Source organism: Poecile atricapillus, chromosome W, assembly GCF_030490865.1.
Source record: "Poecile atricapillus isolate bPoeAtr1 chromosome W, bPoeAtr1.hap1, whole genome shotgun sequence".
NCBI lineage: Eukaryota > Metazoa > Chordata > Aves > Passeriformes > Paridae > Poecile > Poecile atricapillus.
This window is the reverse complement of record NC_081288.1, coordinates 30,238,607-30,482,399: the sequence shown is the minus strand read 5'-3', so window position 1 is coordinate 30,482,399 and position 243,793 is coordinate 30,238,607. Positions and strand designations below refer to the sequence as shown.

At 38.2% G+C, this 243,793-nt stretch overlaps 7 protein-coding genes across 11 annotated transcripts; 5 read left to right on the top strand and 2 right to left on the bottom strand.

Moving 5' to 3' along the window:
* Positions 1-359: 359 nt before the first annotated feature.
* On the bottom strand, positions 360-47,462 carry LOC131591808 (bridge-like lipid transfer protein family member 3B). The gene is made up of 21 exons (XM_058862876.1): positions 47,266-47,462; positions 34,174-34,336; positions 33,027-33,065; positions 30,454-30,545; positions 28,769-28,958; positions 25,812-25,952; positions 25,121-25,291; positions 23,693-23,873; positions 22,263-22,346; positions 19,992-20,174; positions 19,773-19,891; positions 17,879-18,020; positions 16,954-17,147; positions 13,530-15,028; positions 12,864-13,039; positions 11,425-11,561; positions 10,569-10,719; positions 6,464-6,720; positions 4,195-4,303; positions 3,119-3,288; positions 360-2,401 (listed from the first exon to the last, which is right to left on the bottom strand). The coding sequence occupies exons 1-21, from the start codon at positions 47,307-47,309 to the stop codon at positions 2,276-2,278; spliced, it is 4,368 nt and encodes a 1,455-aa protein (XP_058718859.1). The 5' UTR covers positions 47,310-47,462; the 3' UTR covers positions 360-2,275.
* A 5,255-nt stretch (positions 47,463-52,717) lies between these two features.
* On the top strand, positions 52,718-61,087 carry LOC131592225 (actin-related protein 6). Its single transcript, XM_058863610.1, has 11 exons — positions 52,718-52,964; positions 53,808-53,925; positions 55,631-55,699; positions 56,471-56,594; positions 57,369-57,504; positions 57,595-57,651; positions 57,937-58,035; positions 58,207-58,285; positions 58,985-59,156; positions 59,762-59,900; positions 60,673-61,087. Exons 1-11 carry the CDS (start codon positions 52,897-52,899, stop codon positions 60,800-60,802), a joined length of 1,191 nt encoding a protein of 396 aa, XP_058719593.1. The 5' UTR covers positions 52,718-52,896; the 3' UTR covers positions 60,803-61,087.
* A 1,880-nt stretch (positions 61,088-62,967) lies between these two features.
* On the bottom strand, positions 62,968-75,241 carry LOC131591717 (DEP domain-containing protein 7-like). Its single transcript, XM_058862696.1, has 9 exons — positions 75,082-75,241; positions 73,734-74,157; positions 73,059-73,210; positions 72,344-72,530; positions 70,547-70,773; positions 69,570-69,712; positions 69,249-69,374; positions 67,954-68,032; positions 62,968-65,575 (listed from the first exon to the last, which is right to left on the bottom strand). The coding sequence occupies exons 1-9, from the start codon at positions 75,164-75,166 to the stop codon at positions 65,358-65,360; spliced, it is 1,641 nt and encodes a 546-aa protein (XP_058718679.1). The 5' UTR covers positions 75,167-75,241; the 3' UTR covers positions 62,968-65,357.
* A 27-nt stretch (positions 75,242-75,268) lies between these two features.
* On the top strand, positions 75,269-114,015 carry LOC131591716 (SCY1-like protein 2). 3 transcript variants are annotated; one of them, XM_058862694.1, is made up of 19 exons: positions 75,269-75,435; positions 79,977-80,180; positions 84,244-84,401; positions 88,323-88,467; positions 89,113-89,262; positions 89,885-90,106; positions 90,933-91,049; positions 92,395-92,520; positions 93,932-94,108; positions 97,466-97,588; positions 98,850-98,963; positions 99,416-99,548; positions 101,316-101,434; positions 102,041-102,141; positions 102,686-102,752; positions 102,869-102,955; positions 104,045-104,164; positions 104,753-105,305; positions 113,843-114,015. In XM_058862694.1, the coding sequence occupies exons 2-19, from the start codon at positions 80,004-80,006 to the stop codon at positions 113,911-113,913; spliced, it is 2,760 nt and encodes a 919-aa protein (XP_058718677.1). In that variant the 5' UTR covers positions 75,269-75,435; positions 79,977-80,003; the 3' UTR covers positions 113,914-114,015. The 3 variants fall into 3 exon arrangements, with proteins under 3 accessions (XP_058718677.1, XP_058718678.1, XP_058718676.1); XM_058862693.1 differs by lacking the exon at positions 113,843-114,015 and having other exon boundaries at positions 75,272-75,435; positions 104,753-110,684; XM_058862695.1 differs by lacking the exons at positions 102,869-102,955; positions 113,843-114,015 and having other exon boundaries at positions 75,271-75,435; positions 104,753-110,684.
* Positions 114,016-121,921: 7,906 nt separating this feature from the next.
* On the top strand, positions 121,922-147,573 carry LOC131591830 (vesicular glutamate transporter 3-like). 2 transcript variants are annotated; one of them, XM_058862911.1, is made up of 12 exons: positions 121,922-122,091; positions 128,880-129,132; positions 131,648-131,766; positions 135,065-135,179; positions 135,652-135,739; positions 137,594-137,680; positions 138,595-138,734; positions 140,276-140,425; positions 142,971-143,103; positions 144,359-144,469; positions 145,795-145,922; positions 146,551-147,573. In XM_058862911.1, exons 1-12 carry the CDS (start codon positions 121,949-121,951, stop codon positions 146,887-146,889), a joined length of 1,806 nt encoding a protein of 601 aa, XP_058718894.1. In that variant the 5' UTR covers positions 121,922-121,948; the 3' UTR covers positions 146,890-147,573. The 2 variants fall into 2 exon arrangements, with proteins under 2 accessions (XP_058718894.1, XP_058718895.1); XM_058862912.1 differs by lacking the exon at positions 140,276-140,425.
* A 16,871-nt stretch (positions 147,574-164,444) lies between these two features.
* On the top strand, positions 164,445-200,289 carry LOC131592304 (bile acid receptor-like). 2 transcript variants are annotated; one of them, XM_058863719.1, is made up of 10 exons: positions 164,445-164,585; positions 169,775-169,914; positions 177,829-178,191; positions 183,280-183,432; positions 187,120-187,253; positions 187,772-187,870; positions 188,412-188,511; positions 189,489-189,635; positions 198,292-198,405; positions 199,451-200,289. In XM_058863719.1, exons 2-10 carry the CDS (start codon positions 169,830-169,832, stop codon positions 199,687-199,689), a joined length of 1,434 nt encoding a protein of 477 aa, XP_058719702.1. In that variant the 5' UTR covers positions 164,445-164,585; positions 169,775-169,829; the 3' UTR covers positions 199,690-200,289. The 2 variants fall into 2 exon arrangements, with proteins under 2 accessions (XP_058719702.1, XP_058719703.1); XM_058863720.1 differs by having other exon boundaries at positions 183,280-183,420; positions 199,451-200,287.
* Positions 200,290-205,989: 5,700 nt separating this feature from the next.
* LOC131592463 (GAS2-like protein 3) lies at positions 205,990-217,773 on the top strand. The gene is made up of 8 exons (XM_058863990.1): positions 205,990-206,028; positions 206,984-207,152; positions 207,539-207,657; positions 208,371-208,512; positions 211,072-211,135; positions 211,803-211,941; positions 212,784-212,891; positions 213,604-217,773. The coding sequence occupies exons 1-8, from the start codon at positions 206,011-206,013 to the stop codon at positions 214,978-214,980; spliced, it is 2,136 nt and encodes a 711-aa protein (XP_058719973.1). The 5' UTR covers positions 205,990-206,010; the 3' UTR covers positions 214,981-217,773.
* The last annotated feature ends 26,020 nt before the right edge of the window (positions 217,774-243,793 follow it).

The window sequence follows — 243,793 nt, the reverse complement described above, 5'->3', positions numbered from 1 at the left end:
GAGCTTAGTTTAACTTTGTATTTTCAAACATTAATTTATTAACTCTCCCTCTGCAGATTTTTTCAATAGCAAAACACATTTGACACAGTACTATCAATCTCAGTATTGTCAAGCTCACAACCAAGCACACCCATCTCCTCTGAACTGTCCACTGGTGATTTTCATTACTGTTCAACAGCCATGAAGGAGAAATGTATTCAGTTATAATGAAGTGCTAGGAACTGATACCCTGAATTTCAACAACTGTACTGAGAAGGGTGGGTTTGGGCTGTTATTCTGGATTTGATTTGCACTTGTTTGGTTTTTTCAAAAAAAAAAAAAAAGCAAGTTGTAGTTTATGTAGTAAAAAAACCCAGGCATTTGATATTGCTATTTATTTCTTTTTAAAAATTAGATAATTCTCAATGTAATATTCTAGCAACATGCTACTAAGCACTCTATACATTCCTTCTTCAGAATAATTCCAACTAGATCTTGGCAAGGATAAACCAAATAAGAATTACTTTAATAGTACCATCCAGAGTTAAACCAAAGGAGAACTCCTCCCCTGAATCTGACATTGTATTTATGTGTAATTGCACCACTCATATTTAATACTGTGTTGTTTTATATAACTATTTAAATACAAGTATTTTGCTTCTCTAATAGAAATATTGTATGTCTATTTTTTCATCTAATTCAGAATAATAAAATAAAAATTTCCATGGGCATTAAGAAGAGTTTCAACTAGGATTTCATATGGCAGGCTTTAAAATATTGCCTGAACCAGTTCTTCCACAGAGTTCTTGATTAAAATCTGTACAGTTTCAATAACTATTTCCAGCAGTGCAAATTATATGCCCTTCAAAAAGTTTTGATGAAAACCATTTTAATTAAAACTGGTTTGACAACCTGAATATGCAAAGTCAAACCACAGGATACTAAATACTTTTTGAGATTTGTTTGCTTATCTACAAACAGAACTTCCCTCCAATATCCTATGGAGCAGAAACAATTGTGGTAGCAATTAAAAGATTTTCATTTGTCAGATTCAAGGTCACTAGTTAAATTATTCTATCAGTTTTAATTCCAGCAAAGACAATCTCTTACAGGCATGTATGGTTTTGTACATTGTTTCCTAAGTTGTTTAGAAGCACACTCTTATAGTCTCTATTTTACAGTGTTGTGCTTTTTTACTTTTTCATCTGTACCAGTTTTTAGCTGAAAATTATTGTTCCATTTGTACAAATTACCCATTATTTAAACTGTATAATTACATTTCATGTAATCTCACAATTTCACTGGGTAATTAAGTGACTCTCTACAGCTTTTTTTATCAAAAAAAAGCGCAATATACAATCAATGAATCCCAGTAGGATTTTTCCCCCTCACAAGCACTGACATTATTTAAATAAACTGAACCAAATCCTTGGGCATGTCTGATAAGTTGTGCAGGAATCAGACATGCATGCAAAATGGCTCAAAGCTCACCTGTCACGAAGGGCCAGATCCTACATCAGGGCTACATCCTCTTCACACAGAAAGGAAAAATAAAGTGTGAATGTGTAAATTACATCAGCTGTACAGATACAGTGGACCTTCATGCAGAAGGAAAGCCCAATAGTATGCCCTCTTATTTAAATTCTCCAGCATTTACTGTTTTATTTTAGGAGTGCATATGGAAAGGATATATGGAACTCTATAGCACCAGAGGAATATACTTAAAATCCTCTCGGGGCAAATTACACTGAATGTAGGGCCAGTTTAGGGCTGGTATTTTAATTTTCAGTAGCTATACTATTCTAGAGGATCTAGCCTGTATCATCATAGTGCAAATGTAACCTCTTGTATAGATATCTTCTGGCAACAATCAAACAACATAACCTTAGAAAGAGAGGTACACCTTGTTAGTGAGGCATGGTGCATGGACTCTTATGTACCCAGGCACCTTCTTTCATTGCTGAACCATCCACTTTTCAGAAAACATCTTAAATACAACGTTTCTTTTGATAATATTAAAAGTAGATGATATGATTTTTTTTCTCAGTAAATTAATAAAGTACAGTATAAACTGGTTATTCCAAAATCATTTCAGTTTAAAATGGGCTGAGAAAAATTACAATGTTTAATGATAATTTCAGAATAGTACCTGGTTCACAAACAATTTCTTTGTAATGAAAAAACTGTCTGTAAGCAAAAAAATAACCACATTTTCAAGTGATTTGCAAACAGTATTTTAGGTACCACCACCACTTGCAGTTCTGATGAGGATGCTTTGCACCAATAGAACACTGTCCTACTGATGATCAACATTCATCTTCTTCATGCGATGAAGCAGAGCATCCTTTTCCATTTGGACCTCAGCAAGAGCCATTTTGGCTTTGGCTAGCTCCTGTTTGAGACATTCATTTTCTTCAATAAGCTGAAATGATCGGGTTAGAAAAGAAATCTATTAGTATACCTCCATACTGATGAGTTTTTCCATTACAGTAACTTTTAAAATACCTAATGCTCCCATTCATTGCTGGGTGGAGGATTGCTGAGGCTGAGTCAACTGCAACTGATTCTCAGTAAGTGTAGAACATGGAGAGAATTGATACCATTAAATTGATACCATTTTTGATACCAAAAGGTGGGATAGCCAGTGCTTCAGCTATGCCATTTCCATGCTGGAGTAGAATGGAAATGACCCAAGATTCTAAGTTCTAGGAACAGATTCTTACCAGAAAGACAGTGAGAAAAACAGCCAAATTATTGTGTGGCTTCTGTCATCATCCATTCAAAATCTATGTATGACTGATAGATTAGTAAGGGTCTGACCAAACAGCCAAGTCCCTTGTCTTTGGCAGCTGTGTGGTACAGGAATGAGGGAGATAGGGAGAATAAAACTCCCTTATAAAACTCCCTCTGACATAATGGAAAAGAGTCACTGTGCAGTGCATTATTACATTATTTAGAAAGCAGTATTAAATTGCTGAACCACACTATAATATCAACAATCCATATTTTCCACCTCAAACAGACTTCTAAACAGAAGAGTATCACAGGCTCATCCCCAGATAGCCTTAAAATTATGATTAATAATGATTGTAATATAATTTTGAGGGAGCAAGGTGAAGACAAAATGAGTTCTTAATACCTCATTTTTAAGGAAGTCAGATGAATCCCTGCTTGATTTAGAAGGTCTGGGTGTTTCCCAAGCAGTTTGCGTGGCTTGGTCCTGTGTTTTACGTTCAACAGATCCCACTGCTTGCTGCAATGTACTGCTTGAATTCTTCATCTTTGACACATCATTTACTTTTTGATTGTCTGCATTACAGAAATAGTGTGCAGGGATTTTGTAAAAAAAAAAAATTTAAGCTTTATTCTTATCAATACAAAATTAAACCCACCTAAAACAAATATAATATTAAGTACATTGATATTTGTGTCTCAAAATCAAATTTAAGAATAAAATTTAATTTAAAACATAACCTTTTAGAAGATGAAAGAAACAATATGTAACTTCCAGCCTGAAGAAAATAAACACATTTTCATACCAACCTGTATTATCACCACCGAATATGCACTCTGAATAATCAGAAATTTGAGAACTATTAATATTGCTATTAACATACTGTCTCCCGGTCTCTCTGAAGACTGCATTTACATTTAAAGACATAGTGTGATAAACCTGCAGAATCACGTTTTTAAATTAGAAAATAACTTTAATTACTTGGCATTAAAGAAACTTTCTAGCATTTGTAACTGAACTGCACTATAACATCTGTTAAAATATACTGTTGTACATCAAGGAAAAAGTCAGGGTCATGGTTTTACAGTAGTTTCTACTACTAGCTGCAACACAAAACAACAAAAATGGTAACCACCTTGGTAATCTGTAAAGAAAGACAATTTTTTAATTTGCTTTGCAGCAATAAAGGAACCCTAAACTTATCATGATGAAGTGATATGCACTGATGAAGCATATCCTGATGACATTATAAGCATATTTTTATTTCTCCCAGGTTGAGTCAGCTGTGAGTTCTCACAGCCAATACACTATTCAAAAAGATAATCTTCCTTTTTGTGACTACACTTAGAATTATGGCATATGGCAACACAGCTTACACAAATTATCATCAGTTATCTTTTCATAATTAGTCCCATGTATGCAAAAAGGAAAAAACAACAGGATTAGAGAACTGAGATATGAAGGTGCAGGAACATACAAACCTCTAATGAGAAAAGTGCCATCATCATTTCTTTCTATCCAGAGTATGTCAATATGCAGTTTTATGGGTACAAGCTCAGATGCCTTAAGATTTTCACGTGGACTATCATCCTAAAAAATACACATAATAAAAAAAGAGTTAACAGGGAAATCAAAATAGATAATTGGGATGTTTATTTAAAAATAAGTGGATTTAATGAAAGTTGAAAGGGAATGTTTCAGAGCAGAATCTTCTAATGGGATCTCCACTAAACTTTGGCTTCATTTTTTTCCCCCAAGGATTGTATTAAAGGCTGAAAATTATCTCTGGAGTAAGTCTGCTGAACTCAATATATAGTCCGATTAAAATACTTCAAAGTGTTTTTACAGACATCTCAATAAGATTATATCCCAACTCAAGACATTTGTTAGCTCAGGAGCTCTCTGAATCACAGATAAGAAGCCTGTGCTATATAGTATCTGATTTTCCCTTGAACTACTTAAAGATTGAATGGGTACAGCTATCATTCTTGAGCAGATTTTGTTTTTTCAGAATTTAGTTTGGGATGACACCAGCTGCAATTTCATTATACTACTATATTTAACAGAAGAGAAGCTTCACAAATTACTTCTTTGGGGTCTCCCCAGTAAGTCTTTATAGTTCATTATCCCTGTCAAACAGAATAACACAGACGGTATAATCAGAAACTATATCTATCAGAAGTAAAAGTGTACCAAGAAAGCCGTTGAGATATAGCTTCCAAAGTTTCTTGAAACAGCATTGAGACTGCAGCAGAAAATGCAAGCAATAAAATAATCTTTCTTAAATTCCTCCCTTGCCATGAAACACACTGCATCAAGTCTCATGCAGAAAAAATAAAAGAACATACTGCATTGAATAGGAGATGCAGCACACATTTGAACCGTATCTTCTTACTCCTTAATACCCAACAACTCTATACAAATGAACCATCTCTATGTCACATTTGCAGTTTGTCAACCATCATGAGTAACTTCACCATGACTTGTGTGCACTGCTGAGTGAGCACTTCAGTGCTTTTACTGCCAAGTAGAATCTTGTTGCCAGCTTATTATTGTACATTCCCCATCTCAAGCAGCTGCTTTCTCAAGAACATTTTGCGTAAGTCTGCCTTCTTGCCAATAAACTAGCACAATCCTGGTTTTAAATGCAAATGACTATATGTAAAGACTTCGTTATTTGCATTTGGGAATTCATGTTTGTGATCCACTGAAATCAGAGGAACAGATCCACAGTTCTTACAGAAAATGCTTGTGCTATGCTAATCCTGTAGAGGAGGAACAGCTCTAAAAGAATGCCCCAAGATCTTCAGGGGATGGAAGGGCTGTATCACTGAGGGAAGGAATACTGATGTATTCTTTAGTAGAACACAAGAAAACTGCCTTTCCAGTCAATAATGATCTTGGCAGAATAAAGACCTTAGCCCCAGATTGAGAACTGGAGCTGCTTTTCCAATCCTCACCCTGTTCAAAGTTTCTATGAGTGATTATTACTGTCCAAAGCAATGTAATAATTATCTTTATGTTTGTTTCTTTGTTTTTCTACACCCCTCAAAAAACCCCTTTATATTCAGGGGTTGTACAGCACAGAACTCACCATCTTCTTTAAATGTCTGAAAGTTCCCTAGGAGACTTAAGCAGAAGTGTCTTCTTAATGTTTTATTGTTAATATTTTAAGATATGGTGCTGAAAAATGCTTGCATTGTTTAGTATCTGTTTCTAGGTAGAACATGAAATTTGGGTTGTAAGAAACAGTGTTCAAATGGTTTGTACTGGAATTCCATAACCTCTTTCCTTATTTTGTACAGAACTTTCATTGCAAGAACTATCCTCCAACTAGGAGAGATAAATAACCTTTAAAATCCATGGTGTGTAATTAGAAAACCATATCCTTTGCTAAGCAAAAGACCCCAGAACCAGAAAAAAGCAAATTGTGCCTCTAGAAGCTTGATCTACCTTACATATGAAATTCCCAGACACTGTCACTCTACAAGAAAGATTTGGGTGAGGAGGAAATAGTATAAAATATTAATTCATACAAATAGCTTGGTCATGCAGATAATTCCCCTCCAGGCATACCACAGAGCTAACCAAATCTATGGATTTTAAAATTGTTTTAGTGTTATCTAAAGACCTTTCAGAGCATGATAGCAGTTTCTTTGAAGTTAACTGTATCCAGATTAGTAGTTTATCATCAAAGAAACAAGAACACAATTTTTTTTAGAGCAGCCAAGTATCTCATTGTTAACATACTTTTAAATTAATCCTTGCATTAGAAACTTTTATCTTCATGGGCATCACTTCTGCGACAGTTTCATCTTCTAGAAAATGCTGAATGTTTGTGAGAGAAGATGTTAGAAATTCAGCACTGAAGTTCTCCACATGACACTGAAGAAACCCATTTTTTACAGCTAGCAGGGAATGTACAACAGCACTAGGCCCGCTTTCCCATCTCAGACTAATCTCAGGTGATGAATTAACAGGTCCAGCCACAGATTTACAGTCAGAACCTGTTGCAAAAAGAAAACAAATTTGCATTAAAATTTTGCATTTACAAAAAAAATCAATTATGATGTAATTTCTGCCTCTATTGTCCAACTGATTTTCCAAAAAGTACCATAGAGTTATTATTCATAAAAGGCAGTGTTGCAAATACAGAACTTCAGAGCAAATTTCTAAGTCTATCACGTCAATACAAAAAATAAAGAGTACATATAAGGGCTACGACCTCACTGTGACAAGAGAAAGGACAATGCAGAACTATCACCATCCACAAAAATAAAAACAATTTTTTTTTTGTTGAAACAAGTGTTTTTGTTGAAACAAGTGTTTCCTTGGTGTCTTGACAATGGGAAAACAATTATTTTGCATGCTTTTCCACTAAGTCCTTAAATTTCAATTCAGGAAAACATTAAAGTCACTTCACTCTCTTGAGAGCAGGTGTTTTCTTGGAAAGGCTGAACTTCCTGACTTAGGAACCATAAACAGCAATGCAGTAAGATAGAGAATATGATCACATATGCATTACTTGAGTGGCAATAGATTTGTATGTTAAAAAACTCTATGACTTTCTTGCTAATTTCAGTATCTTTATACAGTAAAAACAATTGCAACGTTCAACTTAAAAAGTTCTAAAAACCAAAATAAACTAAACTAGAATAAAAATTTAAGGTAACCAGATGAGGTGCGTGAGCAGTATTCATTTCTTGTAAAAAATAGTTATCCTGTGGGATTCTCAAGTCATCTCATTACTATGATGGCTGACCTACAGAAATTATCTCTATGACAAGAATCACAGTCACAGAAACTATAGAACAAACAAGCATTGAAACTTGAAAGATATCTCAAGAAAGAAACTCAAGAAAAACCAAACAAATTACGTCAATTCATCATGCAACAGACACTGCCTAGAGCTACAGCAGCCTGACAACGTAATTGATTTGCTTTCCTATTTGTACATTAATTGTGTTCCTCTTCCTGTATAGTGTGCCAGTTCATGGATGACCGGGCACAGCAGCAGTCAGGACTCACACAGTTATCTACTGGCACTAGAATTGGGGTGGATGGACCCACTGTCAATCAGGCAAAGACCAATGGCAAGATGAACGTGAGGATCTTCAGCCTCTGCTGTGAACCAGAATCTCTCCCTTTGTTACCTCTGTAAACAGAGGTTTCCACAACACCAACGGCTCTTCCACAACTCCATCCTTAAATCTTTCCAATGTTTAAGAAGTGCTAAATCTCATATTCCCCTCCCCCACAAAACCCACACCAAAAACAAAGCAACCAACCAAAACCATAATACAAGTATCAACTATCTTTTTAGGCTCAGTCCAGAGGGAAGTGAATAAACTACCGGCAGCCCAGGAGAAGAAGAGGTACCCTCCAGATAGAAGAACAATGACCACTCAGTTCAATGAATCTCTGCAACTGGTTCAGGAAACTTAATTTCCCTCAAGGGCACATATACTTCCCACACATACAGATAAAGAAATAAGCAGTAGGTGCCCTAAGCATTTCTGCACCTGAAGAGAGTGCCTGCATCATTGCAGGAAGAATCCAAAATACACAAAAAGAGCAGAGGAAAAGACCACACATTCAGCCTCATCTTTGGGACAATTTTAATTATCTTGCAGATACCTGAAAGGGGCAGTGCCAAGGGAAGATGGAATAAAAAGTGTGCTAAAAATTTTGGAAGCTGCTGTGAACTGCTGTTGCCTTCTCACAAGCATGTTCAGCATGGTAAAATCTCAGTAAAAGCACAGCCCTCCCACAATATCTCTGCCATACTCCATCCTGCCTTCTTTTGCATTTGCTGCCAGGCAAGATCATTGCAATATTGCAGTCCTGCATCCAGCCCTGCATGGAACTGCACAGCTGCCATGCAGCCTTCAACTTAGTCCAGCTTTTAGCCACATTCTTCCCTTTTTACGTCTACTGCATTAACAGTATAGTAGATTTTAAGTAGCTATTTTCATCCAGAGCATCTTGTAGACTGTAATTATAACTTGAGTATTCACTGCATTGCATGGTTCCTCAGGTTGTTGGCTTTAACTGTTAATGCAGCACTTAAGGAAGTTTTATTAAAGGTCTTGAAGAATGAGATTGCTTTTATTGGGATATTATCGTACGCATTTGCTCAAATGTTCTTTTAGTTGTATTTTTTTACCATTAACTCTTTTAAACAGTCTCTTTTGATCTGTTTCTCAAGCTTTTTCCAAACTTTTCCTCTTTTTGTTCTAACTGAAATGATTATGAGACATGGGGAGTAGCAGCAGCTACAGAAGATTCCTGACAATACAGAAATCATAGTGGAGAGATGTACCTTATAGAATAGGAGTGACCAGCAATTCATAAAACCAAAAAAAAAGTATTGTTGGGTCACCCATACAGGTACCCACCAGAAAGAGAAAAGGAAGAGATATGAAGTGGAAGTATCTGGAGATTCCAATCATGTCATACCTTTTCTATCCACAAAATAATTAGACAGTGCACAAGCCTCCTATTATCAGCTGAGAAGCATTATTATTATCAGAGGTTCAAGCTGTAGATACACACAAGAGCAGGAAGGTGGCATGTTCATACTATTTACTCCCACTGGCTTTTACAGAGGATATGGCAGATAACCAGGAATCAATCTGCCTGCTGCATGATCTGAAGGTCAGCCATGAGTCCTCCCTGCTGGACCTTCTCCTAGCCTTCAGATGCTTGAATACAACACCATGCAACAGCTGCTCAGGCAGCAGCTGCTGGCAATGGCTCAGCTCACCAGTAAATGGATTCTTTAGCCAGGGCATCAGAGGCTGTACCACCTCTGAAGCTGAAGCACCTCCTGAACAAAAACCATGCTGATAGAAGGTTGGAATAAAAAAAATGGCAGCCAACAGCTGCTATAGCTATTTCCTGGGAAGGGAGCTGAACCAGAAGCAGGTGCGTCCAGGATCTCCCCCAAAAACCCTACAGTGTAACAGAGCTTACATCCAGCAATCCATGTAGAAGGCTGGAAGAGAGGAGCAAAGTGTCTGACGAGACACTGGTTGATCTAGCTGTGCAAATATCTGACTTGAAACTACACTCTGTATTAAGATTAGAATAAACAAAAAACCAACCAACCACCAAAACCCCCCAAAAACAAACAAAAAACCCAAACCAAACCAAAACCAGTTATCTGTCTTTAAAGCTCTTATTTCCTGACAGCGAAAAATTCTTTAATTTTTCTTAAACCTCATATTATAAACCTGATTAAACTGTGTGTGTCATTTAATCTAGAGAAACTGATCTTGAAAAAAAGAAACATTCCTTCAAAGTAAGGTACATTAAGTAAAATACTATTAGAGTCATAAGGGAGTTCCATCTTCACAAAACAGTAACACAGTGGAAGGTGTTGTGGTTCCACCTCACCAGCAGCCAGGCCCCACACAGCATCTCACTCCACCACCAGTGGGATTGGGGAGAGAACTGGGGAAAGAATTGGAAGGGTAAAGCCAGAAAACTTGTGGCTTAAAATAAAGACAGTTTAATAGGGAAAAAAATCCAAAACCACAGCCCCATACCAGTCACTATGAAGACAATTAGTTCTACCTCAGCCAAAACCAGCACATAATGTAGCTTACTTCATTTTCAAAAAAGCAAACTAATGACCAGAATTCAATGCAATGCACCTTTCTACCCACACAATCATACACAATTCTATTTACTTATTCTTCCTTTTTAGTGTATGGCAATGAAGAAAGAAAACAGAGATCTAAACCAGCATAAATGGGATGCTAGTCTAACATAAAACTTTGTTTGCATTTTTATTTACTTAGAACAAATGCTTCCAGCTCCAATTTCACCATACTGAATTGTTAGTTCTTACCAACAGTTCTGTTGCACTGATATTGTCGGACACCAATGTTTCCTAGTTGGTTTGGTATCACTTGGTTGACCTGTAAGCATATTTCTGTGTCTTCTCCTCTGATGTCAATTTCACCATTAACACCAAATACTTGAAAAACCACAACAGACATCTGTCGACAAAACCCAGATAAAACAATATAAGACTATAGAATGAATTTACAATGACTGTTTGTAAGGGATGTCTAAACCTTTTCCATCACAAAAGGAAAAAATCCCTCTGTATCCAATCCCTCTGTATCTGTGCTCACAGAAGCACAAAGCTTTCTCATTTTCTTCTTCTTTTCCTTTTGTATACATTGGCTTTATAATGGATTGCTCAACAGCCTGTCCAAAGACAGACACTTGTATTTATACCTCACTAACACCAACTCAGAACTGGCTAGAAAAGCCATGGATGTGACACAGTTTCCTTACTCTGACAGAGAAGCACATTACCTATGTGATACCTGAAATGTCAGGTATCTGACATTACCTACAACTGCATTCAACTTTAGGTGTTTCATAAGCACAACCAAGCACTTGCAGTGTTGAATCAGACCAGGTTAAAAAGCTATGATAGGCTACTAGACTTCAGCTATCTGCATAGTGGTCAGCCCATTTCTCTAATTACTGGGTTGCAGTATTTTTAAAAAAGAAGTAGAAGCCAGTTTTAAGGCAGCTTTGGTATCAGAAGATATGTGTTCATCATCATTACTACTATTTTGGGCTCATTTTTCTAATGACTTGAAAAATCACCTCTAAAAGAAGCCATTTCAGTTCTGTTTTAAGGTTTAATTTATGGAATCACATATTCTAATGAAATACAATAATATTACCATTTCTTCACTAGTCTCATGGGCATTTTCTGAAGCAGCACTCATGGCATCTGGAGATGACCCATCACAATTTTCAATCACTGTGCCTCCTTCATGGACATTTTCTGATGGACTTTGATAGTTTGTGGCTGTAATACCTTCCATATTTATATCAGAAAAAAGGAAAAGTTAGCACAGCATAACCTGAATCACTCCTACATTAAGAATAAAGTCAGTGTCTGTTAGTGTATGCACACATTAACTCATTTTTAACATGAGCTGAATGGCTTATTAAGGAAATATCTATGATTGAACTGCCTTACAAAGAGGAAAGTTCTAGATGCTAATCAAAAGTAAAGCAGCATATTGTGACAGAACCAAACCCGCACTCTACATGCATTGTTAAAAAATAACTGTGAAGGCATTTTTTAATCTTCCAAATCAAATAATATAAATGTGACCCAGCTGGAAAAAAAAATCCAAGTTGTGTATCTAAAATACTGCACAGTGCCTTTAGAGCAGATGCTTGTATGTTTAGAGAAGTAAGCTACATATCTTTTCATTAAAGCAATCATGATAGTGTTTCCTTGACAAATGGAAAGCATACTTAACCTACAGTTAAATATTGCTGAACAAACTAAAAAGACATATAAAGGTTATTTAAAATGGAAAATTTATTTTATGGCATACTCCCACATAAACACATGTAGGAATACTCCTACAATTCAAATACGTAACAGGCTTGCAAGTGTAGCAGTCTTCTCATTATTGCTCTAGACTGAAGAGAAATCCTACAGAAAAAAAATAGTCAGTCTTCATGCAAATTAGAATTATCAGAAAAGAGGTAGCAATAAGGTCTTCTTACTCTATTTCCTTACATGAGAAAATTATTTCATCAGTATATGCACAGATGAGCAAAAATTGGACAAATACCTGCTATCAGACAGTCAATAGCTGGGAACTACTCCTCAAGGGGTGAGCTGCAAGGAGACTACCAAATCTATCTGCCTGGTAATTAGCACAGTGAGCATTAGTGAAAACTCATTTCTTTTTCATCCACTTCTAAAATGAAAGCTTCTTTACCACTTCAAGTGTAACACTGATTCAGGCTACAACCTGTAAGTACTTGCAGCCAAAGCAGTTGCATTTAAGCACAGCAAGAAACAAGTTCTCCTTAATTCAGATTTGCAACACAGCACTTCAATGCTCTTACTTTCCTTAAGAGAGGAAAATTAAGCAGTGTTAAAATTAAATAGTGCTGCTTAAGGAGCACACATTATCCCTTTCCCCTGAAAAGACATATGGTGAATACACTTCATATTACTGGTGAAGGCAACAGAAATAGTCTTGTATTTGTAAAGTATCCAGGATTTGCTGGACTAGAATCCTTTTGAGCAGGACTTTAATAACAAACAACATTTTCATGTATTGCTTAAAAATATTTAATTAAACCAACTTACCTTTCTCCAGAAAGCTTTGACTATCACTTCCATCACTCTCTATCAAATGATCCTCTAACATCATACTATCAATAGAGATGGTGTCCAGAGAGACTTGTGAAGGACTTCTCTTCATATTTTTGTAAGAAACAGAGAACGCAGGGAGGTTGGATGAGCAGCGTTCCTTAGGCTTGCCACTTTTAAAACAAAAAGATATGAAGACATTATTATTTAAAATTAAAGGAAATACATAGAAGTTACTTTAAAATTTTTTCTCTAAACCAGGCAAGATATAAAAGAAAAAATCTGATTATTCAAGTATCCTTTGCTAAGTAAAAGAAGTAAATCTAGAAACAATATACATTCATGTAGGTATTTGTGTCAATACTTCTCTCAATACACATTTCCTAACATTTAAACTGAAAACAAATAGTTTAAATCAATTGGCTAACGCTTCATTTTAACTTTCACTGAATGCTGGATACTGCATAACTTCTTACATGCTTTAAAAATTTTCATCTACTAGAGCACAGAATCACAGAACAGCCTGAGTTGGAAGGATCATTGAGTCCAACTCCTAAGATGTTCCCTCCTTGACTGCTAAAAGTACTAAAAGTCTGTGGCAAACAAGATTGATAAATATTTTCAATGACTAGGAAAACTGATTCAGTATTAAATCTTCTATACCTTGAAGAAGGCTGGGATGCAAACATTTTAACTGAAGTCACTTTCTCTTTGTTGATTTCAAGCTCTTCAGATTCTAAGGCAGTTTCTGTTTCCAAGTCAGTGACTTGGTTAGGACAGCCTTCAGTTGTGCCTTCCTGTTCGTTTAACTTATTTGAAAATATGTTTCTGTCATCCTCTTTATCAATGAAAAATTCAGTAGAATCTTCTCTCTTATTTAGAATGGACACTGAATCCCTAGGATTCAAACTACTTTTCTCACTTAGAGGTCCACAGACCTCTTCTGAATCACTTCTACTAAAAAGTCCACTGCTTGCTCCTTCACTTGTATCTCCCAAACCTTTATCTGATGCATCATCAGAAAATGACATTGCTTTCTGAAAATCCGTATTACTGTCTGATTTAAACAAAAGAGGATCTATCAAAATTCCTTTACTAACTTCGGCATTCAGAGGCTTGCAGTCATTTACATAACCAAAATTAGTAATACCAGCTTCCACTATCTTACTACCAACTAATTTACTCTCTGAAGTAAGAGTTTCCCCATTTCCCACAGGGGAGAGTTCTGATGGCACGGGACCTCCTTCCTCCTCAAGAGGAGATTTACAAGGGTTTCCCTGAGTCACCGGATGGAGCAGTAAGGCTACTTCTGCACTTTTCAGTAGAATCCCAATGCAGACATCTGTTTGCTTTGCAGGTCTTCCTGTCACTGCCTCTACATCATTCCTTAAGTTTTCCAGTAGCAATACAAGAGATTCATGGAGAAACAGCAAAAAAAGGTACTGGTAGTGATTGATCTGCACGCTTACATGTTTTTGAACATGGACAAGAACATTTACGTCTGCATCGGAGGAAGAGCTTTCAGAAAGCGCTCCTGAAGTCTCAGACATTTGAATGCCATTGGTTGAGGGCTCAATCTCACTGCTGTAATACTCCTTTAGAAGTTTCTTACGTTGCAATCTATTAGAGAGATCACTAGATTCACTTTTTGGAATGTTGAAGGCTGACTGATTATGGGTTACCAGCTCTTTTTGTGACTTTGCAAATCTTATTGGCTGGCAAATCCAAAGTGAAAGTGGGAAGGAGTCCACAAAGTTTATTGGCCGGCCTTTCCCGCTTTTTGTTCCTTCATAATCTACCCAAAACTGGGAAAAATGCATGGCCCAAACATCAGTAGCTGCAGATGTCTTTAATGCATATTTATTCAATTCTGGGATGATATAACCTTTATAAACATCGTGCATTCTGGTATCTTGTTCATGAGCGTGTCTCTGGAAGATTGGATGTAAAAGATTAAAATTTTTGGGGGACTTAGGAAAAGTGGTAAAAGTTCTACTGAAAAATTCAGAATCCTTGAAGTTCTGAAACAAAGCTTCAAGATCAGAGTGTCTGCAGTTTGGTGAGCATCTGGTATTCGTAGCAATCATCTCTGAACTTTGAATGGAAAGTGCACGAGGTTGATCTTTATGAATTTCAGGCTTGTTTTCAAATGGGATTATGATCTGCAAGGGAGAAATAGATTTTGTCTAGTTAAAAATACGTAGATTAAGAAGGTATACAATTAAACAAAATTATAGCCGTAACAGTTTATACAAAGGAATATAATTACAGTTTTATGGGAAATCAAGTACGGTGACACAGAACAGTGTCGGGCTCACAGATAATGATTTATGTTTTCTCTCATTTTTAAGAAGGATGCTGTGGCATCAATATTTGTACAAAACATATTTCTTATCTGAAGGTCTTAAATTTAGTTCAACTGTATTAGGCTGAAGTGGCTAATTTCTTCAACTCAAGCAGCTTAGTAGAAAGTTTCTTCAAGTGTTTCCAAAATGTACAGCTTTGAAAAACAAAGAATTATAATTTGGAGTTCAGTCTGGCATATCAGATAGGCTTTTTCACTGTACCGAGTACTACAATATTTTATTTCTATGTTAAGATACAAGCAAACAGTTAAATGTGCTAATGCAACTAATATTTTTAATATCACAGAATATAGATCAGGTATTCTTGACAATTATTTGATAATCATAATACATTTGTTTCAGGAAAATAATAATATACTTCAACTCCTAAAGAACAACAAAATAGTTCAACACACTGTATTTAACCTGCATAATTTTAGTGCATATTTTAAAGTAAACATATTTTATGCCAAATCCTGAATCTTAAATTGTTAACATAAACCTTGGCCACTCTTGTTTTGCAAATATCAGTGAAACTGCCTTCTATCACAATATCTCCATTATGAATCTAGAAAGCAGGAGTAAAAAAAGCATTCATAAAGATACTTAAAAGGGTAATGGTAAAAGGTAATGAAAACTTCCTCATTTCACTTAAAAGGTAATGAAGCTTCCTCATTTAAATACAAGGATTCAGAAAAAAATAACCAATAAAATAATTTACTATATGCTATGTAAACATCAATTCATCATTTTCTAGAATAAAAATAATGCTCTTAATACAGGGGTGACATAATTAATATGACTCAAGGTTTGAGAATCAAGAATACTTTTATCCTCTTGTAGTTTAGTAGGCATTTCACATATAATAATTCAGTATCAGATCAATCTATATTTGCAGATTTCCAGTTGTTTGCTGTTAATAACTGTTTTTATTCAGTACAAACCATGTCCTTGTAAAGTTCCATTAAGAACGTAGCAAGAGCTTAGAAAGATAACCCTTGGTTCATATGCTGACTTTTTAGAACTCTTGAAACCTGCTGTGGGCACCACTGAAAAGACTTTTTTTGTTCAACCCCGGAACCATGGAAATCAATGAAATGCCCATTGCAAACAGGGGATGAGTGAGAAATTTATCTTCTCAATAATCCTTTTTTTACAAAGAAGGAGAAGTCAAGGGAAGCACATATTCGATGTTCAGCTGCGTTAACAAGCAACACTCCTCTGGAATAAGAGTACAGAGAACTCATGTACCTGAACTACACCAACAGCCAGCATGAAACAGAAAATGGTGAGAATGGGTTTTGGAGAAGGAAATAAACCTTCAGGAGGTTTATTCAGGATTCAGGATTCACCAACAAGTCAAAAGAGTTTTGATATAATACAACCAGAAGAACAAGGGAGGGCCCTTGCATTGATATAGAGTACAAATATTAATTTTTCACTAGTTATTTTTACTTTAGTGCTCAATTTCTTTTTAGTTCTGCTATGTCAAGTTCACTGACCATAGGGAAATAATTTGTTAGTACTCCCACTCAGATCTTCAATAAAAAACCTAAACACCCAAATATCAAAACCAAAATATCAGAACTCAGATGAAGGAGTACAAGAAACAAGATGCCTGTCTTCAAACAATCATATTCTTTTAGAGAAGTATTTCTTCATTCATTTAGGTATTTGTAAGAGAATAAGAGAAGAAATGGTCTTCCAAGGAAGCACAAAACCCTCACTCAATGACAGCATACCTTTAACATTAGTCCATCCACTCTCACATCAACATGTTCATCTGACTTTGAATTGTCATTTAACTTGTACATGGCCATGAACTGAATAAGACTCTGTTTCAAATCCAACACAAACTGGTTTAGCCAAAGAATACTTCTCTGATCCAGGGTGAACTGTAAAGCATTCAGCTGGCCATACAAATTTGGACATGGAACTAAAAGAGAAAAGAAAACAAAACCATGAGAATAAGTAAAAAGTTTATGGGTTGGTTTTTTTTTGGTTTTTAAATGATTGCAAACTTATATTTTCACCACTACTTTTCATCAGAGAAAGAACCTGGTCCTCTAGTCTCAAGGAAAAATTAATTGTTAAGGGATACTTGAAGCGATGCCTATTTCCCTCATTCCAAGCAAGTGACTGATTTGGAGTAACTAAGAATAGAATTAAGTCTGAAGAAATGGGGAGAATATTCTCATTACAGAGGAAGGGCAAGACCACAGAAATTTGCTGTCCTCAAGTTCCATCCCCAAGAAATCCACTAGCATTTCTGTATATAAAAAAAGGCCAGCCACAGAACACAGTCCTACAAATAACTCCAGCAGCTCTTCATTATATTTTAGGCATTACTGCAACAGTTTGAGTTCTTTTATGTAGTCAGACAGTGAAACTGCAGAAACAATATGTGGATGCTGGAGAATGAATAATTCATGTGCCAGTAAAAATGCTGCAAGTGTTTTCAGACTGAAAAACCATGTTTATAAAAAACAGTATTAACAGGAGTTTGCCAGGAGCAAGCACTGTGGAAATGGAGCAGTCTTGTGCTCTATCCATTTTAGAAAGCCATTACCTATTTCTGAGCTTGAAGCTTCACAAAGGTGAAAGTAACACACAAAATTTATGATTCAGTACAAAAAAAAAAAAAGGGAAAAAAAAAGGAAGCCTTACTAGGAAAGTCCTTTCCATCTGGGTAGTAATATTCAGTGAATTCAATATGAATAGCTGGCATTTCTGGTGGAAGATAAAGTGACTTTTTATTGCAAGAGATCAGAGCTTTAGGGGAAGAACGACACTGGTCTGCTGTTGAAACCTGTAAAAGATGAAAGATTACTTCATTAACACATTACATTCTTATGAATGATTAAGCATTTGCAATTGCACAGTACTGTCCCTAGTGAGGTTCCACTGTTCTCGGGTGTAGGCCCCCAAACATCACAACACAAAGTACAACACACAGTGCTGACAAAAAACTTAACTGCCTTGTAGCAGAAATGACTCACATAGAACAGTTTTGCATGAAAACTGTTTTAAAGGTACCAGATCCCCTTACTTCATAAGAGGCAAGAGGCAGCAAGTCACTTTCAAAGGTGTTCAGCAGAAGCCTAGAATGATCTGATTTTTTACTGCAAATACTACAGCTCCTGTTGAAACATTTACACTTGGATAGAGTGCATTTCCCTACAGTCTGGTCTAGATAAGGGATGGATAAGCTAGATAAGTTTATTACACGTTAGGTAGTTCCTGTATTGTTGTAAGAACAAATTCCGGTACACGGGCCAACTCTCAAACTGTCCATGAAGCAAGGTGTTCAGCATGCACCTGGCAGAGATGTGTATGCTTGGATATGCCTGAAAGTCTGCTTCACAGGAGAATCAAGACACTATGGAACAGTAATCTCCATTTCCTTTCCCTTACAATTAAATTATGAAACAAATAAGATATCAATATTTGATATATATTAGGCCTTAAATTTCATTGAATGTGTCTTAGTTTAAAAAGTATGTTGGCAAAACAAAGCTTTTCCATTCAACAGCTAGGAGGTCAAACTGCTAGTTTGAAATTACTCAATGTATTAATATTGAATATATGATGTCTACCAAAATGAGTTTCACTGGAAATAATGAATACATGACCTTTATAAGCCTGCTTCACTCTATGTAGCTGTTTTCAAGAGGTAAATATATCTGCATTAACACACACAAAAATTCAAGTAAAACGATCTATTTAGAAAAATAGCTTTTAGGAAATTGCATAGAAATAATGGCAACTTAAAAACTGAAACTGTGTTTGTGTAGAGAGGAGAAGACAAGAGCAGAAGGCAAAGGGAAACATGAACAGTACAAAACAATAGTATAAAACCACTTCAAATCCAGATGAAGGCTCCCAGCAACAATCAGCAATCTCCCACAGAACCAGAAGTGATATGGCAGAATAGTGTTGGAAATTAGAAAAAGAGCAAGCAAAAATCACAGAGATAAAGGACACACACTAAACATTTTTGTTAGGACCTGAAACTTAAGAGTATATCCTCCCACATCACTAGCATTCTGCCTAATGGAGATACGCTTCTCTAGTTCACTTGCCTCAGAATAGTCAATTTGGACCCCAACAAGCACCTAAATCTACTCATTCTAACAAAGGGGAGGGAGATGGAAATGGTCAAAGTGTCTGCTCAAAGTATCACTGGAGACAGAGTGGCTGGAATAGATTTTAAAAACTTAATAAAACTTCTTAACAGTTTTTAATGTACTTTGAAAAATATAAGAAAATCATGATATACAAAACCACATATTAAAATATTGGGCACATAAGATCATACAATGAAAAGACTGAATTTTAATTCCAAATTCATAATTTGGAGAATAATAGAACTTAGATCCAACACAATTGTGATAGGATCACTATTTTATCAAAGCAGAAGCAGGTCAGTAAAGGTCTAATCCAATAATAAATTCAAAGACTCATTAATTTCAATGGGCTTCATATTGTCCGTTAAAAACCACAGTTACGTAACAGTCAAGGGTGGAGTAACACCAGTTTTACTAACTTAAAAGAAATGTACCTGATATATATTGAAATCTGCAAGTCTAACCACAATGGGACTAGACATCAGTTTGCCCTTTGGTTGCTGGGAAGATACAGAGGAAGCCCTAGATGTTCCTTTTGGTATCTGTTCCTTGCCTGTAAGAAATAATAGTGATGTAATTATTGAAAAGAACACTTTTTTTTCATGGTTTTAATATATCTTGGAAGTAGAGAATTAGTGATGTAAACAAAATACCTGTTTGTAGGTTCTGAGGAGATACAGCAGGTGGTGATTTGGGAGGAGAATCTATGACCTGATCCTTCACAGCCTGCTTAAGCAATTCAACATTGCTTTTGAATTCATTTAATAATTCTTTGGCCCATCCACTTCTGGTTTTAGTGGCATCACTATAATGCATCCAGTGATCACAGCCATCGCCTGAAAATAAGATAAATGGGGAAAATATTAGCTCATTTGAAATTTTTTTTTTAACAGGATTAAAAGTTTCCACTATTTCACAAGTATTCTTTGAACTATAAGCTCATTGCATGCTGTAATTATAGAACAACAGCAGTCATACCAGACGTTAAAACAGAAGTTATATATTCCATAAACCAAGTCTCAGCACTTCACGAAATCACTCAGAATATAGCATTGCCAGCTGCCTTATAACACCACTAACACTCAAAACATCATTGGATATTTTCAGTTCAGAGAAATCTTATGACACATTAATGTCATATGTGAGAACATGCAAAAAAATGTTCAATTGAAAAAAAAAAGTGAGAGCAAGTAACAGAACGATGTTCTCATGCTCACTTTTTCCAAGCTTATCTTTCCTGCCAGAACTGTGTCCTAAGACGTTCCTGGTCCCTTTCCAGAAATGTATTCTTTTTGTCTTGGTTCTCTAGCACCTTTATGGCACACAAACAACAAGGTAAGTTCAAGAAGTGCTGCAGCACACACAGCCTTAAAAATCAATCCCACTGGAAATTCTTTTGTTCCTTTTTTCAATTCCAACATGTTTCTATTGGTCAAGCACTCAAACCTCTGAAAGAAGTTCAAATAGTCCCTGTAAAGGCATTCTACTAACCTGTTCAATAATAAGGATGCAATAACTTCTTTCAGTTGGTACATCATTCTTTAAATACTACCATGTGAAAATTTACTTTATCTGGGACTTATACTGGGGATGAGCAAATACATTTGCTATTAAAATAGGAAAATTACTTTGGAAAAAAATGGTATTTCACATCTAAATACAAATATTGGAGCATGAAATGGATGTTTAGGGTGGCATCTATAACAAGAGAAGACATTTTCCCCCACCCCTCTTCTGCACAGTTATCTTTGTCAGTTATTATCATTTTTATAGCTAAGGAAGAAGATAAAGGAACAGGGAAGAAACCAGAAAGGGAACAGTAGGACAAAGATGCATTAGACTGAAGTCCATGACACTGGGATTCTCCAAAACAGAGCTAGCACGGGGCTACTCCAAGCACATGCACACAGACTCCAAAGGACCTACAGAACTTGGTTAGCAACACCATAGGGAAAGCTCTAACTCCCCTTCTGGGAAGTCAGTTTGTGCAGCTGCCTCTCTGAAGTGCTTGAACGCTAATACATGCAGCATTATGTGGGAGCAGGGCAACCACACCGCTGTCTGCAGTTGCAGATCTCATCAGGATCACAGACACGTGGCGAGACAGCACACACAACTGAAATGCTGCGAGGCATGAACAGGGGCTTTTGGGGAGCACGAGAGGGCATGCAGGGCAAGAGTGGTGGGAACAGATGGAGCTCAGCCTTGGGATGGATCATCAGCCAACTGAGAGTTTACAGGTCGGGAGTAAAGGACAGACCAACATGGATGATGATGTGGATTTCTGCTCCAGACCATCTAATAAGGAAGATGATCAGACCCTCGTTCTTGTCACATGCTTTGTAATGTATCCTCTTTAAAATGTTTTAGATTTCTACTAGAAATCATTTATGAGAAATGTTTTATTTGTAAGAAACATGTCTTTGGAAATTGCTAACTTTTTTAAATAACATTTCTTAACAAAAGGCTACATAATTGAACCTTGACACACTGAGATTCTTGTTCAGCAAAATAACATAAAAAGCAAAACACTGATTGGAAACAGATATAAAATTATAGATTTCTATATATTAAAAAATCTAACAGATTGATTCTTGCAAATATCCAATTACTGAATTTTAAATATGCAATACTGCATTCCTCTGTCACCACAAAATTCTCTTCATGTCAGAAATGTGTAAACACTATTTTGTTGACCAAAGAAAACAGTGAAAAGCATTTGGCCTAAACCAGCTAATTTGCAGAAATAAAATTGGTTCCCAGGTTGTTGCTTTTGTTGTTTGTTTTTTGTATATAGAAGGAAGTAAAAAGGGGTGTTTCAAATGGTTTGAGCACAATTATCCAAGATGTATACATGTAGCATTTTAGCATTCAAGGAAGATAGTTACAGTCACAGGTAATTCATGAAATGCTCACTTTCATACCTGCTTTGTGAAATGGATAGTAGTCCACTGTTAAATAGCTGAAGGAAAGCTGCATGGCCCCTCCTGTAACACGTCTGTTTGGGTCTGTAAAACAAGACAATACTTGGCTCTGTGGACATTGCATTTAGCATGTCAGTTCTCATATTGCTGTAATCCTTTAAACACCTAACAGCTACTACTTTCTTCCCTTTACTGTCTCTCCTTACAACCTCACTATCTCCCCTCAAAATTTTCATTCAGATAGTCTTCATTGGTTTCTAAAGATCAGCTTGCAGAATTCCATACTCAGTCATTACTTACAAAGTGCATACTGTTTTCAATGATATTAAAAAGACAACACTTTGAAAACATATTACTGCAGTTTTTCTGAAACAAAACTTCTTACACTGAATATATGATTATGATCAGTCTTTGAAGTCAACATTTACTTTCAAGAATACTATATAATATAATTTTGACAAATATTGCAGTAAAGAGGTCTTCTGAGAATCATCTCTTCTGACTTTTTCCACTGTTAAATTTAAACTTCATGGCTAAAAATAAAGGACCAATAAAAAAATCTCACTAGGAGTGATAAATTCCAACTGTCATAGATACACTGCATGTAAAGAAATATGTCTCTAGCCAGTGAACCTTATGCTCTGCTGCTCTGAAAGTGTCTTCCCTAATCAAGGAAATGCATTTGATAAGCCCTATGTTTTTCATGCTCTTCTTCAGCAGACCTTGTATGTTTCCATAAATTTTTCAGGGACTAGCCAGTTTCTTGGATACACACTAATATTTTACTCTCCTATGATCACTTTTAAAAGGCATGAAAAAAGTGCCCTTATTTGTCTTCTTTTTTTTTTTTTCTGGTTCTAAATATAACTACATGTAATAAGCTTTTGTTAAAAAGAAGCAATACAAGATTTACACACAATATTGTAAGGTCACAGGACACTTGTTCCATTCTTTCCCTGTGCCGCAGACCATACCAAATTTTCTAAATTAGTAAAACAAAGAGGACTGCTCTTTTATTGGTCTGTATTTATAAGAGTATTACAGAAGCAGATTGTATAGTGACCCCTTCAAGCCACAAGAATGTTGCCACTGCATTCTTCACAACCAGTTAACTTAGAAAAAAATGCAGCAGTAACAATCAGACTGAAAGAATCAGTTCCTAGAAAAAGAAAAGGCACAGAAGGTGCTAACACTCTTAGGTTTTGCACTTATTCTAAAATAATTACACTTAATAATGAAATGTTATCCTAACAGAGCCACCTAAATAGTTTTACATGAGTCCACAGATACTGGAGACAATTCTAACTATTCCTCTGAACTAAAGTCTCTTGACTTTATTGTATTATTTTTGTCTCACTGTATTCCTCAGTATGTCTCCCCAAAGATGATTATGATTCATAGACATGCTACTTTAAAAAAAAAAAAATTACCTTTCTCTTTAGAATGGATGTCATCACATATATGTAGGTCCAAGTGGGAAATTACTAAGTGATAAGAAGTTTCCTTAACATCAAAATCATTAAACAATTTTACTATTGCATCATTTTGATCAGGTGCTGCTGTTGTCTGGTGCGCTTTCACCTGCTGGGAGCTGGGTGCAGGGGCAGAGATCTGAAAAAACATTTAGTCAACCACATCAATTTATAATGCTTATTGTTTCTTTCAATAGGTATCCATCTATTTACATAAAACAGGCGTTTGAAACAAGGAAAAAATCTGCATGATATGCATTCCCCATTGGATCACTACTGAGATTTAAGTGTACTGTTTTAGAATAAAGCTAAGCTGAGCTAATGGATGTGTGCACAGTACTGCAGTGCCAGTTAGTTCCCCATTCCTCACACTTCCTTACACTCCTGCCACTTGCAGCACTGGCATTTTTCTAACTTTCGCTGCAAGCTGTTCAGGGAACTAAACCAACAGTGGGCTCCTTTCTGCTAATTTAGCTCCTCAAGCTACATCACAATAGGGTCAAACATGAGTTTGGCAATGTCAGAGAACAGGTGAGATGCAAGTACAGGGCACTGAAGAATCAGAACCTCCCTACTCAAGAGCAGGTAGCCATTAGATTGCTGTGGCTAAACCTTCACACCACAGCATAAAGCATCAGGGCCAGCACAAGAACTGAACTCCCTGTTACAGTACACTGGCTTTTATTCTAAGAGACTCTCTACAACTGACTGTACCCAGTAATCAATCATGTTTTATTTTACAGCACTTATCTTCTATCAGTGTACTTGTCCTGCATCTTCACAGACAAGAAGAGGTGCCTCCCCTCAACACTCACAAAGCCCAGCTGGTCTATCCTGCTCTATGTGCTGAAGTACACCAAGATTTACATGCAGCATCAATAGCATATATTCCAGCAGAAATAATATTTAAAGCAGAATTGGTTTTCACTATGTATTCCAGTGAAAGCTGCATGAAGGTAAGCTCTTAAAACCTAATTTTTCAGTACCATGAGAAAATGGACAAACACTTTAAATTATTATAGTAAGCATATCTACCTACACATTAAGGCTACCTTATTGTGTCAATTATTTCAATTCATAACCATAAAATATTTGGAGAACGAATTTACTAAACAGTCAATAAAGAGTTAAGTAAATACAGAAGTCTAAACACTCTGTACATGGATAAAGATATAAAACTTCTTTTATTTTCTACAGTTAACATCAAAACACAAAATCTTGCAAAATCAAGACAATTTAAACTACGATTCATTCCCAATGCAATTTAAGATATATAGCTGAATGAAAATGCGTAATCGAACATTCTCTAAAATAACACAACTAACCACACTGTGTTGTATTGTAAAATGCCTGATAATGATATGGTGAGACAATCAATTCTCATACCTGGGCTGTTTCAGAAGCCAAGCTTTTCCTCTGTTCTGCTGATTTCTCTATGGCTTCACTAAGAGATTTGGCATACTGCACCATGGCTTTCAATTGGGAATCAGTCAAAACCCACAGCAAATCATCCAGAATCAGAACCAATTTGGATGCCACAACATTACAGTCCTTTAACTATAAAATAAAAATTTAAAGAAGTTGAACTAAGTACTTATATTTCTTATATTAAATACAGGGGGTAAAGAAAAGCTGCATGCAAAAAGCAGTAACAAACTTTTTTATTTTAAATTTTATTCCTCTCATTAACTAAGAAGTACCTAAGACAAAGTATATTTATGCCTCACTCTATGTATTTGGCATGCACCAGATATTAAATTGCTGCATTTCTCTAAATGTAAGTTGTATATTACCTGAATCTAGAGAGATTAAACAACAAGCACCATCATAAACAAAGCTCTGGAGATCAAACCATTTTATTAATAGGACCTGCATAAAGTCTTCATTTTCAAACCTGCCTGCAGTTTTTCTTGTAAAGTCTACAGTCTTAACAGGTACATGTTATAATTAATTTAGTTCAGGGAATTCTACATTCAGTATGGCCTAAATTTAAAATCTTTACTACATGCATGCATGCATTAAGAGCATGAGTTACAAAATAAAAAATAAAATAAGACTTCAAATGTTTCAAGTTTACCCTTCTTTTAAGCGTGACCCTAATTTTTGATTGGTTAGTAATCAGTCGGACTGGTGCACTCATGATTTCATGTTTAGAACTCTGGATTGCATCAGCTTCTATTCTGATCATCTGCCAGTTGATCTCTTTAAAAGTCAAAACCTTTAAAGACAGAAAAAAAGAAAAACACCATGATGCAATATGACAGTTACTTGCATCTAGCCCTGTGCACGTATATGTATACATCTGTACATATGTACACACAAACCCACATAAGCCATACAAAGAGAACAAATACAACTCACTTGTTATTCCACCTAAATGTGTCAGGAAGCCCTCACCCTGCTTGTCACAGAAACATTAAGCTACTTACAAGAAGGCTGAGGTAACAAGCAGCATTTAAAATATTCAGAAGAAAATAAAGGTCACAACTATTGCATAGAAGGCTGCTTGGGAGAGGGAAAAAATTATTTATGTACTTCAGTTTCAAAATGATAAATAAGAAAAGAGTAGGGAGGGAAGCAAAGCTACATGATAGAAGTTTTTTGGAGTATTTTATTTCAATCAAAAGAGAAAGTTAAACCAAACATGGAAAAATGAGTGACTGTCCAGCAGGAACATGATGGAGCACATCAAATGAACCAGACATCAGGAAAAAACAGGACAGGGAAAATCAGTAATGCTAGTTTACCCAAAACACCATCTTACACTATTTGGATGATGGGATCAAGTTCCTTCAGTAGGTTCACAGACAACACTAAGCTAGGAGAGTGTTGATCTGCTGGAGGGTAGGAAGCACTGGAGAGGGATCTGGACAGTTTGGATTGATGGGCCAAGGATAATTTTATGATGTTCAACAAGGCCAGGTGCCAGGTCCTGCACTTGGGTCATAACAACTGCAGGCAGCACTGCAGGCTAGGGGAGAATGACTGTTCAGTTCTGGGCCCCTCACCACAGCACAGACATGGAGGTGGCTGGAGTGCATCCAGAGAAGGTGAAGGGTCTGGAGCACTAGTCTTATGAGGAGCATCCGAGGGAAATAGGCGTGTTTAGCCTGGAGAAAAGGAGGCTCAGAAGTGACCTTATTGCTCTGTACAACTGCCTGAGGGGAGATTGCAGAAAGATGAGGGTTGGTCTCTTCTCCCAGGCAGGAGACAAGAGTAGCAACAGGACAAGAGGAAATGGCCTCAGGTTGTACCAAGGGAAGCTAAGGCAGGGACATAAGGAAGAATTTATTCACTAGAAAGGTGGTTAAGCATTGGAATGGGCTGCCTAGGGAAGTGGTAGAGTCACCATCCCTGGAGAGTTTCAAGAAGTGACTGGACATGGCACTTAGTGCTATGGTTTAGTGGGCATGGTGACGTTTGGTCAAAAGCCGGACTCAATGATCTTGTACGTCTTTTCCAACCTTAATGATCCTATGATTATTCTCTGAAGAGAAAAGGATCAGCCATGAGTAAAGAGCAAGATGGAAGAACTTGTTCAGTATGTATCTTATTCTTCAGGTGTCATTCACCTCTTGTCAGTTTGAAAACCTTACAGCATATGTCCTGAGAACATATGCAGAGACTTAAGTAAAACATACCCAGTGCGTCTGGAAAGGAGATGCACTTTGTCAAGTGAGCAAGATGGAAACTGCAGTGCAAAGCATCCTGAAACACTATTTGCAGAAAAGCAGAGTACCTATGCTCCTCATACAGGACATGCAGTGTGATCAAAAGCTTCTAAAAGTATTCTAAGGAAACTCCTTACTATAATAAGAAGGTAGCTACAGTGCAAAGCTAAACGAACATGCGCTAAATATATGGTTCAGCACATGCTATCTTCAGAGTACCGGTTTTGGTTTTTCATCTTTTCATGCAACTTACTGCTAACTAGTCATTCACTGTAATTTCTAGATATTTGTTTCTGGTATTAATTGCACTAAAAGAAACATACTCCCAAGGAAAGTTCTATTGTGCACTGTGTTGTGTACAACTGTTCAGAATCAAATTCTTCCTAAAAACCACAAAATCAAAAAACCTGCCAATACAAATCTCCATCTAGTCAAACTAACTCTTTCCATTCAGACTTCACTAACATGAGAACATAAGAATACATATAGGCTGAAGGAAAGGAAAATTCAGAAAAATAGTTTTCAGCTTCTTACTTTTGAGGTATTTTTAACTGATATTTTCTTGGCGTTTCTTTCCCTAAATAAAAATCAACTACCAGACTCCTTAACTCTGGAGTAAGCTGGCCCCGATGTATGAGGCTAAAATAAGTCTCCCTGAATGCAATATTTAGAATCAACCCTGCACTCAGTATACCTTTAACTTTGGTTAGCTGGGAGAAGGCAAATGAACGGTGTACATCAAACCAGCACTTCCATGTGCTATTCTCAGGGACAGTAGAAATATATACACTTTACTGCCATTACTTTTTTATATATACACATGATCTAGGTATTCCAAGAAAATAATTGCTCAAGAATTAACTAAATTTCATTTAAAACTGCTTTAGAAAAAGAAAATCCTTTTCAGAAAAAACCCTCACAAGCAAATAAATAGCCAGTTAAAACTTCTAAAATATAATTCTTGTTGTTATTATTATTACTACTACTACTAATGACAACAACAATTACAAAACCAGCACAACTTCTTATCCTTCCATATTTAATATACCATTCTTTGTTCTTTCAGTACTCTTCAAGTCTACCTCAGTTTGCATTTTAGAATAGTCACCGACTTGGAGAACATAGGAGGGAAACCATATACCTGCTTGCCCTGGTCTTTGTTCTTGCCTAAGCATCCACATTAGCCATTGACTCACATCCACCATTTTTACATATTTGTGTTCCTAGAACAACTGAAATTACTGAGCACAGAACGTCTCCATTCCCAGTAATTGCATGTTCTCTACCCTATAAAAGGTTGTAATTCAACTCCCTCCTTTACCACAAAAACAAGGGAAAAAAGTTACTAAAAGGAATTACTTACCTCTCCACGTTGAGCTTCTTGTATTCTGGTAAATCTAAGGTCAGCATGCTCCCAGTTTGCATTTACGCTATATATTCTCAGTTGGGAAAGTTCAAATGAAGCATTAAAGGCTTTTGCACCAATCCTTATTATAATGGAGTTCACAGAAACTGAAATACCTTCTACCACTTTTTCAGCAAAGCCATATTCACTAAAAAGTGAAATACCAACATATTAAATATAAACCAAGTGAAAGGGCACAAAATTAAACAAATGAAATAAAATATGAAACAGATATTAAAATAAATGAAGCTACTAGAATATTCTACAGTTAACAACTTTTGTTCAATATACTTGATGCAGTTTACAGTAATTTTCACCCTGTGATCCTCATCTCTATATATGTTAAAGAACATATATTTGACCAAGATCAATCTACACAAAGTACAACAGCTAATGCAATGCTTCCATGTCAAATTATGTGGATGTATGTATTACATGTCATTATACATACATAAAAAAAGCAGCCTACATCATTATGCAGAAAGCTTACTCTTCTTTATGCGTACATAAGGAGCAATTCATGTCAATTCATGATGATTCCAGTCTGGTTAGTATTTATGTCTATAAGCCAAATTATTTTGTCCATTTCAGATATTCAAAATAGTATAAAGTATTTGCTTTATTTCATTCTATTAAGAAAGGCATCCTAAATGGTGGTTACACTTCTAAAGCAAATCAACATGCATTCCAGTATTGAAAAATATTAAGCTGTTGCAAATAATCTTAAAATAAAAATCTTATATGTTCTGAATGTTGTAGATTAGTGTATGGAGAATTGAATATTAAATATAATTTGAACATTAAAAAATTTCTGCCTTTTTGTTTTCTTGGGGTTTTTTTCTGCTTGTTTAAAAAAAAAAACAACTAAAACTTGTGTGGTTTGTCATTCTTTTCCAACCTTCATTCTACACAAAATCTCTATGGTAGTGGTTTTCAAGCTAAGTACACCTTAGGAGACACAGAGCCCATGGACTACTTCTACACATTGCACAGCAGTAGCAACTAGTAAAAAATCTATCACCAAATTTATTTCTCTGTATATAGCTCCCTGTGAACACAGAAAAAATGTTTTGAGTTCATGTAAAGGAAATGATTGGGGTGCAGAGAGAAAAAAAATCACTGATGTAACATTGTATTGTCCCACCAAATTTTGGGCTACACAATATGCATGAAATCTCTTGGTAAGAATCAGCTGATTAAGGAATTATTAAGGAAACAATTAAGGAAATGAAACACTGCACTAACGAACAATCCTTAAAACTCTTTTGATAAAACAAATAAAAAAGGAAAATTTTTAAAACCCACATGAATATCACATCTATTTTCCAAAAAGGATGAAGGCAAGACATAATCCATTTTTTAAAAACTTAATATCAATTAAACTCAGTAAATATCTGACATAGCAGTTTTACCCCTTTGAAATGTACTTTGCAAGCACCATACCTAGTTCACATGTTCTCTCCAGGCTTGTGTCTGGATAGCTCCATTTTCACTACACTACTTCACACAAAAGCAGTAAAATAAAATTTTGGAGATGGGAATGGCAAGCTTCAACCTTATATACTTCTGAAAATTTGCACTTGATCTGTTTTATGTGGTTCCAAACCGTTTTTGACCAATTAGATGTAAGTACCATCACTGACCTCTGCCCGGATGCAGTTGCTATCGGAGAGGGTCCATTAGGGGCACGTGGCTCTTCACATGTACTCATTTCCATCACAACTTTATCCAAGGACTTGAGAAACAAAACAAAACAAAACAAATTTGAGACCTTAGAGGTAACAAAGTAAATAGACAACATATGAAGAACAAAAATCCAAACAAAAAAAGATCACTTGAGAACTGTTCCTGAAATATATATAAAACATTTCCTACCATGTCAATTTTTCCATAAACTTTTGTAACTCACTAGAATTATCTTTTTAAAACATTTTCTTTTTTTTTTTTTTAATTTTGTGACTTCTAACACATCCCCAGTCAAATACTATATCATGAAATTCTTAATCCCTTAACATTATTTAGCCAACATACACACTTTCAAAAATGGCATTTCAAAATGGACGTGCTTTAGTGTGTAGTTATCTGAATTTTCTTTCTATATGGCTGTTCTTTCAAGGAAATATTTAATACAAACTGATTCAAAGCACAGCAGTTAAGATTTTTTCCATCTAATTCTAACTTTCTACCAGCCCTTCTGAATTCCCCCATTTATGCCCTTAGGTCAGACAAACACCAAAAACCCCTTTGTCCTCAGTTTTAGATTTTTCATGATTCACCTGCCTTAGCTACTAGATTATTATCATATTGTGTTAATCATGTCCGTTGTCATAATCTGCTTGCTCCACATTTTTATGTGCTACTCTTATCCATGAGAAGAACCTGACTACAACCAAAAAATTCATGAACTGTCTAGTCTAGATTTATTTATACTTCACTGTATTTTGATATAACAGTAACATGGCAATAAATTTGGACATTTTAATTTTTTTTTAGCTGTCTCAATGATTATCTTGCCTTGAAAACAACAGAGAAAAAAAAACCAAAAAAAATCTAATCTCTAATTTTGAGGATAGTGGGGGAAAGCCGAGATTTCTCCTAGTTATCCTAACAATTTTGGATGTTTGACAACTCTTTTAAGAATTCCCTTTACTACATGACTAGTGCATGGAACAGTAGAATTCAAGGAGATTGCACAATATAAAAAAGAGGTAACAAAGAATGTTTGGATGTAGAGCTATGTCTTTTCTCACTAGCAACTCCTGTACTTGGATAAAGTGAAAACTGCTGCAGATCATCCTTGGGGACCAAAATCACTCCTCAAAACTATCTTGTTTGTCATATAAAACCAGCAGTGGATGAACAAAGATAACAGTATGTGTCACTATGTTAACAGACTGATTCTCACAAAGGGCAACTCAGCTAAATGAAAGGCCCTTTGGCTAGACAAGTGGGTTCTAGTTACCCAGTAAGCTGTGCTAACAGAGGATGCTATTCCAACTTAATTCAACTCTCAGTAGCAAAAATTTCCGCCCCTCCTCCCCTGTCCCTGCCAAAATACCAGAAGTTCAGTGATGTAATGAAGGGCTGAGGTTTGGCACTTGGGCCACTGAATTCATTTTCCTTTAGAAATCAAAAAGGCTGTTGTACAATTTACCATTGGATAGTGAACTTTTGTTACCTATTTAATACACTTGTTCAAGGAAACCTTTATGTAAAAAAAGTTGCCTTGGAAGTTATCTTAGCCTCGAAGGGTGCTAATGTAAATTCAATGGGGGCAAAGCAAACAGCGCCTTGCTACTGCAGGTCAAAGTGTGTCATGTTTAAGAATAGCACAGCTTAAACCGATTTCCTAATTTGGCAGTTGCATCTCACAGCCAAGAGGTTGAATCATCCCACCTTGGCATTACCAGACTTCAAGTTCTGGTGTCAGGAAGAAGCAGTACAGACATCAGTACATTCCAACTGGGTCACTAGCAAATGCATCAATTATTTAAAACAACATGTTTTTCCCAAGTCTGATTCAGAACGAAGGAATTACAAGCACATTCACTGCAAGACTGGGAAACACAACACCTAAAGGATTATTCACTCTTAATCAAATGCAATTGATGAAGTTTACTCATCACCAAATAAATTACTTCTGGTGCTACAACAGTTGTTAGTATATTTAAAAATAAAGAACAAAGGAAAGAAAATGCAAGAATTAACATGACTTCTAATTGTTGCTGAGTCCTATTTACACATTTTGCCTCCTATTTATATCCAGGCTGAATCCTAAGTGGTTACAAAAACCCTATAAATGTTATGTGTGTCAAACCTACTACAGCTGAGATCACTGTGTAAAGTACTGACGTAGAAGTGAAAAGTCCCAGAAAAGACAGCTCCAAAGGAAAGACAGGAACTCGTAAGACTGGTTAATTGGACAAATAACCACCCTTCAGGTAAACACAAATTAACATGTAATGACTGAACACTTAACAGAAATGAGCCAACGGTCAAACATTACAGTGATTACACCAAAGCCACAGATTAAGGAAACAAACCTACCAAGGAAAACATTAAGGCTTTTTGCCTTGATCTGCTGCTACCCAGAAGACACTTAGTAAAGGCCTGTTAATGTTTCAGTTATTCTAGAATCACATCAAGAGAACTATATAAATATTTTATATAGATTCTGCTACACACAATACATTTCAAAGTTTATTTCAGAACTTACCAAAGAGATGGGATGTGTTTTCAATTTTGTCCATGGTATCTGCAAGAGAAAACACTATTCTAAAGCAAATTAAATATTAAAAATACCGTAAAATAAATCACACTGAATGTGTTTTAGGCATACAAATTCTATTTCCAGCTTCTGAACTCAGGAAAATATTACTTTCAAAATATTTAGTTCATCTGAACATACTGTATGGTAACTTTATGCCTACACTAGATGTTAAAGACTTTGAACTTCAAAATCTACATGCCACTGAGCAGAAAAACAGAGGAACAAAGTAGAATCTGTCTCTTTAACAGTGAGTTGTCAAGAATCAGAAAAAGCATCATTGCTTACACATTCTTTCCTTTAAAAGGAAAGAAAATCTACATTTCCTTTGTTGACCTACAACCGATTGGATGCCTGCAACAAAACATCAAGTTCACTGAATTCAGAAAAATCAGGATAACATCCCATCAGTGGGGGGAAAAAAACAAAGAAAGAACACCAAAAAAACCCATAAACCCCACCAAAATATTAAAGAGGTGCTAATGTTTGACCACATTGTAACTTCAAGCAACAAAAAGCCATCCTTCATTTCTTAATCCCACATTCTTAAATGCGGTACAGATGATATACATTGTTTCAACTATTAGCAGCCACAATGGCCAAAACCACAGTATCTACTGGATTTACTGTTTCCCACATTTCCCACAGAGATCAGAATCCCTCAGAAAGGTATTTTTGGAAATGGAAACAGAACAAGAGGGAAAGTAATAAACAAAGAGAAGTGAAGAGACAGCACACAAAAAAGAGAATAATAAATAATTATGATAGACTAATTACCATGGACAAATACAAACTTTTACTTCTACCGCATTTTCAAGACATGCAAGAATGAATTCTACTCAGAAATTAAATAAATAAATAAATAAAAATAATCCCTCTTATTTTCATTATTTCCAGATGTATTTTATGTCATCACATAAGAAAGAAAAATAAGGAAGAAATTATTCCTGATAAATTTTTTTTGTTCTTTAAAATTTTGTCAAGTACTTGACAAAATCACAGTTTTCTACAAATACAAATTTGCTTGAAAGTTTACAGAGACAGGATGAAAAGAAAGATTTGGTTAATTACCATTCCAGCACAATAAAACACTCACCCTAATGGATGCTTTATTACAAAACACCTTGTTTATAGCCAACCATGTTGGAAGATCAAGCATGTTCTGGAGTACCTCTTGATCCAGCTCTAAATTGGTCAGCTGACCTTCCCCCTTTAATGTGCTCAGGTTGATCTTGTCAGGTGACAGATTTTTGGTGAACCTAAAAACAAACACACCTTAAGTAAATATATATAAGGCAATCAAAGCTATGCTGCATATCAGTGACAATTTAACTTAGAGCAATGGTCTCGGGGTGAAGAAATCTTAGATAAATTTTACCCTAGAAAGAAATGGTATAATGGAATTGACTTGCCCTCGAACTTTTTTCATCTCTTTAGCTCAATTTATAAATACATAAACAAAAATATATTGTGAGATATCTTCTAATTTTTGTATCACCCAAAATAACAAATGATCCTTGACTCAAACTATTAAACTATTTATTTTAAACTATATGAAGCAGAATTGAATCCTTTTCATTCCTTAATTTTTTGAAAGGAGAAAAAGCCCCAAACCTCTAAAATTAGTCATAAGCAGTACGTTTCTATATATTTAGTTAAAATCTTGCAATAAAAAAGTTTTATTTACAATGTCAATTAGATTTTGTCATAGAATTTAATGACAAATTAGAAATACACATGCACACACAGCAGCATGAGGTACATAAAATACTGGATGAAAACTTGAAAGCTGAATGTGATATCCATGTGGTAAAAAGTGTAACTATTTAAAAGTGTACATATAAATTGCTTTATGTTTCAAATGCACTAGGACTTGCTGATATGGTGAAACAATCTGTGTGACCATGTCAAATGGTTTACTTCCTTGTTGACAAAACAAGAGAAGCCATGGGTTCTCTACCTCCAAACCAACAGCTGGAGCATTGTATCTACCATAAGCTAAGAACAGGCTATACTTTACCACACTTTCAATCTGCCATGAGAAATTGTTTCTGCTCATCAGTTGAGTCTAGTTTTACAAGATTAGGTAGCAGAAAATACTGCTGTTGGCATTACGCTTTGTGACTTTTCCCCCCGAAATCTCCTGGTGCTGCTATTCTCCAGGCAGAGAGCAAAGGGGTTTGTCTGTCTTCAGTGATGCAACATCACCCTGAAGCAATGCCCCAGGAGGTGCAATTCCAGCATTTCCTTTCCACTGAAGAGACCAACTTCTAACTGAACTACAAGGTCCTCATTAAGTTGATACTGGGGGAGATGGTGGAAGAAGATGAAGAAGGTTGGCAAGCTTTTCCTCTTAACAGTTTCCAAGTACAGCTTGAAAAAGAACAGGCATTTTTTGAGTCCAACTGCCCTACTCCATTCCTAGGATGGTTAGCTTTGAAAATGCATTTACAAAATGCAAACATATTTGCAAATAATTCTAGTCATATTTCTTATGACAGAAGTGCTGCAATTGTTACTGTATTGCTTACAGTCATAAATTATCCACAAGCAATGAAATTTAATCTGTGAATAATACAGTTTCATAATTTCAGTACTAAAAATATATTGAGATAAGGCTATTGATAAATGTATTTTCCTTGGCAACTAATGTACTTCTAAATGCTCTGTTTAGAAACATTATGACGGGAATAATGACTCAAATTATTTTGTTTTCTGGTTACCCTTTTTTCTTGCTTTCAACAAGAAAGAATGATGAGAAGAGCTAAATAACCTTCCTCATTAAAAAAACCTACCAGTAACTGCAAAATATAAAACTTCCCATCTCAGAAACCATTGCAAAATCTCATCTGACTCAGGTTGTACAAAATTCCTAGCAGGAAAAAAACAGCCATCAAGTGTTTTCAGTCACCTGGTAGTACCTCTCACTCTTGACTTTCTAGGTAAGGGTCAATTACAAACTGGTGTCATTTTAAAGTCACATTTACACAGCAAAAGCAAAACCGTTCTGCCATTACACGCACACAGGTACATGCAAGTCTCCTGACACTCATGCTTTGTGAAAGAAGTCCCCCATAGAGTCCCTGTTGCTCAGCAACACCAGAAATGCCTCTCAGCTTGGAGACAGATCTAAGCATTATCCTGGTGACAGCTGCAGACATATCACAGAGAAACACACAGGACCTACAGAGAGGTTTTCAAACTTCAGAGCAAGAAAGACACCAAAATACCATTAAAGAGGAGAATGGCAACAGCAAAACCATTTTTGAGTTACTTTCAGTATCCTTCAAGCAAACAGAATATAAGCCACTCTCTCAATAGGGAGCAGAAGAACAGGGAAAAAAATCAAGAAGGACCATCACTTTTTCTATATACTTTTTTTTTTAATTCTCCCAAGAGTGTTGCTTTGAATTTATTTCCCCTCCTGCAGTCAGTGAAAGAAAAAATGCTCTAAGTGCTGCTTCATTCAGAGGAGACAGATATAAGAGGATCTCTCTCTACCTGTTAAGACTGTACCCTTCATGTCAAAAGTCATGGAAGGAAAAAACACATGAGCTGTGAGAAGATATTCTTAGCAAAACCATTTACACAGACTGAGTTTCAATTTCACAAACTATACTTCCTTTCTCAAAACATATCTGAGGTTTGAATTCCTAGGTGATAGTATAGATTTCAATACAGTTTTAATAATTTTTTAAGTAGAATAATGCTGTAAAATATTTACAGTTTAAATGCAAGAACCGAGAAATATGAATTTATCAATATCACAAGCTGCCTGACACAGGCATAGGCATTTCAATACCTCTACACACATATGCACTAAATATTCCTATGAAGTTCCAGATAGACAGTTCAACTTTAATTTACAAAGTGCAGACTAAGAGTTTAATGAAAAGCATAAAAGACTGTACAGTTAACAGTGCAGTTTCAAGAATCAAAGAGGAGTAAGTTACAATCAACGTATTTTGTCAGGACCACAGCAGTTCTTTCAGTTCTCTCCCTCTAAATTAACTCAAAGCCTACATAAAAAATGCATCTATCTCCTTGCCTAAAATATTTATTTTCTAAAGGTTTGTTTGCACCACAGGCTTAGAGCTCTGAATGGAGCACTCCACCATGCTGGCAGAGAAGATGGCCAATAAGTTGAAAACAAAAACTATACCCCCTCCAAAAAAAACATGTAGAGAAAATCAGAAAACACTTTCCTGAAGTCACAAGCTTATGGTTTGTATATGGAAGGCCACAAACCACGTGGAGCTTAGAGCAGTGCTCCTCAAAGGTTTGGAGCGAATACCAGGTGCCTTGTCAAGTTTGACAATGGAAACTCCAACCTCTGGATTTAGTAGAGAAATAAGAGAAGTCTGGATCACATTTGGACAGATTCTCAGCTGTTTTGCACATCTCTTGAATATACAACCACTTTCCTCAGCTCTACCATGTGCCTTCCCCACTTTTTAAATAAAATTTCCTCAGTAATATAACTCTAAATATATGCTCTAATCATGAAAAATTATGAAATCACAGTATGTGCTGCAAGTTTTGCTTATCTCCTTGTTATGAACTCAACCTGCTTAAACAACATGCTCTGAAAAAGGGAAGCATGACCTACTAAGCACTGGCAACTAGATCAATAATAGAACAGCAGAAACAGAACACGGAACACGAAGATAACTGGTGGTTTTTTTACTGTTTCACCTGGCTGAACCATGTTATTTGATCACTAAGGAATATTACACCATTTCTGAAACAAGAATGGTCTTTTTCAATTGAGTTTCTCAGGAAGATGTTTCCTTCCCATGACTCTAAGTAATAGAGTGAAGGAGGTCTATTACCATTCAGCTCACTATACCACTTAAAGGTCTAAGACTTCAAGCAGAAGAGGAGGAATAGAACTAACTCCTGGTCAAATTTGCCACAGAAACAAAGTATTGGGATCAACAGTGTATACTGTTACAACTGAGTTCCTCTCATCCAGCCTAACACCACAAACCATAGCTGATTTTAAGAAACTGGCTTGATAAGTACACCCCTCACTATCTGTGACACCCAACTGGCACCTTCTTATACCCTCCAACATCCATTTGTACATAAGTAAGGTATCACCCCTTTACCTATCGGTATTGTGGCCACTCCACATGAATTCCTACATGCTTTAGCTAATCTTACCTTGAACGTTTGCAGAATTGTTAGGTGTGTATTTCGTGTCTGAGTGCAAGATGGAAAACCCTCCACAGCCTGTTGGATATCCAGCATGGCGAGGATCTGCATCACCTGCTGCAAAGCACTTTGTGAAGGTGCTCATCACCCAGCCCTCTGGAGCAGGACAGAGCATTTCCTTGTTTACACACCCAGCCTGGACCTACTGCTCTCAGGCTGTCCATGAGTTATAGCACACTGGACATGTCCAAAATACCACCCTCAACCCTATAGCTTCAGGGGGGACTTTTCAGGCTACTATATAGGACCTCAAGCACCTAACACTTATCATGCTTTTTGACCTATCATAGTCTAAAGATCATCCTTTCCAGAGAAATCACTAATTAGGACCTTGGCTCAACAAGCAACCCATATTTGTGTAACACATCTGGTGCAGTGTCACACCACCCCCTTACCCATTCCATTGCAGCAACCCTGAATAATACATCTGCTTTGCTGATACTTTCCAAATAATTGCTTCCATTTCATCACAACACAGAAAGACTTCCTAAAGACTTCTTAGTACACACCTACTTGCTTCAAAACTCATTCCACACCTTCTCAAATATGGACATCCCCACCAAGTCTCTTGACAGCACATAATGCTTTCCTTAGTTAATTCTGTAATAACACATATAGGAAATTATTTTCTTTCCATTTAGAAAAGCTGTATAGCTTGCTTTTTGGGTACAGGCAGAACTGAGACAGCTGCTGTCATCAATGGTTATTATCTAATTATGTGTCATGAAGCAGATCTGCGCAGACACAGCCAAGCACTGTGCATAAATGAGGAGCTTGCACTGCACGAATGATAATCATATTGCAAGTAAAACACTGCTCAAGCAATTTACCTTACATTTATGATAAACCCTCACACAGATCAAAATTAAGCTTTTCTGTTCCACGAGTCTTTTCGCATCAAGCAGAGAAATGGCCAGTATGATCAAACCTAAAGAACTTTATTTAAACGTGACAACCCTATACAAGTCAGGCCTTAATGATACGATAACATAAGATCCATAATATGTGGCAATGTATATACAACTTCCCCACTGCAGGCAGCAAAAAAACACACCTTAATTTGCTTATATTTGATAACTATTAAATTCCACTTAAAATACAGCATTCTGTACCTAATGCAAAAAAAAAAAAAAAGCCATTTGATGAAACAGAAATTTAAAATAATGAAATAATGATACAGTGCAAAAGCATAACTATACCTGCTTTTTGGAAACTGCATCATTTATTTATGTAACATCAGCATGTACCTTTTTTAATGTTCACTTATCAGCTCTCACAATAAAATATTTTCATAAGATATTAGCTATAAGAACTCAATTAAAAAATAATAAAATCACTTTCTTGTGACTTGATCTTCTCACTGTAAACTAGTTAAAGAGCTGCTCGATTCTTCAAATATATCAATACAGAGGTAACACAGTAAGTTATAGAAAAGAATTTACTAGATGTAAATAAAAAACAGTAAATGTCATATAGCCTAAAGATATTGGGAATATTCAGATTACATTTAGAAAATACACATAAAGGTATTTTTATAATGGGATTGCTGATTTAGTTCACAAACCCATTTTTCAAATTTAATTTAGGACTTAAAAAAACCCCAAAGAAGCTAAAACACACAGCTGCACAGCAAACAACTATTTTTGCAGAATTTTAAATTACAAAAAGAAACAGGAGTGGAAACCCAAATAACATCTTATAGACCTCACTTCACTCCCAAATTTATATAAATACATACCACCTCTTACATTTATGCTACAAAGGTGGGAGAGGGGAATTTACCTGAGGGCAAGGTATTCAGACATAAGGCCCCTATTCCTGGTGAAAGCAAGTGGTCAGTTGCCACGGCTTCTGAGAAGCTTCTGGTACTCATTTTGGTAGTAAGGACAATCACAGCAACCCAATCTCCACCAGAGCCAGCTGGGATCGCTGCAGGGAATGGGACACAGGGGATATACAAGGGATCAAGTGCAAAGGGAAAAAGGAGTGATACAATAATGTAAGAGAGTTTTTGCTGAAGATAACTGCAGTTACAACAGTTTGTTACACATCATGACACTACAGAATTCAAAAGGAAACAGACCTGTGTAAAACACTAGATTCCCATGAGAATATCCCTTGCTATCTGATACTACAGATATGCTGTAGCCCTGTTTAAATTAACAGCTTATGAAGAAAATTTGAATCATGCAGAAAACATCTATATAATGTAGCCAAGTAATTTCAGAGATACCCAGTACGTACATTTGGAAGATAAGGAAGACAGCCCAAAGATGCAGCATAAGAGGGTTTTATTCTATTTTTAAATGGGAGACAACTTTTCAGTTTTGTTTTGCCTACCCTGAGATTTCTCACATTACTTGTTCCTATTTACAATGTCTCAACCTCAGCTATTTAAAATTCACACTAAAGAAACCTGACTCTAGAGATGTAGGAGAATGGGACTTCTGGATTTGTTTTTGTGTTTGGGTTGGTGCTACAAAGACTTGCAAGCGTTTGACAGTCTGATTTTGCAGGCTATGAAATTTTAGTAAAATAAGCTCCTCAAAAACAAAGTTCTCTGCTGTTTTCACTTCAAAGAGATGCCTCAGCTTAAATATAATTAATTCCTACACTTTTACCCTTTCAGGTGCAACAAAACCCAAACATTTGGACAGTGGCTTTGGTAGGCAGTTTGTTGGGATATCAGAACAGCATTTAAGAGATTTATACAGTTATAAATTACAGATTTACAGATACCTAGTTATAAATTATTCTTCTCAAGTCTCCAGACCCCCAGCAATGGAAGAAACTACAACATGAAAACTGTTCAGAAGTAGGCAACCACATAACTTTCAGGTTCCTAGTGGCTGGATCCAAGTGTGGTCTCCTTGGCAGTCAGAAGGAGCAAGTGTCTCTGAGGAGAAAAAAACAAACCCTGGTGTTCTCAAGCTAAATGATAAAAGATGCACAGCAGGGCCGCCACAAAATCTGTGCTGAGGACATTATTCTTCCAGCAGGGCTAATTCATCCACCCAGGAGGCTGGAAGAACTAAAAAGCATAGCCTAGCTGGAACTCTTTCCTCTCCTGTGTTTCCTTACAAAAAAAAAAAAAAAAGACAATAAAGAGATCTGAACCGTGGTTAGCACCAGCTCCACAAAGGTACAGGAGTACCTGGGTTATTGTGCAAGTGGCCAAAGCCAAGATACTCTTGATATATTGAATAATTACTTGTTAGCAATTATTCTCATGATTCACAAAAAACTGTGAAATAAATTACTTCACATAAGCTTTTATAATTCCATTAATGTCTCATCAGAAATTATCTGATCTCCTTTGTCCAATCTTCTTGTAGAAAAAAAGAAAAAATAAAATGAGACACTTTAAAAAGCACCACTCATCCTTGGAGTTATTTAGTATAGACTTTTATTCTGCTTCAATACTAAAAAAAATCCTCAAAATACTAAGGCTTTGGCAGGAGAAATAACAAATTTCAAAAAAATGAAATGTGGGCTAGTTTTGATTCTTACATACTCCATAATCACTTGACCTTAAGAGACAGTTTTATTCCTCACAGCCTTTATTTAAATATGCTTTCTTTTTCCCAGAGAATGCTTAATACTAGTGCGTCAGATACTTGAACAGAACAATCTTCCAGGATCATTTTCATTGTGAAACTTACTAGTATTCTGAGAACTCTTTGAAGAAAATGATCACATACAACTAAAATGCTGCTGATTAATTCCTCTTGATTGTGCAAATGTACTAGTTTTTATTATGCATGAACAAGAGTTGTATGACTTCAACAAAGCTTCAACAGAACTTTAATTGTATAAATGTCTGTAGAATTAGCATTTAGATTTCTAATACATTTGCAAAAATAACGTAAAACAAACTGAAAATGAAAAGTCAAATTCTGTGAGTTTATTAACCCAAACTATACTGAAAACTTAAGAGAGCTTTCTGAGGTGTAACACAAGACTTAATATCAAATCTTAATAAAGGTAATGATTAAGAATTTTACCAGAAAATGCATTATTGCTCATTTATCTCCAAAATACATGTATAATTTCATAAAGCACCAGAGCAATTTCAGTTTGAATTCTGGAAGATGTTCTGTTACAGAATCTTAAAATGCAATATGATACATGAAGCTACTAACAAAAACAGAAGAAAGTGGAAGCTTTTTATTTCTGTTGAAAAAAAAGCATTTATTGATTTGTTCATGCTCATAGAACATTACCAACACATTCACACAGAAGAAATTGCTGGCATGAAGTCTCCACTTAAATACTAAAAGTATTGATTTTCAAACATAAGGGAATTTAAGAAATAAAGGTTTACAGTGAAACTTTAAATTGCTCTTTCTCCTCCTTCTTGTCTGTTCTCTCAAGCAGTTCTGCTTTACTACCTGTAGTTTTTCAGGCCTATTCTTTCCCTAGGTGAAGCATTTAAGACGGACATAATGCTAACACTTCCTGCATTCAATCTGAATACAAACTCATTCAGAACAACAGAGATTGTTACGTCTATATTGTGTTTTGCAATTTTCTCACAGACTACACAAGCCAATAGTCAGTCACCTAGAATACACTGCAAAATTAGTACAAGCAAAGAGAGAAGCAGAAAAGTACACATTTTGTGTTCTTTGGCTGGCTAAAGGAATTGGCTAACTTTCTCAAAATTAAAGTGACAGAGAAGTGGAATACACAAAACTGAAAATAAGCAAAAACCTACATATTTTGCTACTAGCAGAATTTTCAAAGTTCATCCAAACAATTTTGGTCATTTACTTACAGGAAGAAAATGGCGTGTTCTAGCCCAATAAAGGTGTTACACTGCTTTACTCTGAAAGGAGTCACCTCAAATCTCTTGAGAGGACAACATTCCTCACCAATCAGACATGTCTGACTGGCATAAAAGCAGGTCAATATGCAGGGCAAATACTTGGTAGGATGTGTATCAGTGAAATTGTACCAGATGATGTAGGATACCATTGTTTACATCAGGACCAGCTGATTCCCGATATCCACACAATTAGGATGTTGCTCTTTGCACAACTATTCTTCGTATGAGTTTTAGAATGACTTCCCAACTATGAGATGAAAATAATTGTCACAAAACTGACTGCAGTTTTCTTCTATTGAAATCTTAGTATGTTCACGTCTATTGATTCAGATAAGCAAAAGCAAAGGTCTAAGTTCATGCAGAACATTAACTGATGACACAACTGAAAACAATCTCTGCCATACCAGACACTTTAAAACCTCTTACTGTTTTCTCTGTGGAAAATATTGAGTAAGATGCAAACTGTAACTTTTTAAGTTGAACTATGTGCTATCATTGATAAACTTAAGAGTTAATACCAATTGAGATGAAAACTGTCATATTCAGTGTGGCTACTTATCTGACAGGCAAAGTTTATAAGCTTGCCTTCATGCTTCTTTTACATGGATCTTGATAAACAGAACTATTTTTCACAGAAAGGCAGGGATCATGCACATATACAGAAGATTCAGTCTGCTCATTAACTAGAAAGGGAATTTCAATGAGACTAAATGCCAAAACTAAAAAACACCTGAAAACACCCTTATACAAGTCTGAGTCAGTAATATCCAATGTCTGTATAGTACCTCCCATCCAAAAAATCCCAGATTGAAACCCGGGCCATGGAGATGATCCCCTCACAGCCAGAGACAGTACTACAATAATACCACAGTGGACTTGCACAGGGCAATCTAGATTCCTGTTGGAAATCTTTAAGACCATTGTTTCATACACTTGTCCACCAAGTCTGAGAAAAAAGAAGGAATGCCAAAGGATATCTGCAATCATCATAGCAGAACACCGAACAGAAAATCTTGCAGTAAAAAGATGCTGTTCAACAAGAAATCTCTCACCCACTGAAAATTCGTAACAGCACAAACGAAGATTCAACACAAGTTTCAACCTTTACAGTATGAGTAAGTGATCCCAGCACTACAGAGAAGACTTTTCCTAGGAATGGTGTATCTTTCCTACCTTTGTAAAGGATGATGCTGTTATCCAGACACTTGTTTCCTTTTAGGGCACGTATGAAATAAAGACCCTCAGTCAACTGCATTCAGTAAAACCACACCTAACACAACATCGATGTGTTGATGACAAAATTCAAGCCTCCAAATGGCAAACTCATCCCTTCAGTTTGGTTTATACATTTAGTTTCATATCCTAGCAAAGTACAACAAAAACACACATAGTTTGTTCCTACCACTTTCCCTCCTTTTCATTTTCTACCACAGCCTTGGGGAAGAACAATGCATGTTGAAGATAGAGGACATTTTTTTAAATTTCAAAAGACTGAAAAAGAAAAAAACTCATCACCACATCCTGACATGAGATACAGACTTGTTACAAGCCAAATAAAATAAGCTTTATTACCTTCACTGCTCTTAAACTGTAACACAACAATAAGAAAAAAACTCTTTACAAAGGTAAAAAGTAACTTAGATATCAGAACCGTTTCAAAATGCAGTTTGGGTCATCTTCTTGTTCTCAGACCTTAAAGACTGATACCTATGTAAAATTTTCACTAACAAATGTAGAATGATGAAGCTCCTTCTACACCAGTGTCCATTCATCTAATTAATCTATTAAAAGCACTGTGAACTGCTAAATGGAAACTGCATTGCTGAATGACATAATGCTTTCAAATTTGCAAACACAGAACCTAGATAGGAAAAAGAGTAAACACATGATTAAGAGATATTGCAGTAATCTTCATGGCAAACTGCCAAATCAATGATGACTGGGGGAGCTGGACAAGATGATTGCTAAAGATCCCTTCCAACCTCAACTGTTCTGTGGTTTGTGGCAAAAAAAATCAAAGTACTTCTGTGTAACTTAAGGTACAAATTCATATCTTTGTTCAAACATGAAGGGAAATAAAATATTCAAAAATTAAAATAAATTGAGATAAGAGGGTAATTCTTTCCACTATTGCTTTATTATATATGCACCTCTTCCAATAAATTTTAATCCTGCCACTAATACCTGCTAAATTGAAGATGACAAGCAGGCAGCAGTTTCAAGATACTATGAAAACTGCAGAACAGCAACTACTATAGTAAGAGTGAAAGTGTCCTTTGGCACTCTCTCTGTTACAGGAAATTCCTTATGCATTCAGCTCCTTAGTCATATTCTCACAACACTTATTAAAGAAAATCCCAAATTAATACTTTTATAATCTTTGCTGAAAAATCAAGGTCCTGAAATTTAAGCTCATGACACTTGAATTCTGTTTTCCTGAGTAAGCAACTTCTGAAACCACTGAAACACCTGTTCTGCAGGAAGTAAAGATATTATCTGGACATATAATGAAGAACACCCATAACAAGAGGCTTAATAATACTGTCTACATTTTAGGTAGCAAACACACTCTTTGAATAGTATGGATTATGAACACCAGATTCAATTTGCAAGCCTCAGATCACTCGATATATTCCATAAGTTTTCCAGAAGTGATAAAATTTGTCATAATCATTTGACAGAGCCTTGTTGAGTAAGAATTATCACAACCTACAAGAATCACAAATTTACCAACATGACAAAGTGCTTAGTTCTAATCTATTCAGCTGTTCATTTGAAAAACTAGACAAAAACTGACTCATCTTACTCCCAGACACATTTTAGAGTTAACCTGTAGCACAGAGACTAGAGCTCACTTCTCTATCCATACAGCTCACTATATACCACTACAGGAAACACGCTGCTACATCCAGCTATTCCAAGCACACTGCTGATTAGGAAACTGACTCAAGGCTGATGACATCTTCTCGTTGCATTTCCATTTATACGGTGCTCCGTCATTTTCATGTAAAGAAAAGATTTCTTTGTCAGCATTCCCTGCTACATAACTCATGAGCAGGGCGGAGAAGAAAAATTATTCTACTACTGCTCTATACATCATATTTAGCAGATAGATATCAAAGGACTTGGAATGAGAATTATGTTTTCTGTACGCATCAACAACAGATTAATCAAATGACAATCTGTCACTTCATTTTGTTTGATTTTCTCAATAAACACTTTACAGAAATACCACACAAAAGTGGAATAGAACATTTTGGGGAAAAGAAAAAAAAAACTAGAAAATCTAAGTATTTCAGGTTATCTCTTTTAAGAAATAAAAGTAAGCTCTGAAGAATTAGCTATGCTGTAGTATTATGACAGATCAAGTACCTAACAGGTTTTTGCCTCTGTAGAAAATGGGAGAAACCTGATGCGGCTTTTTAAAACTGTATGAATCAGATTGTGTTCTTTCTGTGATTTCTCCATCTTTCAAGCACACGACATTGACAGATAAGAAATTTACAGTAGGTTTGTTTGTTTTGTTTTAGGCCGCGAGGCACCTAAGACATTATTTCGGTCACCCAGAAAACCACGAACTTATTTTCATCTCTCTGCGTGCACCTTTTTGTTGCTCGGCTTCACCTGTGTCTCAGGAGCTGGGAAACTGCGAGCTGAGCCGCAAGGACACAGGCCGAGCCGCCCCAGCCCCGGCCAGCCAGCGCACCGGGGCGGCTGCTGTTCGCCCCCGCCGCCCGGGGATCACAAGGGTCGGGGTCTCCCCCTCTCCTCTGCCCCCCGCACACCTCGGGCAGCGGGGGCGGGCACCGTCGGCCCGGCGGGGAGGCGGCCGGAGCGCGGCGGTGACTCACTCGGTGACTCCCTCCTGCGCCAGGCAGACCGAGCCCCCTCCCCGCCCGCGCCGCCGGGCACCGGGCGAAGGAGCCGGGGGCTAGGGGCCAGCCTAAGCGTTGTGCCCACCGGCCACCTCCTCCGCCTCCAAATCACTACGAGGAGGCGGCTTCAGTTCCCCCTTCTGCGGACAGAATGGAGCCGGTCCCCCCGCCCAGCGCCCAGACCGGGGGTCGCTCTCGGCGACAGGGACCCGCAGCCGCCCCCGCTCCGCGCCGCCTCAGCCTGGCCGGTGCACCGCGCCCCACTGACCTGGAGAGATGCTTCAGGATCTGCTTCTTGATAATCCCCGCCATGGTGTCTGCCTGCCCGCGCCCCTCACGACGACCAGCCGGGACCAGGAACGCGCCTCATCCCTGCGCCCGCCCCTGCCCGAGGTGGGGAGAGCGCCGGGAGCGGAGCCGCTATACTCGCGCTTACTCGACGCCCGGCGCCATCTTGGCCGCAGCATCGCCTGGTGACGGGGGCGAGACGGGGCGGGACGGGCCCGGCGCCCCCGCCCCGTGCCGAGAGCGGCGGGCCCGGGCGGGCCGAGCGGGGCAGGGACTGGGGACAGGGACAGGGGATAGGGGCACGGGCATGGGCACAGGCACACATAGGGCCATGGTGAGCGCAGAGCCCCTGCCCGTCTGCTCAGCATCTCCGTCCCCATTCAGCGTCCAAAGCCTCAGCCCCACCGCTCGCCTTTTCCCTGCTCTCTTCCGCCAGCTGTTTCTTTCATCCCTTTTCAGCCTTCCCAGCTCCAAAACTCTGGGAGCGTGGCTCTGCATCCCCGCCTGTGGCTCCATCCCCTCGCCCGCCTGTGGAGCGTGTCCCAACACCATGATTCACCCTAACCCTGACCGGTCAAGCCAAAAGACAGGATAGCTGCGGCTGCTACAGCACCACACAGAAGGAACAAGGCTAGATGAAGATCTCACTGGCAGAAACTGACAATGCTATGGCAAGAAAGTCACATGTACACACACATAAATACATCCCATACTCTAATTGCTCAAACACAGAGACTTGTAACATCAGGTGGTTCCACAGATGCTACCATTTTGCTCGGTATCTGTGGCAAGTATACAGCCTATGACTTATTTTACTTTTGAGAGGACAGCCTCTCATGCTGTAGCAAAATCTCCAGGTCAGTTAAGAAATTAATGTCTTATATCAGTTTTGTTCATCCAGTAACTCTTTTCCTCCAGCACTCCCTCATTCATGAAAAACATCTTGAAGAATTTCAGTGATGGGTAACCAAGTACCCTAAAAATATTAACTGGAAAAAGAAAAAAAAAATTAACAGAAAACTACAAAGTTTTTCAGATGTGACCTCCATATGCAGGATGGGCCTCTGTAATAGTCTTTAGCTGCAGAGGAAAGACATCAGATACTATTTTCTCTGCTTCTCATATACATAACATTAATAATTTACAAGCAATCAACCAAAACCCTAAGGACCTTTAAGTCAGAAATATGAAGCAGTAATAGAAAAAATAGGTCAGGAGATTAGCATTTTCAATTGATTTTTCCAGATATTTAAAAATCAGTCAGTTGTGTAATACTGACCTCGTTATATTCTTAAGGAGATTTATAAACTAGGAATGAGCTGTATGAAGCTAACACTTTTATGCCTGTTTTACGTTCAGTTTTCTCAACTAGGGAAAAGTCTACCAGTATCATGGAGAAACAATACCTATCATCATGACTGATCAGTTTCTCATCAAGAGAGAAAATACAAAGGGCAATGAAAGCAGGACCCATGCCATGTGTTCTCTTTCACGTGTCTTGCAAGCATAGCTCTGGAAGAACAGGGGAAGCCCTGAGGCTCCTCACTGATGTCAGAACTTAAAACCAGAAACATTTCTGTCCAGCAGGATTGATCTGAATTGTGACCTCATGTTGTATACCCATGTCCTGGAGTATACTGCGTGGAGGAACGGAGGAAAATGCACAGAACAACACACACCACACCCTCATCACCCAGAAGAGAATTAGAAGGGCACACATTTTCCATGTTGATTTCAGACCTTCCCAGTCACCATGGACGTGCATGGTGACCCCCAGACTATGTCTGGCCCTTGCTAATCCCACCAGTCCTGATCCTGCTCGTGACTTGAGGATTGTCTTATGTGCTTGATGTTCCACCTGCTTCCTTGTCATTTTTGCTTGATAACCTGGGCTCTGGGCTCTCTCCCACACCTGTCTGCCTTGCTCGGTGGCTGAGGGTGGTGGGACAGGCCCTGGCTAGCAAGGCCCTACCCTGCTGGCCACAGCATCCCTCCTAGCTCCTGGATTCTCTCCCTCTCGAAGCAGCTGGCACTCGTGTCACTAAGAAAGAACCCCACTTGTGAGCATATCCACAATGCTGAAATTATCTCAAAGGAAAAATATGTCTTATATTTGCCATAGGTAATTTTAGGGCCTGTTTGTGAACACAACATTTGTGAATTCAAGAGAACACCCAAGAAACCATGGATGTAGCTTTCTATCAGGCAGTCTTCTCAACCACCAGCTTGCCCTTCACCATCACCCAAATACAGGTATGTGGAGTACAGTTCATTAATGCAAAGTCCAGGATAACAACCCCCTGTGTCAAAGCGTGCAGTAACTTCTTCCTTGAGGATATCTTTCTTTGGATGCTCTAAACAACCTGGAAATTCTGTACTTGGTGCTATTCAGTCATTCTGAGGCTGTTCATTCCCACAGACTGGAGCCAAAAAGCACCTGTGCTTTGTAGAGGGTGTGCAGATTGCGTTTGAATCTCTCACAGTTTCATGTGTTCATGGGGATTTCTTAACTGTAAAAACTGGAATGGAGTTTTGAGAGGAAAAAACCAGCCAACTGGAGCTCAAGCAACTTCAAAAACATGAAGGTCACAGAATTAAAAAAAAAAAATTGTTTTTCCCATTAAATAAAATAGCAGGAGATGTAGTAAGAGAACAAACTAAATTTGAGCTAAGTTTCAGTGAGTGCTTTGTATCATACTTGCAGAATGAGAAATCTGGCATGCCTTCTTATAGATAATGCAAAAGATTATGGTCTGTCTTCAAATGCAGATGTGCAAGGCTTAAGTAGTCTGACAGACCATTATTCAAAGAGCATCAGAAAATATCAATTCTCACTATTGTACAGGGCAATTGCTACCACATGGACTTTCAAAAGTCCTATTTATGTGTCCTTGCTGTGTGGCTGACTTTCTATGTTACATACTCTAACAACAACAGAAAGTATTATCGGAAGTGCCACTGGAATATATGGGTGAATGTGTAAACAATCTCAGTAAATATGTATGAATTGCCCTCAAGTAGGAGTGACAGTAAATACACCAACTTTAGTTCAAAGAGATTTGAAATATTTATGTATATCAACCACTTCACATAAATCTAAGTGGACTCTTAAAAGCCTGGCACTTGTCCTACATCCTAAAAAAAAAAAAAAGAAAAAAGCAAAAAGCTAAATCAAGCACAAGTCATTGGATGATAACAGATGAAGCTTCACAGAGCTGTAGCTAGTATTTAGAAGGGAAAAAGTAATTTACTACTTCTGGGTTTCACTTTTATTTTCACAAGGCAAAGGTTAGCAATAGATATTAGGACTTTCTGAATCTAAAAAATTATTCTAAGAACTTTATATTAGTAAAATGATGAAGTAAAAGATATGCAATTTTAAGAGCAGTATTTTATGTTTCTCTTTAACACTGAAAACCTAAATAATTTGTTACAATTCTATGTTTTGTGTATTTTGGATTTTAATTACAAACCCAAAATTTCTATGAGTATACCTGCCAGCAGGCAAAGAAGAACAACCTACAGTGTTCTTTGAAAAGCACCCAGGAGCTCCTGAACTTGAAAAACAGGCTTTTGATCATTCCTGTGACCTCTTCTCAAGAATCAAATAATGTATCTGCTAGAGTCAGGATTAAGGAAGCTGTCCTTAAGATACACTTCCTTTAGAAGCACATAAAGAGGATTTGTCTAAAAGCAGATTGCCATGTGTTCCAATGAACATCCTAGCTCACAGAGAGATATTTTATATTTGTTAGGACAAAGAGTCATCATACAGAGTAACAGTTATTTTTAAGTTAAAGAATGTCAATTACACACAAATACAAAACTGTAATGCTCTTTCTGTTTTACTGGAATACAACAAAGGAACTAGTGATGGTAAGTAAAACGTATAAATAGAGCAAAATTCATCATCAACACAAGTGCAAGGTGCTGCACCTGAGATGACATACCCACAGAGCCCAGGGCATGCTCAGACCTATATGGTAGAGAAATAGCTTTGTGTAAAAGGGCCTGGGGGTTTGGATGGACATCAGGCTGAACTGGACTTAGTAGTGCACCACTGCAGCAAGGAGTGCAAAGCAGATCCTGGGTTGCATCTACAGGGTTGCTAGCAGGGACAGAAACTTGCTCATCACACCCTGCTTGGTGCATTTCAGGCCACACCTGGAGTATTGTGTCCAGTTCTGCTCCCAGCAATTACAAAGCAATTTGTGGACAGCTAGAGAGCATCCAAATTAAGGCCATAAAGATGATCAAAAGCTCAAGAACACACCCTGAAGAAAGACTGAAGGACTTTTTCTGCCTGGAAAAGCTTAGGGAGATCTTATCACAGTATTGTGGTACTTAAAGAGGGGCTACAATGATGGAGGCTCTCTCTTCACAAGAAGATAAAGGGCAACAAGGATTAAGTTGTATGAGGAGAGCTTTCATCTTGATATAGGGAACTTTTGCAGTGAGAACAACCTATCACTGCAAAAACCTCTCCTCAGGGAACTCCCATTGCAGGTTTTCAAGATGGCGTTGGACAGGTGTTAGATTATCTCATCATGGTTCCCTTTACTACGAAAGGTTGGACCAAATGATCTTTCAGCACTCTTCCAGGTGCTGCTCTATGGTTCTGTGATTCTATAATCACAGTGTGTTATATACACAGTGTGCTACATTTCACAGACTTCAGTAAAACAAAAGCTGGTCAGGAACAGAGGATTCCAATAGCACTATTTTCCACAATGTTAATAATGAAAGTGTTAATTATGCATGCTTTGATAAACTTTCTGCATGAAGGCAGGTTGTAGCCAGCTGGAGATTGGTCTCTTCTCCCAGACAACCAGGCACAGAATGACAGGACAGTCTTAAACCTCATCAGCGGAGGTTTAGGTTGCATGTCAGGAAGAACTTGCTGTTGTTGTTGTTTGACAAAAAGGGTGATTAGACATTGGAATGGACTGCCAGGGAGGTGGTGGAGTCACATCCCTGACTGAAGGTGTTTAAGGAAAGGCCGGGCATGGCACTTAGAGCCATGGTCTAGTTTACATCGTGTTCAGTCATGGGTTGAACTCCATGATCTGAAGTATTTCCCAACCTAATTGATTCTGTGATTCTGTAAGAGTAAAATAATGATGATGGAATTTAGAGTTGTCTCCCTTTCCATTGTGTCACATTCTTCCACGGCCCAGGCCCGTGTTGCCGCGGGCTTGTCAATGCGATTTCACTCATCACCTTTCTCCCGAGGCGCGGTATCCCCAGAGCCTGTAACTTTAAACCACAGCCACACCGGGCTGTCGCCCAAACATCCGCAGGTGCCGCCCCCGCGGGGCTGACGGAAGCCGGGGAAGCGCCTGCCGGCCCGGTCGCTGTCCGCGGTGAGGCGCGTCCCCTCCCCGCCCACCCGTGTGACGAGCGCTGCCGGGTCACGCCCGGCCAATGGTTCCCGCAGCTGCGCGAGCGTCACCGGCAGGGCGCGCGCGCCGCGGCAGAGGCGGAGCGCAGCCGGCACTCCCGCGTCCCGCCGGGCCACGCGCGCTGCTCCTCCGTTCTATGGTCAGCGTAGAGATCCACGGCGGTGGCGGATCAATACTGGGACGGCGGCGGCCGTGGCGCCGTGGGGAACATGGCGACGCTGGTGCTGGATAACGGCGCCTACAACGCCAAGATCGGCTACAGCCACGCGAACGTCAGGTGAGGACGCGGGAAGGGCGGACATCGGGCGTCCCCTCACGGCGGCTGCTCCTCCGCCACCGCCGCACCCCGCCGACCCCGCGCGGCTCCGCCGTTTACCGATGCGCGGGCCCGCAGCGCGCCTGCGCACACCGCGGGGAGGCGCGGCCTGGCCCAGCCCCTGCGGCGGCTGCGGGCCCCGCCCCTGCGGCGCGTGCCGCGCAGCGCGCCGTGCGCCTCCGTGTCACACCGTGTCATACCGTGCCCCTCTGTGTCCCTTCGTGTCACACATGTCCCGCAGTGTCACACCGTATCACACGTGTCCCGCCGTGTCACAGCGTGTCACACCGTGGCCCTCCGTGTCACACCGTGCTCCTCCGTGTCACACCGTGCCCCTCTGTGTCACACGTGTCCTGCCATATCACACCGTGTCACACCGTGCCCCTTCGTGTCACACGTGTCCTGCCGTGTCACACCGTGTCACACCGTGCCCCTTCGTGTCACACCGTGTCCCGCCGTGTCACACCTTGCCCCTCTGTGCCCCTCCGTGTCACACGTGTCCTGCCGTGTCACACCATGCCCAGCGGCCAGGGTTGGGGGAGAACCCCTGTGGGAGGGTGTGGAGGTTGCAGCTCAGAGCACTGTCCGGTGGAGGGTGGGGGGTGCTATTTGGTTTTCCAAAAGGTGTCTCTTCTGTGCTGCAGTTGTCAGAAATTAAAGATTTCCCTCATAACTGGCTCCAGTTAATGGACTAAAGCCAAAATACAGTAGCAAAAATAGGAGTGAAAGTACACTGTTTATGAAAGCGGCGTAAAGAAAGTGTCTCATGCCATATTTAATAGGAAATTTCCCAATCTTTTCCAGCGTTATTCCCAACTGTCAGTTCAGGTCAAAGACTGCACGCTTAAAAACCTTTACGGCAAATCAACTGGACGAAATTAAGGATCCTTCTGGTCTTTTTTATATTCTTCCCTTTCAGAAAGTAAGTAAGATATCTTCAGTTTAATGTTAAATACAAATTTAAATTGTTCTAAGGAATAGTTTTCATACTGTGTATCTCAGCTGCAGGGTTATATGTAGTATCATACAAGAATCAGTCAGCAGTGTGAAGTTTAACAGTCATAGAATTGTTTAGTTTGAAAAACACCTTTAAGATCATCAAGTCCAACAGTTAACCCTGCGCTGTCCAGCCTATCACTTATCCATGTCCCTAAGTGCCCCATCTGCACATCTTTTAATACCTCCAGGGATGGTGACTCAAGCCAGTTCCTTGGGCAGCCTGTGCCAGTGGTTGCCAGCCCTGTTGGTGAGAAAATGTTTCCAGTCTAAAATTCTCTGGTGAAACTTAAGGCCATTCCCTCAGGTCCTGTCACTTGTTACCTGGGAGAAGAGGCCAACCACCACCTCACTACAACCGTCTTTCAGGTCACTGCAGAGAGCAATAAGGTCCCCCTTGAGACTCCCATTTCTCCAGGCTAGACAGCCTCCCTCAGCTGGTCCTCATAAGATTTATTCTTTGAACCCTTCATCAGCTTTATTGCCCTTCTCTGGGCTTGCTTTAGTCCCTCAATGTATTTCTTGTTAGGAGAGAGACAAAAGTAAAAGTAGGATTTGAGGGATGGCTTCACCATTGCTGAGTGTGGGAGGGCAATCCCTGCCCTGGTCCTGCTGGCCATTGCTGATACAGGCCAGGATACTCTGGGCCTTCTTGGCTACCTGGGGACACCCTGGCTCATGCTCAGTGGCTGCCAACCAGCACCCCCAGGTCCTGTACCCTTTTTCACTGGGCAGTATCCCAGCCACTCTGTCCCAAGCCCGTAGTGCTGCATTGGGTTGTTGTGACGCAAGTGCAGGACCTGGCACTTGGCCTTGCTGAACATAAGATGGTCCTCAGTCCACCAATCCAGCCTGTCCAGAAATCTTTACAGAGCTTTTTTACCCTCCAGCAGATCAACAGTCCTACCCAACTTTGTGCTTTCTGTGAACTTACTGAGGGTACACCCTATGCCCTTGTTCAGATTGTTGATAACAGGGACCCTGATACTGAGCCCTGGGGAACACTTCTGGTGATGGGATACCAGCTGGATGTAGTACCACTCTCTGGCCTGGACATCCAGCCAATCTTTTACCCAGCAAAGAGTTCATCCATCCAAGGCATGAGCAGCCAGCTTCTCCAGGAGAATGCTGTGGCAAATGGTGTCAGACTTTACTGACTTGGGTAAATTCCTGGTAGACAACATTCACATCCATTCCCTCCTCCACTCAGTGGGTCACCTTGTCATAGAAGGAGAACAAGTTAGTCAAGCTTTATTAAACTCGTGCTGACTGGACCTGATCATGTGTATGTCCCGTACATGCCGGCTGGTGGCACACCAGGTAATCTGCTCCATAACTTTCCCTGGCACTGAGGAATACTGACAAGCTTCTGCCAAAAAGAATAATGTATACAGAAATACAGTACACAATGTACGTTGTTTTTGTAGTGCAGTAATTAACGTATCAATGGGGAATATTTGTAACATACCTTAATCCTGTGTAACATTTACTCCTTAGCCTAAAAATGTAAATTTAGACATTTTAACTGTCAATTTTTTTGTATAACCAGTCTTAATTGTTTGACTTTTTTTTTCTTAAAGTACGATTTTGTTTTTTCTAAATAGTGTAAATTTGTTTCTAAATTCCTGCAGGGTTACTTGGTGAACTGGGATGTTCAGAGACAGGTTTGGGATTATCTCTTTGGAAAAGAAATGTATCAAGTAAGAGCCTTTTCTTAATTACGTATTTTTTGTAAATTAAATACCGACTAGTGGAATTAACAAATATTGAGAAGAATAGGTGTTCTCTTAGTGTTCTCTTTGAAAATGCCTTCAATTAGAAATCACAGGGATTTAAGTTTTTGCAAATGCTTTTGAGTTCTGGTGTAGAACTTTGCAAAATATTAAAATTTTTTAGTCTTTTAGGTATTCACTGATATTGAGTGCAGCCCACATAAGAAAATCATATCAATATAACTAAGAGTTCAAGTTAATAAAAAATGCTGACAGACGGGTACACTGTAGTTAAGAGATCAAGAAATAGTTAATGTAAAAGGGAGGGATGAGCTGGGTCAGTAGGCCAAAATACATATACATATTTAGTGATCATCTTTGGCTAGCCATTTTCTACCCATGAATAATTTAAATGTATAAAATATAAATATCTGTTAACTTTATTTTTCATTTCACACATCCCTCTGTGATTTCTCTTTAAAATGTTGGAATACAGTTTGTAAGGATGGGAACAGAATCAGGATATGTATGAAAGTGTCCCTTCTATTATGTTTTTACCCATTAATTAGATAAATTTGTATCACTGCTCATGAAGTCTTTAACAAACCTAAAGCATTCTAAGTCCAGCTTCTACAAACAGATATGGCAAGTGGTAATCATGTCTTCAGATTTACATGATCTTTCACTGCTGCTAAAGATGGTAAGGGATTATTTATTTCTATGTTTTATGCAATGGCAATATTAATGTGTTTTTCATAGGTGGATTTTGTAGATACCAATATTATTATTACCGAACCTTATTTTAACTTCAGTTCAATACAAGAATCTATGAATGAAATTCTATTTGAAGAGTATCAGTTTCAAGCAGTTCTTAGAGTAAATGGTGAGTATGTCTCCTCCTAGTTTGCATTTATGTATTTTGAAGCTTAACTCTTTAAATAAATGAATAAGCAAGCACACATGCACACACATATGTATATACATAGTAAAAAAATTATTTCGGTTGCTTCCTGGCTCTTGAGTAAAAGTGGATTAAACATGTTTAAAATTATTTCTTCTACAAATTCCAGCTGTACTCTTGTACTACTTTCTAAAGAGTGTCTTTATGGTATATAATTACAGGAAATTTGAGGAGAGTAAGTATGACAGAAATAACAGATGGAATTTGAAGCAGGATAGCATTTAAAGAATCCTACCAAAAATTTGCATGAAGCCTTTGATAGCTTTCCTTTTTAAGGCAGAGAGGATTGGTTTTTTTGTTTGATTTTATTATGTGTTAGCAAATAAAATACAGCATTACAATTATGAAATGTATTGTGTCTCACAGGGAATGTGTAAACAAAAATACCACCCTTCTGAAAGATAACTGGACATAGAACATTCCTTCAGATAAGTTTGATAAGTTTGTAGCTTGATCAGTGTGATTAGACTTTAGAGGAAATGGAACATGGACTGGAATTCCTGAAAAATATTAAATAGGGCCATATATAACAATTTTATCCACTGCCAAAATTAATTAATGCATTGGCTGTATTAATATGTATTGAGGTCTTGAAAGTCTGTCAAAGGCATTTAAAATATAAAGCAAGTACACCTTCATATCACTGTAAATTCTAAATGTTCATATAAAAATGGAATTAAATTTTTTGTATTTCAGCTGGAGCCCTTAGTGCACACAGGTATTTCCGGGATAATCCATCTGAGCTGTGCTGTATCATTGTGGATAGCGGATACTCTTTTACCCACATTGTACCTTACTGCAGAAGTAAAAAGAAGAAAGAGGCAATCATCAGGTATGCTGCAGTATATATTTTCTAGAAGAACTGTTTGCTCTGCCTGAAGTTAATAATGACAGAATTCCACATGTGACTCTTCTTCTGTAGGATTAATGTTGGAGGGAAACTCTTAACAAACCATCTAAAGGAGATAATCTCTTACAGGTAAAGCATGCTAATTTTCACTCTGAAATTTGGTATCAAATGAGCTAGATGTTTATGGGGTATTCTTACTAGTTCCTCAGGTTAATGTATTTACTGAACTGTGAAACAGGTCAATACTAAGCTCCAGGAGGCCAGGAATGTTTTTTTAGATGGAATACAAGTTTAGATATTGAGCTTCCTGTGGCTGAAAAGCAATGGTTGCTCAGTTCCAGTGGAACACTGGAGAGGAAATGGAACACTTAATTATTCTCAAACCTCTGTGATTTTGGTTTCTGTTGCTTACAGGCAGCTACATGTTATGGATGAAACACATGTAATTAATCAAGTGAAAGAAGATGTGTGTTATGTTTCTCAAGACTTTTACAAAGACATGGACATTGCCAAGTATGTATGCAATGGTACTAAATGTAATAGTTGGTACTTCTGAATAATCTATTTGTAGAAACAAACTTTATCAGAAAATTTTCCAGTTAAGTTAAAGAGGTCTTGTCAGTATAAAATAGTTGGAATTTAAAACTTGTTCTTTATTCTGTTGAATTTTACATTATTTTTCAGATTGAAAGGAGAGGAAAATACTGTAATGGTAGATTATGTTTTGCCAGACTTCAGCACAATCAAAAAGGGATTTTGTAAGGTAATGATAGTTCTGAAGTTTTTTTTGACTCTTCCCCTGCACAAGTCTGGTGAAGAGGTTAAAAATACTCCCTTTTTTCTAATGCTGTATTGTAACATCTTTCCATGCTATGCATTAATTAGTAAAGTTTTTTCCTCAGTAAGTTGGGATGAAAAAAATACTGTTTTTCCAGCGTAGCATTTTATGTTCTATTATTTAACAGTTGTAGCTTTCTCTATTTGTGCTCTGTCATATAACTTATCCATATCATTACAACATTTTTTTAACATTGTTAGGAAATGTTTTCTCTGCTTTGAAGTTTTTTTTTTGTAAGTTTCTCTGAATTACATTTAAACACCCAAATAGGTTGAAATTTCAAAGTCATATTACAGAAGAGCCTGAAATACCAGTGAAGACAATTTAACAGTTTTATCTCGTTTACTGAGCCAGCCATAGTGTTGAAAGCAGACCTATATTTTAAAGCCACTCTCATGCATACCAGTTTTATTTTGCTTTGGACAAAACTGTAGTTGGTAAGAGCAAAGTCACTTCAGATTTAATACCAGAGAATGCATTATTCTTAAAAAATTTGCTGATAGATAATATGACAATGGCAGCATACATTGCCTACCTCTGCAGGACATGAAATAAAGTAGCTGAATATTCTAGGATGTGATTTCTTTTCTTAAGCAGTGGGTACTATTCATGTCTTCAATATAGCCAAGGGAAGAGATGGTGTTAAGTGGAAAATACAAGACTGGTGAACAAATACTTCGTCTAACAAATGAAAGATTTGCAGTTCCAGAAATACTTTTCCATCCTTCGGATATTGGTATTCAAGAGATGGGAATTCCGGAAGCCATTGTTTATTCTATTCAGAATTTACCTGAAGGTATAGCCTTAAAATAATTTGAAAGGGGGGTGGGAAAAGGAAGTATGTTGTAATGGCTTGGTTTCATTTGGTGTGAAACTGACCAAAAGTCAGTAATTTAAGTATCAAAAAAAGAAGGTAAAACCTTTCTGACTGCTCTTTGTCAGAAGCAATACTAAGTAATAGTAACACTAAGTAATGATAATACTAAGGCTTCCATTTCATAGATTATGTACAGGTAATTATTGTTATTATTACAAAAAAGACTTTCTTAGGTTTTATGATGCCATATAAGTATGGCAGCATTTACGCTATTAATGTACTCATAAAAAGCCTGTGCCACTTAAAACCCCTTTTGAAAGGGGAATTTTGTTGGCAAATGTGTAATTTATAAATATAAGAAAGCAGTAGTTATCAAAGCCAAATTCTGAAAGCAGGGAGACCACAGGGTGCTTGATCACCTTCTCATATTTCTGTTTAACTGATATGCTGATTAGATGATCATAAATTTTTTATATGCATATTTCTTCTGTTCAAATGCATAACAAAAATGGAAAAATCACCACCTTTAATCTTTAGATATATGTTCTGTCTCTTAACTACATATTTACTTAATTATTTTACAGAAATGCAGCCTCATTTCTTCAAGAACATAGTTCTGACTGGGGGAAACACCCTTTTTCCGGGCTTCAGAGATCGGGTTTATTCTGAAGTTCGATGTCTTACTCCAACTGACTACGATGTTTCCGTTGTTCTTCCTGAAAAGTAAGTCCTAAACTACTAAATAGAAGGGGCTTTATCTTTCTAGCAGAACAATCAATAAAGTAGGGTTTCTTTTGCTGATTAAGAAAGGAGATTGAGTAAAGGCATTAACTTAAATATTAAGTGAAATTGTGCAAGAAGGATGTTTTAAATCAGTGTATTTTCAGACAAGCCAAATAAACCAGAGATCACCTGCTTGCTCTGCTAATAAAGTTAGTGTTTTTAGGGTCAGCTTTTTTGCTGTAAACAGATAAATAAGACTGTATTGTCATTAGGTGGGTATGTAAGTATGTAAGATTACAACTTAGTCTTTTACTTAGAATTTTCAGCATCTGAATGCTGCCATGTAATTATTTATGTACCACTTCAACTTCGGGGATTAGGAAGGGGAAACATCTTTGCAGGAATGGAGACAAAACAAGTATATTTTGAATATACAAAAAAAAAAATCTACATTTTAAAAAGTATTGCTAAAGAGTATTTTTAAATACTGTTAAAGAATTATTGTCTTTGCAAAGTAAATACAAAGACATAGGCATGTCATTCCCTCTTCACATATGCCTTCAAAGAGGCCCTGATTTAAAAACCAAGTCAGCTAGCCCTGCTAAAGTTTCAAACTTTGTCTCATAACTTCTGTGGAGCTGGATGGTTTGATTTAGCAATCAAAAATGTAGTTTAAATAGGTGCAGCTAAATAAAAGTCTTGGAAATCATCACTGCATATTTCTATTTTAAATTACTATTGAGGAATAATAATAATTTTGTTAATTTTCCAGCCCTATTACTTATTCTTGGGAAGGTGGGAAGCTCATTTCTGAAAATGATGATTTTGAAGACATGATAGTAACTAGAGAAGACTATGAAGAACATGGACACAATATCTGTGAAGAGAAATTTGATATATAGGTAGCATAGTTGGATATGTTGTTATTCCATTGATTTACTTAGAATGGAATTCCTTGAACTACAACCTCTTTTCCATCAGCTAGGATTGTGTTTTAGCTTTCCTGTATTGAATTGGGTTGAGAGAAAATAATTTTAAGAGTTTAGAAATAGAGTTTTACAAGTGTAATACTGTGAAATAATATGTTCATTGCGATTTCATTATGTTTGTATCTTTTCTGATAGCTTCATTGTATTTTTATTGCAGAACACCTCAGTGCATGAGGCAATAAAAATATAAAATGCTTATACTGGTGTGATGCTAATACATAGTAAGAAGAAATGGGTTTCTTTTTTTTTTTCCAAAGTGAGTATTATTCTAACTCACATATTCCACTAAATGGGCATTAAACACATCTCAAAAGGAGCCTTTGATGTTGCCTCTCCTGAAAAGAAATAAATGAGTTTTATTTTTACTTATTTTAGTGAGTAGCTGTGAGAGAAATTGACTTGAAATGTGACCACTGCTATTATGCACTGTATGCTTAGGCTTTGACAAAAGAGTAATTTGAACAATTCCTTTTTTTAAAGGGTTTTTAATTTAGTAGGTTATGGGTTTTTTTTTGTTTTTTGTTTCAAACAATGCCTGAGCAAATAAGCTTCCTGCCACTCCCTTCATCTTTCTGAAAAGAAGGTGCCACAAAGGTGAACAAAGCTTGCAGCTGTGTCCTGGCTGATGACCCATCTGTGTCCTCTCCATGCATCCTGGATAAACACAACTACCCCAGTACTTGTTATTTCTGGCATCAGAAGCTGTGTTACTTTGCCATCAGTCTGTGCAGCATGGCGTGCAGGAGGGGGAAAAGCCTGGGCTAAGAGCCAGCTAGAAGGCTGGGAGGGCCAGGCTAGATGGGGTGCCCCACCTGGCTTGCTTACTTGCCAAGACAGACAGGCACTCAGACAGGGTGGATAATGGGCATTGGAGTATCCTGTTGTGTCTCATATTCCCTCTCTCATCTGCCCTAATATAAAACCAGAGAGCATTGTAACCTTACCTGCCTACCTTGCATAAGGGCAACATCAGAGAGCAGCCAGTGCTTCAGAGAGTGGAGATAATTTTTCTTCTTGAATATGATCTTTTTTACTTTGGACTGCCAGCTCGTGATTGCTTTCCTCAAGTCTAACCTGCTGAAAAGAAATGAAAGGGGGCACTTTCCCCCTGCTGTTAGCAGCTACATGAGCCACACAGGAGGCAGCTAAGGTATGAAGGCACGAGACAAGCACCTAGAAATTGTTGGACAGATTGTATGACTTGTGTAGGACATATATCTGGTACAGTCACTTTGACAGCCACATGGAGAAGCCCTTGTGTCCAAGCTCTAGTTTTTTAACTAACTGCTTCATGAAAGTATCAGCATACTTTAGCTGGGACTTAAAGAAACATACACATTCTCATGAAAGTGCTAATGAAGTTTTTCCTTGGTAGGAGCAAAGATGAATGCTCTATGAATAGAAGCAAGCCTCCTTTGAAGGTGGCATCACTTGTGTTTTGGTAAGACTACTGAAAAGTACCTTGACTAAACTCTTCACTCTGAATATTCTCTACTTCAAACAAATACATACTGGCAATTAATTTGACAGCTCTTTGCTAGAAATAATAAACAGAAATGAATGACATGTCCCAAGATTCTGATACATGATTCTTTGTCAAATACCATTAAAAATATGTGAAAGATACAAACTTTCTAAAGTCCAGTAACATTTTTATAGTTTTGGAATTTAACTGAAAACCATTAGCCTATAGTTCACCAAACCTGTTCAGTGGGCCCTTAGATGTAAAATAACAGGCTTAAAGATTAAAGGTGAATAGATCCTCTTGTCAGGGTATGTGAATAAAACAGGGCTCTAAAGAGCTCTTCCTTTCCTGTGCAGAACTAGATCAATCTTAGATTCCTGTCCCATGAACTGAAAGGAACCACAGGGCAGCTATAAACTGCTGCCTGGAACACTTCCTTACTCTTTAATAATTGGTTCTACACCCTCAAGCTGCCTCTTCCTTATGAACACACTTTAAATAAAGACTCACCACTTTTTATACAATTCTTTATTATATATAAATTAGCACAAGAAAATTGTAAATCAAATCACAAAGTGCAAATTTGTTTTTTAACAACAGTTTTTTCCAAAGCAATTCCCAGCCCACCCAGCCTACAAATCACCACATTATCATCCCTCCCTGTTACTAGGTTTAGTAAATACACAGTAAAGGGACTGCAGACAGAGAGAGAGATTAGGAAAAAAAACAAACAACTAAAATATTTTTCTTCTACTACTCAACACCAGAAGCACTTAGGAAATACTTCCCTGTTTACTAGTCTCAATAACCTGCTTCTGTATATGCTCCCTCTTCTGGGAGAATGACCAAAACCCCCCATAGGGCTAGAAAAAGAATATATGGCCCTGTACAATAGGATTTATGGCATTCACCTCTGAAAGGGGAAACTTGGATGTTTTCCCTCCTCTAGAAATTATTTATTTCACACTGGTGAGTCATAGTTAAATAGCAAGTGCATAAACAGGGATTCATGGACAGAGATTTCAACTAAATTCCCTGATTTTTAATAGGGACAAGTAATTTAAATAAGGCTATTTCAAATATGCAAGTTAACGAAGTATACAGGTAAGAAGTTGTGCTGTTTATATCTTACAGTATAACTATGTCAATTTAAAAACAAATCAGCACTTGTTTTAAGAAAGCTTTGGTATCCTGCTGACTTGACTATGTTTGAAGCCTACAGGAGGATGGAGATACCTAAAGTAGCACATTCACAGAAAAAAAAAAAACCCTAAAAAAAATTCATGCTTATAGTGGAGCTAGTCCAGAAAATGGTAAGGAAGTAGAGGATCTGTCACACAGGGAAGAGGCTGAGAGTGCTTTGATGAGAATGCTCACGGGAGGGAGTGAAGAAGACTGAGCCAGACAATTCAGCAGTGCCAGTGAAAGGACAGGAGGCAGTGCAAGAAATTCTGCCTAAGCATAAGGCAGTTTATCTTGGTTGTTTTGGGGTTTTTTTCTTTTTTGTGTGAAGGTAGGGTTTGTTTGCCTGTTTTTAAATACTGTGGTCTAGACTTTCACCAGTCTCAGACTCATCCAATAGACTGTGGCATATATGTATTTGAAGCTACTCTAAACTCAACTGAGAAAGTCCTTGAGCAGTCTGCACTAATCAACTCCAACCTGAGTGGTGAGACAAGACCAGAGGTCCCTTCCAATATCAAGTCTTTGAGGCTTTGTCCAATACATGACTAAAGGTCTGTTGCAAGGATGAAGTAATGTAAGCCCTATCACATATTATAAAAAGAGGCTGACACAATTGGGATTGTTCAGCCTAGGAAAGAGAAGGCTTTGGGGTGACCTAACTGTTGCCTTCCTGTACCTTAAAGGAGCCTACATAGAGATCTGGAGAGGCACTTTTCACAAGGGCATACTGTAGTGACAAGACAAGGGGGAACAGCTTCAAACTGAAAGAGAACAGGTTTAGATTCAATATTAGGAAAAAATTATTCCCTGTGAAGATGGTGAGGCAATGGAACATGTTGCTCAGAGGAGTTGTGGATGCCTCCCATCCCTGGAAGTGTTCAAGGCCAGGTTGGATGGGGCTGTGAGCAACCTGGTCTAGTAAAATGTGTCCCTGCCCATTGCAGGGGGTGTGGTAATAGATGATCTTTAAGATTCATTCCAACCCAAACCATTCTATGATGCCATGATTTAATGATTTAAATCAACACTTCCTTGTTGATTTACAGTTAACCATCAATATGTCAAGACAGGCCAATATACTTTCTAGCTTTGCCCTATGAATTCATAAACATTACCAAAGTATTTATGATAAATAACAACATTATCAAAATAGCCTCATATTAAAATAAATTACTTAAGTATACTAAGATCTAAATCAAGGTAATTGTATCTCAGGTTTCTTCAAAACATAACTTTTTACTTCAATTAGCAGCAGCTCAGTCTGCCAGAGTAGGGAGGCAGTAACAACAGGTAATTACTGACTGCAAGCACACACAGCTCCCCTGCCTAATAAAGCATTCCTGCTGCAGATTCAAAACCCACTGACCTACTTCCAACATTTTTTACACACTTTGTACACTTTTACAATACCCACAGGAGTCATAACCCACAGTTTAAGATGCGATGAAGTTATTATTAATTAAAGACAGAAAAGAGTAAAAACCCCTACTGACTTATTAACCCAAGCACAGCTCAAAACTTGGATGTGGCTCAGATAGAAAGCCATGGGGCTGTGGGACAGATGGAAGAAAGTGCCAAACCTTGAACTCAAGGCAGCCCAAGCAGTGTGCTGTTATTACTTACTTACAAATAATTAAGTATATTTTGCTTAAAAGATTAATTAGAGTTAATGCTTTTTAGTAGCATAGTAATTTTGATAGTTGTAGCTTCCTGAAGCTGAAGATGTAAAGATGTAAGAGAAGAACATTTTTTTATGAGCAATTTTCATGTGCCTCCTCCACTCTTTTAAAAAAAGATTAAAAAAAGCTGTATTGAAGTCTAACCATTTGGAGTACAAAATGCACATGTAGTTTTACAGCCACTACAGTAGACAAAAGAATGATATTTTCGGAATTCTTTGATTAATTTCTTCTTTTGCTTCAAAGGAACAGTAGGGTCATTGTCCATCTCTTGAATCAGTGCTAGAAGATACTGATTGGTTTGTTGCTTTTGATCTTCATATTCTTTAGTTGTAATGCGTTGACAGAAGGTGAAGCCTTTGTAAGAAATCAGAGGTTCAAATTAAGTTTCATGCATCATATAAAAGCCTCGTTAAAAAATATGATAAGAAATACAGATACACTGATATTCCAGTTCAGATGTGATTACATCTACAAGCAATGTGAAACATACAACTCTCCATAATGGACGGAAATCTAAATATTAATTGCAAAAATAAAGCTGAAAAGCAGTGTTACAAGTACAGTATGATAGAAGATTCTGTATTGTAAACAGGCCTGCAAGACAATGCAAATACAGTTCTCACAGAGAAACCACAATAAAGAGCACTATACAATAAGAATGACACCTTGCATTTCTCAGGATCTAAAGATTCCCTGTGAGTAAATCAGATCTGTAGCAAGGCTTAGTACCTAATGCAAGTGAATAAATACTTTTGGAGAAATAGTTGCCTCTAAACCACACTACAAAAATCAGACATAGAAATTAAGAGCTTCTACGTGACAGCTGAGCATGGTTTGGGCACCAGAAGTAGAGGTGATACAAGACAGACCCTTAACTCAGCACAACCTAGCTATAAAAAGGTTGTGAATCTCTGCAGTAAATACTGCCCTGCATGGACTCAAGCCTCCTCACTGGGCAGGTGAGTTCTGGCCTGAAGAAAGACTGGCATTCAGCTACTCCACAGACACTTTTTCTTCCTATACTTATTAGAGAGCAATTTAGTTGAAGAAGTGTCAGTTGTCTAGAGGGGAAAAAATTCTTACTAATCTGCCTTTATAAACACCATCATCTTTAGGCTTCATATAGATAATAGTGTTAACCCGAGCTGGCAGAGTTTTCACATGGACCTGTCCTTCCCTTCTTCTACAGTATGTTTGACAAACATCAATACTTTTTATGGTTTAGTAAAATCACATGAAGAAAAAAGACAGCTCTTTCAAAAGGGAAAGCTTAACAACTGGCAGAGATTAACTCTTAGAACTTCAGCATGAATCTTTAGTCCTGTGGTTTCAAGTGTCTTACTAGATTAAAGCCAACCCCGGAGTTCTCTCACTGGTTTTAGTCTTTTTGATTTCCAGCAGACCTAAGGATTACCTTCCTGCAATTGACTGACCCCTTTTCTTATCTGGGTCTCCCAGCCTTCCCTCCTGCTCCCACCCAGATTTAAGAAGTTCACCAGCTAAGAATGCTCAATAGCTCCTAGGAAAGATTTTGGAAAGAAAAGGGAAAATGACACCAGAATATAAGGCACACAGGAAAACAGGAATATGCCATGCCAGAAAGCTTACAATCAGATCAAACTACTTCGACAAGTAGATGGAACCTGTATGCATTTACAGATTGGAACCCCAAAACTTAGTAGGAAAAATGTAGTACAGGGTTTGTACTTCAGTTATCTGTTCAGTGTGTCAATGGAGATCACACAGGCTCTGAGAATATTACACACAGGCAGCTTTTTCCACTGTTGCTCATCTCTATTCTTTGGATTCACAATACGTGATTCTCAGAACACTGAACTGGAAGGAATTTGGGCTCATTCCAGAACCCAACACAGACAGTAAAAGATTCTGTACCAAACTACTTTTCCGGCAGCTGCTGTATTAAATATAATATTACACAGCAAAATAATTTAGTGTAATTTGGTTCCTGAGTGATTTCGCTTTGGTGTTTAAGCACACAATGAACTGGCAATACAGGAGTCTAAGAAGACAGAGTCAGAGAGAAATTAAATTATTTAAGCCAACCCTTTTAATCAGTGTTGCAGGATATTTTTGGCAGAAAGGCCAGATGGAACGTTAGCTCAAAAGAAATAAGCTGAAAAGCGTTAACTCCACATACAGAAGGGTAGTGTAGCCTAAAAGGAAGGCATTTGACACTTGGATGCTTAAGTCCTAAGATCTTAATAAACTTTATGCTTACCCAAAAAAAGGAGAGAGTTCTTCAAAACACTTAACAGTCAAAACACTAAACAATCAAAGTCTATGCTCAAGTCATCTATCAGAACCTTGAACTACTGAGTTCTGTGAGAATTTGTAGGTGGCAAAAATAGAAGAATACTGTTCCTAAATACAAAGTCCCATCATATTCACAAGCAAAATTAGAAGCAAATCACTTCAGGAAGCACATTTTGCACTACTATTTCCAGAAGTAATTATTTGGTAAAAAAAAACCATTAAAAAATTGTAATGTGTCCAAACCAGATTATTAATACAATCCTTGTTTTCCAATATTCAGACTGATTTTGCAGATAACATATAATTTATATAATTTAGTATTTAGTGCATTAGCCACTAATCCCCCTAATGCTTCACTTCTAACAAAGGAAAACAACAGTCTATGCACAATTACAGTCAACTGATGATAAACCAGTTTGTATACGATAACTTATATAAAAATTTATCCTATAATCTACCTGAATTGATATCTGGATCTTGCCCTTCTATCAAACTCTGAAGTCTCCTACTCGTTAGTTCCAGAAGAGTTAAAGGAGCCTGAAAACACAACCCAACAAAGAAAACATTACAAAAGCAATAGTCCTGTATTTTGAAAATCTAAAGCTTTCAGACCAATTTAAAAACACATAGTTAAATGCAGAAGAATCTATGCCCACATTTATTTAGGTACACATTCAAACTCTCTCACAGAATTGCACTAAAACGCATAGTTTTACTAAGATATATATGTTTATTTCTTGTATATCTGGCTAAAGAAATAGGAAACAAAAAGTTCTAGATGTTGTTTTCTATGGCAAAAACTGCAGTGTAAAGCTAATTTCAGCTTTTGCACAGGCTCTCAGTTGCAGCTGTCAGAGTGAACATCTGTCCACTCGCTGTCACTGCTACACAGTTCTGGCCCTAACTCCACTGGGGAATCAAAGCCCCAACCCTCATGTCAGAACCCTTAATACAAATTTTAAGAGGGGGGTTGGCTGTGTACTAACAAATACAAAACCCTCACTAACCAATTAATCCTGTCAAACTAAACTGGAACTAATTAAAAAATCTCTCAAGTCTTGACCTGAAACCAGAAGTGGATATGGATGTGTTGTATAAAAATAAAAACCAGTATTTTACTGAAACCAAATTTCTGTGAACCTTATTTTTATAGGGTATGGTAAAGTTTCATCTTTTCACGTGTGACAATATAATGGAATATAAATTAAGGAGATTATAAAAAGCCTGCATGTTTACACAGCTCATCAAGTTTAATAGAAAGGCTACTAGCATTTAGTGGTTCTATTTGTTTTCTTCAATTTAGAAGTTTATATTCCAAAACACTGAAGAATCTTTCAGAGTTGTCAACGCTATACACATACGCTGGGGTACAAGAGCATGCCATTTTTCTCCCACTCAGAGTATGCCAGTGAACTTCTAAAGGAGAAAGACACTAAGATACCTAAATTTTTAGCAGACATTAATTACCAACAAGGTACCAAAATGACCCTATAAAAATTATTAATATTTAAAATATTTCCCTAATATAAATCATGCAAATAAAGAGAAGATGTAATTTATAAAGGTTTGCAAAGCTTTCAAAAATCTGTCCTCCATAGTCTGGAATAGTTTCCCACCCTGTTTGGCGGTACTATTAAACTGTAACAAATGGAACATTAAACATAGTTCCTCAAACTTGTCATACTCAAAAAAAGGCAATTCATGGCATTTAACATTTAAAATTATGAAGTCAATGATGAAAGGAGAATGATACCTTAAAGAGCTCGGAGTGATTGTCCATCAGAAACTGAGTCAGCAGTTCTGCCTGTGGTTTTGACAGTGTCCTGTTTTGTAAGATGAACTTTGTACAAGTCTTGATGATCACAAATCTGTTCTCAAACTAGAAAAAGTAGTACCCAGATTTGGCATTAGACTGACTTGCAGTGTGCTAGCAAAGACTAAGTATAATGGGATGTTATCAGTAGGAAACTGACCACACAGTAAGGCAGTAAAGAGAATACTTCCAACTGAACAAAAATGTTAGCTTTACTATGAGAAAATGCTATTTTTCACATTAAGCAGAACAGATTCTTACTTGTTTTTGCAATCTGTAGCCCTCAGATTCTGACGCAATGGCTAGGAATGTGAGGAGTCTGTGAAGTTCTTCACTAATATTCGGTGCTAATAATTTAAGATAAAGTTGTAATGCCTCTAGAGCTTGATCTGTTTTTCCTTTTTCTGCCATGGAGTAAAACAGCATATACAATGTTACTATTCATTTTCAGAGTCACGAATACTTACTTAAATCCCAATAATAACCCAAACTTTTCGGGGGGTTTCCTTCCAAACAAAATTTCATGTTGTTCCAGTTTTTAAAGGATTCATTTTTCAACCCACAAATTTTAATTCTTCCTCCCTCCCAGGGGCAGAGTGGCAGCAGGCAGTGAGTGAGCAGCTTTGAAGTATTTAGTTGGCAGCTGGGGTTAAGGCACAACCCAATAGGACTGAAGCAGCAGCAACAAAACCTATTTAGGTAGGATTAATCTTAAACTTGTATTTAAATGAAACCATTCTGGTTTACTCATATGGATGTGATGGGGGAGTTCTTAATAGTCCCTTTTATAATTTTAAAAAACTTCTCTTACTAAAAAGGACCCTATGTCCATAACTTTAAAAACCTTATTCTGGTTAACATGAAAAACTTTATAGCAATTATTTTAGTTTTATGTTATTACTTAGTAGTAGCAATAAGGCAAATTCTGACTTGGGGTAAGTAACTTTCACAATGAAAATAGTTACACGTCGAAAGAGTTACCCACAGAGGTTGGTGAATCTCTATCCTTCCAGATTTTCAAAATTCAGTTGGACCAGGCCCTAAGCAAATTGCTCTAACATTGAAATTTGTTCTTGTCTTGAGTAGAGGTTCTTAATAGTGATCTTGAGCATTTCCTTCCAACCTAAAAAGTGCATCTGCAATGGCATTGCAAATGGTGTCATGAATCAGTCAACTGATGCTTAGTGACATCCTCTACACAGCTTTCATCCGTATTTTTTGTTCCAGGTTGCTCTTACCTATAAGTTCTATAATTCCTGAATGAATATCAAAATCCTGAGTGGCAAGAAGAGAGTCCTTTTTTTGACTGTAATATTTAATTATAACATCAAAAATAATCTTCTTGTATGTATTCAGACTGCTGGGGTCGTTAGTGCTTTGAGATAACTGCTGACTAACCATCACTAGGAATTCGTCAGGAAAATACTCCAAGCATTCAATTGCAGCAAAGAGCCAACTGTCAAGCCTGTAAAAGAAAAAGGCAGTTTTAATGCTTGCTTTAAAATGCTCTACCTACTTTTATTTTCACAGATTCATAGAATATTCTGAGTCAGAAGGAACACACACGGATCATTGCATCCAACTCAAGTAAATGGGACTGAATCTTGGTGTGATTAGAACCATGCTTTAAGCAACGGAGCTATCTCAGGGTCCATTTAATCCTTTAAACAAAATAGATAGAAATAATCATGCAGGTATAGTCCCATATATGAACCACAATGCCAAAGTGGTTTATTAAGCAGTTTGTCTAACTTATTTCGCTACAGCTGTTCAAGAACCTTCTCAGAATGAGCAGCTTCCATGTTTTTCCTGTGCTAAAGGCAATACACATGAGATACACCGAGATCAAAACAAGCTGCAATCATGCCAGACTGTCACTGACCCCAGGAATTCAGTTAGTACTTAAAAACCAAACAGCACCCCACCATTACTCCAACACACACATTGAGAACCCACCAGGGCTAACCAGGGTGAAAAAAACTGATCTTTACAGAAGAGAAAAAAATAACTTTGAAAAAAAAGGAAAATAGAAGTAGGTTAAATCACAGAACACTGCAGAAGCAGTTTATTATATAACCTACTATAAAGACATGAGTTTTCACAAGCATTTGTTGTCTCTGTCTAAACTAAGGAAAGAAAATATAACTTAATTACGCACCTAAAATTCAGGTGCATAATTTATTTTTGAAAGAAGCCAGAAATCAGAGGCAAAAGTCTCAACCATTTTGTACAGAAGGAATATAAAATCATAGAAATGTGCGGGGCAGAGGGACATTACTTTTATCTGATTCTGGATGTAAAATAATTTGATCTGAACCAAACACAAGTTGCAAATGTTATTTAAGATTGACAGAATCTCATTTTTATCATGGAGAACAGAAAGAAAGAATATGAAGTTGCAGATAAAAACTATTAATTTGACAAAAATAGTCATGCCTAAGACATTCACATGAGCCTTGACATACTCATTAGAAGTATATTATTAGAAGTAAGATCGAGATGAGCCAAAGTACACTAACCAGGAGCACTACAATAGGAAGAGATTTAAGGAAAAGAGCACTTGTCAACATGCAGCCACTTTTATATTCTCATTATATAAGCATTCTTCAGTGCTACAGCTTAGTTTCTCCTTTTCTCTTGCTAACAATAGATGCCTTATTGATTTTGTATCTTCACACCATGGCCACCAGGAGCTATGACAAACAAACAAAAAGCCTCAGAATAAAATTTTTCTAGTTCTAATATCTGTTACAGAGACCTAAGAGTAAAGAATCTGGCCTAGAAACTAGGAGTGTTTACAACACTAAAGGTTAAAGTTTTAATATTTTCTTAAAATGCCCAAATGTCCAACTCTAAACATACGCTTTGTGTGAAATCACTTACCACTTCTGAAAAGAACTTAATCACACTAATGCCACCCCTGTCTACAAGTACACAAGCATAATGATGTCTATTTGTTCTCTTAACATTAATATTTGATCAAGAGTAAAATAAAGCCTTTACTAACAAATCCATTCCATAGATATGTAACTTACTCAGGCAAGTTTAAGCTACACATAATCTCTCTGTCCAGGAAAGTATTTGAGATAATCATGTCGTCTTCTTTGCCAAAACTGTCTGATTTTGTCTTCACTGAAGATGCCAAGATATCTTCTAGAAGGGGAACATCAATTAACTGAAGCAGTCGTAGCAGAGTTTGCTGTTTCCAGACATCTTCTATTACTGATACCATAAACAAACAAACAAACAGCCCTCAGAAACAAGATCTTATGTAAACAACTAACCTTTGGGTTTTTCTCAGTCAAGAATTTTTTGAAGTGTTCAATGAAAATACAGTAATAGCATAGTGTGAATAGCTGTGTTGGGTAAGAAGGGATCAAAATAGGAATGCTAAAAAAAAAGGGGCCTCTCCCATCATATTAGGATTCAGAATAAACTAATTAGTAGAAGAAAAAAAGTCAACTGAAAAGCAAAGGAATCACATAATAAAGATATTCTTAATCTTAAGACCTACTTCCTTCTTTAGTAGTATTTTCATAAACAGCACCACTATGCAAAAACATAACCCTGTTGTGTTTCCTTCTGTTTAGTTACTACAAGCATTTACCCCTTTAACACTTTAGATATTTTGCCACTACTGACAGGTTAAATTTATGTCTCCGTGGAGCACTGTTTAACAGAAATGGGGCACTCACTCTAAGATACAGTAAAGAACAATCAAGTTTTAAAAAGAAACAATTTAATCCTCACCTCCTTTTGAGAGCAGGCGAGTTGGTTCATTAACCATGATCTTTGGAGGTAAAGAGGCATGAACATATATTGATTGAAGAAGCTCCTCAACCCTCTTTTTATCAGCTGCTTCCAATGCCAAGGGGTTTGAAAGTGTTGTGTCACACTTTGTTCTGCTTAGGCAGGGAAAAAAAAAGTTAGATGTATAGCAGATACTATTAGAACACATTTGTCTTTCTGGTACTTACTAAATTGATCTTAAATCAGAACTTTAGGGCTTCATTATCTCTGGAATCTATCCTGCTGCTATCATCCACATCTCCTCTGTGGAAAGGGCAAGGACATTAATTCCATATACTGCTTGCTAGTTCCACTTCACTTACCAGCTTTCAGTAACTAGCTCACTCATGCTAATTCTCAGATTTCGGCACAATTGATAGCAAAACTGAGTAATTCCTAGGCTTATGCTACTGTGGCAGACTCTACTCCAAACAACAAAGGGCAGATCAAAACACTTTACCCAAAAATACCTGGTAGCATCTACAGCTTAGACATGACATTTCTCAAAACTGGCATAGACTTTTCAGAAGTCTCCAACACCTGGTTTAGACAGACATAATTTCATTTAAAGGTAACTCTCCTTAACTTACTTAAAAAAAAAAAAGAGAAAAATTAGAATAGATCAAAGTAACTCACTTGGAATATCTTTTCATTTTCTGTTTGCAGATTTGCTCAGGAGACAAGCTTTCATTGTCCTTACTCTTTCTTGGAAGAGGATCAAGACTGCTATTTACAAATCTATAGAGGCTAGTGTCTGTGTCTTCAAACTCTGTTTCTTTCCCATTCTTGAATAAGTAAAGCTTAGCTCCAACTGGCTCAAACACTTTGTGATCCATCAATGCTTGGCATACACGGACCCCCTTCATCCGAGAAATATCACTGCAGCTTAGGTACATGCTTTGCATAAGATGGCTCAGTACCACATCAACAGCATTGGAGCCGGTGAAACAGTTTCTGTATGTTTTCAGGTGCTGTCTACGTCTTTTGATTTCCACTTGATTGTGAAGGGCATGTATAATACTATTCCACAGCTGAGTTGCTTGAAAAGGACCATCGCAGTCTGCAAAATATTTATATGTAAGTTTTACAAATTTATAAACCTATATGTTAATATTTTTAAAAAAATTACATTGTGATTAAAAAAAAAAGTCTTTAAAAAAAAACCAACAAACAAAACAGCTGAATTTTACAAAGATAATATTTCTTGACTCAGTCCTTCTTGTAAGCTGACTCACATCCACTATGGTAAAGTCAAGAAAAGAGAACAAAAATCCATTAAAAACATGCAAGGAAGGTTTTTTTTGTCATTGTTATGACCAGACATATTGTATGTATGTGCTGTGTACATAGATCATTAGAGAATCACAAAACAGCCAAGCCTTGCAGGGACCTCTGGGGTCTGTCTGGTTCAACCTCCCTGTTCAAGCAAGGCCACCCAGAACGGTATGCAGACAGGTTTTGAATATCTCCAGAAACCATGATGGTCACACGATATCACACCCTCTCTGGGTACCACTGAAGAGCGTCTGGCTCATCCGCTTTGAACTCTCTGTTTAGACACTTGAAGGGACACCTCCGAGCCTTCTCTTCTCCCGGCTGAGCAGCCCCAGCGCTCTCAGCCTCACTGGGGGGGCTGCTCCGGAGCCCGCAGTTTATCCTCATACATCGCTCCCAGCCAAATCAAGTGTTTGCAGTGCATTAGTCGCGCCTGGCTCCCGGTCGAACAGCCAGCCCAGCCCTACCAGCGGCGGCCCCCGTAAGCTCAGCTCCAGGGGAGCTGCCAGAGGAAGCTCCTCTCACCCCCGTTCAGTGTCGAACCTCGCTAGCCCCGTCCTGCCCTTCGCTCGCCCATCCGCGGCACCGACAGTGCTAACACAAAGGGCAGGCACCTGCCCCTCGCAGCCCGCTCTGCACCCCGGCTCCTCCGACACTGCGGGGGAAAAGCCGCTGCGGCGGAGAGACGGGGATGACGCTCTTCACCCACCTCGGCGCCGCCCGCTCCCCCGCCGCGGCCGCAACTCGCTCTGGCTGCGGATCCTCCTGAAGCGCGGAGTCAAATACCCCGCCATGGCCGCGGCCGGGCCGCTGGCGGAAGCCGGCGGAGCGCATCACTTCCCGCCCGCCGCCCCCGGCCGCGCCCAGCGCCGCCCCTGCGGGTCGGAAGTGAGCCGAGCTCCGGCCGCCCCCGCCCCGCCGCCGAGGCTGCCGCCGTCGCTATGGAGTAGCCGCGACAGGACGGGGCCCGAACGAGAGACGGAGCCGGCGTGACAGGCGGCCCGCCGAGCCCTCAGGGCGACGGGCAGCCGGGCGCTGCGCCGGCAGCTTCCCTCGGGCTCAGGTGAGAGGCCGCGGCCCGGGTCGAGAGCGGCTGCCCGTGGCCTGGTGGCGCTGCGCGGGGCGGGCAGGGCCGGCCGGCTCCGCGGGGCCGCCGGTCTCGGATCCCGGCTGCCCGGCACTGAGGGCTGGAGGGGAAGGGGGGGGCTCGATCGCGGCGCGGGCAGGGCCGGGCGGGGAGCGCTGGGCTGCCGAGCCGGGGGATCGCGGGTCACCTGCCGCCCGTGGCCGCCGCCCGGCCGGCGCGCTGCTCCCGGCTGCCCCGCGGAGCAGGGAGCGCAGGCACCGGCCCTGCGGAGCGGCGCGGAGCGGGTCCGCTCTCGCTGTGAACAACAGTATAAATACTTGGTCTGGGAGGACTGGCCCGCAAGAGGCTGACCCGGGTTTGTGCAGCGCACGGGCTGGGTTTCACCTGTCACCAGGCGGCAGCCAGAACCCTGTTCGTGGATGTCTTTCCGTGAGGTTTTGGTAGGGACTCAGCTGAATCTCAGGTCCGAAATGGTGTATGAAAGTTAAGAAGGTGTCGTGCGGCGAGAGCAGCCTTCCACAGTGCTTCATTGCATTCGACCCTCTCGGTGTTTTAGTAACAAATGCAAAAGAGTGGTTGTGCCTGAAAAATGCTGGGTTTTGTCCTTTTGTTTGCTTTGACTCAGTTGTTCCAGCATTTATTTCTGTGGATTGATCCTCTCCTGGGGCAAGTGGATAGGATGTAGCTGGGTGGCGTGAAGTAGCTGTGCACCAGCCTGCTGGTCCTGGTTCCCAAAGGGAACTATACCCAGCTCGGTATAGTTAGGAACAGTAGTACTTAGTGTGTGTTGTACTGCTGTACAGTGTGCACCCACAGCCATACATCAGATGAAGCTATGAATTAGTTTGAGGATAAATTTGATGGGTTTGCATTATGCAGGCTTTTTTTTATACGCGTGAGAATTGAAAAATGGTGGACAGTCTTTGTTTTTGATTTCAGCAGCCCATATTTCAACATTTTGAATGTTTTGCCTCCTTTCTGAGCTCAGTGTTGGCTGTTGTTTACTCTCTTGCTAAGTGATTGTTCTTATGCTGCCATATGATTGCTGATGTCCATCAGCATAAAAACCATTACTGATTGTGAGTGACATTAATGAAAAAACCATCTTGAACATTCAGAACATTCAGAATTTTTTAGGATTAGTTCCAGGTTTAATGGACTCAGAATTAGTAGCATTAATAGTACTCATGATATTCAAACAGGAAGAATTCTTAAACTTTTAAACTTAAACTCTTCTTTATTGTATGTCCTGTGTTGCTTGTTACACTTCAGATTTTGCATTTGTCTCATTTATTACCTTTTAATTTGAAATGCAAATTTCATTGTGAGTGACTGACTTTATTGCCACTTGGTTATTAATTTTTTTTAGAAATACTAGACCAGTCTTAACTGAACAAACAAGTTTTCCTGCAGTTGAGAACTAGACTTGCGTATTTCAGATGTGGTTAACTTGTCAAGAATTGTGGTATTATAGATACTATCCAAACCAGATATTTTTGGTGGGGCATAGGTTTTCTAGCTACATTGTTCCTGTTGACATATAAATTTTTATCTGTAGTTGGTGATAGCAACTGTTTTTATAAAGCAAAATTTACTATTTTAGCTTCCATTCAAATGTTGATAAGAGGATTTCTACGCCTTTACAGTTAGGTGGATGTAAACTTTAAACCCCATCTGCTTATTGAGAAATAAGTTTCTTGGTACTGTTTGCTCAGAAGCTAAATTAAACAATAGTTTGCCTACTGCCAAGCTGGAGGGGAGCAGGTTGGACAGGGTCTACAAAGAATTTTAAATTCTAGCACTTCAGATACTGGAATGCCGTTGACATTCTCACCTAGTGGCTTTTCCAGGCTACTCACTGCAGTTAGTCTGTCACCCACAGCAGAGGGCACTTCTGATTTAATGAACACTACACCATTTTCCCACCATCTGTGTAGAGAAGCTTCCTTTCAGATTTACACAAAAGAATTTCAACATGTGTGCACATGCATTTTTTTCATAATATTTCTGCAGTTAATTTTGCAAAGTGTTTTATTGATTTTGCAAGCCCTAACACAAGATGGTGTTGCATTGGTACTAGAGAAGATTTGATGGCTCGGAGTGAACAAAACAAAGGAAAAAACACAGGATCTAAACCCAAGTAAATTAGATTTGGGATTTTCTTAAACTCATTAGGACTGATTTTATAGCCTTTTAGCCTATCGAATTTGCCCACAGAGTAGCTGCTGAATAAAATTGCTGAGAGCTGGAAATGCCTATAGCTCCTTTTTAGAATTATCCATGATCCTTGTTTGTACCTATTTATCAGGTTAATGAAAGTTCCTTTATACAGGGATATTAGCCAGTGTCTTCATAGCAGTTTGGTCTGGGCTGTAGAGTTAGGATGTGCATGTGTTTTCCCATGTCATGAATCATAACGTAAAATTAATTTATTGTAATAATAAAATTTCAAATACCGAAATAAAATTACTTAATAAAGGAATTCTGTGTTTCCATAATTTATTTCAAGGTATGTTCTCAACAAACCACTAACTAGGTACCAAACAAGTTTGTAGTTATTCTTAAGATTGTCTTGTTGATTTCAGACACAGTTTCTTTGATTTCAGACACAGTTTCTTAGATCTAAAACTCACAGTCCCCATAGTTGAGACAAACTCCACCCTTAACATGCTTATAGTCACATCTGATTCTGCTCCTGGGTTGGCCTGTTGAAGTCTTAACTACTATATGTGATTTAGGTTTGAGTATTTGTGAGATTGAGATCTGTGCAGCTGGATTCCTGTCTTTTTAAAAATACATTTTCTTAAAATTCCTGGTAGGGTTTGTCATTTAGTAGGATGAAGTTGTGTCACTTCAGCTGACATGGAAATTGGAGAAATAGCTATGGAGCCATGGCATTAGTGTGTTCCTGCGTTTCCCTAAAGTAGAATACTGAAGGTGGGGAGTAACTGCACCAAGAGTCAAGATAGAGCAAATGGCTGTTCCACAATGCAGCACTGTGATGTGGTTTGCTTGTGGTTTGGCTGATACTCTTACACACAACTGCAATGGAGTGAATTGTTCCATAACACAGGGAACTTCCTAACTATCATTTAATATGTTTATTACCTCTTTTACGTTTATAGACCTCTATTACAGGTCTGTCTTTGCAGTTGAAACCTAATCAGAATATTTGTCCTGATTTGTAGTGGAATCAAATCTATAGTACCAGGGAGAGAAGGAGTGCATGTCCATATAACTTCAGTGTGGTTGATTTTGATTAAAGTTTGGCTGAAGTATACAGATGTCTTTACATCTTATTTGAAAGAGAGACTGAAGAAATATCCTTAAGTGTTGCTTTTGAATATACTGCATAATATTGATTCCAGGAAATAATTTCTTCTTGCGTTCTCTCTTTTTCTTTGTTCACACAGATAAGGAAGATGAATGTCTGTATCTTTTTTTTTTCTTTCCGTTTTTTTGCTGCCTTTGTTCTTTCTTGTGTGTACATTATCAGTGAAACAATGGTGTAAATGGGACACAGGGTTCAGAATTTGTCTCTTGCAGAACAGGCAAGTCAGATTTATAATGAAAGTATAGAAAACGATGAAAGTACATGTTGCACTGTGTTAGGAACCGTGAAAGTAACAACACAGACTGTCTAGCTTGGTTGCACAAGAGAGCAAGTTTTATTCTTCCAGATCTTTTATAGACAGTTCTGAGAAGGTCCGAAAAGGTAAACCTCTCATTGGTCATGAAACTAACACATCACCATCATTGGACAATTAGGAATACCACCCCTTGACCATTTCTTGCAAGAAAATAACAAGGTGACAAACAACACCCGCAAAGATTGTTTTCTTTCTCGAAGGATTGTTTGGATTCCTCCTTATGATTTCTCAGACCAGAGTGAGAAAGTTGTGTGACTTATTTTCACACAGGCTCAAGCTAATGCCTGAAGTCTAAAAATCTCTTATTTGGCCATTGTCAGTTCCCACAAGTACACACTACAGGGGAAGATGAAGTAAATTGGAAACTGCCACAGTCTTTTAGCTCTAAAATTTGAAAGGTGATGTGAAAAAAAACTTCCTTGTACAGTTTTGGTAAAGCATAAAGAAATGGTTTCTTCTTTCCTACCTGTGCACTTAATACTTAAGTTCGTTAATAGTTGGATCATGGTAATGTCAGTAATCTGATGGGCAAAATACCGAATTTTGAGCTTGTATTTTGAAAAGCACTGTAGGAAAGAATGTGTTTGTTTTTTACTTGCTCTCTGTATAATATACATCCATTATTTTGCTGGCCCAAGATCTTAAACAATCCTTAGCTTCAGACAAATGAGTAGTTCTGTGAGCACTGGAATTAAAGGAGTCTTTTTTCCTTCAGGTTTGTTTCTCTTTTTGATGGATACTAATACACAAAGTGTGAACCTTTCTTGTAGGGGGCAGTTTATAAATCCCTTGCATTATTCAATTACTTTTTTCAAGAAATGGTTGAATTGAGAGGACTGTGAAGCCTTTATTTTCTTGTCTTTGTAGGATAAGCCATTGGTGCAAATTGAAACCATGGAGTCCATGCTGAATAAGCTGAAGAGCACTGTCACAAAGGTGACAGCTGATGTCACCAGTGCAGTCATGGGAAATCCCGTTACCAGGGAATTCGATGTCGGGCGACATATTGCCAGTGGAGGTAATGGTCTTGCGTGGAAGATATTTAATGGAACTAAAAAATCAACAAAGCAGGTGAGTTATCAAGTAAAAAAAAGTGATCTGACAAGAAGGAAGAAGTTTGCATTAACATGGATTAGTTCCCCAGTTTGTTGCACCTTGCAACTTTTTTTTGGTAACAATTCTGACTTTTTACAATTCAAAACAACCATGAAGTCATCATTTGTTGTCAGCAAAAGACACTGTCATTTTTTGCTCAGCTACCATACAGAAATTGAGCAGTTAGAAATGTTAAGTTAATGAGATACTGTAACAGGAAGGCATGGGATGGAGGAGGGGGTTGTGAAGGAAGTTAGTTATGCTTCCCCTGTGCTGCTTTCAGATCAGTATTGTTCCCTTTTAGTTTCCTAAAAGTATTAAGGTTTGGAGCACTAATACTCAAACCTTTGACTCACTTGAAGTCACATGTATAAATAAATAAATATGGGACTGTGACTTCAGAAAAGGGTTTGCCAAAAACAGAGTTTAAGAATTGTTGTTACAGGTAATGATTTTGTTACACTGTAGAAATATGAAATTTTTTTTTTTTTTCAAATTTGGGGAGGAAATTCAGTTTTCAAAGTGTAAATAGAAGTGTTAATAAATTATGGTCTTTACTTAAGCGTAATACTTAGACAATATATCATCTTTCTGCACATGTACCAAAAAGAAATGGACACAAAGGAATAACTTTGGAAAATGTTTACACAATCTTTTAGATCATAGTCAAATAAACAGTAGCAAATAGATAAATGTAATACACAGAATAAATAATGTGCAAAGAATGTGTCATCTGATTCTGTGTGACAGATTCTGAATGATATTTAATCAGGTACTTTTGCCATGTTTTCATGCATTTTTTTAGCTGCTGCAGATCTCTGTGCATTTGCTGAATTTACCCAACATACAGTTGACTGGGGCTTTTGTTTGGGCCTGCTCATCTATACAAAGAAGTGGTAATATTGGAAGCATGGTAATTTTGATAGGTTTTATACCATCTATGTGCCCAGTAAGCATTTGACCTGCAGCACATGTATCCTTGAGGTCTGGAGAATTGTAGCAAGTTTCTTTCACTGTAGAGTTGACAGAGTACATATAACTAGGTTCCTGTCAATCAAGTTTTTCAAGCCTTGAATGGATGTTCTGGCCAATAATTTTACAGTTTTAGTTCAGGTGCTCCATGTGGTCCTGTAATATCTCTGTAAACCCTGACTAACATCTGTGTAGTTGTATGCCATCATTAGTAATTAAAAATACAGCAGCAGTTGTACTGCATGGAATTGTAGATGGCAGGTGTTTTGACATGCATTTACCATTCATTATTAATATTACCAGTTAGGTAACATCATGTCAACATTCACTTTGACATTGCAAAACAAAACTCTGCAGCAATGCAGCTTATGGTGTGTTGTATTACAATATAATGTTCTTTAACTGTTGCAATAATAAGGGACTCAGTTTCTTCATGAAGGAAAAGCAGAACCTTTATTGCGTAGGTCATATTTTATAGGATTATCTGGAGGCACTGTGGTATAGCTAATTGGCTGACAATAAACTGACACTCAGTTCATTGGTCAGTAAATGGGATTTTGCATGTTTATCAAATGTCTCTGTCCCTGGATTGTTTACATATCTTCTTCACTGATTCTTATGGGATCAATTTATTGTTTTTACAGGTGCAAACTTATTTTTCTCACAAGAATAAATTTCTGTGCTAACTGACTTTCATTCTTACGATATTTTCTCATGGGAACAGAGTAGCTGTTAGCTGCACCCATCAGAATCAGCAGGCCTAAGCCATGATATTATAAGGCCTTCCTTTTATTAGATTTCTACCTGTATGCAACATTTAACATTTTTTATTTCTCTCCCATGTACTTTCTGAATGTTCTTTGGCTGGCTGTCATTTTCCAGGTGATGGCAGTCGCTTTTGCGGAGTTGCACAGATTTGCTGTATTACAAGCTTGAAGCTACAAGTTTTTTTTGCAGTGTATATTGTAATCAGACAAGGAGGATGTAAGGGCTTGATTACCCCTGTTGTTGTCACTTTGTCACAGCACAAGTAATAGTTTAAGTCATTGTAGCCAGGTAAAACAGCTGAATGTAGAGGTTTTAACATTACAGCAGTAGATCCCATAAGAAATCTTTGTTTTCAGGATTATTTCTGTTCCTATTTTATGCCAATGGACAGTTACAAATATTCTGTCTCTGGTGACAGTAGATATCTATAACTGTCTTCTTCTTTTCTGAGTTCTGCCTGGTTTCTGCCTTGCTGCTTTTTCCAGGATTTCTGAATGTTTATCTGTTATTATTTTTTTAATGTACTTTGTCTTTTCCTGCTTACTGTGTAGGTGACTGAGTAACAACCTAACAGAATGTGAGAAAATTACTTACCTACGTCCATATGTTTGTCTGGTGCTATTTCATAGCTGATTTGCTGGTGTTTGTTTGAAAGATTTATGAGTCACTCTGATTATATATAGGTGTATAATTTCACAGTATGTATTTCAGCTCATCTTAGACTTTTTGCACTTACACTTTTTCTGACATAATATGGCACTTTTCCTTCTGCTTAGAAAGTACAATCATAAATAGATAGGGTAAGGTCACAAAGTACTTGCCAGCTCAGTTATAAACCTGTCAGAATTCAGAAGGTAGGTCCCAACAATAAGGCTACAGACAGTCAAGAGTGACCAAATGGCCTTGAGTCAGCTGGGTAAGCATCTGGAGCACAAATTGTGTTCTCTTCTGCCAGGTGCAGGGAATAATGAGTTTAAACAAACAATGCAGGATTGCAGCAAGCACCAATAGAACTTACTTAGACCCACCACAAAATATTCAAACCATAGCTGATTTAAATACTCACTTTCTGATTCTTTTCACTTATCATCAAACAAAAAAGCTTTTTTTTAGAAGTGCTGTCTTAGTTTGAGATTTTGTTATTGGTCATGTACTGCTCAGTGTATGTCTTCCATCCCTGTCATTGCTCTTCTATGCCTTGTGTTAATGTTTGCGCTATCACACTTAAAAGTTGGAGCAGGGAGCCAATATGGATAGAGCAGGAAAAGTGTACTTAGTTGAGCTAATTAGAAGTATTCACCTGCTAACAGCTTAATGAAAATAGTTAAAAACCAATATTTTGTGTATTGGGCTGAATTTCATATTTTGGATAGTCTATTTCTAAAAGTTTATAATTTTTTTTAAAAAAATAAATAATATAGCTGTTCTGGTGAGATTTTAATTAGAGTAATGGTTATAAAATGTGCAGTAAAAGAGCACAGAGTTCCTCTTGGGACTGAAAACTGTATTTTCATTTTATTCTCTGCTGCTTTCTAACCTTTATTACTATTCATAATGCTGTTGTAGCAGCATATAAAAGTCTGTTTCATCATAAAAGTTTTTAATTCCTTTTTTCATCAGCTGATAAATTTCACATTAACAACTTCCCAGATGGTGATGTAATCTTCCATTCTACATTGACCTCTGTAATTTCAGTTTCATACAAATTTCTTAATTTTCTCTTGCTCCAGTTTCAGAAGTCAGAGAGGATTTCTCTGGTTTTAACATTTTTGTGACCTTTTTTTACACATCTTTAAACATTACAAAATTCTTAATATTTTATCATGTGAATGGTCTAATCATATTAATAGACTACTGTGACTATTATGTCAGATTGTACTGGTTTGAAAGGAGCACTGAGACAGGACCTGGTTATTAAAGCAACACTTGATATATACTCAGAATATTTTAACAGCTTATTGTTGATATAAATGCTTTCGTCTACTTAAAATCAAGCTGATTTCTAACTGTGGATCTGCTGCTTTGTCGCTGTGTAGGTTGGGATTACAGTTTATGCAATACTGTTTATACAATAAAGGAGCATTAGTACCTTAACTCAAAATATATATTTCATAGTTTATATGTAGTAACCTCTCCCATGGCTGGGACTAAGTAACAAAAACAAGTAATTTAATTTGTTTGGTTAAATCTTTTGGTGGGATTGTACTGCTGATTGAAAAAACACATTTGTATATAATTGTATATAAGCTTAGGTTTTGGCTGTGTTATATACTGAGTGAATTCTGTTGCTTATTTTCAGGAAGTGGCTGTTTTTGTCTTTGATAAGAAGCTAATAGACAAGTACCAAAAATTTGAAAAAGATCAGATTATTGATTCCTTAAAACGAGGTGTTCAACAGCTAACTAGGCTTCGACACCCTAGACTACTTACTGTTCAACATCCATTAGAAGAATCCAGGTAAGCTGTAGTACAATAGAGAACGGTTATTTTTAATCATTGTTTTGGTATTGGATGTAAACTGTCTGAAACATTCAATACATGCATCTAGTGAGATTTAAGTTTAGTGTATGTGCTAATTTATGTGACAAGGTATTCACCCTACCCACCCACCCCCGCCCCCGGCCATAGAATGCAGTTCTGGTGTGAATCTAATTAATCTAATTAATAATCTATTGCTTGATTTTAGTTCAGCTGAAGCTGTAAGGCTACGCATGAAAATTTGGTGCTTTAATTAATTTTGGTTTTAAAGAACAATCTTGAAATGATTTTCTCTTAAAACTTATTCATACATTTTGCTCCATGTATGAGATGTATTTAGTAGATTAGTGATTTTTGGTAAATTGTATGTATTGCAGCTAAATATGTGTTGAAAATGCTCTTAAGTGCCAGTCAAGGGAGACAAAATTCTTCATGTTCTTCTAGTGCTTATTTGACTTACGAACGGTTGGTCGATAGGCACAATAACTGGTTAGTCTTACAGATTTATTGTTCAGCTGTAGGGATACAAAAATCTAACAAACGAAAATCAAGGTTTCATGTTAAATATCTTGATCTTGATACTACCAGAGAAGATCATGGAGGTTTTAGGATTTTTTTCCTCAAACAGGAAGGGGGTTGGACTAGATGATTTCCAGAAGTGTTTCCAAACCCCAGCCATCCTGTGATCCTAAATGGTAGCCTGATAAAGATACATTATATAATGTCCTTCCTGTCTGTGTTGTCTTGAGTTTTTCCAAATGGCTTCTAGGAGCCAAGAATACTGTAGGAATGCTTCTTCATCTTTGCAGTGCCTGCTTTGAGACAGGTTTATTGGATTAAATTGCACTTGCATATTCATATCTATCTCTCCTTCAGTACTAAACACATTCCACATTGACAGGGGTTCAAAGCTGTCATTGCAGGTATGATCTAGTATGTCTCTTACTATGGCATAAAGAAAATCAATTAGGTAGTTGAAGACAGCTCTCAGTATTCCGTAAGAGTAAATAAGCTATTACATGCTAAATGGCCCAGCATCATCTCAAATTACAGTGTATGCAAGTGAATCCCAGGGTACACCTCAGGCTTCTTCCTAAAATTGTCACAGTTTTCCAGTTGACTCAGCAACTTTTCCCCTGAACATTGTCTTTCAGAAGAAAAGGCTAAGATTCATACCTTTAAGAAAGCTTTGGTGGCATTCTTATGAAGCATTTAAGCCTTTTGAGTAAAATTAACAGTGTAGTTACAGCAGAGTTCTTTGTGAGTTTTTAGTAGTGCCTTACACTTTGCTTCTGCTGTTTTTGTTTCCATACTCAGCACAGTGAGCTGCTGGTAGAAACACCAGAAGCACAGACTCTGTACAGTTGCTTGCTGTGCCAGAAACTGATGTAACAGTTTTTGGAGGAGATTCATAAAATAAAGGTTTATGTAGAGTATATGTGTGTGTAACCTTGTGCAAGCATGCTGTAAGATTGCTTTAGGGTTTCAGATCTTTCCAGAGAGCTTATTGAAGAAATCTCATGTGGGCTTCTGGCTAGACTGTAACTGATCTTTTTTTCCTTCTTTTTTTTTTTTTTTTCTTTTTTGTGTTTCCCCAAAGTAACATACAATTGTAATGAACTGCATGCAGGTCCCCTTTTATTCCTCCTTTATGAAGCAAATAGATACTTGATGTACCTGGAGGGCTGAAGTAGATATGGAAAGGCAAAACCTTTCTGACCCTAGTGTGTAGATAGTTTTTCCACTATTAATAGGATGTTTCTACTACAAATTATTGGTATCCAATAATCCAATCCAATTGTTTGGATCCAATTATCCAACACAGTTATGTTTAATATAAATGTATATAATAAATATAACGATGTATATCTCTTAACATGCCTTTATATGAATAAATCCTTATCTATACTAAATATTTAATATTAGTATGTTTATTTACAGATGGTCTTGAATTCCATTAACAGCACTGAAAAGCAGTTTATATTCAGCTTGTTATTGAAGAAAAGGATAAAAAACAAATTGTGGGTTAACTCATAATATCATTCCTACCCTTTAAAAATAGTAGTAGTGTGAATTGTCCCTGCTAGACACTGCATTTGTTACATTGTTTCCCTGTAGAAAGCATATGTATTTTTGACCCTCACTTTTTATTTTTAAAATAAAAAATAATGAAGTTTTTATCTTACTACTCTTGTTACTCTGAATTTCAAGCTGATATTATTCGGGAAGCTGTTAAGGCAGCTGCACTGTATGGCAGACATCAGCTTCTGCGATATTCTACTATTTTAATTAGATTTACTGCATCCCTCCATTACTTTGGGTTGGGCCCTTTTTTTAATTGCCTCCTAAAGTAAAAAATAAGCAGCCATCTTTTTATTCCCTCAAAGCAGTAATCAGAGAGTTTGTTATGAAAACCACTGAATAACTGTTCCCTAGGTATTTTCTATCATCTGTGCCTTAACCATAGCTAAATGGATAAGCTCTGGGGTAAAGCTGAAGTTAGACTGCAAATAAAGGACTTTGTCTTTCTATGTTCCTGTTTTGACTTGTGTTTATAACAGAAACAAGTTTTATAGTCCTAGTCATATTAATAGAAACACGAAAGGTATGTCATTAACAGAATGGTAGGGAGGAAACCAAACAAAAAAATTTCAGGTGGGCTGACACTTAGCATTCAATGTATTTTTACTGTTCAGTTGTTTTTCTTTTAGAGAGGCAGTACATAAAACTTAAATGTGGATGAATAGTATGAGGTTTGCCTATTTCAGCAGCCTTATTTTACTTCAAAGGTCAAGTTTGTTAATTATTGAAATACCTAAAAAATATGTGGTAGTTTCATGCTGAGACGTCTTCTGTTGTTTTTATGGCGTGATCAAAAAGTTAGGCTCTATCTTCTTGCCTATAACTTTATATTAAAAAATGTATCTTTGTTACTGTTACTCTGTTTCTGTTTTCTGTGTTCATACTGATACAGTATTTAGTGCTCTCATGAATTAATGATCATTAAAGCAGGTATGTGTGCTACCATCCATGTAATGCTTTCTCAAAAAAAACCCTATAAAACAATTAAGGAGTGAATTGCAATGGCTGTCCAGGGCCTCCACTGCTGTGCAGAGCAGTATGAAGAATGTGAATGTAAAGAATGACTCTGTCTGCATTGCATGAAGTATGTGAAATTGAGACATATACTGGTTTCAGGACAGTTTTGAAATCTGAAATTTTGACAGTGTTAGTACAAGACCTTATGTGTGGAAGTTTGCTTCTTCTGTGCTTTTCAAACCCAACTGACACAAAAATACATAAGCAAGACCATTAATTTTTCCTGAAGAAAAAAAAAGATAATTTAGAGAACAGTCACTTCACATGCAAACTGCAGGTCATATAACAAGTGTATTTGTGTTTGCACATCTTCTTCTCTATCGGTTGTCAAAGTAAAAGAATATTCTGGTGCTCCCTTATATTAATTTAGTTTCTGATCATTGTCTGACCTCATTAAGTACTGCTTCAGTCAGGGACATGTTGGTTTTAGGCATAGGTAGAAGTCTTATTTTACAAGCTTTAATACTAATAAGAATTATTTGACCAATTTTTCCTGGATCAGGACAAGAAAAGCACTGTTTTTAAAAAAATTCTACGAAGCATTGTGTGCATCATTAGTGATTTATTTGAATGTTAGAGAATAAAATAACCTAATTCTAGTATTTTTTTTAAACTTCAGATATTTATGTGTTTCTCTTTAGTATAATATTAAAAGAATTCAAAACCTGAAATATAACATGGTTTTGGTAGCACCAGGTACTTTGGCAATGTATAATATGGTGTTTGTATGGTTCTTTATTTGCAGTCAAGAGATATATGACATTTATGTACAAGAAAATTTTTAATGCATTTCCTATACAGGGATTGCTTGGCATTTTGTACAGAACCAGTCTGTGCAAGTTTAGCTAATGTTCTTGGCAGCTGGGACAACCTACCTTCTCCTTTACCATCAGACATTAAAGAATACAAACTTTATGACGTGGAGACCAAATATGGTTTGCTTCAGGTATGGTACAGGTTGTCTTTATAATGTTTTTCTGCTTTAGTATTAATGATTTTTTCTTTATGAAGTCAGTACAGTGCCAAAGTTTTGTCTCCCTATAGTGAATCAAATAATAGTGAGGTGAGAGATAATAGTGCCCTGATCACTCTAAGTGTAGAAGATAAACACTAGAAGCTCTAAGCTGCTATTTTTTTTTTATTTTTCTGATATGTAAAATAGAAAATTCAGTTAATTTTTATTTTCAATGTAAATGTCTCTGCTACAGCTGTCTCTTGCATATGTGAATCTTTTCTTTACGTTCTGTGGAGAACCATTAGCTCCCAGGTTTTGTTTGGTGAATATGTTGATCAGCTTCATAAAGCAATTGTTGTTCGTCTGAGATTATGTGGCCAGAGGGAAGGGGGGAATGCACCACCACACTTAGGCTGTGATAGTTAATTGACATTAGTAATCTCACCCACTGATTACCCATCTGTGTTTCATTCCCTTCATGCATAATTTTTAAGGCATAGGCTAAAATAGTGATGAAAAATTGTTTCTTAGTTAACTTAGGAATTTAACTGTGATCACAAGAACAGAATTTTTGTAAATGTCTTGTAGGATGTTTGGGGAAATATTTAACCTGAAATAATGATCTTTTATGGACAGGTTTCTGAAGGTTTGTCGTTTTTGCATAGCAGTGTCAAAATGGTCCATGGAAACATTACTCCTGAAAATATAATTTTGAATAAGAGTGGAGCATGGAAAATTATGGGATTTGATTTTTGTATCCAATCAACAAATCCATCTGAACAGGAGGTAATAATCTTTGTATTTATCATCATTCAATTTCAAATTCAGGTCTTTGCCTGAAACCAGTTTCATGATCTTGCATTCTAGAATAGAACTGTTTATTTAGTATTCACCTCTGTATTTTGTTGGTCAAAAGTTAGAACATATGGCACAGGTCTGGATTGAAATGCTGCATTTGATCGTTTCAGAAAAAGAGCCTGAGTGGGCTCAGTGGGGTCACAGTAGACTAGTAATGGTTTCAAACAGAGGCTGGAGCCTGTGCCACTTCTGCTCCCCTTCATGTTGGATGACATGCAAGCCTATCTAGCTCAGTGTGTTACAACTACTCAGTGCCTGGTTGCTACCTCTTAAAATGAATTCCATCATAGCTCATGTTTCCCCATTACAGCAGCACTTTGATTTTACATTACACTTCCCAGCTCTGATACTTGGATAAAACTGCATCAGCTAATCACTCTAAGCTACAGACAGAGATTCCTAACAGTTTTGTCTTACTCTGTTTCTGTTTGATTCATAATGGAATTTGAGCTGCTTAATTATTTTTTGCTGCTTGAGTTTCTTTTTGAAAATTATTTTTAAAAATACTTGATAAATGTACTTCATTTTACTTCTCATATTTCTCTTGTAGCCGAAGTTCCCTTGTAAGGAATGGGATCCAAACTTGCCATCCTTGTGTCTTCCAAATCCTGAGTATCTGGCACCAGAATATATTCTCTCTGTGAGCTGTGAGACAGCCAGTGATATGTACTCTCTGGGAGCTGTTATGTATGCAGTGTTCAATAAAGGGAAACCAATTTTTGAGGTCAACAAGCAAGATATTTATAAAAGCTTTAGTAGACAGCTGGACCAGGTATTTGTTCTTTTTATGACTACTGTTTGTTGATTTTCATATTTGAAAAGTTATTACTGTAAAATATATTTAAATATCAAGAACATTATCTGCACTCAAACATAAACCATCTGACAATGGTATCTTACCCTGCATATTGTTTTTATAAGAAGAAAAATAATTATAGTAAAATATGAGAAGCAAAAATATGTTTAGAGGAGGTTACATGTACCAACTTTATAAACTAAAAATAGCATTTCTCACCTAATTTCTCTGTAAATGTGTTGAATCTTGTGAAATAATGCTTGCCTGTTAGTCACAGTATGAAACACCTGGCAGTGGATTACCTATGTAGGACCATTGAAGAGGGCTAGGTTTAGGGTGATTTGGTCACTTGACATGGCATTTGGTATCCACTAATCTATCCACATTCTTTGTGGACTGTGAATATTAACAGAAGACAGTGTCTCAGTTAATTGGATCAGCTGACATAATGTCTGTTCGTACTCATGTTTCCTTTGTTGTAACTTCTGTGGGTGCCCATTGCCACACACTATGTACTGTGTTTTAATGTGTGTAGACAACACCTTAGATAATGACATTTGACTGTTTAAAATATCATGTTTGTGTTCTCTGATAACCTGAATTACAATGGGAAGTTGCAAAAATTGGGGTGGGACCTAAACCAGGTAGGCTCTTGGGAAACAGAGAGGGTTGTGAGCGAGAAGGGAGGGATATCAGATGCGTGGATAGAGAAACCATCAAGAGAGCAAAGTGTAGGCCTGTTTTATGCTGGAAATAGTTACATGCAGGGGTTTCTGACTTCATGCTTGAATTACTTCCACAGCTGAGCCGTTTAAGCTCCAGTACTCTTCAGAACATACCCGAGGAGGTGCGTGAGCATGTAAAGCTACTCCTAAACGTAGCTCCGGCAGTCAGACCAGATGCAGATCAAATGACTAAGGTCAGTCCATGGAAAGTACAGTAGCCATAGGAAAGAGAGAAACTAGAGTTTTATTTGCAGAGCTATTTTAAAGTGTTTTCTGTTAATCATTTTAGTTGAAATGTTAAATATTTTTTAACCATTTAGATGTAATGTTAGTTGATGCCAAAAGTTATCCTTATGCTGACATTTATTTATATGGAAAAAAGTGGGTGCTGAGACAGAATTTAGAAAAAGTATTCAATTATTCAAAAATTATTCAATGCAACACTGTTTTATTCCTTTCCATACAGTTGGAAGCTTTTCTGTGCAATGATTTGATACAATTCAGTCTTCCAGATTAGATTGGAAGGATTTGAAAGTGAGAATATGATGAAAGGGCAGTAAATGTAAGGATTAGCTTTTAGCTTATGATTTTTGATGTATTCTTAAATATGCAGACAATAAAGTATATTAGGAAATTATTTGCCCTGACAAAGCAAATTTAATTGCAAGTAGAATATAATGGTTTTAATTTGGCAGAACTGTTGCTCCGTTTTCCTTTCTGAAAGTAGATCTTAAAGCATTGTTCTTCCCTTGTCTTATGTCCCATTTTCTCCAATCTGATAGCCTTTCAGATTCCTGCTTATAGATTTGTTTTGCTAAATGGTGTTATTCTTTTGCTGTGATGTAAAAAGATGGTATAGAGAGATAGAAATCATTGTTTTAACTGTTGAAAGAAATAGTGGGTGAAGAAGGGAGGTGGAGCAGATGATGGTTTTGTTCACCTATATGCTGAAAGATGGAAGTGAGGGAACTGGCAGATATTTCTTAGGTATCAACTCAATTGTCTGAAGGACTACAACAAACAAATCTGTAAGTGGTTGTATTAAGCAGTATGGTTTTATAAAGATGTTGAGTCTCTTTTATCATATCTGCACACTGAATCATGGAGTAGAGATATCAGAGCTTCCAGGGTTTTCTGGAGTTTCCAGGGGTGGGAGCCAGATGTGGATGACCTAGTAGGTGTTTAATATAATATAGCACAATTATTCCTAGAAGAATATTTATTGAAAGGTTTTTTTCTTACATTTTTTTTGTAAGCCACTTACTGTATATGAAGTAATGTTTTTGCTTACATACACATAACATGTATGAGTTTTTGAAAAATGCTAGGAAAATTCTGTCTTAATAATCAACCTGTTTCTGAATATTATACTACATGATATGTAAAAATTTAATTTTCCAATTGTTAGTTGCAGACATATCATTGTAGAGGTTTATTGTCATGCATTGGAAGTATAGATAGATGATTATATTTGGGAATTATTGTAGCAGTGTCAGTGTTGTCCCCCTCCAGATCACAACCTTTTAATCTTATTTTTAGATACCATTCTTTGATGATGTAGGAGCAATGACGCTTCAGTATTTTGATTCATTATTTCAAAGGGATAACCTGCAGAAATCACAGTTTTTTAAAGGACTACCAAAAGTTCTGCCAAAACTACCTAAGGTATGTCTGAATGATGTCTTGAAATTGCAAGTCTGAAAATATATGAACATCTGTTAGCATTTTGACTCTTGGAATGCTGGACTTTCTGTTGCATTGTACCATGATACTGCCATGAGACTGTCAGAGTAGAAGGAAATAAAAGGAGAATACTCTGGAAGTATTCCTCAGCAAACAATATTACTTTAAATGGAAAATGGCAAATAAGCCAAATGAGGAACCAGTGTTTGCATATCCTGTTGTAGTTAATCCCAGTTTGAAAGGGAGTTGTCTTCTCTCCACTTACAGGGCTTTCCCTGTGTTTCCAGGTGCCATCATAGCTCTTTGAAGCCATTTTGCCACCTTTCTTCCTATAAGATTGCTTCAAGTCTTTTCATAGCATTTTAATGTTGAATGATGCAAAACTTCCTTCCCTCAGTAGGCTAAGTGCTTTCTTGTGCTGGCAGTGCTCAGAAATCTCAAAGGCAAATGCCTGTCATTACATATTTCTCCTCTGTAATGTTAAGCATTATGTCTAGACTGGCTTCCTTTCCTTTAGTGGTATACCTTCGTTTATATAAGCCGTAATACATACGATAGAAAAGTAGTATTAGTTTAGTACATAATAGAATAACTGAGCTTCTCAACCACTGTATTATATTTCTTTATTTTTAGTTCTGTTTTGCACTACACAGTGCAACATTTAGACTCCATATTTAATACTCTATTCTTTTTAATTTAGGATTTTTTTCCTTTGATCAGGTTACTGCTTTGAATTTGGAAATAAGTGGCATGTATTTCACCTAACTTTAGACAGCCACTGATTGACCAAATCATCTTAGGGTATTCTTTTTATTTTTCTTCTGTCTTGAAAATATATTTTATGGGGGAAGTGACTGTGCCCATGAACCATATATTTCTGTTTATTGACTTCAAAAGCATTTTAGGATATCTAATGCTGCAGTAGACATCCATGGTTTACATATCTGTTTCATCAGCAGAATCCTATTTAGGAAATGTATCTGGAGTTTTACAGGGAGGTATAGTAGGATTATGTGTTTGTTCAGTGAATGATGGGGTACAGAAAAAAAAAATACTAATTTGGAGGGTTTATAGGGTATTTTTAAAGGTCTTGTTAGGGTCTTTTTAAAGAAAGCATATAGCTTATGTTTTTTGTAAAACTCATATGTGGCTCAAAGTCCTATTTTCTGTACAGTTAACTGCTTTTTGTTGATCTTCACAGTTGTTAAAGTCTTCATTTATGTTTTGAGTGCAATCAGAAAATTAAGCAGAGTAGCACAGTGTAAATTAAGTACAGTGTACTGTGCAAATAAGAGATAAAAACTGAAAATTACCTAACACAAAAGTTGCTGAACTGGCAAAGTACTGCAGTGCAGTACATGATTCATACTTGGTTTTGTTTTTTTTCTTTTAGCGTGTTATAATTCAGCGAATTTTGCCTTGCTTGACTTCCGAATTTGTGAATCCTGATATGGTACCCTTTGTCTTGCCTAATGTTCTCTTAATTGCTGAGGAGTGCACCAAAGAAGAATATATAAAGCTCATTCTACCTGATCTTGGTCCTGTTTTTAAGCAGCAAGAACCAATCCAGGTATGTTACTATTATTCATATTATAATTTGTCTCTTCGGTTTTGTTTTCCTTGAAAAAATGACTGATTGTTCTATTTCCCTTTTCCAGCTTCACGTACATTACCCAGTCTCCTGTGTAGTTGTCCAGGCAGTCAGTCTTCATTCATTTAAAATAGATTTTACCAGGGAATTCTCAAAGCTCTCTCTACCTCTGCTTGTTTAGAGGTTCTGAGGGTATATTGCATTTATAGATTAAATGAGATTTGCAAAAAAATGTTTAATTTACCACTTGGTTTTGATTGATTGTAGAAGATATATTTATAAACATTTTAACAATTCTCCTGCAATCTGATCAGTGTTTGACAGTACAATGTTTGCATGTATTCTATGTAGATGAACCTGGGGTGTTTTGGGTTGGTTTTTTCTTGTATGCAGTTTGCTGACATTGGGATCAAGGGGTGGAAAAATTGTAGCTTTGACACTTTCTAAGAAGTGCTAATTATTCTTACTAAGAGTAGTATTTATTTGAGGACTGGTCAAAAATTTGTGAAATTTGTTTAATTTTTATTTGACAAATGTAATGTTTAAGTAAAATATGCTGTTTTCCCTGCTGCTTAAATGTATAAAAGTGGTTAGACATAATCGTTACTGTAAAGGAGAAAAAATTTGCATCCTTTTGTCATCACCATGATGATTCCTGAGAAATCTATCACAAAGTGGGGCGTTGTGCCTCCACAGATGAGAGACAGGTATGCATTCCTTCTAGCTCACTCCTCTGTGCCATTATTTCTCTGCACTTAAAGGGCAAGGTAAACATAGCAGACCTTTTATTTCTGGGTTTCAGAAAACTGGACCAGAGAACTGTCATTATACTGTGGAGGTGGGGGAGGGGACAGCTGTCTAACTGAGAATATCTCAGGAAAATTGAACTACTCAATGCTGTTTAAACTTGGCACACTGAAGCTTTATGTTAGCTTTTTTTGTCTTGAAAAAAGTCAATGTTTAACCAACCAAAAGCCAGTGAACATATTTGTGCTGTGTCATCCTAAAAGGTAACTCTGTGTTCTGCTGCCTTTAACATTAGATTTGTGACACAATCCTTGCTGTGAAAAGTTTGTAGCAAAGTTACATCTGGAGCATTGTGGATACAAAAGCTGGTTTATATCTTGAGAGATGAAAGAAGCAAAATACAAACTTGGAGTCAGCTCATAGAGAAGGAGCTTTGCAAAGTTTTTCTGTGACTATCTATTAAATTTTACGCTGGTATTTTTAATGCAAACTACTTGGCTTATTCAACTCTTGTTTTTATGCTCTTTTTAGTATGGCAGAATTTAAATAATCTAGGTCAGGTTTTCTAAGTTAATATATCAGAAATTCTGGAAAAGAATACAAAGCTTCAGAGTGCCAGAGGATAGATTGCAGGGTCTGACTATCTTTGTACAAGGCAGAAATGCCTAGTTTCTGTGTGCTTGTAACTCCTGGAGAGGGCCATTTAGGGAAGATGCCAGTATTTCTTTCAAACACTTTCAAGATGTTACAGATTTGTAGGAGGGGCCTCTTGCTTGACTTTAGTAGGACATTCGAATTAGCAAATAAATGTATCATAGGAAAGCTACTCTCATTCAATATGAAGAAATTGTTAGCTAGTGTTCACAATGTCTTTTTGTGAGGGAATACGTGATAGAAAAAAAGAATATTTAGATAAACTTATTCTTGGGCTTGGTGTGGAGTAACATGTGCTGTATGTTGACATTGTAGCTTACTCTGACATAGCGTCCCAGACAAACCCTTAATTTGTATCTAAAGGATTCCATAGACAGTTAGCATAGGATGTGCTGTAAATTCATTTTATAATTCACTACACAGAAATGTTCCCTGACAAGTACTGGGCTCTACATTAATGAGTGAAGCATTATTACTTAGAGTGCAACTGCTGTTAATTGCTTATTAAATGGTGTGAGTGAATCTGTGACTGTACCTTCTTAATTTTTACCTAAATAGATAAAATGTATCAAATAGGATTCTAGAAGCTTAAACACAGAAGCTGTAATTCCACAAAATTACATGATTAAGGTTGCTGGAGAAGAGCAGGTGTTAAGAGCACGTGTAGGTCTTACCAACTCAAGTTTAGGACAAAGATTGTATATTGAAGAAAACTATGAAATCTAGCTTTAAAACTGATCTCGTCCATTTCACCCTGGTTGTCTCAAATATGGGGATATTACATCAGAATCAATGTTCATGGAATGAATGAATGAAAAAATGATTTTGTGTGTGTGTGCAAATGGGAAATATAAATACCCAATAAGAAAACACATATTAGCTGCACTATAAAAATCTGTTTTTCTTCTGTGTTAAGGGAAGAGGGGAATAAATAAAAGGGGGAGATTTGAAATGGGGTCTTGGTACATTTCTGTTTCTACACATGAATGCTTCTGTTTATTTGGCATAGAAGCACTGATTGCCATGTATTTTTAGACAAAAATTTAAGTCTTCCTATAGAATACTTGGCTTTTTGTTATAAATGTGATACTTTTAAACATAATTTATCCATCTAGTTTAAACTATTTTCTGAAAGGACTTCTGGTATCAATGGATACTCACTGTCCCCTCTAGCACCTGTCTGAGCTGTGATATGAATCTTCTGAGTTACATAGTGCTCTGTATTTGAGACTGAGCTGGCTGAGTGATTTAGAATAATGTTTAACTTGTAGATGGCTAATCTTAAGCAAGATGGATCCCACTATGCCTATGTGCTAGTGTTACTTTTGAAGTTAATGTGATGTGAATATTTTGTTCGAGATTTTTTATTTTATGATGCAAAATTTCCATATTAAATAGAATAAAGTTATTTTTTGTTGGTCTAGTAGCCATATTATTTTTATTATGTCCCTATTTTGATTTTAGACATATGGAATACAACTTGTATATGTGGAGTTTTGATCAAGTGCTTTGAGTACAGAATTTGAGTTTTAGTTTTTTGGAAGTTTAGCTTTTGCAACAATTATGTGTGTATAAAGACTTTCTGCGGGTATATTTTAACAAAAGACCATAAAGAGAAACAAGAACTATTTACAAGTTCTTGTAAGTAGAAACAAGAACTCCTTACTGAGTCATTATGATTTGTTATTTCAGAAGAGTCAGTCTAGAGCATGCATATTTTGTTTGATTTGTATTTGCTGTTTTTGAAATGCAATAACATGTCAAAGTGTTTTTTGTCTTCCATGCCTTCAGGCAAGCAACATGGTAAGTGATCACATTTACTGAGTTATAAGAAAACTTCTGAAGTTTTTTTGATATGATACAACACACTTTAAATTGTAACTGTATCCTTTGCAGTTAAAACTTTTGGCTTCTGAATTGTCTTTCTTTGAATAGATATTGTTAATCTTCCTGCAAAAAATGGACTTGCTTCTGACCAAAACTCCACCAGATGAAATAAAGAACAGCGTTCTACCGATGGTTTATAGAGCCTTGGAAGCACCTTCAATTCAGATACAGGTATAGGAGTTGCAGCCTTTATTTAAAACTTTCTTTTTCCTCTTTAAGCTGACATGCCAACTTTTTGTATACTTGTGTTTGTTTACTTAAAAAAAAAGATAAAACTGCATATAATATGCCTGAATGTTGAAAGACATGACTGCTTTATTAAAGAACATTTGTTTCTGGTAAAGTAAAATTTAGTTCCCTTGTTTTCCAGGAGGGTAACCACTTAATTATTGTTCTTATACTCTTATCTTAAATTCTTACTAGGCACCATGGCAGAAAGTAGGATATGCATTTATATTTCCCTGCCTGTTTAGCAAAAACCATGCAGGCAGGCATGCTTGTACCAGTCAGTGAGAGGTGCTTATTCTGAGCTCCTACTGGTGAGAACATCTGTGGTGACAGTTACCTCAGGAGACCTGATGTGCTGTAAAATCATATTAATATACATTCTGTTGACATTTTTACGTATCCGTATTTTATTTTTCTCCTTATGCTTTCTCTACCTTTCTGAGGTTCTTCTGGGGATTTTTTTTTAATCATTCAACTGCAATTAACTTCTAGTTACCCAAAAATGTTCAGGAGTGGGAGATACAGAAACAAAACGTTAGTCAAAGGCATTTTTGGATAATCAGATGTGACTTCTGCCTTTGAAAAGCCTTTGTAATATTAAGGACAAAGGTTTTTGTTTCTAAGTACCTGACATGAGTTTCTTTCTGCATCAATACTTTGGTTAGTTGCAGGTGTTTATTTGCAACATATACGTAGTATTACTCTCTCTTATTTTTGAGATTGGGCTGAAATTGTGTGTTTATTTTTTCTCTGTTGCTAAAGTATGGTTAACCTTGACATGATATTTTATCATTCAGTCTGTTATTGTACTGCAGTATTATTGAGGGTAGTCCTGGAAATTTTCTTGATTTATGTAGGAGATGGATAGTTTGATGTAGTAAAAGCTGTGTTTTATATAAAGGTGTGCCTCATGAAAATACAAGATATTCCTGCTGTTTAAATATTATGAATTTATGAATGCTCTTTTTTCTAAAATCCATTTTTGAAGGTTATGTATACATACCATGATGCTTTATTATTATAGTTATTTTTAAGTTAGTCTGATAGATTAAGGGCATTTTAGCTGAACATATTTCCTTAAATATTTCCTTAGGAGGAAAGCTTAAGACATTTCAAACTAACTGATATTGAGTTATATTAGTACTAATTTTATAATAAATACACATGGTTTTTTTTAAACTTACGTGGATTTTTTTTTTTTTAGGAGCTTTGCCTAAACATAATTCCCACGTTTGCCAATTTAATAGATTACCCATCAATGAAAAACTCATTAATTCCAAGAATTAAAAATGCATGTTTGCAAACTTCTTCTCTTGCTGTGAGTATCGTAGTAACATTCTCTAGTGTTCAGAAAATGTTGTAACCTTTGATTACTTTGGGTTTTCCATGTTGTGTCTTTAAAGAACAGCCCATCAATGTGTTCTGATTTCTTACTGAATTTTTTTTAAAAAACTTCTTAAAAGTGAAACAGCTCCATTTCTTTTCTCTAACAATTTTTAAAGTTTTTAGCAACTTGCCATGTTAATAGTACTGTAAAAATTACTGAAGTGGGTTCCACAGTAATACACATTCACAATGTTTCTGCATTGTCATGCAGAAAAACCAAGTTTTTGTGAACATAAAAACAAGTGTTTTTCTTTCATGATACAAAAGCATTTTTTAACTTGTCTTGGATTTCTCAGCACAAAGATTTTCTTGTGGGTTTTTTAGAGTTGTTTTGGTTTTTTTTCAAAAATAAAGAGTTTGTTTAATTGTTATCATACTTCACAGGTCCGGGTAAACTCATTAGTGTGCTTGGGCAAGATTTTGGAGTACTTGGATAAATGGTTTGTGCTTGACGATATTTTACCTTTTCTACAACAAATTCCATCAAAGGAACCTGCGGTGCTCATGGGAATTTTAGGTAACTAATACTTCCACCTTTCTCTTTTGTGCTTTGATATTATAAATCCGAGAGCTTTCTGTGTTGTCATTGAGCACATTCACATTGTGCATCCGTAAAATGACTATTAAAAACTTCCTGGTTCTTGAGTATGTCCCTGTTCAGGTGCCTTATGTACGACATTTGAGCACTAGTACATACATTTTTAGTCTTTGGGGCCCGATCTAGTTCTGAGTACTCACTGCAGTTCTCGGGCTGTGACACTTAAATGGACTGGGTGCTCCACAGAGTCAGAGAGGCTATTTTCTTCAGAAGAGCTGACATCTTTCAGATGCTGGAGCTTTTGAGATTTTACTGTTGCCTTCTTCTACCACTCCTGTACAGCAGATGCTGTAAATGATGGTGTACAAATCTGCTGTTCTTTACTGCAGGTTTTGTTAGACTCATTTTGTTGGATGTTTAGGCACACAGCTGTGCCTGTGTACAGGAATGGAACACAGTCTGGGTGAGGTGTTACAAAATGACTAACAAAACCTAATGACTTGGTATTTCTGGAAGGGGAGACCTCACTTCCACTTGAGCTTTCCTACTGCCACTTGGTGCTTGCCTTTCTCAGAGTGTGTGATTTTAGCAAACTGAATGTGCTTAAGGAGTCCAGATGACCAGAACCACTGCCAAGAAAGAGGTGTGACTGCTTGGCCAAGTCTGGAATACAGTGACTATTTCTCCTCTTCACACCGAAGTGGTGTAGACCAGTTGTAACAGCTGAGCTGCACTGCCATTAGCTCTCATTAAACACTGTACTAATATGTGATGGCAGTATTATTTTTATTTGCTCAAAAGCAGCAAGAAGGCATCTTCTCTATACTGATTTAAAGCTGCCTTAATCCTTGCAGCTTTTATTTGCTATCTAAGAATAAGGGACACTATTTTTTGCTTTAATTGTGTTAATTCTGAATTCTACTCAGATACAGTGAGAAAGTGAATCCTAGTTTGGAAATGATGGGCTGAAATCAGTTTTATATACTCAGGCTCTCCTTTCTTCCAGAATCATAATACCATCCTTCATCTTCTTTGTCTTGGTGACAGCTCTGTTCTACTACCAGAGAAAGTGAGGGAAGTTGCTGTGTCTTTTATGCCAATATGTTCAGTGTTTGCCACCAGAGCTGGACTATTTAAGCAGAGGACTCTTCCTGTCAGAAACACTACAGAACGTTTAGGCTTAACACTGGGTCTCTCATGTGTGTCAGGATTCTTTTTTCAGTGATTTTAAAACTGATAAAGATTATGCATGAGTTCTGAGTTACTATATGTAACAGCCCAAACCTTCTAGTTAAGAGTGTTTGTGAAAAAAAATCAGCAGGATGATAGTTAATCCTAGCTACTTGTAATGTGTCAGTGTGCCAGGAGAGAAAGCATCCTTGGTTGATGCAGCTTGATTTCCCAAGTGGCACCGTGTCAGTTTGTGGCGAATCACTTGCACATGATCTATTCAAAGATGCATGTTCTCAGATAATTGGCCAGAACAATACATTGACTAATACCAGGTTTCATAACTGCAGAGTATGACTTGGACATGCTCTTGTTCTGAGCTGTAGCAAAGCCTCTTGCTGTTTGTTGTGGATCAATACTTAGCCTTTAAGATTCTCTTGATTATGTTTGTCTCAGCTTGAACACAAACACAGTGGTAGTTCAGATGATCAGTACATGTATGTGTGTGCTACTTAGAGTTTGTTCACATTGTTTACTAAACATAACAATTTCTGCTATTTTGATGTTTTGTGTTAGGTATTTACAAATGTACATTTACTCACAAGAAGTTGGGAATTACCAAAGAACAGCTTGCAGGAAAAGTATTGCCCCATCTGATTCCTCTTAGCATTGAGAACAATCTTAATCTCAATCAGGTAGGAACATGACTGTTTCACATGCTTTTCCTTGACAATTATTAGAGAATAAATTTAAACTCTTCATTAAAAAATACATACATTACTACATGTCTGTGTCTATTGTAAAAAGAAGCAATACCAAAACCCTTCTGAATTTTACCATATTTCTGTGTTTGAAGCATGTTATTTTTCAGTGTATTTAACTGATCTGGTGTAAAGTTTCAACATTAATATTGTCACCTTCCAAATACCCTGCAAAAATGGTTAGCTGCTAACATAGGTATCGAAATAAAATGCTATGTTGCTATGAAATATTGGGAAAAGGAATAATAGGTTGGTTTCTTTGTCTGAAAATGAATCTGGAAATATACTCACATGGAGGTTTTGTCTGCATTGCCTCATTTCAATTTTTTTTAGTGGCCTGTATTCTTCCCTGATTCAGTAGGCACTCTGCTTGTGATTTTCTACCTAATGCATGATAATGAAGATGCAGTATAAATTATTTAAAAGTCTGCACCTTAGCTGACATTATGTATCATAGGTTTATGAGGTATTGCTGCTAAGTTACACCTATCCAAATTCCTTCACTGCAAAATACAAACTTCTTATGTATTTCTTTTCCAGTTCAATTCTTTTATTTGTGTTATAAGAGATATGCTCAATAGATTGGAAGCAGAGCATAAAACGAAACTTGAGCAACTTCATGTCATGCAAGAGCAACAGAAGTAAGTGCTGATGTTTGTGTTGGAGAAGTAGTCGTTTTTTATCAAAAGTTAGAGAACTCCAGGCATAGCAATAAAAAAATCAGATAATTCTAAGTCCAGTCATTGAGAATTACCTCTAATAAGCACAGTTGTCAGAAGGTCTGCTTCTGTGTGGTAAATTGCTTTCCTGTAGTTGCTGAGAAATAAACCATAGCAGAGAAACATATTCCAGCCTTTTAGAAAGCTGTGATATTTTAAGGTATTTGGAGCTATTTTATGGAGCCTGATACGAAGTGAGATTTCTGAGACAAAATAATTTAGGATATCTGAAGTCTGAGTCTCCCTGCTCAAAGGGGAAAATGAATACCATGGGAAATTATTGAGAGATGTTTACTATTTGTCCAAGGAACATTTGCCAGTCTCCTGAAGGCATTATATAACAGTGGTTGCTCTCATGGTGCAATTGTTTGGTATTGTTTAAATGCAGAATGATCTGCATTGCTAGATTAGTGTTGTGGACATGATTGCAAAGTTGTCTTGTTGTAATATACTCTGCACTGTGTAGATCCTTGGACATAGCCAACCAAATGGCTGGGTCTGAAGAGGCAAGATCTAGTGGTACAGGCAATCAGGTAAGCAACAATGTATAACTTACACATAGAAATTTAAAATCACTTAGTTGATATTTACATACCTTTAAACAACAGTATTTCAAATAATGAAGGTTTTTTCCTTTGATCTTGAACAGATTGACAAGGTATTTAATAATGGAACTGACCTTCTAACTAGTGGATCTGATAGTAAAGAGAATGAGATGTCTTCTATTCAGAGAAAGGTGTGCTTTACTTTATTTTGCAATACTTTTTTGTCCATCTGTCTAATACAAGGCTGATAGGGTTGCAGAAGTGTGTGTAAATATGTACCATATTTAAAGATTTAGTATAAAAACTGCTTTTCACAGCACACCACCATACACAGTTGCATGAGAAGATCCATGAAAATCATTCAAATAATATCCTTCAATTTCCATGTAAGCCTTACCTTGAAAACTTTGTATGAAGTAGGCAGCAATTAGGATTTTAAATTTTTGGTCATTTTCTTTCTTCTTCTTAATTATAGATTTAAGTGAAGCTTAACCACTGGATTTAGATAGGAAAAGCAAAATAGGAATCCTTGTGATAAAATGACAAAGAGAAATGAAGCTAAAATGTAGAATTTTTAGAAGTAGCAGAGACTAACTTTTACTGTGCCTTCCAAAGTTAAGTGAAACCAGTCAATATGTGGTTAAATACAAGAAGCAAAGGAAAGGCATAGCATAATATAAAATATAAGCAGTAATACAGTAAACATAAGCTTTAAGTATTGTAAAATTCTTTTCATATGAATAATTATGAAAATGGCTCCCCAGAATCTATATATTTTATAATTTCTCGTTCTAGTTATTTGAATCCTTGCACTAAGGGGGAATGATTTAATTATTTCATCCTTCATTATTAACAAAAGTGGAGTTAAAATCCTCAAAAGACTCTTGAGCACGTTAAAAATTAAATTCCCTTTTCAACTCCATATTCAATTGCATTTCTAGATCAAGTTAGTAACCACATAAAAACAAAAACTGTGAAGAACACTTATGCCCAATATTAAGGAAAGAAAGCTAAAGTGGTTTTGTTGATATATATGTCTTTTATTTGAGATCTGTCCAAATTTCTCATTATGCTGCTCTCAATATTATATTTATTTGCTTAATTACTTTATATCAATATGGTAAATACTATAATAGATTTTACTTATTGGCTTTCTCTTGTGTAAATAATTGTATTTTTTACCACATATTACTGAAACAACAGTGCTAGTATGAAATAAGAGAATGAATGCCAGAATAACCATTTTGTGCAACTTACTACCAGTGCTTTCCATTTTAAAGGCCTCACTTACACTGGAAGAGAAGCAAAAGCTAGCTAAAGAACAAGAGCAGGCGCAGAAACTGAAAAGCCAGCAGCCTCTTAAGCCCCAAGCAACTACAGTAACACCTCCAGTGAAGCAGGTAAGAGAGAACAAACAACTACACTGTTTCCATTGGAGCTCTGATGCTTTTTCAAGACCTGTACGCATTTAGCATTTTTTTCTTCCTGTGAGTCATTTTTGTTTTCTCTGGTGGTACAACGACACAGCTGAGAAAAGCTAAATTAAATTTTCATATGTCTTCCATTTGCATCGTTAGCAATATTCCCACTTCTTAAATTGCTAGAGTTTCCAAGGGTATCATGATTATCGGAAGGTCATTGTACTAGACAAAAGGACATACTAAGAAAGGTTTTTCTCTGAGGAGTCTATGAAGGAAATATATAAAGGATTTGGGGATAGGAATGGGGCATTTAAGCAAATAGTCACAGTAGTACTTTGTGTGTAGTCTTAGATGTCAAATTAAAGCTGCATAACAATTAGTGCCAAGTAGCAAAGAACACAAATAATGTAATTTCTCTTGTGTATTATTACATTTCATGCCCAATTCCATGCAGTGAATTCTGATTTCTAAAAAATTAATGCCAGGTCTGTACAGTTAATGAGAAAATACAGTTGGCAGAGTGTCTATACAGGAAAAACATTTAACTGCATTTTATGTGTTTTGCAGACAAAAGATTTGACAGATACCTTGATAGATAATATGTCATCTTTGACCAGCTGTCCTATCAACCAAGCTCAAGTTGCATCTTCAAACAGCTTCTCTTCCATTCCTTCTATGGGTGTTGGAATGGGATTTTCATCACCCATTGACAGCACAAAGAGAAATATGACAAACGGACTAAATACAAATATGGGGTTTCAGACTGCTGGATTCACTATGGGAGCAGGTCTTGCTACTCAGAATTTCTTCAGCGGTCCAGGTGCAACAGGAGCAACCAAGATGAACATTGTACCACCTGCCAATATGCCAAATTACAGTCCTATGAATGCTGCATCTGCAATCTCTCCACTGACACAACAAAACAGACCCCCAGACATGTCTGCTTTAGATAATCTTTTTGGTCCTCAAAAACCCAAAGTTAGCATGAAGCAGTTGGCTCAACAGAAATCAAGCCAGTGGGTTAATCAGTTTGTGCCACCGCCAGGGTCCCCGAATGCAAGCAATGCAGCCTTGGGACCTCAGATGAACATGATAGCACAGCCAGGCTTTGGGATACAGGGTAATCCTTTCTTTTCTCCTCAGAACTTCGCACAACCAGCAAACACAATGACAAACAGCAGCTCAGCTAGCAATGACTTAAAAGATCTTTTTGGGTAAAATGTTTCTTCTTCTTTCAAAGATTGATAAAATTTGGATCATGGGTAAGCTGATTCACATCTTGTTTTGGTTAATAAAAGCATGACTTGGGGAAACTTTCAACCCAGCAAAGTAAAGACTTTTGGACAGGAAAAAAGGCTGATGTTTCATTCACCTGGTACTGGAATTGTGTAAGTGCAAAGTCATCTTACATGCTAAAGATTTCCTGTCTCTTTACCAACATGAGAGTGCTGAAGGTAGGATGCGTATATTCAACTGTAAAAGAAGAAGTATATAGAAACTATTCAGTGGTGAACTCAGTCAACTCCTATGAAATTTCCTACAAAATTTTGTTTCTTAAATTCAGCAAAAATGCTTAGGGGATAATGACACTATTGGATGCAAACCTGGAGAATTGCTCATGTTGCCTGGATTTGTCACAAGCTGTCATTTTGTCCTACGACAGTTTGCAAAAAGAAAATTCTTACACTGCCCCAGAAATTTGGATAGCCAATACAGAGAAAACTCTAGCCAATAGCTATGGGTGAGACTAAGAAGGGAGCATATTTTGACTTTCTTCTCTCATGTTAGCTGATGTAAAGAATGCAGTAGTAAACTATAACAGGATTCATCAGGTGTAAGAAGTTACTCTAAAATTTGGTTTAAGTTTGGGACAGAGTAAGAACACTGCTTCAAAGGTCATGCTGGTTAACAGTCTCTTACATAACGCCAGATCCTTGTTACAAGCCCCATAGCAAAAGCAACATACCACTTAAGCAGAATTTTAAAATACATGTGGTGATTTCATCACATTTACTATATATTCCATTGTTTTGGCTAATATAATACTGCTTCTAAGTCATGTAAAAAAAAAAATTGTAGCTACGAAACCTCACAAAATGAATGTAAATGTAAAATTCATGTTGACTGCCCCACCTGTGTAACTAAATGCACTTTATATAGTTACACAGAAATATCTTGAATTAATTAATAATTTTTGGTTCAATTGAGACGATGAAAAAGGGTCGCCTTATACAATTTGCACAGGGTTGTGTGAAAAAGAAGACTGCCATAAATTGCCTTGACTAGGATGAACTGTTTAATTTTAATTTTGGTTTAAATCAAGTCCTTATGAAGGATAGATTGACATGAAGTGATTTCTCAAATATAGACTTGTAAGCTCTAAAGTGTATGATAAATACACAGGTATTTCAGATCCTTTTTATTGTATTACTCTAAATTCAATAAAGGTCTCCAGAAATCCAAATAGTAGTTTCTTCTACTTCCAGAAGGTGTATGTTCAGCTTGCCCATGGTGGAATCTCTGCTCTGTCAGATACTACTGCTGGGTTTTAAATTTTTTTTCCTAAGAATTTCAAGAGCTTTCTTACCTAGTATTTTGAAGTCTATAAATGGTTATTTTGAGAAGGAAAGAACTAGTTACCTTTTTTATGGAAAGCCTACCTGCTTAATTTTTCAAAGCCTTTCACTGAAGAAACTCTTCTTTCATTTGCTGCTTAAGAAACCAAAGGGCCTTATGCTGTAAATATGACTTGTATTTTGTTATACTTCCACAGTACTAAGTAGTGATAGCATTAAGCATATTTCTTAAACAATTCTGTATGTATTATAGCTGCTGCGTTAGTCCTATTATTTTAAAATTCCTGGGACCAATAAATGTGTGGTCTAGAAAACAACACTTAATACATTGTGATGCTTATGTGCTGTTAATATTCATAGTAAGCATTGTAGGTTATGTAAAAACATCCATGTAAGTTTAAGTACAATACTAGAATTGTTGAACTATTTAAGTTCATTTATAGTTGCTGGCACTCTATACTCTCAATCACAGTAATGTCTTCTGTCAACTCTTAGAAGCTGTGTTTTGTAAGGGTAACCTAAGGCAAGCCTTTGAAGATTTACTTGAATCTGTATTCCTCTGAATTATTGGGAAAATAAGTTTATATTAAGAACAACATCTCATAGGACTCGACAATGTGTTAAATTAATACATCTATGGCAAAGGCAGTCTTAAAAGTCAGTGTCCTGATCTGGGGTTTCAGTCACTGATCTCTCTGGACTGGGAGTTTTTCAGAACTGGATTTAGTTTATCCTATTGCAGGGAAATAGGGAAAGTTAAGTGAAAAAAAAAATTGATCTGATTTTCGTCTACTATACTTCCTAAACTGTGTGGTTTGGGGTATGTGCTTTTGGCATGGGCTATACCAGAACATAATCTATTTTGTAAGAACAAAGTAAAAAAAAGTCTTATGGGTTCAAATTAAAGGAAGTTATTTTATGAAGTGGTAATGCAATAGAATAAGGTCTTTATCTGACTCAAGCAATAGGACTTTTTTCCATTTATATTTGAGAACATAACTTTGATTTCTCTTGTTTGCTGCAATTTTCAGAGTAGAAAAACAGCAAAGAAAGCTGAATAGGATACTTACAAAAGCTCTAACAAAATCTTCCAGTTATTTAAAAATTAAAAAAAAAAATAAATAAAAACTGTATTTAAAAGTAGTGAGTCCAATCCCTTTTCCACATAGATGCTTCCTGCTTAGTGTGTCAGGAAACTCAGTGTGTTTGAAGTTCTTGAACTTTTCTTAACTTAAAGGAAAGAGGACTTGCAAGAGGTAAGTCACCATGGCCACGTGCCATTTGGCTCCCGCTACAATCGTTTTTCTTTAAGAAGCCTTGGCCAGCTGATCTCTCCACTTACAAGTCATCATTCCAAGAACCTGCAAGAGGCTGGAGGACTTGTTTTGTGGCCAGAGTGAATTGTTTGAGAGCAGCAATTGTGCTTCACATCCAAGTTGGTTTTTGGGAAAGACAAAGGGGAAGGGACAATGTTGCAAAATGTAGGTATTCTAAGAGCCTCCTGTGGCTGAACTTGGATGGAAAACAGTGCTACATCTTCTAGCTTGGCCTGAAGCAGAGGGTCTGCCTGGTCCTCATGTAAAGTAAAACAGAGAACATGGGTTTGAAATTGGTACCTGATTAAGAAACTACAAATGCTGTTAATGAAATAGTAACCTGGTAATAAGTTGTCCTGTACAATGCCTTGCGGAAGACTGTAAATTACACTAAATTCCTGCCCTTCATATTCAACCTAATTTAAAGGAAAAAATGTGAAAACCTGTCAGGTTATATCATCACAGCACCCACTGTGCTCACCCACTGTGAGCATGTCTTCATTCTGTTGTGGAAATGAGAACAGGTATGGGCTGAAGTGCCCAGCCCGTCTAGTTTACATTCATTTGTAAAGGGAAGGTAAAGGGAAGGGAGTAAGTTCCTATTCCTTAGGTGATTCATCTATATTTTATTTACTACAAAAGGAGAAGCTAAGTGAAAATAGCTGCACATCTTACATCATTTGGGCTTTGGCTGCTCTGGTGTATGCTAAATGAACATGAGTGCACCAAGACAGCAGTGTTTTCCATATTAGAGCTCTTGGTTCCATTTGGGTTTAAGTATGAAAGTGTCTGAAGCATCCTCTCAAAACTCAGTCACAGAAAACAAACTACTCCTGCAAGGGGGAAGGATTGTATTAAAGAGGCTTGAAAAATCTCTGTTTGGGCTGATGGAGAACCTTAAAACTATTGAGTTTCAGATTAGCTTAGAAACCCCTTGTTCTGACTTTGGGAGAAACTGGGAATGAAATGTCACAAGTGTCACTGGAGGAGGGAACTGATCTTCTGTTCCTTTTTATCACACAAGTGGTGTGAATGAGGCACAGAACAGCCCTTGGAATTTGCTTATGCAGGAAGGCAGCAGTACCAGAGAAGCCTTTTGAAAGGTAAAGGAGTCCACCAATTATTTGGGAGATGGGGAGAGAAATTTTACTGGGAGCATGGGTAGAATGCCCTAGTTTGTTTTGGTGAAGATACTATGTTCTCCTCACTGTGAATAAGAAATGTTGTGGGGAAGTTGTGGCCTTACAACTTGTGTTGAGTATCCCAAGTAAAAGGCTGAATTTTTGGATGTGTAGGTGCACAACATTTCAAGCCTTATTCTTTAAAACTTTCCTTTTCTGTTTTGTCTTTTCAGCAACAACTAGTTCACATTTGTGTGGAATCTTAACAAATACCCTGATTGCCTTTAAAAGTTAGAAAAATGTATGTTGACTTTTGTAATATAACCCCTATTGTAATGTTATCTGTGTCTGTAGATAGTGTGATTATATTCTAGATTATAGGATTTTTGGATTTTTCTGTTCAACTGCACCAAAAAAACAGAGACTAAATGAGAAGTTAGATTTGAATCAAATTACATAAAGCTTCCATACAGGCTAACAGTTATATGATACTTGTGTTGTCTCTTATAAATAATACGTGCTTAGTCTGCCTACATCTGTGTGACTTGAGCAGAAAAGGAAAGTTTTTAAAACAAGTTTATGAACACTGGATCTTGCATTACTGGATCTTGCATTACAATGAAGTTTTTGGACTTTGGAGTGACCTTTGCTTATTGATTAGGGTTTTTTATTGGGGTTGGGTGGGATATTGCTGATTTGTGCCATTTCTAATGAAAGAAGCATAGGGAAAGGGAGTACAGAAAAAAAATATCCTATTGTATACGTAACCCTTCTTTTTCTTTAAGAGATTTATTTAAGATGTATTTAAGAGATATGCTGCATTTTATATATTCATTGTCAACTTTTCCTTTGGAAAGCTGTGAGGAAAACCTATCTGGAGAATTTCAGATGAGTTAGCTGATTTTCAACTGAGGTTCTGCCTTGTACCTTACCTTCCATTAGGTTTTGACTGCTTTGCAAGAAAATTATACAAGGCACTAAAACCTTGGATTTATACACCAAATCCTTTTGCCTTTCAGGCTTCACCCTTGTATCAACATAACAAATAAGCCCTGAAGTTGTATTGTCTTTAAGTTCTCTGAAACACGTCTAACTGCTGTACAGATTTCTGAGATGAAGCTGTAAATCAAAATGTGTTATAGTGAACTCAGGCCTTGTGCAAAATATTTAATACTTGTTTATTTGTCTAATTGTACAGTCTCTGTAGTAGTGGCAGTTTTATGTTCTGATTGTAAAACATTAAAAGTCTCATGAGATTTATAGTGATATTGTCGTGTCAGCTGTGATTCATAAAGAGAACTGTCTTAGCATGGCATTAGTGTATATCTGGTTTATTGGACAGCTCTTCAAAACCAAAATTATTCTTGTATCAACTTTTAGATCAGTTACTTTAAAGCTATGTAAAAGGTACAGTGGCAGTTTTGAGAAATACACATCACTTTGTACTCTGAATTAGGTTGCCTATGGAAATAAATGAACTTTTTGTATTTTCATGTTGGAAGATATTTTTATTGAATAATTATTATAGTTATATAGTTATTTAATTTTCATTAAATTAACTAATAGCAACTTCTGTAGATAACTTTTTCCCTGTACATTTTGTTTGAAATACATTTTATCCCATGTACTTTTGAGGCAATTTCTTAGAAATTGCAGTCCAGGCATTTGTAAATGTCATCACATACTGCCTTCATGCAGTGGATAAAAGTTCTGGGGAAAAACTGCCATACTAGATACCTTTAAAATTAGCATTTACATTTTCTGAAGACACATAGTGATTTCAATTTGCATTTTCACACCTCATTGACCGGAAACCAGCCCTTTCTCTAAACCTGATTTCAAGGTACTCTGCAGAGTTTGCCAGCACTCTGAAGGAATGTAGTTCTTAGCTTTTTGTTTCAAGTACAAGACATCTGACGATTAGAAGCATCATTGTTGGCCAGAAATGGGGTGGGAGAAAAGAGTAAAAGAACAAAATGATAGCTCAGGTAAAAAAGGAAAGGTGGATTCAGTTCTGTTTTCATTTTCACTTGCTGAGGATGACAGCAGCCCCTTTCCTTCCACAGCTGTATCCATCAAGTGAGCACAGTCCTGTCATATGCCAGCCCCCTGCTGAGAAAATGCCTGCCTTAATTTGCTCAGCTAATCACATTCCTGATCTGACTGCTATGTCCTTCACCTTGGTGATGTTCTCTTTGTCCCTCCATGTCTGGATGTTGGTAGGATACATAACTCCTACCTGTTTCTTAACAAGAAGGTTTAGAGTGCTGAAATCCAAATGTTCTGGGTTGGTTTGTTGTGGAGTAAACCTGACATTTTTATAAACTCTTTCATGAATCCAGATACCTAAATCTTCAAGCAGGGAAGCTGGAGATCTTTGCAGTTGGTTTTTCTTTGCCTGGACTCCTTTGATATTGGCAGCTAATTGTCCGTAGCTTATCGCTTAAATATCTCTAGTCCAACCTTTGGATTTGTCTTACACCAGTACTTTAGATTAACCTTTTTTATATTAGCATTTGTAGAACTGTGTTACCAGCTGGAGACCGCTGCAGTTGCTCAGTAGATTGGAAAATGGTTCATAAGGTAACAAGGTGATTCTGATCCTGTGCCACACTGACAAAGCAGGAATTTAGTTTATACTCCTACCCATGCACAAACCCAAGAGCAGCTTAATAAATACTAGTTATTCAAGCTCTGAAATAATTTACTAAGTATTCTCAACATAAAATTTAAACTCTAGACTTCTAAAACAAATTTCTTTTTTCCTCTGTAGGGCACCTGCCTATTAACTGTACTATTGTGGATCTACTGCAGTTTCTTCCTGCAAATTAAGGCAGTTGTGGAATGACTGGAAACTCAGAAATGGTAGAAGTTTAATGACTGACCTATATCTACAAACCAATTTTTAAAGGTTTTGGGGTTTTTTCATAATTTTGCTTGTTCCTTAATTATTATTTGGCCTTCTATGATACAGTTTCCTAAAATGCTTCACCTTTTGCATCAAAAGACTAGGTTTTTCACTCTCCTGCAATAATTAGCTAAATTATCAAAGAAGAATTATAACTACATGAATGAAAACGTTGCCTTTTACCTGAGAACCAAGGGGTTTGGGAGCTGAAGTTATGACACAGGCAGCCTTTGTTCATGTCAGTCTCTGTCTCCTTGATGCAACCTGATACTTGTAGGAGTAAACAAAATCAAAACCTTGAAGAGCTTGCTTTCCAGCTTTTTTTGGAACCAAACACCACACAGAAGAATAATTGCTTATTTTCTGAACAGAAAAATCAAATATTAGAGCAGAGAACTAAAAAAACTAGAATTGCAATTCCTGCTGTTGCCATGCTGATGAAATAAACACTTACCTATGGCACCAAAGCTGTGAATAAGCATTTTAGCCAATGTCAAAGCAGTGACTTCAAATATTGCAAATAAGAAAAATGCAAATGAAGCAATCAGATGCCTCTAATTACAGAAGTGAATTTTATTTGAAGAATCTATCCTAACTTGGCATCAGAAAGATATTTTTATTATTTTTATTTTTTAAGAATTTCTAAAAATAATTGTGTCTTACGATGATTGTGACTTACAATGATGGTATCTTAAAAAATCAAAGCAGGAGAATCAGGAAAAAAATAAAATTAGACTAAAAAGTCATTTTCATACTTTTTTTATTAAATGGGAGCTTCAGTTGTAGACCTTCCTCAAACAGCCTTATGCTACAAACCCTGGCTTTACTTGGCTACAAAATAGAAAAAAAAGTATTTGTAGAACTATATACAATTTTGATGCAAGCTGTGCTTAAATTCTTGATCTGTTCTATAAAACTAGCAACAGAAGTATCTTCTGTGGGATTTTTCTGACTTGATAGATACTGAATGTCTGAAATTTCTGCAGTTGGAGTGATTTCAGTATAAAGTACTACTAACATATTTTCATCATTATTCTGTGCAGGATTAAATTATTGTTTATCTGTTCTTTTTTATTGCCTGGCAAGCAGGAAACTGTTAAATTACCTGATTGATTTTTTTTTTCAGTTTGATTGTCCTCATTGGTTTTATGTTTCCTAAAGAATTCATTGCTTGAGTCTTACTGATTTACAACCATTACAGGTAAAAGATTTGCAGTGAAATAGCAAATGCCTCTTGCAATATCATTGCCACATTTTGCAAACCAGAGCCATACAGCTGAAATTCTTTGAAGCAGCAAACACTAAATATTTTTTTAAGCTAACCAGATCATTAACTGACTCCTGGGTAGGAATTGTTTCCTTATTCTATTCATGATGTAGATAGGACAATGGTGTGATTTCCTGCACATTGCAGAGTTTTAATAAGTGTGTCTTAAATTATGTGTGTCTCTTCACACATAATTTCCAATTTAGCTCAATCCCACGTATAGCACTTCAGAATTTTCCTTTGGATCATGTACCTGCCACTTTTCCAGGTCCTTTCTGGGGAAGCTATTTCTTGTATCGACTTCCTCTTTGATTTTTTCCTGCATCAATGCTCCCAAGCAGTGCATGGCTGTAGAAAGGCAAAAAAATTCAGGGGCTTCTGACAATTTCTTTTTTTCTGATGATGCTTGGTAAGGGAATGCTGAATTTCTGACAGTGATAGCCTGAATTTTGTGCTTGTTGCTTTTCAGCTGGAGATTGTTGCAATGCCATGAGAGGCTGGAGAAGGGAACCTAACATGAGGCTCTGCATCTCTGCTTGATGATCCAGGTCTGGCAAGCCAATGGAGTGGGCTGCTGAGTAGGCATCTGTTTCCCTCGTTATTTATTCTACAGGCAGCATAAGCCTGAAGAAAAAAATGCTAAAAGCATCTGCAGGTGAGTTATCTAAAGGGTTGCTGGATCCAGATGCCAGAGCAATACAGCAATCCTTCAATGCAGAGAGGAAGAGTTCAGGGAGCTGCTGAGGAAAACACAAAAAAAAAAAAAAAAAAAAAAAAAAGAAAAAAGAGGAAGGACAGTAGAAACTGTCAGCTGCAGAATGCCAAAATATCTATTCTATATACCTATTTTCTTTGGAATTGTATCTCCTGCCCATCTGCTCTCTTCACATTCCTGGGGCCTGTGCAGGGAGAGTTGGTAGATGCTGTGTCAAGGAAGAGTGTAACTGGTCCTGACAACTCCAGTGTTAACACTCTTACTGGAATGTTTCATTTCTCTGTGTTCGATTTTTGTTGGAAATGACTACTTTGTTAAATTGAATGACTGTGATTGGGAAGTGGAATAATTAAATTTTTTTCCTCACTTCCTGTTTTGTTGTACCTTTTCTGGTGAAAGGTAGGTCAAATATTCAGTATGTAAATGCACATAAAGATTAGAGACATTAGAAATGTACTTTATTAAATCTGTGTGGTTTAAAACAAAATTTCTTTGAACAAAAGTAATAGTAATTAAAAGCACTGTCCTGTACTGTGAGTTACCAGTCACCATGTCTTTCAAGAAGCTACAGTTGTTTAAGTTCATTTTTCTTCAGTTCTTTTTAATGCAGGCATTGTGAGGGAAGTGGTTTTGTTTTCTGTGTTGCTCAGTTTCTTAATTTTGAAAACTAGTGGTTTTAAATTGAAATAGAACTGGTTTCCTTTCCATTCTTTCAGAGGAGCTGCAGGTGATGCTAGGTGTTTATTGAGTGATTTCAGCTGTCTTAGCAATGGAAATATCTTTAAAAGTATGGCAAAAACATGTGGGTTTTAATTTTTTCATTTATAGACTACAAGAGATTGGACATATTTAGTCACTGATATCTGTTAGAACTTAAAATACTAATTTTAAACAAATATTTTGCTCAAATAAAAAAAAAAACGTTTATCATTTTAAGTCATCTTTGTGTCAATTTTTAAACACGAAAAGGTTACATGAAAGGCATTTTGGAGCTTATTTTATTCTGATATAACTAAGCCCTAACTGCGGTTCAGCATAAACACAACTCCCCCTTCACGTCAACTTGAGCATTTGTAGATTTTCATCTCTATTTTTAAGATTAATGTGACTGCTCTGTCATCTTTCTCAGCCCTTTGCAACTTCAAACCTGTTGCCCACTTTCAATCCTTGTTTGATGAAAGTGTTATTAAAATACCAAAGATAAAGAATTAACATAATTTTATGATAACCCTTGCCTCCTTAGAGAGACCTACTTTGCACTTCAGGTGAGGGAAGGACAAGGTAGAGATAGCTCTGGTTAGACACTAGAAAATTTACCTAAGGGGCAGCCCCAGGAAGGCAAGTTTTATAAATTCTGATCTTCATTTAGTAGTGAGTTTTATTTTCATATCCCACAGTTTTGGTTTCCAACAGTATTTAAAAGGGGAAAAAAAAAGTTTCATTAACTTCTATCATGAATTTCTTTTAAAGAGTTCAGATCTAGGATTAGAGAAACACAAAGAGCTACATGCTATGATTTAGTGAATCACTCAAGTAAGAGACTATTCACAAATTTGGTATCACCATAGGTAGTTATGAATAGTATAACTGTACTGCCTGGCATAGATTATCTGTTAAACATGGAGAGAAAATAATACCAAAGACTACTCCTCTTTAAAATGTCTTTTTCTAGTAAGAGGAAAAGGGAAAACACTAATTTGAAGAGGTGGAATGATCTTTTGAGAAAGTTGTAACTGAAAGATTTCTAAAAACACCAAAGCAGTTCCTTACTGATAGTGACAGGCTGTAAAATACTATGAGATAGTCATTTCAAAATGATCTGTAAGATACAATAAAACTGCCATAAGGTGTCACTATAACCCAAGAAACTTTCAAATAAATTTCAAACATTATAGAAATGTTTGCCTTGTCCAGCTACAAGACTTTTCTTATACAGCTTTGTGAAAGTAACAAAGGACCTATTTTAATTGACAAACTGTATTAGTGTATGCACAAAAACCATCTTCAAATGTATCTGTATTAGTGCAATGGTGTAGAAACTCTGCCCTTTTTTCTTTTTGTGGAGAAATGACCATACTTCACCTAGGGACTTTCCACACAGAAATGCTTCAAGAGCCCTCTTACAGTGTAAGGTAAGAAATGAGTACTTAATTAGCAGCTTTCAGTAAAGCAAATTATAAATAGGAATTCTTTTTCAATTGTTGTTTTATATGTTATTAGCATCCCAGGAGCCACTATTTTTATTTTGTGTCCAACTGTGATCAGATGTCTTTCCTACCAGTGATCTGATCAGAAAACAGAAACTAGAAACTAAAGAGGAATTTTTTTAACCATTTGGAATTAGTGCTGGTTTTGCTGCAGTTATCAGGGAAACAAACATAACATCTGAAAATTTCATTTGGGCTGACTCAACATTAAGCATTTTAACCTGTCAGGAAAGCACTCAGTTCTCAGATACAGTAAAACAGAAATTGGGATTCTGAAGTCTTGGAATCCATCTTCATTTATGGCAGAAAATTGTAGATGTAAAGCCACAGATTTCAAAATCTGAAGGACCAGATTGATAATTTACTCTAAATCCTTGTATAGCATGGGATCCCAGGTCATCTCTTTTATCTTTGACATCAGATGCTGTAGATATTGAAGGCTGAATCCCTACAGTACTCTCTTTTTTTATGTAATGTTACAATGACTTTTACAGGTGCCAACAGAAATAGGGTCTCCAGTACACCAGACACTGTACTACAAATACAAAGGAAGAATTGACTTCAGCCCAAAGTTTCATGCCTAATAAAATTTGCTTGTCTTCTGAGTGGACCTCTTAGGCACTCCCTAAGGACATGGTTTAGTGGTGGGCTTGCCAGTGCTGAGTTAACAGATGGACTTGATGACCTTAAAGGTCCTTTCCTGAAAGAATGATTCCATGATTCAGTGAAATCTACCAGACAACTTTTACCAAGGCCTTGTTCTTGGGCAAAGCATTGTCAAACTCACAGTGCTGTAAACATTAAAGTCTGCCAGCCCTAAGACCTATGTGCAGATGAAACCAATATTCATTATCTCTGCTTCGTTACTTTGCTCCATTTGCAAGAAATGGAGGCATTTAAAACTTTCAAAGATGCTTAGTTTTGAAACATCAAAACATTTTAATTCAATTTAATTTTAAGAAATCTTCAGTTAGGAGGAGAGATCACTCAGGATTTTCTTGCGTTTGAGTTCTTGGTAAGAGCTAAAAAGGCAAAGTCATCTCACTTTAAAAAAAAAAAGGTCCCTCCAAATAACAAGAGCAAACTGTGATCCAAACAATCATCCCACAAGCACCAGGGATGTGATCACATGGCCTTGAACTGAAAAGAAACTAATTAAAATTGGCAAAATTCTTCTTGTGTATTTCCACTGGAGGAGCCCAGCAGCCTTTGGTTATTGTTAAGGCTGATCACTCAGCACAAAGTGAAGCATCTTTATGTTAATTTAGTAGAGACTCCAAAAGGTTAAATTGACTTTCTCAGGATGTTAATGTCAGGGTGTCAGTTACTGTGATAATTAATTATTTGTAAAAAGATCAAAATTTTATGTTTTAGAAGCACTGGGAGAGGTGGCTGCTTGCAGGACAATCAGCACATGAAATGTGTGTGCCATCCAGTCTGCACTGAAACAGCAGCAAAATTCCCTTTTAAATGTGGCAAAGACTTTACCCCATGCACTATATTAAGGAATCATCAGTAGGAGCAGCATAAAGATGGTATTTCAAGGCTTCTCAACAGAAGAAATAACTGTAAAAAAGTAGGTAGCATCCAGGTGTACATTTGCTTGCACCTGCAGAAACTACTGTTCCATGTAAGTTATATTGATTGCTAGTTCTTATATTTGCAAGCTTGGTTTTCTTAAGGGGTTGCTACAACTCTGAATCAAGTCCTGTATCTGCAAGGCACAGCTCATGTTAAGAAGGCACATCTCCTGTATGTGCACTTGACCAGTTTCACATTTTCTTGCAGCTCACTTTATTCTCAAACACCTGAGGTAGAGATGGTACATGAGTGCACAACAGTGGCTGTCTGCATGCTGGTTTAGGTCTGTATTGGGTCTAAAACATGATTTTAATATACTTACTTGTGGTCTCTAGGGATAGGAGTCTGTAGTTGCAGTACTATCTACAAGCTATGTGAGCCATATAGTTTTTAATTTTACAAAATATTTCCAAGTGCAGGCAAATGCTGTGTGGCTTGCACTCAGCCTCCAGCTTGCAAACAGCCCACTTAAAATTAATACATTGTGTTTTAAGAAGATTTGAAATAGCAAAAGGGGAATCACAATGTGGTATACTTTCTGAAAAGAAAATTAGGGCATAGGTTAAAAAAGGAAAGAAAAAAGCAGTAACAATAACAGCTGAATCTATTAGGGCTATCATGTTAGGTCTTATCAAGGAAGAATTGCTCAGCTGATGTTCCGAAATGTGTGGTGGGATCAGTCCCGTAGGTATTGCCATGGCCTCATCCAGGGCATTCTTGTTGGGAATTGGGTAGGGCCCCTGTGGATGGTGTCCCAGCAGGAGCAGGGTTCTGCAAAGCTGCTGTGACAGTCTCTGCAGCAGCACTTTGGAATGCAGGCAGTTTGCTACTCTGTGAGCCTGAGGAGGAAGAAACAGAAGCAGCACTGCTCCTGTCGAGCTGCCTCCCTGCAGAGAAGCAAGAGTCAGTAACACACTTTCTTTAGACCTTAGAGAAAGGATCAGTGAATTTCAAAAGGAGCTATTGCTGCAGCACTGCAGAAGTGCAGGCAGTGCAGGATTGCAGAGGGTAAAGAGGAGGGAGAGAAGATACCTGCTGTGAGAAATGTGTAATTCTGTTAATAGTGAGGCAAATTGTATTGCTAATGAGAGATCCCTACACCCTTGAGGGGAACATGCCCTGCCAGGAGCCAGCCAGGGTAGTGTCTGAGGGAGCCACTTGAACCAGCCCCAAATGCATGGAGGACAGACATCAGACATCTGTGCTAAATGCAACTAGAGAATGTGTGAATTATGTGAACAAAACACTACATTTTAAGCATAACTCCTTTCTTGTGTCTGCTTCGTGCTCTCCTTATCCAAACCAGGACCAGAAGACCAGAAAGATGGGCAAGACTAAACCCTTTTTTTCCACAGCTGCTGGCAGGTATGGGTTTTGAATACCACTTTCCACTGTGAGTTCCAGTCCTCCAAAGTGAATTCTTTGCACTGGAGTTTGCACCATTTCCAGTTTGGAGCCAGTTTCTTCCATGGTTTCAGGTGCTCAGCTGCCCTGAGAGCACTTAGGGTACTATCTCAAATGCCAGCAAATGCAGGTTCATTTACATGGAAGACAATTTCACTATGTAGTTTCACATGTATATATTCCCAAACCCATACATACCTCTGGTGTCTGGCAGTTGGCCTGCTGGGGCTCATTTTCTGTGTGCCCGGTGAAAATTGGAGAGGCTGCTTTAATTCAAACACATGATTGTATTGGGCCTTTCCATCACGGTGACCTTGCCGCTTTGCCTCCACACACCCCAACAGTAAACCAGGATTAGGAGTCTGGAGTGAGAAACCAGGAGGAATTTCTTCCTTTTGCTCAGTTTGGAGATGGTCAGATGCAAGCCTGACCAGCGTGAGGAGGAGGAGGAGGAGAAAGAAGAGGAGGAGGAGGAGGAGGAGGAGGAGGAGGAGGAGGAGGAGCAGCTGCCCCCAGAGCAGTGGGTCGTGCCGCAGGGAGGGTTACTGGTCAGTCCTTGAGTTGGCAGTGAGATCAGTCACTGTTCAACCCAACTAGAGAGAAACACACCCAGAGAAGCCCGGCTAGAGGCATGTGGGTGGGTAGTGCTGAGATCTGGAGGTACCCAGATGTGTTCTAAATGCTTGCTATGGGGGACTGTTCTGCAAGGACAAATATATTGGCTAGCCAACACTTCGCGACATCACATGAATTATTCAGAGAGGAGAAAGAAACTCTAACCAGTGCTGCAACAAAGAGACTGCAGCAAAGCCAAACTCTCAGATCCTAAGTATACTCCCTCTCCCTCTCTTCTTCCCTCCTGGTTCATACTAGGAATAAAAGATTTCAGTGAGAGCTGCTTGCCTGCCTCACATAACCCTGAGAAAATGTGTTTTTCAACATGGCCCTTCTCAAAATGGGGCTGGGACAATTCAGACGTTTGGTGTTTGTATTATGGAGTGTTTTAAAACCCCAGAGACTGGGGGCCCGTGCAAGGAGTCAGGAGAGGGATGGAGTGGTGGATGGATAGTCCTTGCACAGCTTTGGCCCAGATTTACATCCTACTCAAACCTTCTCACTCAGTTCAAACACCCAAATGAGGAGATTTTAGGTGAAAAGAGCTCAGATCCAGTTTGTTTCTCTGAAGGAATCACTTTCTGGGTTTCTTTTTTTCTCCTCTCTCTCTGTAGAGTCTGGATAGACCAAGCTCTGAACAGAAGTTAGGGGGAAATGTGGTCCCTGAGCCTGGAAGATAAAGGACGATGTAGGTAGGGCAGGAGGGAGGGTACAGAGCCCATCCACTGGCTCAGGGACACCAGCTGGCCCGTGGCAGAGCAGGAGCTGTGGTTGGTGGGTGGGCAGCTCTCTGCCCTCCACATGGCAACTCTCAGCTGGGGACTTCCATGGGAAATCCATTCCTATTGTGCTGGTGGCCCGATGAGGCGCTGACAGGTTCTTAATTTAACTTTCCTTGTAGCAGTGAGGTAATGCACCAAAAACAAACTCCACTTTTGTAACAATCTACAGAGTTTCTGCTTCTCCCTCACCTAAAAGCCTCCCTGATAGGGGAGAGAATATATGAAATGATTTGTGGCTTTAATTTGTTTTTTTTGGTTTTGGATGGTATTTTTGTTGTTGTTTGGGCTTTTTTTTCCATTTCTTTTTGACTTGTCCATAACCTAATTCCAATATCTGAGGCCTTGCCAAAAGCACAAATTTTTCATTTGACTCCAGCCAGTGTGCAGGCATGATGAGTGGAGAGGTGGGCTGCATTTCCACAAGAGTTTTCATTAAGTACTTTCTGCCATGGAAAGTGTGTTGTTGTCATGAAGTCACACTGAGTTGGACTGGTTCACCTCTTTGAGCCATTTGTGTTTCAAAAATGCAATGGATTCAATTTATGGCTGGTATTCTGCTGCTTATTCAAACAGCATCGCACCAATGCCCCTCCATGTCTGTCTGCCCAAGGGCCCAGCAACATCAATAATAAATGACCAGGCATGGGAAGGCAGCTTTGGGTTCAAACCAGCGAGTGTGTTGGGTAGGGGGCCTCCCCTGTGCGGGGGGGTACACAGTGAATGGGAACTGTAGCTTGCAATAATTCCCTTCCTGCAGAAAGAACTCATAAATATTTAATAAACTTCTGGCCCTTGCCATAGATGAGGTCTTATTAGCGAACTGGAGTGGCTTGAGGACAGGTATTGTGTCTGTTACTATAGCACCACCTTGCACAGGATCTCGGTGTGAAAGAGGCAGGGGAGGGAGGGAAGAAGGGAGGGAGGGAGGGATGCACTGAGGATGAGCCCCAGCCAGCCAGGCTGAGGTTTGCCTGTGGAGCAGGCAGCACGTCCTGCCCAGGGACCCTCGGCAGCACCTGCAGCTCCCGGCTGCGGCCCCAGACCAGCTCCCCGCACGGCTCCAAGGGCCACGCCGAGTCCTGAGTGCTTCTGAGGGGGCTTCGCTCCACAGCTTTTTTTTTCTGGCTTTGCAAAATACGACTATTTTTTTTTATTATTATTATTTTTTTACCCGCTCCTTTCTCGAGCAACTGGTTGTTGTTGCAGAAGTCGCCGAGTGGACTGGTGGAGGCTCCCGACTCTGGCATTGGGAAATATGACAGCAGAAGTGAATGCTCCTTAACATAAGGGATTTACTGAAGAAGAAAGACAAAATGCCTTTCAAAGGGCTTGGTTCATTGAAAGAAAGATTTTTTAACCCAGGAAAGGAAGAGGTGAAGAACACCATTAGTGACTCGCTGGGGAATCTGAGAAGGTAAAACCCAACAGAAAATTCCCAGACAGGTCCATTGATTCAACTGATTAAGGCAAATGCCGTATAGAAAAAAAAATGTATAAACATAAAACAGAATATAGAGTTGCAAAATTGATATCTGAGTGCAGAGAGTGAGACAGCTTGCTGTAAAACAGATGTAAAAGGAGCAGTTACAACAGCATATGACTGTAGATCATAGAATATTCATATTAAACAAAAAAAGGTGAAAATAGATTGTGAAATAATGTTTTAATATTAAAAAGAGCTTGAAAAAGTGTTTAATAAAAAAACTTTTAAATAATTAAATATGACTAATTCTGTGGTTTAGCTTGCATGAAAAAAAGCAATAATTTAATGGGAATTAACATTCCCAATGATGCCACTCTTGAAATTAGATTTAATGCTCCTAAATTACAGGTTTGAGGTTTTAAAAGACTTGCTCCAAATCAGTAAATGTATTGAATAGAGATGTGTATGTGTGAGTTTACTGACACTAGCAAATTAGAGAGAGAAGAAGAAGCATCTGTTTGCTAGCAAAAGCAGAAAAAGGATTAAAGATTTTCATCTTAACCTGATGGTTTTATGATCCAAGAAATGGAGCATTTTTCTTTTTAGAAAAATGAAAATCTGATGTAACAGGTGACCAGTCTCATAAAGGGAAATATATTTCTCATTTAAGTAGAAGATTATTTCTGTTAGTAATGGCTACTGACAACACTTATTTGTGTAATCAGTAGATGAGACCCAGAGGGGTTAGTGGCATTTCTTTTGTGCTTGATGTTATGTTTTAAATCTTTATGTGGGTCAAGCCAGCATTTTAGCTGAAGGTGTTTCTAGTGACTAAATTGTATTTGCTTTCATATCCACCCCTTCGCCTTGTATTGGGAATGCTATTTTGAGTAAAGAGATAGTTCTTGGTATATCTAAACAAGCCTTTGATCACAAGAAAATGTGTAAGAATTTACTTAACACACTGCAGTTATTCTATTTCTTTATCATGTGAACAGACTATCTGTGTTCTACACAATTTCCTAACTTTTTAAATTTACAATGTTACAGATGAAACCTGACGTTTCTATTTTTTACTTTTACAACACTCTACAGTAATTCCTGCAAATCTGTTTATCTTTTAGAACACTGATTCAAGTAATTTATTCAGTGATAAATTCTCTTTGTTGTGGGCTTTGCTGGCGAATTTGACCAAACACTGGTAAGGTTTGTTTCCAGTGAATATGTGATGTAGCAGTACACTGGGCTCACTTTGGATTATCCAGACTGCTGTCCTCTTGTAGCCATGTATTAAAGATGTCATGCTGGTTCCTACATAGTTGGTAAAACAGGCAGCTAACTTCAGCAACACTGCTCCTGAATCAAATTAACCCAAATATCACTTGAGATACGAGAAAGTATGCTGAACTTAATAATTTTTTGTTTTAAACATAGGTATCTCAGAGCCTTCCTTAGATGTACCAATCAGCAGAGGAAATAATCCAAACTATAAAATCTTTTTACTATGTCTGCAGTCAGATCTAATCTGCAAGCTGATCTGTCTTGTAGGAAATATGCAGTCATATTTGGAAGTTTCCATAAATGAATGAAACAGGCATATTTTAGTATGAACTTCATACATATACCTATATTCCAGCTGCAACCTTGACTTTGCTGTTCATCCAATCCAATTGTCTTTAATGTGGTGAAAATCAGCAAAGAATTTGGTTTCTCTTCTATCATTCATCATAATTTGATGAATTATTATAATGCACATCCTTGATTAGACCTACAAGTGTGATTTCAGTGACTGTGGTGTGTTGATGTCAAAACTGGTGAAGTGGGTAGAAAAAATACATTTTCACTTTGGTAAATATGACTGGTTTATGCCTTCCTGTGGCATTTATTTTAAATAATTTTCATTGCAAACAAGAGAGCAGACCCAGAGGCTGCTGCCTGGCAAGGGCAGCTGCTCCATTGTCCACAGTCCAGATCAAGTGCTAAAGCACAAGCAGCATAAAGCACCTTACTGCCTCCTCACAGGTGTGCAGGTTTGGTGGGTGCTGCAAAAATAAGTCTGCTCCCAGGAGGTGACTTTAGGGTGTCTGGATCCTGGAAGGGAGGCAGGGAGGACTGAACTGAGAGACCCAAGAGCCATCCTCTCTTGGCAGCTGTTTAATTTGTCAGATCTTAGAAGATGTTTTAGAGAATATTGTAAATGCTTTGTATAAATTTTTAAATGCAAAAGTGGGGTTTTATCTTGGTTAATTTTATACAGAACATCAGTAAAAAAAAAATTAGAAAATTCAAGGCTTGGGTGAAAGAATATCGGAGTTGTGGCTCTGTCATCCTTATGTTTCTCAGAAAAGAAAGAGCTCATGCAGATCTTCTTGACGGACACAAACACTTTGGTCCTTCTGCAGTCAAAGAAAAAGTCAAAGACTGAAGTAAGATCTTAGGTTTTGCCTACTCTGAGGATTTCAGGAGTCCTGGACCAGCTAACAGCAGCTGTGGGCTTCCTGATGAAGTGGGAAGAGTGTAAGTGGGTTTACAGCCCAGAATTGTCACTTTTAATGTAAAAAGACATTTTTACATATGGGCCATGCCACATGGCTGCTGTATGAAGTGTAGTTCTGGATGGCGTAGATGTCCCTTGGTGAATTAGCCTAAATTGCTCATAATTACATCTTGAAGCTGGGTGATAGATGCTTGCATTGGACAGGGTTCCTCTGACTGTGCTGGATCATGGAGCTATCCCTCTCAGATTTTCCCTTTGCGCACGAGCGGCGAGAGCTTAGTGCCTCCCAGGCCGTGCAGTGCTGTGAGCGCAGCGTGGGGTGTCCAGGGCCAGCCGATGTACCAGCCGTGCCTTTGCACCACTGCTCGTGCAAGGGCACCGTGCACTCGTGCAGCGCTGCACTGCAGCACCCCAGGACAAACACCCCTTGGTGGGCTCTGTGTAAACACCGTGCAGGAACCAGCAAGAGAGCTCCCATGCCCTGAGGAACTCAAGAGAGTTTGGACATTTGTGCTGGGATTTTCTACCAATGCATCAAATAAATGGGAAATTATCACCTGGACAAATCCCTGAAGAATTAATAAGATCTTAGGAGATTGTATCTACTCTTGGATTTATGATTTTTTTGTAATTACTGTATAGGTTTCTGGAGTTACGCAGGCATCATTGTAGTTACTGGATTGGTGGGTGTGAGCTTTGAACATTGTGTATGATTGTGCTCCAGCTGCCTGAGAAAGACTGGTGAAATCCATTCTAGAATGTGTTTTAACACAAAAAATATTACTATTTGCCTGTTACTGTAGAATCAATGAATTTTTAATAAAATGAAATTAAATTCTTGTACACCTAATTTATCGTTAATAAAGAACTAATTGCTCTGCTAAAACCTTGTTAAATACAGAGTGCTGAATGTATATGTGCTCTGGGGATTTTATTTATTACTGATAGGGATTTTTAAATTTTTTTTCATTCTTTTAAAATTCTGTATATGCCAGAGTAGGCATTCGATAAAAAAAGAGAAATTTTACATAAAGTTATAATGACCTTTGGGCACAGAATATGGATGCAGATTGAAATAACTTAGCTCTTCTTATTTGCCAAGTGTTGTACATTAGCTGAAAAAAGGAAAAACAGATTTAAGGAATGAACATTTCCTATGCAGGAAAATTCACGCCTGCATCTTTTTCATGAGGCTGATAATTAGAGTAGAGCACTGGCCCTGAAGCAATTTTCTTCTAAGTCATCGGTCTACAACTAGTAAGAATTTTCACTGGCACTACAAAAGTACATGGATCAATTGGAAAATGAATTTCTCATCATTTAATGGAGTTTCCATATCTTCATTATGTACCTGTTCAATAAAATAAAACTAAAAAAACAGTGCAGACACTGGCTGTGTGAATGTCTGTACTGCTCTAACACCTACATGTTTGGACTGCTACTGCAAAATAGTTTTCTCAAGACAAACCTGGTATAGAGGGAAATTAAAATTGAAATTAATCCCTGGGGGTTAAAATGTATGGACTTGGGGTGATGAATCAGTTCTCAACTTCCTTCCTTTACTTAGTCAAGTACAATGGCAGAATAATTAATTTCTCTGCAGAGATAATATTAGTCCATAGTTCTAGTTCCAGGTCATCACTTTTAGCACTGAATTTGGAGCAGAAGGATGTTTTCATGCCAATCTGAATCGACAGCCAGCTGAAAACATCCAGATGTTTTGGCTTTGCACGAAGTGTCTAATCTTTGCCAGCTGCCCAAAACAATGTACCCATTGAAGTCTAATGTCTCTCTTATAAATAGAGCCTGGTAAAGGTGCAAATATTTGAAAATTGTTAATTGATTTAATTCCATCAATATCTTATATTCTGTCAGAGGATGACAAATTATTTCTTTTGGCTTGTTAATGACACTTGGGAGATGACAACAGTCCTAAAAAATAATTATTCAGTTGTTTTATCACTTCCTGAGGTCTTTATTTTAGTGTCTCATTCTGTTTACACCTACCTCTATTAACACATAGAGCATGGAATATATGGTGTCTTCTTTTTAAAGTGCCTGACTGAATTAGTCTCTGTAGTCCCATTTCACTAACAAATGCTGTTTCCCTGTGAGTGAACCATAAGATCTCAATCACTCCCAATAACACCACAGTAAGATCACATTTTCTGTTACTTTGCTTGAATGGAAGGTCTTAGCTCCAGTCTGACAATGAGCTAAGGATCTAACTTTGCAGTGAGCACTGGTTTGAGAAAGGAATTAAATAAAATAATCCCAGCAGTTCCCTTCTGGCCCAAACCACTGTGATTCTAGTATTTCTTGAAAACATGAGCTGCTGGACTGTAGCATGCTTATTTTGTTTTTGCTAAGACTGTGGTTGACATAATGGGTTTATATTGTGATGTAAAAAGGAATAATATAGTAAATGATGCTCCAGTTAGCTCTAGAGCATAAAATTATGAGATTTTTAAGTGGAACTTTATATTGGAAAGATATATTTAAGTGCACAAGAAGCCATACTTACCACTTGTATATGCAAACTATCTAGAGTAGAGTACTATCTGTTAGGTTATGGGTAGTACACAAAACTTACAGCAACTGGGGAAAGCTGTGAGCTCCCAAAAAACCCAATCCAGTCAGATGTAGCCCATCCATGTATGCTCTGTCACCATTTGTTTACAGTTGATTTTCATACTGAAAACTGAGGTTTAAAATGTATTTCAAATACATACATTAGATTTCAAATACACTCAGCCAGATGTATGAAAGTAGGAAATAAGTTATTCCTTATCAGAAAAGAGTGAATTAAATAGTTTCATCATTTTACATGGCAAGCTAGGCTTCCTTTAGATTAATTAACTATTCATATTTTCAAAGTACTCCATGGCAGACACAAAAAGAGCTGGATCCTGAGCTCAGTGCTTCAGAGCAATGCCAAAATTGAAAAGCTGCTGTTCAAGGCCTCTCTTAGTAAAGGCTTAACCTTAAGCTCATAGTTAGTGCTCAGTGGGTTAGTGACATATTCACAGCTAGCCATGTCCTTAAGTATTTCAGCATGTCAGGAAAACCATAAGCTGCATTTTAGAATAAGCCTAGAAAGGTAATGCTAGAAAAGGAGTTGTCTAGCTCTGGTCTGGTGGGTGTGTCTAGTTCTTTCTTACCTCACCTTTCCTACCACAGACTTTGCCTGGTCCTGCAGCACAATGTTAATAGCTGCAATCAGATTGAGAGACCAAATTAAATTTTAATTGCACTGTCTTGTAATTCCAGATTGCATGGAAGTGCCATTTTGTTTAATATGAATATCTCAGCTAGATTGCCTGTAGGAAAAAGAAACACTGGATATGCAAAGCCTGAGGAGCTGCACTCCTGCATTTGTTGGGCAGCCTCTCACAGGCTGACATAACTGGGTACCATTTGCTCCCATTCAGGCCCCATCCCTGGCACCCTTCTTCCCAGTTCTTCCCAACTGCACTGCAGCTGCCACACCAAATTTGATCCCAGGCAAAGCCTTTTCAGCCTCTGCTGCTGAGGAATGGTGAATCTAGTGTCCAGAAACCCCTGTCTGCCTTCAGATCTCATTTCATAGTGAGTATTTTACACAAAGGGCAACACGTTCCACAATAGGAGTTGCAGGGGTTCACTTTGGAGAAAATGAAGTCCTTGTAGTGGCAGGATATTTCAGAGAAGAGGGAACATGTGACTTCAAATGCCTTCAGGCAGAGAAAGTCTGGGCCCGTCTCTTTTGTGTCTTTAACAGGGGAGCTGATGCCAGAGACGTTTCTCCTCTGCTGTACAGCCCTGAATTTTGTCTCATGGGAGAAAAAAAATGCCAAGAAATTTGGGGCTGAGTGAAGCCATGCTTTGTGTTGTATTTGCCCTTTTCTCTTGAAATCTACTGGCAGCTCTGCTTTGTAGATCTAGTTAGAAATTATAGTTAATTTAGTCATACATAAATTTTCCTAACAGTCAATGGAATTTATCACAACGGACCTCCAGTTATATCTCACAGATATGCTCACGAGCAGCCTGTGAACACTTTTGCAGCTGGCTGTCTGGCTAGATGGCTCAGATGTGAAAACTTCAGAAGTCATTTGGGAAAAAGTGTAGTCTCTGCTAGCCTTTCAGAGCCTGTCCAGCATTAACTCACCTCACTACCAGGAGACAAGCACCTCACAACAGGAGTTAGCATGTTGTGGAGCATGGAACTGTCCGTCCACCTTTCAGCAAATTTTACTGAGACAACAGGGCACCTTCATTTTTTCTTTGTCCATCTGTTTAGGAAGATTGATGGCACCAACGTGGAGGAGGAGCCCCTTGAGCTGACTACAGAGGGGCGGCCGGTGCCGGCGAGCAGCCGCCGGCCAGCGCTGTGGGAGTGCTACTGCTGCGGCCTGCCCAAGCGCTACATCATCGCCATCATGAGCGGCCTGGGCTTCTGCATCTCCTTCGGCATCAGGTGCAACCTGGGCGTGGCCATCGTGGAGATGGTCAACAACAACACTGTCTATGTCGATGGAAAGCCAGAGCTGCGGGTGAGAAAACACCCTCTTCTCTCTCCTCTGAGCAGATCCCATTGCAAAATCACCCAAATGCCACATAGCCAAGTCCTGTGTATACTCAGATTAAAAAAACAGAAGGAGGGGCACCCATCAGTCCTGATGCACATAGATGTGCAGGCATTTAATTCCTATTTATGTGATGAACCCACATTAAAAATCTTTAAGATCTGAGGATTTGCAGTGTCATAGAGAGGCTATAAGTACCAGAAATGAGAACTGAATTAGTTTGCATGTCTCCCAGGTCCCTGATCTGTCAGTTGTAGACAGATTTTGCTGTGGTGGCAGAATCTTTTGCTTTTTACTCTCTCTCAGGGAAATGTGCTCTGATGCTGGTGCAGAAAGAGTGATCAATTGTTTCATCTAGGGCTGCAGCCATTACATTCATGTCAGTGGATAGTTTCCAAGATCTTAAAGCACTCACTGGCAATAAGGCATCAGGTTTTTGACAATGTGGATTGTTGTCTGGAGCTATTAAGAGCTAGGTGCCAAGCCATTTTCAAATCTGCAGTGGATGGCATGTGGTCCACAGCAGATCCTACACAGCTTTATCAATGCACCCCAGCAGGTTCAATCCATACCTTAGCATTGCCCATCCTCCCTTGGTATTTGGCTGTGATGTCAAGTGTCCTGTTACGGATTTTATGAACTTGAACTGCTACATTAGCTCTACTTGTTGACTTATTTTTGGATACATTTTGAATGTTTACATCCTAAAAAATCCACAGGAATCTTGACTCTTGAATGAAATGCTGTGCAAATATTCATCAGCTTTTCTCCTAGATATTTTAACTTTAGGTAAAGAAGAGTGTAGATGTCTGCCATAAATTTCTAACGTTAAAAGTATACCCATCTCCATGACTCATGATCATAGGAGCCATGTTTAGACTTCCTGCTGAATTTGTACTTACTCAGTCTAATCCCTGCTCCCCATGGTCCTGCTGGGACTTTCAGGTTCTGCACTTAAGCAAGAGAAAATATGTGCCTGCATAGGTTGGGAAGCTAGGAAGAGGTAATTTCAGACAATGGGAGTAAATTCCTTCCACAAATCTAAACTCATAGTGTTTGGGCATGAGCACCTCCTGAACCAGGAGGAACCTTTTTCCATATCTCATGGTATTTCTGCCTTCAGAAATTAACACTACCTAGAAACTCATCTGGAAATCACTAGTAGAAAATTAGGTTAAATTCTGTTTAAACAGAACTGCTTCAGCATGGGAAAGTGGGACACATCAAAATTCATGTTGATGGGGAGGGAAACCCTTTAGCCTTCTATAAACATGTCTGGCTAAGTAATGCCATTTTTGCTTCTTTGTGAGCAAAAAATCAATGTAGTGGGAAAAACACTTTTTCTTTTAACATGCAGAAAGTAATATAAAAAAAAGAGATGTTAAGGTTTATCACTACAGTTGCCAATCCTTTTTGGTATTTTAGTGATTTTGAATTTAGAAGATATCTGTGCTGCTTCTTCACAGAATGCTTAGCCACCATTCCCAGACATGTGATTAGCATGAAAACAATCATAAAGCACAACATCGTAGTTTCTTATTGCTCCAACAGAGTTCTTCAGAACTGAGGGCTCATGGAGAAAAAGTTAGCACTGATCTTACAATGGAGGGCAGAAAGGGCACCCTCTCTTTATTTTCTGTATGTTTTGCCCTTAGCATTGACATCCCTCTTCTGAACAAGGTATGTCAAAAAATGTCATCAGGAAATAGAAAAATCCTTGTTCAGGAAGAACCTTGAGAGGACTGAAACTGCTTGGTGTTCAAGGATGAGGTATATAGTGAAAGCAGAGGTATATGGTAAAAGCATTTCTCTTGGCTGCAGGCATTTTTGACTAGGAAGCACCTATGACCAGGCTATGGCTGTCCTTCTGTATCCAAATCCAGCCCTACAACTGGCATCACTTCTAACAAAAGGTAAACTAGTCACTGGCTAGTGTTACCTGGTTTCATTTTCAGATTGCTTTGTCTTCAGATTTTCTCCTCGCCCCCAACTCTTTTCTGGTCCCATGCCATTTAATGCTGACAGTAGACGATCAGAGTTCGTCCCTGAGAGGAGAACCATGAACAAATCTGACCAGGAGGCAAATCAACTCAAAGGACTTAAACAACCTTGATAATCTTGGGAAGATGAATGTGTTGAAAGGTATCAGGTTCTTCTTGTAACTCTGAGCAGTCCTGAAAGCAAAGGCTTCAAGTTTAAGGAGCCCAGGGAGAAGCAGTGGCAAGTGGCAAAATTGAAGGTCCAGCATTAGCTACCTTATGGCTGAAACCTTTCCTTCTCCTAGGAGCAAAAGCAGTGACCTCACAGGGGAATTGACCACCCTTTTGCCTTAAATGGGGGTTTTTAAGCTCAGCAACCCTGAGCAGCCACTGTAAAGAGGCTTGATTTGGAGCACGAGGTGACCTATGTGAAACTTCTAAGCAGAAGTTACCTTGCAATGAGTGTGCTATATCTTACAGCATGTGTCCCATTTCCTTTGCAGACAGCCCAGTTCAACTGGGATCCAGAGACTGTAGGACTCATTCATGGCTCTTTTTTCTGGGGTTACATTGTGACACAAATTCCAGGAGGGTTCATCTCAAACAAATTGGCTGCTAACAGGTAAGAAAACAGCAAGCAAATGAATTAAGCTTCAGAGCCTGACAACCTTTTCACACTGTGTAAATGAGAATTACTAAAACAGTGAATTAATGTGTTTCAAAAGTGCACTTCTGAAGCTGAACATTCAGTATTTATGTCTGTGATCAAAAATTATTTCAGAGGACAAGACTTCCATTATGGGTCTAGAGCTGATTCTTTCAATTTAACTTGTCCATCTCAAATATTTACACATTTCTTCTCTAAACAATAATGCTTTCTGGAGAGTTCAAGGAAAGTCACACCTAATGGTGTGTAACAGCTATGGTTAAAGCATTTGTCTTTAAGAAGTTGCCTTAGTGCTTTTTAGCTCAACACCAAACAATAGTTTTCTGGCAGTGTTTGGTCTTCCTCCCAGTGGACTGAAGCTGGGCCTAAAGGAATCACAGAACTATTTATGACGTGACGTCACAAATCTATCCTCATGTACAGATATCCTGGCCATGGCTGGATACAGTCTGACTGTAATTAAGATTGTATAGAATTTCTAGTAGAGCTTCCTGATTTCTTCTTGATGAAGTCTGAGAATTTGTACAGATTTTGTTTTATGATCAATGTCTTTGTCAGCCAATTTTTCTTATTTTTTTAAAATTCAACTGCTTTTGAAAATGTGAATAAGAAAAGTAGCTAATTTTTGCAAATGTTAACTTTGGTTTTGGGCTTTACTTCAAAAGGTCTTCAGAGCTTTGAACATGATCACAAGAGAGAGGGAGGCTGTCTGAAGACAGCTGGTTGTGAATGAGCTCATGAGATGTGCATATTAAGGATATTTGGGATCTACAGATTAAAATTTAAAAAAAAGTGGCTGGTACTAATTTCAGTCTCTGCAAACAAGATGTGACTTATCTACAGATAGTGTCAGAATCGGAAAAGATCTTTAAGACAAATCATATGTTGTACTTTGCCACAGATCAAAGTACTTTCTTTTCTGCATTCTGCAAAGAGCTATTGGGGTTACAAGACTGCCTGGATGCTCTTCCCAGTCATATGCCCTTGTGGAAATTTCTCCAGAACAGCGACATCCCATAGAATCACCCAGACTGTTCAGTCCCACTCTCTTCTGTCCATAACCAAAAGTTACTCAGAGTTTGGCTTGCACTACTTCTTCAGCACAGTTCGCATCCTCAATTATTCATTTCTCTACCACATAGCAGTGCCTAGGCAGAATGTTTTTCCATCTGCCGAGTAAGCCAAATAAATTAGCTAAGCTTAATCACTTCTCCAGCCTTTCCAGTCTTGCCACCAGCTTTTGCAGCAGAAGGGCTCCAAAACACAGATGTGCATACTGTTGGCTGAATAATTCAGCATATTATTAGTTTAGCTTTTGTTTCCTTAATTTACTTGCAAACAGTAAAATCAGCCATGTTTATGCTGTAACTTGATGTGTTCTGTCAGCAAAGTGTTTCCTTAAGTACAGACTGTGCACAAGCACAGAAAGCTCTGCATTTATCCCCATGTGAATTTCCAACTCAATCTAATGCTGTACTACAACATCACATTATGGATTTGCCCATCATAACTGGGTTTAGGAGTAGAATTTGCTGAGGAACAAAAATGGCTCAAGAGCTGAGCTCAAAGAGAGTTTCTATTTGCAGTAATGGGATTCACTAAGTCCATGGTTTTCTTTTATTCCTTGTTTACCCAACTAATTTCTGCTTAGGTAGGTTCACCAGTGGTGCCAAGTTTCAGTTTCAGAGGGGTTATTTGATAAGACACAGGGCAGGAAAACAGGTGTTCTGTGGCCAATGAACCTACCAGCCCTAAAAAGAGGAAAATCTTTCTTTTGACCCAGCTGCACTCAGGAAATGGGATTCTGTGCTATTTCTGACTTTACAGATTTGGGCAAAGACTCCTTTGCTGCTTGTTTAAGCTGTGCAACCTTGAACATACATAAGGATGGCCCATCCCAGGCACTTCTGTAATTATATAGGCACATAATTATCTGTAATAGTGTGGGATTCAGATGGATCTCATAATGACTGAAAATACCGAGTGCTTTATGGGTTTGCACCATAAAACCTCTAACACTGCGTAATTTACTCAATACATTCATCCACATTGATGTAGATCTGCATTCCACCAAAAAGCTCATCAGCCATTTACTGACACCATCCCTTTAATTTCTTGATTATCCTCAAACACACATCTAAATGTGATTTCAGTATTTTTTGGTGGATGCATGAAACATGAGGCATCTCTTGATATCAATTTTCAGTAGGAGCCCCCTGCTAGGCAGAGGAGTAGTCTGTTTTGGTTCAGAAGTGGCAGCTGCCCAGGGATCGTGGGAGGGAGGACAGAAGAATATGTGACTGAATTGAAAAAAACAGGAATGTTTCTTGTCCAAGTGGAGATCAACTTCTTTGGGATAAATGGCAGTGAATTGATGAAAAGATGCTGTCTCTGTGGAAACAACACTCAACCCTTTAAATAGTATCAGAAGAGTGGTTCTAACTCAGTATAAATTTATGCATTTAAAACCTAGGCATATTAAGAGTTGGAATTAAAAGAAGTAGCAGAGATTGGAAACAGTCTTTAGAGACAGCTGGATAATTAAGAGTTCTCTTTGTTACAGTTTCTTCTTTCACATGGTTATTAATTCACATAGTTTGCAGTAGTTCCCTGAGTCAATAGTGTTATGATAACAGATCTGATATTTCTATTAGTGGTAAGAAATCAAAAGGCAAAAATCTTTTCTTCAGGGATCACAACAGAGAGATGAATAATATTTATTTCTCAGTTAAATGTTTACTTGGCTTTTAAAGCAGTCTCCTAAATGTCAAGATATGACTGTGGGCTTTGTATTCCAATTCATATTTTCAGACTTTTCTATATAAATCAGTTCCTTTGTCACTTTTGTCTGCCAGCCTACTCAGCCTCTTTGCTTTTGTGCTCATGTGTTTAGTGCCTTCTTGTCATTCAGATAATGAATTGTCTAGGCATGGGGTGTTGCTTTTGTCAGTAGGTGTAGAGAATTTAGACAAAACAGTGCTGTTCTCTGATGGTAAATTTTTCATGCTATAACACAACCATTAATCCTACTATGAACAAGACTGGACACAAAAATGAAGTGACATATATTTCCTGTGAACATGTTTTCAGACATGGAAATGCAAACAATTTAAATACTTTTTTTTTTAAAAAAAAGAAAAATAATCACAACAAAATATTTTTCAATAAGTTTATAAATATTTTGAAGTGGAACACGAGAACACTTCTGAAGAATAGATAATAATTGTATTCCCTGTCTGCCATTTCTCCATAGGGTATTTGGGGCAGCTATCTTTCTAACATCTACACTGAACATGATCATCCCTTCTGCAGCAAGAGTGCATTATGGCTGTGTGATGTTTGTCAGGATTCTTCAAGGTTTGGTGGAGGTAGGAGCACACACCATTTTTGTCCTTTCTCAGAGTTTGATTTTGAGATTTGGTTCTAGAAGTTGTAAGATCTCTTTCGAACAGGGTTTCTGATCAATATATCGTTTTACTTGCTACTCAGTTTGAGATGATAATTTTTTAATTATACTGATTTATATTTCTAAGTTTTCTTTAAGTAAAGAAAAATGTATGTTTCTGGTGCTGCAATTTTAGTTATATTAGTTTCCTTGTATCATCAACTGCATAATACTAAACAGTGTTTTTACCTCAGAACATATTACTATTCAAGTAATAGGCAATTCAGATAAGTTTAACATCTTCATACTGAAACAGTCGAGTTATTCCAGACTTACCTAACCCTTCCTATATCATTCCATGGTGACAAACAGCTAGGCAGGAGGGACAGTATCAGCAGATACTTCAAGTGGAATGCAGTGAAAGCAAATCATGTGATGTGTGTAATGTCTGCCAGGGCGTCACGTACCCAGCCTGCCATGGGATGTGGAGTAAGTGGGCCCCGCCGCTGGAGAGAAGCAGGTTGGCTACCACTTCGTTCTGTGGTGAGTTGATGGGCTTATATGGTTTATATAAGCACCTATCCCTATCAGATTTATTTTATTAATTTCAATATTTGAAGGAGTGCAAAAACCCTCTGTCCTTTGCTACAATCAGCTTGTACCCTAAGCTTAGGAACTTGTGAGTACTTTTTTGTTTAGTATGTCGTCATCTTATCCTTTAAAGCCAACACTCAAAATGGCTCTCATAATAAACTAAAATGGGTCTAGAGGTTCACATGAGAGAAATTATGTTGTATTTTTTTATTGGCTTCATCCTTAGTGACTCCATTTATTAGACACACTCAATGGATGCTCCTAAACAAGCACACACTTTAAAATTATCTGAAAAGGACTTCAGTACTTTAGGCTGATTGCTCAATATACTGCAGTGGAGGTGATGTAACTTCTTGCCAGTAGTTGTTCTGCTTCATTCTGTTTTGAGTTATGATCAGACATGTACTCTGCTCTCTTTTCTGTGTCCCTTTCCAATGCTGACAGCTGAAGATTAATGTCAGTAGGAGAAAATGTTCAGTAAAAATGTAAAAGTCACAGGAAAAAAAATTCTGTCCATCAGCACTAGAGTTGTGTGGCTGGGGAAAATACAGCACTAAAACACAAGATAAAGGATAAAAGGAGGACTGAAGCAAGTGGGGAAAGCCCCATGTTTGTATATTGTGGGAATTTTATTTTTACTACGGATGGCTTCAGGTTTTTATTATTTAGGTGTTTTCAATTCCTGCAGAAGGAAAGATCCAAAGGAAAGCCTCTCCACCCTCAGTGTTCCCTCCTTGAAATTCCTAGTGTGGGATCTCTAGAGAAAGATCAACGGATTCTTCAGCTTGACACCCATTTTAGTGGCTACAGATCACTGATCCTTACCTTTGAAAGGTGCATAGGAGCAATGGAAAAATCAGGAAAATCCAGATTAAGCAGGTTCCTGGTTCTTCCATCTACATTCTGGCCTAGGGCTTTTCTGTCGGAAAGCTGTAGGAAAAATGAATTACATTAAGTTGAGGGAGAAGGATCTCTGTGAATCATTGCAGAGAAGTATTTGTTAATGAGAAGAGCATTAACAAATATTTATTAACAAAACATGTCCTACTCTCAGAACCATAAATACCTCATTTCCTAGAATAATTCAGAGCAACAATCTTCACATGTAAAGCTATTGTCACTGTCTTGCACTGAAACCTATTGTCTAGATTGCACTTAAATACTCATCTCTTTCCAAAAGACCATATATTTCACCAGTATTATGTATTTCCCAGTCAGAAACCTTGACATAGACCACACTGTTATCCTCTTTTATCCCCGTCAACATCTGCCTATTTATTCCAGCTGTTTGTTCGTGCTGTTGATATGAATTAAACATGGTTACACAGACTCAGGGTTGGTTTGAGCACCCTCTCTGCTACCAGTGCTTGTGTGGCCATGGGTCTAGGGCCATGACAAGAGCCTCCCAACATATCTGCATATCATCAGGATTCCTCCATGAAGCTACTGAAACTTGTTCAGTTATCTTCTTCAAAACGCACCACATACACCACAGTGCCAGGTGGGATTTCCCACTCAACTGCACACACATAGCTTATGCCTCTGTAGTGGTTTGTCATCAGTCTTGGATTTGCAAATCCTATTTCCCTAGAGGGCACAACTTGGCAAAGTGAGACTGGTGACCCATGAGGGGTCAGTGCTTCCTGTCACCCCAGTCAAAATTTTGCAGCTTCCATCCCATTCTCCATGTCCATAAAAAAAGTCAAACACATCCATCCAGTCCTGCTCTTATGGGCACCTGTCTGGATGAAGTTGGGCACAGTACCACAGCTGACATGTTTTACTAATCTGTTTTCTCTTCAGGGTCATATGCAGGTGCGGTGGTGGCCATGCCCCTGGCAGGTGTGCTGGTACAGTATATAGGATGGTCATCAGTCTTTTATATTTACGGTGAGTTGCCAAACATGAAGGACATCTGCCACTAGATCAGTACTGCCAGTCGTTTACTAAAACCTCTCTAACAAGGATAGATCAAAGTTGTTTTGATGAATGAAAAGGTTGCAAAGGGGTGCTCCAATTTGTTCCCTACTTACTGCAGATTCTGGGAGCTTTCATTTCATAATCATCTGTTACAAAAGTTGTAAAATTGTAATGACCAGGCTACAGCCCATGGTCACCCAGTGACACGATTGGATGCAGTTGCAAAGGTTCCTCTGCAGCACAAACCCTTGTGTGGGACCTGCCCCAGAGTGCACACTGACAGTGAAAGTTACAGCAAATACTGCTGCCAGGGAGCCAAAGGGACCTGAAAACTTCTGTCCTGAGAAAGCTTCCCCATGCTGCCCATCTTTAATAAAGCAATGCCACCTTTACAAAGTGGTACCATGGGTATGGCCCTGTGGCTGATCTGTGGTGCCTTATTCTTCCCCTCACAGTGTATGGCAGAGGTGGCTCCAACCAGCCTTGCACATCAGCAGCCCATTTGGGCTTTCTCTGTCTTCCCTGGAGATACAAGACACACCACAGGATTTGCCATTGCCATCTTATGGTGAAGTCCCTTCATGCAGATTGCAACCACATCATGGCCTGCCTGCTTTTTTCTTTCCCTAGGTTCTACAGAGAGCTTTCCTCCTGCCTTTTCTATGCCCCATGTATAATATAATAAAAGTGACAAAATGCTTAAATGCTTTGCAAGCAGGCATAAAATACACACAGAGTTAGTTGATATATTTTGTTACTTCCCTGGGCATAATTTCTATGCAGGTTTTGTTTGACTAGCATTTTAGACAAACCTCAAAGCTTGCAGATACTGAAGTGTAACTTTATTGGCTTTGAAAACAAAGTTGCTTTTCGTGCATCTTCAGGAATGTTTGGGATTGTTTGGTACGTGTTTTGGCTGCTTCATGCCTATGAGAGCCCTGCTGCCCATCCAACAATAACCAGTGAAGAAAGGACATATATAGAAACAAGTATAGGAGAAGGAGCCAACCTAGCTAATTCAAGTGTAAGTAAAAAAAGGCTTTCCTTGTTTACATTTGTGAGCACTTTGCAGAAGATGGGCATATGACTGGATGGATACTGTTTAAGTGAGGTGGAACTAGGGGCTGTTCCTTTCAAGAAAATTACAGAATCAGGCTCTTGCAGCTGGACTGGATGAGTACAGGAAGACACATAATGCTTTTTAGGCTCTTGACTTATGGAGCTTTTCTGATCTACGGAGGGAAGGGATGGGTTGGGAGGGGGTAACACACATTCTGGTCTCCTCTTGAGTAACTCTCAAGCTTGTTCTAAAAAATATTCATGGATTTAACTACATAAGAATCTGACTGCAGCTGTTAAATTATCTGGCTGCCTCTTGAGCTCCTATTAAGGATGATTGCAAATCTAGTAGTTTAGGACTGGGTTTCTGCCCTGCTGACTCTCACAGCAGCTCAGGTCCTCTAAGTCTTCTCATCCTCTCTCTGAGAAGATCCTGGAAGGTCCTGGAAACTTTGGGTTAAAAACTATTTTCCCATCAAACTTTCCTCCATTCCTTTAGACAACTTTTTTTTTTTGCCAGTAGTGAAAAACAAGGGTGTTTCTTGACAAACTGTCTATCCTTAGTGCTTTCAGTTTTGAACATTCTGGAACAAAGTAACTACTGTTCTTTCCTCTACGTGTTTTGCTCCTCTACATGCCTTGCTAGGAATGTAAAATACCAGACTGTCTTTTTGGGTATGCATCTGAAATTTGACTGATCAGGTCTTGGCTGGAGACACACACACACTTGTTCCAGGTCATGGATTTTCGTTGCAGTATGCTGGTTTTACTGCAGAGGAAGCTGGTACCAACCTCATGGGTGCACACACAACTGCAGGCATAGGGTAGCCTGTAAAACAAAATTAACTTTTTTTTATTAAAAAAAGAGAATATCAATGTGTATTGCCATAGATACAGATTTCAGCTTCTGAGTGGAATTCTATAAAAATCAATAGGTCTCTGAAGTATGTTTCCTGCTGTATGTAGTATTGGAGCATAATAATAATTTTTTTTTTTTTTTAAATGGCAAAAAAGCAAGTTACAAAAATTAAATTCTGTACCACAGGCCTTTTTTTTTCTGAATTAGAATAGTGAGGTTGAAGCAGGTAGCTGCTTGTTGCTGCTCTACTGCATGTGTCTTAGCTTGGACAACCCTTCTTTCCCACTCCTTTCAAAAGAATGCCTTAAACTGCACCATGACAGAAAGTGGGGAATGGCACAAAGTTTTCTCTAGCTTTCTTTGATTCTTTTACTGATCCCATTATCCCAATAGCGGGATTCCAGAAGACCTCATGCAATGTCAGTAATCAGGGCAACAGTATTGCAGTATCCATCTTAAAAATCCTAAGAGTTCCAAGAAAATTTCTCTACCTCTTCTTTGCCAGTAATTCAAGAGATATATCTCACTTGCATTTTAAGTGACCTGCGATGTAAGTTGTATGCAATGTACCTAACAGGCTTGGTAATAAAAGATGCTGGTTCTTTATTTTGCCTCTGTCTACCCAATTTTGTGTTTTTTTCCCCTAGAAATTTAGTACTCCCTGGAAGAGATTTTTCACTTCAATGCCAGTTTATGCAATCATTGTGGCAAATTTCTGCAGAAGCTGGACCTTCTATTTGCTCCTTATAAGTCAGCCTGCTTACTTTGAAGAAGTCTTTGGATTTGCAATTAGCAAGGTAAATGTCTGAAAATAAGCACTGACCTAGGAGATACAGCAGGGGAGGTTCAGGTTGAACATCAGGAAGAATTTCTTCACTGAAGGGGTGGCTAAATATTGGAATGGTCTGCCCATAGAAGAGGTGAATGTCATATCTGGAGATGTTCAAGAGATAACTGGACATGGCACTTAGTGCTATGTTTGTGTGAGGAGAACCAGGTAGACCTGGAATCATTACAGTAGATCATTCCCAGTATTTGGGATGACATACTTCTGCTGACCTCGTAGAAATAAAAGTATGCAAGCATCAAATTATTAGAAAAAGGAAAGAATGAAGAAGTTATTTTGGGAAATAGTTGATTAAAAGCTCCCACATACCATGAAAAAACACTAATTAAATAGAAATACACGTTTTGCTTGGTGTTGTCTGTTTACCATTTAACCAGGCAATTTTTATCCTTTTCGTGATTTTTGTGACTTTTCATTAACAATGAAGATTGAATTCTTTATAGATTTATATTCTGTGCCACCATCATTTCACTAGAATCAGAATTGTTACACTCCCTATTTGGAGCATGAATGGGGAATCAGAATTGTTACACTCCCTATTTGGAGCATGAATGGGGAATACAGAAAAATTGTTTTAGAAAACTGTTAAAAACTCTATCATTTAGCATACATACTTTCTATGTTGTAGTTATTTTCAAGCAAGTTTAAGGCTGATAACAAAGAACATCATTATTTATCTATTCTGGGAGCACTGTGTGCCCAGGTTCTGCAGGAGAAGCAATGGTTGTGGCTTGGTAGCAATGACACTCTAAATGGCCAAGTACAGCAGGGAGATGGAAAAGAGGGATATTAAGAAAAAACTAAATCTATTTATTCTGAACTGCTTTTCATATATTCTAGAGTTGCATCTCTGTGAACCTCACTAATTTAAACCTAGTGTAAAACCGACTGTCAATGTAACAAGGTTGCACACTCCAGAAAATAAACTCAAACATCTCACTAAATTACTGCTTCAAAGAAAAGCTTCTAGAAGATGACATGCTGATCACTAAAATTCTGCCTCAGGGCAGAATACCGAGTCTGATCCTATTTGACATCTTCAATAGTGACCTGGGTGATGCAGCAGAGTGTACCCTCAGCAGGTTTGCAGATGATGCCAAGCTAGGAGCAGTGGCTGATACACTGCAGGGTTGTGCTGCTGTACAGAGGAGCCCCAGCAGGCTGGTGAAGCAGGCTGACAGGAGCCTCCTGGAGCCCAGTAAGGGAAACCAGAAAGTCCTGCAGCTGGGGAGGAGCAAGCCCAGCAGTACCTGCTGGGATCTGCCCAGCTGGAAAGCAGCTTAGCAGAAAAGGACCTGGGGGTCCTGCTGAACACCAGGCTGGACGTGAGCCAGCAGTGTGTCCTTGCAGTAAAGAATAATGGTATCCTGGGCTGCATCATGCAAAGACCACCAGCTAAAAGGAGGTGACCTTTCCCCCCTACACAGCACTGCGTGGGCACACCTGAAGTACTGTGTCCAGTTCTGGGCTCCACAGTATTAGAGAGACATGGACATACTGGAGAGAGTGTAATGAAGCACCGAGAAGGAATGGAAATATTTCTCCTGTAAGAAAAGGCTGAGAGCTGGGACTGTTTAGCCTGGAGAAGGCTCAGCAGAATTCTCATTCATATGTACAAATATCTGAAGGGAGAGTGTAAAGAAGGTGAAAATAGGCTCTTTTCAGTAGTGCCCTGGGCACAAACTGAAGCATGTGAGGTTCCTTCTGAGCATGAGGAAACACTTTTTCACTATGAGGATGACTGTATACTGGAACAGGTTCCCCAGAATGGTTGTAGAATCTCTGTCCTTGGAGATACTCAGGAACGTCCTGGACACATTTCTGGGCAAAGTTCTCTAGGCCATCCAGCTTGAGCAGAAGGAGGTTCCTTCAACCTCAACCATTCTGGGGTTGTGTGAAAATGAAAAGAAGATGAACATCAGTTTGTAGGCTGTAATCCCACAAGAATAAAAATAAACTAATGTTTTTACATATATGATTATTTAATAATTTGTAAAATTCTATCATTATGTCAGGCTTTATGCTGTATGGTCTTCAGTCCCTATGCAATGTGCAGGTGTTCCTTTCCTTTACACAGAGGCAGGTAACAGGGACTGATTTGTTATTCCAGAAGGAGGTCCTTAAGAAGATCAATAACAAAAAATATATAAATTCAGTGGAAAACCAAGACAGAGCACTCCAGTATCAGGAAATGTATGACAGGGCTTTGTGATGTCTACGATAGAATTTCATATAAACAATCTTCTGTGCAACTCTTTGGAGTAACCATGAGTACTAGGGATATTGCATGGCATCTCTAAGGTGAGATTCTCACTTGTGCTGTGGTTTCTGGGCCACAAGGAGATGTTTCTTTCCTCACCTACTTCTGAGCATCTGCTGTAATCAGATAAAATGATGCAGGGAAAAAGAGATGAAGAAATATTATGGTTCTTGTTCTCTTGCCCCTGAATCTGGAAGGAGAAATGACTGTTAAGCACTCATTTGTCTGATTGCAGGTTGGCCTTTTGTCAGCAGTTCCTCACATGGTCATGACAATCATTGTGCCCATCGGAGGGCAGCTAGCTGACTTCTTACGGAGCAGGAAGATCTTAACCACTACCACTGTAAGGAAGGTCATGAACTGTGGAGGTACTATTGGATTCTGAAAACATGACATTTCAATTGTGCTGCAGTCGATGCAAGTGTCATAGTTTCGCCCATGTTTAATTGCAACAAGAGACAATTTACTCAGGATTGCATTTGCAGCTGGTCAATCTGAAGCATTAATTGGAGAGCTGGTGCCTCATGACATAAATCCTTACTCATAAGAGCATGCTTTGAAAAGGGAGGAGACAAGAAGCCTGGTTAATAATTGAATGGGTAATAGCATAGTATAATCAAATAGGCCTCATCCTGCAAACTCATACAGACAAAGTTAATTCTGTACCATGGTTCTGGGTAGGCCCTTTCCCAGTGGATACATTTTTGAAGTAACTGGCCATGTTCCCATTGCTACTTCCAGCAGAACCCACTGACAAATTTAGGCTGAAAGGCTTAGGGTGAGGGGTAAAAAGTGACGGATAGACAGGACAATTTTAACTCAGCACAAAATAATTTGTTTCCAGTTCAGTCACTGAACTGAAAAATCAGTGACATGTAGGGCTGATATTAGAGAAAAGACTTCAAGCCTGGCAGCCTGTGGAGCAGTTAGCTGCCCACTTCCAATTGCTGGCTTGCATTATTTATATATGGCACGGGCTCCTAGAAATAGAGATGCCTGCAGCCAGTGATACCACATAACTTGTCTATTCATCTTCAGAAACGATGATCAAATTCATTGCATTTTCAGGGTATATTAATAGTGTCATTAGATCAAAACAAAACAGAAGGATTGTGATGTTACATATTAAAAAATGTTAATTTCCAGTAATGGAAGTTCCCTGTGATTCTCAGGGATGTCCTGTTGTGTTGGTATCACAGTTGTATGTAAAACCTTCTTTTGTTCCATTTACCAAGAATACCTGACACCACTGTAATCAAGAGAAATCAAAGGCAAGTGTTTTTCACCTTTCCCAATAATGTTTGTGTGTTTGTGAATTTTTTCTGGCTTTTGCACAAGGTCTCTATCTCATTGTTTTCCTCTGTTGCTCGGTGAATTGACTTTACCCACTGCTTGGGTCATTTATACAGCAGTGAATGACGAGAAAAAAATAATATATTCTCAAATAATGAATATACAAATATTTCTGCAAACGCACAAACCTCCTATGTGTGTTCAAGAATAGCTAAAAGATACAAAATAATTTTCTCTCATTTTAAGCTGCTATTCTGGATAGTGCTTATTAGTATTTTCTTGGCAACTAGAAATTTAAATGTAATTCATCCTCATATGTTTCATTTGAAGGCTTTGGAATGGAAGCAACCTTGCTTTTGGTGGTTGGTTATTCTCACACAAAAGGTGTGGCTATTTCCTTTCTGGTGTTAGCAGTAGGCTTCAGTGGCTTTGCAATTTCAGGTAAGAATTAATCCTATCTTCTTGCTTTTACTATTCATGATGAAAGTGATGTTAGTATCCTCAGTGCTCTTACTGTCATAATTTCTATTATTTTGTTTGCTCTTAACATGGCAGCTTATGGCGTGTTTGTTATTTCTTCCCATACCAGAACTAATTTACTTCAGTATCTATGAAACATGTTGCACACAGGACATGAAGCTTTGAAAAGAACCTGCTCTTTATTGATTCCAGTTCACACCAGCTTTCTTCTGTTATTTTCTAATATACTTTTACACTGTCAGTCACCTTTTCATCCCATTTAACTGTATGCCTAAAAGGAAAGAGAGAATTACTCTGAAGTGAGTATTGCACAAGGGCTATCAGTTACAATCCTGTCCCCAGCCCTATCACCCAGTTTCTGCTTTCTATGTCAGCCCTCCCTCTGTTACATCCTACAATCAGCCATTCTCCAGAAGTTGTTTCTAGCACTTTCACGAGTCTCACCCACATTTTGTAGTCTCAAGCTGTTTTGTGCCATCATCAGTACCAGCATCACTGGTAAAAAACACTTTTGTTACGAAGACTAAAGATTTTTCTTAAGAAGATTGAAGATCTCCCAAGAAGACTGCCAAGAACATGGATCTATTGAACAAAATTGACCAGCAAAGTCACTGCTAGTCTTCAGTTATTTCAGGATTCTGCAGATGGGAAGCAGTTTTGCTGCTCAGTTATGAGGTCCTTGCATAGCGGGCCATTTCTATCAATCAACTTTTATTGCAGGATTTTCCCAGTAGTCTACTTCTTACCTTACTTATTACCATGTTCTTGGAATTAATTGTCACTTCTTGTGATCAACCATAGTTAATATGACTAATTTTCATTACCTAAGGAATGATAATTATCTGAGCTGATATTTAGTATTTGTTTTTATTTCTTAATAAAATACATGCTCAGAAGACACACTACAGTAAAGATAATTATTTTTTCCTACTGGTTTATATTCTCTTTTTTCATGTTGTTATACTGCTACTTAAAACACTGAAAGAAATGAATTATAAACACTACCACATAAATAAAACGATAGAAGACATTTCACTAATTTGAGGCATTGATTCCTTAATTAAAAATATTTTCCAAGTTCACTCTTTCAGTATGAAAAAATGGAAAGTACAGACACTTTAAACAGGGCCAAACAAAATTTTTTTTTCTATACAACATAGTCTTCAGCTGTGTAGTAGGGAGGTTAATACCGTTTTCTGTCTTCTTCAGCCAGAATGGCTGTAGAAAGCCCTGTTGGCCTGGTAGTGCAATGCTGTACAGCTGATTGTTTCTCTCATTTTTTGTAGGGTTCAATGTGAATCACTTGGACATAGCCCCTCGTTATGCCAGCATTCTGATGGGGATCTCCAACGGCGTGGGGACGCTGTCGGGAATGGTGTGCCCACTCATTGTTGGTGCAATGACAAAACATAAGGTAACATTTTTCCATGTTTTCTAGAAAAAGGGTTAGCTAATGCAACAAATTTAAGGCATTTCAAAGATTCCTGGGGATGCCATTCCATTATTGATCTCTGCAGCTGCTTTTTGTTTGTCTTGAACATGCACTTTTTAAAATTCTACCTTGGCCTAATTCTCAGCTATTATAACTAATTATCTGTGTAGGCAGATATTATTTAATGCCACCTGAGCCTAAGTCTCTGCAATATCTCCATACAACTATGCAATGCTTTTAGGACTTGGAAAACTCCTCTACAACGCATGTGTACCCCCTCAGTAGGGTTCCTAAGCAAACATTGATCTGCAATAATATTATGTAGTTGTTAGAGAAATCCCTGCATTTCCAAATCCATAAATATTTCACATGCAAGAGAGAAACTTCTCTGGGAGAAAAAAAAACCCAAAAAACTCCAAGTTTTATTGTATTTGCTATAGTTATAAAAAAAATCATTTTTACAATGATTCTCGTAAATTGTTCTATCTTCAGCATCAGGAATCAAACAGTGATCACAGTCATTCCTCAATATGTGCTAATTCATGGCCTAATTCAGACAGCAAAATTTCTTGTTACTGGAAACTTAATGAGACCTGTACCATTCTTTCAGACCCGTGAAGAGTGGCAGAACGTCTTTCTGATTGCAGCCCTGGTGCATTACAGTGGTGTGATATTCTATGCTATCTTTGCTTCTGGGGAGAAGCAGGAATGGGCTGACCCCGAAAACCTCAGTGAAGAGAAATGTGGCATAATTGATCAGGATGAACTGGCTGAAGAAACAGAGATGAACAATGAAACTTTTGTAAGTCCAAAGAAAACGTATGGTGCTACCAGTCAAAACAGTGAAGTACAGAGAAGGGAATGGAGGAAGAAAAAGCAAGTAACTCAAGACATCGAGGAACAGACTTCTTACCATTATGAAAATGGAAATTTTCAAGATTTGTCTTAATACTTGAAACTGTAAGATTTGTATAGCTACTCCCATGACTCCTACCATCTGCCCCAAATCAACAAGTATCCATATTTATTGTCTTACTTAATTATGTTATATCTGGCCACATGGCTAGATTTGAGGGGTGATAGTTCCCTTCCAGTGGTGTGTAAGAAGGCTAACAACAATGGGATTGCGATAAGTGATCCTAAATCCTCTCCCAGCCTGCATGGGTCAACCAGCATGACCTTGGGAGAGCAGCCCTGGCAGGGTTCCTGTCTGATGCAAGCTGTAGAACTGACTGTAGGAGCAAGGAATTCCCTCATCATCTCATCTGAACAGCAAAAGGACAAGTGACATCAGATGGTGGATCCACAGTGGTCTGTGTAATCCCTGGGTCTCCAGTGGTGCCACAGTCCATAGTGAGTAGCCCTGCTTTGCCTATTTAGGATTCCTGTAGGGTGGCATCTGAACTGCTTAACCCATGTCAAGCCACAAACTCATGCTAAAAGATCAGAGCAGAGGGAAAAGGAGACTCATGACAGTAGGTTGTAATTAATTACTAATAGTCACTCAACAATGGGAAGAGGAACATGTGGCAGAGGTGGCACAGGATTGCTTCAACAGTTCTTAAAAATTGATTGGCAGATATCTTTTTATGAGATAACAGATGACAGAGTACGGATAAGACAATAAAATGGATACTTTTATTTCTCCCCCTCTGAAGATTTTGCTCTGGCATGAAATAATTTTGAATACAAAATCATCATTAGTGATGCAATATTATTAATCCTTATGAAAGGAAATCTTAGCCCTGTTTTGATTAGGATTCTCACTCAATTCATTATTGTGAAGTAATTGGAATATATTTTTCTAGTATTATACTGGTAGACTTCCGGGTCTCAACACCAATAGTCCTAATTTAGGTGAACGAGCTTACTTACAGAGGTAAAATGTTTAGTTCTGGAGCTGTAACTTTTCAATGCCTCAGTCTTGTTCTTGCTATGAATGAAGCACTGTACCTTTTGAGAGTTAATGAGGTATCTATGTATAAAAGTAATTATTCTCTGCCTTTGGTATATATATTACAGTATAAAATGGCTTTAGCCTTTTTCTACCATTTTTAGAATCAAACAGTGGAGCATGCTGTATCATCTCAAACAGCTGAAACTCAGAGACTCATTGTGGCATTAATAGTCTTTTCAGAATGGACAATTTCAGTAAGCTGTGATTTAATTTTTTTCTCATTATAACTACTGCCTCATTAAATTCAAGTGAAAGCTATCTTGTCTAGCCTACTCTGTGCTTTGTGATGTTTCAGTATTATTATTGTTCTCACGTACCATATGCAGCCATTGTGATGCACACAAGTTTTGAACATTTCTCAGATGCATTTTGCTATTTTATTGAAGTGCAATTGAATAGTATGAGTGCAATTACACTTGTACATTCATTTGAATCCATGGATGATTTATCTTCCCTACAAACAGGGGAAGTTAGCTAATCCTCTGTTCATCTCTTGCTTCTCTTCTACTTAGAAAAATCCAATCTGCAACTGTGCATGAGTAAGAAGAAAAGTGAGTTGAATGGATACATGCCTAATTTGACTACAGTGAAGATTTTTTAATTGATATGAGCAGATAATTAAATGGAAGGGGTAGTTTTATGGTACAGCTCAATCCTGCTTAAAAAACTCCAGTTTATTAATAAGCCATTCCAAAAAAAAATCTTGCCACTTAATTCTGTTAGGTCAGAAAATGACTTTATTTTTTTAATTCAAAACTTCATTTTAGACTAGGGTTGCTTATTTCACTGCTGATATTTAGAACAGGTATAAGCAAATATCTTATTTCTTTTAGGTGATAGTCAGCTTTTGGGGATTTAATTGGCAGGAACTTGGTTCAAATATTCTCATCAGTCTATCACAACAGCAGGACCAGCTGCTGTCAAACTATTCTGTGACATCCACCACAATTTACAAAAAGAGGTCCACCGTTTTGTAAAGGAGCAAAACAAACAGCTTCTTCCTCCCTCTTGAATAATGTAACGTTCATATAAGTGCTACGGGAAGTCTAATAGGGAAAACTATATTATGAAAGGATTTAATATGAGAATCTGTGTAAGTATAATCTGATGGAGGAAAGTGAAGACAATGTATTATTCTAGAAACAGTAACATTTTTGCTTAGAAACAGCATCATTTTTCCAGTAATGATGAAAGGTAACTTTCCTGTCGTTAAGAGGAAAACACAAAGAGTGTGAATGTTGTTGTTCTGACAAAGAACTACAAACATCCCAACAGCTTGGGAAATGGCCAGCTGGCCCATGAGAGCTCGGTTGCCTCTCTGGTGAATGTAGCTGCTGTTTTTTCCTGTTGGAGATGCGCCACAGCTGCCACAAGTGACAAGCCACAGCTCAGTTTTGCAGGATCATTTTGTATCCACAAACAGACTGCACTGATCTAGTTCAGTGGAAGTTTGACTTCAGTGGACATTTGAGAATTATTTCATACATTGAAAGAAATGGCTTAAATACATCTGGGCAAGCTTTTGCATTAAAAATCCCCTTTCTTTCTTTTCTAAATTTAATTGCTTCCATAACCCAATATATCAGCTCTTACCAGCTGAAGTTACATACATGCCACAGTGCTTTTCCAGTCACTCACAGTGAGATGTTTGGGCTTTCTCCCTTTCCTTTTCATTTGTTTAAATATTTCAGGTGCATTGCATGAAGTGTAAACATCAGCACTGGTCGGAAAATAGGTTTTTTTCCTGGAAATCTCTGTACTTAATCAACTCTTTGATTTACACAGTGGCTTCCACAATCCTGTATGACAAAGAATAAAGACAACCTATTGAGAACAAACTGACTGTGTAGCTCCAGTTTTGCTGGATGTTTCTATCTGCAACAGGCTCCAATATAATTTTCTTGCAGAGTCTAAGGAAATACAGTCATTGAGGATGTTTTTCCTAAAAATAACTTCTTAAAATATTCTTAAAATATGTCAGAACTTGGAACATTTAAACAATCAGGGAAACTGGCATATCCCACTCAGACTTCTAAAAAGTCATGTCTCAAATGATAGTAGATGTGAGTAATTCAACTGGTATTTTCTATGGAGAAATAGTAGCTTGATTACACGTCATTTATCACATTGTTTGAATATTTTTCTGTCCCCATGTCCAAAATAACTGTTGAATATTTTCAAATATGATAATGCTCATACAAATCAGTTTGATTTGGAAATGGCTTTCTGATTGCAGAAGGAAGGAAAATTTACTTTAAATTGGAATAAAGATATAAAGTAAGTCAGAAGAAGATTCATCTCTCCATAAATTGAAATGGTAGGATAACCCACAGGAATTAATTCAAGCCTGAGGAGAAAAAAAAGCAGTAGAGTATGTCCCAGGAATGTGTTGTTCAATGTTGCTGTCTACTGATCTTTCTTAACAAAGAAAGCTGTAGCTTTTATTTCTTTTACAGCTTATATTTTTAGGCACTACTAGTAAGCATTTAATGATAATTAATACTCCTCTGTGTTTCTGTAAGAGTTAAACAAAATGCTTCTTCTACTGAGAAACAACAAATTAATGACAGAAATTATGAAAAGTTCAACTGAGTAGGAACTTCTCCAGGGAAATAATCACTTAGTCCAAAAGAATGAACACACTTTGGGGTGAAATATATAACAAGGGCATCCAGATGTTAACAAAGTGCCAGGAGGAGTCTTATGTGTAACATAATTAACTGAAAGCAGGAAGGAAGAAATTAACTCAAGGTCATGCAAAATGTATTAAGGCTTCACATGTATGTTTCCAGGTGATTTCTTTTGACAGTTACAGAGATCTGTGAGTTTAGTCATTACTTTAAGGAAAATTTTGTAAACCATCAGATTTATTATCTTATTTTTCTTTTTATTTTCCATTGAAGTTCTTAATTTCAGACTAATTATTCGTGTTTTAAGAGAGAAGAGTATTTCTTGTGATTTAAAGAGTAGAAAGGGGAATAGAGAAAAAGAGAAAGCAAATTGCAGCCACAAGGCCATGCAGACAGAGGGCTGAGGATGGATAAGAAATCAGTTTTCAAATCCTGGAAACAGAACTTGGAGTTCTTTAGAGTTTTTGAGTTAAAAACCTACAGGATGTGCCAAGATCTAATATTCTGCATTATCCTAGGGTCCAGGGAATTAATTCAGGTCTCGTGAAATCAGGAATAAAAGGAGAGATTAAAAACTCCTCTTTCTTAGGTCTTCCAAATGCTTATGTTGGATTAGATAATACTGCTGGAAAGGTAACACAACTAATACTATTGCAGCTCTATGCATCCATGTAGAAGACAGGCTTCCTAGAAAAAATGCTTTCAACTACTTACATATTGGTATCAGTTCTTTCTTAACTTCCATTTGATAACAGTGTTTAGCTGTGGCAGAAAAAAAGTTCCTTCTTATATCTCAACTTTTTTGATTTTGTGGTTATACTGCTTATCATTTTTACAGCTCTTCTGCTTGCAAAATTACATAACTGAAGAAGAAAATTTATATAAGAAATATAGTAAGACTGTACTTCTTCATGATGAACTGTCTGTAGCATAATAAGGACCAAGACTTTTTTCCCACAGAATATTTGGCTGTTTTAGGTCTTGATCACAATAAAAACCTGACTCATTTATTTTCTTGTTCCCATCTCAAGTTGTTGTGTACTGCCCCCTCAATTTAATTACTATATTGGATATCTGCAGCAGCTATCAGACTACATTTGTTTATGTACAAGCACATTTATATGCTAAATAAAGTCAGTGCTCAGACACTTGCTGTACAAATTTTTGACAAACATTTCACTCCTTGTTTTAGACTTCTGTCTGCACAACAAATTCAGAGCTCCTCTGAGCAGGTCATGGCTGTTTTGTTGAATATGTGTCGGGAAAACACTGGAACTCATGAAAAATACATCTCCATTTGCTCAAAGTTTTGGTTGCCCAGAGGTGTTTGACAAATCTTTGAAGCGCTAACCAGGAAGACAATGTTGGTAAACCAGGAAGTATTTGAGTATCCCCAATAAAGATACCTCTGCTCTCTGAAGCTGGCAGTCATCACCAGGAGCAACATGCCAGGTGCTTTCTCTAGGCTGGGAATAACTGTAATTAGCAGGAGGGCAACTAAGGGGAGAAACTTGCTGATACAGTGCTTAAGATAAGGAAAATGGGACTGTCTCTTCTAGGGAGGGGGCTTTGATCCCATCTGCTTGTTCCCTGCTCCTTCTCTGGTGTGTAATCAAAAGGAAAATGTCTGCAGATCCTGAGAGACCCTGTTTATTTTTTGGCAATGATCAGTTGTGTGGTTTGTACTGGTACAAATCTGCAAGGGGCTGGAAGTGTCTCATGGGCCCTTGCTGATTTACATTGGGCAAGGGGAAATTATAGCACTAACATGAAACTTGAATTTAGATGTGAAAGAGATTAACATTAAGGATGAACAAGAGAAGGATAATCAGTTTGAATGGATGTAATGTTACTTCTACGAAACAATGCTGCTGTGTGGGGTAGACACGGGTGACTGGGAGTAACCCCGGCAGGTAGGTTTCCCCTCAGCAAGGGAGTGTAATGGAATTACCTCTATCCTGCACTGTTCACTACCCATTTCCCAGTGCCCCATACTGGCTGCAGGTTTACCTGTTAACAATGTTTGGATGGAGTGTGTAGAAAGTGCTGCGGACACACCAAACCCCTATCTCTACCTTTTATTTTCTTGCTTTCATGAGTGGCTTCCCTTGACCCTTGCTAACTGATGGAATGGTACACAAGACACCAGAGCAACCCAAAGTCAAAATTAACAAGGGTTAACATTTTATTTTATTTTATTTTATTTTATTTTATTTTATTTTATTTTATTTTATTTTATTTTATTTTATTTTATTTTATTTTATTTTATTTTATTTTATTTTATTTTATTTTATTTTATTTTATTTTATTTTTTCTAGGAAGAGACAATTTTTTTGCCAAGGTTGCTGGCAGCTGGAACCATTAGTCCTTGGTGGGCAGCTGAAATGTTACCCTGCCTGGCCAAAGGTCAAGGCCACGCTGGCCTGTCCTGCTCCCTCTGCCAGAGCACACAGCAAACTGTCACGCTTGTAGGGGGCTGAAGGGCAAAGTTGCTGACAAAGCTGGGAAGGGAACTGCAGTCAGGATCTCTGTCCCCTACCCTTGTTGGTTGCCTGGGTACAGGAACTGTCAGACTATGAGAAACATCTGGTGTTTCCAATAATTTTTCTGCATTCCTCATCCACAATCTTACTATTCCCAAGGAACCACCTCTATTCCAATTTAATGGAAAATTTTGAGCAGCTTAAAATGCCCCTTGTTAACTGGCATCTTCTGCTGTTTTTACTTGAGACAAAGAGTATTGCCACAGCTAATTCCTTCTCTCTCCCAAGACATTTCCGAAGCCTGGAGCTCATTATGCATTGGTGCTCCCAGTCCAACCCTCCTTCACTGCCCTTGAGCTGTACCTTTGGTCCATGCACCCCTCTTGCCCCCTCCTTCTTCCCCAGAGTGATGGTAGGTGCCCCAGCCTGGGAAACATTCAAGATCAAGGTGGATGGGGCTCTGAGGAGCCTGGTCTTATTGAATATATCCCTACTCATAGCAGTGGGGTGGACTAGATTACCTTTTAAAGGTCCATTCCAACCCAAATGATTCTATGATTCATGGGAAATTTTATGCCTTTCACAGAAAATATGGTGCTGACTCGTGCCAGTTATTGGGACTTACCCCAAAAAGATCTACCTCTTCAAAATAGCACATAGGATAAGTTTGCTAACAGGTTGTTCTCTGTGGGGAAAGACTTACCCCAAAAAGATCTACCTCTTCAAAATAGCACATAGGATAAGTTTGCTAACAGGTTGTTCTCTGTTTGTGTCAGTGGCTGGAATTGGTTTCAGAGGATACAGACATATTGGTTTGAAAAAAAAAAATCACAAGATGTTTTCCTGAGCCATCAATTTATCTGCAAGAGTTGAAGGTCAGCAAGGCTTCCAGCCCAACACACCACACATGCAAATTTCCTCATCAGGAATGCCTGGTACAAACCCTACTGTTAATATTTTTGTTAGTGCTTCCCTCAAGAAACTATGAAATATCTAAGAATGAGCAACTAAAGTCCACCAAACTTGTGTAGAATTTGAGTTTCCACACCTGGTGTTCTCCCCAGAAGTTGTGGCTTAATATTTTAATTTATTTAGTGATGCTATATTTTCTTTGGAGAGATGGGTTTCTCTAGGTAGTGTCCTAGTGAAAGATGCCCAGGTTAATTTGGTTACTCCACAGGGCTATTCTTCCCCAGCTGCAGTAGTTAAAATTCCCTTTGATGAAGTTTGTAGGATACCTGTCAGGCCATTTCTACAACCTGTCAAGGCCCATGGCAGCATGATGAGCTATCATACCAACCACTCCTGCCAGTTTTGCATCATCTGCAAAGCTGTTGAGGGTGTGCTCTGTCCCATCATACAAGCATTAGTGACTGTATGCTGGTCTTAGTATTCAGTCCTGGGATATACCATGAATCACTGCCTCTAGCTGGCCTTCCTGCTGCTGATCCCAAACCTCTGAAACAAACAGATTAGCCAGTTTCAAATCAGACTCACTGTGTACTTACCTGTTATGTGCTTTATGATTTTGTGATGACAATGGAGACAGTGCTGAAAGCCTTGTTAAGTTCAAGCTCTGCCCTTGTTCACTGAGCCTGTCTTCTTGTCATGGGAGGCTATTGGGCTCCTTCACTCCTTCTTAAAGAACAGAGTGATGTTTGATTTTTTTCCCAGTCATCAGGAATCTCTCCCAGTAGTTACAACCCTTCAAAAGCCATTGGCCTTACAATGGCACAGCAGCTCCCTCAAAACACTTAGTACATTCTATCAGAACCCATAGACCTATACATGCCCAGTCTGGGTAAATGCTCCTTAAACTGATTGCACCCCATGGAGGGCAAGTCTGTTTTGTTCTGGACTTTTATACAGCTTTCAAGTATCTGGAATTCCTGGAGGCTGCTCTTATCAGTGGAGACTGAGGCAAAGGCAGCATTGAATACCTTGGTTTTCTCTGTTTGTCAGCTAGTTCCCTGTCCCACTCAACAGCAAGCCCAAATTTTCCCTAATTTTCCTTCTGCTGCTTATACAACTGTAAAAATATTTCTTGTTGCCCTGCATATCTTTTGCCATATGCAATGGGGTGGGCTTTAACTTTGCTAACACAATCACTGCAAGCATTACATGGTCTGTATTCCTCCTGGATCATGTAACATGGCTTCTACCATTTCTATGCTGCTTTTCTATGTTTGATTTTAGTTAGAAACTCCTTATTCATCCATGTGGGCTACTTGATGACTTTGGATTTATGCTCTAGAATGGACTGCTCTTTAACTTGGAGGAGATCTTTGAATGATAACTAGCTCTTCTAGACCTCTCTTCTCTCCAGGGCCATATCCCATGATACTCTTCCAAACAAGTCCTCAACATGCTAAAGTATGCAGAATTATGATCCACCATCTAAAGGCAAAGAACAGAGACACACCAAATTTAAATTAATTTATAAAACACTGGATTGGTAAGTAGATTGCTATAATATTATTGAATTGTGAAATTAAGTGGAGAGATCAAGCACACGAACGGGAAAAGAGTGCTTTTCCATACCTCAGTTATTGCCTTGGGATAATCCAAGCTCAGACGTAAAGGCAGTCAAGGTCTCATTTCATTTTAGCACCTGCTGGGTGACATTCTGACTAGAGAGAGCTTGTGCCTCTGCCCACTTTTACTGGTAATCTCAAAAAACTGTATCCAGGCAATTACGGATCAAGATTTTCCACCTGAAGAAGCAACGAGCAGTATATTAACAGAACAGAGATTTATTACATTCAAGAAGCCTAAAATATCTGGTTAATTATATTTAATTCCTGGAATAAATGTATGGTATTCCAAACAAGATTTTATCAGCTTCTTTGCAATACAGTCCATTTTACTGGCATACTGTTCAAAGGTTTCTATTGCAACTCATATTTAGGAGAGTTACATAAAACTTGATGTAGGAATAAGTGACAAAGGTTTTGTTTATTTCATATTATTATCTGTTGACTTTAAAAGGCCTAGGTAACAAGACAAGTTAAGCAACAAGTCAATGATTAAATGGATAAAATGGGTATCAACTCTGCTAGTTTAAAAAGATATTTAGAAAGTATAAAGAAAAAACCACAGTTATCTGAGTGGTAAGAAATTTGAAGTACTAAATTTTTTCTGTTCTGCTTATTTAAAATAACTGATATTTATTAATTATCCTCTTTGTCAGACAATTTTTTAAAAATATTTTTTAATGTTCGGGGAGAGGCATATTTTTGGCAAATTCCTTTTATAGATCAGCTTTAAAATACATCAAGGTTATGCTTTGTCAGTTTTCCTAAAAGATTTAAGACTTGATGTTTTTCAGAGCAAATATCTTGGAATATAGACAGTATCATGTAATAGCCGTGACATAAAGGTCTAGCTTAAAGTTCACAGTTCATCACCTATTTGAACAGCAGTTCTGTCACTGGGAAAATAGCAGTTCCCTCACACCTTCCAATTTTGACTTAAGACCCTTGAACTAAACTGAAAGTGGTAAGATCTAGGTGTGTTCTTCATTTGCTCTCTCTGGACTGATATGGATGTGGAGAAAAAAAGAATGCAGTTTCAGGGTTTATGTACATTTCCTGATTGATATCACATATCCAGGAGAAAAATGTTTTCTAGTCTGAAAATCTAATGTTGCTACATGCACTTTTTTTTCTCCTCTATTAATCTTTCATTTGGCAGTATGCATGTTTAGCAGCTGCTAAAACACATTAGTGAGACACAATCTGAAACAGAATCATCTGCCTCTATCTGGGTAATTTTCATGCATACAGAAAGGAATCCCTTTTGTTGTTGTGTTTACATGAGAATGACTTTCTGGAGGTATAAATTACATACTGGAAATTATCAGTTTATTAATATTAGATTAGTTGCATCTAATAATCACACTGTTATTCCAGTATTTGGTACCATTGATGTTTCCATCAGCTTCTACTGCGGAGTATTTCAGCAGCAGCTATTAAGGGGAAAGACTACTGGAAAAAGAATAGGGTATGACTTTTGCTCCTCAGTTATTGGTGATGCCAATTTAATCACATGTAGAGATTCTCTTTCCTTTGACTAGAAATAACACTTACACATGGACATGTATGTGCTTCATTCCCCAAAAAATTAATGTGTAATTTTGCTGCAGCTGAGTCTTAGCTGTAGTCCTCATGATAACCAGAACAGCAGCTATGATTATTGGTGCTGTCTTGTTTTAATTTTTCACTCAAATTTCATAGATCAGAAACTGGAACTGTATTCTCCATGCTACATGGTGTCTGTTTCATGTGGACTGGGGAAGTTTTTGTTAAGCAGTTCTGTACATCAGATAGGCTGGTAGAAAGGCTTCTAAATCCTAATGGAATCTAGTTCTTCCAGCTGGACAAAAGAGTTAACACCAGGGCTGGTTGCTCAATGCAGTCACTTCTCTGAAGAACTTCCTAGCTGCTGTTTCTGTAGTGACAGTGCCTTCCTTTCCCCATTTCCATGGTGGTAACCAGTTTCTATGTCCAAGAAATGCAATTGTGAAACTGTATTGATTGAAATACAATTGTATTGATTGAAATACAATCCCCCATATTTGTGAGGAGCCAGTGCCTAGGAAGGAACAACAGCTTAAGCTGCTGATTAAGTTGCTGAGTAGGTGAGCTCCCATGCTTTGAACTGATTTTTTTCCCCCCTTTTCCTCATAAATTTTCTTATCTTACACACCTACTCAGAGAAAGAGTTAATTCCTAAAATTCACAGATTTGTATGATTCCCTTGTGAAGGTTTTGTAGGAGGGGGTCACAAAAGACAAGGAACAGAACTAGACAAACTTTCCATGCATGAAGTCTACTCTAGATAACCAGGTTTTATTATATGTTTTGTGTTTTGCGATGAGATGGAGAGATGAAATATATCAGCCAAGCAAGGTTTGACATCAATGAGGCATCTGCCAATGCAAATTATCCCACATTTTGGGAAAAAATGTTATTCAGATTAGATATTGATAAATGAAGCTTTTTTTCAGATTGAGCCCAAGCTAATACCACTATGAGATAAGTAACCTCTCCATTTCCTGATATGCATTATTGAAATTTAATAAGCTTTATATCACATTTAGTTTCTTTCTTCTAAAAAGGGAAGTAATTTGTTTTAAGAATACAGTGATGTCAATTGAAGATTAGGAAAGAAAGGACAATAAACTAATTCTTCCAAGATCTATTGTTTAATATCCCTTTAACTTTTCCTTCAATGACCACACTTTTCCTTGATCTTCAAATCCCTTTCTTCCCTTAGTACCAGCTCTTTACTAGGTGAAAACTAAGAGCACAATCCAATTGATCTGGGCTCTGGTACAATAAACTATTTTTCTGAGTTTGGAAACACCTCAGTTATGTCCAGGACCTAACATTATCTAATTTCCAGTCCCTTTCATCTCTTCTTAGCTATGTGGAGTCATGAGAACTCTTCATCTAAACTTGTGACATATCTGTATTTTCTGTCAAGTTGGACATTGAAGGTCTAGTCTGCTACTCCTGTTGCCTGCCACAAGTGATCTAACTATGTTCCTTGTTTGTCTAAATTCTCTTAGGCAACAAGGATGAGTCAACAAAAGCTTGGAGAGGTGCTCTACATTAGGGTCCTGAGGTACTAATATGCTTTAAAACACCTAATCAGCCTCATCTGGATCCTCCCACATGCCTTGCCTGTGGGTTGAGGATGCTTGCTGCTCAAGCCTTGCCTTGTAGTCCTGGTTTGTGTTACGTTTCTGGAATTGTGTTTGGTATTTTCTCCTCATGTCCTGGATAATGAGTGGATTTTTCTTGAGGTGGACTGCAGGTGTTAAATCTGCTGTCCTGGCTCTGCTCTGCCTCCTGCAAGAGGAGATCTTCATCTCCATCCCCTCATCTTGGGCGAATGCTACAAGCAGTGTGTTTCCAGGCCTGCATCTGTCCCTACCTCTTCCTGCTGCTCTTGGTTGATCTCTGGATGGCCCCTCATCCTGATTTACTGTGTTTCCTCCCCTGGGCCTGCTGCTATCAGCATCCTGGCCCCTCAGGTACTGTGGAGCTGTCCTCAGCTCCAGTTTTATTCCCTCATGGAACAGCCCTGCTCCTGCTCCTTCCTCATGCACAAGTGCCTGCCTTGCCAGAGGAAGGAGGCAGCTTCCCCAAGGTGAGCCCTGCAGTATTGCTTACAGTGGAATCTGATGTTTGCTTTTCTCTTAGATGTGAAGGCCAGTGTAATGACATCTCCATCAGCTGCTGAGTGTGCAGTATTCCCATTTTTCTCCAGCTAGTCATGGACTTCTAGAGACAGGATAGGGAGATTCCCCCTAGAACAATAAATTACAGACCTGAGGGTTTAAGGGGTTAATGGTGACTCTGCCTTGACAGACAGAATCAGCAGAGCTCATCCTGCACCTCCAATGCTTTACACTGTCCATTCATATGATGTCTAGTCTACGCTTCCTCTTCCCCCATGGTTTCTTGCTAGCTACTGAACCAGTCCTTTTAAACATCTGTCTTTTCCTTGACACTAGACAAAGTATGAGAAAAAAATAGAGGTTTAAAAGTTTACAGAATGAATTTACTTAGTGTGATTATTTCAACAATTCAAAAACCCATCTAAAAATATTCTAATATTTACTTATTAATAATACTTCACTTGTCACCTTTGACATTTAGTTTAAGAGAACTACTTATTAATGAAAGGACAGTGCTTTCATTTACTGGAATAGATCAACATTTCTTAACAATTTTATCTCTCCAAATATTTACATAAATGAAGGCTAAATAAAAATTGAACTCAATCACTATCACACTGTAAAACATCAAAATGTCAAGAGAAAAAAATTGGTAAGAAAAAAAGTATATATTTAGTCCGAGGCCTCTAGGAGAACTTCTTATCAGCTAATACTGTACCAACATGTTTAATTTAAAGCTGTGATTTCTTTAGGAACTTGTAACCTCTAGAAGGGGGGTAAGGGTGGGGAAGAACATGTAATATCAGCTTCTTAATTAAAATTTTAAATAATGAGAGATAATCTAATGTGGAATACCAGAACTTATTAATAGAAAAACACATCTGAAATTTTTGTTAAGTCAGCTATGGGAAGTAGACCAAGTTTCCCCTACTGGAGCTTAACTTTTGATGCTGTAGCTGATTCCACATATAGTCAGCTCTCCTCTTGCACCCAGACAGCTGTAAGATGTTATCTTACATGTATGGTCTCACTAGAGCATGTTGGCTAACAATTAACTGCCTGCCACCAGAGAGGAATTCCCCCTCTTAGGACAGATTGTTCTGTGGTCATTTTACCCTTCATGACATTCCACTTAAAATGTGGGAGTGACAAGGACAGATTATTTCACCAGGACAAAATACAAGATTATTGAATAAATTTTGCCCTGCTCAGAAACTTAATAATCAGAGAGCAATTTATAATAAAACAGGCTCTGAATAATGAAAGATTTATTTAAAAAAACTAAACTAACCTTAAAAGCAGTTATTCCTCCACTTTTGAAATGCAAGAGGTAAAAAAAAAGATTAACAGACATTAGAATTAACTTACTGAACCTTTGCACCCATTCCTTACCAATTTTTTAACCTGTACAGAAACAACCATATCTATTAAGATTGCTTATTATCTTCAGTTGATAAAATTTATTGCAAGCTCGTGATAATCTTGGACATCTTTCCAGAAATGAAAAGGTGAGGGTGTCTCAGAGTAAGAAATGGGTTATCTCTTAATATTTGGAGAGATAAACCCATCTCTTTGAGGAGACACACCATGTCTCAAAGTGGTGTAGAGGATGTGTATCCTCTGGGTTGCAATGATAAATAAGGTGTGCCACAGGGATGAGAAAAGAGCTGAGGGTGACTGCTGTTCAGTGAAAACTGTTTATGGTCATCTTGAGAACAATTTCTGAGCTGAAACTGATGGTTTGTGCTGAGGCACAATTAAGTTCACATGATCTCTCAGGTGTCGGCCATACCATTCATTCCAGGAGCTGTAAGAATAGGGAAAAAGAAGTCCGTGAGCACAAGTAGATCTTGGTCAAGACAACTGTCCCTTGGCCTATGAAACAAACACAGGTCCATTGTGACTGCTGCAAATTGGATCTTTTGTCAGAAATGTCCAGGTGTTTTCAGGATATTGACAGCTCCAGGTGCTGGTTGGAAAAGCTGATTTCTCTTTCAGCCAAACCAGATCTACTCCTTCTTGCAATCCCCACCTGCCCCAAGTTGTTCCAAGGAATCCCTAGGCCAAGGAGATATGTTTTCCCACTGGCAAGATGGGAGGTTTCTCCCTTTGCTTCTTGGGGAGCAGAGAAATTAATCCATTGGCAGAGATCTATCTGGCTTTAGCTCCTCATCCTCATCCTCACCTTCCCTGTGGTAATGACTGTCTAATGCAGGAAAGAAACTGCCTCCAGTTGTGCCGGGGTGGTTGAGATTGAATATGAAATGAAAAGAAAACTTAGTTTCAACCAACAGGGTTGTCGAGCACTGGAACAGTCTGCCCAGGGAAGTTGTTGTGTCACCCAGCCTGGAGGTATTCAGAAATTGTGTAGATGTGGCACTTAGGGACATGGTTTACTGGTGGACCTGGTGGTGCTGGGTTAATGGCTGGACTCAATAACCTTAGATGTCTTTTCCCCCTACTTTTTCCTGTACTAGCTTTTTCCTGTCTACATTTTTGATGGCAAAATACTTTGTTGCCAGGATTTGTCTAGCCTTTCCATGAGGCACCTTGTCAGGGGAAGTGTGGAATGGCATTTATTTTGGTGGAGAAAAGACAGAGTAGCAGGAGGAGGAGCAAATGAGATATGGCAAACACCCCCATTCTTTTATGGGGTGTGGAGTTTATGAAATGGTATTTTCTAGGCAGACAGATTTCTAGTTCTGAATGTTATCTACGTCCTTGGTTTTGTTGCTGAACATGTATTTGGACTGCTAAGGGTGTAGATGTAGCAAAGAACACAGGTCAATTAGAGAAGTAATGTCAATTACTCTTTGTCAATTTCAGAAGTAATGTTACTATTGTATTGAAAAATTTCAGGATGTCAGATAATATTCTGAAATTTTAAAAATTATAGAATATAATGCTATTTCAGAGAAGATATTAAATTTATAAGTATCTGTGTTTGCATTTTTCCTCATTCTATCCTCTCTCCTGATGCTGTGTATGTAATCTCTTGAAACACCACAGAAGATATATTTGATTTGCTCCATTTCCTTTCTCTTCAATTATCATTTGTACATGAACCACAATAAATATGAACACCTGGTTTTAACCAATAATTCCATATGTCAATGCTACAGGCAACATCTCCTCTTTTGATCATGTGGATTACTTTGCTTTTTCCAGTAATATTTTGAACATATTGATTAGAGGACAAAGCACCAGTTTGGAACTTGCCTCTTTATTATTGTAAGGAAAGGAAAAGTGTTTTAATGCAACAAAAGTGTTGGTGAATAGGGACATCTAATTTCATTTCCTTTGTGCTAAACTCTTAGCTGTCTGACAAACAACATTCACACAGAGGAAAAGGCTTTTTCAGAAAGAACATTTATTAAAAGTTAGTCTCAAGGGACTTCTAAAAAGAAATTGCTCTGTGCCATTATGTCAGACCAATGCGGGGAAAGCTGAATGATGAAAAATAGATTTCAGATCTTTGGAACTTACCAAGAGACCAAAAGCTCAATCAGACACAATATTACATTTGCTGGACTTCCTGGCTCCACTTCTGTTTTTTGTCCTGGTGTGGGACAAAACCCATCACTGGACTCAGGATGACCAAAGAAATTGGCTTTTTGGCATGGGTTTTCTAGGCACTGCTGGAGTGGAGATACAGTGGAAAGTGACAGCTGGGATGCTGGCATGCTTGATTGAAGAGACCACCTATTTCCTGTGGGTAGGGTTGTTTTGGAAAAATTCTCTTACTTGACAGTACTTTGTTGATTTTACTAAATGTGTATTTGTCAAACAGAGATTTTATTCACAGAAGAGAGATGGTCTTCAGAGAGTCAGAAATGAAGACTCAGAGATCCTTAGTCTTAAATGTATTTATCATATGTCCATTGCCTGCTGGAATGAGCTGTAGGCATAAATCCCTGGAAAAAGGAGTCCCTGGGGAATTAGTTTCCAGTCACAGCTTCATTCTCCCATTGCTCTCTTCAGAAATCTGTCACCCTACAAGTGTGCCTACCAGGTGAATTTTCAAGGGACAGAACACATAAAAGAGACTCATTATTAATAATATTTTCATGAGAAATATAGAGAACTTATAGAGAATTTGAGTTTCCCTGATAAAAGCTTGAGGATTAATATACCTTTTTTAAGTTGTTGGTTTTTTTTCCTTAAAATGAGGCAAAGTGAAGGAATTTTACTCTTGGTAATTTTAGGGCCAGCAGCTCTCACCTTTCTCAGAGAAAGGACCATGGTTGCTGCCCAGTGCCTCTCTTTGCTCAAGTAGGAGGCACAGGCTGTGCCTCTTTGTATTCAGCCTTGCTCAGACAGTGCAAATATGTAGGAAAGGATGGACATCATATACTGTGTGGCAATCATGAACTCACCATGAGTGATGCTGTCAGTAGTCTCCTCTGACTGAAATTTGTCTCAGTATCACTGGCAGATCTACTCATGCCATTGGGTGTGTTTAGCAATGCAAATCAGAGAATTATTATGTTTCCTGTGTAGGTGGGATGTTGAAATAAAACAGCCTCAATCCATTCCTCTTCACTTTAATTTCCTCTGTAGGGAAAATGGGGATGTGGTAGTTCAAGATCCCCTTTCTGTCAGTGACAGCATATCAGCATTTTCAGATACAGTGCAACCCAGTCAAGGATGTAGTATTCCATCTACAGGTACCAATTTCCTCCCTCTGTGCACAAGTAGTGCGTGAGTCTGATAGATTTAAAATTAGGAGCCTCAGTTTCTTGTCTAGAGCTTTATGTGATGAGTCCAAATCAAAATGCTGCAGTTTTTTAGAGACTGTTGCAGATACAGGAATTAAACTTTAATGTCTTCACATCCCTGTGATGCTGTAATTTATAGCCTATTCTGCTTCAGTACTCAGTGTAATGCTCAGTCTCCCTAAAAAGTGTGAAAAATAACAGGAAGAATTAAAAGTCAAGTTTATGTCTTGGAATAACATCTGACATCTTTGGATGGGAAAGACAAGGAGGCTGAGGATGTCATAAAAATGTACATGTGCAAGGAAACTATTATAATTAGCAACAAGGTACTATCACCCCACTGTCTGAGTTAACTTCCCCTCTGCACCCAACCAGAGTATTAATGAGCATCTCAAATCTCTGTGCCGATGGTCAAGCTGGAATTCACATTTTAATACAGTCCATGTTTGGAGAGTTTCGCAAAGAAAGAATTGTTAATGAGTAATCCTTGTCCATTAGGGCACTGAGCCAATAAACCCAAGCTTTGATTCATTGTGTTATCACTACAGGCTTCTGCTAAACATGAAAGAAAAACAAAACAAAAATGTTCCTATGTGAGAATCATTAGGACACTGAACTGAGTGGAGAGCTGTCTTACATCCTGCCATCTGCAGTCTTCCAGAAAAGAACAGTAAGTAATAATTCCTTAAACTGATAGCTCTTGCTGTTGTGTAATACAAAAGTAATTTTATCACCTGAATTATTTAGTGGATGTTAATGAATTTTTGATCAGAAAAAAAAAAATTAAAGTGAAGAATAATATAAGAAGTAATTTCATCCACAGAACTGTCTCAATAGTAAGAATTTCCTTTGGGAAAAATGGTAAGGTGAAAAATAAGGTCATGTCGAAATTTGCTTTTAGAAATCTGGCTTCTTTGCGTCACTGGAACAGAAGGCATAAGTTTGATATTGAGAATTTCTTGCAACAGTGCTATCTAGTTAATTGTGTGCATTTGTGTTTGAAATGATATTTGTTTGGGTGGGGTTTTTTTTGGTTTGGTTTTTTTTTCCTTTTAGAAACAGAAAATGTTTTCAATGGGAGAGCAGAGAAAAATCCAGAAAAGGAAAATTGTATTTGTTTCATACAGTTTTTTCTTTGACAGTTTTGTGTACAGATTCCAAGTGCATCTTCCAAAGTTGAAGATTTTAGCACATATTTCACATAACGAGGAAAAGTAAAAGGGGGTTTCAAATTTTAAGTGATTACTATTTGAATCCATTGCTAGTTTTTAATTTTATTTTTTTTTTCTGAGTGCTCTTGCCACTCATTTATCTTCAGGAAACTATAACTGTGGTGGAACACATTTCGCTTTCGTTATTTTTATTGCTATTTTGTGTTACAGAGAACCTAGAAATTGGGAATTATATCGGAATTGCACTAGTCTAAATGGCAGTCCTAAACCAAGTTAGAAATGGAGGGCTTTCAGTTTTTTCAGGTGAGACATGAAAAATATGCTGGAGAAAGCAAGAAACACACAAATGGTGTTTAGGAGGTAATCCCAGGCAGAGTCAGAAGCTGGCCCCACTCTTTGAAGTTACTCACCTCCTTATAGGAATGTCATTGATACTTCTCACAGAGTTTTCAGTTCTACTTGGGACTCAGATACCTGATTTTGCTTCAGAATGAAGAAGAAGGAATAGTCTATATTTTTTTTTTTTTCTGTCCTGTGTCTCTTTCCTGCTCTGATTTTAAATTCCATATTAAGAAATATATCAGAAAATTCCTAATAAACATTAGTCCTGCCTCTGCTTCTCAAACTTGCTTGTATGGTTGCTTGCATTTTGCATCAGTTGCTGTGTAGTTGACTGTAGTGCTGTGCTTGCCAAAATGACCTGAGAGCAGCAGGCTGGGAATAGAGAGCATGAATCTTCCTACTGCTTTCAGGTCCCTTTGATACACTTTAAAACAAACAGGTGAGCAAATGAAACAGCTTCTCAAGTAACTGAGGCACTGCATTAAATGTTCTACAGAAAGTCTATGAGGCCACATCAAAAGCCTGTGATTGAGGTGGGAATCTATCTTCCCATTGATGTTAACAATGTTTGGATTGGGTCATAGATTAATGATGTTATTGAAATTTCTCTTTCAATAGGCAGTCAGATGTGTGAAGAATAGGAAAATATTAAGGGACAGATGGAAGGAAATGTACTTCACTAATATTTGTGAAAGATTCTACATGTGCTTTGATATGTCTCCCTTTGCTGAGTAATTGAGATAGATTCAGTCATTCTTCTGAAGGTAAACCACAATTAGACTGTCATGAAGCTTTTCTGATGATCAAATGTATTTTTACATTACTTGAAAGTGTGAGGCCATGATGCTTTTGTTTTCAGTTAGCTCAGTTGATTTAATTATTTCAGCAAGAGAGTTGGCTTTGCTTACACATAAGCCAGGGAAAGCTTTACTATTGACTAGAGCAAGGTCAGGGGTAGTGCACAGATAAGAGCCCACAGTAAAGCTGAAACCTCGAGTTCAGTGGTAAGCCCAATTGTGTATACATATGTATTTGTATACCTCAATGAACATATATCCCATAAGAAATTGGAATAAATATGTATATACAGACATACAGTGAAAAAACAATCCCTATATATAATAACATACATGTAAATTTTCTTAGTTAAACATACAACATGTTTACCCATTGATTGTTTCGAAGTATGTTAAAGGTTACATGTAATAAAAGTATGCAATTCTGAGCTCTTAACATGCAGTTGAAGGCAATAATCTAAAGCAGTTGTGCACATATTTGCTTTATACATACTGATCTCTGTTTTTCTTTGCTGTATATTTTGGCCTATGAAATTAATCTACAAAGGTGGTGGAGTAAATTGCTTCATTTAAAATTAACTAAAAATTATTTGAAAAACGAAGCTTTCTAATTTATTACATGCCTCCTCTTTTCTCTTGAAGGGCACTTATTTTGGAGAGCATGATTTCCTGTGCTTCTATTGCCTTTATTTCAGCTTTTAAATGTCAGATGCTCTTTGTTTTTGTTGTTACACCTCAGAATGGAGAAGTCCAATATAGTGACCTACATTATTCCCCAGAACTGAACAATGTATGGAGTAAATGTAGCTTAAATGCTCTGTATTGTGTACCTAGTGTTGGCCTTAGAGCTGGAAACCTGTATCTGCTGCTTTTAAATACATGTGAAATTAATTATATGGATAAATCTAATGCAGGTTAGATAGCTTACAGCAAGCTGGACTCAGGAGAAAATCAACGCCAAATAGCAATCAGTATTTAATGAACAGTTTGGTGTTCAGGGAAATTTACAGTTCCAAAGGTAGATGCATTGGAAAATATATTTCTGGCCCTTTTTTATGGTGATCTTGTGCCTTGCAGAAACACCAAGAAAATAGGAATAACATCTTCCGTGAAATCTAGTAAATGGTCTACATCGGGTGGATATATTAAAGAAAATGAAGTATTAAAATGGTGGGAATTGTAAAATCATCATGAACATTTGGCTTGAACCGAATCCATCCAGACAAAAAATTTATGTGGCAGGAAGCATAGAGTCACAAAAACCGTAATGCACTACAATAGCGCAGATTATTACAAATATGTCCTCAAGATTCTTACTATCAACAAGGCACTATTAATATCATGAGGGTTGGGTCTTTTTGTGTGTGTATGCAAAGAATAATAGTTTCTAAGGAATCCCTCTTGAGGTTAAAGAGAGGCAATATAGAATGATAAGTTAAAAAATGGAATGTCCTCAAGGAAACGAGAAAGAAGTTTATAGACATATCGAAGATGCTGTAAAAACAGACACTTTATAAGCATTTAGAAACACAGCTTGCCTGCTTTCTTCTTTATTTACAGCAGAAACTATCAGGATGCAGAATACAGAACTTACAAGCTAAGAAGTTATGCATTGAAAATCTGACCATATATTGGCAGTAAATACTTCTAAGTAGATGTCTTCTCGGGACTGTGTTTGAAGTATTTTGATATGACTTCCAACATTCCCTAAGGAGATAAATTCTAGATTCTGTATGAACATACAGATATTCACAATCCCAGTGCTGATGTTAGGTATTTCAGCGAGGCCCTCAAACAGGGGCTGATGAGGAGATATGAGTAGTAGTAGCAGTGGTGGAACAGTCTTCATGTCTGGCTGGGAGAGGTGATCCTGCAAGGAGCAATAAGGGCTGCATTCCCATGGACTGCAAGGAAGATATTAAAGGGCTTGGAGATGAGGAGAGGGTGCTGATGGCCCCTCTTCTCTGGTCTTCAACAAGAAAATCCAGAAAAATATTCATTAGCCTTCTGAAAATACCTCGTTTTGATGTTTTTCTTGCTGGCCATTATAATGGTTCTGACTGTGCCGCTGTCTTCTCCCATCTCAGAACACTTGTAACGGGCTTTAAGAGGAATCCCATCCCAAGGGTTTGTCATGGGTATTTAATGAGAAATCTGTCTGTCAGAAATTTTAAGACCTTAGAGCCACGTGGGTGGCCCCACCTCTTGATTTCAGCAGATAACTTCTCTGGAAAATGAGGCAGCAAGGCAATAAAATGGTTGGAAGTAAACGTGGACCTAGTGGGGTGGCTGGGCTGATTGCCAAACCCCATCCGGGATACAGGGAGCTTTTCTGCTGTTGCAAAACTATGTTTCTGTGCTAGATTTGAGACTGTTTACATGTGATTTGCCACAAGAACCCTATCTGGTCTGTGATACAAGTAGCTTTTGACATTTCTAAGTAAACTGTTTAAATTATCTGTGGGCAGACATTTAAAATGCATCTGTCTAATTAGAGGGCCTCTGTTTATGTTAAAGAAGTACTTAATGAATCCTTACGGACAAATCTGAATATAATTACAGTGTGCTTGCTGCTCTCACAAGCTACTTCCCAGCCTGCTCAGCACTGGGGCCCCCTGCAGCATTCACGTTTTTGTCAGATGACTTCATTTCTGCTCAAGAAACACGCTGAGCCCTCACTGGGAAGCAGATTAGGCTGTAACTCTCAAATGCCTTCAATGAGTGGAAATGCCCAGGGACAGTCCCACGGTAATAAAACCAAATAAAGAATTAAGACTGTAAAACAAAGGAAAACAGATTGCTGTCAACTTTATGCAGAATCCTCTTGGTGTCTTTATAAGCCCTTGAGACATAAGCTCCTTGGTGGAGCTCCTTATTCCCCTGTTGGTCCTGCCTCAAGCGCAGTCTGGAGCTGGCCCACTCCAGCCACGTGAGCTGGGCAAGGGAGCCCCTTCCACACCTTCCACACCTCTCCCAGCCTCCCCAGGCGAGAGCTCTGTGGCTGCTTGAGACCAGAGAGAGAGCGGATGGGCGAGTTACCAGAGCAAGGCTTGGCTTTCTGTGCTTGTCACCATTTATCTTGTTCACTAATTAGTGAAGACAAGATAAAGAGCTGGTCCCTAGAAACTAAACTCAAGTTTCCTGTCTGTGTTCTCCTGATCTAGCCATAAACTTACACTTTTTCAGTAAGTGAAAGCAATGAAATAATGAAAGGGTGGTGAAAAATAATGCAAACCACTGGTATTGCATGGCAGTGGGGCTGGGCAACATGCCCTCAGGAGGTTGGGCCAGTGTTTCTGTCTGAATATTTGAATAAATTTGGGCATGAACCACTATTAATTTAAAATTAACAGAAAGAGGGCAAACAAAATATGCCACAGCACGGAAAAAACCCAGCATTTTACTTAAAGGCTGAATTAGGTATTGTAATTTCAAGACAATGTTTGTTACAGCAAATATTGAAACAACCTCCTGTATCCTGCTTTACACTAGGTACACTAAAGTTAGTTATCTTGCTATAAATATTATTTTTGCTTCATATGTTTCAGGGTCTCTATTCAACCTCCTGTTCAATCAGCATATTCCTCCTGAACTGAAGAATAAATGGGATCTGAAATGAATTTAATAGGACATCATCAGCTGGCTGGTGCTGATGGATTTCCTCTTGCTGAAGGTCCTCATTTGTTTGGTAAGTCACCAATTTAGGTTGAAATTGCAAGCTGTCCTATACTCAGAAACCTAGAAGAAAATGAACTGAAATTTCAAGTCAAAGATATGTGGCTGAAACATGCCAACCTTCTTGAATCTTCAGTACTTATGAGAAGAATAACAAACAATAGATCTGTGGTGTTAGTGTAATCCTGCACATTGTTGCTCTCATCACTTCTCACAGCAGAAACTGTGGGTTGTTTTTGTGACACCTCTAATACTGGAGATCATTCGGCAAAACCAGACCTTTGTATGGAGGCTGGATGTTGCCTTCATGTGAGTCACTTAAATCAAGCTGAGCAGATATATTTCCAGTTAATCTGTAATGAAATTATAGTGCAATGTATTTGCATTGTCATATTATGCAAATTTATGAAAGTAATTTCACCTAAATTAAAATCTTTGTCTTATTAAGACCATTAAAAACTTATCCTATTAATTTCAGTGCACAAGAAAATTTATAAAGCAGGTTGGAAAGTCTCCTTGCTCCAATTCCACTGAATTTTTCAAGGCTAAGCATGAGTTTGTTAATGAGTGAAAAATTCTTGGTCAATATTTTATAAGCATGGGCAAGCTATTTTCTGATATATGTACTGCTAAGAAAAAAAAGAGAATAATACATTTTTTTGCCTTTCATTTGACAAAGAGTGTGTCTTTCATTGAGTGAGTTTTGATGCATTGAAGGCCTCAAATGCAATACAGACCTCCAAAAAATGCTGCAACACTTCAGAAGTTTACAGTCCAAATAAGACCAGAATTCTCACTTTTTGAGTATTGGAAAAACCGAACACATTCCAGTTTCACCTGTCTGAAACAAGAGTAGTGCCTGGGACATGGAAGGAAGGGCTCTGGCACCCAGAGACACTCCAGCTGCAGAGCTCCTAGAAGTCAGGACCATCATCTATACAAGTCAGACCACTTGCAGTGTCCTGGCTCCATACAGCTAAACTAAAGCTTTTTCACTAATGATAAGCACAACCCACTCCATTATTGTGTGTTACTGGCTTTTATCCCTCTTTGTTTTGGGGTTTGGTTGGAGAAATGTTGTGGAGTTGTTAAAAGAAATATATGCTAGCAGCTAGACAACTCCTTTGTTACCTCTTAATTCCAATGTCAAGCCATGATGTAGAGGATAATGATATTCAATGCATAGAGAGGAGAATGATGTTCAAATCTAGGGCAACAAATCTTATATCCAGTCATCTTTCAAAACTCCTGCATACCTGAGCTACTTCCGGGCTTTGTCAAGAAATTTCCCCCCCAGTATCTAAGTTTTCATTAATTATTTCATTATTTTTAAGGAATAATTATAATGTTGCTTGAAAATACAAGAATGTGAATATAAAAAAACTTTTCCTCCACAGGGTAATCTTACTTACAAATTGTGAATTTTTCACAAGAGGGATTGTGTCTCTCATTTTAGGTGTTCAGAGCTTATCACAATGGAGATTTAATTCAAACTGACATTTCTGTAACAGAACGAAATAATGTATTAAGGAGTTGAATCAGGGGTCCCATTAGGAAGAAAACTTAGCACTCCTGCTGTGTTTCACTTAAGCTGACTTTTGTTTTGTAGAGTGTCACTATAATACTGTGTCTGTTTTGCTTTTATAGCTGGAAGAAAGCCTATCAGAAATAATATGCAACCAAGTGCACAGAGAAAGTTACTCATTCTGAAAATATGACTCCATCTAGGCAAAACACTTGTAGGGAATGGTTTTGCCTCTCAATTATTTATCATTGTAATTTATTTGCAATTTTTGACATTCAGTTTTGGCAGGAAGTGACTTGTGTACCCCAGAAAACAGGAAGAAAGCTTTTCTTTTAGATGGTCCTTATAATGCGTGTTTCTTTTAGGTCTTTTCATACATTGCAGCTCAAAAATGAAGAATTGCTGGCTTACAAACATTACCCTTTATAAAAACCAGTCTCCTCTATCCAAAGATGCATACTCACATTCTATAAAAAAACCTTGGAAATATATTTGTTTTCACTATGCTTTATTCAGTCTATGGGGAGAGTGTTCTAAGACCTTCAGAAGCAAATCTAATTGCATCTCCAAACATTAGCTCCAGGTTCAGCTCTTTCAAAAGAAATGTCAATTCTGAGCTGCCTGTGCTTTGAGCGTCATCACCATGGTAATTCCAGGGCACTTCTACATCCTTAGCCTCAAGACTTCTAGATGCAGCAGGTTTCAGGAAAAAGCTTTTCTACCTTTCAGTAGATGAAAATTGTATGCTGCCATTTCAAGTGTGTTTTAACCATAGTTTATCACTTCTGCAGTTTAAGCCCCTGGGAAAAGAGCCTCAAAATGCAAATGAGGAGGGATCTTTAGCTTAGCTAGAGTGAGGGTCCTTCCCTTCCACCCTGTCCTCCTGCAAATCTGCTTTTCTTTCTCTCTCTCCTCAGGTGATTTAGAAAGGTTTTATATTTCTGTGGCACCTGAAATATATAGAGTATGTGACTCAAACTATCATTTCTATGATAAGTAAGTAGCAGGCCTCTAAAGTACTAGCTCCGTTCTATTTTCCGTGAAAGCATCTTATGTAGAAGCTGCTAGTATGCAAGATACTAAATGTGAAACTTCAGATATCAGAAATGGAATTATTTCTAAGAAGCTGAAAAAAAATTATATGCTTAGTTCGAATGAAGACTTATTTCAAGCATTTTCAGGTATTTCAAGTATTTTTTTGATGGCCTGAAAATGTTTCCTTGTAATGTGACATTAAAATATCACTAGACAAGAAATGCCACCCTCACTGTACATGTCCCTAGTTGGGAAAGAAGGCTTTGTGGGAAATTAACACTCTTACAAGCTGTACTGAAAAGGATGAGGAAGAATAAAAAAAAATAAATTACATGCAACAAAGGGGAAAAAGAACCATTATAGCTAAACTTCTTAATGAAAGGATAACAAATATCATTGAAAATTGTTGTGGACACAGAACAGTGTCTAAGAAGAGCTTAAAAGGCTGACTCCTTTTAGTTAAATCTGCATATTTTTTCTGGTTTTTTGTTTGGTTTGGTTTGTGGATTTTTGGTTCCTGTTTTTTTTTTTTGTTGTTGTTGTTGCCACTGTTTGGTTTTTGGGGTTTTTGGTTTTGGTTTTGTTTTCTTTTCTTTTTTAATAAACAACAGTAATAAAAGTAATAAAAAATTGCTTGGGTCAAGTGTCCAAACCGATTAAACAGCTTCAGGATCATAAGATATGTTAAATAACTTCTTGTCGTTAGCACCACCTGGCAGTTGATGCAACATCTGGCTTCATCCCTGCAGAGAAGATAATTAGGCTCATAACTGACCCCCAAATCAAAGAGAAACAAACCAGCACAAATTAAAACAGAAAACATTGGAAGCATAATAATTATTAAGAGAGCCAAACGAAACAGAGGGGCAATGTGAGTAAAAAATTTAATGAGAAGGACAGATTGGATGTGGCTTTCAGCAACCTGTTCAAGAGGAAGATGACCCTTCCTATTGCAGGGTTTGGAACTAGATGATCTTTATGGCCCTTCCAGCCCAAACCATTCTATCTTGTCATACAGGTGTGTCCAGTGTGGTCTGAGCACTTTGGCCTTTTTTTGAGAACGTAACCTTTCTGCACTTAAAAAAACTTGCTTTCTGTGATACTGGAGTGGTTAATCAATTGCACAGAACCACCTGACCTTACCAAATATTTATTGATACAGAATTTTCTTGTAACTAAACCACAATAGGTACAAAAATACAATGGTTAGGCTACTTGGAGGCATCCTCTCAAACTGGTGACCACATTTTATCCAAGTAAATCCATACTGGGAACAGACATTGTTTCCGGCTTTTACAAACAAGTTGCTTGTAATGAAGTTAATTAGTAAACTATATAACCTCTGGTCTGTATCACTCCTTTCTAGTCTTAAAGAAAGTTCTCACAGTAAAGAAGTGAGCAGGACACAGACAAAGCAGACTAAAGAAGGTTCATGTATATATAGACTTTAGGAGGTAAAAAGAAAAAGAGAGAGAAATGAGGACTGAGGCACCTTAAGGAGAATATTTTTTGTCAAGGCATGGTCAGACTGAAAACAGCCTGAGGTAGGATATTGCCATATTCTCACCTGGACATTTTTGTTATCTATTCTTGCACTCTTCATTGAAATGGTAGGATGCTATTAGATTTTTTTAAACCAAGTGATCTTCAAAAGATATGCAAATAATTTGTTCAGAATTAAACCAGAATTTTATTAATGGCTATGCTGTGATTTCTGAATTACCTAATTCTGAATATTTTTATTTTATTATGTTCCTTCCGGAATAATGAAGGAGAGCCAGGGATTCATATTTTAAGCCTGATTAGAATTTAGTTCTCTTTGTTGACCTTTATATTAGTGGAACAATAACTTTTACTTTAAAATGTGATCTCATTGTAATTTCTGTAATTTCTGTAATATTCTGCATAAAATCACCTTTAGCTTACAAAGAATCTCAATATAATTCTGTGAACTGAAAACAGTTTCTTTATACCTTCAAAGAATATTTATACAATTCAAATATTTTTTAAAGTTTCATGTAAAATATTCTGTGTAAAAACTTAAAGTAACAGAAGTAAAACTCTCTAATAAGATTTAGTTGCAAGTGGAAAAAATATTTGAAAAACAATGATCACATGCATGTGAAGGTTTCACTTTTTTTTAGTGAGCTTTTGATATTTTTGTGAACGGCTTTAATTGAAAAATGCTTATTTACAAAATATAAGATTTGCAAATAGAAAAAAATCTGCAGGTGTATGTAACTTAATATTTGTGCTTGCTTAAATATTCTTTCCTTAAAAATCTGAAAGGTATCCTTCCAAAAGGAAAAAGAGATAAATGTTTCAAAATATTTAAGACCACACAAACAAAATGTTGGTGTAGTCCAGTGAGCTCATTTCTGATTTCACTTTCACTGCTTATAGTACTGCAACTGCAATGATTTTACTGGGCTGCTCATGTTTTAGTTGCATGAGACCAGTCTGTCCCAGACCTCTACTAATACATATATCTGGAGAAAAGCTTATGTACATTCTGCTGGGTAAGATAAGATTACTTTTCTTTTGTGATAAGAAATTATTTGGTCTAGACTCTCATGTACAGGTCTACAGGTACATCATGATGCTCAGGTCTACTTAAAACAAACCAAAACAAAACCAAACAACCCTCAAAACTTCAAGCTAAAGTGGGAAAACCTACACAGTTGCAACCTAATTATCTTCAAAAATCATACTGGTCTTTGAGGACTTCCCAGAGTTTAAGCTGTCAGTCTGTTTTGTGTAAAACAAGACCATGTTCTCAGTCTCTTTCAAACCTCTCTGTTTTTCCTTTTCCCTTCCACTGATCTGAGCATGGACTCAGTTCAGCTAAATTGTTTAATGATGTGTCTGATGGAAAGAAAAAAGGAGGTGGGCTGTTTGGCTTTTTTTCCCTGTATTTAACTTCATTAATTAAGACTCATATTTTTTTGTTTGTTTCCTTTGGAAACAGAGTAGAACTAATGATTGGGAAGATTTTTCTCAACATACTTGTAACACAAATGGCTCTACAGTTGTTTAAATAAACCCCCAGTATTGTCTCAGGATGTGCTGCAGTTCTTTAGTAGCCCTGAGTTTTTTTAACAAGCCCTGAGATTTTTTCCTGTGGAAGGAATGTTGCTGTCTCTTCTTGCTCCTTCAGAGGCCCAAGCAGTTCAAGAGGCTGGTATACAGCTTTTGTGGAGTTTCCTGTGTATGGCAGAAACCTAAAAATCAACAGTTTCTTCCTTTCCATTTTGGGATTATCCCACTTTCTTTTAGAAAACTCAATTAACCTATTACTAATAAGCAAATGAAAACTTAGGTTTCCACAGCGAGCAGATTCCTTTCCAAAGGGAGACTGAGCGATTGTGTATCCCACAACTAACCCCAGCTTCTGTACCTGAAATACCTTGACCAGTCTTCAGGAGCAGCAGTCTCAACAAGCGGTAAATACAGCCAAAGACTCATTAAACCTATACTGGACATCAAATCTTTGTTGTCCTCACCCTTTACTTGTTTTGTCACCACTGTGGCTGGCAGGTATCAGTGACAGCTTACATCTGATGCATGAAGCTGTAATGTCACTTCCAGGCTCTTTCATAGAGTCCCCAGATGCCCTCTGTGTGTCTGTACTCTTTGTTTAAATGGCATAACCTTGGATTTGGGGAGTGCCTTCTGCTACTCTGCTTTTGCCACTGTAGCACTTGGTGCCCTGGCCTCTTCTGGAGCAACAAAATGCAACCATAAACTAATTGCTGGTAATAAAGGGCACCATTATTCAATGTGTCACATTTTTACAGACGTACATCTGGCTGCTTATGCTAGAACTGGGACTTCAACACTTGTTATTGGCAAAGATGTGCTGTGAGCAATAATAGAGTGATCACACAAACCCAAAACACTTGTATGGTTTCTGCAGCAAGGTAAAATAGGAGGGGCAGAAAGCTGCAGAGCAAGAGTGTGACACCTTGAAAGTGAAAAAGCAGGTGTAATTAAAAGGTTTCTGCCATTAACTGGATCCCCCACTGTAGATTGTAATTATTTACATCATAACAGATGTTTCCTCTTCTTAATTGTTAGCACTTCTTCATTGTTTTTAATTTCTCATAAAAGAAGGGCACTTATCTGGGACCAATTTTATGTCAGCAAAAATGTTTTTGGAGTTCTTCTGAAGCACTGGTAAGTGATGGTCATCAATGAACATTAATCTATGGTTTCCTTGTAAATGTTGCTGTTGATTAAAAAAAAACTGGACTGGTCACCTTCCTGGAAACATGCTCTATTTTTCACAGACTCTCCTCTCTTCTTGGAACTATTGAAGGAATTGAGTCAGTGATTTCACGAAGCAGCAAGACGTGTCTGTCTCCAAAAAAAAATAAGAAATAGTTTGCAAATAACTTTTAAATTCAGCTTTTCAGCTGTGTGATGTGGACTTGATTTTACCTACACCATCCAGGGACTGCTGGATGTTGTTGTGCTTGGAGTGCAGAAAAGAAATGAGAGTTCAGTTTTCTGCAGTTTTAAATATGCTATTTAATGAGCAAGGTTAAGGTAACTTCCAGGTACCGTGTTGATCCCAACAGGAAAGGCTGCCACTCCTTGTGCCACTGCCAGGTCTGCTGCTGGCTCTGAGGTGACTAATGCTGGCTTTCAGAGGTGCTTCCTCTGAGAGCTGCACAGCTGCACTGAATGGCACAGGCTTGTAGGGGCAGGGGACCAGGCTGCAGAGGCTGGCTGGCTGCCGGAGGCTGGATGGTGAGAAGGTTGCATTTCACCACTTATAGAAGGAGTATCTTTCTTGTTCTTCCCTGGTAACCTCACCTTACTATTTCAGGCTCTTCTTGAAGGTTTATTTCATGTTTTCTGTCTTCTAATTAAGCCTTACCCTTGTCATTTTTCCCTAGTGCAGTTTTTGTCTGCATCGATGTATTCATTCAAAATTAAATACAAATTAGCATGATGTTTGAGCCTTGGTTTAACCTTTGCCAATACCATGGGGTTTTTGCCATTTGTTTGGATTTCTTCCATTTGCTTTTAGGCCTAATTTGGGCTGTTAACTTCTCTGAGGTGGGGTTCCTCTTTCTTGTAAACTGAACAATTATACTATTACCTGCACATCGTTTTTCAAGATTTTTTTTGGTGTAACTGCCAGTGTCGGACATTTCCACCAATTATAAAGGAATGTCTGAGAATGAATAAATTATTTTTGAAACTTCTTGCAGTGTATTTGTGTAGCAAATCTGAGTTTAGATAATGCAGTCTTTATGTTTGTGCCTGGCTTTTGAGATAGATGTCTGGAAGTGGAAACGTCTCTGATAACTACAATTTCATGGTAGTAATAGAAATTGGTTTTGCATTATTATTTTCCAGGTGTCCTTTCAGAACCAATGAGTTCTCCAGTGCAAGAGGCAGATGTGTCACCTTATGCACAGTACAACAATGTGCCATTTCCCCAAGTTCAGCCTCAGATCTCATCGCCACCTTATTACTCCAACCTAGGCTTCTACCCTCCGCAGCATGAGGAATGGTATTCCTCTGGGATGTATGAACTCAGGAGGTTACCCTCAGAGACCTTTTTCACAAGGGAGACAGAGATAATGGATATCCCTGCAGCCAAAAAGCCTAGACTGGGTCACTCCACAGGAAGAGTGAAAGGAGAAGAGCTCTGTGTGGTCTGCGGTGACAAAGCCTCTGGGTATCACTATAATGCCCTTACTTGTGAAGGATGTAAAGGTAGGATGAAATCCATTCAGCTAATAGGCACAGCAGCTTCTCAGGTGTTTTGGGTTTGTTAATTTTATACAAATCATTAAGCATTTTAGAGATTTACATTTGGATCCTGTGTACCCTATACTATATTTTCCCCAAGACAGACTGCCAGTGTCTTCTACCATTGCCTTACGGTTACACAGCATAACAGGCCAACCTACGGCTCTTGAGCACCATTAGCTTTTGGTGAACTGAAGGACAGCTTCTCTGTGGAGACTGGCAGCCTGACTCTGCTCTCCCTGGAAGCTCTTCATGCCATTCTCTGCCTGTGGAAGGAACAAGCCCATGGAGGCCCCTGGGAGCTGAGTGCCAGGCTGCCCTAGAAGATAGCTAAAAACCAGCCCAAGTGCCTCTGGTAGTGGGCATTGAAGGGAAGCAAAAGCTGTCAGCCCCCACCTGCAGGCTGTTCCCAGGGACTCTCTTTCCCCCTGCTCCCAGAGGATATGATAGGTGTGTGATATTTCAGGTTTGTGAAAGGAAAGGATTTCTAGTTCTATACTTTCTTCTAAGGATAGCCCCTATCTCTAGGGAGGGAGTTTCTTCAGGAAGAAGAATGTATCTGTAGGACAAATATCTTGCTTCTTAGAAGAACATTATTTACATATTATTATCAGGATAAATGTGATGTAGAAAATCACTGCTGTTATGGTAAACATGATTGTCAGATATTTTAGCAGAGAGGGACAGGAGGTTATGTCAAATATTATACCTGAAGAGGTATAATATAATTTGTGACTGAGGTACATTATGGCCAGAAAAATTAACAGAAAAAACCAGACCACAATAGCTGAGCACTTGAAACATGAATACAGTCAAGGCTCACACAGCTTATCTCAATAATTGCAATAAATAAGAGATTAGTTTCTTTCTGCTGTCTGAGTAAATAGTCTCCAAGTCAAAAACTGTGAATTAACTCATATTAAGGTTGTCATTATAAATCAGGTTAAATTCAATCATGATTTGACTATTCCAAGTAATGATACATTTATTCTGTTAGTAAGCTGTTCCTCCTCTTTATTAACTTCAGTATTAAATGTGTGAGAAACTTTTCAAAGACATAAAATTACACTTTGAAATACGTATACAATGTTTCTAGAAGAAAAGTTAAAGCTATCAGGTAAATATTCAGACTAAAATCCATGGGGAAAGGAAAAGTGCATCCACTTCCCTACTGATTCAGTTTGAATCACTCTATGTAACTGTAATTTTACTGCTTTATTGGGATAATCTATTTTATGTTTTTGTTCTGTTTCATGACTGCAACATCAGTTAGAAAGAATAGTACCCTTGATCAAACATAGTAAAAGCTGAATTACTTAAAGATAATGGATTCTGTTTCTACAATAAACTTTAAAGGTGACTAAAGTACCAGCTGATTCAGTACAGAGATATGCTGAGAACAGTAATTCTGTCTGACAAGGCAAAGCAGATACTATGTTTCCTAGATCTCTTGATCATTCTTGATATCTGTGGAATTCTTCACAGGGGTATACATGTGAAAACATGGACACCAAAATTAGGCTCGGTGCTTCAGTTGTGCTCTTATCAGTGCAGTAGGATAACTACCTCACATGTCTGTCTTGCACCTCAGTATGAGATTATCCCTTCTTTTTGGCAGCAAGACTGCTAATTCACGCTCAATGTGTGTCCAAAATGGTATGCAGGTTCCTTTCTGTAGGACTAATGATCACCTTGCAGCACCTCTCCTCCATTGATGCAGTGGGTGTTCTTATTCAAAGGAAGAAGCTTTGCACATATTTTTATGGGATTCAATCCTCTGTGATGAATATGTTAATTTTATTTTTTTAAATTTCGTTCTTGGGTAGTGCATTCAGCAACACTTTCCCTTTTCTTTGGTCTTCTGTCTTGGGCAGATGGAACAATATTAGTATCTTATCTATTGTCCTCATGAGAATATCCATCTGAAAATATTGGCAGGAGTATGTACTGAGATATATATATATGTATATATTTTTTAATATATTACCATCCATTAACAAATATGTATGAACTATTTCATTAGTATTTTGCATAATATTTACAGTACAAGGAGCAATACACTGTTTTAAACTTGCTACTGTGGAGACCATTTCTAAAACAATCTTTGCAGACTGACATGAAAGTCCTTCTATTACAGCCTCAGCCTGGATAGTTTTACAGGGTATTAAGGGCCATTGCTAGGTGTTACAGAACAAGTGTGACACAATGTTCTGCTTGTTTAATAAAGCCACAGAGTAAGTTCTGTTGAAACAAAAAGCACCCATCTTTGAGATCCCTTTCAACCCAAGCCATTCTATTGTTCTGTGAAAAACTAGTTACACATCCCCTCCATGCAGGCTTACAGTAGGAGTTTTTGCAGCATTCAAACCACTCCTGTACTGCTTGATGTGTCTTACACCAGACTAGAATGACTCTTGCAAAGGGTTCCTCTCTAATCTCCTCACACTAACACCCCCATGGGGGCATGGGGTGAAGGAACCCTGGAAGATGTCCTGATAGTCTGAGAGAGCAGAGCAGGTGCTTTGTTAGCAACTGTGAACTTCAAAAACTTTTAGATTTAAAACCCATCAGGATGCCAAACAGAGATATTTCCAAAGCTTTCATCTACTCTTTTTACAACTGCCCTCCTTCAACTTTCATAATTTCCGCAAGTAAAATATCAGCATTGTAACATTGGAGCAGCTCTACCATAATTAATTATATTCATGACTCTCTGAGAACAAAGCAAATTCAACATTTCCAGCCAACATGAGCTTTTTGTAATTTGGCGAGATCAGATGAAAGTTAGACTGTACCAGAAAAACCTTCAGCTTTTGGGTATACTAACCCTTTGTTAGTTTACCATAAGCTGGTTCTGTCTTACCTTTGAATTATAGTATTCCTTATATAAATTTTTCCTGTTATAGAAAGCCATATATAAGTATTTCTAGCAGTTTAAGTTAATTTTGAATTAGTACTGAGTAATAAACACAGAAATTTTGTTCATATGAGAAGCTAATTTCAAAATTAATTATGAAGTCTGTTCAAGAAGACAATGATTCAAGAGTCCCTTCCCCAAAAAACTGAAGCAAGAATACGGTTAAAACTAGCTTTTGCCAAAAAAAAATCACTTTTCATTTCACATCATTTCACTTTTTCAAAACCTTAGTTTTCAACAAAAATTATTTGGCAGCTTGAATCTTGATTGTTCCTAGCTTTTGCATCCATGTTTTTGCCTCTTCTTTATTACATATCTTTAAAAAAAAAATTACCAAAATTATTTTTCTTTCTTTCTCCATGAAGGAGTAAATGCACACCTTGTGAGTAGGTTGAGTGATAGAGTGATCAATCAGTCTTAGAATATTATAAATATCTGTGCAGAGCTTTTCAACATTTACTACTAATTAATGTCATAAACTGCAGGACTTAAAATTAACAAACAAAATTATAAATTATATAAAGCAATTGCCTTTAACTGGCAGTGAGAACTTGCAGCTTAAATCCAGCTTTTTTTTTCCTTCCGTTACCAGTAAATGGTAATGTATTAAAACCATGTGAGTGATGAATAAAAATAATGCCTGGGGCTTCTGGAGGTTCTAAGTAATCTGCATTTCAAAAGAGACTGATGCCAGTCAACTGTGTTTGTTTGAAGAGCAGCCAATAAAACAGACAGCATAGAGGAGATTTCAAGCAGGAACTATAGAAGATTTAGAGAAATGCCAGACTTTTTGTGACCAGGTAGTGGAATTGTTTTACTGGTTGCTACACCCTGGTGCTTGGAAGAGATTAGGCAAGTATAAATCCATGGGTCAAATTTGGGAAATTGTCATCTGACAATGCACAATTCTGCAAACACACAGACAATCCTTTAGATTCACAACTGAATTTGCTCTATGATTTGAGTACTGGAGACTGGCTCTTATCTGGTCCCCCTTTTAATGCATCAGAGCGCCAGGTTGGAAGACAATAGCTTTATTGTGCCAGGCAGTGGTGATAAGAAAGCAAAAGCTTTTTGAATAGCTCTGGTTAATATAAATGTACACAGAGCTCTAGTTTGAAGCACAGTATAAATCAGTGATTTAGCAGAAGAAGCTCCCAGGAGTTTATTTCAGAAACGTGCCCTCACATGGGGAGGAAAACTGGTTCCCACTGTAGCTGATGCTGAATAGTCTCTGCCATGTGAAGGGCAGTGTAAGAAAATTACAATGGCACAGTAAGTAACACTAAAAATTCAGGAAACATAGATAGCAAAGATTCTGTTACTTTGTGATGACCCTTATTTAATCACATTTAGAGTCTTATGTACCCCATGTTTTTTCCACAGTGCTGCTCTCACATATGGGCAGCAGCCAAATAGGAGATTTGGACAGACTTAGGAGGGGTCCTCTCAGTTTCTTGTATCAGGTGCTGTTTGCAGCGATTGTTGTGCAATTTTTTAGTGAATCCAATGACAGTAACAGTAGAACTGCATGTGCAGGTGAAATTAGGTGACTGCTTAACTCATCAAGTGGACAATACTTAGTGAATAAGGCTGGAGTATCTACTGTAAACAGGGGTGGAGGCCACATGTACAATAGGTAGATACAGCGCAGCTTCCTTATTAAACTTGGGGGTGGGTGAGCAGACCAGTATGTGGAGCTTCTGTTGCTCCCAGGAACTGGGGGAAGGGTGAAGAGTTACTCAGCTCTCTTTCTGCACATTTGGTACCTCAAGAGACTTAACAGACTTTTGTTTTTTCACTGGCTGTTTGTATGTATCACCCTATGGCTCTAGTGCTGGTGCTCAGCCTGCTACTGGCAGGTTTCAGGTTTGGGTCTGAATTTTCCCAACATTCACAATTTCAGGACTTTGGACTAACATCTAGTGTTTGGGCTCATGTATTAAATTATATGACTTGGGCACTGTTGTCAGTACAAGGATCAAGAATGTAGTCATCCAGGCGCTGAAAGAAGCTGATGGTCTGGCAGAACACGTGTCATTCAGAAAATTCAGTGCAGATGGAGGTGAACTTCACCTCGATGACATTTTCTTCTGAGAGTTTTCTTTCATCTACATCACTGTTGTTTTGTGCAGGTTTCTTCAGAAGAAGCATCACAAAAAATGCAGTATACAAGTGTAAAAACGGAGGCAACTGCGAGATGGACATGTACATGAGGAGAAAATGTCAGGAGTGCCGTCTAAGGAAATGCAAGCAGATGGGAATGTTAGCTGAATGTATGTATACAGGTATTTGCATCATCTAGTCAGAGTGGGCATTCAATACTGTATTTGCTTGAGTGGTCTGGTCTCGATAATAAAGTTACAAAAGATGTCTTTTGGCAGGTGGAAAGTGTATGAAGGAAGATGCCGTGCCTGTGCATCAAACCTTGTTGGAAGACAAATGCACTTTTAAGCAATGGGATTTAATTGGCGGTCAGGAATGCGAGGGCATAGGAGCTGGGCAAATGGTGAAGGAAGGCCAGTCCTGCACTGGATGCCAGCTATTACTCTGTGTGCGTAGGAAGGAGCAGGGGAAGTGAGTCCGTGGGGGACTCCCCAGGAGTGAGGGGTTTGCAGTGTTATGGAAGCCAAAGCAGGAAACTCCTGGTGCTTTTCTTTCCTACTCTTTCTGGGGCTCCCCTAGTCAAGTTCTTGCTGGCCAAGTCCAAGTTTTGGCACATACATAATGCCATTTTCAAGAAAAGAGCGGGAGTGTTGCTAGCAGGAAGTTTCTGTGGACTTGCCAAATGTATGTTCCCAGACCTCACCCAGCAGTCAGGCCAAGCTGGGTAAGGGCTAGCCCTTTTTTATAGTCTCATTAGCTTTTCTCATGGTGCTATAGATTTTCCTGCCTTGCATATAGACACATAGGTAGAACTCATAGACACATAGGTCTCCAGAAATGAACCTGATGGATTTTAATAATGTTTCATATTAAGAAAAATATTCTATTCAGACTGACAGTTTATAAACTTTATTTAGCTTCTAATTGGATAACTTAGAATAATGGGGATATTGGAGTGCATCTTTTAACATGTTTAAAGCTCCTCTTTGAGTTATAGCACTATTTTTGTAAGCTTGCCCCTGAAAATACTCTGTAAACATCTGCTCTTTTGCCTTCCATGAACAGGACTACAATTTATTTTTCTTGATGACTCCAGTCGCTTTAGCATACACGTATGTGTGAAATCAATTTAGGTTCATACAGGAAATTAATCTACGTGGAATTTTTAATATATTTCTATCCTTCAATCTGATCAGAAAATGCTATAGTAACTGTTGGTTATATGAGAAACAATAAGCTCCATCAATATTTCGAAGGTGTTGCCAGCATAATGTAATTAATCTTTCATTCTGCAAATTGAACAGGCTGCAAAGATCCTGAGATAGGACATATTCTTGTGCAATACATAAATATATGAGCAGATCCCAATTTGAAGGAAAAAACTCCTTCATTGTTAGAGGAAAATAACTCCCCTGTGGAGCTCACCCCCAATCCACTGTTTCAAAAATTTGAGGATTCAAAATAGCTTGAGTCACTCAGTGCAGCAAAAAACCCAACAACCCACTGCTGAAAAAAACCAACCAGGTCAGCGTAAATAATACTGACTGGGACCACATGAAACTTTTATATTGGCCTATCACTTTCACAAGCTGGCATAAGGGAAATAAAAGCCAGTGGGTGCCACTGCCATTTGACTCTCTCTCTGCAATGGAAACACAGGGTATCTTGTGTTGCTCATGACTTAACCATAAGTGTGCTCTAATGCACTGCAATGAGGATGTTTGGCAAGGCACCATTTAATGGCTTTAAAGTAGGAGTGTGCCATATAATTGCTTTTAGTTCAAGGCAACCTAGGACAGTAAAACATGAAACTTGTAGTAGTGTAGGGCATTTATTTGAAAAAGTATGACTAGGAAATAAAAGGTTACCTTGAACTTTGTTTCACTTACTCATTTTGTAAGATTGTAATTGCAAGCTCTGTGGATTCTTTTTTTCCCTTGGAACAAGGAGCTAAAGTATTATAAATATTTATGGCACAGCTACTCAACAATCTTTCTCCTGCCCTTTATGTGCAAACTACAGACAGACCAAAATTACTACCCATCAATTTCAGTCATTTAAAGGATCTAAACTGCAAGTTTCTTGGGTGAAATGTCTACCTAGGGAAGACCCAGGTTCTGCCACTCTTCCTGGAATTTAATACTCATTGAAACTTAGGTATCTCTGAGCTAAAAAGTGACATTCTGTCTCACACAAAAATTTTTCAGATGACTTACATGGAGCCAGAATAAAATATCAAGGTAATACTTAATTAGCAAGAAGCATGAGAAAAATCTGTCTTAATGCTTAAGGCAAATGTAAAGCAAATTTTCCCTAGGAAGGCAATAGACCAGATCCTAAGCTGGTGGAAAACAGCACAAGCCCATTAATAGCACCAAAGGATGCACTGAATAATTTAGAAAAAGAAATCTATGGCACTGTGTGGCACCACAAATTACATGGCTTGATACCAATTATTATCTCCATCATTCCTATTCCTACCTTTCAAGGTATTCTTTGCAGGTCTTATTTTAATCATGTAAATTTCCTCTTCTCTCAGGGGTTCAGGTAGGTCATTTTATATAGGGCTTAAACAGGAAATTAAAAACATTCACAACGAGATTCATTGGTTTCATGGTATCTTCCTCCACATCATATACTCATTGAATGAGCCTCTTTTCCTGCTCTGCATTTTTAAAGAGAAAAGAAAAGAAAAGAAAAGAAAAGAAAAGAAAAGAAAAGAAAAGAAAAGAAAAGAAAAGAAAAGAAAAGAAAAGAAAAGAAAAGAAAAGAAAAGAAAAGAAAAGAAAAGAAAAGAAAAGAAAAGAAAAGAAAAGAAAAGAAAAGAAAAGAAAAGAAAAGAAAAGAAAGAAAAGAAGTCCTGTGCTGATTAGTTTATTTTTAGATGAATACTTAGGTGTTTTCTTTTTCATTTGTGATTTCTGACTCTCTTTCACATATTGTCTAGGGTACCTATTGTTTGTTTCTTTTGTTAGCACAAGAAAACTGATAGTTTTTATGACATCCACACAAGGATGCTTCCTGCTTCAAGGTACTGCAATGTAGTCTAGAACAAAAAAAAAAAAAAAAAAAAGAAAAAAATCCCAAACTACATATGCAAAAATCCTTTTTTTGTAAGTGAAACTCTATAATAAAACCAGGGCTTTATGCACTCCTCTAATACAATGAAAAGCAAAATAACAAGACCAGCTGGGTTACTTCTTAAATACTTTTTAAAGGTATGTTTGCCAGTCTGAGTTTCTTCTGAGTCTACGTTTTCAGCTGTTGATCTACCTGTGTAGTGACACAGTAATGGCTACAGCCTGGGAGTCCCCTCTTTTGCATAGGCTTTCTTCCCAAAGATTCTGCACAACAGACCTAATATTGCTTAAAGATTCTTGAAAGTATCCAAGGCCCTCTGTGTAAGAACACCTGCACCTTGATCACTCTTTTGGATCAGAGCAAAAGAGCATTATTTTGATGACAGTCTTCCAGCTGTTCTTATTTATTGCACTTTGGTTCAGGTCTTGGAGCACAGGAAAGGCTTTTCTCTTGTATAAAACTGAGCCAAAAGTGCAATCCAGCAAACTCCCATCACTAATGGGCCTTTTGCCTGTAAGAATAGATTAGACCTGGTCCAAAGCAAAACCCCAGACATGCTCAGTGTGTGGATTCTGGGTCAGCAGAACCAATTGTTTTGCTCTGCAGATAAGCTCCATGTGGGCCATAGCGTGTGCCTAGCTTGTCTCAGTAGACTCAAAGATAATGACACATTCAGGAGGACATGCACAGGTAAGGGGGTTGTTGGTGTAAAGGGCATTTTTGTGTACCTCTTCGGTGCCTCAGGCATATATAAATCAAATTGCTTTGTGTTGCATTATGTGTCCTAGGTCTCTTAACAGAGATACAGTGCAAGTCAAAAAGGCTACGGAAAAATGTGAAGCAGCCCCCAGATCAGACAGTCAATGAAGACAATGAAGGCCATGATGCAAAACAAGTAACTTCTACAACTAAAATATATAGGGTAAGAGAATTCTTGTAATAGTTCTTATAGTAGTGGTGATGTGATTTTTTGTTAAATGCATCTAGTACAGTGAATAAAAAAAAGATTATTGAAAACCCTCTGGAGCTACATGTATTGAATAAAACTCTATCTTCCATTAAGTCAAGGAAATACTTGATTATAGTAGTTCTGATATTTTTAGTCAAAACCCTGTAAAGCATCTGTAAGATCCATGCAGTATTTTTTGGTGGTATGTATATCACATACAGTGAGATGTGATATTAAAACTTGATCATTATTTGCCAAAAATTTCCTTATTTCTGATAATTAGCCACACAAACCTAGGCAGTTTAAAAACATTATAGACCTCTCTTCTGTACCATTCTGTAAAAGCCTCAGTGACAAGCAAACATCTTATCTCCTTGGTCTCCAAATGGTGAAAAATAGATGCATATCTTTTGCCTAAAACAAGAAATGCTACATCATTTCTATGACTGCATTTCATGATGGGCTTTTTTTTTTTTTTTTTGCCAGTATAGGAGAAGGTAGAATTTACCCCAGAACAGCAGAAACTTCTTGATTATATTATGGATTCATACAGTAAACAACAAATACCCCAGGAGGTGTCAAAAAAATTAGTAAGTATATTGACAAATAATTTTTTTTTTTAAAAATTGATAATGAATCTGAGGATTACAAGGCAAAAAGTATTTGTAGTCAGCAAAAGTAGGTGTAGTAAATAGAGCAAACTATGGACTTAAAGTATGCTGAAAGTGGGGTAGAATCTCTCCCATTCAGTCAAAAATTAGACCACACCTTTATCAAACTTAAATGTCAAGAAAAAATCTTTCAGCTCTAAAATAAGACTTCTGTGATCAAATCTAACCTTTGCTGATTGGAGCTTTGTTTTTTTCCATTGTCAGTGTAGGCAGTGATTTGAGTTTGACCCACTGTCAAGCTTCCTTTCTGTAAAGACACCAGCCTGGAATCTTGAAAATATTTTCTAGAGTAAAAGACACTGTCTACTTCTTACGTTGCCTTCCAAAATACTTGGTTTTGACAATATTGCAGACAAGTTGATGGAACACTTGCCTGGTCCAATCTAACAGATATTGTATTTTATGCTCTTAAATATGAAATGTCAGTGAAAATTAACAGATTCTGTTTGATTTTTAACAGTTGAATGAGGAATTCAGCGCTGAAGGAAATTTTCTGATTTTAACAGAAATGGCTACCAGTCACGTGCAGGTTCTTGTGGAATTCACTAAAAAACTGCCAGGTATATCCTGTGTGTTGGGGAAAATTTTGTTATTGCAACACTTAGGTGTCTTTCTGTTGCCTTTGGCAATCTTTGTGTATTTGTAAAGACTATTTAGAAATGCCTGATCCTTCTACACATTTTTTAGATACTGTACAAAGAAAAGATGTTTTGTGCTCAGAAGAATATTAGGCTGAACAATCCAAACTCTGTTACTCCAAGATGTGGCACCCTTTATCTATTGACAAACAAAATGCTCAGAGAAAGGATTGTGTCTGTAGAGAGATTTTATTTTTATATATTGCTGCAATGCCAAATAGTCTTCCTCTAAATTACCGCTAACACTTGCTAGACTCTACTTCATTTCCTTTGCTGCATTTCTAGCAATGCCTCGAGGTTATAACATCCACTGAATTCAGGAAATATTGATAGCAAAGATTCTGTGAGTCCCACTCAAGAACTTTCTCTACTTGATGGCACCAACATTTATACTTACATAGTGTTTTATGGCAAAGCGCTGAAAATCTGAGTTTATTAGCATTTTCTTAGCTCCCAGGTTCATGTTACCTCAAGGCTGAACACTGGGCATATGGTAGAGGTGCCCTTTAGCTAAGGAAGGTGCATTTTAACACTGAAAGCAGCATGGGAGTGGGAAAGGAATGTAGAGAGATCTGGTGGAAACACGACAGAAGATATTATGGAGCAGTATCAGGTTAGACAAAATTCTTACTATTGGTTATGCTACACCACACTTTGTTTACTCTCTAAAAGTACCACGAACACTGAAATATGTGTGTAATCCTCATAAACTTTGGGGAGGTTCAAATCACTGTCATTTTTTGAAGTCCAGGTTTGAATGTCTGCAGAACTCAGCAACCCTACTGATACCAGCACCAAGGTTATGCAGATGTGTGGCGCCTCACACGCAGGAATTTCAGGACAGAAAGAAGTGGGAACTCTTTCTTTTGCTGCCTGACTTGTCTCTAATGTGTCCTCAGGCTTCCAAACCCTTGATCATGAAGACCAGATTGCTTTGCTGAAGGGCTCAGCAGTAGAAGCCATGTTCCTCCGTTCAGCTGAGATCTTCAGCAGGAAACTTCCTACGGGACACACTGTCCTTTTAGAAGAAAGAATTCGCAATAGTGGTAGGTATCTTGCTCAATGAGGTGAAACCAAACCACAGCATTGCACTTCTGTGTCAGTGTTTGGCCCTTGGGAAGCCAATAAGATTGTTTAGTAGCATTGAGATAGATTTATCTAAATGTTGTTCTTTTCATTAACTAGAACAAATCTAACTGAGCTTTGAATCTAAATTTCATTAGCTAAAGGACTCTTTACAAGTACATTGCAACTATTATGAATAACGCTACATCAAATACACGTAGAGAACGTCTCCAATGATAAGTATGAAAGAATGATGAAGAAGAACTATTACCATTTCAAATTGTCCACATAAAGTATTGATAATTAAGCTTTCAAAGACAATCCCTAAGAGAAGAAAATAAAAAAAGATGTTAGGATGTTATTGGAGATGACTGAAGGCAAGCACCTGTTGTTAGGGTTGTTCTGGTAAAATTGAATCACACTGAACAAGGTGCATGGAAGAATTATAAATACAGCATGTTCTCAGTATGTTTTTTGCTTCTTAAGGTCCATCAAAAGCTCAGTGACTCTGATAAGTTCCACTTCTAGACATAAATTGTAATAATTATGAAAAGCCAAATGGGACTAGATATTGTTTTTCCTTAGAGATGGCAAAGTTGTGTTGTACATTATTGTGCATTCTTTGTGCTCCACTAGCACAATACTGAATGTTTTGCCTTTTTCTGCACTGACCAGCAAGCTTTATCCAACCCTCAGATACCTATCAATGAGTATTCAAATGGATCAACAATTCTGAATAAGACAGTCAGTCCGTAGATTCTGGTTTCTGACTTTCCTTTTTAAGAATCAGAATGAGAAGAGACAGAAGAACATATAACCTCAATATTAGTCATGGAAATGGGCTTGAACTCAGTTCAGAAAATACTACTGATGTAAGCAAAATTAAGCCAATACTTACATATTTGATTCACAGAAAAGGAGTCAGAAAACTTGAGAATAATTTGCCTGCTGAACATATGTATTTATTTTGGCTTAGCACACTCATTTATAATTAGTAGTTTTTAATACTTCTTTCATTTTGATTGATTATAAGAAGGTACTGTTTGATGGATTGGAAACAGTGACTTCCAGAGTCACTGGAAGAAACTGAATAGTTTCTGATCTAGGTTCTGCAGGCAGAGAAATATGCCAAGAAGGCCAGATATGTTTCCTGGAAACTGTAATGAGTTGTCACAGATTCAAATGTCTTCATTAAGAGATTTTTTTACTGGCCTATAACCCACATTTTGATAAAAATAGGCTTTAGAGAAATGAATCCATATGGCAATGTGGTTACTGAAAGCTTCTCTTCTCTAATCTGTACAATGAGTATGAAGCTTCTTTGCTCAGGGTATCAACTGTTCATTAAAAAAAAAAACAAAACCCAAAAGCAAGAATTAATCCAGAACATTGCATAAGCCATTATGTCATACCAACATTTTTTCCTTAGTCATAATTTAAAAAATATTCTGTTAATTCTCTGCAACTATTGAGTCCAGATGAGATGCAATTTTATATTTTGCAAGTTTGTGCTTAACTTCATGATAGCACTACTGGCTGGAATATTACATCGTATCCTGCCTTAGTATTATTTACCTGTGATGTTGCACATTTTAAAAAAACACTTTGTGTAGAACAATTTAGAAGAAATTTGTTTAGAAATTTTAAGAAAAATAACAAATGTGGTAAATTTCTCACAATTTTTTTTTTTCTGTGGGGAAAAAAACTCCAGGGTAAATTAAAAGCAAATTCTTAGACCAAAAACCCAGGCTGAATAGTTCCCAAGAAATGAAACACAATAACTTTTTTAATGTGTATGCATGTATAAATACAAATGTTTATCTTGCTCTTGGAAGAGGGTTTCTAAAATATCTTCCCTCAAGCCAGGATAGAGTTGAAGACATAAGAGGAAATACTGATGCTAGAACTTCCTCCTCCATGTATTACAGGAGGATAATTTATTATCCAGTTTACTGCTACTGACTGCACTTTTTCCCTCTATTAATAGCCAAAATACAGAATAAAATAACATTTCCCATATGTTTTATTTATCTACTTTGCGCAAATTCAAACCTATTTTAAAATATTTTCCTATGCTGCATTTAATGGGGCTGTAACAATAAAAAAGCAGCTTGTAAATCTTTGCATTTGTAGTTTAATTACCTGTACTGGACCTATTTAACTTCTAAGTAAATAAAACTTTTATATAGTTTTAAAGTATCTACTACAGAAATAGCTTATTTTTGCAGCTTAAACCCCCATTATTTTCATGTGTCAAAGTTTAAACAAAATGAAAGAAAGGCATCCAAATTCTTCTGTTAGCACTGTTTACACGTACAGCTGTCAGTGTTATTTCAATAATATGTAATATAAATTATAGTAAAATAAAATATTGCAAATATTCAATGCTAAAAATACTAAATATTGTGCAGTTCACACCCCTGCATGTCATAAGACTCAACATCAGGGCTCCAGGTTTCATAGTAGCCTGTACCAAATGTGACATTAAAATAGAAATGTAAGCAATCTTTTCCAGTCTTAACCAGTAAAGACCAAGGCTGCTAAAAGCTGCAGCTGCCCATTATCATGTTATCTACTGGTCCAAGAGATGAGAATGGCCAGAAGAGATTAAATACCTCTTTTTCCATATGCTTCACCGGAAAACAAACACAGAAACTAAAAAGGCTAAATGCAGCAAACTGAAACATGCAAAGACAATAGAGAGAATAAGAAGAAATTCAGTGATGGTTGAGTGGGAGTTTTAAAATCAAGTTTATAGGTAACAGACAAAAAATCAGGATTATTTATGGCTCTTAGTGAGGTCCATTGTCATGCCAGCAGCCATAAATTATTGCTGTTAGTCAGAATTTCTGTCTGTGTATTTTCAGGTACAGACTGATGCCTGAATATCACATAAGTTCTACTGTCAAGCTTTGATGCCTGTATCCATAAAATCAGGGAGGGTGGTGATGATCCTGCCTAAAAGTCACAAGCTGTCCAGACTTCTGTCACCTGTCACCATGTCCACTTTGAAGCTGCTCTCATCTATTAATATTTATGTCTTCTCAGTCTGAGTGTATGGAATGTTTGGGGTTTTTTTCTGATAAAGAAGTCAGAGATCTGGCGGTGATGACCTTTGAGTGTTATCAGCATTCATTTTCATTCTCATGCTGATGAGGTGTATTTTTATTTCTCAGCTTGTGCATGTTGCTCAAGTCCTGCTGCACCTCAGAGACTGCCTTTGTTTGAGCCCTGATGGTCTTTCTCCTTAAGCCATTATGAAAATTCTTGCATTAGGTGCACCTGTGACTCAAATCCTCTCCTACACACAATAATATTGAGACTTAATGAGAAATACAGACTTTTTTTAATGTTACTGAGATTGGGTGCCATTTACTCATCTTATTTGATGCTTCACTATGCACATATCATATTGTGATTGACTCATTCTGTGAAAGGCTGACCCTCTAGTAATTTAATGCTTAGTGTTTTTCTGTTATTTTTGAAAGCAAATTCTCCCAATTATTGAGCAGTACAGTATTTTTAAAAAACAGAGCTGAGATACAGAAATTTTTCTCTGTGAGCATTTGTATTTGTTTTGCTAAAGATACCAGGTTCCGGTAGTCATGAAAAGGCAGAGATTTTTTTATTTCATCATTTTACTCTACAGAGCAGTTCTAGGAATTTGAGTATTGGGAAATAAAATACTGGTATTGACAGAAAGGGAAGAATCTGGACACAAATTTTAAGTTGGCAGCAGGACCTCTGACATTGTGAAATACACTGTTGTCTTCCTGGATGGGTTACAGGTGCTGAAGTACACTGAGATCCAAAGAAAAAAATAAATAGCTGCACTTTCAAAGCATTGGCAAGAGGCCACCTTTTGCCATTGAATGTGGGATACAAAGTTCCCATTGATATGGATAAGAGGGTCCCACAACCAAAAGCAAAATTTGGTGTTGGAACATGGATACCTCATAATTTCCATTGCCTTTGTCTTTTATAATTTGGTTATTAGAGAAAGGGTGGTGCTTCAAGTCCCCCTTGTGCTGGGTTTTGTGCAGAGAAACAAAATTAATCTTCACTGATGTGTCCAAAGTGTCTAATCCTTCAAATGGTCATGTGCATCCTCGTGAAAGGAGACACATCATCCTGTGACTCAAGGCAAAACTGGCACACTGCCCAAAACATTTAGAAATTTAGACCACTCTAAATTGCAGAATAGAGGAAAGAGCTCTTCTGTTCACACACCTTTCCTGCTCAATCTACCACACTGAGACATCCAGTGCTAGGTACCTAAAGTACAAATAAAGGTGCTAAAATTATTTAAATCATATCTACAGAATAGATCTGTACCCATGAAAGCAAGAACAGATGTCAGGGACCCAATCTCCCTTCTTCTGCGTAAGTGTGCTTCTTGAGGCCAAAAACTTATTTTAGGCTCTGCCTATGAAGATTAGCTCAAGGCAGTGCAGATGCTGCTGCTGTGTATCAGGCCTCGTTTGTCGACTGCAGGCACTCAGGCCGCTGCTAGAGGAGGGTATGTGGAAAGGTCATTTGCACCCTCCTTACAGGCTTGGTTTGTTGTTTGGTTGGTTGGGTGTTTTAAACTAAGGTTTCCTTGCTTGCAATTATGACTTAACAGAGGTCCTACTGACTCCTTTAAAGAAGATGGGTGTTTGGTACTTGGTTGTGAGCTCTGCTCAACACATGTTAACGTCTCATTTAAGTTGGCCATTTAACCCCTACAGGATAATGGCAGACAAAAAAGTATGTGCCCATGCTCTGGTGTGTCTTCTCTCCTGGCTAGATTTTCCCCTGATTTGGCATTCAGCATCAAGGGGGTGAATTTGGTCAGTGTTTAAAGGGCCATCGATGCATTTGAGCAGCTCAGAAGGGAGAGTGAATAAGCATCATGAAAAACAATTCTGGTGGATGGAATAATGTGAAAGATAAAATGTAAGAGTAATTAGAATATTTTATTTGCATAAAGCAGCTACTAATATACCCTTGGTTTCATATTTGCTAACACCTCAATGTTTATCAAAAAAAAATGATCTCTATCTATATTAATAACACGGTGCTAGTTACTGTTAATTAGCATTTATTCTCAAACTTTCTTCTTGCAAGAGATTAATTATTCAGTTTTGCAAAATGGTCAAAATAGAAGAGATAATGCTGTCTCAAAAAGCTGGCAATACTGACTTGATACCACAGTAAATACATGTATTCCAGGGTTATGTTAAACAGATAATTATTCATGGCCTGAAACTGCAAACCTTATTAAGGTATAAGTCACCTTACCTTTAAAGAGAAATCATAGCAACAAAACTCTAAAAAAGACAAGGTCTAAAGTAATGCTGTGTCCTGAATTACAGATGGAGATGAACTTGTGCAAGTAAGGGACGTTGAATGAATAATGCTCATGGGTTTAAATCTGCTCTAGTTTGATGCTGCAAAGCTGCACTCAGTAAAGCTTGTATTTCCCACAGACCACACTTGGCTTTACAGCCAGACATGCATGAACATAACAAAATAATCAAATGATCTGCAGTATCTTCTGCAGGTGGCTGAGTTGGGTTAGGCAGGAATCCATACAATGCAGAAAGGTGCCCAATGACATATGAAGAATAAGCATATTCTTACTGTCATAATGCTGCATGAAACAAGGTTTTTGAAACCTTTTTGAAGAAAGTTAGGAAGGAGGCACAATTAGCAGTGACCAGGAAGCTCTGCCTGCCTGACAGCACTGTGCAGAGTTCTCGTCTGATCTAAATATAGAGGGTTAGGCAGAACTAACTTCTCTGTTCTCAGTGAGGCCAGAAATATAATTTCATCTATTTGAGGTTTTTTTCTTTCTGCTTTTGAGCTATAACTTGTAGTAATGACATTTCTGTGAAGTTGCTCATTTCTTCTCTAGACTTTCCGGCTACAAAGCACCAAATCACCTTTAACTCTTGTTCTGATAATCTGAAGTGGCAACATCTCATACAGTAGCTAGGAAAAAAAAAAAAAAAAAAGAACTATATACATCTGTTTCCTGTGTTTCCTGCTTTTCTTTCTGTTGGAGCTTATTAAATCCAGACCGAAGCCTTTACAATCACATTAGAAAACAGCCCCCTCTTGTGACGGAAAAGCAATTTGTGTAGAGTGCACAGGAAGAGTAAATAATAGCAGGGAAACTCCAGCATAGGTGGGATGACAAAACTACTAAGAGAAAAGATTCCTGGTTCCAAAATTGCTCATTTTTCATGGATTTTTTTTCATAATTGTCTCATGACATATATCAGTTTAAAGATTTTGAAGTTCTGTTCTCTATAGAAAAGTGGTAAATCACTTGCATTGCTCAGACATCCCTTTTTAAATTCCCTTTCATTGCTATGATTTTATTTCTCTGTTTGCAGTACACTAATGCAGAGTCCTCTGCAGTAATTTAATTTGATTTCACATCTGTACTCATTTTTTTTACTTTATGCTTCCATACTTAATGTTAGTTTATAAGCTTTCTGGGCAGGGATTGTTTCACTACATGCTTAGGCATTGTTTGGACCAGTGAGGACCTGAATTAGTTTTTCTCATCCTGTTTGCCAGCACCATTTTCATCCTACTTCTGCCATACAGGATTTGAGGAGTTTGGGGTCAGCAAAAGCAATGAATTAATCCAGCTGAAAGCTAACCTGACCTTCGAAAGAAAAAAAGAAAAAAAAAATCAGATTATGAATATGAGAAACAAATGATGGGAGTTTTAGTCACAGCCCACTTCCTACCATTTCTTGTTTCCTGTCAAGATTGTGTCCAGTGACATGATACCTTGCACAGAGACTTCTAAAATTATCAAGTTTTCAAGTTTGTCTTGGATTTTTCTCATCTTATTGCTGAGCTACTCATTTCCATGAAAGGAATTCATTTGCTCTACTCTAGGGCCCAGCTTTTTACTTCTTTTTTTTTTTCTAGTTTCATGCAAAGTTTAAGACTTTGGTGTGTTATATATATGTGCTACTTACATAACATAAGGAACCTTGGCATTTAAAACCATCCAAGAGAGAGAGACAGATGGTTCCCCAAAAGTCAGCAATAACAAGTAATCAAAATTTTAAGTACTTAACGCTGACGACTAACAACATAAGCCTCGCAGCACATTAGATGCTGTGACTATTGTTTGCTCTGTAAGAAGGTCCAGCCGTGTTACTAACTTCTGCAGGATGAGCTGACCTGCATCATATATATCCCCTTAATTGACTTAGGCTCAGTTGTGTTGAACTCATCACAGAAACAAGATTTGTGGTTTATAATATGAAGTGAACATAGGTTGCTCATGTCATGTGTTTAAACACATGACTCAGCCACAAAATAAGCCACACCCTGCAAGACCATACTTTCACTGTTGGGACACATAACTATTCCACTGCTTGAAGTAAATTCACTGTCACAGCAAAATGTGACTGTTTCATAGCTGAGACAAGTGACTTCATGTTTCCTTTCTTTGAGTTCCACCTGCTGAGTTTCAGTTTGAATTTCGCCTACTGCGGGGAACTCCAAACCTCACTAGTCCCAGACTTCAGCTTTGTGCTGTACACAACGCTCAAACCTGTATTATTTTATGTGGTTCCCAAAGCAAGTTATAAAGACTTCTCCTAGAATGGCTCAAAAATTAAGATTAAATTTACAAGAGATCCTATGGCCTTCATCTGTGGGAACCGAGGAAGCTTCCACCTTTTCAGCCACAGAAGGCCAAAAGGCTCTTGCAGCAGAACCACTGGTTTGGACATCTACACTGCTTCAGAGCTGCAAGCAGCTGCTGTCAATAGTTTGGTGTCTGCTCTGAGTGACTCACATATCATTTAACAAATGAATAATTTTGATGTCACAAGACTTCTCTTTTACACCAAAAAGCAGGATGGAGTACTTCTGTAATTTAAGGCTAACTAAGAATATTGTGATGTGATGACAAATTCAGGAAGAAGTCCCATTGGCATGCCTTAGTTTGGAAACCCTGAAGGCTTTTGCTGATGGTGAGAGAATCACATGATCCCATTCATAAATAGGCCTGGATCTTAGCTATTTTTGGCTCTGTATTTTATAATACATTACTTTACGCTTTAAGGTAGTAGTAGTAGTTGCAAGCAAGTTGATCCTGGACTACAGGTAATCCTAGACCTAATGAAAGTTTCAGGCTACATAAAAGGATTAATTAAGAGCCTTTATGGAGACAACTGAAGCAACTGCCCAAGGCAGTTAGCTGCAGAGCTGGGTTGGAGTTAAACCATACTCTCTGAGAGGTTTCCATATAACTAATGCAGAGACAGGGAACACAGGGTCTGCTTCGCAAGAGAATTATCAGCAGACAACAAGGAAACCATGAATGAAACTTGTCCTGAAGAGCCAGATGGACAGACCTGCAGAGTAAAATGAACTGTTTGAAGGAAAGGCTTTGAAACCATGCAAAAAGAAATTGCCAGTGCTTGCCTGTGCCTAGTTTTCTCTGGAAAACAAGGATGTACTTGCACTTTTGTAACTAATTGTCTTGCATCATGACTTCTATATTAGATTTCTTCCACCAAGACAGTCAATATGAAATATGAAATAATTGCTGTGTAGCAATAAACCAGAGTGCTTCAATAATTAAGATATACTATAACTATTTTTTCACTCTCACAGGTATCTCAGATGAATTCATAACTCCCATGTTTAATTTTTATAAAAGTATTGGAGAGCTGAAGATGACACAGGAAGAATATGCTCTGCTCACAGCCATAGTTATCCTATCTCCAGGTAACTTCTCATCCAGAATTAAATATTAGTGGTTCTGGAAAGAAAGCATGAGGAGAATGATGTGAGATTTGTAAAGACTTACATTCTACATGGAGTAAGTGAATGTGCGTGCTCATTCTGTATATTCAGTTGTTAAACTAGAAAACAAGCACATAAATGCAAGCTCCAAATGTCCTGCTACACCATTTGGTTTTGAATACAAGGAAGAAACTGCTTAAATAGCATGCTTTTAAAAACTACATCTCTTCATTGCACAGGCTTCTTCCTTCAGAAGATCCCAGATGTGGCTATATGCACATCACCACTGACCACTGTGGAGTGCCACATATTTTAGAGGGAAATTGGGAAACCTGTAATGTAGAATAGAGTATGGCAATGAAGGTCTTCAGACTTCATTGGGAGGTTTCCAAATCGGGTTTCATGAAAGATGGGAAGCTGAAGTATTTAGATGACTCTTTGATTCAGTGTGTCTCAGGAAATTTTTTTAGACCAAAAATCCCATCTTTCTCTTTTCCTCCCAATCCAAGTATCCAAACACATATTTCTATATGAACAAAATAAAAAGACAAGTATTTTCTATCAAAAAAATTTAATCTGAGGATGAAGATGCTTGATTTCACCCTGGTGACATGCTTGTACACTCCTCTACTGGCTAAATTCCCCAGGAGTACTACACCTCCAAGAACTTAGGTTGTTGCTCAGTTTTTGCAATGCATTGCAAGATGTACTCTGGTGCAGAACCACATGGAGAGACAATGACAGAACTCCAGTGAAACATTGCAAAGTTAAAATATTTCAGTTTTTGAGAAGGTTTAAAGTTTCCTCAAGCTAGAAGTGGGAAGCTTATGTGAAAACCCTAAAGCAAAAATACAGCATTAAACATTTTTATTTCATATTAATTTGAAAAGAAATATTCTTTGTAAGTATGAACATCATTGACCAGTGAATAAATAAGAATATTTTTATATTAACTTATCAGTAAATAATTGCAATGTATCAAAGCATATGTTTGTTAACCAGTTTTTTCTTTTAAAACCATAATCAGATCGACAATACATAAAGGACAGAGATTCTGTGGAAAGGCTTCAAGAACCACTGCTGGATATTTTACAAAAAGTCTGCAAACTTCACCACCCAGATAACCCTCAACACTTTGCATGTCTTCTTGGTCGTCTCACAGAATTACGGACATTTAACCATCATCATGCAGAGATGCTGATGTCATGGAGAGTGAATGATCACAAATTCACACCTCTTCTCTGTGAGATCTGGGATGTGCAGTGATGGATACTTCTTTATTTTATTTTAGGAGAAATATCTTTTTAAAGGACCACATAGCACTTATTTTCACAGAAAAGTATCCCACGGTGCATTATATTTTCTTTACTGCATTTTTATAGAAACATGCCATGGATTCATAAAAGTCATTTTGTTCACTATGCACAGAATATTGTATAGCTATCAGATTCGCACATGTGAATATAACTTTTTCTGTATTTATACCCTCTGATCAGAAAGGGCCCACCAGCTCTTCAGAGGAACCCAATTAATTCCCACTGCAATTAAGCTGATTGCAGTTACTGTTCCTGTGTAAAGAAATGGGGAAATGCAAGTTTCCATTCATAGTTTTTCATTGCAGTGTGTTTTTTGTTCTTTACCTCTGTCAAAGAATGTATTCCAGATAGTTACAGTAATAAACCAGCTGAATGGTTAATGTCATAGTCATTTGCTGTTCTACTCTGAAATGTGTTCATATAAGGCGTGCAAGATGTTATTTCTTCACTAGATGAAAAATTATGTAATGGAGAAAAACCACATACACACAAAGACTCTTTTCGTGATATAACATGTAATTTCAATTGCATTATTATTTCGAAGTAAAAATTATAGAGTATCTTTACTTTGTGAAAGTGTGTCACAGGTTAATTTGCTTTATGACTTTGCTGGTGTTTAATGGCTCTCAGAAACACCACCAGCAGACAGGTGAGCGTGTCTGGATGCTGTGCCCGGAGGTGCGGATGCCGCCGGGGCTGCAGGCTGGGTGGGGGGACTCTTCGTGCCGGGGTCCGCTCCCATCGGCGCGACCCCAGGCTGCGGGGGCAGCGCTGTGCCGAGCGCTCCGGGCACAACACCGCCTGTCAGGGGCCCTTCGGCGGTGTCCTAGCCCGGGGGCGGTGTGCCGGGAGCCGTGTCCCAGCCGGGGCTGGTGTCCCAGCCCGGGGCGGTGTGCCGGGAGCCGTGTCCCAGCCGGGGGCGGTGTCCCAGCCGGGGGTGGTGTCCCAGCCGGGAGCGGGCCGCTGTCCCAGCCGGGGGTGGTGTCCCAGCCGGGAGCCGTGTCCCAGCCGGGGGCGGTGTGCCCGGAGCCGTGTCCCAGCCGGGGGCGATGTCCCAGCCGGGAACGAGGCGGTTCCGCGGCTCCGGGCCAGGTGCGGCGGGCACGGCCCCGCCCCCGGCGCCGATTGGCGCTTTCGAAAGGAGCGGCCGGCGCGGGCCGGGGCGGTGGCGTCCCATGCGCCGTGAGGGCACAGCACAGCACAGGACAGAACAGAACAGCACGGCACAGGACAGGACAGCACGGCACAGCAGAGTGGTGGGTGTGACGGCAGCCCGCACCGGGGGGTGGCAGTGGCCCGGCCCTCGGGAGAGGTGCGGGGCGGCTGAGGGGCAGCGGGTCCGGTCTCGGCGGCGGGCGAGGAGCGGGCGCTGTGGCGGAGCCCCGCTGGCGTCGGTGCCTCGGGCGCGCAGCTCCGGAGCGGCGGCGCTCGGGGGGTCCCGCCTGTCTGCAGGGGCAGCGCTGGGAAGGCGCCGGGTCCCGCGTGTCGGGGAGCCCCGGCAGAGCCCCGTGTTGGGCAGAGCCGGGCGCTGCCGTCCGCCCGGTCGCCAGTCCAGCGGCAGCACTTCATCCGCTGTCTCTGTCACGGCTGTCGGAAGGGAAGTGACTCGAAACTTACCCTGGGGAAGGGAGAGGGGAGAGTTTTTGCATAAGAGCCTTCAAACCAGTCTCTCCTGTGCCTTATGCAGGCGTTCGAGGATGCAGTGCTGTTTCTGTAGGAAATTTGCCCCAGTGCTCTGGGCTAAAACACTCATTCATATTGCTTAACAAGCCAAAAAGCGTCTGGCTCCTTTCTTTGCCCAAAAGCGGGCCGTGTTCCAAGGATGCTGTGTGTCACCTTTGGCAAAGTATCAGATCAAGACATGGGAAAAAGTACATGTATTCCTTTAGGAGCTATAAGGCCTAACTGGCCTATGCATTTGAAATTGTACCGGCTGACAATTTCAGAATAAGACACGATTTTATATTTAAATCGTAACAAATTACTCCTGACAGTGGCCAGCCAGCAGCCTGCTAAATGGGCATCGAAAAATGCTCCCCTCCACGTTGCTTCGCTGGAGGAAGTGTGGGGTAGAAATGGGAGGGATAGAATCTGTCTGTGTATGAGGGAGCAGCTGGGGCAGCGTGTCTGGTGTTAACCAGCCTCTGCCCAAACTGGATGCTCCTGTGGGAAAGCAGCCGTCTGCATGTCTCCTGCGGAGATGCCAGCTGTGGAGACGGACTGCTCCTCCCTGATTTCAAGTGGGTTTCTCTGCCCTGACAGGTGTACGCAGGGCCTCTGTTGCCATTTGGTCGGGGGAGAGCTTGCTCGCTGCCTCTGCTTGTGTGCACTTCACGGAGAGGTGTGGAAACGCTGTCGCTGAGGAGAGCAGTCAGCGTGCCTTAATGTGAGGAGCTGGTTGCCACCTTAAAGCCCATCACCTCGGACTGACTAGTCTGGTTCTTTCTCTTTCGTGCCTCTGAGGCCTCCCCAGGGAAGCAGAGCTCCTGCTGACTCAGTAATGCAACAAAAAGGCTCTGTAATTGTTGTAGTGATGGAGGGAGTAGTGCTCCGTTCAGTGGGTGTCTCTGCGCCTACCCCTTTTCTTCGGCATGTTAGCCAGATGTGTCTGTAAAAAAATCTTGACTATCCTGTAGTAGGTTTCAACAGATACTGACGTGACAGCTTCTTTCATCTCAGTGTGTTTATAAACATGGTTTTCAGTAGGTACTGTCAAGACTAACCCAGTTGCTGTGGGTTAGACTGTTGTGACTGCCTTTAGGTGTTGATGGAATAGAAGATGATGTTGTATATCTTAAATATTGGGTGAAGATGTAGAAGCGTTTCTACCCAAGTTTTTTCTTAATGAGCCTGTTAACAGAAGGCATTTTAATGAGCCTGTGAATCCCTTTAGGTTCGACTTAAGCTAGGTCAATGGCTGCTTCATCAATATTTTAACTATCTGTAGGGTTGTGGATTTTGTTTGTTTATATGTAAACTGTTCAGTCAAGTAAAGGGGGATTTGGACTCAGTTCATCTTGTGCTACAGAATGGGTTGTAATTAGTGTAGCATGTCTTGCTGGTTGGGCCCCAGTGAGAGATCTGTAAATCCTGATACAACTGATCCTAAGCAGGCTATCTCATGTGGCATCTAAGAGCATGTGTTAACACCCTGAAGTATTTGTGTAAAGTGCTTTAGTATTTGCTGACTCTGCTGTTTCTCAAAGTGTCTGGGGGCAAGGTGCTGGGCATCTCTGTGGAGAGCAGAAGCAAACTGTGGTCTCACAAGTCTGTGTTGGTCATGTCCAGGGTGTGTCTGTACCCCTTTTCCTGAGGAATGACTGTCCCTATGCCACGTGTCAATAGATAGGGGTGTTTTTCTCATCTCTCTTACCTGGTGTTGATCTATAGCTCTAGTCCTTCACTGGAGATTTGACACTCAACCAGCTGAAGGCAATTCTTGCCTCTCCTGATATATCATTTGGGGCTGACCACCTGTCTCCCAGTAAATTAGTGGCTCTGCATCGATCCAGCTGTAAGGTGTGGATAGGTGGGAGCTCTTTTCCTTCCATCCCCAGAGCCATTGGTAGCAGAAATGAGGTGTTTCCTGAAAGAGGGGTTGGTGCTGCGGGACATCTCTGCTTGCTGAGTTTGGGACTGGACTGACTGCCTCCTGGTTGGGAAATGCTCACAAGTTTCTTGGTGTTTTCCTTGTGCTTAAGGGGTGAAGCAGGGAGGGAAAAATAGGGAAGAAACAACACCAGGAAGAGTAAGAATTATTAAAAGAATTGTTTCTACTGTGATAGGCTTATTTAGACTTCTGTCCCAAGCGACCTTGAGGATCCTGGGTACCAGAACTTTGAGCCTATCAAGGTCTGCCTGGAAATGAGAATGGCATGGCCTGAAGCTCTGTGGGGAACGTGTTACACTGTACTTTTATTCTAAGGTCCTTTCTTTCACAAACTTCTGTGTCTGAATGCCAAATGCCTGTTGAATGAGAGTTGATGAAACTGGCATGCATAGAAACTGATGCAGTCCTATCTGGAGCTGCCAAAATTCAGTATCAGATACTTCATTCATTATGAACAGCTTTTTGATGCAGGGAACCCAACTGGTTTTAGAAGTCACATTTGGTTATGACTCTGCCTGGTACTGTAGTATTCACCTCACCACAGCACTTTCTGCACATTTGCAGGCTGACTACTTGAAGGTGGCAGATCTGGGTCTTCTCATCCTGTGCCTCTTGCAGTAAGTGATAAGGCTGCATTAATCTGTATTCCCTGCAATCTCTGAGCTGAACCATTTGGCATCTGAAAATGGGTAATTGTTACTGTATCACTTTTTCAACTCAAAATTCATGCACTGTGCATGAATGCACTAGCTCATATCTTCAGAGGGGGTTTTTGTTAAGTGTTTTTCAGATGCTCTGATAAGTGAAGCCTTTTGACTTTCTGGGGAGCTCTGACATGTGGACTTACAAAATAACTTGTTTTAGAAGAGCAGGCCCTTGAAGTTCAAGTGCCACGATTTTCCTCAATCGCCTCTTTTTTTTTTTTTTTTTTTTTTTGGCAAGACTAGATTTTGTTAGGCATGCCACAAAACTGCAGATGCTGAGCATTCCTGTGATAGCTGCAGTGTGAATATTTTGCTTTGTTCATGTTTTGAGTGCTCCCTGTGAATTAGGCTGTCTTTTGTTTTCCCTTGGCAGTTAATATGCTAGAGCTCTTGTTAGCCTATATGGAACTCCTTATTTTAATGAGACCAACTTCTCTACTGGCTGTTCTGCTGTTGTTTTATTTATTTTTTTTAATCAATGAAGCCTCTTATTGAGCTTCTCTTAGGACAATAGCTTTCTTATGCCAAAGGAAAACGTATTCCCCTGGACAAAGCTGTGGGAAGCATAACAGGCTCATTAGTAATGCTTGGTATATACCCTTCCCTTCCCTTGTTCATTCATAGAAGGAAAAATGACATCAAGGAGAGGATGCCTCTTTTTTTTTTTTTTTTTTTTTTTTTAAATTTTTCTTTTTTTTTCCTTCCCTAGAAATAAAAGGAAGGGGAAAGATATCACTTGGAGTGTCTCTGATAAGGTCGGAGAAGTGCTAGCAGTCCTGATACAAGGAAGTGTCCTCAGCTGAAACCAAACTGGTTGCTCATTTGCCAGTCGTAGAGGTAAGTTGTTTGAAATGCTTGATACGTGTGGTCCCACATAGTCTGTGAGGTTTAAGGCAGTGGAAAGGAACAAAGGGGAGAAAATCACACCATTATGCTTTCTCATGGAGATGAAAGGGTGAGAATTTTTACAAGAATTCTGTTTCTGTGATGTGCTATTCAGCCTTTTGTCTTAAGAGGGCCAGGATGTGCAGGAGGGAAGATGATGTCATTTACATACAAAGCCTAAATATCTGGGGCAGGAGAGGAAGATTACTTATTTTTAATGAAAACAGAGGAGTTAATAATGTCTCATAATGTCTGCAATCTGGTTTTCAATTTAATCAGTAAGATGAAATTTTATTGCAGCTATTAAGTAACAGAGCAAGTAAATTGTTTTTAACAGGTTTCAAGACACAGATAGGAACTTTTTTGACATTGTAAAATACCACTGGAAAATTATTATGTAGGAATACCTTCTGTACACATGCACACAGCTAGCCTGGCAGTGTTGCGCGTCTTGAGACCTGGAGCTTGACATTGATTTCTCTTATGTGTCTGTGCTAGAACTCGAGGATCTTTAAGGTCCCTTCCAACCCATACTATTCTATGATTCTATAAGAGAAAAATCTTATTTGTCGAAATTATTAATTTGCTTTAAGGTTTTTATGATCTTCTAAATATTTAATGTAAACTCAGGATGCATATACCTCTCTGCACACATGTACAAGATACACTTGTGATAACTTGGAAGGAAAAATCAATGCCAACAGTTAGATCCAAGAATGGTTTGAAGTATGTGTATTACTCTTTGGCAAAATAAATGTCATACAGCTCCTAAAAATCTTGCCAACTTTGGAGCATTGTTTATGAATACGAAGTTAGTTGCTACTTTTCCTGTAATAACTGCACTTTTATCTAAGGGCAGAGAACAGAAGTTGACTTAATACTGGATCAAAATCTTAGCTATGAAGATATTTCCTTCTTTCCCCTTCCCTTCCTATGAGACTCATTCTTATTTTTCCAAAACAGCACTTGTTTTTCTCAGGATTTTCTCAGGATTTTCATGAAAGCAGGAGAGACTGTATTAAAAATCTCTTATTTTTCCCCAGGAGCAGAAACTAATGTAAAGCAGGTGACCATGCAGAATGCGGTTCAGGTAAATGCCTTTTGAAGTGTTTAAATCCTGTATACATGCATAATACTTTTTTTTAATACAAAAGTCTACCCTGAAGCAGATGAAATACTAGATTCCCCAGTTACTTCTGATTAAAAAAAAAAAAAAAAAAAAGTTGTCATTTTCCCCTTTTACAAGGAGAAATGTGACAAGGATAACGCACTGTTGTTATCAGATAGGTGACCCATTCACTGCTTAGTGCTGTTAGCTAAGAAGGTTTTGGAGTCAAAGCCTGAGATTATTTAAAAATTTGCATCATGATTAAGATGTGGTTTTGAATAATCTTATATTCTACTTAATCACTTAAGTATAAATAAATATATTTTACATATACACTGAACTGAAGGAAAATAGTTAAGAATACCAGAAGGACTCTGTCTTTGGAAATTTTTCTTCACCACAGTGTGGTCCTGTTCTTGAAATGTAAGTTACCTCTCATTTAGAAAATATGCAGAAGAGAAATGCTACGTGTTTGTGTTCAAGAAATGTGTTATGTCCTTGCATGGGAACATGCAACATTTTAATGTTATAATTTTTAATGATTTAAGCACAAAATGTCTCTGAAATGTTTGGTCAAAAAATCAGTAGTCTGTAGTAAATTATATGATAATTTGCGGATTTCATGACTTAAAATGTCCCGAGTTAAAAAAAATTTGAAGCATTTAATGCATGTTCTCTTTATTCTATATTCAGGAAAGTATGTAATTTTTAATCTAAAGGAATCAAGAGAATGAATGCAGTGGTATATTGGTGCAGGAGTTACTAACAAGAGCAGAACCATTTGATTGAAGTGTTGGTTTGCTGTATCTGTTGAAAGGGAAGTGAACGCTTACTCTTTGAATAATTGTTCTTCAGACTAATTCAGAACCACAAGTTTTTTGTCATCTGACTGCAAGTATTAGAGCTTCCTTCTTCAGCTTACTGCAATCTTCTGCAGGTGTGGTTTGGAGATGAGCTTCCCTTGAGCCCCCGAAGTCCTCTGACTCCGAGACACGGGCCGGGTTTGGCAGATGTGTGCCTGTACGACCAATGGATATCTGTGCGGCATGAAGCCACTTTGGTGCCTATGCAAGAGGATCTCTCAATCTGGCTCTCTGGCTTGCTGGGTGAGCTTGAAAATAAATCACTCTCTAATTAATTTCAAAGCACTTCCAATATTCTAGTCAGCGCTGATGTGTAATACCTATGGTTAGTACTATTAAGATCTGGTGTATTTGAGTTTGAATGGCTGGGAGATTAAAATGCATGCTTTGATTTCAGTTTTATTAGCTGCCACCTCTTAAGGGTTGCACAATTAATTCAAATTTATATTTCTGAATCTTGTTAGTCTAATTAAAATCTAATTAAATGAATATTTGATTTGATTTTACTTACATATTTCTTCTATTTTTCAGTCTTACACTGGAATGCTTTTTGAGCTGCCTCTAAGTTCACATGAAACTTCTTTACCTTCTGTGGAATAACTCTAATATTGACCTTCTTTTTCTTAAAGGAATGGAAGTCAAAGCAGAACAACTGCTAGAAGAACTTGATAATGGGGTACTGCTTTGCCAACTGGTTGATGTTCTTCAAAACACAGTTAAAAAATGTTGTAGCACAAATAACTTAAGGGTAAGTTGTATAATGATTTTTAAAACATATATATATAAAGTCCTAAATTTTAAGCAGTAGTTACAGGGAAAGCAGGTGAGTGAGGCTTCCCAAAGAAGCATTTTGTATGCTGTGTATCCAGAGACAGATTAACAACAAAGTGGCTTTATAGGTGAACTCATGCAAAAAATTACTTGCTTTGTTAATCACATCATAAGGTTCTTGCTAGGTTTTTAGTTTGATTTCAGTGGAAATCTTGCCAGGGGAAGAGCTAGTTCAAGTCTGGAGTTTGTTCCCCTGACATCAGTGTGGGTTGTTAATAAGATACCCATTGGCACTTGGTAGTATGTTTTATGCCAGAAAGTGGTGGCTGAACTCACGTGTGCAGGTCAGCCGTAAAAGTATCCAAACCTGGAGATGGGCTTCAGTGTTTTTATTGAGCAGCAATGCTTACTTGAAATGTGAATTGCAAGCAAGCAAGTCTCTGTTACTTTGGAGTACAAAGGCTGCAGAGCTAAGGGCCGTTCACTCACTGACTATTCACAATGATGAGTAGAATGCCTTCTATATTAGTGTAGCTTTTTTCATAGGATACATACTGAGGTGAACACAAAATAGTTACAATTCTTTCTGTGCTCTGAACTTAGGGTGTATTTTCCTTTACAAATATGCTTTGAAATCTGTTGGCAATGTTGTGTGTGCACAATGTACTTCTTGTTTTTTGACCTTGACAGAATTTTCCTATGAGAAAAGTTCCATGTAAGAAGGATGCTCCATCAGGATCTTTTTTTGCCAGAGATAATACAGCCAACTTTCTTAAGTGGTGTAGAGCCATTGGAGTTGATGAGACATACCTCTTTGAATCTGAAGGCTTAGGTAACTCATTCTTTTCGTAAGATTTGCTTTGATCTCTGTGTGAATAACTACCTGGTCAGGAAGATGCCTTGTTATAGACTTTTGAACTTTTTGTCTTGACTCTGCATGTTTTGTGCCAGATTTTATTTAATGCAGTGTCCAAGTAAAAGCCTTGAAAAATCAGTTCAATAACTAATATAACTTTCATGATGCTTTTCTAAACTTCTGAAAGTTACTGTGTGGGATGAAGTGGGGACTGAGAGCTGTGCAAGATAACGTGTTTTTCTTCAGTAAAAAGAACTGCTGAGAATCAGGAGAAAAGTGTGGTTTCACTTTCTGTGTGTGGGAAGACCACAAGGCCATGGAGTCAACTCACAATAAGATCCTTTATTTGGTGTTAGAGCTCATTCTTGTTGCAAAAATCCCTCAGAATAATACATTCATGATGGTTAAAATTGGTAACAACATCAGGGCACTGTGTCTGAAATGGCAACAGCCTGTTGATAATTAACATTTACTTCAGGACACACTTAACATGATGCTAAACAATTTGTATTTTCCCATTTAGTAAGATAGTTATAAAAATAAGTATTACCAACTATGAGTATGCCTGCCCCAGTGCACAACTGATGCTGTATATAATCTTCTAGAGTGATATGACAGAATAAAATTTTTTGACTGCTAGTTAAGAGGATTGTATTTCCATCACATAATAAATAAGGAAATGCTCTTCCACCAGCTATTATGTCAGTAAAAATTAATACAAAACTTTCTATGGCAAGCCAAATTCTGTTTTTTGTCTTCTGGCTTTTATTTTTTTAATAAGAAAAAATATCTGCCTGTCAGCAGACTAGCAAAAAACTGAGAAAATATCTTTGTTATCAGTAATCATATTAATTTGTCAGGATATTTATTGGATTTTGAAGTCTTTGTGCCATTAAATGCTATTTACATGCTGGCTGGACTGGATGCCCATGCATCTCTACTGGATATGTCATCTTTTAAAACAGCTGAGAAAACTCCATCATTTGCATCTGTCTCATTTTGATTAACTAGTGAGTGTATCTTGTTTCAGTGCCAGGAAATACAGATGAATAGGACTGAATTACAAGAATATTTTAATTTTTTTTCTTTTTTAGCTCCTTGTATGAATTGTATTGCTTAAACATATTAGTTCCTGTAAGTGGACAGGTAATTAGAACCTGTTTTGCTTCCCTGAGATAAGCAGATATGATTTCCTGGTGCTGTGGCTTTCACTCATAGCAAAGAAGTGTTTTGAAGTCTGTAACTCTTGACACAAGCTTGATCTGTGGCATAAATATCTTCTGTGAGCCTTTTTGGCGGCTGAAATGAGCAGACTTGCAGCCTCCTAGATGAAACATTCTTTCCACTGATGTTTTCTATCAGACTTTCAAGCCATTCTTCATGAATGAAATAGGTGGAAGGATAAGTTGACAATTGTCTTTTTCCTATCAGGTACATATAGCAGCACCTCCTGAAAAGTGTAGATGACTGGGAAGGAAATAAATCAAGAGGGTCCTGAGACAGCAGAAAGGAAGAGTAGGCATTGTGGGGTGCCCTTTTGACATCAAGCCAAAACAAATGTCTTGATCTTTGTTAGGGATATATTTGGATGTTTCCCTTTTGGATTCAAGGGAATCAAAACACTTCCATTACAGCTGGCAAATACACACACACATGCACACACATATTCATACACTAAAAAAGAGATTAATTTGCCTCTAAAAGTAGTTTTTAGATTATGGCTGTGTCAACTTTCTATTCTAGATTTACATTTCATAATCGGATCTTTTAAAAAGCTGACTTAGAAACTGGAGTAGATGATGTAAACAAGAAAATCTGACTTTATGCTTGGATTATTCTTTAGGAAACACATTTAAAGCAAAGGCATTTTAAATATCAAATTGAACATCAGAAAGGTGTTGGATTTCATCTGTAAATATAGAGCTGGAACTTTTGAAGTAGTGATAAGAAAAAATATCTGTTGCTTACTTAACTGGTAACACAGTCACCCAGATGGTTCTTTCCCAGCCAAGGTTAAAACCACTCAGGCTGACTGGCTGTGTAGTCATCCACTTCTCAGCTAGGGCCCTTGCAGTGTATCCTCCTGTGGATGGCAACCTCCAGAGTGCCATGTACCTGGCTGTGTCTGTAGGCATGAGCATGAACAGATAGGTGTATTTTCCTATTTGTAGTTAAGTGCTTTTCATCTTTAAGAATGCAATATTGCATTTTTGGGGTAGGGAATGGGAAATGTTCACATCTCTTTCTTTCCTCTTCTCATCAAGAGGAAAGATCATAAAACATATTTCTCTTAGGAGGAAGGGAAGAGTGGTTTCAGGAGTGCCAGAATGGCTTTAAAGACTTTATAGAATAGAAAATTAGAGCTGTAAAGCATGTAGTGCTTTATCAATGGTAATGTACCTTGCCTCTTGGTAGGATGATGGGAAATTTATAGTCATGGATACCTCATCTTCCCTCCTCTTGGCTGTACCTAATTGCATAGGCCTCCTGCAATAAATATGAACTACAACTCCTCTTTATTCTGTTCCCTTTCAGTGTTGCACAAGGATCCAAGACAAGTGTATCTTTGTCTGCTGGAAATTGGGCGCATTTTATCCGGGTATGTGATCCGCACATGCTCCTAACAATAAACTGAAGGATACATCCTACTAAGTAAAACCTAAGACAAAGTTAGGATGTTATTTGCAGCTGTTAAGTGCAGTGCAGTGGATGTTAATTCTGTGCAAAAAGTAATGAGTAGTTTTTCTAGGACCATCATACAGCGTGAATATTTTTTCAAAAATTTATCAGACCCTTTCCATGGAGAGGTGCTGGTTTCTATAGCTGTGTGTTTAAGTTATGCATTCAGCATAGAGGTAATGTGTACCTCTTGGAAGAACTCACTGAGCATTAAATATGATTTTAGGGGTTTAAATTTCTCAGCTTTTTGGAACGTATCTCTTTATTATCTAAATTTATTTTAAGACTTAATTTATTTCTAGTGCAGAGCTGGAAGCTTTAAGATAGTCTATCTAAATTGGATGTGACCTCAACTGTGTTGTTTTGGAAGTATTTTTACTGCATCCTCGGTAACACTAAGGCTGCCTTAGAAAGGGCTTCTGCTAGAAACTCAGAGAGATGCTCCTTCTCTTTGAATTATCAAGGCAATTACTCCTCTGACTGATTAAGATGTCCCAGTTTGTCAAGCCACTTTTTTTGCAAGTTTGTTATAATCAGTTTCTTTTTGTTTTCTTTAGTAAATTAAACACTCTTCTTTGGTATTTGAGGTATGGAGTTGAACCTCCTGTACTTGTAAAACTAGAGAAGGAAATTGAGCTAGAAGAAACCCTGCTGATGAACTCTGGGCCACCATCACCTCCTAGCACACCAAAGTCATGTTGTCACCATGGGGAGCTACACGAGGCAGTAAGTGCTATTTGCTTAGTGTGATACAGGCTTTGAATTGAACTCTTAGTTTGGTGCTTGTATGATCTGTCTCAGCAACGACAGGCTTGTTTTCATTTAACACATGTGAGCCTCCTCAAATAGAAAACAGAAGGGTATGCACCTCTTTTTATCATTTTTGTTTTGTTTTATTTTGAAAATGTAAATACAGTACTGTTCTATATGTTTTGCAGTGCATATTACCTACTTGGATTTCCTTTCCCCTCTTCCTTTTCCTTGCTTCTTTGAGTAAAAGAAATGCTCTCCTCCAATTTTTCTTGTGTGTCAATATTCTATAACTGCAATGAATGTTTCTCTTCAATTTGATCTTTCTGTAAAACTTCATCAGATGTTAAAGCAGGCTTTGATGAAAGTCTTCTAAATCAAACCTCAGTAGCTGTACCAATTGGAAATGAGTATGTTTGCAGAAAAGGAAATGATTTGTACATCTTGTGAACTGGTCCAGAGGAAATGATGAAATATTTTCTTATTCTGCTTAAAAATTCATTTGTTTTAAAGGTCCTCTGTGTTGTAATGTAAAAAATCTGTTTCTTCGGGAATGTCAGCAACCAGATCCTTACTTTCTCTGAAAGCTCACTCTTCCTCCTTCTTGGCTATAATCTCACCCTTCCAATTTGTTACATTTCTAAGTGGCTCTTAGAGGCAGATCCTCTCTAACCCAGCACTTATTTGGGGACTCCCTGTCCCCCTTATTTAGTGTTTCCCTTCTTGAGTCTTCCTTCTTAATAGAAGATTAACTCAATAGATGGTTAGACTTGTGCCTCTATCAAAATACTAACAAATGCTTTCAATTTAATAACCAGGTAAAACATATAGCAGAAGATCCTCCCTGCAGTTGTTCCCATCGATTTTCAATTGAATACTTATCAGAGGGACGTTATAGGCTGGGAGATAAAATACTCTTCATACGAGTAAGTAGTTTTTTAGAACTCTGATTTATATTTATTTTGGGGAGAGAAATGCTTGTAAGTGAAAAGCTCATTTTTATGGAGTTGTTTTAGAATTACAGGATTATTTAGGTTGGAACAACTTGTCATTCAATCCCATATTCTAAATAGGTGTAATTACTCCATTCTTTAGAGCTTTGATCCACAAACATTGATTTTACAACCACACTAAACTAAGGTAATGTTTATCTGTGGTGTCTCTAAAATTTCAGTAATGACTTGCAACATAATTGAGGATAATGCCATAGAATATCCTGAGAATGTTGCTTGTTCAAAGCCTGGATTCTTGGAGTTTATGATTTGTGGGGTAGTTGAGTACTCTCACCAGCAGTCATAAGAGTTTGTGTTACAAGAACATCCATAATTTAAATTAAACCCATGCCAAGAACTCTGTATACTTAACAAAAATTCTTACAGAATGGTTAAAATGTCTTCTGTGAAGATGCTTCTGTTATTTTCTGACACAGAATTATTATCTGCTGGAGAAGCTATCTAAAAAAATAATTGGGAAGCATAAATCTTGTTTATCACATAATTTCTCTGTTTTAAAATGTTTCTCTGTAAGAAAGGAAGGGCTATTTTTAGTCACTCTCAATAGGTGGTAATGTAAGATGAAGAAAAATAAAACAAGATAAAAATTTCTCTTCTTCTCCCACCCCCTCTTCCCCATTCTCAGATGCTGCATGGCAAGCATGTGATGGTACGTGTTGGTGGAGGCTGGGACACTCTTCAAGGTTTTCTGCTCAAATATGATCCATGCCGAGTGCTTCAGTTTGCAACTCTGGAACAGAAAATCCTGGCATTTCAGAAAGGGGTCACCAGTGACAGTGTCCCCAGCTTGTCAGCTAGAAATCAGGAGCCTCCTCTAATGAATCCAATGTCAGCTGTCAATATGTTTCAAAAGCAGCCATCAAAATCTCCTGCTCCTGTTTTAGGTCTTGGGGCCAGTGCCAAGAAGGCTTTATCTAAATGTCCTCAGTCCCCTGCCCTGGCATCACCAAGAGTGCCTGTTACCCCATCTTCCACTGCCAAGTCATCAACAGTCAGGTCTAAATTACAAGGATCCTCAGCAACAGGTGTGCAGTCTTCTTTCAAACCATTAGCTGGCACCTCGAAGAAACAGGAGTCTCCTGCATGCAACTCACCAGCTTCTGCTCTTTCACAGCCTGGAAGCAAAAGTTCTTCAGGTGCAGGATCAAGAACAGCTCTTGTTCCCTCTGAAACGCTGCGCAAACGTATTCGGTCCCCTGATACTGCCAAGGTGAAATTTGCCCTGCCTCGGGGCTCCCCAGCACCAGCAGCCCATCCTGTCCTCTCACCCTCTAAAAAACAACCATCTCTCTTGTCTGGGACAGCTGGGACAACGACTTCAAAACAGAAGTGTGTCCCTGCTAAATGCAAACCTGTACCTGCCACTAAAACCAAAGCGAATTTGGTCGCTTCCAGGGCTGCTCGGCTGCCGGTTACAAATCTGCGCACTGTTGCCAAGTTTGCACATTCTCAGCAACTCCTTGCAAAACCTCTTGAAAATGATATTCAGATCTCAGGTGCTGGGTCTCAGCATCCTCAGAAAGCCCCACAAACAAGTTCTCATCTTGCAAGGAACTTGAAAACTGCTTCCGAGCTAAAACTTTCTGCTTCTGCACCCTCCCTTGCATTAAGCAAAGCATCAAAGTCACCACCTCCATTGTTACCTACAAGCAAAAATGTGTCATCAGCGGGCAGCAAGCAGCCAAATGCCAGTAATCCCCCTCAGGTTGGACCCTCTTTATCCAAACCTGCTGAACGCACACCTTTGTCTGTTGTAAGGCTTCCTCAAACTTCAGCCAAAGCTGCAGTGACCAAAAAGCCAGCACAGCCTTCCACAAAAGGTCAGCATTCAACCAAAAACTTGCAAACAAACAAAAGCTTGGCCCTAGCAGCCAAGAAGCCACTCCCAAAGGAGCAGGCATATAACAAAGGAACACCTGGTGTGTCAAAAGTTCCTCCTCCGAAGAGTAGGCAAGATGATCACTATTTTGTCATGACAGGGACTAAAAAGCCCAGAAAGTAAACTAATTTGTTACTTTCTGTGGAAGTCTGTGTTGTTCAAAAGGGCCTCTTGTAACTACTACTCTGAGGACAAGGAAAAAAGTTAAATAACACTACATTTGATATGAAATATTAAGTATAACCTGCCTTTTGCTGCCTAACTTACTGTAAGAACGGTGTTTATTTTGCGGTTTAGAAACGTCTATTTGGACATGTTTAGAAGTGAGCTTGCTTGCTGTGTAGCACTGTGGAATGGCAAATATCCATGATCTGCTGCAGAAAAGTGTGGGAGAAGAAAGGGGAATTAAGGCTGAAGCTTTTGCAGCAGAACTCTGGTGGTTCTGGCACATCTGCATTGAGGTGTGTGGCAAGCAACAGAGCTGTGCACAAGCTGTAAAATTTCTAATACCTCAAACAAAACTGTGGGTTTTGTTCACTGGTATCCCAGAACCCAAATCTGGGTCATGTATTTTGGAAAAAAGAAATTTCTAGTCTTATTTAGATTTGACAGATGCTGTTGTCAGTGTTCACTGTGCCTCCCCCCCCCAGTATGCCTTAAAGTGGATTCAGCTCACTTGGAAGTGGAGCTTGGTTTCTTTTAAGCTGGACACCAATAATCATGGCCTTGATTGCTCACTTTCATTGTGCCTTTGCCTCTCAAATTCAGAACAGAACTCTTCAGTGAGCAATGCTACCTTTAAAAACCAGGGCAGATAACCTTGCTTGGTCCATGTTCAAATCTGACTAGCTTTCCTAGCAAGCTCTTGCTGCATGGAGAGAAAGTAGTTTCCCAAAGAGGAATACGGTCTGCATTTGCCTTTAAATATCTTAAAGTGCCAGGAAGCTATGCAGTGTTTATACCCAGCTCCTGAAGTCTTTCCATGGGTTAAACATTTGTGATGCTGTACACCTTTACCCTTGAGAAGTGAGCTTCATGGTAGATTGAAAACTACTGCCTTTGGGAGTAGTGCTGTTTGGGTTATTTTGGGGTTAATGAACAGTTGTCCCTACAGACGCTGAGGAGCTCCGAAGGTCTTTGAAGACACACTGATGGTTTCCATAGACCATCACTTCTGCCCTCCATTCCCAGTCTATTTACAGGCAGGAGTGGGTGTCACTGCCATAGAGGCTTCTAGATTGTGGAACACAGAAGTCTTTTTTAAAAGGAGAAGAGTTCCATGGAATACGTAGTTTCTGTTGTTGAGAGGCTTTATTTTGTTGGGGTTTTTTTCCCCCTGGAACTAGAGTAAGCAAACGTCATAAACTGAGTTCTCATGCGATGTGGCAGAGTCATAGAGCAGCTTTTCTGAGCACCTTGTTAGCTTATTTTATTTAATTTATGATTCTATTTATGCATATCTACTGTACAATACTGCTCACAACCTGCTGGGAGTAAGCAGCAGATGCCAGTATCCAAACTGTAGGAAGAAAACAGATCTGCTTTGAAAACGTGGACACATGTCCCACAGGATCCCATACAAAGTTGTGTTTGGGAGAGGCCTTGGGCTTGCTTGTTTTGTATGTACACTGGTCAAAGCCACTGCTACAGTGTTAGACAGAGTATGGACTGTAGTGGGTTGCTGTCAGGTTTGATAAATCTGGCACGTGATTTCATATGCTGAAAGCATTTTACAGTAGATGACTTCTGATTTTTGGGCTTCTAAATGGTGAGTTATGTGATATATCTCATGCAGATTAATAGCTGACTTCTTGGGGTTTTCTTTCTGTAATGGGTCTGGAAGAGATAGAGTTAACTTTCTTCATAGCATCCTGTATGGAGCTGTGTCTTAGATTTAAAATTGAAACCAATGTTGATAATACACTGATGTTTGGGCTGTTGCTGAGCAAACCTTTCCAGGGTCAAATCTTTCTTTTTCCTGCTCTGCCCCTACAGTGAGTGGGCAAGAGGTTGGAAGTACATGGCTGGGAACTGGCCAACCTGAGCTGGCCAAAGGGCTATTCCATATCATAAAGCATCACCTCAACAATAAAAAGAAGGAAGAGGTAGAGAAAGAAGGGCATGCAGGTTTTGTGGCTTCTAAGGTGGCTGTTTGCCAGCTGGCTGGGCATCAGTCTGTCTGTGGGAGTAGTGAAGGCTTGCCTTTGCATCATTTGGTGGTTTACTTTTCATATCTTCATTCATTAAACTCTTTATCTCAAACAGTGAGTTTTGCTTTTGCTGCTCCCCTCTCCTTATCTTGCTGGGGGTGGAGGAGAGATAAGGGGAGTGAGAAGCTACATAGGCACTTGGCTGCTGAGTGGGGTCAACCCACAGCTCCTTTTAAACCATTTACAAGGGTTTTAGCATCAATTTTAACACTGAGGCTCTTGGATCTCAGTGTAAGGCAACTTCAACACCTGCCTTTCTGAACTACAGAGAAAATGGAGCACGTGGCTTCATCTTTGTGGTATATGATGTCATGTAATAGACTGAGTTTTAGATTTCAAAATGAAATAAAAGTGCATAAACTGTTACAATTGAAAGCTTTATCAGCTAATCTGAAGTTACACATGGGTAGACTTGGTTTGGTTTTATTATAAAAATAGTGTATTTGAGTGTGATCCAACTCTGAAAATTGTAGTTGCCAGCTGCATAGTCATGTAACATGAGGTGAACCAAGATAAGGTGTAACAAAGTACCTCCTAATGGAAATACATACTATTTTTGCAATGTTTGTTGCCAAATAGCAAGTCTAATCTTCAGTTTATATGACCTTTTGTGAGGGAAAGATAATTTGGAGCAAGGATCTGACTGAATTCTCCATGTGATATCAATGTCCTCTGTATGAGTACTTATTTAAAATAAACATACACTGCACCTTTTTATATGCATATGTGTTTCTTCTCCTGACATCTTTTTGTGGGGAGGGAAAGAGAAGGTGTTTCAGAAGGCTCACATTTTCTCTCTACCACCACATAAAAAGTAGATTCCATCTGGCATAAATAGCTGTGTCTAATCCATTGATTTGTTTGAAGTTCAAGACATTTTATACTCTGACCCTAGTGTCAGTGTGACTAATTGTGTAGAAGAGGCTTCCTACTCTTTCCTAGCTGAGCCTAAGTAGTTTCAGGTATAAGTCTGAAAGCTGTGTTTGCTTGAAATATAAAGCCACCTGTGTGCTAGTATTTTTCCTGCTTATATCTTGTCAACAAATTTAAGACCCATCTCTGTGTCTCTTGCTGTTAATGACAGAAATTTAATTAGTTTTGTTGAGTGGAGAATTGGGTGTTCTCAGTGGACCCACCTAATTAACTTAGTTTTTTTCACTTCCCTATTAGATTTTTTTTTAACCTCCTTTAGTGCCTGCGTTTGTGTGCCTGTTCCAAAGTGCCTTCAGTTCCTGCCAGGCTGGTGCTGATGCCTAATCACATAGACTTACCTTTCCACTTCACCTATGTCTAGTAAACACATGCAAGTGGCATCTACCATCCTTGTTCCTACAGAACCAAGCTCTGCATAAGTGTTAGTCGCAGCTTTTATTTAAGAGGTGCTGTTACAGCTGGCCAGTAAAGTGCAAAGGCAGTCCAAGAATTTCTCAGGTAAGTATCCTAACCCTATTTTTATATACCCTAATCATATATATGTATATATGTATATCTGGTAAATTTTAAGGCTGTTTTCCTTATAAAATTTGAAGCACCCAAAACTTTGAACATCAAACTGTGCCGCTCCTTTCCTTTTTCCCTGCAGGGAAACTGAAATCTGTTTCTTAGGTGAGTGAGTGCTATGGGGCCATCTGGTGTCTATTAATTTTATAGAGACTACTCTGACAATGTAAACCTCTCAACTTCTCTAGAAATGCACAAGTGAAACTTTTCTCTTTGATTCAAATAAAACTTTTAGCTAGCAAAATCCAGACTTGGCATGAAATAAATAATGCAAGAGACGTTTAATACTGTAAGACCCTTTCATTTAATGCAAATACATTCTTGAAAACCTCCTTTTCATTATTTTCTTTTTTTAAAAGCCAAGATTGAAGATCACTTCCTTACTAAAAGTTTTGAAAAACAAATTGTCTGAAATGTTTACAAGTTCAACACTTAGGTATTTCAGACATTTTAATAAAAAATAAAATATTTGAGAGGCGAGAGCTGCCTGCAGTTCAGATCTAGCTAGCCAGCAATCCCCATTAACTGAGAAATGCACTTTCAGGTATTTCACCTGGTGGGAATGCCAGCAGTGGATGGCTTTCTGCTTAGGAAGGGGTGCTGATGTCTAAACCAATGCTATTATGGCATTCTGTGTGAAGTATTTTGTTCCAGATGGAGGAAAAACCTTGCAGGATGGGAGCAGCTGGCCATTTCTCTAAAGAATGTAGCTAGGCAGAAAGTATTGACAGATTTGTTGTGCTAAGAGTTTTTAGAAGGTAAGAATGCAACATCAAGCTTTGATGTAAAGTTGGCCTTTAGTGCTGAGTCAGAAAGTACTGTGCAAAGCTGAGGTCCTACTAAACAAAGCCAAACCTGCATGCTTCCTCAAACACTCTGTTAGGATATTCACTCAGGAAAAGTGACATACATTGACATACAAATGACACATACATTGGTGTTTGTCAAAATACACAGGGAACCTCATAAGAACCATATTAAAGTCAATTACATGCATCTTTACAGCGAAAGTTTATACTTTACCTCTTGCTTTTTAAAAGAAAAGTAATTGTTGAAATTAGAACCTTCTAATTCGCTGATCTTTTATAAAAGCATTATTATTATTTACTTTTCTGAAGCACTGCTGCTGTTACAAAAAATGCCTTGTAGCAGAACCTGTGTTCCCAGAAGAACAAAAATAATTACCATGATGTGTCATCCTGATGAACAATATGCTGCTTCACAGCTTTTTTTTTTTCCCTTTTTGCTGAATACACTGCTCTATAGACACCTGTGAAACAAAACTATAATAAATTGCTTGTATTGTGTACACATTGCAGCATTGACCCTTTAAGTACCATGCTGTTATTTATTGCTACATCCAAAGAAAAAAGCAGCAGAATGAGTTTATTTAAAAGTCAAACTAAATATCTGTGTCTGTGTCTATAGCCCTGGAATTAAGCTCCTATATAATACATTAGATTTGGGAGGTTTTTCTAACTACAAAGTTGTATAGTCTGGATTTTAAAACACTCTTAGCTGTAGTAGGATATTTTGCTAGGTCAAATTATTTACAAATATATCCATGAAGACTTGTTTTTGGTAACCTACATGACAATGGCCATAAGAACATCTGCTAGATTATAGATGGACTTAATTGTTTAATGAAAAATATTGAGAAGTTTCTGTGTGATTTCCCTCTTAAAAGCCCATGAGTTTCCCCAAGACTTGGGTCCTTCAGTCACAGTCCATTTACACTGGTGTTTAAAAGAAACATATTAGGTCTGTAAAGTCAAACATTCACAGTTTAGAAAAAGCTGTAATTCAGATGGGTAAGTGCAACTCTTTCAGTAGCATACATGGAGTACTTGGAGTACTGTGTTCAGCTCTGGGGCCTCAGCATAAGAAGGACATGGACCTGTTGGAGCAAGTCCAAAGGAGGGCCATGAAGATGATCAGAGGGTTTGAACACCTCTCCTACGAAGACAGGCTCAGAGAGTTGGGGCTGTTCAGCCTGGAGAAGAGAAGGCTCTGGGGACACCTCAATGCAGCCTTTCAGTATCTAAAGAGGGTCTTCAGGAAAGCTGAAGGGGGGCTTTTGATGGGAGCATGGTACTGAGGGATAGGACAAGGGGTAATGACATTAAACTGGCAGAAGGTAGGTTTAGATTGGATGTTAGGAAGGAATTCTTCACTCCGAGAGCGGTGTTGCTTGAAGAAGTTGTGGTTGCCCCATCTCCGGAAGTGTTCAAGGCCAAGCTCTATGGAGCTCTGAGCTACCTGGCCTAGTGGAAGGTATCCCTGCCTGTGACAGGGGTGTTGGAGCTAGATGATATTTAAGGTCCCCTCTAACCCAAACCATTCTATGATTCAATCATTTGACAGACATGTCCATTATAAATTATGACTTCATCAGCGTGCTGTTTCACTCAGCCTGTAGAAGACACAGCTCTGCCTGCATAAGCAGTTGTACAGCAAATGTACTTCTCTCTGTACATCAGTGTGTGGCCCCTTGCCTTATTTTCAGCCTGTGCTGAAGACAGTGAATCATTGTCACAGGGGTATTTGCAGGATCTCATCCCAGGACCTGAGTGTTTCTTGAGGTGTATCTCCTTAAAACTGAGGAAAGTCAGGGCTGAAAGTCACTGAGATTAAAGTATCCATTCAGTTGAGTCAATTAACTTGAGGTGGCTTGCACTTCAAAGTAGTTAGTGTGATAGTGTGATACCAGACTGACTAATTTTGAAATTTCAGGTGACTGCTTTATACCTTGGGAGTGCTTAGCAGCATTGCAAATTTGAGTAATGGGCTTAAGTCAGACATTTGTGTAACAGAAAAGTAAAGTAGCTCTTTGTGAAATGGTGGGCTTATGTCATTTGTCTAATATCCCACAGGGAGGCAGAAATAAAAAAGAAGACATATAAATCTTGCTCCTAGAGATAGAAATTACTTGCCTGAAGCAAGAGAAAATCATATAGCTTTCCTGTATGCCTTCAACGTGTTCCACATCTATCTCTCACAAGGATACAGAACCAATCTTCAGGAATTTACAGCATCTCATCTTAAATGCTTGTAAAGGATCTGAGTTCAGGAGCTACAAGTAATTCTGACCAATTTTTTCTGTTAATTCCTAAACTTATAATATCTGCCTCCAGAATTATTTGACCATTTTGTATGTTGCTCTGTAGAACGAAACCTAAAGTCTCTCTGTTCCACAAATTCTGGACCACACTCTCAGTATCATTGGACTAAATGAATGGCATGGGTCCATTCCAATTTAGCTATTCTACTCCATGTTACTGCCACAAGTGTTGCTGTTCAAATCAGGTGAAAATAGGTGCTTGTACCTAGTGAAAGATACAGTTAGATTCAAACAGTGTTTGAGTTATTCAGCTGGGTTTGAACTGTAAACTAAGAGTATAATGCCAAAGGTGAAGGAAAGAAAACAATTAAGAATAGCTGCATACAACACAGAAGCAGATGCCTCACTATTTACCATTTTTTATTAATCTTCTTAGCCAGTCACTACCAACTTGGTCAGCAAACTTCTTGTGAACGTTCTAATGGAAACACGCACCTGGAGAACTGTAATATGTGAGGAGGGTATCACTCTTGCTGTGACTGCACAAAAAGGCATTGTGTGATTGATTTTCCAAGAATTGGGTTTAAGAGGGTTTTATAAAGCTTAAAAAAACCCACATAAGCTTAATTTAAGTCTTTTACTGCTCCCCCCCTCTCTCAATAAGGAAATTATATTAAGCAGTCATGAAGTCATACCTAGGGTCTCAAAAACCTTTGCTGAAGTTTCTGCAACAGCATTGTTGAGGCCTTGCCTTCTCCCACCTCATCCCCAGATCTCCAGTCACAACCAACAACCACCTCAACCACATATCAGGACAGGCAGCTTTGCCACACTTGGAAGACTAAAAAGCTGTGTCTATCTCCCAAAAATAAAGACATTTTGACCAAGAACAACCTGGTGACTAGGTGACTGCCAGTGGGTTGGATGGGAGGGATGTTGCCTTTGGAGTGCCAGATGCTTCAGTAACACCTCTCCAAAGCAAAGTTTGCAGGTGAGCTCACTCTTATTCTCAGCTCAGCTTTTTGCTTCTCTGCAAATGCTCTTAGGAAACTCCCACCACCAAATATTCTAGTAGATAATGAATTATGGTAGTGTTTGGCTTAGTTTGTCTTTCACTTGACACACAGATAAACACAAAGGAGTTTTTAAAAACCAAATTAGAAATGTGGGTTTTGGAAAATACTGCAGTGTCTGTAAAAAATATAAAGTGGCATTGTGACGATAAAGCGTTTGGTTTTAGCTGAACAAGTACTGCTCTCTATAAAATCTGATTCTGCATAGACTAATAAAAATTCAAGGGCATGTGCTGTTACATTGCCTGAGTCTTCACAGATTTCTGCAGCTCATAAAGTATAACACAAACATGAGATGTAATGATGTCTCTCAAAGCAAGGTTTGTTCTGTATTTTAGGAGGAGCTGGATATGTAGTGATGTTTTGAGAAGCTCTTTGGAAACAAGGCTCAGGCTTTCTGTCTGAATGCTTTATTCCTATACAGCAGGAATTCTCAAGCTGTACTCAGGCCAATAGGTTCCTAAAGCTAAACTCAAGTTCAAGAAGTTGCAAAAATGTTCATTAATGAGCAACCTCATAAAATGCAGTAAAAACCTATGCTTGCCATTCAGTTCAACAAGTGAAATTCAGTAATAAAAAATGAGCGTTTGGTAAATTGAAAGCAGCTATTTTTGTATCTGTTCTTTTGCTCATAATCCTATACCAAGAACTAGAAAACAATCCTTTGATTTTTTTTTTAACAATGAAAACTGGTTAAGACTCAGTTATTAAGGGCTAAATGATGAAATAACAGGACAGAAATATGTGTTTTGAAACAGAAGTAAAAACATTAGGAGTCTGTATGTGGTTGTGTGCTGAAGTCAGAAGTCGGTTCAGAAAAGGAGACTAATTCAAATTTCTATGAAGTTTTCAGTAAGATTAAATTACCCAGTGACACTGAAAACTAAGCTTCATCATTTGCTACCTATCAAATTGTTAATTTTATTCTGACAAACCTGGGTGGCACCTGCTGGAAGCCCGCTGCACTGAGGGTATGTTCCTCTTGCAGAGGAGCAAGGTTACCCTACATTTCAATGTCAGCATCTGCAAAGGTGGGGAAGACATACCTGAACCTTCTGGGCCTTTGGAAGCAACAGAGACTCTGGAGATTGTGGGGGTCTCTGTAGAGTCTGAGCAAGACAGGAAATTGGTAAAAGTTGCAGAGCTGAGGGGAGGATTTCCTCTACTCTGCGCAATGGGAAGGCTTTATTCAGTCTGCTTTGCTTTCAGAGCAGAGGTCTCTCTTTAAAGGCTTAACTTGCACTTCTGTCTCTTGTATCTTGTATGAGGAAAGCCTGCTGTGGAATTCAAAGCCCCTCTGTGTCTCTGAGCATGCACACTTTCCAGCAAATGTGAGACCTATGGTGCCAAGGCTCTTGGGACAGGATCTGTTTGTTGAATGATGATGTTAGGTTATACACTTCAGGCAGCTGGCACTCTGTATCTCAGTCTTCGCCCCTGTTGAGGGAATTTTTGAGTTAGGAAGAGACATTCATAACTTGCATCTAATACACAGTGAGGTTTTCCAAGTAGATTGTGATGGATGTGCTCAATTATTTTTTGTCAAGGTCTATAGCAAACCCTGTGTTATCCATTTGTCAGCACTTGCAAAGATGTTTTGTGAAAAGAGTTCTTCTTATTAGATATGAAAACTCAGTTAAATAGAGAGGACTGAGTGAACTTCATACTGCTGTGAAGTCTGATCTTTTATTCTCTACTTCCATAGTAAAAATTAAAGCTTTTAGGATTTACTTAATATTTATTCTTCTTCATTTATTAACTTTTACAGCTGGAATATCAGTTATTGACTGGAAGAGAAGCTTCCCATAGAAGTTAAGCTTAAAGACTTCTTCCTATGTAGGCTGCAGAATGGATCAAGCCAGTCTCTTCTTGAGCTACTTGTCTTTTCATTATTTTCATGACAATAAATGCCACCAGTATGTATTTTTAAAAAAATTGAATTAATAATTAAAATTTTGTAGTGCTCTACAGGGAAAGAGGACAACTAATAACTCCTCATCTTGAGTCATGAAGGTTCCACACTGTGTACTTTCTCCTGGTGACTGGCTTCAGTGCCTTGCATCAAGCTTTTTCAGGAATTATGTTTATAATCACTTCTTCTGCAGTGGGGATTTTGAATGATGTTGCAATCCCTGATGTAAATATAAATAAATGATTGTTGTAAATTAAATTGCAGTATGCTCCAGCTCTCCCCAGCCTCTCTGCTATGGTATGTCTAAAGCAATGATTTGCAGTTCTCCTGCCTCATCTTGTATAGTTAAACAAAGAGTCAAAAAAAATCCATCCTGTCAACCACACCACTGATGAAGAGGACATCCATAGCAGTGCATTTTATTGCACTAACATGAAAAGTCACAGCAAGGGCTCTCAATCAAGTTGAAGTTATCTGACAGATAAGCAGTGTGAGGTGACTAGCTAGCAGAAGATCAAGGCTTTTGTTAGTGACGTAGATCCTTCTGTGCGCAAGCAGAGCAGAAGTCTTTTGTGTTGTTTTCTTTTAGATATTTCCGAAACTGTTATTTACACTCTCTCCTTCCACAGGAAGCAGTCTCAAAATCCTTAGGTAAGAAGACAAGGAAACCCTTTGATGTTTTTAGTGCTTCATGTGTTCTGCCTCTGCCAGGTGTTCTGCCCACTGCTCTGCAGCGAGACAAGTGGAAGCAACACCTTGTCCTCAATTTATTATTTTTGCCTTGACCTGTAGAGACGGTGTGATCATTTGCCTATGATTTGCAATCTGTCCTGATCTTGATGCATTCCCTGTGTGGAAGACAAACTGTGATAGTGGAGGCTGGTACTGCTCTTTCCCACAGAAGTAGACAACACACTTGTGGAATTGCCTCCCCAGAATAAACTCTTAAGTGATTATCAAATCCAGAAAGAATTGGAAGGAGACTGAATGACAAAATTGATACAGTGAGCCATGGTTTACACTTCCTTTTTCAGGAAACTAATTTAGCCAGCTAAATAAGGTAGCTAGTTTCCTTGTTATGTATCATTACTTAATAATAAATAGGAGTAATAATTCTTATTAAGAATTATTCACAGACTAGAGTTTTGATCTTACTACAGTTTACTCCAGTCGATCCTTCTCTCTTCATTTATGGAAGAAACTTAGGGAGGCTCGCTTCCTAAAGCAGCTAAGTGAGGCTGAGCAGTGAGAATATGTCCTGCTATGCTACACGGTCGGCTGCACATCTTTTCTGTGGCTGAGTGCAAAACTCTGTCCTTGGATGTGTCTTGACATGAAGTAAAGGAAATTACTCACGTGTCAGCAGATGCAACCTTAGTACACACTGCTCATAATACAATAATTATTTAGAATATATTAGCTTTTATTTTCTACTAAAAGCTCATATAAATATTAGTTCTTGTTGAACCCACATATGAAATAATAACAGCCGTGGGAGATCTGGCTCACCTGTGGCAGCACATCTCCTCCAAGAAGAGGCAGCTAAAGGATTATTCCCTTTCTACAAAGGGGAAAGGATAGAGTGATTGCTAAAATGTAAAATAATTTAGTCATGTCAAATCCCTGTTAATATAACATGCTCCTTGTTTCTGATTATGTGTTAGCCAGTCTACCAGCTAACACAAGTGTTTGAAAGCTGGACAAGGAGAGGTTAAGCTGAAGTTTGAATTGGGGCACACACAGATAATAAAAAGCTAAAAGTTGTTTTTCTGCTTAACCTAAACTTTGAAAAAATCCCACGTATGCACTTTCAGTTTTATGCTGTGTGTGAAAGTCAAATATGCTTAGCTGGAACAGAATTTCTTGAAAGCAATTATTGTTGTCCCATTTGGCTAAATATACCTATGAACATACCAGAAGTATGAAAGACTAGAAAATGCTGACATAGACTTTATAGTTTTTGAGGGAGTAGGGTTATTTAAGAACTGGTACTCTTAGTCTGTTATTGTGAATATTTTTGCCATGTTAGCTATATGTCATCTATTCCCAATATGTATATTTCAAGTGGAAATAAATTAATAAAGTGGTTTATTCAGAACAGATTATTTCAAAAAAGGAAACAAAATTTGGGAATGAGATGTCTCAATCCTTTAACTGCTTCAAAGGGTCAGAGAACTTGGAGAACCTTTTTCAGAGCAGGTAGCCCTATGCAGTATTTCAGGCCAGATAAGCAGGCAGAGCAGGTAGCAAGGCAGGCTCTGATGCCAGGATTGGTCCTGGCATCTCTCTTCTGCCCTCCATCCCTGCACTGCAGAGCTTTTAATCAGACTTCTGCGATAAAAAGAACAGTTCATGCAACTGGGGGAGTTTTACCCTGAGAGAAAAGGGATGTCCTGCTTTGCCTCCCCAGCATGTTGAAGCACTTCAGGTTATTGTTGCAGGGGTTAAGTGGGGTGGTCTGGGAGCTTTAGGAGATTGCAGCAAGTTGCATGCTGGCCACTCACAGCTTAAGCCTTTGGAGGAAAGTGTCAGGTGGCCACAGTCTGCCTCCCAGGGCTTTGGTGAAGGAGAGGGGCTGGCTGGGTCCTGACCTGCAGTCAGGCCTAGGTAATCTGTTGGGCTTTCTGCCTCTTGCTCTGAACAGGAGCAGATGAAATGGGACAGGATCTCAGGTGGAAAGGTAGCAGTAAAACTTGCCACTGAGGTCTCTTGGACTTCGATTTGTTTTGTTATAGTGTGTATATTCTTCCCATATAAACACTTCCTTTTAATGTCCAATCTTTTGTGCAGATGTATTTGGCCCACCCTGCAGCACTCATTTCTCTATGCAAGGGCTGTGTCTGGTTTTACCACCACAGCTCAGGGAGGGTTTAGCAGCGAGAAGGAGTTAAGTGAATAAATATATGTGTGTTTTTGCAAATGCGTTTGTGCCTTTTTCTGTTTCCACCTCGCTGAGGGAGATTGTTTCCCTATGGAGCAGCCTGGCTGGAGCAGCAGCCATGTGAAAGGACAGCAGCTCCTGCTCCACTTCAGCTGCAGAAGGGGAAAGGTGTGTCTGATTGTGAAGATCAGGATTCGCTGGAGAAGTGGGAGAAGAGAGGAGAGGAGGGAGGGGAAAAGAAAAGAAAAAAAACCCCAAGCCTTTGAATGGCAAGACTGCACTTCTAACATATGGCCAGCGTGTGCCATACGGGCTTCAGGAGGCAGCAGGAGCACAGGTGAGAGGCGCTGCCTGGGCAGCAGCAGCAGCAGCAGCAGAAAGAAGCATTGTAGCAGGATGAGGGATTCCAGGACATCAGGAAACAAGGGAGGCCTGGAGGTGCACAGGCCACGACAGACAGTCCTCTGGCACTCTGCAGCAAACTCAGCCTGGAGCCCAGGTAGGGCAAATGCATGGAATGTGCAAGGTATGGTATTTTTTCATCTCTCTCAGTTTTGGCTTGTGATGTTATAAGGCAGAAGCAGGAGTTTACTGAGTTATGTGTTTTCTGTATAGCATTGCTGCATTTATGGGGTAAGAGGAGCATTAGGGGATTGTTTTTGAGTATTACTGCTTCAGGAGGATTTTACAGAAGTTTAGGTTTTTAGGGAGAATTTTTGAGCGTGGTGTTGTCTGTGAGAGAACAAGGCTGGGGGCAATCCAGCAGAGACAAAACTCAGAGATGCAAATCCACCTCTTCAGAAAAACTGCAGAGAGAACGGGAAACCTGTCTAACAGTGAAACAAATGCATAAAAAGTGGATGCCTGACAGGAAAACCTGGGGTTCTAGTGTAGCCAGGTTTGCATCCATGCTCAAGCTTTAAGGTTTACTCTTCAGTGAATTGCCTCTGCAATGCTCTGAGGGACTATCAAGTCTCTTTCTGTCCTCTTCACTCGGAAAAATTATTCCAAGGTATACAATTTAATTTAATTTTTATATTATTAATAGAGGGTGCATGTGTTTTTTTTTCTGCCAAGCATATCTTAAAACCTGGGAATGGCATTAAGCTTGTGGCTGGGACGTTGTCTGTGGATTCATAGATTCCTCGTTTCCAACCTCGATTCTATTAGGCTGCTGAAAAGCCTTCTGCAGCACATCTCAGGCAACCCATTCCCTCCCTTGACGTGCCGCTCTGTTGAGAGCTATATACTGCTTTCATTTGCTGTTATAAGATTGAACTTTTTGGTACAACTGAAAAGGTATGCAACCACTGCAAAAGTCTCTTTTTTGGATCCTTGTGGTTCAGCTGCTGCTTTGCTGTCAGTTGAACAAACAGGCAGAAACAGCCTGTGCATGGATCATGCAGTTAAACACATCTGTCTGTACTGCTGAAGGGTTAGCCTGCATTCCTTGCATTTTGCAATGATCCCTGGTGGTGCACTTACCTTGAAAGGCATGTCTTTGACAGCTTTTTCAAGTGGCTCTTTTTGTTTTGAGTGAAAAATTTTCACTTAGCTTTCCCCCCCTCCCAAAAAAACCCCAACTGAAACTAAAATTGTCTGCAAATGACACAGTTACGGCTTTGCAATTCAAGAATTTAAAACTTCTGCATTCACTTCTCATACATACACCTCCACTCTTTCATGGGTATGTGTATGTTGATATATATTTTCATATTTAGTTATTTATATATATCACTGATATATGCACATTTCTAGATGTGCTGCTTTAATTATATGTTTATTTTAATGTGGCTACTCAAAGTGGTTATGGTGAAAGCTGTTCCTAACTGATGCAACGAATGAGATTAACCAAAGTAAAAAACTTGGATAGCTTGTCTTCACCCAAGAATGCTGAGTAGTTCTATTTATGAACTTTTTATAGTCTAGCTTAGTTTTTCAGCATCAGATTCTATGTGTAATATGCTTACAGCTGCAGCATATGCTCTCTTACAGATAAAAATTAAAATTAAGCTGATGATTTTAGTATAGGCAAAATGGCCTTGCAGTGGTGAATGGATAAATAAGACAACTAAAAGTCTCTTTGGTGTAATGTATCTGTGTTGTTGTTTGTGTTTTGGGTTTTTTCCCTCAGAAATTATCAATTCCATGTACTTGCAAATGAGTTTATGGGATGACTTCATTGGTAAGAGTGAAAATCGATGTATACAGGAAATTATACTGCACTGCAAGGGTTTTTTAACAATCTGAACATAAATCTTTATGGATTTTTTCATTAATATATCGACTGTTAAAAGCAGACATAAATTTCATATCCTGTATACACAGATATATTTTAATGTGACCATTTTCCTGAGCCTTCATGATAAAGCACTCAAGCACCATGGGATAATCAGTCTTTAGTCTGATTATACAGTGGATATCTGTATTAAAATAAACCCAAATTACAGCTAGGAAAGTTGAATAAAACCTGTGTCCTTTTAAGTTAATCAGGCAAAGCCATTCAGTAAAATTGATGATCTCAAATGTGCTGAATGTTTGCAAGAGAAATAGAACAATATATTGGCAGCTAACTCCCTAGAAAATCCATCAGTTTATGTTTAATAAAACCTATGAGCCAAAATTTTGTATAAAAGAAGAGATGAAAGTAGGGAGGATGGAGGTTTTCTGTTAAACATGATGTCTGCTGCAATACTGGCTAATACTCAATGTTATTTTACTACAGTTCACTGAACTTTCTGCAGTGACACTGATGTCCTTCTCTGGAGTGGAAAGCCCTTGATGTATGGGTCTGTCTGTCTAGTGGGAAACTCAAATAGCTCTGAGGACACACACACTTATTTAAAGGGGATTATTTCCTAACCCCTAGAGGCTCCTCTTCTGAGACAACTGATGAAAAATCTCTGTTCTTTTGTTCCCTTTTAAGGGATCTACATTAGACATTTGCTGCTCTTCAGGTGCTTAGTTTGATGTTTAGTTACAGTAAGTGACAGAAACATGGTAGAGCAACTGAAATGTCTCTTACATTAGATACTCTCATATTGCTCTTGCAGAACTTATGAGCCAGTTCTGAGTGACCACTTCTATTCAGGCCTGCTCTGCTGTTCTATACTTGGTTTTCTGCAGGTGAATTCAGGAATTCATTGCATGATCATGTCTGAGGTCTGAGTTTCTGTGTTGTATTTCAGTCCTGGCTTGATGCAGCAGCCAAGACTAGATCAGACTTGTAGTCTTCTTGAGAGTGTTGCCATAATAGCCTGAGGCTGCTTGTGTGACCATCACAGGTTTGATTTGTCTGCATTTCAGAGTCCAGTTTTATCCACTTTGATGGGACATTCTGTATTCAGATGCTCCTAGTCTTGTAAGTATCACAGATATGACAGCTAAAAAGTAAGAAACTGCTTGCAGGAGACACACATAGAAGTCCCTTTATTTTGCAGTTATAGGTAATATTTTTTTCTTTTTCTGTGTTTTGGGATGGGATGCTGGTGAAGTAGCAGAGATAATATTGTGTACAGCAGAATAAGCTCTTCAGGGTATCTCTCCTCCACAGTCTTGTGGTACAATGTCATAATAAGCCCTATGGTTTTGTGTCACAATGTCATACACAGTTGAGCTTTTAGTAAGGTTGAATATGAATCCTCAGAAAGCGCAAAAAGAAAATCTGAAAGAAACAGAAGAAATCCTAAATCAGTGATTGGTGGATAAGAGAATTGCTGAGAACCGTGGCATAAGAACAGAGAAGTGCATTGTGACAGCGGGATGGCTGTTTCTGACTTCCTGATTTCCACTGAGGTCTGAACCTCACAGGGGTCAAAAAATTGCAGCAAGTTGGTGATTAAAAGAAAAATGAAAAATTCAACACTGGCTTTCCACTTTTACTTAAGAAACCTTCAGATTGTAATGTATGAGTGAATTTCTGCAGAAATCCAGGTATAAGCAAGACTGCCAAAATCTGTGAATTCACATTGAAATTAGAAAGTTTATTTAATGTTAAATGTATTTTGTTCAGTACAAGGAGAGAACAAGGAGAACACATACTGAAAGTATTCTTTCAGCATTACACCAGCATTTAACATTACTGATAGGGCACCAGAATAAAATATGGCATTCTTTTCCTGGGGACAGAAAAAATTAATGTTCAAAATAGGAATTAGTATTACCTTGCCATAGCTTCCTTGTCCAAAATGACAAGCTGTACAATACAAGGACACAGGTTTTAACTCCAGGTGTTTGTTGTCAGGTTCTGAAGCTGTTGGCCCACTTGCAATAGGACTGCTTCGCTGGAAAAACCTGTGTGTGTATGGGAACCTTCCCCTCGGTCTCACAGCCCCTGAAGATGCCTGTGTTCCCGTGTGTCAATGTTTCGCTACACAAAATGATTTCTCATGTCCACTGTCCTGTCCAGCATCACTTTCAATCACTCCAGTGCCTTCTTACAACAGTAGCAGTCAAGAAACTTTGAGTCAAGACTCCACAGGTAAGTGATTATTTGTTTTTCACATGTCTAAGCCCAGTTTGATTGGCAATTTTAGTGGTCAATATAAACAGCTGTTTCTGCTGCCAGAGTACTTTGACTGCTCCTAAATAGGGATCAGACCACAGAAACATCATGAAAGGGTTTATGGTTATACAAAGTGATCCTTAATCTAACAATTTCCCTCATGGCTTAAAAGTATCAGAAACAAAGATGTTCTCAGCAGCCAAAAATACCATTAGTGCATGTTTTCTTTAAAACCGGTGGGCCAACTGTTTGGTGGAGGTGCATCCATGTTGGCACATGGAGGCATTTGAGGACAGGCTCTTTTGTGCCTCTCGTAAAACTTGATGTGATGGAGGATACCCTTATATGTCTGTCATGATCAAAATGCTATAGCACCTGGCTAATCACAAAAGAGGGTGTACAAGGAGCATCCAAATACTTCCATGGGAATGTAGTTGTGCTCCCATCCTGTTAAAAGGCTGACATCAACCAGAAGCTACCAGAGGCAACAGCAGCATGCTGATCACTGGTGGTGTTCTTTCCTACTGAGGTTTGGAGGTCTCAGGGTCTGATGGAAAGATGACAGCTGGTGGAGAGTTGTGGTGTTAGGACAAATCACTTGACCCACAGTCTGAGAGTTCTTTATGACAATGATGATAGGAAGTGGGTCATGATCTCAGTGACATTATCTGGCTGTCAATGTCTCATCTATATGCTTCCTAACTGAAGCCCTGTAAAAGGATTTTAATTCCTGCCACATATGTTGTGTTGCTAAGTGGGAGGAATGAGAAGGTCCTGCCTAGGTGCCAGGTGAAAGAATGAATGGTGTATATATGGAGAGTGAGGTATTAGTAGATCCAGTATTGAAAGGCATAATGCTGGAAAAGACTAAATACCTACAGCTGATATGAATACCTAGTGCTGACCATGTTCTCAAAATTGTAATAATTGCTGGCAACAGGGGACGAATATAATCTGTAGTAAAAGTGATAGTCAAATATGTGTATTACTGTGGTTTGTACTACTGCTCTTTTAATTTTAAGTTTTCCAGGACATTAATGTAATTCAGTGTAACTGATGAAGAAATTCCTTCATGTTGCCAAAAAATAATGGGCCTGAAATTCTGGGGTGGTGCTGAAATCAAATCAAAACCCATTTCTCCCTTCCCAGAACTTTCTGATCTAATGGCTCATCCTCTGAACATGACAGGATGCTCTTGACAGCTGGAAATCCCAGGCTCCAGCACTTCAAGCAGCATTCCTAATATCTGCTTTGATGGTGATACTTGCTAAGCAGGAGCATTAGGACAAATGCTGAGCAGCATCAGGAAGCTTAAATGCTGTGACTTTCATTTATCTTTTTTCTGCTTCCAGTAAGGAGCTGTGTAAATATGCACCTCCTTCTTCAATGCAGTGTTGGTTGTATGAACTCTGTCACTATATTCTGTGGGCTTAATTTGCATCTTGGTTTACATTACCATCTGTTTTACTGATACAAATACTGTACTGCTGTGAGGCACTTAATATTTTTCCCACGTTATGAGTGACAGTTCTGGTTTTCATTTGATGTGGTTTTGGGACAGTGAGGAAGCACTTGACACCTAGAGGTGATGTTGTGGAGAAGGGAAGAAATGTTAATTTAAAATAAAATTGTAGTAGTATAATAAAACAGTAATAAAACTTGATAAGGAGCATTGCATAACAATTTCCCAATTCTAAAGTATGGATGCATATAGCCAAAGATGCCATTAGGATATTATATTAGCAAGCCAAATACAAATGCCTTAATTTTCACCCTAATTTAAGAAGCTAGGTCTTTGTAGAGTTCACACTGAGATATTTATGAAAATGTCATACTGGAAAGCAGCGTGGCAGATTGGTGTCAGGTTAACACTGAAGTAATGTCCATTTTCAGCAGGGCAGGGTAAAAATTATGACTTCTAGCACAAGAAAGTACATTCTTCATCCTGGTAGTTAATATACTAATTTCTGCATCCAATGAAGCAATTTATAATCCATGGGATTTTTTTTAATCTAATTTTTAAATCCAATCTGCAGCAGAGTAGAGGGTGCTGCATACAACCAAGGTGTTTCACCATTATTGCTCAGGGGTAAAGTGATATTGTGCCAGCAGCTACTCCCTAAGGCTGATGTCACGTCTGCAACTCCAGTGTTAAACCCTATCCCCGGGATTCATTATACACTTGTACTGTAAAGATTCTTCAAATTTTCTAAACTATATCAGTTTTCATGTCTTGCCATGATTGAAAAGCTTGTTTGCAGCATACAGCAGGTCTGTGGAAGCTCAGGTCACAGTGTCAGCTGAAATGGGGGAGCTCTTGAAAAGACAGACATTAAGTTAGATTAATGGGGCAGGGTAAACCTTAAAGTTATATCCCGGCGCCTTTATGTACAAGACTACTTGGTCAGATCATTTACAGGAACTTGAAATGCAGAAGAATACCATGCCACGGGCTTACTGTGCTGCTTCTCCTCTGTGCCTTTACAATTAAACTGTCTATAAAATTTTGGTAGCAAGTTCTCTGAAAGACAAACTGCGCTAAACCACCAGTATATAATGCATGCAACACACATTATAGATCAAAAGAATTCTTTTCTTAGTTAAAAAAAATGATGGAAAAATTCTGTCTGCTTCCATTTGAGCAGGGCATGTTTGGGACCTTGTAATAAACTGTACATGGCGATGTCTGAGCTGGATTTCAATGTTCAGAAGATAGTGATGCAGAAAATAAGGTATCCACGCAAAAACCTCTGTGTATTCTGATACAAAGTATGAAAGAGATAAGTCTGCAGCTGGTTTTAGTGGGCGCTTTGCCCCCTACTTGGAACATTAGTCTCAATATAGTGCTTTTGTTGCTTTGTAGCATTTTTCAATGCTAGATAATTTACAGATTAGTGTCAAAATTTTTTCCTTGGATACAGGATTATAATAGACACCAGAATTAATCAATTTCATGGACTGTGGATGGGAATTCATAAATTTATAGTATTAACTATGATTTGAAATAATGGCTTTTTGAGAGGATTGCTCTGGTCAATAAAAGCCAGGCTTCTGCTTAGAATGCGAAAAAAACCATGAGTTGTTCTTTGCTCATTTTCTAACCTGGAAACTTTGTGAGGGACTATCACAGAAAAAGGCCATTGTGGTAAATATTTCATAACTGCATGTTGGTTTTCAGGTGAGTCATGAAGAGTTCCTGTTGGTTAACTTATGATCATTATTCAATGCTTAATTACATTGAACACTGTATTCCAGAGTATCCAGAAGATTTGCTAGACAGCACCAGCTGGATTGAGATGGATAGATTTGCACCAGGTAGAAATTAATCAGGAGCTGAACAGTACCTGTCAAATTTGTGTCAGGTGCAAATTTTAAAGAAATGCAAAATACCGTAATTTATTAAAATACTGGATATAACAAGAAATCTGTGCCTTTTTGAAATGTATTCCAGTTCTTCCAATAATCTGACTAATTTCATTCAACTGCTTCTGACCTGATATTAGTGCCCCTTCATTTAGACTGTATTTCTCTTGTTTGTTCATTACAGGGACCTGTCCCCTTGTACGCTAGATCAGCTGTTTTGAAAGCAATTATATTGATTTGCCATGAATTGCTCCTGACAAATATGTCAACTCTTTGTTATCATCGTGTTTTCTTCAAGGTAGTTAAAGGAAGCTTGATTTATTGCTTACTCACTAATTTGTCACTATCTCTTTTCAAATATTGATGTTTTTCTGAATGGGCTGTAATTACCTGAACTACTTTATTTGCTCTTCTTCACTCTTACGGGACTTTAATCTATCTTTACTTCAATGGAATAATCTCAAAAATGCATTTAGGCTGCCAAATCCCAGCAGAGCAACTGAAAGGTAAAGTTGGCAGCTGCATTATTTTCCGTGGTTTGTGCCTGGTCCCTGGTGTGTGAATGTCCAGAACAGAGCTATTTCAGGGGAGCTTGTACTTCACAGCAGAGACAGGGAAAATGCAGAGACTCAAGATGGACCCTCTTCAGGGATGCATTTGAGCCTGTCTTGCAGTTAGACAGAAACACACACTTTGGAAAAAAATAATATTATGAATGTAGTACGCAACTTTTGCAACCATAAGTAAACCTGAAAGAGTGTCCCAGGTTTAGTCCTCAAATCTATTGGGAGTCTGGCTGCAGCTCATGTCCCCTCTTTTATTTACATAAATGCCTGTGACCTCTTCATTTTAATTTGCATGTGCAATTGTGGCATGAAATCTTTGTCTTTTGTTGCTACACTGTAAGACACTGCACCTGCTGTGAATGCTGTATTTGACATAGACAAAAATAAAATTATTTTATATGTATTTCTTGATTTGTAGGTAAGTGCATACATATATGTATTCCTTGATTCTGCAGCTCTTTTATCTTGTGCAGCTTTTAAGTTTTAAATTGTGCCATGATAGTAAAAACCTATATAAAGAAATAATTGTGGCATTGCCACAATTGCCACTTTGTAGTGGGGTATAGGATTACAGTTAAATCTATTTGATAAGTTAGATGTAAAAGAAGTAGATCCAATGTTAACTGGATTCTGTAAAAGGAATAATATTGGCCTGCCTAGGAATTTATTTGTTCCCCTGAAGAAAAATGATACTTAGAAGAATTACAGTGTGAGTAAGGAGATGATTGAGAGGGACATGACAACAGTCTTGGGAGGGGGAGTGCTAAACAGGAGAAAGATGAATGATGGAGTTTTCCCAGTACTGGTTTGGAAACAAGGTTAATATTTTTATGGGTGACTTCTGCCTGGAAAGAAGGAGTGCATTGATGAGATGTGCAGATGAGTCTAAGGTGGAAGACATCATCACTACAAAGGATATTTGGAATATCAGGTAGGAAGAAATGGCTTTTGGGAGCAGAATAAGGGAAAAGTGATGGAATGCAATGGTTTTCCTACTGTGCATAGAAGGATTTTTTCTTTTTCTCCAGTAAGCTGTAAGTCTTCAGCTAGAAATAATAGAGGAAGATAAATTCAGCTACTACTTGGGGGTGGGCTGCAGCTATGAAAAAAGTAAATGGAAGCCTGGGATGTTTCAGGTGAAGTATTTGCTACAGAGGGAGAGATAGTTTAGGTAAAAATCTTCTTACTGATTCTTTTCAAAGAGAGTAGAGATTTACTGGAGCTTAAGCAAAGGAAAAACTAGCAGAACAATACGGGAGAAGAGAGTAAAAAAAGTTTACTAAGTTTAGACTATCAAAACAAAAGCCATTTAAAGAAAGAAAAACCAACACAGTAGGTTTCTGTTTCTGTTTGCTTAATAATCTAATGTTTGTAAAGTTTGGGGAAATAGCTGAGTCTGAAGAACAGGCATGTGATCCATCCATTTATCCTGACCAGCAGCCTTCAGAGTCTGAGGAAAATGCTAAGTGACCCTCATTTTAACTCTTCCAGTTGCAAGTCTTAATATGGAGGGGTCATAAACTGACCATCTCCTGGGGATTCTGTACAAAAGTGAAAGCCACAAGGTGGTGCTGACACTCCTTACTGTGGTTGAAGGCTTTGTGAGAGATTTAGCAGAGTATGCAGTGGCCTGGGTGCAACCAGACCAAATTTCCGTGGAATTTTGTGTGTATTAACCTGCAAACAAGTAATAAAGTCGGTGGATTGCTTCAGGCTGCGGTTTATGGTTAAGCATTGATTATTGTTAAAAAGTCTGAATGCATTCTTAGTATGTTGAAGGGAAAGAGGGATTGAAGGGAATTAGAAAGGTGATGGTTATTTCTGAGGCTGTAACCCATTTTTGCTTGGCTTTCAGTTGCAGAGGAATTGATGAAATGATAAAATGGAGAAGTAGAAAGAAAACACAGCTTCGTTATCTCTGATTAGAATCCTCACTAAAATTCCCATGCTTTTTAAACGCCAGGGTCAAAGTCTGCTGTGCCCACAGTGTTGCTGACTGCTTGTGCTTCTCTGCCTGCTTTCTTTTTGTGCTTGCATCAAGTGAGGAACTGTTTTGGGAGACTGGTTTGGTATTCTCTGTACAGCATCTTAAAAGGAGTGAAAGTGAGACAGGTTTCTGCAGTATATGACTGTCTAATAGAGAGCTTCTGGTGGGGTTTATAAAGAGGAAAAGCACTGTTAGCAAAAATATTCCTTGGGAACTCTGTAGTCAGCTGAACCTGAGAAACAATGAAGTCCAGCTGACAACTACATAAACTTATCTCACTACCCTCTTGTTCTGTCTGCCAGCAAAAGCATCATGTCTCTGTTCATTAATTGTGGCCATGAAGAGGGGAGGCTTATCGTTCTCAATTCTTTCATTCAGCCACCAGCAGAATCTTCCACTGTTATGAAAGGCTACAGTTCACTACTTTTCTCAAAAATGAGGGGAATGCACTTTTTACAGAATGCCTTTTTTCCAGTGCTGTCATCTTTTGCTCCTGAAGTGCAGTATATGCATTTTTACTCTTCAAAAAGGGACCTAAATGTGTTTAAGTTTAAACCTGAGACGGCTGAAATGCATACTGCATTCAATAAGTATGATAAATTAGGATCTTACAAAGAATGTCCTTGCTGACTCTTGGGACAGCGTGTGCCATTATATCTGTATTTCCAAATATCTAAATGCATGTACTTAATCAGTTTCAAGACTATGGCTACCAGTAGAATTGCTTTTATGATTCAAAGAAGTGTAATATTATTTACTCAAAACTCTGGCTGACATTAATTGCACAGATCATTCTAAAACACTCATGTTTAAAAGGGAGGAAATAAAAACTGTGAAACTTCTGAACACTTTTGTACCTTTCTGACCTTATTGTAGGATCAAGTCTAGAAGCTGCTGAATTTCCTGATTCTGATCCAGCAAAGCAATGTGGTTGGATGTTTAATGAACTTGAGAGTTGTGCCATGGAGATCAATTTATCTGCTTCTCTAATAATTCTTATCACTTATGAATGAGAAACTAAAATCTGCTAAATACAATGAGCTGGTAGTTCCTGTAAAAATGTACTTGGCAATGCCAGCCAGTACTGATCATGCTGTTGGTTCAAGGCATGTAAGACTGGCAATGTCAGAACATGCCTCCTGTACTATTGTACCAGTGTGCTTCAAACTTGTCCTCTGAGAGCATCCCTAGAGCTGGAAATGCATTTACTCTCCTGCATTCTCTTTGTGCTAATTTTGAAATAACTGCAAGGCCTGGCCTTCCTGTTTATTTACAGTATGGATATTTTCCCTTTTTGCTGATCTGAGGCTGGCACATCATTGCACAAGTTTAAGCAGGAATCTGATGTTATCCCTGTTTGCTTACTGCAGGTGTTTTGTGTGAGCTTAAACTCAGGAGGGACTGTAGCACACAATCTCCTCTTCACATCACCACTTAGATAACACAGATTTATAAGATTTAATTCTTTTTGATTGCCTTATTTTTTTCTCGAATATATTTCTGCACTGTCCATTGAGAACAGTTGGGGCAATGAGAATTATTTTGAACATCAGATTTCATGGAGACTCTTTTTCTCTGAGCAATATTTTGGTTCTGTCAATTAATGAAGAAAATGTCAATTAATGAAGAAAAGGATGGATTTTGAATGGATTTTGAATCAGTAATTGAAGAACTGCTTTTTACCTAAGGATAAATGTCTTTGTACTGCTCTTCCAATTGCAGCCTTCTAGTGCTGGAGGATCTTCAAGGCTTAGTGCAAGAAGGGAATGTTTAATTAGTTCTTTAAATCAAAGAAGGGTTTGCTGATGCTGTGTGAAACAGCATTCTGTTTCATTCTCTTGTCAATGACATGCCTTTCTCTGTGAGCAGTGTACTTATCTTGCATATTTTATAACCAGAACACTACGAAAAGATAAGTATAATATTATTATTTAGTTATTATTTAGCTTGTTAACTTTAGAGAATCAAAATAGGACCTTTCCAACTTTACTTCCAGAGAAATAAAGGGTCTAAAAGTTTTATTTTGTTTCTCATTAGAGTATATGACACAGTTATACCTTGAAATGATCTATATGTAAATAACTTTCCTGCTCCTCCTTGAGCAGGAAAACTATAAAAAAAAACCCCAGGTTTATAATAAAAACACTTTTGATAGTCATGTTAAAGAGCATGAACCACAAAAAAAGAAAAAACCAAATATCTAATGTATTTTCTTTATTTTTTTCCAATAATTTTTTAATGAGCTGTTTCATTTTTCTGTGGATAATAAAGCCTTGATTCTTTAAAAAAGAAAGGACATGTCAAGAGTTTCAGATGTCAAGTGGGAAGCGTTCATGTGTAGCACTGCAGTACTAGACTGAGCCAGAGAGCAAGAGCTGTATAACTGAAATGGAATGAACCATGCACAACAGTTCCAGTAAAGCCCTTACTTATTTTTCTCCTCTGTCTTTACAGCTTGGTTTAAGGTAACCAAGCTTTGTACTCCATCGCTCCCCACATTGAAAGAAGAGTAATCAAGTTTGAGAAAAAAACCTGGAGTTACCAATTTGAAAAATGCAATCCTGCCTACCCTTTCAACTACTGTATTTCCTTATTTTTGCTCATTTTTAACATTAATTTTTACATTTTTTCCTCTTCAGTCATTTCCCTAGTTTTATACCTCTGAAAATTTATTCCTATTTTGCTTCTCGTTCCTGTCCACCTGTTTGTTCTGTGTACATACTGTGAATTGTTTACCCGTTTTCTACCTTTTTTGCATTCCTCATTTATAGCATTTCCAGGGAAAAGGAGCTTCCAGCTATGCTTGCCCTCAGCCTGCTTCTGCTCAGCTCTGAGGAGGTGATGGCTGGAGGAAGGTTTTCCTCTCACACTGCCTGTGCATTCCCCTGCCTGGATCTCAGGCAAGGTGCTTTGCTTCACTCGTGATTTTAGGAAATTGAAAGGTTCAAACTGAGACCAATAAGCGCAGTGAGCCACTGTGTTGGCTGTACCTCTCATTCAGCCAGGATGGAGGATGCCCATGGAGGTGGCAGGCTGCTGCTGAGCACCAAGGGAGGAGTGGATGGCCTCGCTCCGGCGAGCTGGTCCGTGGCCAGCTTCTAGCTGGGAGCTCATTCCTATAAGAGGTAAGCAGAGGGCTTATTTGGCATGTGCTGATCTGCTGTCCAGTAGATTATTTGCTCCTTAGTGTTTGTGTCTGATTGCTTTTGATGGCATTTATGTCTAAGCCATGTCTTTTGGTTGAGAAGACCGAGTAACATTCATTGTAAAGGGCAAAAAACCCTTGGACAGAATCCCTAAATCTACCGACGTGCTTCTAGTTGAATCCAGATTACCAAACTGTTGAAGACCCCTTAATCCTGAGTTTTATCTTGCAAGTCAGGACTTGGTTTAAACTCTTTTGTAATCAACGGAAAGACTCACTTGCACTGCAGCATAAGGTAATTGAACCTATGATAAACAAAATTGCTGTTCAAATATACAACTGCACTCTCTTTTCTCTGTCTCTGCTTCCTTTTGTTCATTGTTTCCTACCTCATTTTTCCCTTCTATCCTGGAAATAAAGCTGCAGTAATCTCCTGAAATGGGTACTTGACTATCTGTTGTCTGCATAGGAAAAAAAATAATGTGCATGTCAGACATCACTCTAGGATTACAGAAGTAATTGCTGCTTTTCAAATGACAAGTTTTCAGAGCCCAATCATCTTTTCCACATCAGGACTAAAACCTGCAAACACACCTCATGCAGAAATACCTACATACTTATTTCTTATTCTTCTAAGTGTTTCCCCTGGGTGCCTCTTTCTCCCTTGCCAAAAATACTGTCATTCATATCCTTGAAGAATTTCAGTTTTTAAGATGAAAATATTGAAGAGTGAAAATAAATTATTGGAGATTAATTTTGTGGGAGAAGGGAGAATGCTCATGCAGGTCTATGCATAAAGATAAGAACATGCTGTACCTCAGGCTTGCTGAAAACAGGCTTTTATTATTTTTTTTCCCTTAGGCAGATATTACACTGTGTATAGTAGGCAAGGGAGAAAGAAACAGAAAGGTGGAGCCATTATCCAACTATTCTGCATGGTCACAAAGGTAGTGTTTATCAAGTCAAAGCAGAAATCAGATGTCTCTAGGCGGTCCTTAAGTTAGCAGGTTAAACAAAGTATTATCTCTTGTTATCAGTACAGCTGAATGTTGAGAACCTGTATTAGTAAACATCCAATGTTGCATTAAAATAAAAGGCATCTTTGGCAGAAATTATAAGCAATGAAGCTGTAACAGTAAAAAATTTTAGCTGTATATTTTACTGGTTTGAGTTATATAATAGTCTTGAACTGCAAGAGGGTGAGGATGAAATTAAATGAGTCATTGTTAAAAATAGGATATGGGATTGAATTAAATGTTGAGTGTGCTGGGCAGCTGAATAGAGGATGAAATTTGCAGTGAGAAATAGACTGTGTCTATACAATATAAATGTTGATTACTACATAAACACATAGGGACAGGGACAAGAAAGGGAAAAGAAAGGGACTGCCGGGACAAGAAAGGCATCTGACCAGTCCAGTGATAGGTGTTTCTTCACAGGCAGGGGGATGAGGCACAAGGCTTTTTAGTCTTTCTTTATATTGAATACTATGAGTAGCAAGTGGGGAACTGACTGTATAAGACAAGTGGAAACAGCAAAAGTAAAAATCAGCTATTTTGGTATATATAGAAAACCATGAACTCGACTTGGTTTTAAGTTATGTCTGGTTAGAATGGTGTTTCTCTCTGGCTCAGAGGATGCAGTGGTTCAGTTTACAGGGTGAGGGAAGAAGTGATCACTTTCATAATAAAGGTGGCAGAAATTATGACCTCTGGCTATTACTGGGAACACAGTGCTTCAGCCAGTGGACTAGAAGACTTCTAGCCTGATCCAGCATGCCAAATTTTAGGATTTGTTCCTGCACAGTTTGAAGGAGGAGCATGTTGAGCTTGAGCAGTGGTTCACCTACTTGTCACTGTCATCCATATGGCTTTAAAAAATTCCTCGATGAACATTTTTGTCAAAATAGAGTAGCTAATAGTTACACCTTGAGGAGCTGGAACAGAGGCTAGATGGAGTTAAGAGGAATAAAGGATATTTATTGAGATGCACATATTGTATGCAGATGCCACACCCTGGCAGTACCAGTGCTACAATCGGGGCTCTGCCTGGATGGCTCCAAGATGGAAGGAAAAGGAGAATCTAGTCACGAGATCTCATATTTTTATATGTTTCAGTCCATTTGCATACAGGAGTCCTGTTTGCCTGCCCTTCTTTTCATGTTGTTTATACTTTGAGCCTGAAGTTTGAAAAAAATTATCCTTGAGTTCCCAACTGGAACAGGATTGTTGTGTCTTCATCACCCTGTGAAAAGATCCTAGTTACTCTGAATAAAAAGCCACACACCAAAGAACAGAAAAACTGAAAACTTAAGGCATCAGTTTCCCCCCTTTAGAGGCTCAACAAGGCCTCTACCTTGTCGAGTCTCTACTCTAAATATTTACTGATAATAAGTATTTAATTTTAAGATAAATGTCTAAGATAAGATAATTGTCTAACCATAATAAATATCTAACACTAGATAAATATCTAATAATAAATGCATGCTAAATGATAAACCTAACTGGCATAACTTAAGGCATCAATAGTAACTGTGTCGGATGAGCAAGCTTTAGATAAAAAGAATGATGCATTATGCTGGTACTGTGTAGGCATCTAAGTCCTCAATTTGGTTTAGATTCTGTAGGGAAAAAAAAATCACATTTCTCTAAGCTTATTTTCTATCCTAATTTTGGGGATGGGTGACATTAAAAAGCAAGTTTTTTTAAAAACTAAAACAAACCAGGAGACGATG

Bases quoted from the DNA above. Each gene is read 5' to 3' on its own strand.
- LOC131591808 (XM_058862876.1), bottom strand. From the start codon at position 47,309: ATGGCGGGGATTATCAAGAAGCAGATCCTGAAGCATCTCTCCAG. The intron at 25,953-28,768 runs GTAAGTAATTCC...CTGTCTTTAAAG, and splicing joins AAGAAGCTCAACGTGGAGAG to GTTTTGACTTTTAAAGAGAT. The intron at 22,347-23,692 runs GTAATTTTTTTT...CTTGTTTTACAG, and splicing joins CATCCATTCTAAAGAGAAAG to ACCCAAACAGACGTGTTACA.
- LOC131592225 (XM_058863610.1), top strand. From the start codon at position 52,897: ATGGCGACGCTGGTGCTGGATAACGGCGCCTACAACGCCAAGATCGGC. The intron at 56,595-57,368 runs GTGAGTATGTCT...TTTGTATTTCAG, and splicing joins AGCAGTTCTTAGAGTAAATG to CTGGAGCCCTTAGTGCACAC. The intron at 58,036-58,206 runs GTATGTATGCAA...ATTATTTTTCAG, and splicing joins AAAGACATGGACATTGCCAA to ATTGAAAGGAGAGGAAAATA.
- LOC131591717 (XM_058862696.1), bottom strand. From the start codon at position 75,166: ATGGCGGGGTATTTGACTCCGCGCTTCAGGAGGATCCGCAGCCAGAGC. The intron at 74,158-75,081 runs GTGGGTGAAGAG...AATATTTTGCAG, and splicing joins GGGGAGCGGGCGGCGCCGAG to ACTGCGATGGTCCTTTTCAA. The intron at 69,713-70,546 runs GTAAGAGCAACC...ACTCCATGGCAG, and splicing joins AGGAATTATAGAACTTATAG to AAAAAGGAAAAACAGATCAA.
- LOC131591716 (XM_058862693.1), top strand. From the start codon at position 80,004: ATGGAGTCCATGCTGAATAAGCTGAAGAGCACTGTCACAAAGGTGACA. The intron at 94,109-97,465 runs GTATGTTACTAT...TTCTTTGAATAG, and splicing joins AGCAGCAAGAACCAATCCAG to ATATTGTTAATCTTCCTGCA. The intron at 101,435-102,040 runs GTAGGAACATGA...TTTCTTTTCCAG, and splicing joins ACAATCTTAATCTCAATCAG to TTCAATTCTTTTATTTGTGT.
- LOC131591830 (XM_058862911.1), top strand. From the start codon at position 121,949: ATGCTCCTTAACATAAGGGATTTACTGAAGAAGAAAGACAAAATGCCT. The intron at 129,133-131,647 runs GTGAGAAAACAC...TTTCCTTTGCAG, and splicing joins ATGGAAAGCCAGAGCTGCGG to ACAGCCCAGTTCAACTGGGA. The intron at 144,470-145,794 runs GTAAGAATTAAT...CATTTTTTGTAG, and splicing joins CAGTGGCTTTGCAATTTCAG to GGTTCAATGTGAATCACTTG.
- LOC131592304 (XM_058863719.1), top strand. From the start codon at position 169,830: ATGGGATCTGAAATGAATTTAATAGGACATCATCAGCTGGCTGGTGCT. The intron at 183,433-187,119 runs GTATTTGCATCA...TATGTGTCCTAG, and splicing joins AGCTGAATGTATGTATACAG to GTCTCTTAACAGAGATACAG. The intron at 189,636-198,291 runs GTAGGTATCTTG...TCACTCTCACAG, and splicing joins AGAAAGAATTCGCAATAGTG to GTATCTCAGATGAATTCATA.
- LOC131592463 (XM_058863990.1), top strand. The intron at 207,658-208,370 runs GTAAGTTGTATA...TGACCTTGACAG, and splicing joins GTAGCACAAATAACTTAAGG to AATTTTCCTATGAGAAAAGT. The intron at 212,892-213,603 runs GTAAGTAGTTTT...CCCCATTCTCAG, and splicing joins ATAAAATACTCTTCATACGA to ATGCTGCATGGCAAGCATGT.